The 285,933-nt window shown below is 35.7% G+C and overlaps 25 protein-coding genes, 1 long non-coding RNA gene and 2 other non-coding genes across 57 annotated transcripts in view; 14 read left to right on the top strand and 14 right to left on the bottom strand.

Annotated features, from left to right (window-relative positions):
- Positions 1-4,326, top strand: part of Eyg (eyegone) — a 21,860-nt gene extending 17,534 nt beyond the window's left edge. For 4 of the 5 annotated variants that reach the window (XM_008194246.3, XM_064358620.1, XM_064358619.1 and 1 more), the window contains 3 exons: positions 349-489; positions 2,712-3,193; positions 3,248-4,326. In XM_008194246.3, coding sequence (XP_008192468.1) covers positions 349-489; positions 2,712-3,193; positions 3,248-3,703 — 1,079 coding nt within the window. In that variant the 3' untranslated portion in view covers positions 3,704-4,326. The remainder of the gene's footprint in view (positions 1-348; positions 490-2,711; positions 3,194-3,247) is intronic. The other variant, XM_015978820.2, reaches the window with a different exon arrangement.
- Positions 4,327-28,214: 23,888 nt separating this feature from the next.
- LOC103312808 (uncharacterized) lies at positions 28,215-29,228 on the bottom strand. The gene is made up of 2 exons (XR_010335400.1): positions 29,134-29,228; positions 28,215-29,089 (listed from the first exon to the last, which is right to left on the bottom strand). It is a non-coding gene; the product is annotated as an uncharacterized LOC103312808 (transcript).
- A 109-nt stretch (positions 29,229-29,337) lies between these two features.
- On the top strand, positions 29,338-31,444 carry LOC107397850 (uncharacterized). Its single transcript, XR_001574877.2, has 2 exons — positions 29,338-29,460; positions 29,517-31,444. It is a non-coding gene; the product is annotated as an uncharacterized LOC107397850 (long non-coding RNA).
- Positions 31,445-47,843: 16,399 nt separating this feature from the next.
- CARPB (Carbonic anhydrase-related protein B) lies at positions 47,844-117,061 on the top strand. Its single transcript, XM_008194349.3, has 10 exons — positions 47,844-47,978; positions 48,232-48,400; positions 74,468-74,518; positions 100,361-100,497; positions 101,334-101,525; positions 105,602-105,697; positions 109,796-109,862; positions 110,128-110,282; positions 113,895-114,035; positions 116,572-117,061. The coding sequence occupies exons 2-10, from the start codon at positions 48,346-48,348 to the stop codon at positions 116,638-116,640; spliced, it is 963 nt and encodes a 320-aa protein (XP_008192571.1). The 5' UTR covers positions 47,844-47,978; positions 48,232-48,345; the 3' UTR covers positions 116,641-117,061.
- LOC135267118 (uncharacterized) lies at positions 58,555-64,109 on the bottom strand. The gene is made up of 2 exons (XM_064358903.1): positions 61,979-64,109; positions 58,555-58,754 (listed from the first exon to the last, which is right to left on the bottom strand). The coding sequence occupies exons 1-2, from the start codon at positions 63,620-63,622 to the stop codon at positions 58,701-58,703; spliced, it is 1,698 nt and encodes a 565-aa protein (XP_064214973.1). The 5' UTR covers positions 63,623-64,109; the 3' UTR covers positions 58,555-58,700.
- Positions 117,062-123,106: 6,045 nt separating the features above from the next.
- On the bottom strand, positions 123,107-132,232 carry LOC103312805 (uncharacterized). Of its 3 annotated transcripts, none has more exons than XR_010335318.1 (9): positions 131,964-132,232; positions 131,550-131,909; positions 131,356-131,500; positions 131,035-131,310; positions 129,907-130,993; positions 127,323-127,895; positions 124,815-126,636; positions 123,258-124,761; positions 123,107-123,211 (listed from the first exon to the last, which is right to left on the bottom strand). It is a non-coding gene; the product is annotated as an uncharacterized LOC103312805 (transcript). The 3 variants fall into 3 exon arrangements; XR_010335319.1 differs by having other exon boundaries at positions 129,907-130,984; XR_010335317.1 differs by having other exon boundaries at positions 129,907-131,310.
- Positions 132,233-133,363: 1,131 nt separating this feature from the next.
- Positions 133,364-137,597, bottom strand: tobi (target of brain insulin). The gene is made up of 13 exons (XM_967233.4): positions 137,483-137,597; positions 137,323-137,433; positions 136,820-137,274; positions 136,688-136,775; positions 136,488-136,639; positions 136,282-136,438; positions 135,824-136,238; positions 135,635-135,773; positions 135,428-135,590; positions 134,391-135,381; positions 133,983-134,343; positions 133,603-133,938; positions 133,364-133,556 (listed from the first exon to the last, which is right to left on the bottom strand). Exons 1-10 carry the CDS (start codon positions 137,505-137,507, stop codon positions 135,197-135,199), a joined length of 1,890 nt encoding a protein of 629 aa, XP_972326.2. The 5' UTR covers positions 137,508-137,597; the 3' UTR covers positions 133,364-133,556; positions 133,603-133,938; positions 133,983-134,343; positions 134,391-135,196.
- Positions 137,598-139,591: 1,994 nt separating this feature from the next.
- Positions 139,592-141,328, bottom strand: LOC660984 (phospholipase A2 inhibitor beta). The gene is made up of 2 exons (XM_967176.4): positions 140,767-141,328; positions 139,592-140,715 (listed from the first exon to the last, which is right to left on the bottom strand). The coding sequence occupies exon 2, from the start codon at positions 140,711-140,713 to the stop codon at positions 139,616-139,618; it is 1,098 nt and encodes a 365-aa protein (XP_972269.1). The 5' UTR covers positions 140,714-140,715; positions 140,767-141,328; the 3' UTR covers positions 139,592-139,615.
- A 1,524-nt stretch (positions 141,329-142,852) lies between these two features.
- Positions 142,853-143,856, top strand: Rpi (Ribose-5-phosphate isomerase). Its single transcript, XM_967122.4, has 2 exons — positions 142,853-142,985; positions 143,037-143,856. The coding sequence occupies exon 2, from the start codon at positions 143,053-143,055 to the stop codon at positions 143,752-143,754; it is 702 nt and encodes a 233-aa protein (XP_972215.1). The 5' UTR covers positions 142,853-142,985; positions 143,037-143,052; the 3' UTR covers positions 143,755-143,856.
- Positions 143,750-145,188, bottom strand: LOC660873 (centrin 2). Of its 3 annotated transcripts, none has more exons than XM_008194344.3 (2): positions 145,029-145,188; positions 143,750-144,980 (listed from the first exon to the last, which is right to left on the bottom strand). In XM_008194344.3, the coding sequence occupies exons 1-2, from the start codon at positions 145,029-145,031 to the stop codon at positions 144,459-144,461; spliced, it is 525 nt and encodes a 174-aa protein (XP_008192566.1). In that variant the 5' UTR covers positions 145,032-145,188; the 3' UTR covers positions 143,750-144,458. The 3 variants fall into 3 exon arrangements, with proteins under 3 accessions (XP_008192566.1, XP_972165.1, XP_015834624.1); XM_967072.5 differs by having other exon boundaries at positions 143,750-144,937; positions 145,029-145,177; XM_015979138.2 differs by having other exon boundaries at positions 143,750-144,937; positions 144,998-145,172.
- Positions 145,189-145,305: 117 nt separating this feature from the next.
- Iswi (Imitation SWI) lies at positions 145,306-149,304 on the top strand. The gene is made up of 4 exons (XM_967023.4): positions 145,306-145,520; positions 145,602-146,183; positions 146,538-147,788; positions 148,022-149,304. Exons 1-4 carry the CDS (start codon positions 145,470-145,472, stop codon positions 149,171-149,173), a joined length of 3,036 nt encoding a protein of 1,011 aa, XP_972116.1. The 5' UTR covers positions 145,306-145,469; the 3' UTR covers positions 149,174-149,304.
- On the bottom strand, positions 149,005-155,177 carry bbc (bb in a boxcar). 11 transcript variants are annotated; one of them, XR_010335447.1, is made up of 10 exons: positions 154,771-155,172; positions 152,148-152,388; positions 151,940-152,098; positions 151,715-151,846; positions 151,200-151,331; positions 150,523-150,681; positions 150,348-150,473; positions 150,164-150,302; positions 149,676-149,960; positions 149,353-149,557 (listed from the first exon to the last, which is right to left on the bottom strand). XR_010335447.1 is itself a non-coding variant. In XM_008194336.3 (9 exons), exons 1-9 carry the CDS (start codon positions 154,983-154,985, stop codon positions 149,481-149,483), a joined length of 1,380 nt encoding a protein of 459 aa, XP_008192558.1. In that variant the 5' UTR covers positions 154,986-155,172; the 3' UTR covers positions 149,353-149,480. The 11 variants fall into 11 exon arrangements, 9 of the variants coding, with proteins under 9 accessions (XP_064215020.1, XP_015834623.1, XP_008192558.1 ...); XR_010335446.1 differs by having other exon boundaries at positions 149,676-150,302; XM_008194336.3 differs by lacking the exon at positions 149,676-149,960.
- Positions 155,178-156,363: 1,186 nt separating this feature from the next.
- Positions 156,364-165,357, top strand: LOC659289 (uncharacterized protein). Of its 5 annotated transcripts, XM_015979134.2 has the most exons (14): positions 156,364-157,092; positions 157,140-157,328; positions 158,980-159,132; positions 159,178-159,565; positions 159,611-159,720; positions 159,773-159,920; positions 161,329-161,493; positions 161,543-161,710; positions 161,753-161,788; positions 161,906-162,760; positions 162,803-162,855; positions 162,905-163,054; positions 164,776-165,033; positions 165,077-165,357. In XM_015979134.2, exons 1-14 carry the CDS (start codon positions 156,364-156,366, stop codon positions 165,302-165,304), a joined length of 3,630 nt encoding a protein of 1,209 aa, XP_015834620.1. In that variant the 3' UTR covers positions 165,305-165,357. The 5 variants fall into 5 exon arrangements, with proteins under 5 accessions (XP_015834620.1, XP_976019.1, XP_015834619.1 ...); XM_970926.4 differs by lacking the exons at positions 159,773-159,920; positions 161,753-161,788 and adding an exon at positions 161,099-161,246; XM_015979133.2 differs by lacking the exon at positions 159,773-159,920 and adding an exon at positions 161,099-161,246 and having other exon boundaries at positions 161,543-161,788.
- On the bottom strand, positions 165,349-166,609 carry mRpL28 (mitochondrial ribosomal protein L28). Its single transcript, XM_008194343.3, has 6 exons — positions 166,453-166,609; positions 166,228-166,403; positions 165,922-166,180; positions 165,731-165,877; positions 165,497-165,675; positions 165,349-165,444 (listed from the first exon to the last, which is right to left on the bottom strand). Exons 1-6 carry the CDS (start codon positions 166,462-166,464, stop codon positions 165,393-165,395), a joined length of 825 nt encoding a protein of 274 aa, XP_008192565.1. The 5' UTR covers positions 166,465-166,609; the 3' UTR covers positions 165,349-165,392.
- Positions 166,610-167,075: 466 nt separating this feature from the next.
- On the bottom strand, positions 167,076-171,429 carry LOC660655 (G1/S-specific cyclin-D1). Its single transcript, XM_008194335.3, has 5 exons — positions 171,066-171,429; positions 170,621-170,836; positions 169,275-169,440; positions 168,531-168,679; positions 167,076-168,471 (listed from the first exon to the last, which is right to left on the bottom strand). The coding sequence occupies exons 1-5, from the start codon at positions 171,258-171,260 to the stop codon at positions 168,289-168,291; spliced, it is 909 nt and encodes a 302-aa protein (XP_008192557.1). The 5' UTR covers positions 171,261-171,429; the 3' UTR covers positions 167,076-168,288.
- A 38,009-nt stretch (positions 171,430-209,438) lies between these two features.
- Positions 209,439-211,437, top strand: LOC660475 (uncharacterized protein). The gene is made up of 4 exons (XM_966703.4): positions 209,439-209,594; positions 209,645-209,857; positions 210,727-211,082; positions 211,133-211,437. Exons 1-4 carry the CDS (start codon positions 209,571-209,573, stop codon positions 211,407-211,409), a joined length of 870 nt encoding a protein of 289 aa, XP_971796.1. The 5' UTR covers positions 209,439-209,570; the 3' UTR covers positions 211,410-211,437.
- Positions 211,428-214,975, bottom strand: LOC660410 (uncharacterized). Of its 2 annotated transcripts, XM_008194334.3 has the most exons (8): positions 214,808-214,974; positions 214,429-214,487; positions 213,407-214,348; positions 213,209-213,354; positions 213,041-213,163; positions 212,379-212,829; positions 212,110-212,331; positions 211,428-211,519 (listed from the first exon to the last, which is right to left on the bottom strand). In XM_008194334.3, the coding sequence occupies exons 1-8, from the start codon at positions 214,839-214,841 to the stop codon at positions 211,508-211,510; spliced, it is 1,989 nt and encodes a 662-aa protein (XP_008192556.1). In that variant the 5' UTR covers positions 214,842-214,974; the 3' UTR covers positions 211,428-211,507. The 2 variants fall into 2 exon arrangements, with proteins under 2 accessions (XP_008192556.1, XP_008192555.1); XM_008194333.3 differs by having other exon boundaries at positions 211,428-212,331; positions 214,808-214,975.
- Positions 214,976-216,534: 1,559 nt separating this feature from the next.
- LOC660351 (uncharacterized protein) lies at positions 216,535-229,257 on the top strand. Its single transcript, XM_015979434.2, is given in 11 exon segments — positions 216,535-216,690; positions 218,458-218,628; positions 222,726-222,904; positions 222,953-223,351; positions 223,405-223,659; positions 225,296-225,737; positions 225,808-226,197; positions 228,152-228,325; positions 228,401-228,496; positions 228,566-228,711; positions 228,761-229,257. Coding segments are annotated over 10 exon segments (2,547 nt in total). The 5' UTR covers positions 216,535-216,690; positions 218,458-218,459; the 3' UTR covers positions 229,058-229,257.
- A 283-nt stretch (positions 229,258-229,540) lies between these two features.
- LOC660291 (spondin-1) lies at positions 229,541-232,249 on the top strand. Of its 2 annotated transcripts, none has more exons than XM_008194331.3 (7): positions 229,541-229,675; positions 229,929-230,110; positions 230,157-230,560; positions 230,611-230,823; positions 230,878-231,132; positions 231,177-231,515; positions 231,563-232,249. In XM_008194331.3, the coding sequence occupies exons 2-7, from the start codon at positions 229,936-229,938 to the stop codon at positions 232,223-232,225; spliced, it is 2,049 nt and encodes a 682-aa protein (XP_008192553.1). In that variant the 5' UTR covers positions 229,541-229,675; positions 229,929-229,935; the 3' UTR covers positions 232,226-232,249. The 2 variants fall into 2 exon arrangements, with proteins under 2 accessions (XP_008192553.1, XP_064214784.1); XM_064358714.1 differs by having other exon boundaries at positions 229,582-229,675; positions 229,814-230,110.
- Positions 232,250-233,527: 1,278 nt separating this feature from the next.
- Positions 233,528-235,419, bottom strand: LOC660231 (trypsin-3). Its single transcript, XM_008194330.3, has 3 exons — positions 235,266-235,419; positions 233,831-235,215; positions 233,528-233,683 (listed from the first exon to the last, which is right to left on the bottom strand). Exons 1-2 carry the CDS (start codon positions 235,315-235,317, stop codon positions 234,482-234,484), a joined length of 786 nt encoding a protein of 261 aa, XP_008192552.1. The 5' UTR covers positions 235,318-235,419; the 3' UTR covers positions 233,528-233,683; positions 233,831-234,481.
- A 1,188-nt stretch (positions 235,420-236,607) lies between these two features.
- mIF3 (mitochondrial translation initiation factor 3) lies at positions 236,608-237,716 on the bottom strand. 2 transcript variants are annotated; one of them, XM_966424.5, is made up of 3 exons: positions 237,584-237,716; positions 236,948-237,531; positions 236,608-236,898 (listed from the first exon to the last, which is right to left on the bottom strand). In XM_966424.5, exons 2-3 carry the CDS (start codon positions 237,473-237,475, stop codon positions 236,761-236,763), a joined length of 666 nt encoding a protein of 221 aa, XP_971517.1. In that variant the 5' UTR covers positions 237,476-237,531; positions 237,584-237,716; the 3' UTR covers positions 236,608-236,760. The 2 variants fall into 2 exon arrangements, with proteins under 2 accessions (XP_971517.1, XP_064214850.1); XM_064358780.1 differs by having other exon boundaries at positions 236,948-237,540; positions 237,584-237,680.
- LOC660104 (translation factor GUF1 homolog, mitochondrial) lies at positions 237,634-240,272 on the top strand. Of its 3 annotated transcripts, none has more exons than XM_008194328.3 (7): positions 237,634-237,770; positions 237,820-238,135; positions 238,178-238,396; positions 238,449-238,717; positions 238,767-239,484; positions 239,835-240,047; positions 240,106-240,272. In XM_008194328.3, exons 1-7 carry the CDS (start codon positions 237,700-237,702, stop codon positions 240,229-240,231), a joined length of 1,932 nt encoding a protein of 643 aa, XP_008192550.1. In that variant the 5' UTR covers positions 237,634-237,699; the 3' UTR covers positions 240,232-240,272. The 3 variants fall into 3 exon arrangements, with proteins under 3 accessions (XP_008192550.1, XP_971457.1, XP_008192551.1); XM_966364.4 differs by having other exon boundaries at positions 237,639-237,773; XM_008194329.3 differs by lacking the exon at positions 237,634-237,770 and having other exon boundaries at positions 237,982-238,135; positions 238,186-238,396.
- A 135-nt stretch (positions 240,273-240,407) lies between these two features.
- Ostgamma (Oligosaccharide transferase gamma subunit) lies at positions 240,408-241,875 on the top strand. Its single transcript, XM_966302.5, has 6 exons — positions 240,408-240,568; positions 240,618-240,908; positions 240,954-241,094; positions 241,139-241,430; positions 241,500-241,665; positions 241,713-241,875. Exons 1-6 carry the CDS (start codon positions 240,491-240,493, stop codon positions 241,726-241,728), a joined length of 984 nt encoding a protein of 327 aa, XP_971395.1. The 5' UTR covers positions 240,408-240,490; the 3' UTR covers positions 241,729-241,875.
- Positions 241,876-243,264: 1,389 nt separating this feature from the next.
- Positions 243,265-266,542, bottom strand: Grd (Glycine receptor). Of its 3 annotated transcripts, none has more exons than XM_015978818.2 (10): positions 266,376-266,542; positions 255,073-255,257; positions 254,959-255,026; positions 254,617-254,840; positions 251,524-251,606; positions 247,834-248,013; positions 244,397-244,549; positions 244,213-244,346; positions 243,999-244,124; positions 243,265-243,922 (listed from the first exon to the last, which is right to left on the bottom strand). In XM_015978818.2, exons 2-10 carry the CDS (start codon positions 255,248-255,250, stop codon positions 243,521-243,523), a joined length of 1,548 nt encoding a protein of 515 aa, XP_015834304.1. In that variant the 5' UTR covers positions 255,251-255,257; positions 266,376-266,542; the 3' UTR covers positions 243,265-243,520. The 3 variants fall into 3 exon arrangements, with proteins under 3 accessions (XP_015834304.1, XP_015834305.1, NP_001107772.1); XM_015978819.2 differs by having other exon boundaries at positions 247,864-248,013; NM_001114300.1 differs by lacking the exon at positions 266,376-266,542 and having other exon boundaries at positions 243,521-243,922; positions 247,864-248,013; positions 255,073-255,250.
- LOC103312802 (serine/arginine repetitive matrix protein 4) lies at positions 257,415-258,345 on the top strand. The gene is made up of 2 exons (XM_008194327.3): positions 257,415-258,121; positions 258,173-258,345. The coding sequence occupies exons 1-2, from the start codon at positions 257,563-257,565 to the stop codon at positions 258,304-258,306; spliced, it is 693 nt and encodes a 230-aa protein (XP_008192549.1). The 5' UTR covers positions 257,415-257,562; the 3' UTR covers positions 258,307-258,345.
- A 2,446-nt stretch (positions 266,543-268,988) lies between the features above and the next one.
- LOC659850 (voltage-dependent calcium channel subunit alpha-2/delta-3) lies at positions 268,989-276,063 on the bottom strand. Its single transcript, XM_008194253.3, has 18 exons — positions 275,737-276,063; positions 275,327-275,408; positions 275,171-275,281; positions 274,725-275,127; positions 274,549-274,680; positions 273,635-274,503; positions 273,429-273,584; positions 273,310-273,384; positions 273,156-273,260; positions 273,034-273,105; positions 270,928-271,109; positions 270,801-270,877; positions 270,642-270,750; positions 270,213-270,594; positions 269,687-269,953; positions 269,400-269,641; positions 269,130-269,349; positions 268,989-269,081 (listed from the first exon to the last, which is right to left on the bottom strand). The coding sequence occupies exons 1-18, from the start codon at positions 275,826-275,828 to the stop codon at positions 269,028-269,030; spliced, it is 3,630 nt and encodes a 1,209-aa protein (XP_008192475.2). The 5' UTR covers positions 275,829-276,063; the 3' UTR covers positions 268,989-269,027.
- A 354-nt stretch (positions 276,064-276,417) lies between these two features.
- aay (astray) lies at positions 276,418-277,581 on the top strand. Its single transcript, XM_001812609.4, has 5 exons — positions 276,418-276,775; positions 276,824-276,958; positions 277,011-277,156; positions 277,201-277,362; positions 277,411-277,581. Exons 1-5 carry the CDS (start codon positions 276,642-276,644, stop codon positions 277,503-277,505), a joined length of 672 nt encoding a protein of 223 aa, XP_001812661.1. The 5' UTR covers positions 276,418-276,641; the 3' UTR covers positions 277,506-277,581.
- A 47-nt stretch (positions 277,582-277,628) lies between these two features.
- Positions 277,629-278,667, top strand: Pcmt (Protein-L-isoaspartate (D-aspartate) O-methyltransferase). Its single transcript, XM_965993.4, has 3 exons — positions 277,629-277,765; positions 277,813-278,068; positions 278,116-278,667. The coding sequence occupies exons 1-3, from the start codon at positions 277,663-277,665 to the stop codon at positions 278,486-278,488; spliced, it is 732 nt and encodes a 243-aa protein (XP_971086.2). The 5' UTR covers positions 277,629-277,662; the 3' UTR covers positions 278,489-278,667.
- Positions 278,668-285,933: the final 7,266 nt, after the last annotated feature.

The raw sequence follows: 285,933 nt of genomic DNA, 5'->3' as shown, positions 1-285,933 counted from the left end.
AATAGAATAGTATTTGTTCCAACGTATCTCCGAGGTATTTTCTTGGTAATAATCATTCAAAATTATACCATTCGTGCTTTTTGTTCTGAATTTGGTCTTTTTCGTTTGGAATTACTTCGAATTATGGAAGAACTCATGCCCGTTATGACTATTTTTTTGTTTAACTTTGAGAATAAATTGTTACGCTTATTATCCTTCCGAGAAATTGGTGGTAGTGCACTCTTTTCGAATCAGCATAACTTTTAGCCTCTTCCGCTCTTTGAAAGTTTTTTTACCAAACCGTAACGAGAAAATTTCCGTGTACAAGGTGAAACCAATTGTGGTTACCAAAATTGTCATTTTTTGCAGGCACGCTTCGACCGCCTGGACTAATCGGTGGCAGCAAGCCCAAAGTGGCAACTCCAGCCGTAGTCTCGAAGATAGAACAGTACAAAAGAGAGAATCCGACGATTTTCGCATGGGAAATCCGAGAGAGATTGATATCAGAAGGTGAGTAAAAACGCGCCCATTACTCGCAAACGAAAAATTAGCAATTAGCCGGCGATTATAATTATTACGGAAATGATTTTCACAGAACTAGAAACGCCACCTAATTATTATCATACACGATTTTTGTGCGTGTCAATTTAAACCCAACATAATTAAATAAAATTAAAAGAGATATACGTTCCGTGACGGAACCGTGACTTTTCGAAAAGAAAAAAATTACTGCGTGTGAATGAAAACACTTATTTCGATCAACAAAACCGCAGGTAAAATAACCAAAAGAAATGACAATGTTTAAGGGGCCTTATATTGTTTAGGTTGGCCAAACTGCCAGTGCCGAGCCGGTTATTGTTACGGAAAACCACACCTAATTATACGTATTGTGAATGTAGGGAGGATAACGTAAATTATACTGTTTTTTTTTTTCGGATAAAAGACGCTTGCAACCATAATGCAGTCAAGAATTTATGTTTTCGACAACTTCAATTAAATGAGACTTTCTGGCAAGCAGGAACGGGTAATTAGCCTTACGGCTAGCGCCTTCCATTTAAATCAATGGCGGTTTGTGCAAGCAGTGTTTCAATTTTGAGATTTTTTCAAAATAAATCGCGTCTAAAGCCTCGGGCAATCGTCTTACTTCTTCATTTTGTCTCCGCCACTGAGCAGTCTCGGATCTCAATTGTATCGGCCCCCGGGACAAATCGGAACCCACCTCATGTAATTATACTGTGACTGATGAATGATTAATAATTGTATATTTATCATACGGATGCATTGATCATGATCACACTTGGATGCAAGGATGAGATACCATCGCTTCGATTTGATTTATCTGCACGTTAATTCCTTATTCAGACCCTCTGGCTCCAGCGTGTCTATCAATAAATTCAATCCCAAGCGGTGTTTCCTTCATTTAGTTACTTTATTTCTTCTCTTTCGGCGTTACCACCGGTACCAATTGAATTTTTTAAGTCTAATTATGTAACTGGGAAGATGATACTTCATGGTGGGCCCAATTGCAAATATTCATTTAAAATAATAAGAGCGAGTCTGCCTCAATTCAATGGTCAAGTTGGATATGGTCATTCAATTGGACACGCGACTCAAAGGAAGGATTGTCTGTTGGATTCTTTGTGCGGCGCTCACGCCTTATAATGGCACATGTAGTTCCGTCTCTATTACATTCCAGCACTATTGTAGAGAAGGATTTGTAATTGAATAATATTTTTCTCGCATCAGGGCGTATTCAGCCACAAGCGCGATAATTCGGAGCACCTATTGATGTGCCGCTGAGCTGGACTTAGATTTATCGTTTGGTCTGGAAAGGTTGCAATAACGTGTCAACCATCTGCGCGGTTTCTGGCTGTGATTGAGATAATGGCGTGGCTTCCGGAAGGCTGGAATTTCGAGCCGGCCGTGACAATGGCAGTGTTTGAATGTCTTTGGATTTGGTTATTGGAACGAATTCGAGTGTTGGTTGAGAGCGTCGCTGAAGGTTGCTTTGAGCCGTTGTCAGTGTCGTTGTGAGTGTGACATTTTATTTAAGCGAGGCGAGTTTAATTAAGAAGCTTCCTACTTAAGGATTAGTCGAACCTTGAAAACATTTAGGATATGGTTGTAGCGGATGTATCCCAAGTAATTGCTCGACTGTGTGAGTAGGGATTGTGTTGAACGGTCCGGTGCGCAATCTAGTTAACGTGAAATCTCGATTTCATTTGTCACACAGAGGTGTGGTGCCGGCGAAGAAATGAGACCAATCACGCCCCCTGGTGCGCAGAAAAGATCGCAAGGCGAGGGTAGCACATCTGCAGACCACCAGACCGAGAATTGTCCGGAATTCCGGAAGATATAACTCGCAACTGCCAACTCATCGTGCAATCAAAATTTCCTCCGTATCGATAATAATTACGACGTCTTCGTATTGTTTCCCAAGATCACTTCTTAAACTCGAGGGTACTCGAGGAACTATTCATTCTTTTGTGGTCAAGTCGAGGATCTTCACTTCGATTAAACAAACAGTCTGCCCAGTCATTACGTTCGAGGGTTTTTAAGAAATAAAAACGTCGACTTGCCAATCCAATCTTTCTCGGAAACACAACCGACGAGTTCGACTTTCGGAGAATCTTCTCCATTTCATATTGCACACGGGACTAATGATGGGCGATTATCTTGTCAGCCAGCAGATCACAAAAGATTTAACACTTTACGGTAATTATTCATTGCAGGTGTGTGCACTAATGCGACGGCTCCATCCGTGAGTAGCATCAACAGGATACTCAGAAATCGCGCGGCGGAAAGAGCTGCCGCGGAATTCGCCCGAGCTGCTGGCTATGGCCTCTACCACCCCCATCCTTACGCAGCAGCTGCTGCTGCCTTCCCTTGGCATTCACCTCTGTGGCCTAACAGTCCTCTGGGACTCCAACCTCCAGGCGCCGGTTCGTCCATGATGGCCGGCTCCCCCAGCTCCTCTGGATCCCCACATCCCGACCACGGCCTTCTCAACTCACCTCCTGGCACCCACCCCGACAGCAAAGACGATTCGAGTCTGGACAGCTCCGAGCAACCCAAATTTAGAAGAAACCGGACAACTTTCAGCCCCGATCAGTTGGAAGAGCTGGAAAAGGAGTTCGAGAAGAGCCACTATCCGTGCGTTTCGACGCGGGAGCGTCTCGCGTCGAAGACTTCGCTGTCGGAGGCCCGGGTTCAGGTACGTCTTCAATCTAACATTCATACATCGGACTAATGGTGGTATTGAAACCAGGTTTGGTTTTCTAACAGACGAGCGAAATGGAGACGCCACCAGCGCATGAACCTGCTAAAGCAGTCCTCTCCGGGCCCGCAAGGCAGCCAGTCTTCGATGTTCGGCGGCCGCTTGACGCCCTCACCGCACTACACAGCCGCTTCCACCCCTGGCTCGCCGCTTACTACTCGCACCGGGGGACCGACGGCTTCCTCCCTTTTGTTGCAGATGGGCGGAGAAAATAGTGCCTTCAAAGCTTTGGTACCGAACCAATTGCTGGCGCATGATAACATGAGACGTCTCAGTGATTACGCGACGGATTCCGAGGAGGAGATCAACGTCAACGACGAGTCGGATAACGACGAGCCACGGAGGCGGAGGTCGCGCTCTTCGAGTCCCGTCGAAGTAGTCGACTCACCGGCCAAAGAGACGCCCACATGTCAGCCTTTGCAGCTCACTATGCACGATCGCGATTAATTTACGATTACGTACATGGTGAAACAACATTACCAAAGCAATTCAACTCTTATAACACTTATTTATCTCTGTAAATACTATTTAAATGACGCGACGGATACACCAAAAGGTTCCTCCACTCGGCCCGATAATTAACACAGATGGCAGTTTTGTTCCAAAATCAAAAAAGACTTAAGCTCACTATTCAGTATTAGCGAATTAAGAAGTCAAAATTTTTGGTAGCAAGTCAGGTCAGGTCAAATTATTTCAAACCCCTACTAGTCATTTCTTGTTTTGATTTTGGAACCGTTGTCGCCGGTGACCCGAGTCCCTCACCTAGTGTTGGTTTCGTAGGAGTAATCTGATGCGAGGATCATAGAAATAACTGGACGCACTTGTAAATAATAGAAGAATGAGTCGTACTGTCTGAACGTACTTGTAGAATAGGAGGAAATTGTTGATATTTAAATTATGTGTATATGGAAGACGAGGAAATCGTCTTGGCTTAATAAATTGCCTGGTTGTCGTGTTGTTAGAGAGCGTAGGCTTTTCTAATGAATGGACAGCCGCGGCAACTCGTCCATTGTATAGTAGCCGTAAGAAACTGTAATAATTGTTAACGAAATACAATTTGCATAAACGTTTGTCTGAGTTATCATTGATCCGTTCCAGTTAAAAATCCGTTGCTCGGAGAGCAATACTCCGCCGGTTAGTTTCCTTAAAGGTAGGAAAAGACTTCCTTATTACATTTGATTTGATTGATGAATTAAACATTAACGATTTATTCGCTTGTTGTGAGACCGAATCGCATTGGAAACAGAAATGTAAATGCTGTTTTGAAATAAACGTGGAATTCCGATATTCAGCGTCGTGTTAACACAATAAGGAGTGTCGACGAAAGTGGATGGTAGCCGTGTGGATTTATGAGTTGAACTAATACTTGTAGGTCGATAACAAGACGGCATCGCGTCGTAAACCAGCCGGGAATGTGTGTGATTTTTCGAAAATTCGGGCCGCGACATTGAAGAAGACATCACGGGGTCGTAAAATTAAAAGTGCTCGTAAAATTTAACGACAGATTATGGATTCATTTCGAGCTGATTAATTTGTTGGGTTTACGAGAGCGATAGCGGACAAATTTGTAATAAATTCCATGGTCGAGCTGAATTTGTTTGGAAAACTATTCGGAGGTGTTGAGAAATCAGGTTCTGCTCCGGATATTTTTCTTAATTAAGAGTCGCCTCGCGTGTTTTCGGATTTTCGGTTAATTTATGTGGAGCTAATCGGAGGTGATAAAACTTTGGGGCATTTTATTTAATTAAAAGATTAGATGGACGGATGACCGAAAATCAAACACGTTGAAATATGGAAGCGATTAAGCCCGTTTTATGGTTAATAAGCACTCCCGACCGGATTATTTTATATCGGTCGTAACTCAGCCACAAATTTTCTCCGTTTATCTGGCGGGACATTTGAACATATTAATTCTTGGCGGTGTGGGCGTTTACGTGCCAATTATTTTACAATGGTGTTTGCTTCGTTAAGATTTTATGGCGACTAAAGTGTCTCAAAAGTGCGAATAAGCGCACAGAATCTCACATCGAATTTATGTCTTTCCATTTTACAAACCTGAAATGGTCGTTCGAGTGTTTTTCATTGATACTCATTTATATACAGAAATAATTAGACTCTATTAAGATTTGCATACATAATTCGGGTTCTGTTTCAGGACCACGCGATATTCCTCGACTGACTAATTCGGGCTCCGGTGGCTCGGATTGAGACACTATTGTAATATATTGCTGCGATTGGAGACGTAATCCTGTTCAACACCGGACAAGCTCTGTTCAACAGTGCTCGAAATTTGCATAACCGGATAGTTCACTTTAACAGCGATCTTTATAACTTTATTTGTTTAAACGCAATTTCGATTATAGCCCCACAGTTTCGAGGACTATTCCCGTAATAGTTATTATGACACATTTAAAACAAGCTTATAAATCGAGCGTAATTACCTATACTAATGCGAGATAAGTTTAATGATGTTTCGTGTACAAATTAATTGCGTTCACTGACTATTTTATTACCTCACACTTCAACATTGTATACAAAAGAGTACTTTTTCGATGTGGGCTGAAATTGGCATTCCTTTAATGTTAATCGGAATTTAGCACTGCACAAATTAACCGGAAACTAATTAAATTCTCGGCTCTCATCGCGTACTTTGCATATCGTAAAATATTAACGTGAATTTTATTAAACAGCAGTCAAACCTGTCAGAAATCATTAACTCAAACAATACGCTCGAAACATTAATTTTATTCATAAATAACAGATTGTTCTCATGTTTCGATCAATTTACATTTTGATTAACCTGCCGGAATTTTAGACGAATCGCCGAACTTTAGGTGAATGGTAGCAAAAAATCAATTAATGACTGGTTAATTTCACTACACAGCTGAGATGATGCCAAATTTAGCAAACACCTGGAGAGAAAATAGATAGTAACTTGCAACTTATTCCGTCACCTAATAAATTCAATTTGAAGCTTTACAAAAACTGCAAGGAATATTTATTACGTCTAACAGGTGTCGTTTGTTTAACAAGTAACGAATACTCTATTTAATAGCAGGTTTTGGGAGGTTTCACTCATTGTAAAGAGCTTAGTACTGTTACAGGCCTCATTGATGGTAATCTTTTACAAAAATGGTATATCTGATCGTAACATCAATCACTTCAATAGATTGATCCTTGTGAAATTCTAAATTGATTCTTATTAAGATCCTGTTGACTTGTTTCTGACACAGCATCAAAATGTTTCCTATTAAATTTTATTTGCCTAATTAACTGATATAATTGGAGAAGACTATAAACCTACTTGGCACGAAAATTCGTTACTATTTTTTATATTTTCGTAAAAAAACTAAAAGTGAAATTTCCTACTAAAACAAAAACCAAATATCGCTTGCAGAATATTAAAATTAGCGATTGTTGACAGCAGGTGATGCCAATAAATTCCATCTGCGGCATTTTGCAATGTTGTAATAACAATTATCTTAAATATTTTTTAACTAAAAGTTGGAAAAATGTGGGAAAACCACCTGCAACCATAATTAAGAATTAACAGACAGTTTTCCAACAAATTAGGAAAGTTTATTAGAGATTGTGCAAGATGTTTGATCGGATTATCAGCAGATGTGGGTTTTGGTATAATTTTATAGCGCTAATCTGTTATAAAAATGCAGCGTTGTCAGGAGCAAACTTTGAACAAAGTGGTTTTATAACACTATAAAAATCAATGCATTAGTTGCCTTAATATTGTTAATAAATCATGGCCGTAAAGTAAGACATAAAATTCTAACTGGCAACAGATTGACTCCGCTGCATTAGCGCTTAAATCATTTTAAAAGAAAATTTTATTTATGCTCGTCCAATAATTTTCTCTTGAAGGAACATATTTTTCGGCTGACGTTTAATGGATTAGTGGCAATTTGTCTAAAATTTAAGCCACAAACTAGTTTTTGGAACTAGTGGCCAAAATGCGTTACCTAATCACTACTGGAAACGGCGGCTCTAAATCAATCCGCCTTATCGATGACTCGGACGCCTTTTATTGTTACCTTTTCTTTAATTACTTACAGCGGATTTGTGTTGCGGCCCAAAGAGGCACTCCGAGGACGCGCCAGGGCCGGATTTCGACCGCTAAACTGGCCGACAAGCCGGGCAATAAAGTCGGATTGAACATTTATAGAAAGCTTGGCACCTATGTTATTGATTAACCAGTTGAGTTCTGATTCGGGTTTTAATTGAACGTTTTATGCCTTTGCCGAGCTTGTTAAATCGACTTGATGATGCTTCTCGTTACTGTTTACGACATTATTATGCGAGTTGTAAATTTTCGTGAACTATCCATCGATTAATTGGACTTCCCTTCGACACAAAAAAATTTCGAAGATCAATTTCGTATTCTGTGGGAACGTTTTTTATAATGGCAATAAAGGTGTTCAAGACTGAGCTTTATCTAGCCGTAAAGTTTCCTTAATGCGACTTTTGATGCCCACACTTACAACGCGGGGAGACAATGCGGCGGCCTCTAGCCCACTGCCTCGTTTATGACAAAATTTGTAAAAACGAAGACAAGTCAATTACCACTAATTATTTTTGGCTCGAAAGTATCCACGAAATTGCGCCATAAATCTCCTAAAGTTAATTATTTTGAATAAGTTTACGCCGTGATTGAATATAAATGGGCTAATATAGGTCCGGACTAAACAACTTAATTCTGTCAGGTTTAGTGTTAATTAATGTAAATTTTTGTTAGATATGCGAGCCGAATGACCTGCACATTCGATTTAAAGTCTAATTGCCGACATCTCGAAGTTTTATTAATTGGCGGCGTCGTTCGACCCTTTGGGTGATTTATTTTTTGGGTCGGATGCTCAATCGGCCACTGTTTGTGGTAATTATGGGCAGTCAAGAAATTATCCAAATATGAAGTTTCGTGACCGGTTCGAATCGCGTGCGTCTACTGATAATTCTTCAATAATTTTTAGTGGGTCATCGAAGACAAAAAATTCTTATACAAAGTGTTTTTAATCCCAGACCGATTCTGTTATTATCTAAATTATATATTTTGATATTTCCAAGTCCCAAAATTATTCGAATTAATATACAGAGATTTCAGGAAATGTTTAAAAGTCAGACGGCTGGCTGGGCCCCGCGTTGCCAATTATTCGGCTTCAGGTGCGGCTCGTTTATTAAGACACAGTAAACGGATCTGATTACGTAAATCTGCTCGGAGCTTAATGCAAATATGAATCGGATGGCTTCCTCATTTGACACGTCGGGATAAAACCAGACCGCAGATGTATAATTCTGATAAGGTTTCGGGGCATTTAAGCCTTTTACAAATTCAGGTAGTCTGCCATACCGTCACCTCGGGACTTTTCATTAAACTGCAATTTCCTTCAAAATGCCCCACTGATTACTTAACTACCACGTTACACCAAACCAGAGCGGCAAAACAAATTATTTTCCTGAAAAATTATAGATATACGCGGTTTCAAATAAACCGGCGCCCTTGAATTTTTACCATTTCCGTTATTGCTAGCCGGAAGGTTTGCGCACTGGAAGCTGACCAGCAACTAGTTTCAGTCAGCAGTAGAGCCATTAAGTCTTAAATTATCTGAAAGATGTGCGGAATTGCATATTTTTATCAATAATGTGCGTGCTTAAATCCCCATTCTTTATACCCGACGTACACAAATCCAATAAAGCATTATAGCCACGTAGCTGAAATATAATGGCGTTTCTTTGATATATATTTATAAATACAGACGAGATTCCGAACATGCATTGTCTGATCTCTGACAGTAATAATTATTGATCAATTATTAGTATAGAAAAATCAGAAACATCCTACCCATTTCAAACGCCACAACTCTATCCGCTGACATTCCTAATTTTTTCTTCTCAAACTTCATTATAATTACAAATTGGAAAAAACGATTCTTTAATGTTGCACTTAATTATCATCAGGCTGACTTATTAATTAACTCAACAATTTGTAGCTTTTTGTCGCGAAACGAACCAACTACTTTTGATTCAGCCATCGAGCTTAGCACCTGAAGTCTAGTAATTAACAGAAAATGAATACTGGAGGATTTCTTAATTATAATTACGGTCACTTCACTCCGCTTTAAATAATCTCCACGAAATTAAGCTTTCAGGAGTCATTAGAGTCGCCACGGTGGCCACGTTTCTAATTAAAAATGGTAGTTTTTGAGGAAAATGTCTGCTGTAGACGACGCATTGTTCTGACAAGAGTTGCACTGTCACGTGTTAAAAAACGTAGCTGTAGTTGATACGTGTTGTTTGTAAAAAACGAAACTGTGTTGAGCGATATTTACTCGCAGCTTCATAGCAATTATCTGTATTTATCAATCTGGACAAAGGAAGGCAGCGCTATAATCACGTATCCGTATCGAATGTTATAAACAACATGCATGTAAGTTAATCATTGATCTTAATGAGTTGAAATGCCAATACCTAAATCAATCTACGGTTTCTATGAACGACAACAGTAGCCGATATGATTAAATAAGATTTGAGGGCGAGATTTGAGGCACCCGGACTCCGATAGAAGGTTCGTTTCGATTAAAAATATAACACTATACGATGACGCAGCTAAGAGAATATAATTTCACTTCCTTTTATAGTTGCGTTTTGTCATTAATTTATCACGACGTAGTTTGTTGTGGAAACGTATTGTTCACTTGACAGATAGAAAACAATTAGTCTTTCCTCTTCAGCCTAGGTACACCCATCGGCGGCCAACGGGGGCCCTCGCACCATCAGCTAAACAAAACTAATTAATACTTCGCAAACAGTAAAAATTTTCGTACAGTTTCACCTGGACGATTATTGAAGTCTCAAAGTTCAAATACCTCGTAATTTTCTGTTTATTCATTTACCTGCCTTGGTCCTAAAGTCAGTAATCCTTGTTATACCTAATACCAAATCGTTTTTTATACAGAAATAATATTTTTGTGACCTGACTGACATAAAGAAAATTCTCCTATAAAGTATAAAAAATAAGATTTAACCAAAGCTAATAGTCCTTTTCAATAAATCATATTTTCACTTTAAAATTTATTTAGATTATTTCGAGTAATAACACTAGTTTACAACGTATTTTTCCAATAGATGACCAATGTCTGTCGGTAGAATAATTAATCCCAAGTCTGATACTGAAGTCAAAAAAAATTGAACGTCAAGTTTTTTTAATATTCATGCTAAAAAAAGGATGAGTAGTAATAGAGCGATCAGTAATAAATCCGATTCTGATCAGTATAAAATAATAAATGATTAGTATTTGATTAATTTTTGAATAGTAAAAATCTAGAAGTGGTCAGTATAATATAATATTTTACACAGTAAAAAAATTAAGTAACAAGTAAAGCACGCACAGTATTTTATTAAAATTTGTTCAGAATAAAGTGCCCAGTAAAAAATCGTATTTCCCACATTTCGTAGAACTCGTAGAATTTAGACTTTCCAGTTTTAAAATGGTACTATTTACTACCATTTATTATTGTTACTGTGCATCTATTATTTTTTCCGTGAATTTATTATTTTACTGAGCATTTATTATTTTTACTGTGCATTTATTAATGTTACTGGGCATTTATTATTTTACTGTGCATTTATTTTTTTTCAAACGTACCATATTGAACATTTTACTTTCACAATATTTATGCCGAAAAGTACCATTTTACCGGACTAGTCCGCAGAATAATTTTTTTCGGACTAGTCCAGTAAGAACGAGACAATAAAGTTGAAAGTTTAGGGATTAATTTTTTATAAATATTAAATGCAGAAATGCTACATAAAAAATAAAATATTGCAACTGCAGTCGTGTTTTAACATTTTTAATGAGGTTAGATGCTCCTTCCAGATGAATAAATCTTCATTACAGTTTCAAAAAAAATGTTGTACGCATCACGTTCGTAAAGTAATCTTTTACTGCTACTCGTAAGCTACCAGTGCTTACTCGTCCAGTAAAAGCTCACTTTCCGGACTTGATACGTAAAATACTGTTACTGTGCATTAATTATTTTATTGTGCATTTATTATTTTCATTGTGCATTTATCAGTTTTACTGAACAAAAATACTTGTCATTTAAATAAAATACTGTGCATTTATTTTTAATTTTATCGTCCACATTTGACGATTTTTGCACTTTGCAACTTCAAAAATGTCACGGATTATTTGTTCTTTTGTACTATCAGGGTCGGTTTATATTAATGTAGACTAGTAGGTAGTAAATGACTAACATATTTTTATCACAAAAACATCAATACCTCTCTTCATAAGGCTCTAAATCTTGATGGAAACATTTACAATGTTCATCGCTTCAGCTTTCCAGGTTTTGTTAGAATAATTTGAACACGAACACAGAAAAAGTTGTTTGGGCTTAATTTACATTCACCTGATGATGTTTAAAACCAAATGAAATATATATTTAACAATTTGTTTATCAGTGAAATATCAAATACCAAATTCGACGACAGACACCAAATTTTCAAAAATTTTGGTAAATATATTAAAAAAACTACATAGACAAATGTGATATATATTTTAGTGATCACTGATCAGTGACTAAACATAAAACAAAATCAGTATTTATTTATTTTTTTTGCTAAAAAAATAAAAATTATAAACTTGAGTAATAGACGTATATAATTATTAACAATCGTAAGTAGTGGATTATCATTGCTTTGGCCCAATCAGAAAACTAGATGTTCATATTTCAGTGTCCTTTAATAAAAATTGAAATATATTTTTTACATTATGTCATATATTCATATTATCATAGTAAATAACACAAATACAAGGTGCCTTAACTAAAATTTGCATCCCTGAAAATCTTCAATTCATTCCAAGTTTTATCAATTTTAGTGAGACTAAAAAAATTTTGTAATTTTCAAAGAGAAATCGTTCCAAATTGTAACAAATATTGTTCTACCGATAATTAAAGCAGCTTAAAATGATATGTTACTCTTGATATGGGTGGCTCTGGGTGCTAGAGGGATGCATAAAGATAAAAAAAAAGTCTTCATTTAAGTTAAATTGATCTGGTCCAAATGCTCGTTGTGACACCCTGTAGATTTGTAGTCAAGATAATTTACTTCTGCTAGATGGAAAATAAAATTATGTTACACTTGACTTAATTTTGCTTCTCTGGCATTTTTCACACGCACGCTGATGATATGTTACACTCGCTGTTAAAAAAGGTTGGTTTAAATTGAATTCCATTCTGGTTATTGGTTATTTGTGCGCTGAAAAAAGGCATAACCGAACGCGCGTTAAATTATTTTAATGACAGTTTTAGATTTCAGCCCTTCGAGATAGACATAAATCATAAAATCCGTGGGATTTGAAATAAATTTCAGTTGTCGCTTCAGAGGCAGCAGTTTATTAAATAGTTGACGCTGCTTCTCAAAGCAACCGCGACTTTAATCTTCAAATTACACATTAACACAGGTATGATTGCTGCATTAATTAGTTCGACTCCTGTGTGGGCTAAGTCTCGACGTGCTACGCCCCTACCTGCGCATTTCTCATAATGAAGATTTATTAACCAAAGAAATTACACTCCAAGACAAAAAAATCACTCAATTTTAATGGCTTCCACTCGGGAGATATCAATACGAGGTCACGACACAACAGTTTATTTGTACATTTCTTGCATTATTTGGGTTCATTATTTTGTGTGATGCCTCAGACAGGCATTTAATATAAACATGCAACAAAAGTGTAACAGCAGGTTATAAGAAGTGAAAAGCAGAGGAATAAAGAGCTTTTATTTAGCAGAATACACAAGTCTAGTAACTTACAAAACGAATTACAATTACTAAATTATCGCTCTGGGAACAACTTTATTCTCGAGCATTTAAAGCAGGTCCAGATGGTCTTGAGCCGCAAATGTTGTGTGGAATTATTTACATAATGGTTTAAGTCCGCAAAGGGTGAGTACCGCCTCGAAAGTCTCGAGTCGTAATTAAAGATCTTAACGTCGGTTGTAATAAAAAATGTCGATAAAATTGAAGTATCGATGATCGGGATAAAAATTGTGCCAATTACTCGATTTACAAGAGAAGGTGGAGTATCGTCAAGTGGAATCGTTCGGAGAAATAAGCGAGGCATGAGCGTTGTTCGAATTTATTGCAAGTCAGAGCAGTTCTATTATTCCTCTAGTTGATTACGAACCCAGCGGGGGTACAGGCTGTCGCTCCTGAACCAAATTATACTTAATTATAACCATAATGTAGTTTCGATTTGCCCATGTAAACATTCACGCGACCCTTGGAAAGCCATCCACCGAAAATTCCATCAAATTTTTTTGATCGTTTTGCTCGAACTGGTTTACCAGTAGTTGCTTGCACGACAATTAATCATGTAACAATTGATTGAAAATTAATCAAAACTATAACGAGGCAGGTGATTGCTTGTGAGCGTTCACACCATAGGCGTCAAATTAGATGGTTAGGAGCCAACTCTTTTGTAATTATGCCATTGTCAGTTCCTTGGCCTTCTCGCGCCGTTTTTCGGACCAATGCGATAAATCGAGCAACTTCTTCACCTATTCAACAAGTTAATAAATCTGAGGTTCCCACAAACAAAGCGGTGTCGATCATGATCAATGTTCCGAACATAATGAATGATGACGTCAGGGCTCCTGCTGCTAGACTTGGGGAGCGCTGAGCCACAATGCTTGCCATAAAAAGGTTATTGGGTGCTCTTTGTTAACACTGATGAGGGCGGACTAGGATATTAACAAAAAGTTCATGTTATATTACAAGTTATTATTAACGAGGCTGACTGATAGCTGAACAAGCTCTAAACAATACAGAGGAATTTCGATCGACTTGCATCCTTGTCTCAACTCCGGTAGCACTTCTCACTTAGTTTCCAAATTCCGCCAGCTGGAAAAATGCGCCAATAAATCTCCCAAATTAATGACTCAATACAAAAGTTTGCTTGCGAGAGTTGAATTAATTCTTGCAAACTGCCCGAAATAATGAGGCTACTGTTGCATATGGTGCACATAAACTCAAATATCTCTGACATAATGTTACATTGCTTTAATTAAAGAATTGAACGTAAACGAACAAATACATTATAGAAAGCAGGTACTTCCTTTGGAGGGATTTTAATTAATGCACTACCTCAGCAATGTTTATGTTTTATTTATAAGATTTAACATATGTACGAAAGGTGTAGTTACTAATTGCCCATGACAAGACGGTGAACATTTTTTTTAACTTTTGCCTTATTCGATTTGCTGTTGATATCTATATTTGCCAAGTGGGGTAAAAAATTCTAAACTGAATCGATTAATGCCGTAATTCATTTTTTCAAGCAATACAAAACTTTCATCTTAGACATGTGAAAAATAGGCTAATAGGCTTATAAATGTTAGAAGCGAATATTCAAAACCATGATTAAAAGTAATTAAATTTAAAATAATTGTTTTTTTAATCAAAATGACTAATAAATTATCCTAAATGAACCAAATTACGAATAGTTTATTAATTACCGAGACAGATGTGATGTAAATTGAAATGTAATTTCTTTTTGTAAAATCTCGGTAAAGAGTATTTCAAAGAGGAGTTTTTTATTACTCAGTTTTAATTAAAAAAATAATTAAGTAAAGATTATTTCCTGCAGAAGGTAGCAGGAACCTATAATTTATGTGAAACCATATTACCCAATAAAATATTTTCTTTTAAAAGCCATTATTGTTTTATTAATCACAAGTGCTACCAATGATTTTTCCTGTTCAGATTTTTAAAAATTAATTTTGGAAAATTTTATCTCACTGACCTAAAAATCTTTTGCAGTTATGATAATTCGGCACGTTGTTTCTTTTTCAGTGTCATAACATTTTAATCGAGCAGATGTCATCGGTTTTGGTTTAAGTATACGGACAGGTGGAAATTATCATGTACATAATAAACAAATTATTTGTATCAGAGCAGCGTATCGTAAAACATAAAAGTGAAAGTTAAAAAGATTTGCAAGACGTTACCACAAGGAGTTATTGTGAGATTATGCGTGTAAACGGCGTTCTGCATCACAGACTCATTATGCGTCATTATAATTGAATTAAGATTGCATAATATTAAAGCGACCACTTCCTTGCAGCAGGTCCCTCAATTTTTTAGCCCAAGTCTTGTAAAGCACGACTTACGAATCGAGGAAAAAAGTCTATCGTTATTGAGCTTCGGCGATTTGTTGTTTCACACGGAAAAAACGTAATTGGTGCTCGATTTAATCGAAGGATTATAACTTGTAACCTGTGCTAACTAACAAGCTTCGAGACAAAATATCGAAAAACGCTCTTGTCTATCAAAGCAGAAAATTACATTGTCTCGTTTATCTCATCTCGCGGCAAAAACCCGGTCTTTTGTTTAGACGGTGATCAGTTTCGTACAAATAGCAGCTTTGTAGGCGCGTTCTATGGACGGGACCCCCAACACACAATAAAGAAGCTGCGAGCTTCATAAACTATTAAGAAATGTTTTGTGCTTCATCACCCAAGAATGTTAACATTTGATTTCTAGTAACCAGATACGTTAACAAGGGACGAAAAATATCATTTGACTTTATTCAGTTTGTTAATTTGGACGGAACAGATTTTTTCTGGACCGAGTATTGACTTACTGGGACATTGTGCAGATGGTCGTTCCGGAAATTAGTCAATAAAGTACAAAGATAAAGATTTTTCGATTCTTACGCAATGCCATTCACAAATCTTACTTCGCATAATTTTGCCTTTTATAGCAAAAGCAGCGTCTGGGTGTATTAAGTGCTGCTTTAATTAAACAGATGTGCAAATTATTAATAACAAAAAATACGAATATTTTGCGGCTTCCTTAATTAAATGTTTAAAATGTCATAGCGAACACATTTCGACCCAAATGTATCTGATTACATGTGTGCAAGGTGCTACTCATTCCCTTTCATTATCTGTCTGGAAAATGTCATAAATTACGGCGAAATTAAGATTAATCACCTCTGGACATGGATAAAGAAATCGCGGCTTCATTAATTATTTACGCAGAGATTTCGCAGTTTCTCAATTTCCAAAATATTTTCACTCGCTCTTACAAGCTGAAATGGAACTCATTTTTCATTTTATCTTTGAAGAAGTTTGCTAAACAAAATTTTGAAAACTATAACTGGCAGTATTGGCCTACATTTAAAAAATATAGTTTTTAATTTTTGAAAATTGGTTAATATACAGTTGTAAGTCTTGATGTAGAAGGTGGTACAGAAAGCAAATATTTGCTTGAAAAGGTAGGTACTAGATACTTAACGAATGTGTTCAAATACAGAACCACCAAGTTCACAACAACCTAGGTCACATTTATTTCATACACATACCACAAAATGTTTTACCCAACTTCAGAAGACAACGCAATTTTTTAATTTTTTTTAAATATGACCGTATTGGATTAAGTACAATCTGTCTATAAATGAATGTATGATCGTAGTAGGTATTAAAAGTTTGCTGCTTCTTTCCAGAAGAAACGAACAATGTTGGTACATGAAAATAGTAGATTATTTAACAACCAAAGAAAAGTGATGGTTTTCTAGTGATTGAAAACAGATTTATTCACGATCGTAGCGAGTGAATCATGTTTTCAGGAGCTAGAAAACTCACTTTTCTTACGCGCTGAACACGAACTTTTTTCGTGTACTTCACTTCACGAAAATTATGATTTTAAAAATAGAAAATGTCTTGTTCTTATTAGCAAAGTTATTCATGTCAAGCATTTGTTTCCTTAGTGATAAAACATCACAACCAAGTAAACAAATAATTTTCTTATTGCTAACAAGAAAAGTCCCACTTTTCTTAATTATTTTGGTTTAAATAATGTTAGCAGTTTCTATTAAGTACACGAAAAATTTGATTTTATTAGTTGTTAGTGTAGATAAAAATTAGTACTTTTCAGAAATTTGTTTTATTTTATTTAATTTATTTTCTTTTTTATTCTTTCTTTATTCACTTGATGTATTTTTCTTCTCATGTAAGGTTTGAGTGTAAGAGCAGAGAACAGCAACTTGTTGTTTATTTGAACTCCGCCTGTTTGTTTTTACAAATAAAGTGTTTTTATTATTTATTATTATTATTATTATTAGAAATAAAATAATTAAATCCGACAAATTCAAATTCCAGAAGCACCTGAGATGCTACAGTCTTTTATAAACAGTCCGTATTGTTGTTAATTGCATGCTACAAGCGCAGACCACAGAAACAAAAAAAAGTTTCATTTACAAAAAATTTAACAGACTAAAAAATTAATTCTAGCGCTTTCTCCTAATGCAATTTTTATTGAAATTTCAAATTGTTGTTAAGTTTTAATGTTTCGCTTTTGAGCATGAAGTCTCGTGAGGTTGTTTTGAACTGTGTTATCGCTGCGTTCTTGTAAAAATATGTCTCCAGAAGGTCTTATTATGGTCGTAAATCATTTGATCGTCCGTATGCGATTTCTTAAAAGTTCATATTCGAAAATCGGCATCCCTTGGTAGCAATTATTTATATTATTAAAGCAAGTTTGGATAGATATATCGCTGTAAGGTTTAAGTGTTTGTGTGTTTGAAATTTATTGTCGTCCGGTCTGTCCGAATAAAAAAATTAGGCTTCTCGTATGTATGTCAATAATAATAAAGGCGCACCGCGAGGGCTTCTTCTTATTATGTCTCATATATTATCAGCACCTACTCGTCCCAGTTATAAAAAACCGGTATAAAAGTTAAACATAGTTTATTGTGTTGGAGCGATTTAACATGAACTTCCACATAAAGATTTTGCGCCTTTAATAACTCACTCGGGTTGACGTTAATCCTTTAAAGCCATACGTTATCCCACTGGAGCTTAAAATTTCAACGGTATTCAAGTGGCGCCATTTATCAAAAATAATTCGCACACTAACTAGATGACTATATTAAAAGACAGATCGGCGATAATTTACCGCTTTGTTTATCCCCTAGTGGGAATTTCGCCGTGAAAAAACGCCAAGACGAGACACTAAATCTCAAGAGGGGTATCATTACGGCCGTTGAGACAACTATATCTAGTGCAGCAAAGGATATACACTGTCAAAGTGTCTACCCGTCTTGTATTTTACAATGCTCATTGTGCTCCTTATTTATGACTACTCATCGAAGTCGCTGTGCAATCATATCCCTCTAACCTGCAATTAAGGAAGCTGTAAAGAGCTCCTCTTATTATAACCGTGAGCTTTGCCTCGACCAACACTTGTAATCACATAACCGATCGTTCTGCCTTTGATGGCCGGACGCGCACCCATTTACCGTCCCAGAATCTCAGATTAACGCTATTAATTTTAATGCCTTGCTAAAACGCTAATGTTAGCCATTGTCTAATATCAATAAACCGCGGACACGTTACAAATCGCTTCCACATTGTGCTCAAACCCAATTATCCGCCATAAAGTTAACAAGTTATTCTTTGCCGTGGTGTAAGCACCACGAAACAAAACAGTCCATCCCAGCAATTTCAACTTAATGATCTTCATATAGACATTTTACGCTGTGAATGGTCGCTAACTAAGTTGAAGCAGTTAAAACGATCGTTAAAGTTCAGAACGAAGATTATGACTTCACTAGCCACCGGCAATTAGACAAAAGTTAATGCACCCATTTCATAAGTGATTGATTCGAAACGTTAAAACAGACGCGGACGCCGAGGGTTTTGTTTGTTTTTACAAATTGCCAAGATTTATCTCGTGATATTAACAAGAAAATAAACGCCAAGGCGGCATGCTTCATTTTATGGCTGCGGGGATGTGGCTTTGTTAAAGCCATTTTTCTCTCCGAATTTACAAAAAGCGAGAAAAAAACAACACACTTTATTATTCTTCATTTTTATTATGCTTTGGCTTTTTCATAGAACTTTAACGAGTTTTTGTGACCTGACCTAATCTGACCTAACTGGAGACTGAAATGAGTTAGCGCCCTTTACCTCCATCTCGGAGATGAAAATTACGAAAAACGTTTGATATTATTAATTTATTATTGTCTAGGTATTTTAAGGTAATGAATTTGTCAAAAACAAAATGTTGAGGGTTTCGTTAGTCGTATTTAATTAACGAACAAAAAAAAACAAATGTAAATTAACAGGTGCTGAGTAAAAACATTTTATAACTTGTAATTATTATTAAGGCATTGGAATAAATTATCATAACACTTTAGGGTAAAAGACGATGACTAACCCACTGTTTTTTAATAAAAAAATACAAACGTACTTCCAAGATTTAAACCGAAAAGGTTGACTTCATTTGGCTTACTCAACACCTAACTTAAAACGCACTAAAACGTGAGTAATGTTTTAATAAAATCGTCGTATTTTACCTGAATCTTTGAGAGAACAATTTTATAGTTACGAATACTTAAATAAGAATTACGGGCTAATTAAATCAAATTTATGGTTGAATTATGTAGAAAACGGCACTGTTAACTGAATATTCGTAATTAAATTACTTTATGATGTTCATAAAGCTTCATTTTTCGATTTTTGTGTAGTAGGAAGCTTGGTATTGTATATTTTTTTGAAAAAACGTGTCTTTGCGTCGACTCCTCGGTCGTAAAAGCCATCAACAAATGTGTGACTGAATTTACACATTGAACAAACTAAATAAAGCCTCCATTCTGAAGCCAGTTTGCTTTATTTGACTTAAAACCATAGTTCTCGCCACGTGACGATGCCATGAAAGTATTCGCTTAAGTACCACTAAGGAAAGTTACAAATGTTTAGCTTTTTGTTATCGCGAGTACAAAGTCCTTCGGGTGCTATACAGCTAATTCTTAAAATATTTGAAATCCTGCAATGTGCCTTCAAATGAATCTTAAAAATCAATTCGTTAGCACAACGTTTGTGCCCTTTATTGCGTGATTATTGAAAATATAAAACAGATCACTATAAATCATCCGCATTGTTTAACTAGAGGCAAGTAAAGGTAGTTAAGGCTCGTAAAGTGCAATAAAAATTTTGTATCTCTATTAGCAAGGTAGATTTATAGCATGGCAATATATACGTTATGTAAATAGCCCGAGTGGTAATTAACAAGAAAAAGCGCTCGCAAGAAGTGGCATTTTTAATTAAATAATTGCACAAAAGCTCGGCTACTTAGTTAATTTTTTTCGGGATTTTTTCGTGGTTTAATTAGGCGGTTTGATTGGCACAGCGGGTCTTCCTGAGACCCTTCCCGTCGAATCAGTAGCCATCTAATAGAATGCTGAAGTATTTAATAGTTCGCTTCGTCACTTACACCGAGTTAAAGTATGATTATCGTTAGTCAATCATCGGTGGGCAGCTTCATATTCGCCGAGTCAGAGGGTGGGACCAGAAACGCGTTTATTTTACAGCTGCTTAACGCTCTAACGTGAAGACGAATGCGATTTTACAAAAAACGAACTCGCCTTAATCGAATACCATTCTGCCAGTTTATCGATTTAGACGCTGGTGGTAATAAGGGTGTTTCCAGCGATTCTTCATTCGGGGGCTTTTACCTGAACAACGTCTCACGTTGTTTAATTAAATAATTAACTAAATCAAACAACGAGATTAGGTTTTACACCTAAAACATTCGTCGCATTTGGGTTCTAAATAAGTAATCCTGTTATTGATTACTGGACGGTACACGTAATACAAGCGCCAGGACACGTCAGGAATTGTCAAATTTATTTTCGTGTCTTGGACGGGGTTTGGGAGTTGATTTCACAAAATTTATAAACTCGACAATAAAGAATAAAAGATGAGTTCGGAAACACGCACCCTAATCGAGACGTCTTGTGAAATTAGCAATTACTCGGCAGTATCAAGCACAAAGGAGTATGGTAATTTGCTAAAAAACACCAACCAAACCTTGTTATTGATAGTTCCTTTTTATCCTTGAGAGTGTGGTTTTTTGCAAAGCCTAACAAGGTGGGAAAATATAATTGGTGAATTTATTTGATTTTTTACTGTTAATGGATTCTTGGCTCGATTTGGAATTGAGATGCGCGTTTCGCGGTAGATCCAAGAACGGCTAATTTATCCTTCTAATAAAGTTCTTGATGAAATCGATGAAATGTTTGCTTCACTAATAGCACAATTCTCGATATCCGAGATTCTTCTTGAAGTGTATCTGCGCGTTTATAATACTCTCCTCGCCGCATGTTTACACGTTGGTATAATCAAGTTCGAGGAAAACCTGTCGGGTGACAATCAATCCCATTTATCCGTCAGAATTTTTTCCCAATCTCTTCATAAATCAATTAATAGAAAAGTTGACAGGCGTCGTGTAAATGAGTAATAACAAGTTGTAAATGGTCATAATCAAACACTGTAGAAATATGAATAATGAAGAAGGTTGAGGGATCCGTCGAACTTATCAGGAATGTTGTCAGATTACCAGCCGTAGGTGGCAGATGCCAAAGCATGCAAGTCTGTAATGTTCCTTATTTGTCATCCGTCGGTCTCCGAATCCCTCACATGGAAATCTCATAATGATTAGGGGATAAATCAAAACCGAATCTCATAATAGAGTGATAGACTTGAATATTAAGCGCGCATACATCTTCGCTTTGATTTATCGACGGCCATCTGTTTTCGCTCGATCGACCCCGAAATAGGGGATGATGTTCACCGAGGGCTACCTGTTAAACATTGGGGTAGCGGTCACTTAACACGCCGAAAGAACGCCCACTTTGATTCGAGAGCTATTGTGTCAGTGGCCCAAATAACCCGATTTTTGCCAAGTAATGCCCCCTTATTTTCCGCCTAGAGTTAATCAGTTATGATGGATCGGAACATTCGGAACTGACTACAATCTTTACTTTAATAAATGGACCCGTTATATTTCACTCTTTATTAAATATTCAAATTGGTAGTACGGGTTTTTTATTTCTCGTCTGGAATCTAGCCAGCAGATGAGGGTTGGTTAAGTAGGGTAATTATAAAAACTATCCACTTATTATCTTGATATTACTGCACCTTTACACCGCTTTACTTTGAAATAATGAAATAAAAAAATACGTATCACTCCTCAAACTAAGAAATTTAGAATGCATTAAACCGACAGCTGCTCCACGAGATCACTTGTATCATCATTTTTTTGGTGGTGCAGCTAACGCGCTTCAAATTATTAAAGGACGGCTGTCCATTAAAGGCCAATTAATTGTATTAGTTTGTTTTAAAGCTGCCCATAATCTACGATAAATTGGTATTGTAGTCAAGCTTCTGGAATACGACCGGACTCGGCCTTCGTAAGTTATTTCTGCAAGCGTACGTCTAACGCGTATTTATGGACCGACTCCAATAAATTTCGACTCCTGAATAACTTAATAATCCGCACATAACTTAACCAAATCACGAAAGACCATAATCTAGGAATTTGCGATGCATTGGACGACTGTGCTAACTCATATCCACCGTGCCCAACTGTCTGCTAACCGACACTTTACGACCACTACTGTTCCAACCGGAATCACACCGGAAAATTATTCAGAATCGCACAGAGCTTTTATCTATGAAATGTAATGTAATATCGGCAAAAGACGGTCAGTACTTGGGGCCTTGGTGGCCTAGTGGTATAAGCGCCACTTTCGGCCGGGGAGATCGGGTGTTCGAACTCGGATCAGGGTGACAATTTTTCTATGAAAAAAAGTGTAGAAAAGGTAAGTGAAACAACACGCAAACAAAAATAAGAGATTGAAAGAACACACAGACGTATAAATATAAAGCGGAGCATAAAAGTGACAAAAATAAAAAAATAATGCGGCAAAAGAAAAAACTACGTAAAGGAGCTAAATTGTAAACGTTAGAGCACACTAATAAAGGAAAAATACGTTTTGTTTTGAGACAAAAAGAGATGAACGTCAAGGTGAAACATAACTTCAAACTTTAGCGTCGAATCCTTATATGACTTACTTCTAAAATTAGACAAAAATGTTTAATTTATCTCTAAAAATTTTTAGTTAACGAGTTTGTTTAGTAAAGTCCCGAAAAACATTGTTAATAAAAATCATGACCTCTGCAAATCCAGTAAATTAGGTAAATTATTGTAGTTATATAGTTTATAATGTTGATTTATTTAAAAAGTTTGGCCTAGTGGTATAAGCGCCACTTTCGACGGGGGAGGTCGGGGGATCGAACCCGGATCAGGTGTAACAATTTTTCTATGAAAAAAAGTATAGAGAAGGTAAGGAAACAACACGTAAACAAAAATAAGAGATTGAGAGAACACATAGACGTATAAAAGTAAAGCGGAGCATAAAACTGAGAGAAATAAGAAAATAATGCGGCAAATATGTAAAAATACGTAAACGCGACAAATTGTAAACGTACTTTTTGTTTTGAGAGAAAAAGAGGTGAAACATAACTTCAAACTTTAGTTGACTTATACCCCCGGTATTTTTTGATAGAATCTGGTGAAAAATTAGAGAATTAAATTGAAAAAAAGTGGAAGAAAATATTTTCTCGTGCTAATTCGCTGACTTTTGAACTGAAAGTATTTCCGTTTTAGGTGAATTATTACAATTACATAGTTTGTAATGTTGATTTATTTAAAAAGTTTGTGTTAAAATATCTGCAAAAGACGGTAAGTACCTGGGGCCTGGTGGCCTAGTGGTATAAGCGCCACTTTCGACGGGAGAAGTCGGGGGTTCGAACCCGGATCAGGGATAACAATTTTTCTATGAAAAAAAGTATAGAAAAGGTAAGGAAACAAAACTTAAACAAAAATAAAAGACTGAAAGAACACATAAGAAAATAATGCAGCACAAGGAAAAAGTACGTAAAGGCGCCAAATTGTAAACGTAAGAGCACATCCTAAAAAAGGAAAAATACCTTTTGTTTTGAAAAAAAAAGGAGATAAACGTAAATTTGAAACATAACTTCAAACTTTATCGGTGAATCTTTAGATGATTTACTTCTTAAATTATAAAAAAAATTAAACAAAAACATTTAATTTATCTCTAAAAATTTTTAGTTAACTGAGTTTGTTTAGAAAAGTCTAGAAAAACATTTTTAATAAAAATCATAGACACTGCGAATCCCGTAGGATTTACGCACTATTTTTGACTAGAAAATACACAAATTTGGTGATTTTTGGAGAAATTATTCTATTTTCGGTCAAAAACGTGCCGAAAGTCACAAAAAAGGTAAAAACAATTTTAAAATTGTAGAATCAACTTATACGCCCGGTATCTTTTGATGAAATCTGGTGAAAAATTAGAGAATTAAATTGAAACAAAATAAAAAAAATGATTTCTCGAGCTAATTTGCCGACTTTAGAAGTGAATGTTTTTAAGTTTTAGGTAAATTAGTGCAATTATATAGTTTGTAATGTTGATTTATTTAAAAAGTTTATGTTAAAATATATGCAAAAGACGGTGAGCACCTGGGGCCCGGTGGCCCAGTGGCATAAGCGCCACTTTCGGCGGGGGAGGTCGGGGGTTCGAACCCGGATCAGGAGTAACAATTTTTCTATGAAAAAAAGTGTAGAAAAGGTAAGAGAAACAACGAAAATAAGATATTGAGAAAACACATAGACGTAAAAACGTAAAGCGAAGCATAAAACTGACAGAAGTAAGAAATAATGCGGCAAAAGGTAAAAGTACGTAAAGGCGCCAAATTGTAAACGTAAGAGCACATCCTATAAAAAAATACCTTTTGAGAAAAAGAGATGAACGTAAAGGTAAATCATAACTTCAAACTTTAGCGTTGAATCTTTAGATGACTTATTTCTTAAACTATAAAAAAATTAAACGAAAATATTTAATTTATGTCTAAATTTTTTTAGTTAACTGCATAGGCAAAAATTGTTTAATCGTTTTCAAATTCCTGAATAAAAAAAGCCACTACCTATCCCCTTTGCAACATTGTTTGGTTCCACATATTTTTTTAAAGTTGTAATTAAAATTAAAAACCCAAATAAAACTAAGTTATTTATACTATTATTGAATAGAAGCATTATTCATTGTTTTACAACTGTCCAAAAATTTTTTTTTGTTTAAATTTGATTGTATCTCTTTTATTTGTTGTTATTAACACTTTTTGGTTCTGGCTTCGGAATTATAGAACTGCCAAGTGATTATTTGCCTGCTTCCACCCTCCTTGTTGGTAGTAAATTTCTAAAGTGCGTGTATATTTATGCAGCATCTAATTACTTAGCGCCTGAACGTCCATAAATATTGTGTTGTTGTGATCCCGGCTTCGGAAGCTGGCTCATGATTTGCATTGTGTAATAGCTGTCGTTATCGAGTAGTGTATTGCCGTAAGTAAGCAATAAATCGGAAGATATCGCCCGATCCTTAGCTTCATATCTTGCTTCTTAAAAATCAAACTATTCTCCACCTGCTGCACACAAAAATCTGATGCCCCTTAAATCAACATCGACAAAAAAACCTCCACCACCGGTAATTCTAATTTAAAAATTTAAATGAGCCACGTGTCCTAAGTAAGTGTAAGTATTAGAGGCACATGTTATCTAATTGTTTTTCTTTTCTTTTAACTAAACGCAACGACTCAACCCTTGATTAATTATTTACTCGAGAGAATTAGGACCACACACCGTTTTTATTTAATTAACCTTCTTGAATTTAATTAATGTGAAATTGTGTTTTTTTAGAAAAATGAGATAATTTCGAGGGGTTGTTTCAGGTAAAAATAACTCTGATTGAGATGATAGCGAAGGGGTTGATATTTCGTTATTAAAGCGACAAATTGTACAAATTTAGTCATCGGTAGAAAAAACTGAATAAAATGCGTGGGGTATAATGTCAGGGTTCTAATAAGCAGGTGATGCGTTATATACATATGCGTTCACTAAAAAAAGTTCACCTGTGCTCTGGTGCGTTACAAAGAAGAATCGTAAATGACATACTTTATTAAACCAATTATTTTATCCCAATGATCGGTTTTATGGCTTTTAACCCTGCTTAAAAATTCCAATCATAAAATGGCAAAACGTCTATATTAAACTCGGTCCGTTAATTTACATAAACGGTAGCCCCTAACACCTGACCGTATATTTTTCTTGTTAAGGGATGAAAGGGTTTGTTTTGATTCTAAATGTCGGCTTTGTTCCGGATTATCATTTAATTAAATTTCGGGGTGTCACGGCGCGATAAAACTGGCTGCAAGACAATCTATTAAACTGTTTCCTGTTGTCTTAGACCAAATTTGAATGTTTTATCTATTTTGGATCGTTGTAGCATCTGCCCGCATCATTCATATTTGGACTATATATTATCAAAAGCGTTTATCTTGATCAGAGGTGTGTAGGAAGTAGTTTTTTAAATATCTCATATTTCGAAGGTGTGTAATTTATGACTGCAGATTGCAAAAAGAAGTAAAGAGACCCGCATGGCAGTAACAATCTTGCAAATGAAAATACAGAGTTCCGCAAAGCAATTAAAATAATTTAAGGCAAGTAGCAACTGTACAAATTACACTTCTCACACAGACAAACAAATAAATTATTGAAAAATTAGATAAATGTATTTGCGTGTCATTGTGGTGTAATTATTGAAATCTCTTAACAATCATTGCGAGCCCTGCAGCAAATCGTTTGACCATTCGTTGGGAATATTTTGTATGGAATTGAAAATTATCTATATCTGTTTCGCAGGAAACGGCGGATTTATCGCTTCTGTACACCGTGTAATCTCTAGCTTTGAATTACTGTTGCAGGAGGTTTTTTAATTGATTAGCTATCCTTGACGGTCTCCATTTAAATAAGTGTAAATACACGCGATGATTTGTCAGATTGAAAGTGAAAGATGGTGGAAGATTGGAAAAAGTAAATAGCTCTTATTAATTAATTAGCCAAGAGAAATCATTTTATCTCAAAGAATCTAATACGTTTCCAGCGACTTGGGTTGCAAATTGGCAGATGTTGCAGAATTTTTTAACAACTGTTTCTGGACATTTTTTAAGTAGGAAATGTTTATGTAATGCAATTAATTTTACACAAAAGAAATAGTTTTTGAGAAAACGCCAATTTGAATATTTTTTTCGATATTTTTATCATAAGGATAGTTTAATTTAAATTTTGTTAAAAGAGTTTATGAAGCTCATAGTATTTACGTCAGCAAAATTTTCAAGTAGGTACTTTTACGTCTTCCAGAGATTCACAAATTTTGTTGTAAAATTTGATACATTTGAGACTAAATTTAATTAAATTGTAGACAAAAAAGTTAGCACATACAACAACTTTTCTATGTCACATTTTTCAAAATTGTTATTTATTGTTTTCACTGTTTTCCTCCTTGCTTTTGTGCAAGCGAGCCGGTCAATGTTTAACAAGTATAGTTTGTATCATAGCAACAATTTTTATTATCGTTTAAAATTCCTGTGTCAATCGATAATTTTTAAATTACTTGATGTTGAAGTAAGGTCTTATTTTTCTATTTTATTTTTCATTTGTGATAAATTTACAAGTCCTTAGTAAAGATTTAAAACTTGGACTGTGAGCGGCACCTAGTAGCTGGTAGTGAATCAGGTATAGCTAGGTTGAAAACCATAAGCAGTTTCTTCTTTTCAGGTTGTTTCAGACAACCCTATGTTCATGTAACCTTCTAATGTTACAGAAATTTATTAAAAACTTAATTATCATTTTTTTCAAATTATTTAATAAAGACTTTGTACAATGAATCGGTTAAAATGTTTCTGGCAAAACTGATTCTTAAAATATCTATACCAAATTTAAGTAGATTAAGTTGAAGCAGTCGCGGAATTCGCTGAGTGGAATATTAGGGATTTGCTCCCAATATGCCTCATAATCCTTTAAATTCGCCGTGCCATTGAATGAGCGAATATTTTTTTCCGTTAAGAGGGCTGATTAATTTTGTAAGCTTGAGTGGTTTTATGCGGATTTAAGACTTGCAATTTCATTTCCAAATCGCTCGATTAATTGTCGGAATTATCGAAAATTCGGAAAGTAAAATAAAATCAATGATGCAAAAATTTATTGCAGTTTACAAGCAATTCCATTTATAGTGACGTCCGCTTTGGAAACTCCTCGTGTCACTTTGATATTTCTTGCCTCGAATTCGTCGATAATGGCCTTCAATGTCTTACAGACAAAATCATTGATACTAAGTTTTATTGTTTTCAGCGACTTCAAGTTATTTATAAGATTGGCAGCATTTAAATTCGACAGATAGTTGTCTTTGAGATTAATTTCCTGGAGCTTGTTCAAACCCTTAAACGCATCGTCTTGAACGTACCGAATTTTATTACTTTCCAAACTTAAAACTTCCAAAGAATTCAACTTAGTGAAAACGTTCGACTCGACAGACTTGATTTTATTATTAGACAAATCTATTTTTTTAACTTTGACTAAAACTGCGACGCTTTCAGGAACACTTTCTAACTGATTGAACGACAGCACGATTTCTTCCAAGTTTATGAGTTCGCTAAAAGCGCTCCTTTCGATGGTTTTAATTTTATTCGCTCCTAAATCAAGCATTCGCAGATTGGTGCAGTCGCGGAACACTCCATTAACAATGATTTCTAAACTGTTGTGATTCAGGACCAGTTGACTCAGTTTTGGTAAACCGTCGAACGAGCCTGGCTCTAACTTTTTAATTGTGTTAAAACTGAGGTAAAGACTGCTGACTTCGGGTAACAACCGAAATGTCCCCGACGGAATCTCTTCAATATTACTTCCCTTGAACTGCACAAAGTTCCGATAAGAATCTAACTTCACGGGATGTCCACGGGAGAAACTTGCAGCATCGCATTCGGTTGTTGCCACTGTTGAAATGCATCTTTGATACGAGGAGCCAAACAGGCACACGAGCGGCGCAAACAGCAAGAAAATATTCTAAAACAAAATTGTTAACAAGCGAATTAGACCCGCAATATTACCATTTTAAAATACGATTCGGAATTAAATAACTATGCACAGAGAGATTATCTCATTTCTCTTGTTATCAGTGTTGACCCATGTCCGAATTACACAAATAAACATTAAATATTTATTAATGCAATTACAAAATAAATTTGAACAATACAAACGTGTTGAATTTATTTCCTTGATGTTTACCTTTCTACCAATTTCTATTTTTTTAATTATTGGGGTTTTAAGAATTTAAAATTTTTATGGCAAGGCTAGTTATATTTTATAATGGGTTTCAGGCTCAACAAAATTCTAACGTCGGATGCTTTATTCCAATGTCGCGATGCTGCAACGTTGTACGATGATAGCATCTTAATAGAGTATAATAAACTTTATCTCTTTACATTTTGAGGGTTTTATGGACCTTTCTTTGAAACAACAAAAATGCTAATGTGCATTTCTACTCTGCTGTATTACTATTGGTACAAAATAGAGGTAATTAAAAATAATAAGCTTGTATTCGAACATAAAGCCACACCAAACAATTCTTCTTTGAAAAGATGAGCTCTCGGTTGATGCGTCTCCCCTTAGATAAGACCTGACATGGGACAAATTTCGTGATTTTTAGTTTAGTGCATCTTTTGTCAAAAGCGTTTCAGGGTTTACTCTGAAAGGTTTGGTTTATAAATTGTTCCAGGTGGGGTGGCGATAAAGAACATTGATTTTTATTGCAAAAAGTTGAAAATATTGTGACAGGTGAAATGGATTGATAAACTGGAGCAACACTAAATATCCATTTCTATTCCGTCCAAAAGTAAAGTAAAAAGCGTTGAACGTTTCAACTGTTGTGCGATATGAACTAAATACGAGTAGAAGTTTAAATTGGAATAAATAAATGAGGAGAGCTGGAAACCGGTAAACAATATTCCCACATAACTGATTAAAATGAATTAGATTTTAATAACTTTCCTCGAAACAAGATGGAAAATTAGTTGAGCGTAATCCTGGATAAGATTTCACGGAAACGCTCAAATTTGCATATTTCCCTCTTCAAGTTTGTCAACAACACTTGTCTTTCCGTGATTAACTCGTATTCTAGTCGCTTCATTTTTTGCTAATTGTAGGGCCTGATTACTGCAGGATTAGATAAGTGGCGGCGATTTGTCGTAGGTAAAGCTGGAAATCCCCGATTCCAACCCTATCTCTTTACGTCTTTAATGGAATACGTAAGGACAAATTAAAATGTAGGAAGGTGAAGATACCGTCTAGATGTCTCCAGTATTTGCAGTCGGGCATTCTGCATCCTATTATCTATGCAATGCTGAATAAAACATCTACCGAGAGGACGGTTTTCTGTTTTTATTTCAATAAATTGTGTGGTCTGGAATATAAACTATCCTTCTCCAATTATGAGCCGGTATCGGGTCTCCTAGGTCAGGCTTTGTGCCCCGGCTTAATATTTTTTCCGCCAATATGTTCTTTGTCTTTGCGTCTCGTAAATTTTCGCTTCGGTTTATTCGGTACGAGGGCCGCAAAAAGTTCTTATTAATATTTCACGTTCGAAAAGAAGTTTGAAAAATTGGCGAAATGTTGGTATATAGCGGATCGAGCCGATCGTAACAAATATTCTTGCAGACATGATGGACTGTGGGAGAAGCGATAGCGAGGCCACCTGACGCTCAACGTGGAGGAAGCCTTTACAAGAAAACTTACGCTCCGATTCGTCTCTCCAATCCGATTGCCAACTAACGATCTCGATAGCTGCCTGATTCCAAACCCGCTAAACTAGCTACCTACATCTTCCTCGAAAATCTAATGGTATCGAGCCAGTTTAGAAATAAACCAAACGCAGTGGGTTTGTTCAAAAAGGCGAATTTTTATGGCGTATGGATATTGCGGTTGGATTGGGATAAAGTGGCGGTATCGCTTAAGTGTCGTGGGTGTTACGGAGCGTCAATAAGTGCGTTAAAGAAAGAAACGTAAACGGCAAAGAAGATGAGGAACAGATTAAACGATTCTACGTGAGAATTTTGGAGATCGCTGAATATTGAGAAGGTATATGAGCGGAATCCAAGATTAGGTTAAAAAAGAAGTGATCTTATTTTGGAAACAGATTATTATAATATGTAAAGAAGGTGGATGAATGCCGCGCACGAACTGTCTCTGTATATGTACTCGTCGTTTTTTATCGTCTCTTCTTTATCCCATTATTTGGTGGAACGGCAACATGTCCATTCGCATGTAAAATCCTTGTATTAAATCCAACAAGATCGTCATGTAAATTTTAATTTCGCCGCTGTGTAAAATCCTGAAAATAAATTAACGCAGTAATTAAAGCAGGATGTTGCCGGATTCGTTTTCCCTAAACAGATTCCTTGCAGTCTGTGGAATTATAGGGGGCAGAAGTCGGGCGATAAGCCCTCAAGTTTTAACGGCCGTGATATCCGCTGGCCAACCATTCAAGTAGCTGAGCGCAATATTAGCTGCTGATGGAGCAATACCCTACGTGTTATTGCAAGCGCCAGCTTGCGAGCTTTTAACAACGGCTTCATTATAAACAAACCCATTATTTTCGGACACATTCCTAACACACAAACGAAATCAAGCCCAACTACAGATCTCTAAAGGATTTATCGCCTTTTTCATTGGCTGGTAGAAAAAATAATAATGTTTAGTGTGTAGTTTGAAACGAAAACACAGCGAAGATTTTATTTTACTGAACATTGGCATTTCTGTGGAATTGTTTGTAATGCACTGACATGAATTTTTTAAAACTGTTATGTGTTATGTGTATTATGTAAGAGATTTAAGAACTCTAGTAAAGCATTTATATACTATTTTTTGAAATTGAACATAGGATTAATAGTGTTAGGTGTACAGTAAAATAAAAACCTCAGTGTATAATTGGCTTAATAAAAATACTTACACATGATCATATCGATTACAGAGTTTATTTATTTAGCTACAACGTTGACACATGTATAATTATTATGATTGTAAATAAATGCACTATTTATTAAATTTCAATTATGCAATATTTACATTAATATTAACTGGAAAAATTTTAACCACATTTTCGCTTTAAATAATAATTATTTATAATACTTTTGGTGAAAATAACAAACTATATTAAAACACAGGTATGAAATCAATCACAATCCCTAAAGAACTATTTTTGCATGAAATATAACATTTACATCATACCAGTGTACAGCAGTTTAACATAAAATTGAGTAAGTTAAATTCATTTCGCTTCTTACTCCCTCACAAGTGAATTTGTTTTTTCCTAAATAGACTTGTTTGACTTTAGGTAAAGTTTCTTTAAGAAATCCAGTTTCAGTTTTTGTGAGGTGATTGCTTTCTAAATGAAGTTCCTCAAGATTCACAAGTCCATTAAAAGTGCCACTTTCAATAGTCTCAATCAAATTTTTAGCTAGATTCAAAATGCGTAAATTTTTTAAAACATGAAAACTCGAGCTATTCAAATGTTCAAAATAATTCATTGATAAATCTAATAGTTTCAATTGCTCCAAGTGTTGGAAGTCGCTGGGTGAAATGGTACTGATAAAATTGTGCCGCAGAATTAAATTGCTTAAGTTGTCTAAACCTTTCCAGTTAACATTACTTACAAATTCAATATCATTGCCTGTTAAATCAAGAGTCTCCAGACTGCTACAGTTGGAAAAAGCCCCTTCTTCGATGCTTGTAATTTTATTGCCCGTCAGTCCCAACACTTTTAATTTGTGCAAACTGGCGAGGGCTCCTTTCTCAATTTTCCATACGTTAGTCGTGTTGAAGTAGAGACGTTCCAAATGTGTCAGTCTATTGAAAAAAGTCGCTTGCAAAACAGACATGTTCCCATGAAGAACAGCAAAGGAGGTTTCGTTAACCTCAAGATGGGGCCCAGATTTGGGAGTCAAGCCTACGCAGATAGTTATGCCCGGAAAATTGCGACAACTTTGGACCGTAAGCTGCGACGCAACTGCCAAAAAAGTTATCAAGCTCAGATTTCGCATGGTGGTAAAACTGAAATTAATAAAGTTAGGAGGGAAAAACAGAACGTTGTACTTACAGCAGCGAGTTGTGATACGGTTTAATTTAAGGGTCAATGGTCGAGTGATAAGGATAACTGCGCTCGGGACCTTGTTAAAGATTTATTTATTCCGATTCGGTGTAAAAACAAGACTTTGGAGCTTAAAAGGTGGGGGCGAGATTAAAATTTTATCGGTGAAAAAATTAATTATAACGTTTTGGTTTATCCAGGGGCGGATCGCAATAAATTAAAGTGGAATCTATTGTAGTGCGTCTTTGATCTTGTAATTTTTATTTGTTGAAAGCTTCTTCGGGGATCGATTTATAGCGCTTTCCCTTGTATTGGAATCGATGCATTAATGCAAGCTGTGGCGTCTGCGGCGTCATAGAATCGTGCAACAGTTTAGTCGCGTAATTGCGTTATCTCGTGCCTCTTCTGCACCGAGTCCGGTAAAATGTGCACAACAAGGATGGCCCTCGCGGATCTGCATTAACCTACTACATCTGCTATTAACACACACACATTCGATTACGTCGCTTTGAATATTTAATCACATCCATTTCAGTTAAATGTAAATGCTAAAATGATTTGCGTTGTCTTTGAGCTGCCAAATGGCAGGAAAATTAATTTTGTACTTGTGGTGTGATTGACAGTTGTGTTAAACCTTCCGAATAAATAAACAAAAGTGAAGGGAAACAACCGAATCATCTTCTCGTTCGTCGAGCTGAAAAAGCACAGCTTTGTGTTGCGCAGACTTCCGCTTAAGCCACGTATAATAAACTCGCGTCTTCTTTGTTGTCAGTAAAACAATTACAATGCGGCATTGAATCCCAGCTCGGGGCAGAATGCATCGTAAGTAGCTTATCATGTGTGAAAACGCATAAGCGCGTTCTTTTCTCATGGTAATGCCTCATCCGGCGGAAAGACTACAACTCGAAGAATACGCTGAGGAGGAATTGATCTCAATCCATCAATAAGGCTCACGAGCATCTGACAATCCTTAGCCGCGGATTTTTACTGGATTGCCGAAAAATCGACGCACGATCAAACCGCTATGTCTTTCAAACGTTCCTACTTCATTCTCTTTTCAAAAGAGTTGTAACGCTCACCATGATGGAGGTTTGACGTTTATGATATTCGGTTCACGCTCCGAATTTCGTTATTTATGCTGATTTACATTTCAATCGTCCCAACGAAACATCTTTCTATTCACTCCCTTCATTGTTGTTTAGTTTTTCCAATATCTCATAGTCGAGCGTTTCCTTCTTCAGCGCTAGATCCGTCAGCAGAAATAACCCATTCACAGCGGACCCATTTCTCAACAGTGACACAATCCACGAATGCGTTTAATTATCAAACACGTCCATACAAGGTATCACAAGCTAAGGATTCAAAGCCTCAAAAACTCACCAAATTATTTTTTTTGAAAGCACTAAAATCTAAACCCAAATTGAAACAATAATTTTTACGGCAGTTTCGCTTAAAGTATTGTAAATGTGTTTTTGTTTTTTAGTTGTAAAAAATTAATTACGGAATCAACACGTATTAGTACGGCATGTCAAAGTATCATTGCCAGTATTTTCACAATGAAAATATCTCTCAATAAATACATATTGCTGATAAATTTGACGACTTTATGTAAATCACAGAACTTTCTGGTCTTGTTCCAGCAACTGAGTTACTAGTGAAATTTTCTTTCCATTGGATAAAAACTAAGCTGAAATTTTAGTCGTTTTAGAGAATATTACTGTCAACATTATGTTTACTAAATTTTAGAGAATTATTATTATTATTATTATTATTATTATTATTATTATTATTATTATTATTATTATTATTATTATTATTATTATTATTATTATTATTATTATTATTATTATTATTATTATTATTATTATTATTATTATTATTATTATTATTATTATTATTATTATTATTATTATTATTATTATTATTATTATTATTATTATTATTATTATTATTATTATTATTATTATTATTATTATTATTATTATTATTATTATTATTATTATTATTATTATTATTATTATTATTATTATTATTATTATTATTATTATTATTATTATTATTATTATTATTACTACACAAGTACGTATATACAAAAAAATTATTAAAGATAACTTATACCAGTGCTTATACTGATTGTGTTTTCTGCTTACTCACAGATAACTAAAATATGTCACATTTAATATATTCACTAAAAGTTTTGAAATTTTGTTTCTGGAGTCAAGTTAGGCATTCGTTGTTTCTGCAATTAACTAATTGTTAAATACATTATTTTCTTCAAAATATCGTCAATGGATTGTAGATTAAGCTCAAACAACTTTTGTTTTGTTTGTAGTAAAATGATTTTAATAAAACATGGGAAGCGATTAAATGGTAAATTTTTTTATAAAAATTTAAAGTTTCATGAAAAGGGGTATACCAAGAGTTTTGGGATAAAAATATGTTAACCTAATACTGCTGGTTATAATAAAAGAAACACCAATCAGTGCAAAAAAGAAACAATCCGTCATTTTTAATTTTTCAAAAGTTTTGTATCAATTTTTTTTCTGGTGTTTTTGCCATTCGGTATTGACGTGATTAACAAATTGTTAAATATTTTATTTGCTTTAAAATATCATCAGGTAAATGTTAATTAAGCCCAAACAACTTTTTCTATGTTTGTGTTTAAATTATCCAAACAAAACCTGTGAAGCTAAAAGATGAACATGGTGAATGTTTTCATCAATATTTAAAGAAAGTTATTAAGGTTATTTGTTCACTACTAGTCTAAATTAAGATAAACTGATTCTGATAGTACAAAAGAAGAAGTAGTCTATGACATTTCTGATATTGTAAAAATTGACAATTTTGATAATTTAAAATAAATATTTAAAAAATTTTAAATCCTAATTTTTTCGACTTCAGTATCAGACTTAAGTACACATTGGTTTTATCTGTTGGTAAAAAGTTATTATTATTATCATTATATTATTATTATTATTATTATTATTATTATTATTATTACTAAAAATATTGAAACATTTCAAAAAAATGACAAAAGCATTAAGAAAAATAAAATCGACCTTATTGTAAAAAAAATATCGACTCAGTATTTTATCTTATGTCAACTATGAGACAGGGTTGCTTTTAAATCACTCAAAATTTGCTATATTGTATTATAGTTATTTGCTATGGTATCACTTGCTGATCAGTACGGTAATTATCGAAAAGAACTTTATGTTCACAAAAAAATTGTAGTGAGGACTATTTTGTTTAAAAAATCTAGAGATTACTGTAGGACTTTGCTTAAATAGTTAAGTGTTTTAACTGTAGGATCATTTTATAATTGTCTTGTTTTAGAATGTGTTTCAGCTTATACATGCCATAGCACTATAATTATGCCAAATAAAGTCTTTTTAAAGTTGCTTTTGCATATCAAGAATATTTCGAATTTAAAATTTAAAATTAGTGTTGCAGATTTACTTTTAAAGAATAGCATACGTTCACTTCAAGAATATTTTGACATGGATTAGAAAGCTTTTATCTTGTCCTTTATGTATTAACTATTATGTACTTATTTTTGACTTCTCTGTATATTTTTTATATTACTTATAGAACGAATAAACCATTAAACTTTGTACTTGAAAAAAGAGCATGCGAAATTGATTGTATGGAAAAAAATAAACGGGTATGTGAAATTTTGGAGTTTGAAATTTATGCAAGCAATAAAGGCGATATTTATTTGCACTCTGAGACAATTTCGGGTGTCGGATGATAGCGCAGGGATCTATTTTGGTGCTCGTGCTTCACCTGGCCCGTTAGTTCCCCCGAATTATCGGCCACGTTAGCGTGAATTGATAGGCGTCAACGTGGCCAATTAATTGCCATCACCCCGAACAAATTACGGGCTAATGAACGAACGCAACACCGGAACAGTCAATTAAAACGGAATGATTTTAATAATTTCCACTCATTGCTCAAACATCGTATGGATTCCGTGTAAACAGTTGGGTTTACTTTGCGTTTAGTCGGAGAGTCAGAAATGAAAATCTGCATTCGTTAGTTCGCGATGGAAGAAGACAACGGGATGGGAACGAGCAGATGAACGAAGTTGCAGTTCGGCAGGACGTCTGACAGGCGCGCAACTTGTTTCACGGTCCGCCAGAGCAAGGAGAAAGCTCGGAAAAGCTCGAGATAAAGCTCAATCTAGCGCCGTCGAAAACTCGGACTTGCATCAACACCGGGGTAATACAGATAGCGCACCATTCATCCCAATCACTATTAAACCAAATCACCATTAATCCTTTTTAAGACTAATATTAACGATGATGCGGCAAGACAGCCGATTACTCCACTATCAACACTGCCTCCAACTAATTTTCGTGTTTCATTTCGGGCGAATTCATTACTCAGGATTTTTCTGATGTAATTAGGTTAACGAACTTATGACTTTCGGGTCGCTCACTTTGAAATTTAAATCGGGCCCGGCTAAAAGTTTTAGAGCTTAATAAAAAAGCGCAAGAGTCGCACTAGTTGTAGTTTATTCTGCATGGCCATTCTTCTTGGGGAGGAAGAGTGCACCGTAATTCTCGAGAGCAAATAACTCGCTCGGTGAACACCTATCCCATTATTTGTAACGGCGAAGCTTAGCCCGCTCAGCTGCCCTCTCCTGCTTATTACAACAGGAACCGCTGATAGATGGACGTTTCCGCAGGAAACGTGTTTATTCGACCTATTGAAAAATTGCCCCCGATCTTTAACTAATAACTTCGCAAATGGAAGAACATTTTTCAAAATCGGGAATGAAAAAGGAAAACACAAAGTTTAGGCTCGCAACCCCAGCACCGTTGTTTAGCATATCCGGTACAAGACAAAAGGAAATTCGCGAATTCTTAGCCATATTATGAAATATAAAAGCTAAGAGACTGAAGTATAACCGACTTGGGAACTTGCCGGCAATTCAGGGGCTGTTTTACTACGAGTAAGAACAACAGGTAACCTAAGATATGTTTTCGCGATGTTACAACAGTTTACATTATTCAATACCCATTGAAAACAATAACGATCCTCGGGCTATGTAGGGCAACTTACCTTCCAACAAACAAAAGCCTCGGGTATAATCAACGCATTAATTTAATATCGTCAAAACACAAACTCCACAACCTCGTAGTAAGAAAGATGATCTATTTAGAGAAGCTGTGTTAAATAAATCACAGCCATGCAAAATTCAGCCAAAGATTACACAAACATAATAAACCACTACGCTGGATGGAACGGGCTTGGACAGCTGCAATTAGAGAGTGATTGAAATTGTAACTTTTCAGTTTTCAATCGCTACACACAAAATGTGCCAATCATGTTAATTGTCCGACATAAATAATTAAATCTGCTTTAAGCAAGCATTGCCTCGAGAAGTGATGTATATTTTATTACTTAATGAAATTCGCAGTCAAATTACCGTAATGTGTATTTTCGGTATGACGGTACGTATTCTATGATAAATGACCGTAATTTATGTAAATTTCTCGCCCATTTGAATTTACTACTACACAACACTTAACTATCAAACGCGATAGCGAAATTGGCAGGCGATGTTTGATCTATGACCTGCACTACTCGAATTATTCTTCGCTCAAGCAATACCGATTGTACGAGCAATGGAATAATGGACATTATTTTACACTTGAATACGTCCACACAAACGACGAAACAAATGGAACATTTTAAAAAATTATAATAAGTTGTATTTTTAAACTGTGCGAGTTTTTTAAAAAAGCTTGCATGTCAAAAAAAATTCCGCTGATTGCTCAGATATTTTTCTCAAGACGGAAGCGAGTACTGGAGGTTATTTTCCATCATATATGTTTATCGTGGGTCATAAAATAAAATAAAATAGGGTGTTTACAGATTTCCTTGCCCGATAGAGAGCCTAATGAACAATAGTTAAAAATACCTGTTTTTTACTGTCCATTAAAATGTCGTTACAATTTTCACTCGTAAACTTTCTGGTTGTCGTGGCCTTTAATTTTGTTGTGACTTTTTCGACCTAAATGTAAAGAGTCCATGTGGGAGTATGTATTGCGAAACGCTAACAAACCGTTATTTGGCCGTGCCTTATGGAACAAATTGGGAACGGTTGAAAACCAATTACTCCGTCGTTATCCCCGGCAATCACGAAAATAATTACCTTTTTATCTTATCTTGTATCAGAAACTTTGTAATTTGCATTCAGTCCAATTAACCCGCGAGTTTGTCTAGTCTGAAAAACTCGCAATTTCCAGCGGAGAAAAAGTTTGGCTTTTTTTGAAAAACCGTAAGATAAATGCAAGTGTGGGCTGTTTTAAACACGCATGGTGCCTCTTCTTCCCACAAATCTACCCTCATCAAGACCCGCTATTAAGAAGGGCAACACCCACATCGGTTTCGTGCAGTCTCGACTTAATTTATTCGTATTAAATTTCACGTCTAAATCTGCAATTAGTATTAGCAATGTATATTTCAGAATTGTATAGTATGAAAATTTAATATTATGGGGCGCTGTTTCCGACTTTACGGCCCCTAATCCGCGATTGTTCTAATTTTTAGCGCCCAAGCCCCGTTAAACCGGCATAAAAGTCCGAAATTATAATTGACTGGTTGTAAAAAGTTTTATGTTACGTTTTACAAGTTAGCGACATAAATAGATTGATCGGGGAGCGTCGAACGAAGGCGACTCTATTCATCATGTTATTCCCCCACAATCCGCAATTATGGTCACAAATTTCCATAAATAAATTTAAAATTGTGGTTAGTCTATTTTATTTATGACAGTAAGACGTAATTTCGTTCGTTCCCGCTATAAAAACTTAGCATAGAAGTTTTCATAATGGTGTAAGTTGTAGAGACACCTTAGTCATTTCCTTTGGATTCTAAACGACCGCTTTGCATGCTTCCAGTCTGTGAAGGCAACTAATTTTATGCTCTACACCCCAGAAAAGAAGAAGAAATAAAAACATTAAGGCAACCGTGTCGAACTGAAAGGCACATATATCGCGTTCAACCGTCCATTCTATTATGGCTTTATTTTATTATTTGCCTTTTGACTTTCTGCCATCATCAAATTCCTAATTTCATTGTCAGGCGCTTCTTCCTTATTTGATTTTTTGGCAAGAGTTTCTGTTTTTTGTTTAACCTTTCCTTAGGAGCGACTGAAAGTTTGGATAATCAATAAACTACAAGAGATACAGCTATCCTGTAATCCTAGAATTAGAGAAATAATTTACTTAGCCTGGAGCAGTCTAACGAGATTAAATAAAGTCTTGTGTTCAAACTTTTCTTTAAATATTTAAGCGCAGCTATGAATTATTTTGAGCAGCTGAAGCGTAAAAATATGTTAGTGTTTGTAAGTTTTTTCTGTTGCATGTTAGTTACGGAATTAGTGGAAATATGTTTGGCTCGTTAATTTGTTTGGAATCAGCGATGATTGCTTCCATTAAGAATCGATTGGCGAAGTCTAGGTATTGTTTAAATGCGACTGTTAAGCTATAGATTTCGTGCAGTGAGCATTTGGGCCATCAATAAAACGCTATAAGCTCTTTGTAATAACATAGTAAGAAAACCGCAATAAGATTTATGGATATGTGCCCCAAACGGGCAGAAATTGCGTACTCAAAAAAACATCAAAAATTCATCAGACACTAAAACAAGCGGTAACATGCTGGTTTGTGTTAAAAAAGCCTCCAATATTCCGTCATATTTTAAACGAGCTACTTTAAAAATTGCGCTTGTAGAGGGTCGAAGTAAGCTCATTAGGCTAATGACGTGTGCTTTCAACTTGCCTTTGATACATTTTATGCAAGTTGATGTCCGCCGAGCAAATGATTTGATTCCGCAAGGCAGATACCTGCTTTATCGACTTGAACAATCTATTCGCGGATGGAAGTGCCTCAATATTATCAGATCTTTAAACTCCGTTGACTTGACACGCTACATTTGGGTTTTATCTAATTTTAAGCCGTTTCTGTTTTTAGTCAAAGAGATTAAATATCTTTCAATTTGCGCTGGAGTATTTTCGGACTGGATACTGCGGAAAAGCTCCGTAATGCGCCAGTTTGCAAATCTAGCAAGTTGTCAGCTTGTGGGCCATGTTAAGTTCAATATTTTAGTCGCGTGGCAGCGCCATTGTCGCGGTTCTAAATGGAAAGCCGGTGGCTGAAGTCCCCATGTTTAATTCCCCAAGAGAGCGTACGTTCTGATAGAGCAGCTGTCAAACATGCACGCATTTTCGAGCTTATCCTGAAAGCGGAGACTTTTACAAGGTTTCTGTTAACCTATTGCTACATCAGTCGGAAATTTATTGAATTTAAAATATCCAATTTAAATTCGCTCCTCCACAATACCTCGGCCACGTATGACTCCAAGATCACTTACCACAAACTTAAAAGCCCAGAACACATGACTTGAACAAATTTGTTTTTACTGTGTACTTTACTAAGTGCACAATACCGACTAAAATATTTACTCAATATACAAATGGAAAACATTTCAATTTTTCAAAAACTACCGCGTTTATTGAAAATAAGGGGATATGAGTGACTGTTTTTATCGGAATATGCACGCTTTACTTTTCCTGAAATGTACTATGCAAATTTCAAGTTGCAATTCCATTTTCACGAAAAAGCAAAAAGTTTATTGGAGCAGCATGGACGAGAGACTTGCGATTCTTTTAGAACCGAAGCATCGTTTAATAATAAAAAAGTGTCTCTGTCTAAAATAATAAAGATCTCCTAATACTCACCTCAAAACGACCAGTCCTTGTATCACGTGTTTATAGTTATTATGCTTAAATTTGGTGGAGGCGCCGGGATAATTTTAGTTCTTATTTTTATATCAATCCAAACTTTTTTAAAAATCAAGTTTTTCTTATTTAATAGTAATTTTAATAATAATGATGTGTGAATGTCCAAATTTATTTAAATATTTTTTTAATTTCTTATTTTTTAATAATAAATGAGTCATGCCAGCTGTTGTGTTTTTGCGAATTTCTATTCGTCAGACGAAACTACTTCCAAACTAATTTTTAAAGTTGGTCCAAAAATGCCATTTCTTTATTCCCGGGTGTCGAGTGTTTTACATTAATTAATTGCTTCTTGTGTTGAAGTGGTCTGTTTAAGCTTAAAGTTTGTAGGCGTGCTTGGCATAACTTTTAAATTGGTGCAGTAATTAATAATAAAAAGTTACATTTGCATAAGTGGAGCAGCCAGGCGAACAATCGCAACTTTCCGGAATATATTAGAAACTTGTAAATCAAAAGATGCAAAGTGTGCTCCTTGTGTTGCAATTCCACACAGGTAGAAAAATATTATCGCCATAAAAGCAGAGTTTTTAACATTGTCTCCTCGGTATTTATTTTATATTTTGTGATACACCGAGGAGATATTCAGGACTCATATGTATCCCACAACGTCATTTTTATTTGCAAAGAGCGTTATAAAGCTGTCTAGCAGCGTTAGATAGAGTGTCATGTGTTTGTGGTTTATGATTGGGCCTTAGGTCACTTGCAATGTTGCGTAAATAATGCATGGTTCCCTTAACCCTGAGGCAGCGACTGATAACAAATAAAAAATATTGTTGTGTTTTGGGCGATAGTTCGGTAAGAGTCTGCTATAGGATACTTGACGCTGCGAAAAAAGTGAACTTGTTGAGAAGTTGTTGAAATAATTTAATCTCGTCGAGGGTTTTTGTTTATTAGGTGAAGTGGAAGAGTCAAAACTAGAACGGGAGAAACATGATCTCGACGAAAGTTTAGACAAGTTTTTCGAGCTAATATTTCCTAATAATGAAATTTTCGCCAGTTGGGATCGATTTATTTTTTGGGGAATTCCTGCGAAGGCTTGTTTTCGTAAACCGGACAATGATTTATAGTTAACTCTTAATGGTAAATAAAAATAAGTGCAGAGTGGTGTTTTAAGGGTTTTTTCCTCTTCTGGGATAATTAATCTTTCCTATTCGTTGCTTTGTTTTTCTCGGGCTCTGAGCTATGATTGGGCACAGTCTTAAAGCTTAATTAAGCCGCGATCGGATTGCCATTTCCGAGATCTCTTCAGCGGAATAATTTTAATTATCGCGCAATTTATTACTGAATAAATTCAACTATATGGATGCAGGTAATTGTCGGTAACGTTTTACGGCGATAATAAAATTTACCGGAAAAAATTTGCATACAAATTTTACGGCCAGTGAAATCTCAAAGCTCATTTTTAGTGTTCTTGACTTTGCACGTTCCGCATTATTTTGTTATGATTTTGTCAAAATGCTCCAGCTGAAACTCCATTGAATAAGAAATCTTCAGCTGCGTGCACTGACTTTTAAATGATTTTAAAATAAACACGAGATGAAATTGGGAAAGCTCTCCGACGTAGGAACGCCTTAATTGCATCGCGTAAAATTTTCAAAACGATATTTTTTATGGACGAAAAATACATTAAGTTGCACCCCTAGGTTATGTGTCTATCTCTAAAAACGTATAAACGTGAAATCTTTATTCAAATAAAACGTCTCATCGAGCTGATTCTTGAGGCTATTTTCATTTCATTTTGCGGGTAATATTGGGTAAATCAACGACTCTTTATTAATAGCTTGCTTCTTGAAAGATCTCCAATTTCTTTCATTAAATCCTAAACTCATCCGTTTTATTTCATTTCACAAAGCACGTTTATTTTCAATTTGCAATACCTTGATTTAATTGAAGAGTGATCACGAACTACGTGTACTAAATACCAGATAATAACCCTGCAACTGATCGCTTCCGTTCGGTTTTTGTCCTTGCAGCTGTAAATGATATTTTATTGAAATAGGAATGCATTTGCAGAAATTGTTCCCCAGTCTGCTCACCAGGCAAGTTTTTATGCTTCAATAATTAATTTTACTAATGACTTTGATAATTGCCAGTCTTGTACTAAAACGCTCCCTTTACAAGCTGCGTTACAATGTACATAATAATTGTACTGTTGGGATTTATTCAATGTTATCGAACTTTATCTTAACAAAACAAATTTTTTTGTGTGAGAACTACATTTTTTTTTCAAAACAGTTATAAACAAGTTTAAAAAATAATTTTCCGAGCGATTAGTAACAATTTAAAAACTTTTAAAAACTTGTATTATTAGAAATGTTTACGTAATATGCAAAGGTGCGTTCAGTTTGGTTCAATTTTTCAAGTTTTTCCAATCAACCAATTTATTATTTTTAATTAATTACATTTAGCATTGACAAAGAACGTAAATAAACTATAGTTTTTTCTAAAAAAATGCGGTTTTAATTGAAACCATTTTAAATATAGAATATTAACCCGGCGCCTCCACCAAATTTTAATAACCAAAATTAATTCCGATCAGATTTTTTTATCAAAATGTGTGACATTTAAAAACTTTAAATTATTAATTAGCTTCTTTATTTATGTTGGTGGAAATTTAAAGCGAACCAAACTTTTGCTTGACGAAATTAAAAAGTGCATAAGCTATGTTACGGCGTCCAGAATAAAATAAATTTCATCAAGCAAGCAAAAAGTGCAGCTGGAATATTTCGGTCTCAAAGTAGTCTAGTTTCGTTAAAATTTTTGCAGATTTCCGTTTGCTTTATTTAAGTGTATGTCGGGTGCTAATCTCTGCAGCGGCTACTGCAGAGGGGTAATTTAATACTGAGGGTGGAGTGGCCATCTCGAGACAAGAGTCTGTATGGCAAATGACACATTTATCCGACTTTACGAGGCAGTCTGATATGCAGATATGAATTTAAACTGAACGCTTGGGAAAGGGTGATCTTGGACACCTGCGTCTGATGTCAGATGTTGGGAGGCGGCCGTGAAATATGAGACGTCCTCTCGATTTGCAAAGTAAAATGAAACCGATAGATACAGACAATACCGTTAGTTTTATCTCGGACAATTATACAGAACGCACATCTGGTTTTAGATTACGTTTCGCTAGACTGGATCGCGATACAATATAAAACACTTCTCGATATAATGAAAGTCTGCTTTTGTTTCGGTATATCGAGCTTTATCGACCAATCAGCAAACTCGATTCAAAGGGTTCTTTAAAGCTCGCTGTGTCAGCTATCACAGTTTACCATTGTCCTATCGCGTATCGTTAAAATTATAAATTTGGCTGAGTACGGATCTTGATATTACAATGTGTTTTATATTCATGACATGGCTATTTTTGGTCCAGCCGCCGTAAAAAGCCGCCCTCCTTGCTTCTTTCACATCACATCACAAAATTACTACAGATCGCTACATTTTACTATCATCAAAAGCAGCACTAACAAAAGCTTATCACTGCTCTTTGCTAATTGCAGGGACGCAACACTGGGTTTTTATTTCACGCATTTATTGTTCTATTTGAAAACATTCCGTGATCCTTGGTGGTCAGTTTCCGGTCTCGTCAGATGCTTGCACGTTTTAAATTCATTATCTCACACTGAGCACGTAACCCTGCCCGTGTAAACATTCAATTCCGTTACAATACATATGTAACAGGGTCGACGATTCGGCCCCAATCTTTTACAATTCAATGCGCCTACATGAATATCTCATGCACTTTACTCCTTTAAGGCGTCAAGATCATTCCGTTTGATTGCATTCTTATTTTTATTCCTTCACCACAGCGTAATGGAGATGAATCTATACAGAAACGGCACGCGAAGAGCAAGGGTCAAGTTGGTGGCCGTACGACCGTCAACGTGATGGATAGCGAAGCAATCCGCAGAGCAATATCTGAGAGCATTTTATAGCCACCCCGAAAATTTAAATTGATATTGTAATAAGCGAACGCTTTATCTATTGGACACTAAATACCAATCATCAAACTTAACAAAGTTTTGTTATAACATTACAGAAAAATATTATATTTTGCCCGTTTCGTACAAAATTTTACAACAATTAGAAATGAATATACAGGGTGAGTCAATAGTGAGTTATTTGGAATTTGTATAAATATGCAACTAAAAATACTAAAATAATACAGAATCCAGCAGACCAGATCGGTAATTGTTAAAAAACTTAAATTTAATCCACGAATTGTTCCAAGTATTGTCAAGTTTGTCTTGACAGTTTTGCTAAAATTTTATTAAAAATTATTATTATTTAAAAAAATAAAAAAACAGTCTTTATTCAATTATGTTTTTAAAAATCAAACAAAGTACCCAAGTGGTATGTGCAATTAGAATTTTTGGTTGCATCTTAGGACATGTCAGAAGAAACCCACTATTGACTCACCCTGTATGCTTTTTCTCATATTAATGTGCATCAAGTAGGCTGTGTAAGTCTAAATGCACCTTTGATTTGGTTATTAAAGTCACTAGATTCTAACGCCCGATTCAAGAAAAGTAAAAAATACGTCAAAAACTGTGGTCAAAAATTTATTAAAAGCTTTTTTAACTTGCTTTGTTGTCTGTCTGTTTCATACTTTGGAATTTGAGAGAGTTCCTGTTTTCTGTTATCCGAAAAAGCTCCGTAAAAATATTTAGTTTAAGTAATAATGTGTAAATAATAATCAATATCTCGGTTTATAATTCAAATACGATGATAAAACTAATGCCATTTGAGAAAGAAGAAAAGAAGTTCATTTGAATCAGTGGTGTCAACTATCACTAGGACAGTTTTCTTACACTCGGACTCCCAACTAACATTTGATTGAAAACCAGATGTTAAAAGTTCATTTAAATTGTTTAACTCTTGTTCCTGCCAATTTGTAGATTCTTCTAAATCGTCCTAATCACAGTTAGTATTGATTTCAGAAACCTGTATAATGTAGAATTGTTATCAAAATCAGACGGTTACATGTTCCTTTTTCTTAAATGATTTTTCTAAAATGAATAAAAAATTGACAATTCTTCTCTTCTCTTTTTTTTAATGTTTGTCTTGATTTTCCCGACCAAGTCTAAACAACAATTAAAAATCATTTCCTTATAATTATTATTATTATTATTATTATTATTATACGTTTGAATAGTTATTGTGCATTAAGATTAGGTGAGACGATATCTTCACGCAGAATTGTTATAGGTCGAAGTTGGGTTACTATTGTTTGAGTAGTAGTCTTACTAATTGCGTTACAGATTAAATATATTCAAATGGAGTAAGCAGTCTGGTAATTACGTTGCAGATGCCAACTGAAATCTCTTTGTTGCTAAAAATAATTGTAAAAAATCTGGAAGCATGTTTTAAATTTGTTTCTGAAAGAAAGCTCGTCTGATAGATTTCAAGTTGATTGCACAATAGCACGAAACAAATGAATGTGATAATTAATCTTCAGATGCGATTAAATCTGAGCTGAAAGCTCGTTCTTAACGCGTATTAAAACATTTCATTAATTTGAATCTTGTTAAAGATAATACAATGAATAGAAGTATGGTTTTTCTTTGGTAAACGAAATGGTGTGGTCGTTGTCCGGTTATGAGGTAAGTTGCCGTGTGTGCGCGCCTCTGTGCAATTAACCAAATTTGAGTTGGCAAGAGCTCGGATATTATGCATTCAAGAGCTCTCCAGCATAAAATTACATATTCAAACATTCGGGAAGGGGCGACAAAAAAGGCCAAGAAAACTCAACGAACTTGTAACAATCACAAACTCGATCGTAATTTCCCACAGGTAGCAAGAATCAAATGTCGAACGAAACGCATCAACGTCAACCGCAGGCGTTCTATCCCCACCAAAGGCCTTCCTCTTGTGGTATACACTCGACGCTCGGCGTCGAGACGCCACATGGTGTTCGGATGCGGCAGAGTGCGGTGCGGTGCTTCGGTAAAAACGCGCTCATTCTTCACGTACCAGAGATAAATTGCGGCCAAAAACAGGTTGGTCATTGTCCATAACTCTCAGCTCTGCGATCCGGCTCATCGTCATTGCTAATAATTAACCCAGACTCGGCGAATTTCCATTAAAAATTTGTATGCAGAGCATTATCATAACATGCAAATGAAATTGGACCTCAAACCTACATAGTGATATGCAAATAGCGCCAACAATGAATTTGATTATAATCGCAATTTCTGCTGAAAAAGTGCGCGCAAAAATGCACACCTCTAATAAATAATTCTTGCTTTTCAGACATGCTCGAGTGCCGGAGAAGTTGCAAAATACAAATCGTGTGATGAGTCAAAATAAGAATAAGAGAAACTTATACACAAGAATGAAACTAGCGTGACACTCAAATTATTCAACATGTTGCTCTACATTGTTGCAGCAGCAATCCTGCAAATCCTGCTACAAACCACAGGTAAGACCTATCATTCTACTGCGGAAAAATTACTCAAATTCGAGAGCGCTTTTCCGCAGTTATTATGCTAAAATCCTCGACGTGTTTGTGCAACTGCACTTTTTTTCTTCGTTTCCAATACAATCAGTGCCCTGATTGACGCTTTACACTTCAAATTTTGACGCAGCCAATTTCTAAAAGCATTCCAACTGGAACAAAACAAAGATCGCTCTTGCATGCATTTTTTTCAACAATGCGTTGCATTTTTATCACAATCATTGTCTCGATATTGAATTAAACTACTTCCAAAAGTTTAACGAAAATTGATCAATATATTTCGGTATTTAAATAATGTTCTCACTAAAATGACACTCGTATTAATACACAAAATTTTTTATGAAGTGTTTCGATGCATTTATTGTTTTTTATTTACTCACTTGCCTAACTTATTTTTTTAAAGTTAAAAGAAACATTTTTAGAAAGAAGTTATTTAATAGAAATTTTAATTTTGCAAATTATAAATTTTTGTTTTATTAAATTGGATACATAAAAGCACACAATCAAGGCAATGCAATTTTGGTGTTGCGGTTTGATTATTCGTAAAAGCAATTTTGTGTATGTTTCTTATTAGTGGTAAAATATTCACACATTTTAGTTCGGTTATTATGTGAAAAGTGATTTTCTATTAAAAGACATTCAGTTTTTTCACCAATTTCTCTCAATGTGAACAACACGGTTATAATAATAATTGTAATAATTATTAATCAAATTAAAATTAATAACTGCCGAATAACATACACATCAGTTACTTTCTTGTTAATTACGTTGTATAAATTGCAGCCCAAAATATTAGTTTATTTATTTGGACACCTTTTGATAAAAAACGTTTCATTGTTTGTAATGAATAGTTTTAAATTCATAAATGATATCCTGTACATTAATAATGCTGATCATCCATTTGTCTAAAAATCGTTGTTGAATATTTGATTTTGTTCATTGATTTTCTATTTTAAAAGACAAAATGTAAAATATTGGCTTGTTGTTAATTTATTTCTGTTTAATAAAGTTTTTATTTCTGCAAAAGTCTTTTTCAGTTGTCTACACATTTACTAACTTTCGCTCTAGAACTTTGTGCTACTTTAATCTTTAATTAGACACTTGCAATTTTTATGACAAATTTAATTATAATTAAAATTTTAGATTAAATTTAAATAAAAGATCCGTTTGTGAATTCTTTGGCAGTATTTCAGTCAAGTCTCAAATCACAGTAAAACGTGTTCCTAATCTCAATTTCATGAAACTTTGACTTTGTTATAATTTCTGTGAGATTAACAGAACAACTGTGTAAATAATTTATTGTTTGAGCAATTCGACAAAAGTTGCGCGCGAAGTAGCACAAAAATTGCGAAACTTATCAATTCGTATATTGGCATAATAAGAAAGTTTGTAAGAATTTCGAAATAAAATTTTCTTTGTTTTAGTAAAAACTTGCCGTAAAGTTTCCAGACAACGGCGACTTTTGCCGGATCAAACTGTTGCCAATACACAAATACAAAATTTCCTCGCACGTAATTGCTTTCTCCGATGAAAAATTCGAAAATTATTTGAAGCGTAAACGAATTCTTTCTTCATATTCTTTTGTGGCCGAGATTAGGGAATGAATGTGCACATTAAATAGGGTAGAGCATACGCCTTGAAGTATGCACACATGACTTATGATATGCCAGGAACGTTTTGCATTGCGGTGATTTATGTTGTTTGGAATTGGTTTTCGCGAATTCATTTCCTTGATTTGTTTTCCAAGTAGAAATAAGAGTTTGGTGGTGGTATTGATTGATTCAGTTTATGCATTCAGGTTCTGATTACGGACTGTTTACTTTAATCAGCACCGGCTCGATTTTTGCTAACATGAAAATAAACAAAAATTCTTTTTTACAAGATAAACTTCCAATTAACTTCAGCAATTACGCGCCGCTGCACCAAAACAGTTCGAACCCAAAATCATTCGAGTCACATTTACCCGATTTATGTCTTGCAGTTTAGCACAGCGAACGTAATTTACATGCGTTGGACGGTTTTAATTAAAATCGCACTTCTAAGATTCAATCGGGAAAACAAATCAATTGAAAAAATGGTGGATGCGCCGGGATATTTTTTAATATTTCAATTCATTTACCCCAAATTTGCATTTTAAAGGTTGTTTTTGCCTCTTATTTAATCAGAAGGACCTACATGCATTAACCTGAAAAGCGCCGGAAGTTCGGCTCCGGGCCCGGAGCGGATAGACTACTCAATTGTTGGCCATCGAAGGAGTCGATATCTTCGTGCAATTTGTTGCTAGCGGAAGATGAACGCAGATAAATGACTACTATTTGTAATGTAATGACGGCGCGTGGTCCTAACCGGTGATTTACACCCATCAATTTTATATCCTGGCCAGTTACACCAAGTTTTTTGCCCAGGTAGTGTGTTAACTTTATTACCGGAGTAAATAACGAACCGATTCTTACCAACTCTTTTACACACTCTGCCCGTAAAAAGGAGGTTAAGGAAACAAACGACTTTGCTGCGGACGAAGTTCGTGAAAGTTTGATTGGGATTAAAGAAGGGTTCAGTTAAAAAAAGCATTTCTTTAAGTTAATTTCAGAATTTATTTATAATTTTTTCCAAATTTCCATTCTCTTCTATCATTCCGAACGGATATTACTTGTGCCCTAATATCCGGTCTGTAAAGATCGGAAGAATGTAATTTTTGCAATGTTCATGATAATAATGAATAGGAGTTGAGTGTATTTAATAAAAGGAAAAGCTGGGTAAAGTGGTCGAGTTAAAATAATTGATTTTTTGTATTGATACCGGAGCTGGGAAGAAATATTTAACAAAAGACAAAGAGGCCATAATTATGGGATTAGTTGGAGTCGTATCGAAAGCCGAGGTCGGGCAAGACTCGGGCTTGAATTAATCTTGGCAACAAAGTTCTCTAATACATCAAGCATTTCTTGCGGTAATCTGTCGGAAAGTAAGCGAAAATTGAGCAAAAACTAAAAAGTGTTAATGAATTTTGCGATGATATCTGAAGTTCTGAATGATTTAAATTCGTATTATTGATTCGAGAGGACACAAAAGCGGGATCTTTCTTTCAATATCTGAATAAAAATAATGGTTTGGTATAACAAAAGATGCAATTTGTATAGATCTCGCTTGGTAATTTGAGTTTAGTCGTTCGAATTAATGACGGGCGAGGTAGTTGTTGGCGGCCGAAAGCCGATGGTTCCCTTAGGTGTTATCGCAGAAGAAAAGAACGAAAGAAAATATAAAGGGTCCTGAATAGAGGTCAGCTTGAAGAGGCACAAAAAGAGGAATGCGAGACTGGCCATAAAAACTCGGTGTTCTTTCCAAGCAAAACTCGATACATCGACGAAATTTCTTAGTTTTTTAATTTCGGGACAAAGCGATATTTAAGCACGCATAAAAAATCCAATTTGCTGCAAATACGCCGACTCGAACGTTCCTCCAGTGTTTGAATTGTCAGCGAGCATAAATAAGTTACAAACGCCAGGCTATGTTGTGATGTATGTGGAGCTTAATTGCAGAAATGTTTCAATACATATTCCAATTAATCTGTGTGGTGACAGCCTTTCAAATATTTTCATTCAATCAGAATTCATAACTGCTATCAAACATTCCGCTGGAATATAACTGATAGTATATGGTTTCCAATTACAATTTTTAAAACTGCTATCGAGATCCAAACTGTTTTTGCACCACCGACACTTCATTCTACTCGAACGAAACAGTGGACGTCAAATTGAGTTTGTCATTTGCAAGAAAACAAAAACTGAAATGAGTCGCGCGCAAAAAATAATTGTGCAAAGTTATTTGAAGTTTCGTATAAAGCATTTTCTAATAAAATAAGCCTTTTAGTTCGGGTTATTAGTGGCAGAATTTATTAAATTCAGCGTCTCTTTGAGTGCTTAACTTTCATTGCCTCTAATGTGAAAATCTTTTTAGGCGTAAGATAACTTTAAATTTATAGTCGTTACAACTTTGTACAGCCTTTTCTCATTCATTAATAATTCCCCGACTTGAGATTCGACTCTAACCGAACTTTTACATGTTTATATTAAATTTTCAGTGCGAAAAGTGGCGTCATTGTTTCATTGGATTTGGTAGACGTACGACAAATCGCGCTGAAAATTTAATACAATAAAAACAGGGTGATTCCTGTTGGATATTAATACGGCTTAGAATGACAAGACGACGTAAGTCAACACTTTTAATAAAAGTTCGAGTTTATTTTATGGATAATCCGGTTGGATCTAGTGAGTTTTATTTCCGGACTTCTTTTGATATCCCGAACAGTTTAGTTTGACAGTGCGATGCTTTTCCCTAAGCGGTGCACGTCACTCTAACCATAGCTCTGTACGTTTTCACCGTCAAACAACCGTCGAATTTATTTTGCTCAAGACGTTTCCTATAAGCCAAATATTACAGAAAATTGCAACGTAAAAGAGTATCGGATCCGCACGACTTGCGAGACCGTTTGATGCGCAAGGGCTTCCACTTACTGAACAAATGCTCAAAGGACAATGCAATATAACTCTACAATTTTTTTGGAAAAAATTGCTTACGCAAAATGTGTAATACTTAGTTGTTTAAGTCACCGCGACGACGATTTAAGAGGCGGTTGAAAATGTAAATGTTTCCCTGGTTGTCTCTATTCTTGACTAATTAACATGAGCATGAAAATAAAATTAATATTCTGTAGAGATCTTGGCGGAAAGCGTGGTGATACAAAGAGAAATAAAATTACATGTTATGAATAGTAGGTCGGTAGTTATAAAGTGCATTAGAGTAAGAACTTCAGGTAATACTATACGCATAAGAGGATCAAGAATTTCAGGTGCTGAAGATTATTTACTTCGCAGCGTGAAATTATAAGATCTTAGTTAATTTTAAATTTAGCTTTAAAGGATGTTGAGCAGCTCTTCCTCCATAGTTCGTTTTATTAATTATGAAGCGAAGAATATGTGTGTATAAATTACGTTAAAAGATTACCTAGCTCGTTGTATGGAGTGCTTTGATAATTTATGAATCATCGTTGAAATGAGGAAGAACAAAGCCGATAAATCCCCGAAAATCGTTCGAAAATGAGTTAATGACGGGGTTCGGGACGAATTTTCCTTTTTAAAAGTTGGAAACAATGTAAAAAGCAAAGTCGGCACACCTGATCCATAATGCACAGGTTTTAAGGAGTTTATAGTGGTACGCGTATATTGTTTAGCATTTATGAGTGCCCTGTTTAGTACCTTCCTGGGGGAAATGGGGCTAAACGATAAAACGCCCGAAGCCACCCGCGCCAAACTCAATTTGCATCGACGACTCCTGCAACAAGAAACCGGTACAGGAATGCCACATTTACATTACTTTTAAACATCTTTGTTTCATGGAAATGTCGGATTCAAATTAAAATTCCATATTGTACTGTTTGCAAAAATTCTTCGCATTGCTTCAGAACGTCTCCAAAGTGCTGACCTGAAAACACTAAACTTCCCCGGCCCGGTTCTACACAAACGCTGGCATTATTTTAGACGTAAACTGATTCTAGATTTGTATTCTACGATTTGTGCTGTTTGCAGGGGATTGTACACAAACAAGGCAGATCCGGTAATTGCTACTGCAACAAATTTAATCATTTCAGTTGAATCTTGCCGGAGGACGGCAAAAACTTGATCGCTGTTATTTATAGGGTTTTATTGCCTTCGGAATGGCTTCAACTTTTGAACTCTAATTGGTGGCTTGACGTTCGCCATAATTATGTAATTTTAAATGCGTCAGTTTCACCTATGTAGCAACAACTGTTAAAAAATACAGCTTACTTCAAATTTAATTACAAAAAAAAATACATGGCTTGATATATCGTTTTTCAATTGAATGTTATTTTAGGACATGCTAGAGCAACATGCAATGTCAATATTACAGCGTTGTTAAGACTTGAAACACATATGACATGTCCCATTATTTTACCATTTAAAGCAATTCAAAGTGAGTACTTTTTTAGCACCATCATTGTAAATTTATTGTGGTATCAACGATTTATACAAATTCATTAGAGTAAATAGAGTCGATAAAAATTTAACGTAATTATTGGACCAAAAAATGAAACGTAGATACTTTATTTAAAAATAGATGGGAAAATCAAAACAATTTCATGCTGGTGTGGAGTTTTTTGAATTCCGCTTTAGGTCGTACATTACAAATGCCAATCGAGTAATAGTTGGGTATAATAACCCTTCAAAAGCAACGACAGTCGTTATCATTTATAGCTTTGGAACTATCAGATTAAGAGTGGCAGTAAAGCCACCCCTCTATGAAAATCGATGTAAAGTGCATGAAAATTGTAATTGACAAGATAACAAGTATAAGGTGTCAAAATTATCCAACCTTCGTTATCAAATCAAAGGAAAATTACAAAGAACTTAATAAACCATTTAATGAAAATTGACTCGGCGGCGGATGCTGGCCATAAAAACGAAAGCTTTTACCTCAAGATATAAATACGCCCCGACTTTTTACACCAAAACAAAGATATGTGTTACCGGAATGCCGGCAAAGAAAGCAAAAATAGAAAACCAATTCTGCCGAGTAAGCTGGGTGTGTCTTTGTGGCACTTTAGCAGAGCGTTGCCGCTACATACGAAGCACAGAATACGGCCTGTCATAGATGAGGTAGCGTTTAAAATTGCCAAATATTTTGATTTGTGCGGAGTTAATCACTGGCGATTTGAAGCAGCCGGTGTGAGTGAGTTTGTTTAAAACGTCCGGGGTCCTGGATAGATTGGCTGCACAAAGGGACGCTCTCAATGAGTAAAATTACCCTCAGCGGAGGTCGAATACGAGCAGTGTTCTTACACAAGCTTGAAAAACACCGCTCGGACCACTACAAAGGATTAATTGTATTTACTTTTCTTTAGGGATGCAACCGGAGCCTCGGACAGGTTTTTCAAGTGTCTTTCCTTAGAAAATCGCATAACTCATTAAATCCGTAATGAATTTTTCAAGTTTTAATTAAGTTTATTGTTTCGTTTTCAATAGTTGCCTGGCACGGCACCATTGTGTTACCGACCTAAATTACACAAAACTTTCAACAATTACCCTAAGTAGTTCCACGCTCGACTGAAATCAAAACAAACCTCCCATAAATAAACTCACAATTACAACTTAAAACATGATAACTTATATCAACCTTCACGACTGAAGCTCAATAAACTGCTAATTTTCGAAGCACGGGCCATGCGAGTTAAGTAACTTTAATTAAGTTTGCAAAGTATAGGGTTGCCTTCGCAGTTCTTGACAACACATGTTTCTCCAATGCATACAGTAAAATACCACGTGATCGGCTTACTAATTACCTCAATCATCATGTGCAATGTAAAACCGAATTAATTGCTTTTTCGAATTAATTTTATTCCGGAGCGGGTTTGTGAGGACACAAAGCGCTCTATGCGTTTTAAATCCCCAGTTATCATATTTTTTACTCACGTTTATAATACAACACCTGAATGGCAAGAGAGGTGTCGTTAGTATCTTGCGATAGCGATGTGAAACAAATTCTTAGAAATAATTAGTAGTGTTATTTGTGTTACCTGTTAATTTAATGTTTTAACAATGCAAGGAATGTCTAAAGTTTTGATTAAGTTCAGCATGAAGTTTCTTCCTCTAGTTTAGGATTGCACTTGCTGTTACAACTTCCTGCGAACAATAACTGACAGTGTAATAATAAGTCAATAATCAATAACTTCACCTCGTTTAATGTTTCCTAACGTATTACCGCGTTTCCACATACGAGAGTGGAACTTTTCACTTACGCACATTCAATACAAACAAAGTAATTACAATAAACTCTAAAAACTGTTTCTAACTGGAAATGTTTATACTGTTAATAATTCAAACTGCAGTGAAACTACTAAACTGTAGAATTTTACTCGACTCACAACTTTAGGTTTAAATCAATATTTCGTCAAAATTATTTTTCGTTTCGTCTGTTTTCAGTCGTCTTCGTGTAAATTGTACGCTTGCCAATTTCAACAGTTACGATCTGTGACTTCAGATTGTTAAAACATAATAATTAATTAAATCTATTTGCTCGCTTGATATAATTAAATATGTCTGATGTAAGGAGTCAATTACTGAACTGTCTAACACAGAAGAGCTTCCTTAGTTGAAAGCGCACAAGCTCTCAACTTTCAAAGCTTTGTTTACTTACTGACTATTGCTATTGTTTTGTTGTACTTCATTAATAAAATATGATTAAGTTCGGTGCATGCAGGCTGAATGTTCGTCTATTCGTTAATTACTCAGAAGCTGAAAAATCACTGAGGATTACTTGGAATAGCTCGAGAGTGGGATTATAATAATAATATGACGTAGGTTTCATCAACGATTTTAGCGTTCATTCATTGAAATGGCTTTCAATTAGACAGCTTTCTGGCAGGAATAAGCGGCTTATTATGTCAAATTTCTACTTTATTCCAAAGTCGATGCTTTATGTGCAAAGCAGGTGGTAAAAGATATTCGTTAAATACTGAATTTTACTGTGCAAAAAAAACCGACTTGGCACTTAATTATTTTTTGGCATTTATTAGTCGGAGGAAAAAATCATCCCTCCGTGCAAAAAGCATGTTTCGTGCAGTTTCATTTTAGCAAAAATTTGTTAACATATGTTGATGATTGGCTCGCGTGCTGAACTTTAATTAACGGCGCCGTTACTTAACGCGCTTGGTGCTACTAATTTCACATAAAAGGATTAAGGAATTTGTGTTTCGAGACTACATCGTCTAATCCAAAGATACTTAGCGTTTAATTAAAACGAGATCCGTGAATAAATAAAACTTAAATAAAAACAAGACGCTGAAATGCTTAACCGCTGAATAAATTCACTCGGCAAGTACCTAGAGACTTAATTAATTCAAAGTTATTTATAAAAAACGTGTGAGGTGAGTTGATATACGGATCTAAATATGCCCGAGATAAGAGGTGAATGGGAACATGGAAATGTTACTACACTTGCACACAACTTCTGTTTATACCATGCTAGGTAAATAAATTTTGTAAACACATTTGCACGGAGGAAAGAAATAAAAACTGGTGGACTAGAAACACAAAAACCGAGCTTTAAATTGACAAAATTGGCAAGTATATTACTGACTAAAATAAAAGCTCGTCCTAAAGAATAAGCTGCACTCGTTCTATTAAAAAATCAATTATTTGTATCGTTAATAAAATCTTTCTTCTAGTATTATTTCTACGTAAAAAACTACTCAAAGAAGAAAAACACACTACAGCGAATTTAATTCCAGTCTTTTAATGGCAAAATTTCAGAATTAAGGAAAGTTATAAGTTTGCATTAATTTCAAACAAGTGTTTTAAAATAGTGTTTATAATCTAAGATTCCAATACTAAAAAGAAGGCTTAAAATGATAACAACAAAAAATAAAAATTAATTAATTCATATCTCATGAAAGTTAATTATTTTTTTTCGAGGAAGGAAAATATTTTTCTCACTCATTTTCCTCCTTCTGGAGGAAATAACGTATTTTGATGAAATATTTCTAAGGTGGAAAAGTACATTTAATGGCAAACATCACTCATTTCAGTATGATTATTAGTTTCTGAGATACAGTGAAAATTTTATAAAAATCACCCTGTATGTCTTTTTCTGTAGATATTTGTTCTGTTAAATAAATAACTGTCTCTCTAACTATAAGTTTAAAAATTTTGTGTGTAACGTGCATTCTTAAAGACACGTAATTCCATGTGTTATGTTCCGAGAAAATTTCGAGATTTTTATCTATTTATTTACATTAACTTCGATAACTACAAATATAATTGTTTGCCAAGAATGAAAATGGTTAAGCGCCCTACAGTTTTAGATTTGTAGATTTCGTAGAAAAATATTTATGCCCAATTTGACGTAAAAAAATTCAAAACTTAATGAAAACAAGTTTTTTTTAATAATATTGAGACATAATTTTCGTTCAAGCGTTATAGTAGAAATTATAAACCCAAATAAGTACGTAAGTTATATTTAGCTTCTTACTTACATTAAACAGAAAAATCTTAAAACTATAAACATAATAAAACCCACAATGAAATTCCTGTAAATGAAACTCGGAATTCACCCAAAAACTAATTTATTAGTAAATTAGATCCAACAACGACATTGACACTTCCACCGTGTCCTTCCAACTAACTAGGCGTTGCCCGTACGCGCCTCACGCGTCATCATTTCCCGCCAATTTCACCAGCAGCGCCCCCTTCACTTAACAGTCGGCCACGCTTCCGTGTTCCACGTCCTCGGGGAACCACCGGTGTTTCTAAAACAAGTAATTAACCAATACCATGTATCCGAGCCGTAGTATACATCTACAGCCCGAGTCCCACTTAAGAACTATTTATAAACAACCTGAAAATAATCATAATCGTGTTTCTCACGTTGAGAATGAATCTGAAAATAATCATAATCGTGTTTCTCACGTTGAGAATGAATCTGAAAATAACCATAATCGTGTTTCTCACGTTGAGAATTAATTAAGAACAACAATAATAAGAACACCAACAACAACAATAAGAACACCAACACCAACAAGATCAGTAACCTCAACAATAAGTAGAAGAACAATAACAAGAACAAGAACAAGAACAACAATAACAAATCATTAACTCATGAGTTTCAACGTAAAGCGCTTAAAAACAACATTTGGGCCCAAAATCGTGAGTTCACGTTGAACTTCACTCAGCTTCACAGCGAACTCAGTCATTCGTCACTGACATCGCCTATTGTTTCGTCTCCACTCGTCGTGGCGACAACGTAATGTCTCAATTTGTCCACTGAGTGAACACCCTCATATCGTTTTTGGGAACGCGTCGCCCCCGGCATGTCCGTCACGACATACCTATCGTAGTCGAGCACTTTCTGAATTCGGTACGGTCCCGAATATTTAGGTAACAGCTTCCGACTTTTGCCCTCGTTTGAAGCTCGCGTGGTGCGTACCAACACGAGATCACCTACATTAAATCTCTTTGGGGCACAGCGTCGCTTGTCATAACGCTCTTTTTGCTTCTGCTGTTCCTTTTCGACACGCTGAGCAACGTCTGCTCGTGTCCGTGGCAAATCACCATCATGAACACCCTCTGTCACCACGTTGGTGAGGATTGAGTCATTAGCATGTCGAGGTGTATACCCCAACAACAATTCGTATGGACTTTTGCCCGTAGTCGAATTCGGCGTAGAATTAATACCCCAACTAATTCTACTTACAAAGTCATCCCATTTCTCTTCTTCTCTCGAGCTAGCAGCAAGCTGAGATAAAATCGTACGATTTAATCGCTCCACCTGGCCATTAGCCCGTGGTGTGGCAGTCGCGGTTAGTACTAATTTAACGTTTAAATCGGTACAATGTGTCTTAAACTTTTTGCTAGAAAAACAAGCCCCACGATCGGCTATTATACGTTTAGGTACACCAAACATTCCTGTAAGAGAAGCTAAAAATGATAAAACAGGGCCCACCTTAGTATTAGGCACGGCCCTGAGAAAGACAAATTTAGTAAATGCATCGATAATAGCTAAAAGATAAGAATTATGTGATTTGCTCTTTACAAATGGTCCCAAATGATCCATGTGCAATGTGTCAAATGGTTGCGAATTCTTAGGTATGGGATTCAAAAATCCTGGCTGCTTTCCTCCGGCTTCCTTATTGTAGAGACACTCCAAGCAGCTAGAAATATACTTGTGAACATACCTCCGCATTGAAGGAAACCAATAAGATTTCGACACAGATGCCAAAGTTTTCTCATTCGATAAATGGCCAATTCCATCGTGGTGTGCTAATAAAATCTGGCGTCTTACCGCTTTTGGTACGACCCATTTTAATCCTGACTCAGTCTGTTTGAATACTCGACCATCCTTTAGTTTGTACTCTTTGTGAATGGCACGCTCTTCAGCGTTCGTCGGTGATTTTTCCAATATTTCCTTCAACAATGCGCATCTCGCATCTTTCATTTGAACAGCTAAAATCCAATCATCATCGTTAACATTAATATGCAAGACTTCCACTGAAGGCTCCGAAGGATCTAATACCGGATTTCTACTTAAAGCGTCAACGTGACTCATTTTACTGCCAGGTCTGTATTCTACAGTAAAGTCGAACTCAGAAGTCAACAACCACCATCTCCCAATTCGTGGAATCAAATCTCTCTTGGTGAGGGTTGTTCGTAAAGCATTACAGTCTGTGATCACCTTGAATTGAAGCCCCAACAAGTATACTCGATAATGTTTGAGAGAACAGACCACCGCTAGCGTTTCTAGCTCGTACGAGTGGTACCTTTGTTCCTCTTTGGTCGTCTGTCGGCTGAAAAACATAACTGGACGCAAAGATCCATCACCTTGTCGTTGCAACAGAATGCCACCAATTCCAACTTTAGAAGCGTCAGTGTGTAACTCCGTTTCAGCTTCCGCGTCGTAAATTGCAAGAACTGGTCTGCTCGTCAAGATGTCTTTTAAAGTCTGAAAAGCCCGCTCTTGTGCTTCTTCCCAAACAAAGGCACTGCCTTTCTTTAGGAGACTCGTCAAACTACTTGCTATTGTTGCGTAATCTTTCACGTACTTTCGAAAGTACCCACACAAACCTAAGAATTGCCTAAGTTTGTGTACGTCTGTTGGTTTGGGAAAAGCTGTCACCGCTTTGATTTTTGTCTCGCCTGGCTTAATGCCTTCCGCACTGATCTCATGCCCTAAATACTCTATTTGACTTCCAAAGAAGCAACATTTACTCAGCTTTAGAGTCAATCCGAACTGTCGAAGCAATTGAAACACCGTTCGTAAATTGTTAAGACCTGTTTCAAAGTCTTTGGAAGGTATCAGAAGATCATCTATGTAACAAAAAGCGGTCTGAAACCGTAATGGACCCAACACCTTATTCATAGCTCGCTGAAACACTGCCGGAGCGTTGGCTAGACCAAAAGGCATGCGGACAAACTCGTAATGCCCATCAGGCGTAACAAATGCTGTCTTTGGAATCGATTCGGTGGCCATTGGGATCTGATAATACCCACTCGCGAGATCTAGTGTGGTGAAAAACTTTGCACCGTTTAGTTTATCCAAATGTTCGTCTACTCGTGGTAACGGAAAGCGATCTTTGATTGTTTTCGAATTTAATTGCCGATAGTCAACACACATACGGTGTTGCCCATCTTTCTTCCGCACCAACAGTATGGGACTCGAATATGGCGAGTCTGATTCTCGTATGACTCCGCTACCTAACAAGTCATTTACTATATCTCGAACAATTCTTCTTTCGTGATGCGATAACCGATAAGGACGATAAATTACAGGTTTATCATCAGTCAAAGTTAGCTTCATTTCTGCCGCAGTTGTGGCACCTATTTCCGCTACATTTCGTGCAAAACAATCTCGAAATTCGTTAACGAGTTGTAACAATTGCTCGAACTGAGCCGGGTCTAGATTCTTATTGACTTGTGTAAGAAGTTCCCACCGTTGAAAACTCTTTACCTCAACCTTCCCCATAGAAAACACACTCACCGTCGTAGCTGTCCTTTCCTGCTCGCAAGGCTCAGCTCTCGCAACGATTTGCGCCTTTCGATAGACCAGATCTTGGTGCGATAGATTGCGAACGGTCACTAGGCCTCCATCACATGTGACACACCGATGAACAACGTGTTCGAACCCTGGTCTCGGACGTTGACACCCTTCAACGTAATAAGCTCCTTTCCACCCATCGTCTTTTGCCTTGATTCGTATGCAACCAATGGATTGAGGAGGGATCACTGTTTCCTCTTCCGCCCAAAGTGCAACTTTTCGTGTCGGAAGTTGGCCTAGAAATGCTTGGATCGATTCGTTGTTTCCGTCAACTACTCTCACAGCTTCCTCATTTGCTATAATCGTATTAGCACCCGCATTCAGGAAGGTCTGTCCCACTATGACAGGCACACGTTGTGCACTGTCTTCGACAATCAAAGCTATTACGTTTGCCTTGACAAGATCCACTTCTAGCTCTACTTCGACTTCCCCATGCACTTTGGTGATTCCCTGGCCATAACCACGAATCAAATGTAAACTTGGCTGCCACATCAGTCCCAATTCTCTAGCAACACTTTGCTTGACAAGGACCGGTTCAGCTCCTGAGTCAATGTAAGCTCGCGTCGGCTTACCATTGACCTTAATGTCTATGTAATAATTCTTATTATTACTTGCGTCAGCTACACTTGTCGTTAGTGCCTGCTTAGACATGTTTTCTTTTACTACGTTACCACGTCGGCACTCAGCATCCACATGTCCAATGCGACCACATTTCTTGCACTCAATTCTTGGTTTCGGGCACTTTGTCGCAACATGTCCTCGATTACGACAATTGTAACACCGAACTGACGAGTACAGTTTTTGTGCTTCGACTCGACTTGGAAGGAACCTCCTCCTTTCCCGAGGCGCCTGCTTTGCGAGCGTATCCCGCTTGTCACCTTCGGATCTCAGAGTCGACAAATACTCAGCGTACAAGCTTTCGGGTGTAACGTAACGCCCTGCTCTAGCCCCATTTCTGAGAGTCACATCAGTGATTCCATCAATAAGACAGGAGACTGCATTCGTTCCTGTTATGTCACAAGCCTGCAACAGATTTAATTTCCCAAAATAATATTGTGCCCAGGTTTCACCGTCTTCCTTCACCCTATTCACTAGCTTACGAAGTGTGGAAGCATAATCGTGGTGATCGGGGAAGGTGGCTTGTAACAAACGTTTCCATTCATCCCAGCTCCGGTCGTATGCTGAGGGATCGAGATTGTCGTACCACTCCTTGGCCAACCCCTTGAGTCGACTTATCATGCCATAAATCGTTGTACGTTCGTCCCAACCGTTCACGAGAGCCAACTGGTCAATTTTATGCAACCACTTAGTGGTACTAAAATTGGGGTTTCCTGGAGCGAATTCAGGAATCAGGTCACTTTTAATGCCAACTTGTCCTGATGTGTGCTCAAAATTGCGGTTTAGCAAACGTCGATTCAAGTTTTCCACAAGTTGCTCAAGTCTCGCGATTCTAGCGGACTCGGCCGAAACTGGGGGTGAATTTACTGTAGTGGAGACCCCAGGCGTGGACCTTTTGGGCCGTGGCTCATCGTCACTTGAGTCCGAGTCGTCCGAGTCCACATTTCCTCGATACCTGTGACGCCCCATTGCGAAAATCTCATTAGAAAACTTTTCGCGCCTTTTGAGCCACACCCAAATGAAAATTGACAGCGTGTGGTTGCGTAACTCCTAGAACTCGTCAGAAATCAGAAAAACCAGATAAATTCGGCTAGCACCCGATTGATTTGTTCGATTTCAAGTCGTAAAACACAATTTTGTTACGAATGAAACGGTACAGATTCCCAAAACTTCAATTTTTGGCCCTTGCCTTGGCGACCCACAAATTCCTCACAAAATCACCACAATTCACCACTCTCTATCGGAAACGATTATTTGAGCAATATCCTACCGCTGCTCTGTAAATGAAACTCGGAATTCACCCAAAAACTAATTTATTAGTAAATTAGATCCAACAACGACATTGACACTTCCACCGTGTCCTTCCAACTAACTAGGCGTTGCCCGTACGCGCCTCACGCGTCATCATTTCCCGCCAATTTCACCAGCAGCGCCCCCTTCACTTAACATTCCTAGTCCTTAAAGTCCTAGTTCTATATTCAATCGTATTTATTCACTACTGAAAATTCGCTGTTTTTCCGACTGGAATTATTGATAGTAAACATCCGATTGCAATACTTTGTCAGCACCGTTGTTTAAAGTTTTTTAGAAAAAGCATTCTGGCATAATTTTTAGCTTTGTTAAGGTCTGGTTATTTTGCTGAGCAAAGACTACATAACTAATGCTGATTGTTTAAGCGCCCCCGATTTATCGACGTGACTGAACGCTCGCGGTTATTGCGAGTGTCAGTTTGTTTGGTTACATATTGAGTCCCAAACGCCCTCTTTGTCAAGAATCATGCTTGTCATTTTCTTATTTACCGCGTCATCTATTTTGCAACAAAATTCAACTAAACCTTATTTATCAAAAGTTTGACGGGTAAGACATTTGTCTTCGTTGTGGTCAAGACCCCTGAGATATTAAGTTAGACTCAAGCCTAAACTCTCGTATTAATTTTTTGACTATTCGTGAAAATAGAATTAAGGGACTGAATCCAATCCGAATGATTTAGTGCAGCCAAAGGCTCATTCCTAAAAAATACACAGCTAAGCCCATCCACGCGTTAAATCCTTAAATTACCATAAAATAACCATTAATTTTAATTTATATGCCTTTCTGATGTGCACGAGTGCCCGGCGTTCCGAAATCTTACTCTTACTTAAAACAAAACCAAATAACTTTACACTCGCAAATATTTAATTAAAGTGAAAACTGTCAACTTTGGCACAATGCACTCGCGCTAAACTCTTTAATTTAGCGATTTCGTGTGCTGTAAAAGTGTCTGGAGCTTCGAAAGCTCGCCTAATTCGGCCATAACATTCGATATTTAATGTTAAATATATTAAAGGGTGGCGAAGTGCCGAACCTGAAAACTGCAATTTAAGCAAAACCAGGTGTTACACGCTGAATTAACGCAAGTAATTGCTAATACTTTCACGAGATTTACTGCGCTCCCCTATTAAACATTAGTTCGACATGACGCCAGGCGCGATGCGCCAAGGCACACTTGATTTAACTTCCTTAATTTAAACATTTAATCAATTCGCTCGTAATTAATTTTTTTCGCCCTCGTCGGGTTCAATACGGTACATTTTTAATTAATCGCTTCACGGATGAAACGACACCAACTTTGAATTAAATCCAACACTGGGTGGGTGTCGGCGATTTTTTGGCAGAGTCAAAAAAATCGAAATATTTAAGTTTCTGCGATTTCTTCGATATTTTACACTCTGGTGGTTGAGCGAGAAGTTTCTTATCTGGCCCACTTAGACAAGAAACGTATGGAAAGATAAGTTTGGTTTTTCTAAATTTGAAATTTGGAACAAGAGCGGTTCAGCTTTTTGTACGAATTATTGACAAAGTTATGTTTTAATGAATCTTTGAGTAAAGTCGTCGAGTAGTGAAATAATTGATCTTGCTTCTGTGGACGTATTTTATTTGAGTTCCTTTGGCGTACATCCATCTAAAGGGGCAAGCCATGCATGCTTGGTTTTAACGATATCCGATTCTAGAGTGCACGATTTCCTACTCTACGAGTTCACTTCCCCTCAAGGAAAAACAAACATCTCACCTGAAAAAACCTTTCAGTATAAAAGTAATTTTAGTTTTAATAATGTTGGTTTATATCGGAGAAAATAATGAACTTTACATATTGTTCGTGTCTTGTTGTGGCATCTAATGACGGAGAAATCAATTAGCGTGTGCTATTTTTTCATTGAGTCTTGAGTGCCTTGAATGCTGCTACGTATTTTTTATTTCTTTAAAGGGACTAAACCATTCAGTGTCATAAATTTTTTAAACTGTCGGGATTTTTATCCGAGGTGATTCGCGAATTAAGATTTGGAGGGATATTAATGCCGAAAAGTGGAAGTAATTGAGAGATGGAAATTAAATATTGACCTAGCCCGAGTTAAATTATTATGATATTATTACAAAAGGGGATGACGCAGAGCCGGTGTCTGAACAGCCACTGAAAACGTGACAGGGGTTCAGTAGTATAGCGGGTTTAGCGGTTGCGACTTCTCCATTATTGAAAGCTCTATAAGGGTGCCGCAAGTGCGGCCAAGGCAACATTCTCAAGCAGCCGCACATTCACCCTCAAGCCATATCATCACACTTTCATTGCAATATGTACTCTGATTATAAATTATTTGATCCGGTCAAGACAAAAACCGGGATGGCCTGAGTTAACCTGAAACAGGCAAGAGAGGCATTAAGCTTGATTGAGGACTACATGGACTGAAAATTTTTTCAAAGGTCGAGAGTGTGTACAATTGAGCAAAGTAAAAAGGTAAAAACCTGAGAAATTTATTGCTCCAAAGTGGGATAAAAAGGCTATTATTGCTGCTGGCTGGGTAAAATATACACAGAATGAGCCAAGTTTAATGTTTCTTCCAGTTTTATTAATCATCTTGACGGTTTATAGAGCTTTTTACATGGAGACAGTGTGTCTAAAAAATTTTGCAGAAACGGGTAATTGGCATGCAGGAAAGGATCAATTTTGACAGATGCGGCAAATGCCTCGTACGTGTTTGTTACGAATTGATTACAAATGTTTCGGTAGACATGATATTAATTGGATTCACTGTCCTTCAGACTTTAATCCTTATTAATTTTCAGTATTTGGTTCCTGCGATAAAGTTTCCAATTTAGCGTTTCTTGAAATTAATAACAAATACCTTGTAATAAATATTCTATAAATATATTTCGGACGAAATAAAGCTGTTTGACGAAATCAGTTTCTTTATAAAGTGCTCTTATTGCGATTTCAGATCACAAAGCTTTGTTGGATTTTTCTTTTACTACGATTCTAATATATTGATTGAAGGCCAATAGATAATTCTAGTACGTAAATAAATAAGGGTACAAAGAAGAGAAAAAACAAACAATTTTTAGATTGGATATATTTTTCCGAGCACCCAACGATCGTTTCAGGGTCGACCTCAAGGATTAACTCAGTTCACTTCATGCACTAGATCGAAATCTTTCAGGATTATCAGATCGGAGCCTTACCAAAACAAAAAATCAAAATTAAATCTGTAGAAGGAAAGTTGGGGCTGATATTGACCTACAACGCGCGTGAAATTTTAAACCCTAGGAAAAACTTTCAATTTTCTACGAAGAAAACGAACAGAAAACCAAAAGTTCGTGTTCTTTACATGGGTGTAATTTATCGAAGTGTCGTTGATGAGAGTGAAATGATTAATTTCAGCGGCAATATTTTGGAAGTGACCCGAAGTAGACGTTGAGGGTCTCAAGGGCGACATCAGGGCAAGTCTCTTGTGCATTCTTGATCTCCGTTATCCGTCCCATCTCTCATTTCGGTATCACACATCGAGAGTCCGATATGTCCCGAGAGTTAGCAGATTTTATTAACGGAATTGTTTCAGACACTTTTAATTGCCACTTAAAAATCTGCAGTGCGCAACAGTGGACGTTTTTCGGGCCGGATAACGTCCCTTTGGTCTGATTTATTAGAGATTTTTGTCGTTTTATTCCAGCTCTTGGAATATCGTAGCTAAATAACGCCGTACATGGAGGGAGAAAGCGCAATAAAAAAATGCGAAACATTTGTGTAGTTGTTATCTGAGAGTTATAGCAATGGTCGACTAATTAAGATTTTAATTATGAAATCGGCAATAAATTTCGCGAAAATCTGAATTCTGAATAGCCGATAAGAGTTTCCGGGCCTCAGATATCTCCAATTATATCAAATCAGGACTCAGGAGTTGAGTTAAGCGAACTGAAAGTTTGTTGGAAAAGTCGGACTGAAGTTGGCCTTAGCTAATTGCATTGCCTCCTGATATTCTACCTACAATGAAAGTGACCGGCAAACGAGCTGAGTCTTTTACCTGACTCGCATAAGCTTCGACTTTAATTTTATTAACTTCAACCTCAAATAAAAAGCAATCAAGGCTATTTACATTTAACTCAAATTCAATGTTAAAACCCCCCAAATTAATGTTCTTTTTATAGCCGCTGGTTTCCGGGGGCTCCGTGACTATCGCGTCAAATTAATGGAATTATTGGGACACGTGAGGTCGAAACGGCTCCTTGGTTTGATAATAGTCCACACCTCAAAGTGAATTATATTTTTTTCGAGACGCTGAACCTCATCAGGTCACGTAACTGAGCCTCCTGCTGACGTTAAGTCGACTAATTTATGACTATCTGGCAGTGCGTGCGTCCATGATTAGATACCATCATGGGAAACAGTCACAGTTTTCCTCAGAGATGTGCAAATTAGCCGAGCTGCCGTATAAATACGGACACAATACGCGGCTGGCACGAAATATAATTTACTGGAGTACACTGCACCGATCTTCATTACCGATATCAAATATTGGAACAATCCACAGGTCAACGTTTCGAGATAGAACCGAACGACCACACCAAACTTTTAATCCCTAAAACCGAAAAATCCATATTTTTGTCCCACAAGTTGTGCAAAATAAATCTGTACCCGTGCTAGTTATTAGTTTAGGTCAAACTTAACAACAATAACATATCCTGTTAAAACATTAGCTTATTTACATCATTATGAAACAAATTTGTATTTGTTATGTTAATGTACAACGCGATGGATATATTCGGCCTACATAAAATAGACACTGACATATAAAATTACGGCTAATGCTTCAAAAACAACGATTTTAGTTACTAAACCACTATTGGGAAAATATTCCATTACTGTATTGGGAAGCAATGTTTTCGGGTCATCTATGTTTTAAATTATTAAAGTCGAGCTTATGACCTACACGTCAAAATTCTTGTTGAATTTTTCCGGTGGGGTTTATCATTATTTTATTCCACCATTCCAGGTAGCGAAGAATGTTAATTAAACATTTCTTGTGTGACGTGTGGCAATAAAAATGACGGAAACAGTGCCAATTATTTCAAACTGCGGTATGATGGATGGAAAATCGCAGAGTTTTACCTACTGACTGTATTTTTGCCCCGAAAGTTATTAACTACCAGAAGATGAAGATTTTAATCAATTAATTTGTACAGTGCTAAATGCGTGTGTTTGGCAAATAGTGGAGCTGCTGGGTGTTGACCTTTTAATTTGTTTTGTTTAGGAGTAATGAATTGTAGCCAATAATTAGGTCCACATGATGTCTGTGTTATTGTTCGCGTTTGTGGGTGTTTTGTGATTGCGGTTTGGGATGGTGTTTGTTTAATTTTTGCTAGTTGTTGCGGAACAAAAGGTAATTCATTAGGCGTGTCTTTGGCAAAGAAAACAAGACGAATACCTTTAATTCAATTCGGAAACAAGAGAAATATTAAATTAAGATCGGGCGTAATTATCATTAGGCGAGCTTAGGGAGGTAAATTGGATTGGTGTCAAGGCAGTGGCGCACCGTCATTCCTTATTACAGCAGCAATCGTTAAGAAAGGAGGTAAATAACTAATAGTGAGCCTCGGGGCCCCGAAGAGACCGCGATAAGATTGCAAACTGCTCAAGTTACAAATTAGGGGGCTCAGTGCCGCTAAATCCACGGATTTGCGAAGCTCTAGAAAAATTAACCCATTTATTATTAACAGACGAAAGAAACAAGTTTCTACGTTCGGGAATTGTTTTACTACTTCTGTCTGGCCGTACCGAAATGATATTTTATACGCTTGCAAAAACACAAGATTTCTGCCATGAATAATCACGTTATGCATTATCATAAACAAGAACCGTTGCTGATTTGCATATCAAAATAGCACCGTGGCTGGCGGAATCGCGTTTTAAATTTTAAGGTTTACTTTTAAAGGAAACTTGATTTTATCAAAGTTGGACGAACTGATTGCATAAGTAAATAGAAATATGTTAACGATTGAAGAAACTTGCTCGAACACGAGCGTTCGGCGGTTCGCACTCGGCTACTTCCTAATTTTTCCCTAAATTTCCGGCTGGAGATTAGCGTAAGTGAAACATAAGGGCCGACTCCGTATCGGGAGAAACCGAATAAAAATCAACAAAAACGGAACTTCTCTCTCGACGGGATGGAAGGTTTCGACTTTTACAAGAAGTTATGTAACATTTTGTTCGCCCCATGGGAAGGATATAATAAAGACGTGACGGGAAAATGCTCGGGCACCCCGTTTATAGGAAAGAATGAGTTCAGAAGCCGCAGGTTTGCGGTGGAGACCGTCCCCAAAGAGGCGCCTAAATGCGTCGCGTACTCTTTCCCGACGCCGCACTATATCATCATCAACTCTTCGCAGAAATAGAAAGTAACGTCTTCAAACACCAGATTTACGACGGACGTGGACTTTTTCGATTTAATCCTAGTCGGGTTAATGAAAAGCTGGATAAGCCCACATTCCTCCACGATTCAGAAAGGCATCAGATTGTGAATAATCAGCGATTCCGGACCCATTAAATACCGGTCTCGCATTTCCCGCCGATTGACTTTACGCAAACTTTGTATACACAAAAAGCGATTGAAGTTGAAACTCGCGTAATAGAAATGAGATCGAATCAAAGGAAGCAGAAAACAGTTCATTTGATTTTTTTCCTCTTTTAAAACTCTCCAATTTCGGCGAAAAAGCTGCTCGACCGCTCTCAGCGACATAGATTAAAACTGCAAACTTCACCTTATGCAATTCACTTACGGAACTCCACTACCGGCCAATTAAAAACACCAAAAAAATCCGAAGCGATTTTGCTCCCTTTTCCACTGAACTTTTCTAATAAGTCCAGTTCTTCCACCAAATTGTCACTCTCGAAAAACTCCACGCTTTATTTATCTTTAGAAAAATTGTAAAAAAAACTAGTTTTAAACCTATTGAATCAGATAGACTTTTACATGCCGATTACTCTGGTGCCGGACTTTTATTAGTAGCTCTTCGTGTTTGACCGTAATCGGCGTATGAAAATTGTTTTTATACGATACAGTACAAGTAGCATTACGAGTATTTTATGGTCACTTCAGTAAGTCCGAATTTTTTAAGCTAGCTTCAATAGTTTCGCCGTAATCGGCTTTTAAAGGCAGTGCAAAAATGTGAAAATTGCAAAATTGTTTGGTATTTTTTTAGACTTAAGGCAAAAATAAAAAATTCATCAAAAACTGCTTAAAATTATCTATCAAATGGTTAGAACTCAAAGTTGCTACATAACAGCTCAGCGTACGGAGCAATTTCTAATTTCTAAGTCCAGTTTTTTTACAAAATCATCACTGTCGAAAAACTCTACGCTTCATTTATCTTTAGAAAAAAATCGTAAACATGTAAACTAGATTTAAACCTATTGCATTCAATAGGCTTTTATATGCTGATTACTTTGATGCCGGACTTCTTTTAGTAGCTCTTCGTGTTTTGCCGTAATCGGCATATGAAAATTGTTTTTTTACAAGACAGTGCGAGTAGCATTACGGGCATTTTATGGTTACTTTAGTGAGTCCAAATTTTTTAAGCTGCTGCAATGGTTTCGCCGTAATCGGCTTTTAAAAGCAGTGCAAAAATGTAAAAATTGCAATTTTTTTTGTATTTTTTTAGAATTAAGGCCAAAATAATAAAATACATTAAAAACTGCTTAAAATTATATATCGAATGGTTAGAACTCAAAGTTGCTTTAGATAACAGCTCAGTTTACAGTGCAATTTCTAATTTCTAAGACTAGTTCTTTCACCAAATTATCACTGTCAAAAAACTCTACTCTCCATTTATGTTTAGAAAAAAAACGTAAACATGAAAACTAGATTTAAACCTATTGCATTCAATAGGCTTTTATATGCTGATTACTTTGATGCCGGACTATTTTTAGTAGCTCTTCGTGTTTCGCCGTAATCGGCGTATGAAAATTGTTTTTATACGATACAGTACAAGTAGCATTACGAGTATTTTATGGTCACTTCAGTAAGTCCGAATTTTTTAAGCTAGCTTCAATAGTTTCGCCGTAATCGGCTTTTAAAGGCAGTGCAAAAATGTGAAAATTGCAAAATTGTTTGGTATTTTTTTAGACTTAAGGCAAAAATAAAAAATTCATCAAAAACTGCTTAAAATTATCTATCAAATGGTTAGAACTCAAAGTTGCTACATAACAGCTCAGCGTACGGAGCAATTTCTAATTTCTAAGTCCAGTTTTTTTACAAAATCATCACTGTCGAAAAACTCTACGCTTCATTTATCTTTAGAAAAAAATCGTAAACATGAAAACTAGATTTAAACCTATTGCATTCAATAGGCTTTTATATGCTGATTACTTTGATGCCGGACTTCTTTTAGTAGCTCTTCGTGTTTTGCCGTAATCGGCATATGAAAATTGTTTTTTTACAAGACAGTGCGAGTAGCATTACGGGCATTTTATGGTTACTTTAGTGAGTCCAAATTTTTTAAGCTGCTGCAATGGTTTCGCCGTAATCGGCTTTTAAAAGCAGTGCAAAAATGTAAAAATTGCAATTTTTTTGTATTTTTTTAGAATTAAGGCCAAAATAATAAAATACATTAAAAACTGCTTAAAATTATATATCGAATGGTTAGAACTCAAAGTTGCTTTAGATAACAGCTCAGTTTACAGTGCAATTTCTAATTTCTAAGACTAGTTCTTTCACCAAATTATCACTGTCAAAAAACTCTACTCTCCATTTATGTTTAGAAAAAAAACGTAAACATGAAAACTAGATTTAAACCTATTGCATTCAATAGGCTTTTATATGCTGATTACTTTGATGCCGGACTTTTTTTAGTAGCTCTTCGTGTTTCGCCGTAATCGGCGTATGAAAATTGTTTTTTTACGAGGCAGTGCGAGTAGCATTACGAGTATTTTATGGTCACTTCAGTGAGTCCAAATTTTTTAAGCTAACTTTAATGGTTTCGCCGTAATCGGCTTTCAAAAGCAGTGTAAAAATGTGAAAATTGCAACATTTTTTGGTATTTTTTAGACTTAGCCAAAAATAAAAAAATTATCAAAACTGCTTAAAATTATCTATCGAATGGTTAGAACTCAAAGTTACTTCAAATAACAGCTCAGGTTAAAAAGCAATTTCTAGTTTCTAAGTCAGTTTTTTCACCGTCGAAAAACTCTATGTTTCATTTACCTTTAGAAAAAAATTGTAAACACGAAAACTAGATTTAAACTTTTTGCATCCGATAGACTTTTACATGCCGATTACTTTGATGCCGGACTTTTTTTAATAGCTCTTCGTGTTTCGCCGTAATCGGCGTATAAAAATTTTCTTTTCTACGAGACAGTACGGGTAGCATTACTGGTATTTTATACAACCTTATGGTCACTGAGTGCAAATTTTTCCAATAGTTTCGCCGTAATTGGCGTTTAAAAGCAAAAAAAATGTTAAAATAGCAAAATGCTTTTTGGTATTTTTTTAGGCTTAATACAAAAATAAAAAAATTAATCAAAAACTGATTTAAATTATCTCACAAAAGGTTAGTACCCAAACTTGCTTCAGGTAGCAGCTCAGGTTATAGAGCAATTTTTAATTTCTGACTAAAACAAAGAACTAGAAAACTAAAAGTCCTAAAATCGGTTTACAGGCAGCAAAATAAAATTTAATCCAGAAATAAACTAATTCGATTTAAGTTGCCATTTATTTTGCATTGACAAACGTGCAGTCAATCGGGGATTAAAATTTAACTGCGAATAAAGCGTTCTGTAAGCGGCTCCTAGAGTTAAACAATTTAAAACGATTTGATTAAACAAATTCTTCGGTTAATTAACCATCTTTTTTCCAGTTTTTTTTAAATTTCGATTGTTTTATTAATTTATTAGTTTGAGTACTTGTTAAAAAATAATTTATACAAACCCTGGACATTACTCGTTGTTGTTTGTTTCATCTCGTTAGCAATTCTTGCGTCTAGTGGTCATTAGGGACGTCTCGACGACACTACAATTAATCCAATAAATACGTAACGCTCGCCCTTTGTTCGCACAATGAAGAATTCTAGTAGCTAATTATTGCTTAACAAAGGGCAGGGTTTGTCTCGGCTTATCTGTGAGAATGTTTGCTCTCCGCCTCCAAGCTCTTGAATTTTTTCCTGCATCACATTTTTCGGCGTAATTCTCCCAATCCTGTCACGTTTATCAATAAGACGTCGGAATTTGTCTGCTTTACATGTCGCAATTAGTGCCAAACATGTATTTGTCAGAGGGAATTGCAGCTTTCGCGAGGTACTTGACAAATACGAGCAATGTTTGAAAAAACAGACGAGTTGAGAGATAATCCGGATTAAAAATGAGATACGTGCCTAGCTGTGCGAACGACGCGTGGCGGCGGTCGGAAGTAATCCTAACAAAGCCGACAAAATATGGGCTTACACAAGACTAACTCTGCCATGCATCAATTATTGTCACTAATCAATCCTCAACTGGTGCATTTTTTGCTGTTTCAGTGACGTCTGCTGTGAGCTGGGAGGAATGGTGGACTTATGATGGAATTTCGGGTAAGTAAGGCGTTTTTACAATTGTTCGATTACTTGTCATTTGTATACAAAGCTAAGCTTTATTTATTCAAAGCTTTAAATTCGACAGTTCGCTTGTTTGGAAAAAGTTTCACCAGAAACATACTGCTATTTAAAACATAAATTAATTCTAAATTATTGAAATGCTTGTTTGCTTCGTCACTAAAAAACTAAAACCGAGTCAATGTTGTTTTAAATGTTTAATTGCTTTCACAAATTAATTCATTTGTAAAAAATTTAGCAAATTGTTGGACGTCCATTTGACAACATGTTGAATTTAAAATAAACTTACTTAATCCTTTTTAAAGCAATCAATTTTTGCTGCAATACATTCTTCTATATTTTGTTTTCAATTTCCATGAATCGTGTTTGATTTTGTAATTAGAGCGTGCAGTCACACAACAATAGGAATATATTTTATATCAGCAAAACATTCAGTCCAATACTTCCGTGGAAATTAATAATAATTAATGTCAAACCGATACTTATCAAAAAGCAAAAACGTACAATTTTATTTACTAAAGTATTGATCGACTGTGAATGAATGAGAAATGTCCCTTTGTCATTTTTCCAGTTAATTGAAATTAATAGTTGCAGGTGTTTGTTTTTCGTGTCAGGTTGGCACAAGTCTATAAATGCGAATAGGTTTCAGTAATGAAAATAGGGAAAGCCGGAGATAATTTCTTAGCTTAGCATAAAAAGATGTTTACTTCCTCCATTTACTTCTAAGTGAAACAAACACAATTTGCATTTCGCATTTAGGAAATTTTTTAAATTAACTTTGCCGTATACATCAAGTTAGTTTGCATACATTTCCGGTCCATTTTCATTGTGCTGCACAAAATGCGAAATAAAATATAAGCAAGTTCTAAAAACTCCTCTGCAAAAGTAAATATATTTACCCGAAAGAAGTGCAGTTGAGATGGCTGCAACTTTTTAATAGTTCGTAAGTAATTTCATTAAATGGAAGAGGACGGATGGTGGTTCTTTTAAAATTCGAGATATACTGTGAAAGTTTGAATATAAATCCAAAGTCGGTAGCTAAGAGGTGACGATAACGATTTGTTGCCTCTGGTGCCATTCTTTTCTTCTAATATGACAAGGAAACTCCATATAACTTGTCCAACTGTCCACGTTTCGCTGTATTTTATTTGACCAATAACTTTGTTGCTGTGATAAAAAGTTTCAGCCAACTGCTTTAATATTTAACGACGTTAGTGACGGATCAAATCGCAATCCCTTTGCGATTATGGTTCCTCTTTCCGACACATGTGGCCCAAAAAGGTAATTAAGTCGCTTCGGGACGGAAATCCACGACAGTTGTACTGCATTTAATGAAAAGATTTCGTACTAGATGTAGCGTCTCGCGGACAATGGCGTTTCAGGTAAAAAGCTGACATAATCGTCCCAATATAAGCGTACATTGCAACGAAGCCGTGCATTTCCAGCCTATTTTGCATAATGTTACCCCTGGGTAGATATCCGCGTTACACAATGAGATTCTTTTTGTATTCTTCTGCTCTTCCGTTTACCTAGTCCGTTCCTTCTCCACATCCTGTCGCTTTTTGTATTTATTCTCTATGGTTCCGGAGTGTATCCGTTATTTTGTCAGAGTCGTAATATACATCGCCTCCACCGCGACACAAACTTCCATATAAAACTTCTTAATCGGTCGAGTTGCGTAATTTACAACACCCGTTATACAAATTACATCTCTACAGGTGATCCGTAATTATGTCGGGGCAAGGATTCCAAAGCGGATGCAAATTAAAAAATTGAGACGACACATCATCGTCAAGATTTCGTACACACAATAGGGTGATTTATGATGCTATAAGCGCTACCAACTTCAAAATATAAATATTATCGTAAATTTTTAAAGGCGTCTGACACAAGAATTAATATGTTTTCTACATTAAAAATTTTCAAGTGAAGTGTGTTAAATGCGCTACATATTTTATAATCTGACAGGTAACTACCCACCTACGAATTTAGCAAGAATGGAGCGTTTTAATATTCCATTCTTTCCGGAAGGAGCGCCACGATGTTAAAAAGTCTTTTACAAAGTGGATGTCTTATTTTAAATGATTGTCAAGCACATTTATGCCCGGAGAATTTGTTACAACTTGTATTTTTACCAAATAATTGCATGGAAAAATGGTGGATGCGCCGGGAGAGTTTTTACAATTTTTAGCAATTCTGTACTCTTTACTATTTTTTCGATATAAAATTTTATTATAACTTCGTTTTTCACGCCTTACACTTAAACTATTGTGTCATAAAAACACAACTTCGATTTCCGGAACTAACTTTTTGTAATAAGCATTTTAATTTCATGGTCGATTACCTCTACTTAAAAGCAATTACGCGCCTAATTATAAGTTTGGCCATGTAAGAAAAACCTTAACTTTAGCACGTGTCCCACGCTGGTAAAGTATTCAGTGGCGTGGATAAAATCTTGCAATAAAAGCAAGCATCAAATGAAAAATAAGTGTTATACCAACACATTCTGAGTTATTTTCGTTTCGGCAACTACAAAGCAAAGTCTTTTGCCCTTAAGCAACGTCTGAATCTTCAATTCTCGGTGTATAAAGCCTCCATCAAACGTCACATTTTCTGACCGTTCTGGGATTATTGGATGTCGAGTGTGTTTTGCTCAAGTTATTTGGTTACAATTCTCGAATGAATTTTGCAGCGTAAATAGTTTAATTAGCTTTAGTACTTTCCATGTGCATGCAAGCCTTTGTTTGTGACAAAGATAACGGCGATAAAATTTTTAATATGGATAATTGCATCGACGGGAAATGCAAGGAATTTCGGTGTGGCAATGGGCGCGATTATCAATCATCGGCCGTTAATTTCGCCGTTATGTTAAGATAGCAACGTTATGCGAGTTGTAATAAAGGCTTGGGCCAGAGGGCTTAGGGATAGAACGCGAGATTGTCTCTACATGCAAGGAAATGGCTTTTATATTGCATTATTTGAAGAAACATTTGCCTTTATAGTTACATATGCATGTAACGGCAATTTGCCGGAACTATGTGTTTTCCTGGAACAGTAAAAATATTCCTGTTCTCTCCTCCTGTTCAAATAAAAATGGAATTAATTTATTTTCTCCATAAACTAGATTTAAATAAAACAGAGGCTTTGCAAAACCGGCACAGAAATAAATGATATCGCATGCTCCTGACACTTACAATAAAATAAAAGAAAAAACCGTTCCGATATGGCGGACTAAAATAGACGGCGAACTTTCAGTGATGCCCACTATTCGACATTACAATCACCGACCGCTATAAATAAAAGATTTCGGTCCTGATAACGAAAACCAAAATGAAAAAGCAGATGAAGGTTCAATTAAACGATTATTAAACTTAACATTGGATAGGTCAAGATGAGTTGTTCCAGGCCGTCAGTACATGATGGATTGGCAAGTAGGTCAGGGAATTTTAAAATAAAAAACAGCAAAAATCAATTAGAGCTTTGTTTAATGATTACACAATTTATTTGCTGATTCGATCAATCACTGAAATGTGGAATATTTACAAAAATGTGGTCCAACAAAAGAAAAATAAATTCACAACAACGGCATCCACTCTCCGCATGTCACGATTTCCTGCAACAGAAATAAACTGCCGAGAGCAAATTGGTAAAAAACTGACCTGTGTAAACTCAGCCTTACAAGTAGCTTATCCTGTAGTTCCACCCACTGCTGAAAGCGTTACATTTTATCGCCCTCCACAAGTCACAATTCAGCTAATAAACACTAAAGTAAAAAATTATCTGTGTAACGTGGCATATTTTTGTGATGATAAATAATGAAATGAAAGTAAGCACGCCATCGTCAGGACATCTTGGAGCCGTCAAATATCGGTTATATTAGAAGGGTGTGTCAGACTGTCAACATAACTAGCAAGAAGGGTCGAACCGATCACGAGCAAACTTGAATCGAGGCTGTCACCAGATAATGATCCTGATCTCATCCCGTCTTATTAGCATACATGCAGGTTATGAAAAATCCGTCTTTGGTGCGTTTCATTTAAAGTTAAATAAATCATGTTTCGTGCCAGAACCGACGAATTATATCGATTCAAGCGAAATAAGTGCTGGGAGACGTAAAACATTTCAAGGTGTAGTTGAGTGAGTTTGTCCTTGTCGTAGCCTTTTATTTGGAGACACATGTACCGCAACCTGCTAATTAATTACTGTCAAAACTTAACTAACGATCCTATTCGAAATCAAGTATTTCGAGAGTTCCGTCCTGCTTCTTAACAAGTCGGAGATATCAGTTTGGTATTTGGTTGGATGGCTTCCGATAGTCAGTGCGTGTTAGTCAATCAACAACGACGGAACAAAAGACGTACATGAAACTCGTATATAAAATCGGGAGCAGGTTAGGTTTGTTCATTTCCTATCTTTCAAGGGGTGATTGATGTGTGGGGAGTTAATACCACGGGCGCACAAACTTTCCAACCTGAATATGGCCGCCTTGATTTGTGACTTGTGTATGCTACCAACTAACTAACAGTTAACGTCTGGAAAACTTATTGTGAAGCGCCCGAAACAGACCCAGCCGGACGAAATACGTCCACGCGATCGATCTGACCACAGTACGTTTTTTGGTCACAGATTCGCAATTGTGGACAAGGGAAAAATTATGGGCAGGAACTTCAACCTCTTAAGCCAACACAAAAAATAAGTGAAAAATAAAGAAAAAGTGTTCAATAAAAATAATTCCAAACGGTGCGATTCGATTAGATTGTGCAGTGCACTCGCAATTATTATGAAAACGAGCAGAAAGTGAATGAATCTCTCCCTCGGGAGCCCGTGTAGTAAAGCGGCAGCCAAACAAGTGAGAGGTTAGAATAGCACCCTTAACAAGCAATAAACGGGAACGCCACGGTAAAATGATCCTTCTCTCACTCGTCTGGAATTAGCCTAACATGAATCTCTCAACCTCTAACTGCGGCCGCGTAAACATCCCGAGAGTGAAACGCCACCACTTTCCCAGCTTTCCAGACGCAATACAATAACACCCGACTGAGATAAAGGAAGCCACGACATTCATTTCCGAGATCTCTCTGTTGTAATTAATGCCGCTGCAGGACAGCCGCCCGAGGTGTGGTTTTGTGTTGCGTTCCTGCCACCAACTCGGCGGCGGTTTGTTTTATCCGCTGCAATTGTTCCTGCTAACTTCCTGCCTACTTCTATTAAAATAAAAATCAACACGGGAAAGCACAAAGGGACCACAGAGGAGAACGGTCAACGCACCCCCAGGAACCAGAGCCAATCGCAAAAATTGCTTTATTGTCAACAAGTTAATCGCACAGGAGGGACCCGAAAAGTAAATCGGAGAGCAGAAATCAAAAATAATTGATATTCTCTGGATTGTACATCAAAGCGAACAACACGCCATCAAATTATGGAGCGGTTCCGTTTATATGTTCCTCACATTTTATTTAAATTTTATAGCCACTTTATCGCCCACTCTTATGGCCACAAAATAAATGGCAAGCTTCAAATTCAAAAGACAACTTTTGTTGAAGTACGATTAATTTTGAATCACCTGTGTTACAAAAAATGCGAATGTGGCGAATTTGTTTAATGCATTACATTTGAATTTTTAGCAACTCCATTATTTTGTGCAAAATTATAATATCGCTGATGTTATTTATACTTGCTAATGGACAGTGCAAACGTGCATTATAATAATTATTATACCAAAACACACTACATTTAGTTTGACCCAAAAAAATTCAATACAATCAGCGTGTAAATGAAATACTAAAAACTTATTTTTAAATAGTGCTTTGTTCTACTTAAGAAAACAAAAAGCTTTTTAACCTCAAGAGTATTGCTCGTACAGTAATCCTTTTTCAATTTTAAAGTAGTACAGAAAATAAGTATTACAAGTAAAAGCACGGTTTAATTTGAGTTCCAAAATTAATTGTTCAAAGTAATTTAATTTTCCTATGGAATGCTTGGCTAATTTATAGACGTAGATTTTTTTAACTTAGTTTTGTGAAAACATAAATGTGATAATTGTTGTCTGAGCCTGACTGATTCGGCAAATATCTGGAAGATATTTTCGTAATTCACACACAAGACAAGCGTGCGTAAGTGCGCGGTTAGAAAACCTTTCTCGGAGGCTTTTATTCGAACGAAACTAAGGAATCTTTTACGAGGCTTGCGACAAATCCCGAGGAATAATTCCGGAGAAAAGGCAAGGCCTGAGATTGACCGGAAAACTATCACAGAACAAAGTGTCGAATAAACCATTGCCAGAAATTGGTAGGCCTGTTCTTGTTTATGTTATTTGAAACAAGATATGGAAACTAAAGCAATTGTCAACATACGTATAAATCGTAAGCCGATAAATCCAAACCCTGAAACGATACAGGCACCAAATCTCATCTTTGCCGGGAAATATAAAATAAAAAACTTTATATTTCTGATATTGCAAGTCCGGGATTTCTTAAAGCAATTTGTGCCGCATGTTTCTATCGTTTTGCATAGTAATGCAAACAAAATATCAAAAAATCGCTAACTTCGGAAACAATAAATTTTGACGAAAAATAATACTTCTTGTTGTGCTGCGAAACCAAACTCTCCGACCGTTGGGCCAAATCAATTTTAATTTAATTACTAACGTAAGTGATAGGATAATCAATACCTCTCCACGATTAACAGAAATAGCTATTCAACAAAGATTATTATTAGAACGTTCTAATTGTCACAATAACCGGATTTAATGATTTCCATCCGAGCAAATCAATGCTCAGTAACGTCCCATTTCAGCGCAACTTCTTGATTTATTACCGTCGAAAGTTACATTGTCTTTTTTACACGAGAGAGATTATTTGTGACAGATGCTAAAAGATATTTCTAATAGCATAACGGAATTGGAATCGGAATTAGGTTCTGTTGATTTATTTTTACCGGACACGCAGTTTAATTGGGTAGAAATGGCGACTTCCAAAATATTTCGATAAAAGGATTAAAGCATTCCTCCATTAAAACCTTATCGGGGGAACGATTATTTTAATTTGCAAAATTTTTAGCTTTTGACGAATTTCGTGCGATAGCGCAAACTCACATCTAAATATACCGCTCACATTGCACAGTGTATGCAAATTTAAATGTCACTAATAACGTTACTGTGTTGTAATAACAGTTATTTAGGAGAGTAAAGCGTTGAAAACAACAGCGACCTGTTTTTACACGCTTCAAATCTGATTTGTGTTACGTTTTGATTGTTTGAAAGTATTTAATAATTTAGATTGAATTTATATCGAATGCAGTTTAAATAATTCGCCGCTTATTGCAAGTGGACTTCACTAACACTTTGTTTGAGGGTTTCTTCGAAAGAACGCTAATTTTGCAAGCGTTCCCTCGGCCCCATTTAATTGCAAAAGATGGCTCCCGGAGCGTATTTAATCTGAAACAAAACTGGAAGTAGGGACCGCAACAATACTGGGCGGTTTACATAAATATCTTAACTCAGTGGAGACTTGTAATTCTACCTTTATGGTTTAAAAGTAAACCGCATTAAATCTCCGAGGTCCGGTGGAGCCGTTTTATTCCAGGTTAACGGCTAGTTTATTCCGAGTGTAATAATTGTGAGATAAGCGCTATTATCTTAACACGCGTTTAATGACGGATCGACATGGGCTTGATCGAGTTACCCGGTCAATTTGAGGATTTGTTAATTACTCCCCGAATTGCTAACATTTTTATTCCTCCAATTAGCTTCGCTCGATTTCGTTACACAAATTAACGGCTGTAATCGGATCTTTTTGCTCGGGCACGCTTTCACTGAATTAAATCCGGCCAATTTTTGGCGAATATTTCCGGAACGATTAAAGTGTTTATCCGTGTACCTTTGTGCCGAATCGATAAAACGCTTAAATCCGCACGAAATAATTAAAGAAATAGTTGGACGGTCGTAAACGTGAAGACCTCTTCCTGCTCGTTGCGTTCAGAAATATTGCTTAATCCGGTGGTAAACATATACAAGATTTATGAAAGGATGAATCGATTTAGGTGCAGTGTCAAGGCGATTAAAACCGCCATAAATCTTAAGTTTCTTGTACAAATGGTGCCGCTATGGCTGAAAATTGTTAAATATGTGAAGTGACTCGAGTATGAATATTATGACTTATGTCTGCTCTAGAATGATTTATAATCGCGTGTCATTCAAAAATAACCATTTTTCTTCTTTTTGCACCAAGCCTAGATTTATCATATGTCTAATTCCGACAGAACTGCAAAAAGAAAAAATTATTTTTTACGACAAATTTAGCTAATTAGCGTTTGACACCGCTTTGAAAGATTAATTTGTATCTCTACAGTGTAGGTATATAGTAAACAAACGCTGAATTGACAGCACTGACAGCGCTCTCCGGTTAATACATTCTGCAAATTGTAATTTTCAAACAGACAAATAATTATTATTAGACAATGCCCATTTTTGAAACAAATTTGCTGTAGGAAATAAATCACTGCAGATATAAAACGAAACAAACAAGATAAAAATTCAAGGTTGTATCAAATTGGACGAGACAAATTGCCACAATACTTTCCGGTAAAACTGAATAAAATTTATGGGTGCGTGAGAATTATTATCGACTGACTGGCCTAACGACCACTCCCTGGAGAAGCTTCAAATTGTCTTATGGCCTAACAAATTAGTGAACTCGATACTAAAGACAACTCGTCAAATGATATAAAATTCAATCAATAAATCCCACGACCGAACCCAAGTGGCTTGTCTATAACACCCACTCGATGCGACGCCTCTTCTAATTTATTCACAAACATTTATTTTTACAATTAATCGTCGCCCATTCCCGTCACTTTTAATTGTGGTTGAAAATTAAACAAGCGCTGGAATGCCGCGCTCAAATTCCTTGTCGCCACTATTTCTTAGAGTTTACGTGAGGCAAATTTTTCACCGACAGTAAAATCCGCAAGGAGATAAAATTTTATTTGCCAATCAGTGAACTTTGCGGCGAAAAGTTTAATAAAAATAAGTGGGGTTATTAGGAGGCGAATCAAAACGGAAAAGTGGTTTTGTTTATTTTGTTTCGACGATTTTTAACAAAAACAGCGAAGTTTTACAGCCGCGATAAATCGAACCAAAACACAACAAATGGAAATGTTGTAACGAATATTTTAAGGGGCGTCGTAAAGTTATGGACCCTCCATTATGAAAATGCAAATGCCGAAAATTTATTATGTAGTTAAATTTGGGCTAATAATAGGTAAAATACGAGAGATTGTTTTGATTTTTCTTAAATTTGTTTCTGATTTATTTATCTAGAGTCGATGTCAGATAATAACCGCTTAACGTCCATCACCCCATTCTGTGCTTATTACCTGGTCCGTCCTTTAATGTATTATTTATTGAGTTTGCTGGCAAACGCCGTCCCGATATCTTGGGCATTAAGTTGTATTTGTGCGCATAATTCCGGCTTTGTCGAGTGCCATCCGGATTTTTCCGGAGGTGATTCCACATGGACCTCTGACTAAGCACGTACACTCAATCTTCCAGAGACAATGGCCTGTGCTTGGTCGAGCCGTCCATGACGTGTTTTGTTTTATGAATAACTCCCTGGGTGCCCCGTATGCCGCTTGCGACAGCTCATCTGTTACTGGGCCCTTGGCTGCATTGCAGGCCACTGCGAAAAGAGAGCCTCAATTATTAAACGCAAGAAAAAATTGACTTATTAAGATTAATTGGAAGTAATAAAAGGCGCTCCAGGTGTGGAAAGAGAGGCACATGCAAAGCACCGCTGAAAACGAGTGTCTGAAATGTAATGCGCTTATCCTTGCGCAGATTCGTTCTATTTCACGTCATGATAATGTAAAAATGAGTTCCATCTTTCGGCCTGCGTCTGATACGGCTTCATCCTGGCCTAATCTGCTTGCGGAATGAAATCGATTCCGGAATTAACCCTAGAAACTGCACAAACGGAATTTCCTTTTCCAGGTTTATGTTTCTACAGATGATCTGGATTTAAAACTTTCCCTTGAATAATATTATTAAGGTAGCCCTGCTGGAATTTTCATAATTAAAATGTACCGCACAAAGCTACAAAGAAAAAGTCGGCGAGCTTTTACTAGTCTGGACGCACTATAAAAATTAAACAAATATTTGTTACATTTTACAATTTGTATATACGAGTATTTTGTTTTATTGGTTACAAAATTGAAAACGTCATGACTAAATCACAATTACAGTAATGTATGTGAAAATAAATTATTACGCCGAGCTTATGACAAAATAAATAGACAGTAGATAATAAATAAAATTAAATAGGAATCACAGTTTATGTGAACTTTATACAAGTTGAACGTATTTATTTGTCACAAAAGACAATTATATTCTAAAATAACACGGTCGGTTTAAAATCATTAAAAACCATTTAGCATTATAATTCTACTAAATCAACATACAGACTGTTCAAAAATGGCTGTTCATCAAGTCGGCTATGGAATTCGAAAGCACTGTGCCGCTGTGACTATCCTAGTTTCTAAGTAATGACACTTCTATAAAATCTTCTGTTATATTTTCATACTTCTTGGTGTTGAGTCATTTTTGGGTTTAAAGCCGTTTCGCATCACTTGTGGCAACATTTACAAAGTAAACTAAGCTAAAACGTTACAATTATATTTTAGTGATAAATTAATACACAACCATTTTTGAATAGTTTGCATAAGCAAAAATTCTTTGTAAAAGTTTAGACTAATTTTGGTGGATGCGCCGGGTCAATTATTGTATTCTCTGTAGGACCTGTTTTAATTTTATTTTGTGTTATTCAAAACCAGTTTTTAAACTAGTGTACAAAACATTTAATTGCAATTAACTTTTATTTCACAAATTTAATTCGCTTTCTGTAAATCGGCTCTTAATACCGTGACAATATGATGTTACCATGATATGTAAATTGTCATTTATTTATCTGGCATTAAATAAAAAAATGTTTCATAAACTATTGTGCTGTCTTATTAGCTTTATTAATCATTACTGAAATACCGGGTGACTATGAAATATTCTGTCAAAAAATATATTGACAACACTAAGTTACTGACATTACTGCAAGTTTGTTATATGGGGCCATCTGATATGACGTCCAACAGCGATTACCAGTCAGAAGTAAGTTAAAATTTAGTTTAAAGTTTTGATATTAAAGGACTGGGTTAAATTTCAGGGTCATTTTTTTTGTTAATAATAATTCAACATCCACAGCATTCATATTTTGTACAAAATAATTACAAATCGACCAAACCTAAATTACATGTTGTAGAAAATTAAGTTAAAAAACACGGACACGGTTGAGTTACTCTGAAAAAAAGTGATAATTTTTCGGCCAAGTTTCAACGGCGGTTAAATCGTAACCAGGAAATAAATCAGTAACCAGAATGATTTTGGCTTGTGACTTATCTGACGACAGGAATCACAGTTTTTAAGTCATCCGGCATTAATAAATTAAAAAATGCCACTACAACCAAAAACCTCAATAGAAATCTATTCAAATTTAAAACACTGTTTAACAAATCAGTGGCGTAATAACCGAGACACCAGTAACTGAAATTAGATACATTTGGGAAAAGTTTGAAATTATTTAATAAATGTCTCGAGTCGAGGGCTGTTGGATATGCAAACTTTGATTTATATTGGCCTCCCTTGTTGTAAATTAAAAGTTTCTCATTCTGTTAATCGTAGAAAAAAATTAATAAAATCCAGGTAATTAATCACAATCCGAAAGCTTATTGTGATAAATAGTCCGAATCGGGGTGAAAAAGAAATAACAAATGATATATCGGTCTCTGGGCTTGTGAAGACCACACTAAGGAGTCTCTGATAGTACAATTCTCAGAGGGTCAAACTGCAGACCTTTGGGATATCCCAGGTGCCGTCGATTAGTCGGTCGAATCGCCGCCATCTGCAGTGACGCTAAATAAAACTTTCACTCAGTCGGTCGGGCCCAGAATTAATATACAAGATAAAACGATTTTGTTTGTTAGAGAGATGAGACCTCTCAAGATGTTCATTAGTCAAGTTTTTAACTTGGGAGTTGAAAATGACAAATCAAACTCGTTCCGAGTTAAATTTGTTTGAAACAAGTGTCTTGATGAAATTGGGAGGGAGGGTTGGGGCTACCAGGTAGGCTGTAAACAGGGGTGTAATGTATGTCGTTAGTGTTGTACATGCTGCTTAGTGGTTAATGTAGTGAAATGCATGGTGCATAGCAGGCCGCAGGCCCATCTATCTATCCAGTGGCCCCAACTTACCCCACCCTCCCTCGTGTCGGCCAGATAACGAAGCTATTACGGATCTAGATACCTGAGCCACAGAAGACCTGTCAGCGCCACCTGCTATCTCTATGGATTCGCCCGTATTCCTCTTATGATCCAATTAACGAACAAAGTAATTGTTAATTAAGTTAAATCAATTATAATATCGACAGTCGCCGTCACTACCACGTAAATAACTTATAATTGGGCTGTCTAGGTACAAGTAGCGGCTATATTTCACCAGAGTGACATATGTCCAATGAAAATCGACTCAGTGGATCCGTGATTTATCGTTTCATTGTTCCGTTTTATCAAAATAATTCGGATGTCATCTGGTCATGAATACTTTCTGTTTGATGCGGTTGTAATTCAATTCCGACATTCAAATCGCCATCATGTTATCGCTTACGGTTGCGGTGGACATGGGGAGACGCTATAGACGGCTCACGCTGTTTACAGAACTAAATTGCTGCGACTACATGCAAATCAATCAGAATTTCAGTTAAAAATTATTGCAAACGGACCGCTTCCAACCAAAACAAACTCCATCCTCGACTCCAATTTTCAACCATTTTCAAACAAAAATGCTTCAGACGCACATTTAAACCAACACAAGAGTCATTCCAGCTCAAATCGTCGCCCAATACGAAAGTTGCCCGAAAAATTTGCGCATATAACACACATGTCATTTTTAAGTAGCACTTTCTTTATTCCAAATATCATTCAGTTAAAATCAGTTAAAATTGATCATTGAAAATGATTATATTTTCATTATATTATTTTTTTGTTTGTAACATTTTAAGCCTTCCTTTCAATATCTGAATCCTATATTATAAACACTATTTTAAAACACGCTTCTCATAGCAACGTGTTTTAAATTAAAACTTTCCCTTGAATAATATTATTAAGGTAGCCCTGCTGGACTTTTCATAATTAAAATGTACCGCACAAAGCTACAAAGAAAAAGTCGGCGAGCTTTTACTAGTCTGGACGCACTATAAAAATTAAACAAATATTTGTTACATTTTACAATCTATATATATTTTGTTTTATTGGTTACAAAATTGAAAACGTCATGACTAAATCACAATTACAGTAATGTTTGTGAAAATAAATCATTACGCCGAGCTTATGACAAAATAAATAGACGGTAGATAATAAATAAAATTAAATAGGAAGCACAGTTTATACCAGTTAAACGTATTTATCTGTTACAAAAGACAATTATATTCGAAAATAACACAGTTGGTTTAAAATCATTAAAAACCATTTAGCAAAATAAATCTACTAAATCAACGTACAGACTGTTCAAAAATTGTAGTTCATCAAGTCGACTATGAAATTCTAAAGCACTGTGTCGCTGTGACTATCCTAGTTTCTGAGGAATGACACTTCTATAAAATTTTCTGTTATATTTGTGTACCTCCTGGTGTTGTCGTTATATTGTTATATTGTCGTTTTTAGGTTTAAAGCCGTTTTGCATTATTTTTAAATCACTTAGGGCAGAATTTACAAAGTAAATTAAGTGGCAACGTTACAATTATATATTATTGATAAATTAATAATTAACCATTTTTGAACAGCTTGCATAAACAAAAATTCAATGTAAAAATTTAGACTAATTTTGGTGGATGCGCCGGGTCAATTATTGTATTCTTTGTAGAAAATGTGGTAATTTCATTTTGTGTTATTCAAAACCAGTTTTTAGACTAGTGTACAAAACATTTGATTGCAATTAACTTTTATTTCACAAATTTAATTCGCATTCTGAAAATTGGCTCTTTATACCGTGATAATATGATGCTACCATGATATGTAAATTGTCATTTATTTACGTCATTTTTAAGTAGCACTTTCTTTATTCCAAATATCATTTAGTTAAAATCAGTTAAAATTGATCGTTGAAAATGTTTGGTAAAGGCGAACATTAACCAATTACATGTAAATAATAATAAGATTAATAAGATTAATTATAATAACAAATTGATTAAGTAATAATTAAGTCATAATATTATTTTTTTGTTTGTAACATTTTAAGCCTTACTTTTAATATCTGAATCCTATATTATAAACACTATTTTAAAACACGCTTCTCATAGCAACGTGTTTTAAATTAAAATGTTCTAACAAAAAAAGAACAATATTCATACAAAAACGCCTAAAATTTTTGGGTGTCTAGGTATGCAACTCGCATATGCTCGTTGCATAACTCTCAAACTTTAAGCTTGTATTTTCGCACTCGTATTAATAATAATAATAATTATAATAATTAATAATAATAATTTATTGTATACCATATTTTCGGACAGAGGTAGTAATTTTAAATATGAAAATGCCAAAAAGTCGATATAGTAGGATGTCAACAGCTGACCCTCTTATCGTTTATGTTAAAAAAAAAATAGATCTTATTGCCTTACAATCTATAAGAAAATATAATTTTTGGCAATCGAATATAAGTCGTATAAACTAGTGATGCTAAGAGAATATCAATTTTCAAGAATTCCACATTTCGTTAATTTATTTAATCAAACAAAAAGACCAACAAAAAAAGTAACGGTTTAGATCTCACTGTTTCGAAAATATTTGACAGTCTATATCTAGTTTGAATCCACTTTATTTGCATCTCCCAATTTTCAATTACTCCTTACTCCTCAAACTCAAACCCTTTCTTGGAAAAAGATTGGAAACAAATAGTAGACCCATTTCAGAGATACTCAGTTATATTGCAAACACCACAGAAAGAAATCAACAAAATTCTTGTAGTTTTGAACGTAAATAATTGTTAACAAATTATTGTTAATTGCGCTTTCCTTAGGTATCAAAAGGTAAATTTGGCAAAGTTGTCTCGATGTGTTTCACGCGCAGCGGCCACCGTTTGGTAGAAAATCGGGTTGATTTCAATTATGAAGAGAAAACGAAGCTCGCGTTTGAACATCAAAAGGCCCGTGGTGTAGTGTTTGTTTGAGAACAAGATGAGCTAAAGTGGCGGGTGCACGAAATCGGGTTAAAAGGCAGCCTCCGCTATTTCACTCTGTGACTGACACCCATCACATGTATCCCCGAGTTTACAAAAGAGCTAAAGAAGTCTTCATCTTTGACGGCCTTTGTGAAACAACTCGTTTATCGGGATATCAACCGCCTACCAACCGGATCACTCTCGGAATTGAAACCAGAAGTGTAAAGCAATTTTCTTTTTATATCCGATACGATAATGGGAAAAGTTGTAATTAAATCCGCTCTTTTTTTCCATTACGCCTGCTCTGCTCAGGTGTGAAAATGTATTTTCTAACCCTACAAATATATCGATCGAGTAATTAATTATTAGGGCACCGAACAATTACAAATTGCGACATGAGAGTGTCGTTCGAATTTAATTCAGACAAGATAATTTGAAAAATACGCAGTTTTAGCGCCCCTAACGTTATAAATTGGACTAATTAGTTGCACTTAATTAAAACGTCAAATTTGTCCTCCACACTCCGGTGCTATTTTTTAGCTTGTCATTTCATGTTCCATGAATTATGCAGCGTAAACATACAAATGGTCCACTGATTTTATTAATTACACATCTTTAACAATTTTTCTACCACGCTCTTCACCCTTTGTCTGGAAATCATATTGATTCTTTTTGACGTAGTATACTTGAAAAAGTATCCTCTAACGAGTTGCTCTCTGTAGACTCGTACACAATTTAATGTCACGTTAATTTATATTCAAACACCAGTGCCACAACTGCCACAAACGAAACAAAAAACTGAATTATCCAAATCGATCAATAGCCGGACCAAAATGTTACATTTTAATAGGTACAAAATGCAAATGAACGAGAAAGGAACGTCTATTGCAATATTTTTGCATATATTTGATTTGTCAACAATTTGAATTACAGCAGCGCTGTTTTCCGTTTGAATCGATAGTTAAAATCGTAATCGAAACACATTTTTGCTATCAGTATTGACACACGACGCGTTCTGATCGTGTTTCTGTATTTGTGATGTCATTAACGTTAATTTTAATTTAACCCCGGCACCAAAAATACTATTTTTCGTAAAATGCAAAAGCGAGTCAATTACGATTCAATTTTGCCGTTTTTGGTGTAAGAAAATATTCTGTCTGCGCGAAATGAAAGAATAATAAAAGCCAAAGTTTGATTTCTTTGGCGATGTAATTTTTCGCGTGTTTCCATTATGTGGATGATTTGGAAGAGGTCGTAGAGTGTCATTTGTCACATGCATTTTGTCAATTTCAGCATACATCTTGGTAGAACAAATATTTGTTAGGAAAATACGTGACAAGGAAGTGGAAAAATCATTTAGAGTTGTCATAACCAAGCAAACAAATATTATCGAGCAGAAGCGAAGACAAGCTCGGGAAACAAATAATAGAAAACATGAAGGAGAAAATTCACATATATTGGATTATCCTCCAAGTTTGAGATTTGTTCTTGCAATAGCGATGTCACAGCAGCTGGATAAGTTGATCTTCTGAAGAATTTTGAGTCGATTCGGTGACTCAACTGTTATCGTTTTATAAAATGTTGGCTCGTAAAGTTGTCGATATTCCGCCGGTATTTATAGCCGTGATTCGTTTTTATACCGCCACTTATGATTTAAGAATAATTGTTATTGCTGTATCGATTTTGCGTCTCCATAAATTAGCCGGAAATAATTACTGGAACGACTTGAACAGGGAGGCAATGATAATTTCATTAATCAAAGCCGGTGAACAATTATAATTATTATCAGAATCTTAGCTCGGGCTAATTTAAAATGACAAATGTAATCATTTTCCGGCAAATTAAATAAAACGCGCCTTCCGGAATACCGATTTTTTCCCTACCTTATGAGAGTCAACTAGCCCACCCTTGGAGTAAATAAAATAGCCGCAAACCCCAAATTCAGCAATTTGCCTGAAATGATAAATCACTTGGCCGCATGTTGTTCTGAACTGTGTGTGCTGTTGCGCTGCTGCTGCTGCTTCGGCCACCATTTATATTTTTAACCCCGCAAAGTCACAAAATGATATATTTCAGACACTTATAAATTGGTTAAAGAATGCCCTTTCAACCCCGCAATTGAAACTTCTGCATCAACGCGCGGAAACAGACCTAGACATTTTTTCGGTCATCGGTGTGATAAAAAATTTAAATGGATTAGAATATTTATATAAAAAGAAGCAATAAATAATGCACCAAGATAAAGTAGGTCTACACCTTATAAATCATTCAAGAACACTTGTTATCAATAATTATTAAGAAAGATTGCTAATGCATTGTTTTCTGGTTGAAAAACTGCTTCTGGATACATGTAATCTCTCCTTCGTCAATTTAAAATTAATACAGTGGAACCTGATGCTTTCATGCTAGTCATTACAGTAGTCCAGAGTAGTAATATTGGCTCCCGGTAGTTGTAAAATATAAATAGCTTCCTTTCAACCCCTTACAATCAATTTTTTGCGTGGAAAGCTTTGTTTGAGCCTTATCTGTAATTAGACATTTATGAACATATTCGGGAACAAGGGAGCTAGTTAAACTTCCCCACGGCATCTCCGAGATGTTTTGCTTTCTGTTCTGTAGCAAACCTGCGAGAGCCACTTTAGTAAGGAGCCTTAATTTGACAAATTAAACTCGAGAAATTTTGTAATCTGATTTGTAAACTTCATCACAATTAAACTATCTAAGATCAAACGTTAGTGAAATTGTTCTCTTCGGAAACTTTAACGATAATTATCGTCAAGTTTGCTCAGATGAGTAAGGATCAAGCGATGATTGCGTTGCTGTTAAGTCGATCGTAGTTTAATTTTGCACACGTACAACTTTTTGGTTCTCCACCTTCAATCGCACCCACTAATTGATTCCGACATCTAATTAAAGCCGACGCGAATTCGCACAAAGACTACCATAATTACACCAACAATACTAAATTCCCAACTACCGATTAATGGACGTTTCTATAAAATTTCATTGACGCGATTTGGGTTTTCTTCGCGTGCTTTGCACCAGTTAGAAAGCTTTTCTGTCTGCAACTTGAGCTGACTCAACTTGATGACGCTTGAATAATGGCTTTTGTTCCTCTTCGACAAAGAACGGACCATGACAGTTAACTTCATAACTTAAGCAAAATATGTTAAACTGAGCGAGCGATTTTCTACGTAATTAATTACATAATACGCCTAATTTCTTATCTCACACTCTTCAAACTTCCCTGTACTGAATAAAAGAGTTACGAGTAAGTTATTGAGTAATAAAACAAGAATTATTCTTGATTCAATGACAGTTTAATCTTTGGTGCGTTCAGGAAATCAGTTCATAACGTATAAATTCGGTATCTGTCATTTTGGATTAATGCCATAAATCTTACTAAAGGTTAGATAAATGGTTACCCTGAGTATAAGGCAATAACAAAAGGACGAATAAAGAAAGAATAACAACCGCCGAAATGGATACTTTGAAAAGTAACACAAAATATATGAAGAATAAATTCCTCGTCCCATAAATTTTTAAATAACTCGAACCATCTGTGGGCCTTTCGCAGCAAAATCTCTCGTATACTATGCAAAATTGTGTAATTAACAATCACAATGTTACAAAGAACCTATCGTGCTTTAAACATCAAGTAAAGAAAAATTGTTTGATAACCAACTCAATTTATTTTATTTCTCTTTACACAAAGCCGGCGCGAACATTTTTGTAGCAAATTTAATGACCGTATTCCTGTATAAACATGAGCGTTTCCTGCCTTCTTCTGGTAAAATTTTGAAACTTAATTGATGGATTTCACTACTTGTTGTCGAGGAAAACTTGGCGTTTTTTGTTACGCAAAAGGTGATCGATGGTAAATCGAAACGCTCAACATTAACAGAATCGCTGTTCGATAACATGAATAATACATTATCTGCACGTACATCACAACATTATAGGAAATGTACTTCGGTTTTTCAAGTGCCGTAATTGATATAATAAATCATAACGCAAATGGCTTCGAAAACAAACTTAATTTAGTGCGGGGCATAACACTTAGCCATAGTTTTTCATTATTTCATGTGTTGGACGAAATTATGATTATGATGTATTGTTTTGTTAATGTGATTTATTTGTATGCGAGTTTTTGCGGAAGGAACTGCTGCTTTGATGCAAAGTTATCAACACATTTATATCTTTGAATGTTTGCACAATATATAGTTACTGATCTCAAGTTTAGTCGGACTATCCCGGCGCATCCACCATTTTTTCAATAAATGCATTAATTAAATTTAGCAAAATCTAATTATTTTAAAGCTTAGCACACACTTATTTTAAAGACAGTTATGAATTAAAAAAGTAAAATTTTTAAAGTTAAGACGTCAATTAAATATTTTGCGAAAAATTTTATAAACGTGGTTCGTTAGTTCCTAATAATAAATACAAACCTAATTCTCTGCTTCTCTTTTATGAGGCAAGTTTCTTTCAAACAGTTTAAGTTTGTTACGTCGTGATAAAAAATAATTTAATCTTTTTAGCACTTGCCTTTCACTTTTCTAGCGAACATTCGATGTCGCGATTTTCCTTCGGGCGATTTTAAAATTCTTGGTCCCACTTTGATGAGGTGTAATGACAGACGAGACAGGTTGGTGAAACAGTGATTGCAAATTATCGACGCGTGGGTGGAAGCCTTGCGTCTCCGTGGAAACCGAACAATAAGTTAAGAAGAGGTGGCGGAAACTGTTCAAGAGTTAACCTTTAGCTCCTTATCCTGAACACAATTAACACCTTGGCGATAATTTGGGAATCAAAAGAGCCTCCAATCAATAAGGCGAAAGCGCCGTTTTCGGGCATTGAAGTCGCGAATGCGGGGCTATTTGCGCACGTGTATCAAACGTCAGGGCTTGAAAAAAGCCCATTTAGTCAATGAGTTGATCCGAAAAGCTCTACTTTCCCTCCCGAATCTGGAATCGGGCAATCTAGCCCCGAGAATAATATCACTTTACTACCTGTATTGTTAAACTGAAACTTAGCACCGGTGTAAAAGTCTGCCATTCGTTATCGATGGCGGCACGTACGACTTCCAATCAAATCAAACCGAAGTGAATGAGTGGGCAATAGAGATTCGAACAGCTCAATGTGTATCAGCAAACCGCAAGAAAGATGATGCAATTTATAAGAAAAATATAGTCGTGTTTTCTCAATCGTTTATTTTCGCGCTCTCTTCTTTTTCCTTCATCCAGGCAAGATTTGTTACGTGTCGGACGATGTTCGCTCAGAAAAAGCCCTGATTTTGAATATCAAACAACACGTCAAATCGGATACTTTACGGCCTCATTTTAGACTAAAACTTTCCAATACCAACAGACCACAAAACTCAGCTTTTACGGCATTAGTAAGCTGCTTGACGAGCCTTGCATTAAGATATTCTTGTAAAAGTTGGAAACTTGCACTTGGAAATTCTTTAGGTATTCAGGGAGGCGTCCAGTCTTTATTCCCGACGAATCCACGCTCACACCACACCTCTTTGTTTATTAAAAACTGCGCGCAGTCACAACTCAAACTAGTTATTTATTTAAACTTGGAGTTTTTATTTTTACTGTTTAAATTTGAAAAAACCTGTTTCCTTTTGAAAAACGAAATCTGTGATATTTCATTACCCTCCTCCGATGCCGGAAATGAACGTTTCCGGTAATGAATTCGCTTTTGGCAAATGGTGTTTATTGACTTTAGCTCCAGTGTACGAAATAAGAAGTAATCGCGCTGCAAGTTGGAGATTTATGAACAGTTTTAATGTGAGAAGTTGGTTCGTTTAGTGAAATGCGTGTTCAGTGAAATTATAATGACAGGTAATCCTGACGTTAAGTCTTGGTGGATGTAAACTGCGGCATCTTTTCCAAGTTTTAGTTCTAAATTCTGAGTGAGCGAAATTAACCAATGCGGAACTGGAAGAGGTTCGGTAATTGCGAAAGTCTTTTCCAGTTTGTTACATTTACAAATTGACACGTTCGGCCCGAACACGACTGGAACATTTGGCTCGCGATGCCAGAAGTTGCTAACTACCTTTCCTCCCATTACCAACAACAAACTGATAAAAGAAACACCATTACAAGACCGACTCGAGTTTCGCTTCTAACTCTGTCGGCTTTTTCCAGAAAGCAATACTCCCGACGGACACCTGAATGACATTGTAAACGGCAGATGGAGCCGTCTCACGGTTCTCACCACTCACCCACTCCCAAAACTCACTAAACGCTGACCTAATGCCTCGACTCGGTTATAATAACACTCAACAACTCACAAATATTAACACCCAAACACTTAAAACAGATAAATTTTCCCACCATTTCCCAACTTTCTAGTCAAATAATAAGTAAGTAGTTCTTTAAATAACTTTCCAATTTGGAATCAAGTTGGGCGCCTAAAAGTGATCGACAGACTTGTGGGTAAACAACGTGTTTAAAGTTTAACTTGAATTACGGCTGAACGCATTGTTCATGACTTTTCCAATGCCATTTAAATAAATAAGCGGGCAAATAACACGGAGTGCATTTTTGCGATGTAAAATACGAGTTAATTTCGTAATTGTTGAACTATGAAAAAGTTCCGCGTATGCATATTAATTTTGAGTGTTGCCATTAGGAGCTTAGCGCCTCGGTCGTAAATATCTGTTGTACTTGGAGCAATCGCTATCCCATTTTCGGCTGTTCAGGAACCCATTAGGGTTTTTTCGGTGAGGAGTGAGCAGGTGAAGTTAAGGCATGCCGGGATAGACTGCGCTCGAGGCCACTTTTTACCCATATCATCTGGTCTAGTTCTCATACTGGCTGCATCACTACAAAGCTTTGAAAGTGTACAGTATACATCACGGTCACTAAAAGGTTTTGCATTATTGATTGGACACTTAGAGGCGTTACCCTCACCGCGAAATTACTTGGAGGTGCTTTTAATGGTTTTCGGTCGGGAAAATGGATCTAATAAAAGTCTCCCAATAAACAAAATATAAGAAAAGTTTTAGGTAAATATCAAGGGAGTCGTAAGGTCCAAACATGTCCAAGTTAAAGCAAGCTCGAGGCCTTAATCAAAGTTCAATTCGTCGTGACACGAACTGACAATAATGCCACATGCTAGACTTTATTGGCTATTGCCTTTTCGCCCCGAATCACGGTCACTTTACGTTTTCATTCGATGGCATTGCACGAATTCGAACGAGAATTAACCGAGCTGGAATCTTCCCATTGTTTATTATTAGAACATTCAGTTTTAAACAAAGTAAAGGTGGAACATTTTAACTGACATCTCACTTTTTTAAATGCGGTGTTACTTTGCGCACACAATATAATTCAGTTGGCGGTACAACACAAAGCGCTCTGTTGAAGCTGATTTTGTAATAAAAGAGCTTTATGCTTTTCATTAAAAATTCAGATGACAAATATATCAAGAATGACACAAATTAATTTATACCCCATCTCTTGAGTTAAAAGGTTATCATGCTCATAAAAGAATCAGCGCTTATAAAAATTGATGATACTTGTGAGAATGAATGATTCATGAAACGTAATCGAGTCAAAATTGACCTAAATAAAATTAATTAAATTTATTGATGGTGTTTCAGAAAGCGTATCTTTCATCCATCTCGACGTTTGTTATCAATGTAACTTCCTACTTATCCTGACAGGTCAGAACATAACTCGTGGTGAGGGTGCCGTTAATGACTTGTAAACAGGCAACTAATTAACTAATTTGACTGCAGAAACGTTTCCTCAAAAACTGGGAACGAGCGCTTCTCACGTTATTACAACGCTGTACGAAAATTTTTAATCAATTAATTAAGTTCGATGATGAAATGCGGGTGCCACTAATCGCCACAAGAAATGCCACGGTCATAAACTATATTGGCCATAACTAAGGTTTAGTGTTAGGTGTGGCTAGACGCATTATGAGGAGATCGCGTGTCGGCGGCAAAGGACGGCCCTCGATGGCCGCCGTGTGAAATACATGAAAGTGTTTAAATCGCGTTTTGCGTTGAACCAGATCTCCAATTAGTGTCGTTAGATCCGCTTCATTGCTCACCGGAAGATAAATTTCTTGTAATGATGTTTGGTTAGTCGATATTGATTCGGCACCGAATTGAGTTAGACGGGTTTTATTTCTGCGGCTTAGACAGAAAACAGCCATCTGCGTACAACTGATAGACTTCCTGGCAGATTAATTTGTTTAAATGGTAAAGGAAACATTTCATCCGGCTTAGAACACATCCTCAAGGACAACTTAAGGAAACGCCAAGTGCCTGCGAGCCCCATTGTTGACACAGAAAGTTGGAATTGTATGTCTCTGACATAAATATTATTCAACAAAAGCGCGCCTCATAATGGAATATAAAGCTCTTACTTGGCTTCAATCAGACAAACCGTTTCCCCCAAGTCAAGTGTTATCACAATACCGCGGATATCTTTTTGTTGTCATTACGTCCAAAGAATCGACTTAATTGTCTATTGTCGAGCTGTATCGAGGAATTCACCCTTTTTCCAACCTGCTTCGATTTGAATTTATCGAGAGACGTGTGTAAGCGCGAACAGCTTTTAACGGATCAACTCAAAAGCTCTCTCAAGCATGTTTTTCAAAACACATTTCCGTGTTACACGTGCGTCTTTTTAATCATTTCACGACTAATTCTATACGAAAAAATACACGACAAAAAATACACAACTCGATTGCTGACAAAATTCGAACCCTCTCCGTCATAAGACACCAATAAACCCATTTATTCCCAGCTCTTTGCTTTTCATCGACAAACTTGGGTAAATATTCCAACAGGGTTCGCTTAAGACATTCACTAAACCCATCAGGCTGAGGTCTCAAAGGTGTCGTCTGCATGAATCCCTCAAGATTTATTAATTCACGGAATGCCTTCGATTCCAAATAGTGACCTCCATCCAAATTTTAATCGCATGTTGAAGGGTTTTTAACCACTTTTTCCATTTGTACACGACGTCTAAGTCAAGATTTTCGACTTCAAATACATATTATTTTAAACGCTATAAAAGGCTACTCATTTCTGAATGAGCAATATCTTCCACCTTTATTACTCTCAGAAGAGTAATCTGTTAATTTACGTCACGGCTGATTAGTGCTTAATCAATTTTCACTTTTATTTTTTAGCAAAATGTGTAATTACAATGAAATAGCTCATAAACTTTAATAAATTTGAAAGGTTAACATTTTATTTCATTACCCTAGACAAGCTTTAACTTAAACATAATTTATCCTATTTTGGAATACTATAAATAACTATTTCAGAAACTATTACAGTTTTTTTTATTTTAATAGTTGTTGTTGAATTACAAATCACCAAATTAGGTTTAGAAAAGGTGGCACTTCCCGCTTATCCTTTTAGATAAATGGTCCCGTGCAATTTGGGCCCTTCCCGCTCGTGTTAAATTGCAGCAAAAGACAATAACATCGTTCCAGCATGACGTTCTCGGTCGCCTTTCCGCCTCAGCCTTTTATATTTAATACTTTCCCGTTCATTTTTCTCCAATCCCATAATTTTCGTTGTCGGCTGGAGGAAGATGTTGAATGGTTGTTTTATTTTTCCAGCAGCGGCCAGTTCACGTTCAATTGCGTAAGTGCTGACTGAGCTCTAATCAGATTTTTTCCCGGACGATTCCGGAGTCTAATTAAAGTCAATATTTGTGTGGCCAATTACACACTATCAAGCATTCTGCGGGTGTCGTATCAAGTCAGCAGCTTCACTCGACTAAAATCAATTACAATCGGTTGTGTAAAAGTTTTAATTAATAGATTTTAATAATAGACAGCAACGAAACATGCTGTTTCAGCGCAAATTCGTTGACTGCAATAATTGAGGCTTTTAATTTAAAACAATTTCATCAATGTTTGGTGATGAAGCAATGTTTGCATCCCATTATTTTATGACATTTCATTATAACGGATAGCGGAGAGATAAATTGGCGGTGGTTCGGGTACATCCCGTTTGAATAAAATGGACAACCATTTGCAGTGCTGGCGGATTATATAGTCAATTTATTTTAATCAGGTGCCTGACAATAACGAGCTTTTAATCAGATGTAAATCAACAGATCTTAACAAGTGCGCTGGTCGGGGTCGGACTGCCGTATTATTTTCAGGTCAGGTGCTTTGGGAGTTGGTAAACACTGGATAGCCATCGGACGAAGGGAAAGGGAACCCTATTCGGGTAATCTGATAAACTTAATTAAAAGAAATGACTATATTTATCAACTCTTCTGAGACTACTACCACGCTTCAACTATTTTTTCCATTTTGGAAACCCAAACGTACAAATATGGAATATTAATTTAACAATCTCGTTTGTTTAAATAAACTAATTAAAAGTATGTGTGCTGCGCAGCGTGGAAATTGATTAGTACGTGTAGACTATCCATTAATGTGTATCGCTACCGGATTAGGTACACAGTCAATCTATTATAATCATATCAACTTAAACAAGCTTTTACTGAGGTGTGAAACAAGCGTCGGTTAATAGGCAGCATTCCGTGCTGTAACAGTGGTGTTATTTGCAGGTCCGGCGTTTTGGGGCCTGATAAATCCAGAATGGTCACTGTGCAACAAGGGACGGAGGCAGTCTCCGGTTAATCTAGAGCCGAATAAGCTGCTCTTCGACCCAAACCTTCGACCCCTTCACATCGATAAACACAGGGTAAGAAGCTTACTGCTTATACGTGTCCCTCTTGCGCTCGCAGACATGTGTTTACTTCCAACAACTGACGATTACGCGGACTTTGTCACGAGGATTACAATAATGAAATGCTTTTAACAAGAATTTACACTAAATCAACGGAAATTGGGTCCGAAAATCGTATGCACGTTTTGATCGCAACTCGAGATGGGAGAAGAAGTTTGGGCTATTAATTAGCAAGTTCAGTATGTTTACATGGAACGATTTTACCTCAGACAACTGCTGTTAATTAACAGCGTAGTTTTTTAGCTTTTGGAAAGTTGGCAGAAATACAGCCAATTTATTATAACTGCTCAAATTCGAGTAAAAAGGAAGAAACTAATTGCAATAAATACGGTTCGTTGTTTACCTCAAAAAGAATAGACGGAAGCTTTAGAAATTCTAGGTTGCTACAATTTTATCTGCTCAGCAATCTATCGCGTGTACACCCAACGTTACTTTATAATCTAATTAATTATCCTTAGCAATATTTAATATTTACGATTTGAGAAAATTATCACTAACCACAACTATGCTAATCTACTCCATAAAAATGCAAACCACATAATAATAATGACACATTTGCTGCAAGTTCAGTCAAAAAAGCGGCATTTGTGAGCTGCCATTAGTAAGGAATAACCTGTACATTTTGCTGCAAATGGAGCTTTCAGACTATACATAGATAATTCAAAACTTAGAAACGTACATAGTTTCATTCATAGTTCCGACAGGTTTTATTTAGTAATGCGGCTATCTTTGGCCAGCTAGGCGCCAAAATACCGCCACTGTGCGATCCCTAAATTGTAATTTTCTTATAGGTGAGCGGTTCCATCATGAATACGGGCCATAGTGTAATATTTACAGTAGATAACGACACTCGGCATCACATAAATGTGACTGGGGGTCCACTATCCTATAAATATCAGTTTCAAGAAATCCATATTCACTACGGACTCCACGATCAGTTTGGGTCCGAACATTCAATAAATGGATACAACTTCCCTGCAGAGGTAAGTTTTTTGATAATTCGAATTGCACTTTATTGCTTTACCGAACGTTCAACATTTAATAAATCTTTTATTAAAAGACTATTTTTGATAGCTCTGCTCCTGGCTCGACTTTATAGAAGGGCTGGTTAACTTAAGTGTCCCTTCATTTGATCAAACTTTAACCAATTTTCTGATATACCGCCTTTCAAGCATAAAACATAATAACTTTGCCACTTGAGTATTGGTTATAAAATGCTAAAATACGTACTCAGGGACAATATGCTTAAGTAAGGAACCAATTTCAATGCACGATAAATACTTATTTAGTTTTTTACTTCAAGTGCATTCAATCAAAACTGACATGTTCAGTTTTTGGTTTTGATGTGATTTTTATAATTGAATAATTTTGAATAAATGTTGCCTTTAAAACAACTTTTGAATGAGATCTGACACAAGAGTGGCTCGAGAGGTGCTTACGTACTTGTAGATAGGAGTCTGGAGAGCAATTTTTAGTTTGAGTCAATTTTTATTAAGTAAGGCACAAACGCGTATTGAATTTCAAGCCGGTAAAGTTAGTGTAAACAGCCAATGGTTAAAAGTTTCGCATGTAGTAATTAGCGGCGTTGTTTTTGTAGTGAAACTTTCCGACATCAAAGTTGTACCCGACGTGTCATTCGTAAAATAGAATCTCAAAGCTCGCGTAAAAACGCAAATCCTTTTACACGATCAACAATCGCGGCACAAAAAGCTGCCTTGTAAACTTTGAAATTCAGTTCGGCAGCTACTTGATAAAGTATTGCATTTTTTGGTTTAATTTGGATGTTCGGGTCAGCCGGACAACAAAGTATTTAATGATCGCGGGCTTGCTTGTGAACTTTAAAGGAGAACGAGATGAGAATAACTCAAGCTGCATGAGTCCCTGTGGTGCGACTTCCTACCTCTGCCCCCATCAGTCCCAACTGAAACCAAGCTTGAGGGTTAAAAATTACTATCGACGCTAATTCGAGCACCCCAAGTGGAATTACGTCTTCATTAAAATTTTAGTTCGTAATCCGGGATCCATTTGTTAGACGATTTTATTAGTTGGAACCTCAATTGAGTGTTTGTCTAATTTATGTGGAAAAATTCTGGAGAACAATATGTGCGATTGAATGCGAATTATCGTTTGCCTAAATGAAACGGTAACGTAAAACCGATAAATTTCGACGTCTCGCTAACGTACGTGGTGCGAATTTAACGTATTCCTCTATCAATAATTGAAATTGATAAGAAAACTTTATCACATTTATTGGTTTATACCCAACCACCGCATCACTTATTTAATAAAACGGGCTCGATCGACTAAATGCAATAAAAAGTTCAAGGTCTGCTTTTTGGGTTAAAGGGTCAATTATCAAGGAAATCACCCCAAACTGCGCATCCTTAATTTAATCTTTAAAGAAAAAATAAATAAGTTAAACAATAGTGTGATGGTAATGTATCGATTAGAAATTGGAGCCTTTCGTGTTGTTTGTTTGTAGAATAGCTTATTTTGGTTTCTCTTGAATGAATTCGATTAATTCTGGCTCTTCTCCTCGTAATGGCGTAATTGAAGTTATCAGGGAGAAGTTCCTGTATTTAATAGTTTAGAGGAAGATAAACCAAAAAGGCCATTGTCTGAGGTAACGAACGTTCGGTTGACCTGTCATAAACAGTGCATTCGTTAGCGCTCGAACCGCATCTGTTTAGATGTAAATAGATACAAATGCATTAAGTTAGTACAACAGTTGGTGTTGTTGGAAGCCGCCGAGGACCATTAGCGCTGTATGTTGCTAACTATCCCTCTGAGCAGATTACAGTTAATCGCGATATTTAACGTTAGGTGCGACCACAAATACTTAGGCATGGCATTGTGCCCTTTATACAGTTCGATAGCTGTACCCTTAATCCTCTAGTGATAAACACAACTTGCCAATAGTTGCTCGACCGCACATATTTAATTCTGATTAATCCCGGTGCAAATTAACCCTTGTCAGTGGAGTGGCCACGAAAATTCTGGGCATAAAAATAAGGCATTGTGTGTCATTTCTTGACGCCTAAATTGGATCGAACCTTTTTTCAGCAAATCCAATAAACTTATAAGCTGAAGTGAGTTAGGAAATAAGATGAAAGCTTTTAGCTTTATATCAACATATGTCAACTAGAAAAACGTTTTATTAAATCTCGAACCAGAACCCTTCACATTGTGCATTATCTTGTAACACGCAAACATCAAAAATCCATTTAAATATCCAGAGTTTAACATTAAAATAGATGATCGTAAAAAGCATTTGAACTCTAAAGTTTCTTTTATCTCGATAAAAAAACAAAAACGGTTGAAATATTTAAGAAGTAATGGCACAAGTTTAGACAACTTTCACACCCCTTTTCTCAAAAGAAAAACTTGCAAGAAACACGAGAATTCGTTCTAAACAAACCAAGTGCTGATTCAATAAACTTTATGTAAAGTTTAAGATAAGGCGAATCAGGATCGACTCCAGAGACTAATATTAAAGCGAGATTAATATCCGACAGCTGAACTTCCTAATAACCGAATTAAAAGGAAGAGCCATCAGAAATTATAATTGTCGCAAGCTCGAGATTTCATAAATTCATAAAGATATCAATGGGTCTAATTACTTACCCGCAGGAATGATTTATGATTTTAATATTCCCGTAATAACCCGACCTTTAATAACATTTCATTGTGAATTTTTCGCCGAAATAAAGACTAATCCGGCATTGAAATAAACAATCCTATCAGCTGTAACAAAGGACTTGCACGTCACTGCACACAGAAAGAGATCCGGAATGAATCCCAATACCAGCATGCATATAGAGTGCACACTCGACATACATTAATTAAATGCGGTTATCTGCAAGATTCCAATTGCGGCCATAAGGCCACAAATATCAATTAAGGATGCACAAAACCCACCATAATTCAAATTACTGTTTCACTCGTGCCAAGATCCTCCCGTTGTTTACGACCATCTAACTCATTGGACACGAATAAATAATATTGATCCCCCTTTACGATCAGGAAGAACACATTTTCAATTAAGCGGAAAGAACCAAGCGTCGATTTTCAAAAATAAGAAAACTTTTCAAACGCATTTCCAGGTTAAGATTGAATTGAAACATCAAGAAAATCGTTCCGGGAGGATTACCGATTTAGTAATAAAAACAATGAAAATTTTATTTCGTGTGGACGTTGTTTTCTTCAGCTTATAAAATTTTCACATAAACTTGAATGGCTTCTTATAGATCAAATGTGTCAGGTGCTCGCAGCGAGAGCTGAATACTTGAAACAAGTTAAGGTTTATATTCGCTGTTTAGTTTGGAATTGCATTTTATTTAAGAAACGTACAGTTTTTCAGAATTTTATTGCACAAACTAATTTTCTTTAATGGACTTATGCCACCGAATACTAACTTTGTTTGGATTTAAAATAACAACTGTACTCTTTAAAGCGCGACTACAGATTTGTTCCTTTTCTATCGTAAATTAATAAAAGCACAAAACTGCACCAAAAAAAAATTCGCAATAATTTAAATCTTAATAGAAGATAAATAGTGAGCATTTTTAATTAAAATTGAAAATGTGGCTTCAAATATGATTTTGGTTGTCGCCGTTCCGCACGTGTCAATTTTTCCTTTTACGGTTCGGCTCCGAGTCTAGATTGGCCCTGTCGTAAATAATCACGGCAATCTCTCAAATAAAAGATCAAAGGAACAAATCCCCTTCTATCCAATCAGACATACTATCGAAGAGTTGTTCTGGAAGAGGCGCAGCCATTTGATTTTGACCTGAACCAGAGCCGGCAAGCAGGAAAGTCGTCAAATATGAAATCGAATATTGAGTCAGGCTAAAGTAATCATAATATTTGCTCGACGTGTGAACTGTCGGGGCGAAAAATCTCCGGGAGCATCAGAGTAGGCTGCGATAAAATAAAATCACGGGGCGACGACGAAACAGACAGAGGGTGGAAAATTCGATGAGCGGCAAAGCAATAAAGTGATGATTGGACCAGCCGGTGAGAATGAAAGGACGCATTCTACACATTCCGTTTGTTTCAGATACAGATTTTCGGGTTCAACTCGCAACTCTACACCAACTTCTCGGAAGCGCTCCACAAAGCTCAAGGCATCGTGGTTATTTCTCTTCTCTTACAGGTAGGTTGCCTTCAACACCTTGCATTTTAAACGCCGCCAAACGGAAAATAAAAAACTCATCAGCGCGCTCATAATTAATGTTTATTCTGTCTAATGATCAAAGGCGCACTTTTTAATTGGCTCCAAGAAATGCCGATTCACACGTTCTTTTACACCCTCTTGTTACATGACTGGGGAAAAGACCAATTTGATGCTCAAAACGCACTAATTATCAAAAAGCGCAAAAACAACTTCAAAGCAACATCTAATAATTAATCGCTTAAACAATATTTCGACGTTTTATTAACTATTGCATTATTATAACAGTTTTTTTAAAGTATGTACACCTACATTAATATACAATAAATTATTTCACATCAATTTGGCCATTTTACCTCATATTGAATATTTCTAGCCGTAACATTTTCACTGAATTTACATAATTAGAAGGGTATTATTTGTACCTGAAACAGACAGTCATATACATTAAAACAATATTAACGCCATAATAGTTCGATGAAATATTTTTGTTGAATAAATAATGCACGAAAAAATCACATAATCCATACAAGAATATTAGAGAATAATACTAATAAATTGCAAATATCAAATGAAACCAAAATTCATTAACAACTAATGGTCTCTAATGCGTACTGTACCATTTTTGTGTTTTGAAGTTTTTTATGAAACTAAACTAAAAATATGTATTACAGCTCTAAAACTAATAATCATACAGGAATCAGCGGTTACTGATAAATAATTATAATTTTTTTCTGCATATTAAGTTTTGCAAATTTTTTACAATTCCTGATGATCAAAATTAATTAATTAATTATTCAGTCGCTGCTGAAAAAAATATTAATTTAATAGTATATTTCTATTGTCATTCTATGTTTAAAATGTTGCCTTACGTAATAATTTGGCGCAAGCCACAAAATAATTAATTAATTAATTGAAATAAACGTAATTTTAGAGCTAGCGACGTATATTATAAGAATTATAAGAACTTCACTTGCATAAAGAAAAATAGATACAAAGTGATATTTAATAGGAACACTTTATTAGTTTTTAAGATACAGTACAAAATACTTTTAACAGATCACCCTGTACGAGTATTTTACAAAAAAAATTACAAAATCTGAAAGCTCGGAATCGCCTGGACAATTGATACATTTGGTAGCTTCTACAGTTTGACAATCGCCGCCTTTACAGGCCTTCATGTGTATTAAACCGGTTATGCGCCATAAAGTCCAACCCCATTCAAGGGTTGACCAGCCATTAAAATAATTAAAGTCAGTCTAACAGCACCATAGGTAGCTGTTAATATTTTACGATGTTGCTTAAATACACTTTCAGCGCCATATTAAATTTGCGAGCTACTTATTTTAATTAGAATTTTAAAAATACCATTTGGTAAAACTGTAATGCCGCCGAGATCAGATTATTTGCGCCGTTAACACCAAACCGTATTTCCCTCGAATTCGTGGATTCTGTGATGACTTAGTCAATGCTTTTACTTTAAGGGCAAGAAAAGTAATTATATAAAGTTACACAAGCTCGATAAAACGGGATCAAAGAGCTGTTTCGAATCCAAATTCGAGTGTTTGAAGTTGATGTATGTATAAGCCTACGCGGGACATTTCGGCACCTACACGTTAGGATCAAAGTAAAATATTGGCAAAAAATGTGAGACAATTAATAACGGCAGAAATACGAAGCGTTTGGTTGAGAGCAGTGCAATAATCGTCTGGTGGGTTTTTGGTGCGGATATTGTGATCAATTCATTAATTTCAGTTTTTCAGCGAAAGTAAATATTGCCGACTGAAGTGGAACGCGTTCATTGGCTCTATCATCTCGATAAATCGTTAGGTTCCATCGCTTTCGTTTTATTGTTTCTGCTCTTCACCGTCTTTTTGCATCGGCCAATAAAATAACAATAAAAGTTGCTTTAAGGTGTGAGAGTTTCTTTGTTTGTGGGGCTGTCATCGGGGACCGGTCAGTGGTAAATTCCGGCGAGTACACTTCGGTATAACTGTGATATATTGCAAAACACCGTGACTAAAATCTGACTCCAGTCCTGTCCAAATATTTACCGCATGTTTTGTTAGCTTGTTTAACTGGAAAAGGCACCGCCTGGGGAAATCTTTGGGGACAACCCACTTTAAACAAATGCAATGCGGGAATAGTGGCAGATTTCAAATAAATTGATGTTTACAGTGGCACTTGGTGTAGATGGCTGTTTGTCCAACAAAAATATTGCAGCGGGGATTAAAAGTGATGGCTGTTGACAGCGATTTTTTGCTTGTAAATGTTAAATTTAAATTTTTATTTGTGCGAAAACTTCATTAATCAAGACAAACTCACCAAGAACTAATAAATCTGAAAAAGTCGTCCCAGAATTAATTACGCAATTTTAATTAGTTTCACCTCTGAGGTTCTGATGAATCAGTAACGACGACAGAGTTCATTATAAATACGCGACACTTGAACTTCCTCCTCTCCTATGGTTAGCTGCCACTGAAATACACCTAACTTATAATTAAATCCACTGATACCGACCATAATTTATGGCTGAACTTACATTGTCTGCATAAATCCAGCCCGAGCGACCTAATGATGCCGTCATTGTTTTAAATTCGGAAAAAGCGATTTTTGATCAGCTCTACGTAATTTATGTTTTAACGTCTCAATCGTACCGACGACCCTAATGAGTTAATATCCTCCAATTATGGCGACTTAATTAAATTACTTCCCCTCTTGGAGAGACAAGTGCTGTTATTTCGTACCACTCAAGCGGATTACACCGATATACACCAACTGCCAATATTATATCGATTAAACTTTAATATTCACCTGTCATAATTACCAATCCCCTGCTGAATGTACCCTATTCAAATTTTAATCAGACATTTTCTCTGCAACCCCAATTAAAATTTCACCAAAAATTCAAAATCACCTCAATTTATTTTTACCCATAATTAAGGAACTAATTATACACAATAACGTAAAGAAGCACCTACATATAACAAAATTTCGAAGTTTCATCTGCGGCTCAAGCAATTAAAACTTTAACCCAAGAAAAATAAAAATAGAAACTTCGTCGGCGCCTTTATTATAAAAACAATTAAGTCGAAATGATATTAAAATCAAGAAATGCCATACGAAAGGCACGTGACGTTGTATAACTCACCGGCAGCTGTAATGAAAAACGCAATTATAATAAAGGTACACGGAGCGAAATTTGCATGATTACTCGGTGGCTTAAAGAGTGTTTTAAAAGTTGGACTACAATACAATTTGCATAACAAGAAGGGCGTTCTACTTACAGCCACTTTCGTTTATGTCTCTCTAGCCACTTGAACCCCGAAGATATGGCAAATTGTACCGTAATTTAACGACGATTTTTGGCTAAAAGTAGATTACAAATTAGCCCATGCATATTTACTGTGCTTTTAGTCTTAGAGGGCCCCTTAAAAAAGAATGCATATTTATGAGATTCTGTCAGTTTTATTATTTTCACTTAAGGAGCTCATGTTACTTAATGGGACGACGGGAAATCATTTTTACCGACACCTACAAGCATAAAAAATAAATCACCCGAAATTAAAACACACCCCAGAGACAACAAAATATCGACTTCTCGGAAAAAACAATTATGTTTTTCGTGTTTGCCGTGTCACATCAAATTAAACATGGACATGCTCTATTAACATCAATTGTTACTATTTGAGTATATTTAAAAATTATTTGCTGGCCCGGCGCATCCACCAAATTTACAAATCTATTCTGGCGCAGCGCGAGAAATTAACTGCCGTCTTATGCACTATTGGCTTTACTCCAAACTTTGGGTTTTTCTGAATGTAGTAAAACCATTAGCCTTGAAAAATTTAATACTCTATTTATTAGAAAAGGCGTCAATGCCGTACAATAGGAGCAAAAAATCAGGGCATACAACAATATGACACGACTTTATGAAGCGGTAGAACTTGAGCAAGGAATTTCCGTTATATAAAGCCTTCTTTTATTTGATTTAAAGCATTGCGTCTCATGTCAGGAATTTTCTTCACTCACATTATTAAAAAAGTAACAATACTAACCCAAACATTTCATTCTTTACAGATGGGTGACCTTTCCAATCCCGAGCTGAGGATATTAACAGATCAGCTAGAAAAAATTAGATACGGCGGTAAGATCTAGTGATAACAGTTTGTAAAGCTTGTTTATTCGCATTTCGTTTCATTACAAGAACACCAACATAAATCCTTTATGAATAGCTGTATAGACGTCGAGATTCCTCCTTACGATGCTTTTCACTCGCCACAAACCGAAAAAATAAACTCTTTAAAAATGCAAAACGTTAATGTTTTGAATGGGAGAACACGCCTACACACTGTCTACGTCTTTCAACAGTTCTATTCTTAGTTTAAAGGAAGCACTGATTTTGTTCCCAGGGGACGAGGTCGAGGTGAAACGCCTTTCAGTGCGAGGTCTACTTCCTGAAACCGACTATTACATGACGTACGATGGATCCACGACGATGCCGGCCTGCCACGAGACCGTCACATGGTTGATCCTCAACAAGCCTATTTACATCACCAAGCAACAGGTACGTACTGGGGTGACATTTAACACCACAGACGCAAAGCCCTGCACTACTTTCGCCTGTCAAAAGCGGATATCATCACCGCACCACCAAAGTCCTGTCAACGAATGCTGCTCCCGGATTAATCCGAATTAAACACTCCGAACTGTTCGGAATCTGAATCAAACCGCCAAACATTTTATTTCGAAGAATCAAAAACATGCATCAGTTATTTATTTACTATTCGTTCCAAAAAATCAAAGCCACTCTGCATTTATCATTCGCGCCTTTGTAATTTTTTTCCGAGACGTTTGTTGTGGGAAACAATCCTGTACACTGTTCGACGTTTTAACAATACACAATATAATATATTCAACCGCTAAATATAGCTCATTCAAGCGTTTCACCTTTAAGCATCTATTTATGTCAGTAATTAATGAATAACAGCAGCAGATGAATAATGAATGAATAATAAGGAGAGCGTCAAGTGTGTAGTATGTTTTTATTTACTACAAAATATTGAAATGGTTGTGTTTGAACAATAGTATTTACACAAAACTTACCTGCGTAATCGATATTTTGACAAGCTTTCGACACAGAAATTTCTATGTAATTAGGTCCCTACACAATGTAATTAGTAAAGTGCAAGCAAAAAGCGTGAGATATACATCAAGCGAGAAATTATGAATATTAATGAGTGTTCTACCTGTAATTAACCAAAAAGTTTTTAATTTAAAAATTGTCTTTATGAGTTAATTCAAGCCATCAAGTGTAATAATTCCACCATCCCTAAATAAAACCCACGCATGAGATTAATCTGACCTTTATAATCACATTAGTTCAATTTTTTATTTTATGTTTTGTTTAATTAACATATTGGTTGTGATAGGAGAAGATCAAAAAACGTCAAATTGAGCCAAAACCTTCATCATTTCACTTTGTGTCGAATAGTAGCCGATTTAATTAATTGCTCGAAGCAACGGTTCTTCTCATCAGGCAATTCATTCCATGCGATGTTTAAAACATAGTCATTCGGATAATTATTCGGAAATTTCAACACGCGAAACGAGAACGAAAATTTCGCTGGCTTAATGGATATCATGAGCAATATCCGACTTGCACGGCCTGTCACAATTAAAGTTGCTACTAATTTGTAACAATTATTAATTTCGGTGACGTTCAGGCAAAGGCCTGGTCGAAAATTATTTTCAAAGCCAAATATTACAGAAACCAAAACCATAAACATGTCAAGAAAAATTATTCCAATGTCACCACATAATCATGTGTTTTTAGACACCTGTTTGTTAACTTCTACGACTATTTACAAATAAATGTTACGGCAATGTACTGTTTTTAAATAAAAAAATAAATTAATATTGTACACTTAAGCGAAACTAACTCTACTCAACAATCAAAATACTGCGAGCAACAAAAATGGTGGATGCGCCGGGAAAATAAATTAATTTAGTTTATTTCAATTCTTAAAACTACATTAACGTTGATTGCGTCAATTTTTTGATGTTTATTTTTTATATTTTGGTCGAGATTATAAGTATACAACGCGTTCATCGGCCAACAACTTATGAAATATTAACCGTATTAAATTTAATCTTTTGCAAAAAAAGATGACTGTTTTGCAACCAATAGTTTCTCGGAAATTAAGTACAAAAATAGATGTTATATTGAGATAAACTTTGAATAAATTATTTGAAGTATCTACAGGATGTTCCGTCTAAATCCCACATTAGAAGTATTGATAGTTTCAATAATAATGAATGAATAATGATAACCATTTCAGTTATACCGGAAGTTGCTAAAAACTTCCTTATTTTAAATGGAAATCTATATTTTTTAAAGCGTTTATGGAAAACTAGAGTTATTCTGAGGTAGTTTTCATAAGCTCTCCCTATATTAAAATATTTACAAAATATTTAGGGTTTTTATTTATAAACTATGCAAAAATAGCTGTGGTTAGTTAAGAAGTTTTCTACAATGTCAAAAAAATTAACATAACTTAAAAAATTTCACAGATAGATATAGAGTATGCTAAAACAAAACTATGCAAAAAATTCTCCCTCATGTAGTAAAATAAAAATTGGAACATCCCATTTGAAAAACTGAAGTTATAGGTGCTTGAAATTGTTCAACGTTATCCTTGAAATTTTTGGGTTTATTAACTTCTTTTCCAATTTTGAACACACTGAAGAACAATTATAGGCTTTCCCTTTAATTCTCTAAATATGATTTCGAAATCTCTAAAAATAAAAGAGTCATTGCTTTTTTAAGTGCCGGCTTCAAATCTAAAAATTTTCAAATAATCTTAAAAACTCGTATCTTGAAACTAGTTAAACTTACGCATAGGGAAAGATGATAATAACTCTCTTAAAATAACATAACTAATCAAAAAACGCAGCAAAAACTTAGCATGTAAAATAAGAAAATACTTTCATTAAGCAGAACTCAACAGATTATGGCTTAGTACCAACTTTCGAATAAATATCTTTTTTAGAATTTTCAATACTTGTGTGAGGTTTAGACGGACCAGGCTGTCTAGTGTATAATATAGTTGCAATTGTTTCAAGGACGTTTTTTTTTAAATTCATTTCCAGTATAGTTATCCAACGATTGTAAAAGCAAAATTTTGCACTTTTTATGTTTAATAAATATTATTCTTAGTTATTTTAATGCAACACATACCCAGTTTTATGAAAAATTAATAAAGAGATTTATTTAAGTTTGATATAATTCATTTCAGTCTTATAAGTGCTTCGTGCATTAGTGACTATTTCTTTGACTAGCCTCTGCCTTAAAGGGAGTTAAAAAGCGAATGTTTCTATCGGTCGTAGCGTTCGTGTTTTCAATAGCCCTCGTCGGTCTAAAAAATCAATTTGTCTGGCTTAAGAGTCATCACATTAGAAGGCAAAACAAACGTTACCGTGAGATAAAATCCGCTGACGCTCGTCCGCATTTGACTTTTGTCGTGGTTCGCAAAATTCCAAATCAATCGTTAAGTTAAATCAGTACAGTGTAACCATAGAGTTGAATAATTTGGCCGGCTATTGTTGTGCAAATGAAGCTTTTATTGGAGTTTCCTGTGAGCTGCGTGTCGGCTCGTCATGCCCTTAGATAATTTATTTCCCGTGGCCAATGAATCACGCGGCTTCAGATCGAAACAGTGACCGACTGATTAACATGTACGAATTATCAGAACTTCTTATCTATCCCCTAAATATGAACGATTGAGTTATGGCCATTATGCAAAACGTGCCGATTTTTCCCCGTCTCTCCCTAATAATTATCTCCGTCACGAAAACTGATAATTAAAGGGACGATCGTCTGGCTGTGAAGCTCCAATTTGACGAATTATCCCCGGATGATAATTCTCCCGGATGCGGAGACAATAAAGCAAACCAACCATTAAAAACGGGAATAAAGCTCGCGAGGTAGCACTCTCAGGAAAACACACCAAATAGTCTGCTTGAAAGCATATTAGCGGAGGGAATCTTGACGGGACGCCCCTGGAACATAAATCCTGCTGCGCTGCCGGAAACGGAAAGGCCGTCAGACGCGGAATTACATTTATAGCTTTAGATGGCTACTTTCGCGCCGAATATAATTTGACTTAATTTTTTACAGATGCATGCGTTACGCAGACTGATGCAAGGAGATGCCAAACACCCCAAAGCCCCGTTGGGAAACAACTTCCGACCACCACAGCCCCTGCACCATCGACCAGTTCGGACTAATATTGACTTCAGCGTTAAACACCGCACTGACGTAAGCCCAATTTTGTGTTTTCATAACTGAAAATTTCAGGCTTAGCCTTAAGCACAATATGTTAAACGCTTATTTATGGTTTATTGGAAAATTTGTATGGGAACAAATCCCCGATTGCGAATGGCCCACTTCTCACTTAATCCCCTTTTTTCCGAATTAAGCACTATTGTTAATGCGACTGTGAAAATAAAAATTGGCCGATTTTAATATTTTTTGAGACCTAAATAAACCAGATTTAGTGTTTTTAGCCCATATTCAATATTCCTCGAACGTGAAATTTTCATTAAGCCATCTATTTTCGGAAAGTTCTATCAGTGGTGTGATGAGTATAACCGACTGACAGACGAAATTTTCAATGCAACATTTAATTGAAAATCGATGTAGTCGCACTTGCAATATGCTAAAACTTTCACTAATTCGTTAAAATTACAGGCGTCTTAAAGAGAGATCAAAAATTTTATGTCTGCCTTCCTCAGCGTTTTCGATATCTTGTAGACACCAGAAATAAATAAAAAAATAATATCAACTTTTTACGACTTTTACCACAAGCCGTCATTATACCCACATGTTGCATAAAGAAAAATTGCAGCAAAAGAAAAAATTACAAGGCAATGAAAAACTCCGATCGTAAAATATTAATTAGAAAAAACACGTGTCTTAAAACAACAAGTGGATTTTTTTACGTATTTTTTAAGTAATCAGCCGTAAACTGGACTGAAAAATCAAATATTTTACTTGTTCCCATTTTACGAAACTCACAGCTATTTTTGCTGCTTCGTAATTACTGTACTTCCCACCTGACTCCTTATTGTTTTGTTAAGCAAAACAAAGATTGTAATAATAAGTTCGACACTCATAAAGCAATAATATCACATTTTAGAAGTTTTTATATGTCCAGCAATGAACTGATTCCTTTCGTGATTGTCAGTCGTCTCCCAACCCCGTTAGAATTTGTAATTTACGAGACTATAATATATTAAATTCGCTTTGGCGTTTTTCACGCTTATTAACCCACATTTCCATTTTCGATCATTCATAAATCGTCGTCTTTTTGTCGACAGAAATTTCGAAAATAGTTCAAATGCAAGTTTAACTTTCAGAATCACGCACTTGTGTTTTGATCACGTTGAATACACAGCCTCGCAATCGGATTTTTTCGGTTTAAATTTTTTAAACCGGATAATTAATGTGTATTGTTGATCGTAGAGAGTACGTGAGGTGTGCTCATACATGTTTCATAATAGAGTGTTTGTTTAGTTAATGTTTTGTTTAGGCAGGTCGTGGCGTAAGTGATTTATGATAATCTTGTTAGGTCTTAAGTGTGATTATGACGTATTTATCGTGCTTGGTTCTTTCGCGTTTCTTGATAATTAATCGCTGATTTCCGAGTGTGTTAACAAATGAGCCGTTTCGGTAATGTGGTGTTCATCCGTCGACCGATTTTGATTTGTTAACAAATGGTTGCAATAAAGGGCAAATTGGCGTGTTGTGGATAATTAATATTTCTGTCGCGCATAGATAATTCGGTTAATTTAAATTATAAAGGCAAACAATTCGACAGTGGATGTAGTTAATTGCAAATTACAAATCGCACAACGCTAGTGTAGCAGCGATGAGATAATACGAATAATCCATCACTAATGTGTCAGTAATTTCGAAGTGACATCGGTTTCGCTATAATCTATCAGTTTATGTCTGGTATTCGTATGTAAATCGGAGGACAATAAGATAAGTCAACATTGCCATCAAAATTGCAGTTTCCTGTATTTGAGTTTCAGCCGCTGTTACTGCTGTGTAGTATTAATAAACTTATTCACGACTTTAGCCACCAATCAATGATTGGATTTGATGCCAAAATTCTTACCTCCGACACGCGAAATTCCAATTACAACGAACAAAAAGTTGGATTATTTGTACTAATTAGCCCAAAAAAACTAACCAAAGAAACAACAAAGCACGTATAATACATTCGTTTTCATAATTAAAAACCAAACACACTTAACTTCATTAGTCTGAAAAATGTCAATGATTTAGAATATCACACAATTGGACACGCTAATGTTATTGGAAATTTTCTGTAATAACATAACTTACAGCAAAAAAATATAAGAACTTAATTTTAATCGCACTTGCAAAAATGGTGGATGCGCCGGGAAAATAATTTTAGGAAACAACAATTATTTATTTACTGGCATATACTTTATATTTAATTTTATTATTTACATATTTATTTACATTTTATTAAACATTGATGTTTTCATTTAACGAAACTAATAAAAACATTTAAGTTGTACCCCTGCTCATACATTTTAGAGAGACGGAAAAACTATCAAACATGATAATCGAACAATAGCCTTAATGACCGAGCATTGTTATATTCCTTTCATTGTTGGAACAATAAAACTTTATTTTACTAATTTAAACAAAAGTTTTACAAAAGCCATTGTTTTGTATGATAAATAAAACCAGTAGCGTTCTTTATTTTGTTATTAATATTTGATTAGTTGTCTTCTTAATTTGTGTTGTGTTTTTCCAGGCGGGAAAGCAATGTCCCAGCATGTACAAAGACGTCTACTATAAGGCAAACAGTTGGAAACAGCACTGAGTGTCGCCATATCTAGTGAACAATCCATATCACTCCAATATCATCAAGACTCTAGTGACGTGACCAGAACAATTCTAGTGCTAAATTAAACGTCGACAAAATAAAACATATCATACCTTGCAAAGAGATGTAATAAATGACTGAATTATGTGTTAAGCTAACGTGATAAATGCTTAAAAATAGCTTAGCTGATAGAAACTTAATAGACTGTTTTCGTTTTCGGTTTTTGTTTGTCGATAAAGTTATTGTCGGTTTCGTTGGCCTAAATGCACATTATTTAAAAGGGAAATAAAAATGGAAGTGTTATGTAAAAAATGGTATTTTTAGTAAAGTTAGCTTAGTAATGAAATTGTTTGTAATGACATTATTTATATATGTTGGGAACTTAATTATTTAAAAAATATACGCTACAAAAACCCCACCTGTGTCTCATTTAACGACAGTCCATAGGCAACCCATAAAACAAGCCAAATAATGGCGCGGTGCTCAATGTGATTTAACGGCGATTTAAAACGAAAATGTAAAGTTTAAGGCAAAATACGACAATGGTTTTGAACGCTCAACAGACTGTAAATGATTTAGAGTCGAAAACGCATTCACCCTGTGAGTTATGAGATATGATGTCACCACCTATATTCTATTCAATGTATTGAATTTTATTGAAACCGTCGATATGTGCACATGACTCTCGGTGAAATTTATTTGCTGAAAAAAACGTCAAGAAAGGCGAAACACGGCACTTTCATAAATTAATTTAGCAAATGAAGGATTTTCCGCTGGAGTGTATTTAAAAAGTAATCCCGCGGCATAAAGTCGTTATTTCCGTTGTAAATGTCGCAGATAAGTGTGAGCAAGAAACTAATTCATAAAGCTGAAGAAACCGTGACCGTAATAAAGTTTTTTATGTGGCGGAATAAATCAAAATGGTCATGAAAAAATATGGAGGGCATTTTCATTACGACGCCTGTCCACACCTACAAGGTAAGAAAAGGATTCTTCCTTTATTACCGAATAAAATTTCGTGATGTTTCGTTTACATCCTGCGAATTATGGGAAATCAGTTTTTGTGGCCGATAGTAAACGGAAATTTTTATGGCCCGAGACATTCATCAAACTTTCTGATCCGGGCTCTATTAGTAACAACACATTTACACGACACACGCACCGACACCTCATTTGGAAAGCAGTAAAACTAGGAAAAACATTTCGGTGATCAATCAACATCCAGATTCCAGATTCGGAGAACATTCTGCTGGTCCACGGACTGTAATTACGTGCCTGATAAGGAGAAACATTACTTGATGGTATCTCCTTTATGGAAAATATTTCAAGCTATGAACGAAGAAGTATTATTACCAGAACTGGATCTTTTTATTCATTAGAGTTCACATCAGAGATTGATTGAAACTGATAGCGAAATCGCTAATGACCGCGCTTCGTGTTTTGCCCAAATTGCAAAATGCAAGCGCTAACATAAATTTTCAAGCAATTAGAGACTTAATAATAAAGTCGTTTAAAGACATGGGAAATGTAAGTCGGAAACTTTAATCAAAATAATGTTCAAATCAATTGGGCATTTATTGGCAGTTTGATGTAGGTATTAAAATAAAATTTAAGTCATATATTTTGGGGCCGTTTTTTTTAGAGTTAGTTGATTAATTTGCTTTCAATAAATCGACACCTAACAACACCCTCTCACTTGTTCAAATCGATTTTATTTTTTCCAACAGAGAGCTAAAACAGCAATAGCGTGACTGTTTTTAGTCTCGTTTCCCGATAATTAATTTAGACACGATCGGAGAAAGCGGATCAAACATGTTAAAAATTAAAGTGGTGTGGTGCCTATTAAACCTCTAATTTAATTTAGCTACATTTAATTACCAAGTTTAGGGTTTGGTGAAGTTGTTGAAAAAGACGCAATTTTTCTTTTATCGCAACAATTTGTTAGTGTTCGTTTTTCCGACGTTTGGCGAAAGTTTCTGTGGAAGTTAGGGCGTTAATCTATTATCATGCCACGTCTCTAACTCTGGAGATAAGATTAATTATTATTTCAGGGTTTCTCCTAGTTGAGTTTCGTTTTTTCGCTGTTCGTTGTCAGGTGTTGAAGTTTAGGGCTGTTCATTGGAGAACATTTAATTTTAAGCTTTCAGCAAAAAGTTGCTCGTAAAAGTGGAGGTTACGAGGCGTTATCCTTTTAATTGTAATATCTTTAATATAGGAGGTTAACGCGTTTTATTTTCAAACACCCGATGGTGCGGATATTAAAGTTGTCGGAGAAAATGAGGAGAAATAAATTTCGAAATCTTTAAAAAACATTACACATCATATAAAATTCCATTCATGTTTCCTGTGAACGAGTTTTCACAAACGAGCTTTTGATTTCCAACTGGTAAGGGATTCAAAAAATAAACGGTTTATGCCCTGCAGGGAAATCCATCAACGTCTGGTAATTACGCTGCACTCCCTTATTACCGAAAGATTCCCTCTTTGGTAATAAAACAACAAACCTTGGCGAAACTTTCTTTACCTATCAACAGTTTTGTGTCAGAGTGTGTAGTGAATTTTTTCATCTACTGGTGAAAAGTTATGAGTCTCGGGGGTGTGGAGGCCCAGTTGATCGTAAAACAAAATAGGCTTGCTCAAGATAACACATTACCTTCTATTTCTTTTTATATCTCTGTTCAGATTGGCCAGGGAGAACGCCTGAATTAATTAAAACATAAATTATTGACCTCCTCTTCAGGTGCCCTATTCGAAGATAGGGAGAGTATCCTAGACTCTGCCAGCTCAGCACCACTGCGAACTTGGCTAAGTATGTAAGCAAATATAGTTAATGTTGTGTATTCAGGAATTTATACCAGTCCGCAATATTAGTTTGCCCAGCACTTAATGAAATCAACACCTTACAACTCTGCAAACAATAAATGAACAATTTAATCTGATCCACTGGAGCCCCAAAATTTCTCATCCGCCCCAGAAATCAGTTTTATCGCCTCAACTCGAAATGAAAAAGACAAACATGAAAATTTATAACTAGTTTTCCGGCTCCAAGTTTCGTTGAGTTGCTAGTTTTTAACAACAAACAAGCCATAAATTAAAATGACTAACTACTTAATCTGTTAAATGAGTTCGTTAGTAATAAAGTTTCCAAACTTGAAATCATCAAGGCACAGCTTTGAATTCTTCCAAATGAGAAAGCTTTATAAGCTCACTAAATGCGGTGTTTATTACCCGGGCTTTATTCGGAGGCTTTCTTTGATTCTGGCCCATTTAACTTCATAGCCATGTTCTTAATAACTCGATTATCTCTGAGACGATTCGGACCCACTAATTGAATACATTCTAACTAGCCACCGACCAAAGACTAAACCAATGAAATAGCCGAATTGACAATCCAATTAAAACGCAAAACTTTTACCCGCACCCGGATTCCAAATGATAAACCGCAGTTTATTACGCGAACTTAATGATAATCGTCTAAAATTTAACCAAATTTGGTTGAAAAATTCAACTGCACAAAAATAATTTTTGGGCAGTAAAATTTGGTATCAGACGACAGATTTAAAACACTCGAGAGGCCGGAAATGAAAGAAAGGTAGCTGGAGGACCATTTGTGCAATTTCCGGTCCAATTGGGCCTCGCCGTATTGGTATTTTTTGAGTTTGCAGGAGCAGCAAAAGTGCGACACGTATAAATGACACAATAAACAATGAGGCAAGCAAGCACAAATACGAGATATCTGAGGTGGCTGAGAACATTTCTACCGGAAACAAGGTGACATTAAGCATGAGTTATGACGTCACTGAACGTAAGACGCCAGCTTAGCGAGGATATTATAACAAGTGAGACGTCCCACCCAAGGACGTATAAACAATACCTAAACCGCACAGGATTACCCTGTCAACGTCTAATAGATAAACGGACAATAATGATTACAAACAGCCCGGAGCGCCCCCGGAATTGCCTGAGAAACGCCATCCGACTGCATTTTTGCGACATTATTAAATCCATAATTGTGATTTACACGCAAGAATAAAACAAACCGATAAATTCCGCAAATGGCATTGAATCGAAGCGTTATTTTACAAAATGAAAATAAATCATTAAAAAGAGAAGCATCCAACGGTGCATCTATATTTTAATTTCCTGTATTGTGATCCCATTAAAACCCCCAGTGACGTCACTGGTTCGATTGATTCCGTCCACCAGTCATTTCCGGTTGGCTTCGCGACATTGCATCGGCCGAAACCAATTCCAAACTTGTCTCATTTTCGCGTGAATGGTTGCTTGCCTATCTACCTTTCCTATTTATTCCTCGTCACTTCCGACAAAATTGCAATTACGACAGATGCGGAAGTGGCATGCACCGAATATCCATTACCTCGCCCAAACAAATCAAATTTTATTAGCGAACAAAGTTCGCCAAAACTTTAATTGAGTGACAATTCACTTTAAAAACGCAAACACAGTGAAATCTCCGACAGTAACACGCTTTTTGTCCGGTTAATGGAGGTGTCCTCTTAAGAGAAACAAACTAAAATAAATTTATTAAATAGGTAGTAGCATAATACTGTTTCGTGCAACAATACTTATAAACTACTTAGAATTTTTTTTTTACATTTTAGTACATCTGTTCATCAACACTCGCAGATTCACCAAAAATGTACTTAATTAAAATTAATAATGTGATAAATTCAAAAATTTTTTAGATATTCTATATGTGCTTCAAAAATTTGCTTTTCCAATATCTTCACCAACTCTTTTGATTTCATCTCGATCCAGAAAGCAAAAGATTTTTATTACGCGCTTTTATAATCCAGTTATAAGATAAATGATCAGTATTTTCAATTTGTTAATTTTCAAAAAAAAAACTTTGTTTCTCACTTCCATACCAATTAATTTAAACAAAGTTTTCTGCTTAAGTTTATCCTATTTCGTTCTCTACTAAAATTCCGTACACTCGGTTTGTTTTAAGTAAACCAACCCAAAATAATTTTTTTTTACTTTTATTTGCTATGATAACGCTGTATAAAGTATGGAGTGATGTACTAACGAATTCAACTAGTGCAATAAATAAACACATAACTTTAAAACCTCTTCAGGCCTAAATCTGAATCAGTTTAACAATGAAATAAAACATGTATTTTTCGCTTACATAAGCGGAAAACTCAGAGAATCACATAAATTCCCAAATTTTCTGACGGATTGTGACACTAATGACTGTTAATAACATAATATAACACAAGCGAGTATGACATGCTGTCCGGTTAAAAAGAGAGATTTTGTTTCCAAAGATCCGAATTTCATTGTCCGAGTCCGTTAATTGAAAAGTCTGCTTAAATTAGCTCAATGTAGAGCTAACAAAATTGTCCGTTTGTCAGAAGGTCCGCTTATAGGAGGTGTCCGTTAAGAGATGTTTCACTGTAGTATCAAAAACCAAAGAACGATCACCAGAAAATAAATGAAACTAGAATGAAATGAACTAAAATTCAAAAAAATGTTCAAAAACCTTAAAATCAATCGTAACTCGATTTGAAAATTTGTCAAATTCGAACGTTTTATGGAGTTTCTGTATTTTTCCGAAAATTCCAAAATTTTTATGTAATATTTTATTAAAGAATTTCATTGTAGAAAAAATCTTAAGATTTAGATATATATAGATTTAAAAAATTCCAGTCAGTTTCAAAAATCAAAAGTGTTCTATAAAATTAAGTTTTCAGAATTTGTATTCTTGAATCCCAGAGTTCAGATTTCTAGGTTTTACAGATGAGACATTCTTAAGATATTATTTTCAAATCAATAACCTTCTCGTCTAACACAGTAAATTTTAAAAAATACAGTAGCATGCACAGTTTTTCTTTAGGCTAACTTTTATAGTTAATAATTTTTCATTTCTAAGCGAAAGAATCGAACACAAAGTTGGAGATTTCTGCTCTAGACCATATTCGCCGACTTACGGCCATAAAAATCAGAACAACCCCCAATAAATATTGTAATCTCGGCCGTAATCAAGTATGTCAACAGGAAGTACTTTATTATTCAAATAGGGTTGTACGTCTCTATAAAAATGTCTGCGCGAAATTTGATAAGTGTAACGATGGAATATTTCGATTTACATATAAAAATCACAAACAATCGTGCAAACTCAAAATTTAAATTAGCAGCAGTGTCTCCGTTCCATAATTTATAAACTTGCGCCTAGTCCCAGAAGAAATGTGTTTTTTTATCCTTGGAAGGGATGAGATACTAACATTTGGCCGACATTAAAATTTTCCCGCTATAAATATTACAAGCCCGCTGTAATCCTGAATTATGATGGAAATGTACCTTACGTACGTCCTTTTTGTCGTTTGTTCTGTTATTTAGTACAGGGATAATAGTTTCTTTTCTTGTGTTCCCTCGGGATTTTACGCCTGCTCTTCACCGCAGGATTGCCACTCATTAAAATAACACAAAAAGACGTTCAGGCATTGCAAAGACACACTTTTATTTCAATTTAAGTACAGAATAGTAATTACAAAACTCTGGGCTAATCTAATTGCTTCAAAAGAAGTGGAGAAAAGAACCAGAGCTGCAACAAAAGCCATTACCAAATGGATGCATAGACAAAGACTTACCTTAATCTTCGTAATCATCGTAAAAATAATCCACCTCTCGGCACACTCCAGGATAAACCAGGACTTGTCCGGGAGGACAAGCAGAAAATCGAGGCACATAAGCCACAGGCAAAGCCATCACCACTGTGAGAAAAACCAGCAAAAGGACGAGTTTCATCATAGCGAACTCAATAATATTAACGACTTTTCAGGGACTAATTATTTAAAAACTTCTTATCTGGTTGAAACAGGAACATAAAATCAATGCGGTTCGTGTTCCTGAATTAATGTAATAATTGAATTAAGTACAAATTATAGAGCGTTAATCTCGTAAAACCGCTGTTTCCTACACGGAAATAATTATCACTTGCAAGAAGTTCATTTTTCGAAATTGTTAAAGACTAACGATTTGTAAACAATGCTAATGATGTTGTGTCAATGTATCGTTAAGAAGGTACGGCGGTAAACATCTCATTGGAAAATTTTGTAATTACGACTTTATCGCACTTCAGAACAAACTGCAGTGCGTAATTTGAAAAAATATGCACCGAGTGTTTGGAATTTTTACGGAAATTAAACCGCAAAGGTTAACTCATTTGGAGAACCTTGAATTCTTGATAAAGCTATGATAACTTCGTCATCTCCAATTTTGTTCTAAAGTATTACGTGCTGTGAATCACTCCAAAAGTTCAAAGCAATAAGAGCTACATTGTAACTTATCATCTTCAGATACTATTCTCCTAAATTTCCTCAAAGTAGCTTACAATTTTTTCAAAAATTATCTTTGGATAACAAACACAGCAAATAAGTCTTTCGTTAGCATTTCTACTTAGTTAATAAATACTGCACTAAAAAAATAAAAAATAAACTTCAGAATTTATGTACAAATTCGTTTCCAAATCTTTAATCAACTAAGAATTAAAATTTAATTGCAATTAAATATTTTGTGAGTTAATCTCCAACTCTATTATAAGCTGTAATAGTGTTTTGATTTTAATTAGCAACAGACTATAAAATGTGCGCTTTAAAATTTAATACAAAAATAACCACATCAGTTAATTTTTAATTTTTGCAGCTGGAAAGTTCTAGATATTTTATTCAAAAATTGTCACAGTGAATCAAAAACGATTAAGTTAAGAGGAAGCAATTTGCAGTTGCGGGTCTGACAGGACTTGTCCGGTGCATATTAACACATCAAGTGTTTAATAAAAGACTTGTACTTTTCCATCACTGACTAAAATCTAAGCGTCTGGAAGGCATAAATAGGCTGATTCATCACTTTAAGAATTTATTTAATATAAATTTTACTTTTACATTGACATACCAAAAGATATAACAAAAATAATACACTGCTTAGACTATCGTACCTACAACTTTAACACAAGCTGACAACACACACATTATGTAATTAAACTTACATAACACAAAATAGAATAAATAAATTAATAAATAAGACGGAATACATGTTCATTTAGGTATATACACAAGTGCTCCGAGCATTCCGCTAGCGTTGCTAAATATCAATCTAAAAATCGGTGTTTAGTGAAAATTTTTAGCAGAAACGTTCAAAAAACTCACCATTTTCGAAATATCTCTCTGCACGTGCCGTTGACGTACTCGAAGCCGTACAAGCACACAGTGTCATTTGACGATTGGTTAATAGCTGAAATCGTCTTGATTTGTGTTGAATTGCTTTGTTGTTCCACTGGCACAGCGAGTAACAAACAAATATTGAACAAAATAAATATTGATAAAACGATGAAAAATCTATCCATATTTACAGCTTCACTTTAGCGTTCAAACAAAAGGAATAAGTTGTAGTGGTACATTCTCAATTAAATTGATAGTGAATTATCTTAAGGTCACAAGTTCAAAGCTACATCAATCTATCCGAAGTCACTTCGTCTGATATTTGAAAACCGTTCAGCATAACTTATAAGACGACGAAAATGATTTGTCATTCCGTGCCAGATTCATTGATAAATTTTATTATTACTAAGAAAAGCAGACTTATTGGAGGCGATGCCGTCATTCTTATCGCCGATTTGTTGTTATTTATCACAAATTTCTACGCCTCTCTTTCAACAAACTCTTCCACAAAAATTTACACTCGTCAAACACCAAGCTGATTCCTGTAAATTCACCGGTTGGTATTTACGATAAATCTAGTCTAAGTTCAAAAAAAAATTCTCAAATTTGGCTTAAACTTCTTCCTATCTGTATTGTTCACGTATTGTTCGTAAATCGAATCTGCATCAAGTACATACGTCTGTACGTTATTTATCTGCGACCAATTGCGAAATATTGATAAAACTGTTGAAATTCTGTCTTATGCAAAATTGTTATGGGTCGGTGGATAAAAAAGAGGACAGTGACATCGGCGTCATCATTAAATTTATACGCACTGGCACAATAACAAAAACATTTATTAAAATTACAAAAAAAATAAAAATAAACAAAAAAATACTATTTTTGCAAAATTGGGTCTTAGATATTTTTGGGTATGTATTCCAATAGATTAAAATAAATAAGAACTAGATATAAAATCAAAGAAAACTTTATTTATAATAATTAAAACATGCACTGAAGATGTTAAACAAACATTATAAAAGATAATTAGTAAATACACTAAAACTAACGCTTACAACTATTTGTCATAAAAATATTACAATAATTAAAAACAAAAAGTTTAAATAATATACCACAATTCCTGTCACTTCGTATGTAGAAATAAAAACACTTGTTTAACATTTTTTTAATTTTTATTGAACAAATATTTTTAAGAGTGGATTTATTCCAAGTACAAAAATAAAGCAATAAATAATAAAAATTTAATAAAATTAGGGTACATTTGTAAAAAATAAATTTCTACCAGTAATGTTTTATTAAATACAACTTATTACAATCATAATTAACTTTTTTGGATTTGACAAAATTAATTTCGAGACAATTGTAAATAAGCTCCTAATTTAAAAAATGTATAGACTAAAACAAAAACTTTCAAAAACACAGATCTGGGAGAAAATGCATATGTGATATTATTCTAAACTTTAGTTCACTCCAAATTATGTATTTTTAAAACGGAAGTCCAAATTTCATGGTTATTGTAGATAACACCAAAAAGGAGACCCAAAATTCTTTGATCTCTTTGATACTATGAAGAACGTAAGTACAGTAAAAAGGCTATGTTTAATAAACATTCATATCAACTTATTAAAAAGATAAGGTGCAGCTTTAGAAATTATGGGTAAGTACTCCTAGAAACTCTGCAACCAAACTTACAACATAGTTTATTTACGATAAAAGAAAAAAAACATGGTACCAACGTATACAAAATTTACTTCGAGAGTGATAGTCTTCAGTTCCAACTCTTCCCTACACAAAAATGTTCCGGAAATTACTGTAAAAAATAAAAACTATTAAAAAAGTTATTAATTTAGAAATAAATTATGCAGTTATTATAACTGTAAAAAAAATAAAAATAAAATAAATTTGGGCAAATTCAATGTAGTTTTGAAAACAAAGCGAAATAAATAATTCATAAAATTGCACAATATTATCATATTTTTTTATAAAAAAGATAATTATTCAACAATACCTTGTATATAGGTCGGCAATCTCCCGGAATGATTTGAATAGATTTAGGACCACAATTTGGTCGGGTGCGTATTATATTCAAATTAACCATCATGTCATAAAAAGAAAAATATTCATCAAAACTTATCCACTTACTTGAAGTCTCACAACTCAACAATAAAACAAACATGAATAAGTAGCATAACCGAAAATACCGCATTTTATATCTCGAGAATATTTCTCCGTTAATGAGATGACTCTTCTGAACTGCTTTATCTTTATCTTTAAAATATAATCAAATTTTCATCTTTATATAATATCTTTGTCATACTTAAACCCTTTATCTAATAACGTAATTATGTTAAATAGTCGAATTCTCTAAACGCATTTATCAGTTTATCGCAAGATTTTCGCGAATTTCAAGAATGAAATCGCCACTCTACCGAAGTAGTGAAAATAGAAGAACACCATCTTTTATACCGTATATTTAAACAGCACATACAATATTACCTTATAAACAGTTCTGCAGTCCCCCGGAATTATTTGTATAGTTCCAGATTCACAATTTGCCCTCGGACGAATTACATTGGCATTCATAACTTTTTCGTAAAAACTGAAATATTCTTTGAAACTCAGCCATTCACCAAATGACTTACAAAAACACAATGTAATTAAAATAAATAAACCACGCAACCCCAAAAACCTCATCTTCTTTCTCCCAATAAAAAAAACGTATGATACTCAGCTAATGCCTAACTCTTCTATGATTCACTCATTAATAATTTTAATCCATTGTAGTCATTTTATCAGAAACTCTATCTACCCTAAATACCTACTGTCTAAATAAACTGATATGAAAAACATGGAATATGTGTTTGTGGAAAAAGACATAACAATCTGTAAGTTTTGTAGTTTTATTAAAAAAATTACAATAAAAGCTAATTATTTTGTACATGCCAAGCGCTTATTGGTGTTATTAGGTTATTACATCGACCTCAAGACTGAATTCCTCCACTTGGTTATCCCTTAATTTTCGGTAATGCTGGTGTTTTTTTCGCTTGGCCATTGCTAGAATCTCCGAAACTGAAAAAAAACACAAATGTCAGTTCATCCTATTCATGAAAGTGTTTTGCATATACACAAAGGTGTTCCTAATCTCACCTAAGTCAATATTTGTATACAACGCCCTTTAATTCGAATATAACCTTTTTGACACTTTACCGAAAATCGTTCAAACATATTTTCATTTTTTTGCAACGGTAATGCAAAAATAACACAAACGATTAGTAAGAAAATTACAAAAATAGCTTGGAGACGCATGATGACTACTACTCACTTAATGCTAGGTATTTCATATCAGTTTATTATCGTTAAAGGAAATGACGAAATTGTTGCCTTACCCCTCGAAAAACCTTACGACATACTCTCCCAACACGTGCATAACCCGCAGTACAGGGGGCTGTTATGATATTAGCAAGATCCGGAGAGTCGTCAGAACGATTAGTTTTGCCGAACAAATATTGGCTAAAACTTAGCCACACACCGTTTTCTTCCGAAACAACAAAAACGAAAAAACACAGAGAAGTAAGAACGAGTAGTTTACAGCGAGCCATTGCTGAGATAAATAAAGGGCGATAAAAACATCTACTTGCATACTGTGTACATATTCTTCTGATAAAAATCACACAAATGTTACCTTAATAAACTGGGCGACAGTCTCCAGCTATAATCTGAACAGTGTTAGGGCCACAGTTTGCTCTAGCCCGGATGATGTTGGCAGATTCGGTTTGGTCGTTTTTGAGAAAATCAGTAAACGCCAACCACTCACACAAAACGTTGCACGAACAAATCACAAACAATAACCAAAAAATTATAACCGTGAGAGAAATCATCGTCTCATGGCGGAGAAATATCTATTCACTCTGACAAGTTATCTGTAAACCTATTTTAGATATTCATATTAGCTTTAGATACTTGTTTCTCTGAAACGAAAGGTATTAACAATATCTACCAATCGTCTGTTTTATCAACGCGTTGCTTGTTTTCAAAAACTAACAGAATTTTGAAATCTTAATAATCTTAAAAACATTTTTTCAGAAATTTAAAAAATTTACCAATTAATAAAAGATCTGATTAGGTATTACTACATCATCGATACGTGTCATAAATTTATCAGTTCTATACTTAAACAATCGAACCATTTTCCCGACATCTTGCGCTCGTTGATGGAGTTGTGTAACGAGGCAAATCAATTTTCTATACCTATTTAGTAAACGGAAAATTATGGAATAATTTTATTAACACTGAGAATGCTTTAATAGAAGAGTGAAACAGGTCAGTTTTTTTAAAAGAACACCGTCCACAAGTTGGTTTATAAGAGCGCATTAGATAAATATATTTTTTTCCGAAATGATCGAACTTGTAACAATTGTATTTTGTCGATAAGTTTCTTATTGAAACCAATACTTACATCAATCTTCATTTTTAACAGTTTTGACACATTTACCCTTAACTAGAGCATAGCCAGATTTGCACCGAACTTTCAAGATTTTTTTTGGATGAAGATCTGGGCTGCTAGACTCGTAACCACGGCCAAAGACCTTGGTAAACCACATTTGATAATTCCCTTTCTTTCCACCCATACTTACATCATCTTCATTCTTTAAAAAATTGACACACTTATCGCGAATTCGGACATAGCCAGGTTTGCAACGGATGCGGATGATATTTTTGAAATACGGATTTATGTTAGAATTTTCGTGACCGAAGACCTGACGGTAATCCCCATCCACATCACTTAATACACATGTGATGGACATCACAATCAGTAACAATAGACAAACTTTCGACATGTTCACCTGTGCCGCCAGACTTTTGATACGTTGTAAGGCTTCTGACGACAAGTAGCTTTTATTATTGTTGGAAGATGTGATAACAGTGTTTGCACTGTTACAATCAAATTACCGTTTTATTGCAATTTATTAAAACAGAAATTTCCACGTGAAAATGCGCAAGCAAACGATTTATACAGTATTTACTTTCCTCTGTCTGGAAAAGTCAATAACAAGAACGATTTACAATTACAAATTCTTACGTTGCTTCTGTGGTAGACAATGCATTGACCACCGCATCTGGAATGGTCATCTTCAACATAAATGGCGTGATGCATTCCCCGTTATGGGCCAATAACTTCCCATTTGGACAAGAATTTGAAGTATCGAATACCGTCTTTACGTCTGGTTTACATTCTGAACAACACAACAAAAAAGTTGCTACGAAAAGCAATACAATTTTCATTTTTATTGCACGATGAATTCAACTAACTTGACTTGAACAAAATTGCACTTATGTATTTATATCGATTCAAGATATATAAAGGTCGTCAGAGATCACCAAAATAATAATTTGAGATTGTGGACATAAAAAACGTATTTATTAAACGATACAAAATTACAAACTATTTCTAAGAAAACCAGTTTTTGACAGGTGCCACATCCTCGGTTTCTTCGGTGGTAGTTGCAGGAATGGTTGTTGTTTCGACCACTTCCGTTACTTCTGTTTCTTCAGTGGTAGTTGCTTCGTTGTTTTGGTCAGCGTTGATGGGTTCTCCATTTAAGAAATCAAGCCGGATGGGTGTATTTTGTACGGAAGGGTCAAGACTTCTGTTTATTGTGGCCCTTATAGGTTTGGTCTCCACAACAGAATTGCTAGTCGCAGCACCTTGGCTCACTGTGTAGTTACTGTGAGATGAGGTTGTCGCTTTTGGTAGTTTGGGAATTTTTTGCATAAACTTTTCAAACTCGTCGTCGTCTATTATCTCCGTCGGGACATTTGCGTAAGGATCTTGTTGGCTAGGTTGTTGGTAATTGTACAAGTTCTGATAAAATCTTCCGTAAGGTTCTGGCGAATTTGAATTACGGTTGACTGTTTTGTAATTGTTATTACTGGTTTGGTAGTAAGGGTAGGGCAAGTTGTAGCTGTTGTAAGACCGTTGCTGATAACAGGGAAAGTATTGACAATTGTTAACCGGTTGCACGTTACCGCAGGATGATCTACACGGCGAAGGTTGATAAGAATAAGGTCCATTTCTTACATTGCTGTATCCGTAATTGCCATAGTAAGGGTACTGATATGAATAGTATCGATACTGGCAAGAGCCACAAACAATCAAACTGAGAAAACTTAGCAAAATTTTGACACTCATCTCTCGTCGTCTACTTACTTTTACTTTCATGTAGGAACTGAAACTTTCAAAAATTATTATCTGAGTGACCTCACTAGCCCCGTTACACAATATGTTCTATCAGAGAATAGCTACAAGATAAAAAATGTTAAATGGGTACAAGGAAAGACCAAAAGAACAATGAACAAGACGCGGAACAAAGTTCAAACTATTAAATAGTGCACACTAATCACCAAACATATCTACACTTCCTGTTAACCAACTTAAAGGGTGCTTGGCAAGGAACACGAACTAACGATTTCTCCACCAAAACAACTGCAAGAACATTTGTATTTTTCATCGCACAAGTGCGCCAGTTACCTTTGATGGTGGTCGTGTCAGCTTGCATTTTTCTAAATTCATCGGAATATAACATTGCATCTTCGTCACAACTGATAATATTACAAAATAACACAAAACAAACATAAATTGTTAAAATTCTTAGCAATGCAATCATGTTTTTTAACTAAAAAATAGTAAAATCGTGAACATTAATTTAAGATTTGTTGACTTACCGAAAATTAGGCGCACATTTGTTTAGAAAAAAAAGAAATGTTTATTTTTTCCTTATTATCATTTTCCCGTACATGAAGGTCGGAACATATGTTATAGTTTTAAAACCCATTAAAATATGACATTCAGACAGAGGAAAAAGTAATTTCAGACAAAACAACTGTATTGAACTTCTGGAAAAAGATTAGCGAGAGTAATGATAATAATTTAATTTTAGATTTTATTAACGTTACTATATTGTGGGTTGCTTTTACAATTTAATACATGATTATTTAATTAATTTTATTCTTTAAAAAGCAATACATTTTGGTTAAACAAAAATGTATGCAAAATTCATGGTGCTGTAGAGGATGGAGACTCATCTAGAAATATTTTTTTTTATTTAATAACTGTTATTTAGAAGAAAGGTAAATTACCACCGCAATCATCGTTGGTATTTTCGTCATTATAACACGAACTGTCCTGATTTGGTAACAAAATTCCAGTCACTTCATCTACAAGACATACAACACCGTTTGCTATATCGGCTACATCATCAATTACTCCACTTATAATGTCGGTATTGGAAGGCTTCAATTCCACTGCACTTGTTTGAAAAGTGCAGAGAAAAGCAACCAAAAATATCGAAGCAATTTTCATTGTTACTCTTCTGTATTCTACTAAATGTATTAAAAAAATGCACTTTTATATAGTGAAAGCATAAAGATTAGCAAGAAGAGTGAATTAAATGTTTTGCCTAGGGTTAGACAAATTACTGTTAATAAATATTTAAAAAAATAACTTCTGTTACGTATTTGTTTTTAAAAGTCTTAGCTCATTTAGTTTTAATTAAATAAAAAATATTTTCATACTAATTTAGTAGTTTAAATTCAAATATCAAGATAAATGGCTCATAAATTCTTAACAACGTTAATCAAATAATAATAACGAAGTAGGTTTGTCTTATACAAACAAAAACACATAATATGTACTTTTCATTTTATCTAAATGTATTTATTTTTTAACTTTAGGCTCTAGACAGGATCCAACAATCTACAATAATGATATGCATTTTCAGGTACGTAATTTTCAAAATGCATAAATCTATAATCATATCAATATTTATCAAAAATAACGCTTTGTATAACAAACAAGATCGGTGTTTCTGATTATAATTAATAAAATACACAAACATAAAAAAGCCCTTTTATTAATAAAATATCGAAAAGAATCCAAAATAATTAGTTTCAGCAAATATTTTCAATTTCGCTTATTATTTAAAATTCTACACAACTAAAACCTTCAACCTGCATTTTACATAAGAATAATATTATGATGTTGAATGTAAAGTACTAGTACTCCTCCCTGCAATTTCCTTTTCCATCTCCACGAAAACCTGGCGGACAATTGGCACCCACAGCTATAACCCTTCGCCCTTGAAAAGTGCTATTTTTTCCTGTAGGACTTGCTGTTACAGTGGGGGTCGTAGCATGACTATGCCGATCGCCAACATCAACTAAAAATTGTGTCAGTGTTTAAATTTCCACAATATTGACCTACCTTTCTTGTCGATTTTTTCAGTTGTGTCAATTTCATTATGTTTCATCTCACAATCGGCATCCTGATGGGAGAGTAAACCCCCAATTTTGTGTATTCCACACCTAACACCTTGTCGAGTGTCAGCCACACCGGTCTTAATCCTGTCCAGAATGAGTCCAGATTGCACAAAATTTGTTTGCAGAACACACAAAACCAGTATTAGAAATGCCCCAGAAAACTTCATTGTTGGAGTTGATGACCGTTGAGCTTGAGTGTTTTTAAGAAACGTGAACTGGTGCAAGTGTTATCAATTATTTATTTGTTTTTTATTCTGCTTGATAAAAGTACAGCAAAAATATATTTGGGTTATTAAAATAATTCGCGGCAACGGCCTGCTCTGTCCATACGTTCTCCCGGGTTGCAGTTAGATCTGACTCTAAAAAGGTTCCTTTGAGTAAAATCTAATTTTGAGACGTTAGCACTCGGAGCAACTAAAACGAAACACAATAAACAATACGTATTGCAACACAATGTTACCTGTTGTTTCATCCGGATAAAATATTTTGAAGTCTCGATCAGGCTCGGTACAGGATAAACACGATTCGTTCGTTGAATTCTTCGTGGGAAAACCCACACCAAGAGTAATTATTATTAAAAAAAGCAAAACGAATTTCATATTGGCTAATAAAATACGCATAATCAGCAGAGAATGGCGACCACAAATAACTTATCACTGTCTACATTACGAAACATCTCTTTATTTCTTAGAACAATACATAAAAAATCACCAAGCTAGGACACACCGCGACTCCACCAAAATTTTCGGCGGCTGGCAACGTATCACACTCATCAAATTTCTCGAAGCCAAGGTGACTAAAACTCGCTAGGTATAAAAAGTATTAAACTAGAGCACTTACCATTGCTCGCCTTAGTCGCTGGTGTTGTGCTCAGATCAGCCAAACATAGCGAAAATGCGAGCAGAATTAGCCCAAACGCGATGAAATTCATAATTCTTTTAAGTAAAACGTAAATGAAGACTCGGAGGTTTTACGATAACATTTGAAATAAAATAATCAGAGATCGAGACTCGACCTTTTAGCGCAGATTATTTGGTACACAGCACAGGGAAAATAAATGAAACAAATACTTAAACTTATTTTATTAAAAACAGGTTCCATAATCAATTATTATTTGTGTTATCATGCCAAAACGATCGACACCTCTTATTGAGTCTAATCTGTGAACATCTGGGTGTGAAAATGGCATATTGTCTTTGCACTAAAAACAAACCTTGCAATAAACACTTGTACAGTGTCATTACTTACTTTCCCTCGGAGTCGTGATTTCAGAGTTTTCGACTTGGTCGCTTTCAGGCTTGTCGGCAGGACTAGCCAATGCTCTTATAAAAAACATAAACAGCGCGATTTGAAAGAGGAAAGTTAGTTTAAGGAAATACCACATGTTGGCTCATCACAAATCACAAGTTTTTATATTAGGTAAGGAATATTTTCACAATAACACGTTCGAGATAATACAAAATTGACCCGCACAAAGCTCATTTGATATCATACTAACCAAACTACAAAATTTGCGTTTCGTCAAAGACAATTTATTTAATTAACATTGAAGGTGGATCCAGAAATGCAAGTTCCCAATGTTTTGACAAATGTTCCTCCACAATTCGGCTTTACGTCAAAGAGTCGTTTTCCGTCAATTTTCTTCGTCTTCTTTTCTTCGTCGATATGCCAGCCATTAATTTCGGTGGTGGTGTTGGCACTAACCGATTTTTGAGTTATTGGAGAACTTACCGAACTGAGTATCGACAAACTTAGTACAATTATTACGGAGTAAAAACGAGTGTTCATTTTGTTACAATTGTGAAATAGAATTTGTGTGGTAAAAAGTTGTTGCAGCTCATTGCCGAAGATGGGAATTCTACGGTGATAACCTTGTAGTAGCCCGACATTTTCCTTGTAAGTGCGGTTATCAAAAAATACGCACATTATGCGATAACTTTTAACCTTTTCGATTATGCCGAATCCACAGAACGAAAATAAAATGTTTTTCACCTTGATAAACCACGTGTTTATTGTCTTAATACAATACAGGATTTTTTATTTATTAACAATGCTTATTGTCTTATGAAATATGGGAGAGTGTCGATTGGAGCCGCATAACCTTTGAGAATTTGCGGACCTTTGTAAACTGTCTCCGAATTCCCGTCTTTCCAAGACCCGGTTGGGAGCACAATATCGCGACTAGTGGCACCTTCCTGGATGACAGGAGCCACAAGAATGTTTTCCCCCAGCAAATACTCTTCAAATGGATAACTCGAAACGACCCATCAAAATACTCAACTTACCATCATTCGCTTTCAGTGCATCTGGATTAGTTGGGTCAACCCACCAAATGGGTGGGTTAACTGGAGCGCCAGTTGCGATGCTATTATTCATTGCCTCGATAATAGCATCCGCGTAATCCGCATGCAAAGCAACGAATTTTTTTGTTATTTCAAGACTATCGAACTAGATTTAAATTAGAACAAAATTCGAAAAAGTTGCGTTATTACCTCATCGCTGGTTATTTCCCAAGGGAGGTAACTAAATTGCATCGCAGGCATGAAAGTGTTAGCTTGCGTCCACCGCACCATCAGCTCGGCCGTTGGTTTTTCGGTGTAACCATTCCCACCAATCATATCAGGCAAAACACTTATTCTATTGTTGCAACAAGTTAATTCATTAAAAAATAGTGTACTTACAATACGTAACCATTGATATTAAATAACAAAAGACTTGTTATTAAAGAATAAAGACCGTTGTTTAACGTCCACCTTGAGTCTTTGTCAAGCATTCTGAGAAAAATTGGCAAGTCTTGGGTCCTCCAACCAGTCCTAACTTCAGTCAAGCCGCCAAAAGCAGCATCAGTTCTGATATAATCGCCCGATAGAGAATTGGGGCTCAATTCTGGATCACCGCTAACAATAGGGTGCCAGGGAGCATAGTCACTTTCACCCGCATCGAATTTAAAACCGTCAATTCCGTGCTTCTCTTGCAGCAATTTTAAGCGATCAGTAAACCATTTTGCTGCTTCTTGTTTCGAAAAATCAAGATGATGGGCTTGGCCATTCCACCAGGAAGTCTCGTCGCTACCAGAATCATCAATCACGAAATAACCTTTAGGAGAAATTAAAAAAAGTAACCCCTTTGACGTTTTTACCATGTTCTTGGCCATAAGTTACAGTTTCTGCACAATCATCATTGACGAAAGGATGTGTCCATATGGTAACAGTAAAATTCAAATCTTTTAAAGTCTGAACTGTTTGATTTATGTCGGGAAATGTGTCTTCACTAAATGTTAAAGAACCGTAACAGTCCTGAAAAACAATGTCGTTTTTTTGTTTTGTTTTTTTTTGCATATTTGACCTCCCATTTGTCGTCAATTTCGATTTGGCCTACAAACCCATGATCGGCAATGTCTTGCGCGAATGACACCACGATACTGTCGTTTATTGCAGCTTTGTATTTAGCCCAAGTGGTCCAAATGGGATGCCGAACAATCCATTCATTAGGATGTTCTAAAATTTGCCGACTAATAGTAATAATAGAGCTTGATTAATAATAACCTGTCGGTTTGCCCAAAAAGTTGTTAACTGCATGTAATTGGGCTTCCTTAGGGTCCGGTTTAACCACAAGATTATACTCCAAAACGACCTCGAAACTTACTGTAAAATTTGGCTTCACCTTACTTGACTTACCTTAGTTCTGTTAATATAAGGGGGAGTCGCAGATGCTATAAAACAAACACTGTCTTCTCTAATCTTGTTTTGATCCAAATACAAGGGAACCCTGTCTGTGACAAAAGCATAACCACCTTTAGAATTCAACCAATACCGCTCGGCAACAGCCCCATTGTCGGTTTTAAGAGTGGTATAAAGTCTGTTATCAATAACTGTTTTTTCTATAGGCCAGTCAGCTTGCCATTTTTCGGGACCACCAAACCAATTTGTATTGCTTCCATTCAAGTCTAAACAATCCCGAAATTCTTTTTCCAAGTTACTGCTTTCCCAGTAAATACTAAAACCGCTGTCGATGAACCCAACGATAAAATCTTCATCGTCGCTTTTAAAAGAACAACCCGAACTGTTACAATTCCCTTCAGAAGTAACGCTTGTATTGAAACCGATTTCACCCGAAATTTTTACTTCTTCGCCTACGGAAATACGTTAAGAACGCACGACTTACTTAAGTACCAAACTACCCAAATTTACGGCTAAATCAATTGAATTTTCTTTAAAAGTCAAGTACAAAACGGCGGCGTCATTGACTAGGCGCAAGCTATGAGCTTGCACCAAAAAAAGAAAAAATAGTCCTGGAATACGTAGTTTTTGATAATATAGTGAGTACAGAAAATAACATACCAATTGTTCGACTGAAACTCATCATTGACACTAACAAAATTTTGGTTTGTTGCCTTTTTAAATGTTATTTATCAATTGATTGTTGATAAACTTAGCTTGAGAGGTAGATATTGATGTAAATAATTGTCAGAAGTGCATGTTCATTCGAGATTGTATCATAGCCCCACCCAAAAACTTTATTTCAAATTAACATTTAATAAAAAATGCCCACATTAAAAAAGTCTTTATTTGTTTCTGTTTCGAATTTCATGTTTCCAGAAGTAGGTAATTACAAAAACCTTCTTCCTTAATTAAATGCTATAAGATATTAAAGTAATTTCTACCACATTTTGTAAAAATAGATGCTGCATAGAGAACCAATCTGCACTGGGATTGGTAATAGGTAAGTAATAAATAAACGTGTAATATTCATATAAATTTATTACTATGTGCATGTTAACACGATCAGTTATTATTATTAAGTATGGTACAATACTTAACGTACAAAAAAATTATTTCTAAGTAAAATAAATTCTTCTGCATTTGCCGCTTATGTATCTTTGCCTAAACGGGCATCTGAGCGAGTATCTTCGTATGAAATTATTATATTGAAGCCCTCCTGGTACTCCCCAAAGAATAACATTATTTCGATTTGTTTGCGAACTTGTATCGTTCTCCATCACCAACATTAAAAGCAGTAAAAAAACACCAACACCAGCTATTTTCATTTTTCGCTATAAAATCTCTTTACAGAAATTTAAAAAATAACAAATGAGAACACCTACCTAAGTTAACACTTAACTTGGAAAAAGATAAAATGACTAAATACTTTGCTTGGTAAATTTTACACACCTAAATTTATGACTAATAAATAGTTACCAGTGAAACTAGTAAATTAGCACTTATCTGAGCAATAACGATAAAAACTGCAAACGATTAAGTTTCGTGTTTGTAAAGTAAGTCTGAATATAGACATAAAAGCGAATAAGAATACTTTTACCAACGGCAAATTCTTGTAAGGGTATCTAAACGGAAGTCTTACTTAGGAACGACCGTCGGAGTCTGTACGTGCCTGGGTATCCCCGTGAGACGGTTGAATGCCTCTTGACGGATAGAGCCTGTCATTAAGGCTCTATTTAAATGCATTCCTTAACTCCATAGCTCGGGGACTAGAGAAGAAAGTACCACCTTATTAAGCTCCTCGAGTCCCACAAATTAAGATAATCAAACGTCGGGTTAAAGCAAATTCGAAAATTTTTATTTGCATATCTAAATAAAATCGCATTTGTTACCGCAGCATCCGTCAAATTTCTATCTAACGCGGATCTCAAGAATTAGTATTCACGTAACGGCGCGAATTTATTCGGCTCCTTACATTCCAAATTTGTAATATCGCAAACGTTATACTAACTCGAGTTGTAATTTTTTATTGTTTTGTCTGTAATATAACTTTAGCCAGTCAAGTACATGCTGAGACAAAGAATATTGTCTTCTGCGGCTCGGTATAAGAGCACATTGAAGGATATTGCAATGGATTATTCAAGAAGTGCTTATGCTGCTCGAGAACAACGCTTCAAAATTACCAGCAGCATTTTACTACTCTATACTTTTCCAGAAACTCGAGTTTTCTACCACTTAACATCCATTAAAGACGCTTTAGAATTTAGATAGTTTCATTCCTGGGACATTACTGTTTTTTCGTGCCCCCGTTTAACACAAACAGCCTTGAATAAATTTAATTAAGCATCAGTTTGTCTCGGTATTAATTTTCATCTCGGCAAAAATCAATACGCCAACGTTTATCTTGGGACGCCAGATAAAAACTTAGGACGTGATTGTACTGTCTGATAGCGACTTTTCCTTAGCTTAATATTAGCTTGTCACATACATGACAACCGCAAAATGAAATAACGATTTTATTGAATAAATTTCGACCCGATCCTCTCCACCAATACTAATGGACATTTAAAACAATAACTCTGCCCGCTTCTAAGTGGATTTCCTAGGTCTCGTATTGCTTAATAAAAGAAATCCCGCCAGGAAACGAATAATAGAAAAAGTTACTGCAGGCTTAAACTTCCAATGAAAATAAACTCACATTCTCCCAAATTATTACGAAATAAACAACACTTTGTGCTAACCATTTTTTATTTTCTAACAGTACGAAATAGATTTCTTGGTGTCCTCCTCGGCCACTTTCAGGAACTGCTCAAAGTCCACCGAATGGTTGAGGATAATCTCCGTGCAGGCGATCCCGATGACGTTCTGGACGTGATACCGCCCAACCGTGTTAACAACCTCCACGTGCACCTTCTTGAAATATTGAATGACGTTGATCAAGTGAATGCACGACAGCAGATTATCGTCGATTCGTAAAACCCTTAATGTCGGCACGTTCACATGGACAGAGTTAGCATCGAAATAGTAAATTCCGTTTCGGCTCAAATCCAACTTAGATAAATGGTTGAACGGTATTAGAATATTGCCGTCGAAGGCAGAAATGCTGTTATTCGCCAAATTCAAGCTCGTTAAGTGTGTCAAGCCCGAAAAAGTCCCAACCGTAAACTTGGACAACTTATTATCAGCCAAGTTCAGCTGTCTCAGGGTCGAGAGGTGTTTAAAAACGCCACAAGTCAAATGACAAAGCTCATTGTTTTCCAAATTCAACACTTCCAAGCTCTCCAAACCCGCAAATGCGTCCGGTTCGATAGTCTTGATGCGGTTCTTCGACAAGTCAAGAATGAGGACTCCCAAAGAGCCTCCAAACACCCCACTTGGCAAGTGCTTGATCTTGTTGTTCTTCAAATCAACGGTGTTCGCTTCCAAATCGTCCAAAAACCCCGGCACGATTTTCCCCAGATTGTTATTTTCTAAATGGACTTCGTAGACTTGGCGGAGACCGGCGAAAGCCCCCGGCTCAATGTCTTCGATAATGTTGTTTTGTAAATAAAGGTATTGTATGTTTGATAAGGAGGAGAAGGCCCTAGAAGTGATTACTCTGATTGCACTTTCGGAAACGTTGAATGAGACTAGACTGTTGGAGAAAGGGAAGGTCTTGTTGGTAAAAATCCGGATGTTGCACTGCTCACATTGCAGGTGGTAGTTTCCGTAGAAAATGTTGGGAAACACGTCTCGGATGCGTTTGCAGAAATAGGTCCTAATGTCGTGTTCGTAGTCACACGCCGGTGGTTCGGCAGAGAACACAGTGCTTATCACCGCTCCAAGGACGCACAACAAGAGCGGATGCTTCATTGCTGAAACAGAATTATGTTAATGTGATAACTGGGCGAAATGTGGGCACAAACCTGTATTTGGAAAGAACACAACCCGACTAAGCTTGATGTTTTTGCATTATTCTCATTGATATTGTTTTCCAATGAGAGCGTTTATTTTATTTGTAAATTAGGTCATGATTTAAATTCCAGTAATCAGAATTACAATGAACTTTGAATTCAAATATGTGTGATGATTACTTCGTAGAAATTTTACTGCAACAAAGCCGAATAAAACTTTTAAATTGTAGCGTGATAGGCAACAATATGGGTATAACGACGTCCTTCCTTCACAAACCTAATTTTGTCATTTAGCCAGAACCGGCAATAATTAAATAACTCCGACGTTTAGACGCTACCAACTAAATATTTCAAAATGGTCTCGCACCTTCCATTAGTTTACCCGCACACAACTTTCAGAAGCTTGGCAAAATTACTTTCGCAAGATAAAGATAAATCTCCTGATGCATTTTTCTTAGATTAAAAGGCGAGCTGCAGGAAACACTACGTTCGAACAAACATGCATATTTTACACAAGTCTGGTCGAAAAATTTTGATGCAAAGCACGATTGTGTTACACGTCATTCAGTTTAAGTGTCGGTTCTAAAATTTTTAAAGCTGAAGTCTAATTGCTTGCTCCCAATAATCAGCTAGAGAAATAACTGTTCACCAGTTTGCATCCAAATATAGAGCTTTGCTGATACGGTGTTCATGTTAATATCCCCATCCAATTAGAAGAGCTGGAGATAAAAGGCGGAATTGCAGAAAAGCGTCTCAGATTTTCAGATTGGTAAATAGTTATTTGAACCAATGTTTGTTAAAAAGTTTCAAATATTAAAAAACGCCAGGTTTACACGCTTGAAATCATATTTAACCGATATATTTATTAAAGACATGCACAATCAAATAAAAAAGTAAAAAAAATGTGAAGTAATATAATAAATAATGAACTATTAGATTTTTCAATTTATGTTGTTAATTCATCTCACTACTTCCGTTTTTTTCAGGAAATAAGAGTTGTTAGAATACTTTCAACTACTTTAATAAAATACTTTTGTATTTATTTACTGATTTGGTTCGACTACAAGTAGGTATATTATCAATAAAAAAATCAGTAAGTGAGCCAACTGTAAGTGCAACTATCAAGTTTTAATTAAAATACCTGTAATCATCAAAAAGAGCGTGATATCCATACTAGTATCATTGTGATAAGTGGTGTTATTTAAACCAGTTAAGGTGCACCTTTATGGCACGTTCGAAAATTTTCCGGACACGTGAAAAAACATTAGCAAACAATAGTTTTTTGACGATGATGCATTTGAAATTAAATTAAATACCAGGTCAAGTATTATCCGCATCTCACCTCACAGTAAAAATTATGAAACCAATATTTTTTGCCGAGTTACAATATTTCATAATATTAGAGCACTGTTTACATTTTTAATTTAATTTAAACACGTTTTTAAGATGAAAAGGCAGTTCGTTCTTCTCGAAATTTGGCTAAACTAAGCTGAAAAACTAGTAAATTGAATCCAAAATGAAATTACTTTGCCGCTTATGCGTTTTTTTGGTCGGCACATTTTTTGTCTAGAAACACCAGTCTGCCAAAGAATAAACCGAAAAATCGCCGAAATGAATCGGAAAAATATGTAGTACGTAGTATTTTTTGCGTTTTTTAATATTATTTCAAATATTTTACAATTTTTTTTTAAATTACCAAAAAAAGCTGGCCTCAGAATACGTAAGTGTTATACTTACCTTTTTCAAATGCTTTAATCCCCTTCAAAAATTGATAACTCTATTGTACCCCCCATTTTTTTTTATTTGAAAACACCCCTAGGAAGACAACTCTAAAACTTAAGGTAGCAAGGTATTTAAAAGTGAAGAAGTTAAGGCTTTTTGAAAAAAAAATTATATATTTTATTTTCTTTTCATTTTGAAAATGATGCTATATTAATAACTCGTGTACTCCTACCTAACTAATGATACGAGTAGATTTAATGAAATTTAAATCATTCTCAATGAAATCAGAAATCACTAATCACTCTCATTCGTTAAAAAATGATGACCAACGGAGTAATAAATAATTACATGGGGAAAACGACACTGGTAATAGTTGTTTACGTTGAATAAGTAATTAAATTGTTACGTATTATTCCCACAAGCGTGCAATTTATCCGGTTTCCAGCTCGCAACTTTGAAAATAGAGCCACAAAAGGAAGCTGCAGAGGCGCATGAGCACGTTGCGAAACGTAAGTTGAATAATTTATCTTAAAATCCATGAATTTATTTCAACTTTTAAGGAGATCATTCGTCACGATGGCATCCCTCGAAAGTGCTAAAAAACTGGCGGCCTACAAAGCTGTGGACCTCCACGTGCAAAACAATTCCATTGTGGGTGTCGGCAGCGGCTCCACCGTTGTTTACGCCGTTGAGAGGTTAGCCGAACGTGTGAAAAACGAAAAATTAAATGTACAGTGTGTCCCAACGTCCTTTCAAGCCAGGCAATTGATCATCCAGCACAGGCTGCACCTAACCGACCTAGAGATACATCCAAGATTGGATGTTTGCATTGATGGTGCCGATGAAGTTGATTCCACCTTGACATTGATTAAAGGAGGTGGGGGATGCTTATTGCAGGAGAAGATTGTTGCTAGCTGCGCCAAGGAGTTAATTATTATAGCGGATTATACCAAAAATTCACAAAAGCTGGGGGAACAATACAAAAAGGGGATTCCGATTGAAGTTGTTCCGATGGCCTATCTCCCCATTAAAACGCAAATTGAAAACCAACTGGGAGGGACAGTTGAGCTCAGAATGGCTAAAGCCAAAGCTGGACCTGTGGTCACCGATAATGGGAATTTTATCCTGGATTGGAAAAACTTCCAGGATTATAAATGGGACACAATCAACACCAAATTGAATCTCATTCCGGGAGTTGTGGAGACGGGACTATTTGTTAACATGGCCAAGAAGGCCTATTTTGGGTTGGCCGATGGGTCAGTCAAAGAACAAATTTAATTCATCCATTGATTTATTTGAAGGAATGTTATTTAAAAATATATATTTTATATTTTTATATGTTGTATTTTCAAAATTAAATAAAGCATCTCGTGCAACACACATTTTACAATGGTGGTCTAACATGTGTAACCTTTTAACTCAGATTATTTGCCCACTCATCTTTGTCATGTTTCTACGCTTTATTTTTAACAAAAACCCGTATTTCTACTAAAACATCAAAAACAACTTGAATTTTATTTTTAACCCTTTTTTTCTCAGACAGGTTTTTCTAAAAACAATTTATTTTAGAAAAATGAGTCGATTTTAAAATTGATGTTTTTAGGAAAATCTGAGTTAGAAAAAAAGGGTTAAAAATCACAGTCAAATTCAACGTTGTTTTTGATGGTTTAGTAGAAATATATACGAGTTTTTCTTAAAAATAATGCATGAAAATTTGGAAAATGATTAAGACTGAGTTAAGAAGTTACAAATATTAGACTACTTACAATACTGACAATTTGTGCAACGGTGACTAGACGTTTCCAAACAATTAATTGGTACAGGGTGATTCACGCAAGACGACTAGACTAGCCTTACAATTTAATGCAAAACCAAATACATTTTAAACAAATTAAATTGCGAATAGGACAGGAAACTGTGCATTTAATTCTTGTAAGGCTGTCATTTTAGCATTTTACGAAATCACCTGGTATGTTTCCAACTTAGTACAAACTGGTTTTCTTCATAATTCGCAAGAATTCTTCCTGATTGATTTCACCATCTCCATCCCTGTCTGCTTCATCAATCATTTCTTGCAATTCTTCATCTGTGAGATTCTCTCCTAGTTCTTTAGCCACTCTTTTCAGGTTCTTAAAACTGATTTTTCCGGTCTCGTCATCGTCAAACAAGCGAAACGCCTTCATGATCTCCTCTTTCGAATCCTTTTCGGCCATTTTCATGGTCATCAATTGCAAGAAATCATCAAAAGACAGTTTTCCAGTTCCCTGTGTATCAATATCAGCAATCATTTTCTTGATTTCTTCCTTCTTTGGCTCAAATCCCAACGCTCTAATTGCCACCTTCAGGTCTTTGGCGTCGATCTTCCCAGAGCCTTCATTATCAAACAAATCGAACGCCTCTTTAATATCGTTCTTCTGCTCTTCAGTCAACTCAAATTTGGAGCCTGCCATCTTCTTACGAACTGAGGAGAGATTCTTTTTTAAAACAAAGGAAGGGGACGTCGTCTAAAATCAATACTAACGCCTAAGTACTTATTGAAAATAGTCAATTACCATTATCAGGAACGGTTTTATGTTTTTATTCCAAAACTGTTGATGTTGAGATAACACAACCAAACATCCGGCGTTTTAAACAATCTGACAGTCGGGACTACCAACATTTACAAGGCCACCGTCTAAAACGCTTTCACCGCCTTATGAAAAATTGTCTTTTAAAAATTTGTCCACATCATAAAATTCTCTCGTTGTTGTGGGGTGCAGCATGCAATTATTGTTGTATTTTCGCCCGAAAATGGGCTCAAAGTGTGTAGGGATTGTTGGTGTTTCACCAGTTTGACGCATTTGCCCCCAGATGCGGCCGTCCTGCGACTAGTTCGTAGTGTTTCCCGCTACGTATCGCTTCCGAATCATTAAATGAACGGCATTTTTCCAAATTATCGTCGTTAAAAACCAACATTCCGTAGTTTTAGCTAAGAATTTCGCGCACCCAGCACCATGTCCAAAGTGGAAGAAGGCGGTGAAACCGCTGACACTGGTGAGAATTCGGTAAGAGCCTTGTTGTTAAAACAACCACAATAGTAAAAGTAAAAACGGGTCATTGACTCTGCTTTATTTATGAAATTGAAGAATGCCTCGTCTTCGGACACCCTCTCGTCGCGTGGGAAGGGCGAAGACTTCGAGACCAAACTCGAAACGGACCGCAGCCGCCGTTTCGATTACCTGCTCAAACAAACCGAGATTTTCTCCCACTTTATGAACCAAAACAAAACGCCTTCGAAACCGAAATCGGGCCGTCCCAAGAAAATCAAGGAAGACCCAGTGGCGGACCACCGCCACCGCAAGACCGAGCAGGAAGAAGATGAAGAACTGCTGGCCGAAAGCAATGCCAAGGCCAAACCGACGATTCGGTTCGAAGCCTCGCCGCCTTTCATCAAGAACGGGGAAATGAGGGACTACCAAATCCGGGGGCTGAACTGGATGGTGTCTTTGTACGAAAACGGGATCAATGGGATCTTGGCCGACGAAATGGGGCTCGGGAAGACGCTCCAGACCATTTCCTTGCTAGGTTTCATGAAACATTATAAAAACACGCCGTCTCCTCACATTGTGATTGTCCCCAAGTCGACTCTAGCCAATTGGATGAACGAATTCAAGAAGTGGTGTCCCAGCATCCGCGCTGTGTGTCTCATTGGGGACCAAGAGGCCAGGGTAAGACCTGGTTTAGTTTAATTGTGTTTTGACTAAGGTTGGAAAACACAAAGTCCAACCTACGTAAAAATTTATAATATCCAAAAAGAGTGATAGGACAGAGCGCTTTCGCGATTACATTCTTCATCAGTGGCGTAAAAGGGGGCTGGTAACAGGGGGTTAAGGTTAAGGCCTCTTCCTTATCACTGTCAGTACAAAAATGATTAGAAGAGAGAATATGGTTGGAAAAAGTTGAAGCATCTTTATATTTTTCTATGAATTTAAGATGTTTTTCAACCTTAGTCATCATAACAACCCCGCTTTGATAGAATGGATCCTTTAATTCTAATTGTGTTTCGTTAATTATTTTTTTAGAATGCTTTCATTCGGGACGTGATGATGCCAGGCGATTGGGACGTCTGTGTGACTTCGTACGAAATGGTTATCAAAGAAAAATCAGTTTTTAAGAAATTCAACTGGCGCTACATGGTAATAGACGAAGCTCATCGTATTAAAAACGAGAAATCGAAATTATCGGAGATTCTCCGTGAGTTTAAAACAACAAATCGTCTCTTACTCACCGGTACCCCCTTACAAAATAATTTACACGAACTTTGGGCCCTCCTTAACTTTTTACTCCCTGATGTTTTTAACTCTGCTGATGATTTCGACGCTTGGTTTAACACAAACCAGTGTTTGGGTGATAACCAGTTAGTCGAACGCTTGCACGCTGTCTTGAAGCCGTTTCTATTGAGACGTCTCAAATCCGAGGTCGAGAAAAAATTAAAACCGAAAAAAGAACTCAAAGTTTACGTCGGTTTGAGCAAAATGCAGCGCGAGTGGTATACTAAAGTCCTGATGAAGGATATTGATGTGGTAAACGGGGCCGGTAAAGTAGAAAAAATGAGACTACAGAACATTCTCATGCAATTGCGTAAGTGTTCAAACCACCCTTATTTGTTCGATGGGGCTGAGCCTGGGCCCCCGTACACCACCGACGAACATTTAGTCTACAATTGCGGGAAAATGGTGCTTTTGGACAAGCTTCTGCCCAAATTAAAAGAGCAGGACTCGAGGGTTTTGATTTTTTCACAAATGACACGAATGTTGGACATTTTGGAGGATTACTGCCACTGGAGACAGTACAATTATTGTAGATTGGACGGACAGACGCCGCACGAGGACCGGCAACGCCAAATCAACGAATATAATGAGCCAAATAGCTCAAAATTTATTTTTATGTTGTCGACGAGAGCCGGAGGTTTGGGTATTAATTTAGCAACAGCAGACGTTGTCATCATCTACGATTCGGATTGGAACCCGCAAATGGACCTCCAAGCCATGGACAGAGCGCACAGGATCGGCCAAAAGAAACAAGTTCGTGTGTTCAGACTTATCACCGAAAATACAGTCGAGGAAAAAATCGTAGAACGGGCCGAAGTCAAGCTGAGGCTAGACAAGTTAGTGATACAACAAGGGCGTCTAATCGACAACAAATCGCAGTCTTTGAACAAAGACGAGATGTTGAACATGATCCGGCACGGGGCCAATCATGTCTTCGCATCGAAAGACTCGGAAATCACCGATGAAGACATCGACACTATCTTACAAAAAGGCGAAGCAAAGGTAAAATACTTAATTTCCCAGTACTAACAAAGTTCACCTCCTAACTACGTAGGAGACGAAACGAGATCTAATCTACTTTTTTTTATTTGCGTTGTATTCACAGTTATTTAAATACAACCATTTTTTTAATTTATTGAACTATCGAGGAGGTTTAAATTAGTATATCGTTTCGAATCCTCTAGTTATTTGTGCTCCTCCCTGACTATAACATTAATCTAATAAAAAAAAATTAGACAGCGGAACTGGCCCAAAAACTCGAAGCTCTCGGCGAGTCATCCTTGCGCAACTTCACTGTGGACACGCCAACAGAGTCCGTTTACAAGTTCGAAGGCGAGGATTATCGCGAAAAGCAGAAAAACATCGGTTTGAACACCTGGATCGAGCCTCCGAAGCGTGAAAGAAAGGCCAATTATGCCGTCGATGCCTACTTCAGGGAAGCTTTACGTGTTTCTGAGCCCAAAGCGCCGAAAGCACCACGTCCTCCTAAACAACCTATCGTACAAGATTTCCAGTTTTTCCCTCCCAGACTTTTCGAGCTTCTTGACCAAGAAATTTACTACTATCGCAAAACTTTGGGTTACAAAGTCCCCAAAAATTTGGAGTTGGGGCCGGAGGCCGCCAAGCAACAGCGAGAGGAACAGCGGAAGATTGACGAGTCTGAGATGTTGACTGAGGAGGAACAGCAGGAGAAAGAAGCCTTGCTCACCCAAGGTTTCACCAATTGGAGCAAGCGTGACTTTAACCAGTTTATCAAAGCGAACGAGAAATATGGAAGGGATGATATTGAAAACATCGCCAAGGAAGTTGAAGGGAAAACTCCCGAAGAAGTGATGGAGTATTCGGCAGTGTTTTGGGAGCGGTGTCACGAATTACAAGACATTGACCGCATCATGGCACAAATCGAGAGAGGAGAAACGAAAATACAACGCCGTGCTAGCATTAAAAAAGCCTTAGATGCGAAAATGGCCCGATACCGGGCACCGTTCCATCAACTCCGAATTGCCTACGGCACTAATAAAGGCAAAAATTATATGGAAGATGAGGATCGCTTCTTGGTTTGTATGTTACACAGACTGGGGTTCGATCGAGAGAACGTTTACGAAGAGTTGAGGGCTGCGGTCAGGGCTTCGCCCCAGTTTAGATTCGATTGGTTCTTGAAGTCTCGAACAGCAATGGAGTTGCAAAGACGTTGCAATACTCTCATCACGTTAATCGAGCGCGAAAACGCGGAATTGGAAGAAAAGGAACGGAATGAACGGAAGAAGAAAGTGTCCAAGTCCAATGCAATATCAGGGACACCGACTCAAGTGTCGTCAAAGAGTGGGCAAAAACGTAAGAATGACAGTACTGGCGGTGCGGTGGAGAAAAAGAAGAAGAAGAAATGAGAATTACTGTACTTTTAGGTTCTCTCTTCAGTTTAATTAATTTTTGTATTGCGTGAAAGCTTCGTGTGAATGTTTGGTATTTATTACTTGATGTATTTGCAACCTCAATAAATTTAGGTACACCACTCAAACATCGTGTTTCATGCAAAACTCACCTGATAGGTTAGTAAAAATGATAGTAAGCAAAAAAAATTTAATCGTGGAATCATACAATTGAAAATAAGTTAAAAATGGTAATACTAGTAAATGTTTACAAAATATGTTTTGTAAGCGATCAAGGCACAGATTGCGGCAGCAGTGGAAATGTTTACGAATTCTCTTCCGATTGTAACAAAGGCACAACGTCTTCTCCGTCAGAAAGGTGTATTTTCTTTTCAGATTTACCTAAAAAAAATCGCTACTAACAAAAAGAATCATCCGTTTCAAGGTGTTAGTATGGCATAAACAAGCACTCCCGTTCCAACCCCAATTACAAGTGCGCTCAAGCAATAGCAAGCCTCACCCTTCAAGTTAACCAACAAGTGTAGGAAACGTTACGAGTGGAGAGGATTGAAAATAATAGAGCAAAATAAATGTAATAATATTTTATGTCAAATTATACATTGTGTAACAACAAATCTCATGTGCGTGTTTCCTTCTACACATCCAAAGAGCAATCATGACATTACATTTTTAACGAACTGTTTTGATTTAGAGAAGGAAGAGATTCGATCTGAACTCACAAAAAGCTTTATAATTACGCAAATTAGTACTGCAGTGTTATATCATCAAAGTGTAAGAAATTTAACTAAAAGAGAACAAACATCAATTATTTACAACAAAATCACGTCGCCAACAAACAATAAAATTTTAACACAATCATCACAATTGGAGTAAATCTAAACACCACGTTTGGCACAAACTAACGTTTCGAAAAGAATAACTTAGAACAACGTTGTTAGATTTAATAATGTTTACTTTTACGTGATTTTACTGACTTTAGGTTCGTACCATTTTTCTCTGAAGGGAGCGTCACCACTCGCTGAGGTCCTCCAGGATAAGGTATTCTAAACAATTCGACGTGGAGGAAATCACAAATTTCCTGGCAAATTTGGTAACAGTAGCGCAGCAAATCCACGATCACCCAAATCTACGTCACAACATTACCACAAGTCATAGAAATTGTTGTCATTACCATGCATAACCATAGAATGTAATATTCTTTGATGAAAGTGTTAAAATATTGGTTCAAAAAGAGCATAGTGGGCCCTAGAAGCGACCAATCCATATAATCCATCTCACTTTTAGTCATATGAGCAACCTGGAACCGAGTGATTATTCCATTTCTTTTTTTGAAAATAAGAACTTACCACAAGACGATTGGTTACTTTCGCAGCGACTAATCCGAACGCCAAAATGTACAACGCTGGGTGTTCCTCATACACGTGTTGCGTTGACTTTTGGTAAATGATAAACGCTGGTACCAGCACCATCGAAAAGGGTATAACGGGTGATAAGACACTTGTTCCCTGTCATTTACAATAAAATAACCACGTGGAAGTCGAAAATGAATCGCAGAAATTTTCGTCATTTTCCGAAAATGTCTGCGATTACCAACACCAACATGTAAGCTGAGTTAGGAAGCGTATGTAGCGTAAGCATAAACTTGGCATGCATTAACATGAACGAAAGTTGATTCAAGTGTGGTTAGTTGGGTTCGAATCAATTTTCGTGCAGTCACTACTACAACAGGTTGACATTGGAGCAATCTTACAGCGACCGTTGATCCATTTTTGCCCACTCCTCCCGTGAAAATAATAGAAACGTTAGCTTGGGCGAGAAGAAGAGCGACTGCACACGCCACGCCAATGGGAATCAACTTCACCTCCATATCCAAGCCGGGTATCTTCGATCACGAATCATACACTTTAGTCAGACTGACAATAGCTTTATTTACAAATTAAATAAGAGTTTGAAGCACAGTTTTAACAACGACCACCTCAGCGCTACAATATGTACAATTTTGCAGCCCCAAATTGAGTCTTACAGCAACTGTCGATCCGTTCTTGCCACATCCTCCCTCTTTGATACGTTCGAAAAAAGTGTAAAACAACTGGAAAAATCCCAGGTAAAAAACGGTACACACCACGTGAGCCCAATGGAAAGTAAACCCGAAAACCTAGAAAATTCCGAAAAAATTACACACCGACCCGGCATTGCTCCAACCAACCTGAGTAAGAAATGACTTACTCATCAACGGTTCAATTCCTCCACCGGTTAGTCGACGACGCTTAACTTACAAAAGAAGCTCAAACAAAACAAGTGCCACGAAGGATAAATCTGAGTGCTGTTATTACATAAAATAAATATTAATCTAAGTAACAAAGCGGTCACCGTTCGTTGTTCACAACGAGACCGCAAAAACAAACCGTCCCCATGCACCTCGAATCGTCCTAAAATAAAACACAAGGGAACACAAATGTTAGTCAGAACCTCAACGCTCGTAGGCTTTGCAGGCATTTTAATCCATGCTACTGCCGAGTGAAAGATCTGAAAACTTACAGCAACTGTCGATCCGTTCTTGCCGACACCGCCGGTGAATATCACAATAATACTTTGGTAAAGCGACCACAGGCCGCATATTAAAGTGCTTAAGGGAATTAAGTACCATAAACAAACAGTACCGCTAAAAAACTACACAACAAATAAAATAAAATCACAAATTTCGAGCATTTCTCGCCGATTTCGGACCTGTTAAAACATCAACACGACACGAACGATTCTCACCTTCGTGGACCAAACGCTGGGCCCGAAAATCGTCGACAAGAGGAGGATCCCCATGATGGTGTATTGCGCCTCCGTCACGTCAATCCTCCCGAAACGTAACGTCCCGGAAACGTACGTCTGCCAATGCGCGCAATAGAAAAGTGTCATAGCACAAAAACACTAAAATCGCAATTTTAATAAAACAACTAGTTTTCGCGCGATTACCGACCTGAAAAAACATCCATCCGGGATAATACCCCAACTGGACGGCAATACATGCCGACAACGCCACGAAAACCGTAGATATTGAGTCGCAACCGTGGTCGAAGAGCTCACCTAAAGGGTTCGCAGTGCCGGTTCTTCGCGCCTGCTTGCCGTCGATGGCGTCCAGGCTTTGGTACACGAACAGGCCGAACCCGCACAAGCCGCACGCCCATCGGGGGGCCTCCTGCTTTGCGTCTGGTGAAAACCTGCCAAACACCAAGTTAATCAACCACAATATATACAATTACCATTTAATTTATTTAAATAAAAACGCCAGACAAAATCAAACAATGATTTATTTTGAGACTTTAGAACTGCACAATAGCTTCTTTCTTTTTCTCTAAACATATCTTTCTAATAAAGTAGCTGACTGTACGAATACGTTGGTTGTTGGAGGCTTTTTATATCCTCTTAGTATATTATTTAACTTGCTTTGTAGTCTGTTTCATATTTTGTGAGTCAAAGAGATGGTGCCTGTTATCCGAACGAACTGTAATTTTGCATACACACGTAATCTCAGTGACAATGTAATAATATTTACTTCAAATAATTTACAATTATCAATATCTCGGCTCCTAATTGAAATTAATTGTTGGATGAAACCAGCACCATTAAAAAGCATAGAAAAAAAAAAGTTGGAGTTTGTAAAGATAAAATCACCCCCTAGCTCCCACAGGAACGAGGATATTAACGTCTGAAAGTTTCTAGCTGAAATTTTGCATACCCGTGACATTGATAATTAAATAATATTTAATAAACACAACGAAGACCAAAAAGGAAAAAGTAAAAAAAATATGTTAAAAAAACTTTTATTTAAACATACTATTTTAATATTTTTGCAGTAGTTTTTGAGTTATATTCCAACTTGACAAATCAAAAGTTAGACTATGATTAATTCCCTTATTTTACTACTAATTGTTTAAATGAATCCTAAAAATTAGCAACACAATTTTTACTTCGTTCTGTCCTTGACTGACTATGATGATGCAAAAATCTCAAACGCAGCACTGTGGCAAATTAAATGATAACAATTCTTTTTGAATTGCTGAACCGAATGAGCTTCAATTGAAACTACAAGCAATTACACGGGTTCTAATTGACTATTATTTCATTACCAACGTGCAATAAATTTAAAAATAAAACTGTAATTACTTCTGTTTGTGTTTTTACACCTTGATAACTGTGTAGTCGTTTTACTCACAACCACATTTTCATTTAGCGAATCTTTATCTAAAAGAAACGGTAAATCTAATAGTACAATAAATGCATTCATTCATATCATCACCACTCATGACACGTTTGAATTGCGACGCAAAATATAACAACGAGAATTAAATCATCTTGAAGATTACGACGGAATATTCTACCTAATATCTATTGATTTTTTTAATTGGCTATTTTGCATAAACGCCGGACAAAATTACAGAAATCGGCTAATTGCTTAATTGAATTTCACTATTAAAAAAATATGGGTCCCATTTTTAAGAGAATTCTCCCAAGTTTGTTAATTATTACATTTTCAGTGGTGTGCTAATTATTTTGAAAAAGAAAATTATACGTTTGATATCAAGGGCGATTAGATAAAAGCTTTGAAATCGGATATTATGCATTACGTAAAAACTATCAGTGATCGCAAATGTAACAACAGAGATTTAAAAATGATACATCCGAACAAAAGCAATCAACTAAATGAATGCATTGAACGGATTTCATAACTTGGACGAGCAAATTACAGTAATTTATTTATTTACTCGTCGACTATTTATTGTTTTAAGACTCAGTTGTGTTTGACCTTTCAACAAGTATAAAATAATCGACCTTTGAATTAAAACAAAGGCCCTATTAACATTTATTAGGTTATTGGAAACTAGGCATTCGACTATAAAAAATGCAATTTTCTAGTTGACTCGTAATCGTAAATTGGCACCAAACTCCTAATTGGAAAATTTCCATGACTTATTTCCTCTTACTTGCAAAATCGATTCAATGGTTTAAAACCCACAAATCAAGGCTTACAAACAGTAACATCACAAATGGTAATAGTTTCCCTTCCTCCCACTCACATATTTTCATTATTTACATTTCGTTGGTAAATACCGTAACATCATCACACATGTATGTGCGAAAAGCAAACTCTGTCTTGAAACCGTTGATAATATCCAGACCGTTTAATTTTATTCGCATTCGTGACGAGAAAGCGACTTTATCAAAAAATAACAGGAGAAAGTTGCACTGGAGCTTAATTAATTAATTATCGACCCGTTATGAAAACGTTTGAATGAATCATGTAAAATACACAAACCAAACGTAGTAATTACATTTAGAAAAATTCTAATTATATAATTCAAAATAAAAAAGATAAAAATCATAGATTAGTTCAAATCGCAAAATACGACAATCACTGTTATTGTTGGAACTTCCATGTGGGCAATTAAAATGAAATTATGCATAATGTATCAAAATCAAAGATCAGTGATTTGAGAAAGTTGCCAGTCCAGGAAGTGATAAATATGAAACAAAAAAGCGCCGTCTGGAAAGCGGTGCCTCTTTATTTACTTTATTTATGAAATTGTGCAATGTGTACCTACCATATAAGAATTAAAGCCGTGACAATATTTACAATGAGCCCCAAAATTGTAATGAGGTTAGGTGCGAGCCAAATGGGCACTTTCGACGTCAGCCAATTCCAATAGGGCTGCAGTAACTTGTCCAAAATACTAACACTTTGACACGAATACTGGTGTTCACCTAAACGTTTTAACTGGGCATCGGAGAGGAGTCTCTCTTTGTACAACTTCATCATGCTGGAGAACTTAACCGCACATTAAAAAAATAACACAAAACTGACTCGGCTAGTCTATCACTCGAAACGGTTCCTAATGTTGTGATGTTAAATTATTCGAATTGTGTGATTTCAACGAGCATTAATCACAATTATAAACAATGAACGATGTACCAACTTGTCTTGTCAATTGAATCACGCCATATTGTGGTGGTCAAGGTAACGCGAGTGGAACGTGGAAGCGGTAGAGGGGAGTTGAGGTGTCTAAAGTCACGACAAATCAAAGAAAAATTATTTAATCTGAACTGGATATTTTTCTTTCCTAGCATAAGTATCAGAAATGGATTTGAGCAAATTCCGAGTTACGAGGTCCTGACCGTTTGCCATGACGCTTTGTTCCCGAGTGGCGCCTTTGAAAACTTCCCCAAATCTCCTGATCACTGTGGCAAGTTGATTCGCCAAATCATCGTTTCTCTTGCTTAACTCCATCCGGACACACAGCTCGTTAAGCTGTTTAAGCCTCGAAAAAAGCTCATCGAAGTCTTCTTGGTCTTTGATTTCTTTCACGTTTTTTACATTCACCTCCTTGGACTTGGATTCAAGCACTTGCACCAGTTGGTTCAGTATTCCCTCCACTTGATGATTGTCTCGCAATCGGAAGAGAGCATCAAAATTGTTTTGCACGCAGTTTAAAAACTCGCTCATTTGGTTCGAGATTTTCATTGTATTCAACTCCTCCTGGGCCTGTTTTAACTTCGTTTTCATTCCAAAGAGATAGTCTTTCTGGATAGATAATTGATCCTTCATGTCTCGCTTGTGTGCCCCAACCACTTTGCTAACACGTTGTTCCTCCATAAGAGCTTGCAGATAATCGGCATACGCGAAATCACAGAGAAGCTCATAATCGACAAAATCCTGAGCAGCGACAGACGTAGTATTCAGCATAGGCGAACTTCCACGTAGTCCCTTGGTTGATGGCTTGGTCAACGTGCTTGGGGTGCGCTTAAACAGGGGCGTATTCGCTCTTCGACTCATTTTTTACAACTTCGAAATTCAAATCACTGTCACTGAAACTGACAAACGGACGGACGGTTCTTGACTAAAAAACTGATTGTGTTAATGCTCTAATTTATTCCTCTTCATTAAAAAAAGGTGTATACATATTTCTAACACTGCAGTATTGTTTGCTTCCCTTTAATTAGACGAACTCGTCAGTTAGCGTAAATTGGGGGCACTTTTGGATCGTTAAAAAAACGCTCAACTGCACTTTCGAGCCATGATGGCGATTGACCTAACCTTGTTTTTTCTATTTATAAACAATGACTTTTGTTGACATTGGGATGTCTTTGTGGTGTGTCTTTAATTAAGTGGTAGTTATTGTGAGTTGAGTTCGTTCAAAATGCGTACTAGGAGCAATTCCGGTGTCCGCCTGGACTATTACCACCGACTCGTCCACAAAATAATCATGTCGAACCAAAACCCGGTCACGGGGCTGTTTCCAGCAAGTTTGGAGAACAGCCACGCCTGGATCCGCGACAACGTCTATTGCATCTTCGCGGTGTGGGGCCTTTCAATGTCTTACAAAAAAATGGCTGATCAGGACGAAGACCGGGCCAAGACTTACGAGCTGGAACAGTCCTGTGTCAAACTAATGCGGGGCCTTTTAATGGCAATGATGCAACAGAAGGAAAAGGTCGAGCGTTTCAAGCAAACCCAAAACCCGCTTGATTCCCTCCACGCCAAATACTCGTCCCAAACGGGCCAGATCGTGGTCGGTGACAACGAATGGGGGCACTTGCAGATCGATGCCATTTCGCTGTATTTGTTGATTCTGGCGCAAATGACGGCATCGGGCCTCCAGATCGTGTTTAATCTAGACGAGGTCGCGTTTATTCAAAATTTGGTGTTTTATATTGAGTGTGCCTATTGCACCCCCGATTACGGTATTTGGGAACGTGGGGATAAAACGAACCACGGTTTACCGGAGCTCAATGCGAGTTCCATCGGCATGGCGAAGGCTGCGCTTGAGGCCATGAACGAGTTGGATTTATTTGGGGCCCGAGGGGGGCCTTACAGCATAATACACGTTTTGGCCGATGAGGCCCAAAAGTGCCAAGCGGTTTTACAAGTAATTTGCCCCCCTTTGTTGTGTTTTATTCTAGAGTGTATTTTTAGTCAATGCTCCCACGGGAGTCAAGTTCAAAGGAAATAGACAGCGGGTTGTTGTCGGTTGTTAGCTTTCCTGCTTTTGCAGTGGATGATCCTGATTTACTCCAATACACTAAGGATCAAATTATTGAAAAGTTGCAAGGTCGATACGGGTGTAAGCGGTTTTTGCGGGATGGCTACAAGACACCGAAAGAGGTAATTTTATCAATCACTCACAAGATTCTAGTAAAACTCGCCGTAAAATCTTAATTGAATTTCGCTCAAAAACGCGCAAAATCACTCGTAATACAAGCTTTAATTTAATTAAATATTTTTTGTCGAAATTTCGCTTACAATAGGAAAGGTACAAATTAAATACACGGACGGTATTGCACTTAAACATCAAATATTTTTATTTAGTTTACGTAAAAACAATGCATGTTTAGTAAAAATAATATAATAGATCAAATAACGTAAGTAGGACTTATAAGAAGATAGTTTGATACAATATTTTTTATGTCCATCATAGATATATGAATAATAATAATGAACTGATTATCACTTCACTCTAAAAAAATGGGACATCGTGGTCCTATTTTTTAGTAATTTCGATAAATCTTAATTGTCTATTAATAGAAATATCAGAATGTTAAAAGATACATATGTATACAAAGTTTTCGAATAAAATTCATTCAGTAAATGAAAAACATAAATTAATAGCAACAAAACAAACCATTCTAATGTATTACCAAATTCTTTATTTAAGTATTGCCATCTACTAGCCTCTTGACAATGCACATACTTACCTGCGAGCACATTTTTCTTTACGTTCCGGATTAGTGTTTTACAAATCGTTTAAATTTTGGGGTCTTTTAAAAAAACGTACGAATTTTTCTCTTTTAAACTGAACAGATATCGAATTGTTTGGTCACAAAAATTGTTATTAAAAACTTTTAAGGTATTGGCATGATTTCTAAATAATATAAGACTCCTTTAATTTTGTAATGGAAATTGTTATATTGAATAATGCAAAAGTTGGCAGATTTTGAGTAATTAATGTTTTAATATTGAAAATTCTGTATTATGTTTAAAGAAAATTGACTTGTCTGAGCATTCCATAATTTTGCTGCTCAGTGTATTTTAACGTTTTGAAGATCTGCTTTTCAGAACATGACAAAAAATACTGTGCATTTAAATTTTACACAGTGGAACTCGGTTATAACGAACAAAATTGAAACAACAAATTGGTTCGGTTTTAACGAACAAACGAACCTTGCTTATAACGAACGCTCGGCATTCAGAGTCCAGTATTTAAACAAAAAAGCTACGTTTTAGGGAACAATAAACAGTTCCAATATTGCAGAAAGCTTGCAAAAGTGATACATACCTTGTAAACATCTAAAATGTTAAGTACAAACAAAAAAAGTAAATAAATAGAATATTTGACTTATTATCATATGTATTCCTATGTAATTATGTATTTTTCTTAATAAAATAGATTAATATTTTTTATATCTATTACTTATTTAACTTGAAAATTACGACAATATGTTATAATGAACCCTTATGTGTTCGTTATAACCCAGTTCCTCTGTACTGAACTGTACTGTACTGAACACAGTGCACAGTGAACGCTGTGCATCCTTTATTACTTATTTAATTTTTTTGTATAATATATTATACCACTAACTTCTAGTATTTTACCGCGCAAAAATTAACTTTATTATATAAAAACCAGATAATTTTAGGTCAAAAATTACTGTAGAAGTAAACGATGTTTATTTGCATCCATTCTTTCAATTAAATTTTTGATTAGTGGCATACTATTAACTATAATAAACTAGTTACACCATAAACGCCTTTCCAGGACCCCCGAAGGCTGTACTACGAGCCTTGGGAGCTCCGCATGTTCGAAAACATCGAATGCGAATGGCCGTTATTTTTTTGTTACCTAATCATCGAAAATTGCTTCAGGGGTAACAAGCAAGGAGCGGCTGAATACACCCAACAACTCGAAAATGTAACTTAACCATCCTCTTTTTTGTTGTTTTACGCCAGTTTTTAGATCATGATACGCACTGAGGACGGCTTGAGATACGTCCCGGAATTATATGCAGTTCCGCAAGAACTGGTAGAAGCGGAGTATAAGGAGCCAGGGACCCAGAAAAGGGTGGCTTTGGGACACTGTCCCTTTCTGTGGGCCCAATCTCTTTACATCGTTGGTAAGCTGTTGCAAGAGGGATTTCTAGCTCCTGGCGAACTGGATCCCCTAAACCGTCGTCTCTGTTCGGAGAAAAAACCGGACGTGGTGGTCCAAGTCGTGATTTTGGCCGAAGACAACGAAATTAGGGATAAACTCGCAGAGCACGACATTATGGTGCAAACAATCAGCGAAGTGGCCCCCATTGAAGTGCAACCAGCTCGGGTTTTGTCACATTTGTACACTTATCTCGGTAGTTGATTCGCTTGTTTGAATTGTTTTAATCTGGCTTTGTTAGGGAGAAACAAAAAGTTGGGCTTGTCGGGGCGTAAATCCCGCGACGTTGGGATTCTCAGCACTAGCAAACTGTATTCATTGGGGGACAAAATCTTCGCGTTCACGCCACAGGTGATTTGGTTAAATTTTAGATTCGCTTTAGTTGTTTTATTTTATCGGTCAGTTTACGGACATGTCTCACAATTACATAGCGAGCGACTATGAACTGATGATAGATATTTGCAAGAGCGAAATAAATTTCTTGAAGTCAAGTTGGCAGAATATGTTGGGCCGGCCACTTGTAACAATTGCGTGTCGGAAACTACATTTAGGTATTTACGGGTTTCTACAGTTGGCTAACTAACGTCATTTTCTCTCATAAAACCTGGTTTTTAATTAAACGGAAATGCACGTGGGCACCACTAGCAATTCTTTCGTTCACAGGGAAAAAAGAAATTGGCAATCTCGGCTTTTTATTTATTTTGGAAAAAAAAGTTTTTAAATTAATTATCGAGAACATTAAGGTGTTTTTGATTGGATAATTATGGGGCAAAGCACTTCGAACTAGGTATAAAACAGACCAGTCACAAGGCAATTAATAAATCAGCAGTGTTTTTCGCTTACACCACCTAGAATTTTGCTTGTTTTCCTTTACAATTTACAATCTTAATGCTCAAGTAGGTGATTTTCCGGTTTATTTTTGACAAAAAAATAGGTCAAAAACAAGTCAAATCAATTGAAATTTGGTTTATTTTATATTTTTATACATGTTTTGAAAAGATTTTGCAAAATGAATTTCTTCTTCAAAAACGAATTAAATTGAGCGAAACTAGCAATTCTGGTCTATTTGTAATGCTTTTTGTCATTTTTATAGAAATTTTTATAAAAAATAATTTTAAACTAAAAAACGTGATGAAAATGCTTGAAAATTTGGAAATCTTACAAAAAACCTACATATAATTTAATTCGAAAAACACGCTCAAAGGTTTTAAACTGAGAAAAATGTCTGTAGGAGCACTGAAAGTACAAATAAAGAACCGATCTTAGAATTTCCGATGTTTGTCGATATTATTTGGTCAACTACCTGAAATCTCAAGAAACTCTTTTTTTAACTCGATCTAAGAAAGTTTCAGAAGTGCAAATAATATATTTTTTTTTACCAGTTTTTACTAGATTCAAACCCACTTAACTACCATATTTTTGGTAATAGGGTGACGTTATTTGTTTTATTAATATCAGTGAATTCTCTTCATAGACACAAGGTAGAGATGGTGTTCAATAATACGCTTTGAAAGAACATCCAAAAGACGTAATTTTTTAACTAAATTTCCGGGAGCTTAACAATCAAAACTTTGCTAAGCTGCTACTAATTTGCTCACCAAAATTAAGACTAGTAATTTCCGTTTAGTTAAAAAAGTAAAAAGACTTTTATTTATTTTAATCGTGTGTGGTTTGTTCGCTAAGTTTTGGTATGTGGTGGTGTGTTGCATGTTGCGTCCTGGGTTATTAGAATGTTGATATGGACGAATATTACACAAGTTACGACATGGCACTCTTGGCTGATAAATTAGTGACTCATTTCGCCTTCTTAACTATGAATTGGCGAAACATGCTTGGCAGACCCACGATTACGCTTGTCGCAGCGAAAAGCTACTTAGGTAATGTTCTAGTCTCTTTCCATTCATTCATTATTAACAAACCCCCGATTCAATCAACGAATCCTTCACACGACTATTCCAGACGATGGAAAAATCCCCCTAGCTATGATCACCACAATGAAGAAACTCAAATCGGGTTACATCAACGGCACGAGAGTCACTCTAGGCCACCTCAACGATTTTCTCAGCACGAGCTGCATCACTAATTTGAGCTTCCTGGGGTGTCATGAGGACGGCTTACCCGACAGTAATTCACAACCCAAACAAAAAACCAAAACTTTGATTAACAATCGTAGAATTGAACCCCCAAGTCCACCAATACCTCGAGGAGCACTTGGTGAAGTCACTCTCAAGCAAATCGTCGCTTCTTAAACAAACCCACGGCAGAACCACCAGAAAACACATGCGACGGCGAATGTCAGTGCGTGGCGCAATCAAGAAAACAAGGTCAATCAACGTCGATTGTAAGTTGTGGGTTTCAAACGCTTTCAATAAATTATGTTCAGCTGATATTTTCATGCGGCCAATTTTGCTCAAACACGGTATGTAACATTCAATTTTCTCTTAGCTGGAAGTTTTAGAACGCATTGTGATCGTCCAAGTCTTGGCTTTACTTGTTGCTAATTTTTCTTGCCCCCAACTGACCGATTTTTTTCAAGCCGAGACACTGGGCATGGAAGGAAACACAACCATTGAACGTCGCGGTTCAATGTTCCTCACCAACTGGCAAGACACCGTCGACAGTGCATCGCCACTCGAACACGTGCGATCCCCATCCCCCGAAAACGCCCCCCAGGTCCCCAAAGACTTGCAACGCAAAAACATCCCCAACATAAACGTGACGCGCCACAAAACCAACTCCGAAACGCAATACGCCGACACCGAGGTCGAGGAGTTGTTCGCAATGTTGCGCGAGTCTGAGTCTCTGGATGAACAAGGCGACATCCTCCAGTACCTTGTCGACTCCAAAGGGCTGGATTTCCACACTGGGATGCTCGATTTCGGGAAACCGATCACAGTGCGCGATTTGCTCAAAGGCTTGTATGAGAAGGCGTGCCAGCAGAAGATGTGGGGCTTGGTCAGACACACGGCCGGGATGTTGGGGAAACGAGTCGAAGATTTGGCCAAATCGGTGACTGATTTACTAGTGCGTCAGAAGCAAATTACAGTGGGGATGCCCCCACACAACGAGCATACGATCACGGCCCCCTTGCCGGAAAGCGAGTTGAGACTGTTGATTCATGACGCTTATGGCGAGGACGACAGTACGGCAATGCTGACGCAAGAGTTGTTAGTCTACCTTGCCATGTTCATAAGAACTGAGCCACAATTGTTTTTGGAAATGTTGAGATTACGAGTCGGGTTGATAATTCAAGTCATGGCAACGGAATTATCCCGAACGCTGATTTGCGACGGGGACGAAGCGTCCGAGCATTTGCTTAATCTGAGTCCTTTTGAAATGAAAAATTTGCTACATCACATAATCAGTGGGAAGGAATTTGCAATCAGTAGCGGTAAGTGTTATCGTAATTGTTTCAATTAATGATTTTGTGTAGTTGGTAGAGGGAATTTCTCGATTGTTAGCAACAAATCAAGCCGAATTAGTAAAGTGAGTAAAGGATTGTGTAGCAAACAGCTTGGAAATAATCGGCTTTCAGAAAAGTCATATCAGTTTAGGTCAAGACAGCAATGATGAGATGATAGAGGGGGACAGGCAAGGGCAGTGGTTAAGACGGCGCCGGCTGGATGGGGCCTTAAATAGGGTCCCCCGTGATTTCTACCCCCGGGTTTGGAGTGTCTTAGAACGGGTAACTAAACATCTCATCAAACTTTACCAGCCTGATTTATTGAAGAAAGTAAAAATTTTAAATAAAAAACTTTTTAGAAGTGAATAATACACCATAATAAATTCTGAACAATGAAAGAATTTTTAACTTAACTTTGATAAAATTTAGCAAAATTATGGCGCTTTTAGTAGAAAAAATATAGTAGTTTTTACAGTCTATCTTCCAGAAAATTTTGAGAAATAATTGCTTTCTGGCAGGAAAACGTGTAAAATACTCGAAAAACACCTAACATAATTATTATTTTCAACCTAATTTGGTGGTTTTTCTCGCGAAAAATTGAGATGTTAAAAATGTTCGAAAGAAAAAATAAAAAACAGGCGCCCTTAAAGGTCTGCAGTATTCAATATCTCACTCAGTATAGTTATGTATACAAAATGTTCTAATTTATTTTGTTCATTTTTATACAGGTGAGTTAATTAATTAATAAGCACAATCAAATAATTAAAATAGAAAAAGTAAGAATTTAAACAAAAATTGTTTTGGGGATTACTTTGGTATTATTTTTTATTTACAGAATATTTCTGTTTTCTGGTCGGTATATTTTTTCTAGGTCCCAATAAAATTCTTGAATTCTGAATTGCTCTTGTGATTTTCCAAATGGTTTTTAATTTTGTGTTTTGTTCATTGCAGAATATTGATCCATTTTTATGAGACATGCATCCCCAAATCATCACACTTTTAGGAAAGTTCATAGTCCTTTTGGCATTTTTTTTAAACGAATGATTCTTTCTATAGTCTGCCACAGTCGAATTTTGATTTTTTTGATCCGTAATTGAAAATAACTTTGTTTATTATTTTTTTCTGAAAGTAATAGCTTTTATTGACCTAAATAAAAATAATGACTTCTGTGCTCAAAGCTTTGGTCAGATTTATGGACCCATTTTTCCACAATACGTCGCAACAGTTAAATCTTCGTTCCATTGTGCAATGATGTAAATTAAAATAGAGCGTAAAGCGTTTCTTCGATTTATTTAAAACAATTTTAAAGAGTTCTTTGAACAGTTTTCGATTTCTCACTTTCAGCATAATTTTTCGTAATATCACCTACTGAGACTTGGAAAAGACCAATCATTTGCAGTATTTCGAACAGTTTTTTTTTGTAGTATTGTTTCATAATTTCATATACTATTTTAACGTTTGTTGCAAATAATGCACGATTCATTTTCGTCGAAAACTCACATTTTTTACTTGAATTAGGATAATTAAAAAAATATTCTTAATGTGTAACGATTTTTTCTATCTGTGAAAATAAGCAACTTTTTTTTCTTTTGTTTTTCGAATATAAACAGTTTGTTTTAAAATACGTTTATACAAGTAAAATTGCCTTTTTCTAGCAAATATCTGATTTGTGATAATTACTTTATCTTTAGTATGTTTGTCCGTGCATTTAGTTAGAGTTATATTAACGGTCATTTTACACGAAAAGTATTAAATAAACAATAATGAAAAGTCAAAAACAGATTTAGCGAGGTCCTGAGTACGTACACGTAACTACAAGGATACGACTCGACGTACAAATAAAACGTCCCAAATAATTAAAAAAAAAATTTTTCTCATATGTGTCGTGAAAATTTAGTTTTTCTAAGCTCAGTAAGACTTTGACGCTTCACCTGTCCTTTTCCAAGCGGATAGTAAACCAAAAAAGAGTAGAAACTCACTAAATGTTGAATAATTTGTTGCAGTGTCAGGGTATAGACATCGCGGGCAAAGTCTTGCCGCAAAGCCTGACGCAAGAGATGACCTCTGGTGAGTTAAAATTCGCTTTAGCGGTCGAAACGGTCTTGAACACAATCCCACAACCCGAATACCGCCAATTAATAGTTGAAGCTTTGATGGTTCTAACTTTGGTGGCGGAATACAACATAGCGCCGTCTCTAGGCGGGATTATCCAAGTTGAACATTTAGTCCACATCGCTAATGAATTATTTCTCGACGATCAGGTTGGTACTTATATTTGATTAATTAATTCTGACTGTGATTTAGATGAAATGTGACGGTGATGCCACATTATGTTGTGCCAAACCCAAAGAAATGAGGGAAACGTCCAAAACTGGAGGCTTGTTATGTGGCGGCGCTGCATACATTTGCCAACATTTTTACGACAGCGCTCCGAGCGGCTGTTATGGGACTATGACCTACATGACGAGAGCAGTGGCTGTGACTTTGGACTGTCTTCCAAAACAAGGAGAACTCGATTGCACAATTAGTTAATTATGTTTTATTGTTGGAGGGGTTTATTGTTTAATAAAAAATAGTTCTATGAACACGTAATTTATTTCAACATGAGGACTACTAAAATTTAGGTTTCTTTGGCAAATGGATTGATTTTGTTTAGCCAAGTGGTAGCACTCCTGAATCGTTGGCAAAAGTTAAAAGAAATCAAATCAAGAGTTGTTTACTCACCCCACTGCTACTTCTTCAGTCGTTTCTTTGATTCCTGCTTCTTTTAGTTTCTCTATTAACTGGGTCCTGTAGACATGTTTGAGCGGGACTGGCTTATTTTGTGCTTCTATTGAAGCCTCTATTTTTTTACAAGCCGCAGGGAAGGAATATCCGTACCATTCTATTTCTTCAGAAGTGTACTGTAAAAGTGAATCGTTAATTTGACATTTTGATAAAAAAATTATTTGCAATTACAGCCGACAGATATTGCTTGTATTTGTTATAGACCTCCTTTTGTTTGTCGGGCTCGTTTTGATAAGTGGGGCACCCTTTCTCCAATTCTTGCAAAATTTTCCGTTTCAAAGTCAGTGGCAGTAATGCCTTCAGGTCACAAGCGGGTGTCTATAAAATGTAATTAAATTGTTGCAAATTTCATCGCTAAATACCTTTAGAAGATAATGATCGAAGCCATAATTCGAGTTAATCAAGCTAATTGTACGTTCGGTGACAACAACTGAAATATATTTATTTAAAACTTCACTATAAACCACTGAACGCTTGAGATGGGGCATCCAGAAGTGGGGGACACGTCTTCTGCGCCAGTCTCTGATTTGAAATCCCTGCACAATGCCTTCGCCACCCCACATCTGCTCATGCGCTTCCTTAGGGTAGATAACAGGAATGGGGTGGTTTTGAATGGGGCGCCTAAGAGTGGGTCATCAGAAAACACCTATTATGGAAATAGTACTTACACCTCCCCTGTCACTTCATCTCTTCTAAATTTGCCCTCTTCCGGGATGTAGTGAACGGCCGTGGGTTCGGTCAGTTTCCATTCCTTGTAAAACTTTTTGTAAGCTTCAGGTAGCAGGGCTCCTGTACCCTTATCAAAAATTCCAGGTTTGATGAATTTCCCCAAAGTTTTAATGGCCTGAATCATTAAATTAGTGAACTATCCGATTTTAAACAATTTTACATACCATAGACGACATTATTGTTAATTTTTAAAGGATTTTTTATTCAAAAAATGACATAACCTACAAAGTATTATAAGAAAACGTCACTTGTTCGTTACAGGTTTCTGTAATATCGAACGCACGCCAATGTGCACCTTTTTATGTTACAATTTTCAAAATATTTAATTTGTTTTTTTACACATTGGAGTATTTTGAGAAACAGTTTAATTGCGTTTATTATTCAAAATTTCTGGGTGGCGTTCCGCCACTGGTCGTTTTCGTCAACCACGGCCTCCCGGCTCGCGTGCGCACCCAACTTCATTGTTTTGGTCATTTGAACTACTGGGAGCACGTGGAGTGAGTGGCGCCTTTTCAAAATAAATCCCGGTTTTTTCGTTGGTGAGCCCGCCAAGGAACAGGGATTTTAATCCATTTACCCGCTAAATTTTAGTTTTAGCGGTAAAACGCGAGTTTTTTTATTTGATCGTGGCCCCCCCACTACGACAATATAAGGGCAACGTTTCGTGGAGTATGCAGTCAAGTTTTTCCTTAAATGGTTTCAGCTCGTTAATTTAATGGCATGTTCAGGATCCGTATAAAATAATTAAAAGTATTTTGTTGGGCGAGAAGATTTAAAAGTCCAAATGTTCGTTTTATCGAGGTTTTTATTTGTATTTATAAAATTTAACTTATAATGAATGTAAACAATTAGAATTCTGTGTGGTATATATCTATTTACAATATAAGTATTTAACGCACGATCAGAGGAATTCTGGGGCGTATAGTGACTTAAATTCGCGTTTTGAGAAAAACGGAAGTTTGAGGAAGCACAAAATGTCTTTGATCGTGCGCTAATCGGCGCTATATACTATGTACAATATAATAGTTTTTTCTGGGAGGGTTTGTTACACCAAGATTCCCCTGCTTTAGGAAGGTTTTGGAAGTATCAAGCGTGGAAATGTCGGTGGAACAAACCAATACCAGTTACAATATATAGATTCACAGGGCTTTTGTTGTTGTAATGAGAGCTAAAATGAGGTATATGGAATATTGGACTATTGTGAGCAAAATTTATAAATAGTTATTGGCAGTGTAATTGGTGGAAACGGTCATTTATGTACAATGTCAAAGTGCTTAATTGGCTACCTCCTAAATATTTACAGTGTTGCCTTAATAAGCTATATAGTCGTATGCACAAGCATATTATGCTGGTTTTATCGAAACCCCAAGCCAGGCAAAGGTCACATTCCGTGAATTTGCATGGCGTGGAGTTTGGGTAAAGCCAACCTTAGGTACGTTCAAGGCCCTTATAATAAGATATTTGTCAAATAAATTTTAAAATCACTATTCTTAGTTGATCACATATAAAATTGAAAATACCTACAGTTAGAATCACACTTTCTTAATAAACTAACTATAAAAATTTAATAGTTTGACAAAAATACTTTTCTCATCATGATTGCATTGATTGACTTGGTCAAATTTGGAAGACGATTAACGATAATTAAGTAAGTCATTGCTCCGGATTAGAGCTAGCAGTCTTTGAAGGTTATTCATACTACGCAAGCTTCTAAACAAATTGTTAAACTTGCTTAATTTAATTTGCGTTTCGAATCACGTTTTAGGAACAGAAACTTAGGATCGTAACTGACTAACATAGTATATCTCAAACATTTTCAACGTTCACCCGCTGTAAAAGTCTTGTATTTCTAAAAAGACGTACAGAAATTGAACAGTTCTTTTTTCTTTTATTCAAGCGTAATTTATTGCCTTCCCCTAAAGCCATCACGTCTTTGCACACTTTCCTTCGAACTAGCGACATCGCAGGATTCACTTCTATTCACAATTAAACTATAGTTTTCAAAAACAAACATCATGCACATCGGTCGGCGTAGTCGCCGTCTTGTAGTCGCGAATTTTTCCAGGAGGAGGAGTACATTGTTCTGACCTCGTCACTTCGTCACACACTTTATTGTCTTTAACGTTCTCGAAATTCTGTTTGATCATTTGGTCGATGTTCTGCACCAACTCTTGCATGAAATCCTGCAACAAAAAAGCCCACTCTAGACTCCACCCTTTCGTAAGCCCAAGGAAGCACTTACCGTTTCTTGCACGTCGATAATATCCGCTAGTGTCTTGAGGAGGGCTTCTTGCGATTGGTGGTACTTGTTGACCCATCCTAGGCCGCACAGCGCCGACACCACGCTAGCACAAGCCAGCAGACTCGGATAACAATTCGTAAATCGGCATTCTGCAAGGCAACAAAAACTTCATTATCGATCTGTTGTAATGCCAGTCTCGGCGTGAATGCTTTAAAATTATCAGCGCCGCCGCAAATAAGAGAAAAAAACGGGCCCGAAAAGATGATGAAAGCGCTCGGTCGCCGGCCGAGGCCCTCGAGGAATGGAAACTCTTGTTTATCCAATGAGTGCGGCGGCCTTGACTGCTTGCAGTCTTCCTAAATTTGGATCGTGAGAAATGCAGCAGCGCCAGGATGCATTCCTGGCCTGGCCACGCGAGTTTTTTCGCGCCGCAGGATTTAAATCAAAACGAATCGTCATATCTCGATAATTGCAACTTCGGATCATTAGAATCCCGTGTGTGCTCGCTGAGACGCGGCTATCGGCTGACGTCAGGGGTCAACAAACTGAAGGGGTCCGCGAAAATTGTCCCAAATTGCATGTACGAGCCGTGGGTGTCTGCCATCGCGGGTGGCCAACTCCCAGACAAAGCCGAAATCGAGAGTGATTCGGGGGCCACGTTAGGTGCGCGATCAACGGTCCCGAGGACCTTGAATCGGCTTTGTTTCGGGACCGCGACCGTTAAATCGCCGAAGGCCGACTCACCTTTTGCGCAGAGGGTTATGAGGATCTTTGCGTGCTTCTTGACCATCTCGGCTTTGATGCCCAGCCGCTCGAAGTCCAGGCGCACCAGCAGGTGCGGCAGGAAGTCCACCGGCACGATGGCGATGATGTCCCATTTCAGCTTGCTGAGCACCAGCAGCTCCCAGGACTGCAACAAAAATTTCGAACGTCAAACCCGGTCCTGAGGAATTTCGCTTTTTTCCCCGTTGAGAGGAGAGACGAGGTTACCTGCCACGGCAGCAGGGATGAAGGTCGCGGCCACTGGCTCGCACGGAATGTCCATTAGTCGAAGACCCGTCCGGCCTGTTCGCAGGATTCATTAAGAAGCCGATTGTACAAATCAAATTAGCGAAGAAAATGGCCGACGGGACCTAACACGTTCTAGGTACCAGAAATCATTACGATTAACGATGCGCATTCTTGGACGCCTTTTATGGTAAAAAAGTGACCAAAGCCCCAACCTGACGGCGCCACCGCATAATACCCCATTGTTGACGCTTATTTATGTCAAAGATGTTGCGGTGAAACTCAAAGAACCTTCCCAGAGGAATTCTCACAATGAAATCGAGAGATTTCCTTATTCTAGGAACACAGGTAGACCCCCCCATGAAGTAGGTAGAACCTACCTGTCGCTCCTAACAGGTACTTTGGGAAAAATCACTCGGAATCAAACGTGAAAGGATATCACGTCCTTGGGAATTTTAATTCCGCTTTTCGAATACAATCGAGACGATGACAATACCGTTTTCACGTCGCCTCCCGACTAAATTCGCCGGAAAAGCGTCCAGAACCTAGCGAATTTTTCGGTACTCTACTCTAGCAACTCGATAATCGAACGATGTCCCAAAAACTATTCGCGCGAAGGTGTGCGCGAATATTCGCATCGCAAGTCGTTAAATACGTAATCGGCATTTCCTCGAAAAGTGCGAGGTCAATGCCCGATTACTGGACTAATTAACACAAACAATAAAGATAAAGCAAGCTAAACAACGAGCTTTAAAAACAGCTGACAGGTGAAGTGGAGGTATTTAAACCCGTGTGGTGCAACGTTGCAACACCCGTTAAAAAATCGTAGCCTCTAAAAAATCAACAATGGGAGGCCAAAAATGACCTTATAATACGCGAGATAAGTAGTTGCGGGGTCATGAAATCAGCTGTCTTTGACATTCGCGTTATCTCCTGACAAGAGATTCATTCATAATTCGCTCGCCGGCCTATTTCGTTGACCACCTCGCCAAATTAAGACAATGTTATCGCGGCAGAAAAATCCGTTGGATCGATCAATCTCACACTGATAAGGGCAATCTGAGCAAACTTCCGGCACTTACCGTGAGCATGTTGGTAGTAATGCTGTGGTCGGTATAGAAAACCAACATCTCGGCTGATAAAGGTTTGGGCTCCCTTAACTTGGAGGCGATGAGCATGCACGCCGCCCCCAGCAGCTGCAGCTGGTTCTTCTTGATGTTGGTGGTGGTGAGGAACCTGTACAGGTAGTTCATGGAGAGGAGGAAGACGTCGTCTTGACACGTCTGTTCTTCGCATACCTGCAACGAGTTTTTTAAAATCTAAAAACCGAAGCCTTGTTGCCAGGCCAATTTTGGGGGCCTCTGAGGTTTTTGACCTCGGGCATTTAAACCGGCGAGGGACGAAATGTCGCTCTTTAATTTTTACTAATCAATGTAAATTGCACGCTAAACGAATTGGAAATGGGGGAATTACCGGGTAGTTGCGACAGGTATTTAAAATTTAAATGGAAGGGCCGGAAGGACTCACCTCCATCATCCAACCCCCGACGATCTCGATCATAGACTCGGTGATCTCCCGTTGATTAATAAACACGTTGGAGGGCACACACCGGTATTCAGACTGTAACATGTTTTTTAAGACCCGGTCTTGCAACAAAGTGCCGTCAACGAAGGCCGTAATTTCATTTTCGGTTGTTTCGCAACAACGCAGTATATCCATCATTTTTCTTTAAAGCACAGTTTTTTTAAAACACTACACACAAGAATTTTTTTCACATACAAGGACTTAGGGTTGCATGGGGCTTTACTTGGAGAAAAGTTTTGGTTTGGTTTCAGTTACCGTCTTTCTGTTACTGGTGTTAAGTAACCAATGATTTTAACTTACCAGACGAAAACCTTGCATATGCCTCCGACCCCCTCCACTAGACCGAGTTCCACTGTGAAGCGAAAAGCGACTCGAAGCGCAGGATCAAAACCATTCATGAATTCCAGTCCTGAAGCTGGAGAATCAAAAATTCATAAACCGGTTTTTCGAAATTTGCGATCCCAATTTCCGAAATTTGCAAAATTCAATCGGGCGTTGAAATCACCCAGAGAGCTCGACGCCTTAATCAGGTGTTTCGGGCATTTTGGCGGCCTCGGGGCCACGTAACCTCCGCCTGCCTAATATCCGTTTTAATTGAAAGCATAATTAGTGCGTCTGCGGCACAGGAACTGCGTAGGTCAGGGGTTGATGATGTATTGGTCTGTCGGTAGTCTATTTAAAATTTAAAGGCCCGATTAGTGCTAGGGTGGTATTGGGGCATTTATTTTGTCGAGACGCATTCCACATGTGCGACTCAACGACATTTGACTGCCGACTCAGCTGAGTTCTTCGATTTCGCGGCGTCTGGAATGATTCGTGAGAACGGAAACACGGCTTTTTCATCAAATCCCTCAAAAAATCGGGAACGCACGAGGAAAACGTCCGCGAAAAAATGCGCTGAGCTGGCGCACGATGGCGAAACCGGCATTGTTCGACGCCATTTTTAAATACCTGAGTCTGGGTTATCTTACAATTTGCTGAATTTGAAAGAGAACTGAATACACGTTACATTGCTAATAACCTTTGATCCACGAGTTTAAAACTCCGGGCCCTAATTACCGCCACCCCGGAGCCGGCCAGGCGTCCCGGACTATTTGGCGGGTCATTCAACCGAATCGCTGAAGATAGTACATAGATAGTAAGAGTGACAGGAATCGTTAAGAATGGTCGTTTGGCGCATTCGCGATTAGGTCACATAAAACAGCCAGTCTTTATGCGACTTTTCCCAGAAGAGGGTCAACGTATTTCCACCAAAGACACCCTGAGAATGTAAGCGAGCTCCGGACTGATTCTGCAACGTCTTACACCGAAAAAGGATCTCGATGCGTTTCTTCAAACTCGCATTATCACTTTTTATCTATTTTTAGTTCGTTGCATGACTTGTTACATGATGCACATCGAAGGAATTCTATTTCTTCCGTTTCGTTAATTTGTTTAAATATTCGAACGGCATGCGACCTTACATATCATCCACAAACATTATGAAATTAAAAAATGGTGACTCAAGGTTCAAGGAGAACGTTAAATTGTTTGTACTTTTCCGATTTTTCCCACAGAACCAGACCACACACACCCATGAAAATTTTACCGCATTCGAACAAAACCAACTGATTCCTTGAACCCATCCACAGGGAAATCCGAAATTTGCAGTGAAAGGTCCAAGGCGATCACTTATTAAAACTCCAATTGCAACAAAATAGAACAAGAATCTAAACGTGATTCGAAAAAAACTAATTTTATTATGTGATGAATAACAAGTGGAATAAATCTGATGCGATGCCAAAGTCACTCCTATGAAAGGATCGGACCATGACTTACATAATGATTGTTAATAGATTTACCCAGAAAATTATTTTTATGATTTTCAAGATTTTATTTAATTTCTACTCGTAATACAATAATAAAAGTTGCTTTTGAAGAGCTGTTAAGCTTTATAGTGTTGGTGTTCTTTTCGTGAATTCGTCCCAAACGCGTACTCGCGGCCTCGATTCGCTCGTCTTTAATCTCATTGATTAAATTTTTTGTAATGAACTTTATTTTGGTTGTGGGTTATCGTTGCGAAGTAGCGATTCTTCCTGTATTTGTTATACACAAGCAAAGTCGCGAATAAACATCTCTGGGCCCTTCCAGCCTCCGTGCCCACTCCTTCGAAATCATGTTTAATATTTATTACCGCTTCCGGTTAGACAGGAAACTGCGACAAGTCAAGTCATCCATTGTCTTCTCGCGAAAGCCATTGTTTATCTTGTGAATATCGGGCGGATTTTTCAAACAGATGCGTTGTATTTTTATTGCGGGTGTCTGTAGAAAAACTTTTTACTGGTTTTTAACTGCAAATCTGTCTCGGTTCGAGCGGAAATGTCGGAAGTCTTTAATAAGTTTCTTTGTGTTTGCGCTACTGGTGCTCTCATCTGTTCGGAACTAATAAATCTGATTCTTCTAAGAAGCACTTGATGCAGAATTCACATGAAAGTCGACACCCGAATTTTGGCCAGACTCGAATTTCCTGGCGACAATGTTATCGAATGTCGAAGACAACCAGGGTGGTAATACACCAGCACGAAATCGGCGCTAATCAACCAGATACTCGCACTAAACGACGAGTTAATTAAGCGGAGCTTTCGAATTTTCGGCAAAGAAAGCCCGGATTTAGCCGCACTTTCCAGAACTGCTGATAAAGCTAAAAGACTTTCATTGTTGTTTTGACAACGGGCAAGTGCCAGGCAGCTTGTTTTCACAACTTGTACCAGTGTGACTTCACACTGTCCGAGTCTATTTAACAATTAAATTTTTCTCCCCGGAATCGAGCTGCCGCCTCCGGAATAGTTTTTTTGTGGTGTAAATAACACCGGATTAATGTGAAACATTTAAGCGCCGTTACGGCTTTTTGCAGGTAGAAGCGGCTATTTAGGTGCAAACCTTGACCTGGAGGCGTTAGGAATTCCATCGGTCGGCCATTAATAAGTCGGTTTGGAATAAGCGCGGTGTCTCAAACGGCCGAACATCCTCTATAAAGCAGCCATTAACTGCCGATTTGATGCCTCGTTCGCTAAATAAACAAAGTGACATGAATCAAAACAGTCACTGCGGCCCCACCGAATTGTTTATATTAAAGGGCGCCTAATTCGGGCCCACTTTCTCTGGCATTAATAATCGCCCCCTTAAACTCAGATAAAATATATCGATCCCCAATGGCGAAAGATAAGTATGGGAAAGATCCTCTGGAATGCAGTTCATTCTGGTTTACAGGGCTGTCTTCAGGTACTTGCTCTCGACCTCTCCTTTCTCTGTCGCCGGCGGTCGGACTTTGTCGTAATTTTCACAATTCTGACAAATTTTGGACATCTGGGACTCAAAAATCCGCTCGCGAGCGCCTTCAACGAAGCGCTTCCTTATCCCACAAATTCTTTAATTGGAGGATAGGGGGCGGCGAGTTACTGCCCGACGACCACACATCGACGCTTTCTGATAACACACCCATTTCTACCATCGTTCTTTGCGCAATTATCGAACATGTGAAAGATTTTTCTGAGAGGTATCTCGACCATCTGGTAAGGATTATTCCTTATTTAGGGTGTCTGTCCTGTCTACACTTCTGTTGCACTTTGATGTTTCCATTAATTATCACACAGTGAAAAAATTGATCTACGGGTTCACTTGCTTCATTTATCTTTGACGATTGCTGGAAGCTTTGATGGGCCCACGGGGGGCACGTCAAAAAAATCACAGCGAACATGCTCTCCTCGACGTGTTCTTTTTAATTAAAATATCCATTCCTATAAACAAACATTTTTATGCGTTTCAGTTCCTGCTAGTTTCTCCCTACAGTTTGTTAGAAATTCGGATTCTGGGTAAAATCAGAAGAAACGAATTTGTTAGATAAAACCCTGTCATAAAGACAGCAGAGGACATTGCTCGAGTTCGACGAATTTATTGCATTTATCCTTTATTTGTCCAGATTTAAGTACTTGCCTTTCCCATTTTTAATCTTAGTACATATTTACATACAACCGAAAGTTTGCGTAATATTGTGATTTCTGTTCCCAAAAGTATTTAAATACATATGTACCGCTGTCGAGTTTAATTCATTTCCTGAAACTTTTGTACTTAGCCTAATGACCTTATAGCTATTTGTAATAAGATCGTAACATTCGAAAAATGTCGACAGTAGTACTTTACAGCTGACGAGACATCATAATTTGATGCAAGTTATCTCTGGAGTCATTGTTTTTAATTTTTAAATACCAAAACAGCTGATGATTTATTTACTTCGATAAAGAGCGTAATAATGGCCTTTATGGAAAATTGGGAGCAATGATGGATGGATGAATTAAGAAATAAAACAACTGATCAGTCGTGACATTTTTGGGTGTAGATCACAGGCTTGTGAATCCTCGGCGTGTTTTACCTGAAATTCCTGAAATTGCGGTAAAATAGAAGAGGTCTAGCTCGCTGGATTACGATATTTTTTTAGACAACTGGCACCTAAGCAGATAACTTATGACCCAACTGTATTTGACTAAAAATAAATGTGTTATCGGGAAGTTCATTTGTGTGTATCGATTTTTATGGAATTCAACGGCTATTTAAATTTTAAAAGCACTCCTTTAGGGGTATCTTATCGGGCCATAAACACACGTTGTCACTACTTATTAAACTATCGATTTGTTTATGAGTGGCGTTCGTTTGCTCAAGCATCAGTGGATAAATACGTCCGTCCACTCCTTTATTTGCCATTTTAAAGGGAGCTTTTTTCGCCGGCGACATTTAACCCTGGTAACGGCGCGCTGCTGCTTTAATAATATGTTAAACACAAGGACGATGACGTCAAACATCCGGTGTTAAGTTTTTGTCCAATCTCAAGTAGACCCCCCCGATTTGAGCGCTGGTGATTAGCCCTGGCTTAATTAAGCCCCGAACGTGGAAAATTCAGCGCTTTCAGCGCGCGCTATTTAGTCTCCGGAGTGCCGTATCGAATTTTCGCGGCATTATCGCGCTTGTTTTGGCTTCAGCTACCACCATAAAAGTGCCACATAATAAGAGTAATTAGTCCCGCAGCAAGCTGGACAAATACCGGCCCGATGCTGGCGTATTTTGCAGTTTTCGGGGGAAAATTCGCCCCTCGGGATCGGCGCCCTCCCACGCTGCCCGCATTTTGGTTTATTTTGCGGTCTCGACGATTGTAGTCTGATACTTGGCCGAAATCTCGAGTTACCTCTCGTAAAATTTACAACGGACGCGTATCTGATCGAGCGAGAAAGGCCTTCGCGCATTGTTTTTAAGGGGTGGAATTAGAGAATCCGATACTGAGCCGACTTTTAAGCCTACAAATGATTATAGGCCAGCAGGGGGCTAACAACCACTCTTCTCAGAATTTTACGATTTACCTGCAGGCTTTCGGGAAAAATTTATTAGCATTTCCCCTAATTTTATCGGCGTTTGGGGTTTATTTGAGGGGCTTTAATCTGCCCGTGCCGATTCTTGGCCAGCTGGGGACGTCCTGAAGGAACTGTCACTACTTCAATTTAATGCGGTTATTATCCTTGCAGTTTGGACTCCACGGAGGAGATTTGGATAAATTCCGATTCGCCGATTGAAATTTTGAGCAGTTTTTTCTAGTGGAATCTTTCCAGTTTGACAAGAAATAACCTAGTTTGGTGGATTTTAAATTCAATTATCGACGATAACTTATTTTTCTTTCGTAATCGTTGAAACTTGATTTCTTCCTCGTAAAGATAAAATTTTGTGCGAAAGTGGTAATCCCTCTACTGGTGCCGTAGCCAAACAACACGAAATGAGCACAGGTAGTGTGTGTACTCTCCTTATCTCTAGTCTAGGTCCAACTTTGTACAGCTAAATGTAAACTGAACTCTCCTTGCGCTATTTCGCGTCTATGACTTCTAACAAATGAGCAAAAATATGCTTGTAGTGGATGCAGTGAACATTATTTCTGTGTGGCTTCTTTCGCCCATCTCGTGTTGTGCCAACACGGTTTGAGTAATAGCGACAGTAGCGCATGATTGAGTCCGTGATTTACTATGTATGTGGTACACAGAGATCACCGCAAATTCAAATTTGTTGGAACAACGGTAATAAATCAGGATCGATTGCAAATCTAGTCAATAATTTCCGACCTAGACCCATATATCTAACTTCTTGCAGCACTGTTGCAAGCGGGACTCAAAATGTAATTGTGAAATGAGTAATTTATTTAATTCGGAGGAACAGTCATCAATCAAAAGCTTTAATGGTCGGCAAATGCCCCTTATATAAGAACATGGTCGGAGGACAGGTTTTCAAATCGGTTTCTCGGTGGGATTCGTCTTTAATTTGTTCCAAGTAACGGTGCTAAGGGATGGTGGAAACTAGTCGGGGTGGGTCCGGTTTGAGACAGGTCAGTACTTGGGTGGCGAGTCTCACACTTACCCTCTTACGCAACCCTTTGATACAAATTTTAACAAACCAACGACCAAAAAATATTCCTCAAAACAACTCTCGAAAATTGGAAAAATAGCTGTTCGTTATTATTCAGTTTCCCACAGGAAACAAAACTGTTGAAGGTCCCAAACGGGTAAAAAGCTAATTTTTGTAAAAACTTCGCCAATTTGCATTTGTTGGTATTCAGTAAAACAAAAAAGATTAAATTCCTTTGAGCGAAACAAGTCCTCATTCTACTGCTTATTTTTGCCTAAATTAAGCAATTTTGTGTTAAGTGCTGCCATCCTTTTTATAAAATAAGGTAATAAGTCGAGGTACTATTGCCGAAAAATACAAAGAACTGTATTGACAAGCAAATATAAATTTTCTTAGATATGAGAACAAATTAAACTAAGGCAAGTCAGGGAAAAAATGTTAGATTGAAAAGTTGATAAGCTAAATTAAATAAAATCAGCCAAAAAATGTGAATTTTAAAACCTACTGCGGTGATGTTCTTTATGAATTTATAAAAATTTTCTTGAAATAAACGATTTTTCTTTACAAAGATAATACTGGTTAACAAAATTTTATTTTTTATCTGTTGCCGCTTCAACAGTTGGTTCAATTTTATTTTTGAAGTGTAGATTACAAATCTATCGTCTAAATGGGACGAGTCGAATTGGTTCCCAAATTTTGTAATCCTCTCTAATTATAGTCGAATTGGTTCCCGGGGATGGTCGAATTGGTTCCCGTCGGTCAGGTAGGTCAGATAAACAGATTAAAGTATTATGATAACAGAAATGGCGTTTGTAAGTGTATGAACAAATTTACAAGTTCCAAAACGTTCAAAAACAAATCGTATTTTAACAATTTAAAGGCAATGGATAAATATTTCTTCGAGTATTCAAGTACTTCCAAAACGATGAAGAAGGCGCATAGAACTTAATGGGTACTATGTCGAAAAATGTTAAAATTATATTTGTAATTTGTCTCCATTTTGATGCTTTAATAGTATTAATAGACATATTAACGAACGCAACGTCATCATCTGAGATGTCTTAATAGTCATTACTTGACGAAACATTTTACGAAATTTACAGGAGAGCATTGGCCTTAAAAAATTACATTCTCTTTTTTTTAAATAGCCAGTTAGCCCTGAATAAATGAAATTTGTTGTTGGATTTTGTGCAAAGAAAATAATTATTTGAACATTTCTACAAGCTTTAAATCTAAAATATTAACATATTTTTGGCTTAATCCTTTTTACCTACCTGCTCATGCGGGAGCCAATGCGACCATCACCCGGGAACCAATTCGACCATTACCTTTTACAGAATTATACTTATAGAGATTATTGGGAACCAATTCGACCACGACCGTCTAAATTTGGGCATCATTTCGAAAAGTGCCAATACATGAGTTACTTATATCTCAAAAATTAGAGTTGATAGAAAAAATCGGTTGGCTGTTTTGTTATCAGCATCTTCCCACAACACCAAAAAAATCTGAGACAACAGAACAGAAGTAAATACAGTGAAACCTCCCTTATTGGACACCGTCGAATAATGGACATCTCTCCAGAACGGAAAATTTGAGATTCCCCGTGTCCGTTTTTGAGAAGTTTTACTGTAACTGTCATTTCTTAAAGAAATGATGACTTGAACAAGCTACGAGTATATCTGAAAAACTATAACTGATAGAAAAAATCTTGTTTGTTTTGAAATTAGCGTCTAACAATTACTTACAATAAGCAAAAAAATCTGAGACCACAGACATAGGTAGGTACTGTAAATTAGTGTAATTATGTGTATGTGATGATTTATGCTCATAAATTATTAATTTTAAACAACACCTACAGTAATTAGGGTTGCCACCTAATAAAATTCCGGGAGTCTAATAATCATAATCATAATAATAATAATAATAATAATAATAATAATAATAATAATAATAATAATAATAATAATAATAATAATAATAATAATAAAAAAAATAATAATAGTAACAATAGTACTAATAATAATAATAATGATAATGAAAAGAAGAAGAAGAAAACACTGGCTTTAAGCAAAATTTTGAAGAAATTTCTTCAAGAATATTTAAAGTCTGACACTTAAACTTCTGATTTGGTGTGAATTTTAGCTAAGCCATGGGCTAAGCCGACTTCTGATCTTTAGTTCTTTGACCATGTTTCTAAGAATGTTTTATCAAGACAAGAAATCTAGACTTATTGATTATTGTATTGTCTTGAAATTAAAGACAAGAAAAAAAATTGTTCGTCGATTATTCAATTCTTGTCTTGATGACAAAAATCTTGATATTTCTTGATCTTTATGAAATCGGAGAAGTACTGTTAATTCCTGGTACTCCTTTCTCTATCACGTTTGGTCTGGAAAACAAAACAACTTTCTTTCTGCATTCACTCGTAGCATTTGACAGATTCGTCGTCGTCAAAAAATGAGTGAAGGGCATTGTGGGTCAAAGGCAATTTGTAGAAATTGTAGACATTTATAAACTAATGTAGAAATCGAGGCAGAAATAGAAGATTCACTTCGAAGACGACTAAGAAGATGAAGATAATTTAAATACAAATGCTTTAAAAAAAATAGAGCTGATAATGAAAACATGTGGAGAAAAAAAAATTGAATACTATAGATACTGGCAGTAAATATGCCGACGAAAATGAAGTTCAAAATAATAAAATATCAAAAACCAAATGTTATTCGCAACCACTATTCACAAATTTTAGAAAGAATCCAGATTCCCAGATTTTTTACAAGTCAATCATTGTTTCTTGTCTTGAGATTATTAACTTAACTATTGTCTTGATCTTATCTAGATTGTTGAGAATACCAAGACAGGAACAGTTTGTAATTTTCGAAGAGTACTAAATTTCAGAAATTAGACTAAATATGCGTTCACAAGCACAAACAATACAATTTTTTTAGCTCGTTGCACCATTTTGCGGGCTTTTCTAAGAATACGGAGAAATTACCGCTATTCTTAGTTTAAAATTCTCAAAAATGAAATGAAGAAAACGGTTTTTTGGCGTTCTTTTATTACTTAATTTCACCACCAGTTTTCAAGTGATGAATAATCAAAAAAAATTGTCAACATGTAGTTACGTATTTTTCTTTGCATCGAAAACTGAAAAAGTCGGCGCCCATGGCACACAGTAATCCTTGGAAAACCGTGTCAGCCAAAAGCTTTTGGTTTGTCGGGAAACAAGAAACATTGTTGTAGTAATACTTTATTTTTGCGTTTTGTTGTCTTTCTTTAACATTCCTTGTTCAGTACCTAATCTTCAGCAAAACATAGAAAAGGATTTAATCTGTCTTAAGCTAAATACTATTGTGGACAGTGGCTTCGGCGTTTTATCGAGCTTTTAGTCCAAGTGAATAGTTTTAGCAAAGTTTCCGCGCATTTTCCAGCGATAAGGCTGAAATTTCCATTGGCGATACCGGCGTCCTAGTTGTGGAAACCGCGGAAAAAGCTGGGGCCGCCGTTTCCTTTTGATATGCAAATGTGTGAGGGGATGACACACGGCCCGAGGCGGCGATCCCCATGGCCCTTCGCCCCCCACACGTCGGCGGACTGCACACGGCGAATAGCCGGCGCTGCATTCTTGCGATGCTATCGCCCTCTTTAATATATGGTCTGGCCGGACGCTAACTTGCAGGAACAAAGGATCCGGACTCGCAACACCTATTTAGTTGCTGAAATTGAAAGTAGATTAGTTTTTGTAGCTCAAAGGCCGACGCAGTTTCGGCTCGAAATGCAGACGAATCCGCATAATCATCGTCGGGTTTTATGCCAATAGGCGCAGGAATTCACGAGGGCCGTAATGAAATTTTAACGACCGACATCGCGGAATATTCGCTGATTAATAAAATGTCGGGATGGGGCTTTGCGGCGCTCGCCGCGGCCAAGGGATTTCGGGGAATGCTGTGGAGATGCAAAGCTTGACCTCGGCTATTGTTCAACAGTCGCAGACGGAAACAACCCCAAAAACGAACAGCACGACCACGAGAAACAAACGAGGTCGCTAGCCATCGACAAGCAAAATGCCCAAAATGGGGCCATAATTTTGCATCCATTCGCCAAATAATGAAGCTGCCAGAAAATAAAAACCAACGTGGACAGAGCAGTCGCTTCATTTAAAAATGTTGACACGTGTTTCGCCAACCACGTTGACATCATCGGAAATATAATTTAAAACATCGTCCTGATAATGTCATCTGTGTTGACGAAACACGTGTCGTTCAATTTTTTGGTACTTCCAACAGTACCAGGTACGAAACTTTAAATTTTAAAACCATCGAAATAGGTTAAACAACTGTCGATACCAAGATCTGTGCAATTCTTTATTTGTATTGATATGGTGATAGAAATCAGATTAAACAAAACAAGCGCCAAGGAGCTTTGCGTTGCTCCCACAGACAAGACTGCCAAATATCGTTGCAAAAATTCCAACGCGATGCGATAATTTTGCAGGTCATTGTCTGATGAGAGCTTCGCACATGATACTCAAACAAATGTACTGTAAAAACACACACAAAGGGTTGAATAAACCAGATAATAAACGCAGATTTTTATATTGTGGTTAGAAAATTAAGAGTCAGTTTAAACCTCCGCCAATGGAAATTCTACCACTGTCTCCATAAACCGGCCGTAAAACGTGCAATATAACAATTTTGAGCTGACCAGAGAATTTGTGCGTAAAGGGTGCAAACCAGTTGAGGTCAACATTTTGCAACAATACCCACGTGTGGCGTTTTACGGGAAAGTTGCAGTCATTCCCGTGAAAACGCTAGCGTGTCCGAGTAGCTAATTAACAGCTCCAAACTTATATTAATTTATATCCACGTTTCAAGGAAAAAAGGAGGGAACCCGGTTTTGGTAGACATCTAATATATTACGTCTAGTTTTAATTTATGGGGCCCTCGCATGGAAGAGCATCATTCTGCACGTTACAGCGATGATTTTTTCGGTTTCGATTGGCATGCGTTTTAGCGATTGTGATTTTCAAAATAAATTATTTAAATAACATTCAAATAGCATGACTGGGTCTTCCGGCGATTAACGTGAATAATATTTCACTAAAAGTGCCTTCGATCCAGTCCTGGGTCAGGCCGCAAACGTGGAGGAAACAAACTTAGCAGTTCAAGCGCAGATGTGAAGGATATTGGATAAACTAATAAAAGTTAATTTTTTTTCGTGACGTAACAGCTAAAACATCGCACATTTTTATCCTTGATCGTGAATTGTAAGAGGCACCTTGTAATCATCATACAATCGCGTTCTCGGTCATGAAGAATTCCACAAACGTATCGGCGGCGTGCATCTTGGCGCAAAAATTTTCGCAAATTTTAGTCTAAAACAGGTATTCAGTTCAAGGTGAGAGAACGTTGACTTTTGAGACAGTAATGGATTAGTCACTAGAACAAACATCGGCGATTTTTCGACGGAAATTTTCGTGCGCACTCGACCATCTTCAACCACGATTATTCAACAACTCCAAATTCCTTGCAAGGACTATCGAAAACGTATCATTAACAAAGTTCAACTAACCGCAATTATTTCAAAATAGTGAAACTGGAAGCGATTTGTTACACTTTTTATCCACGATCGATTTTCAGGAAAAATCCTGATGCTTGAATAAACCCACAAGAATAAATTTGTAGCTAGTTATGTTAATTTTAATAAAAGAAAAAGGTCAAGTAGCAAGCAGCTTTAATGCTGCATATCTTGCTGAAGTTATTGACACCTTAATAACACAATATCATTAGTAACCAATTATCCTCGTTTCAATTTACAAAGACAGAACTTCATATTTTCGCACCGTTTATGCCACAGCAAGGACATGAAAATCGCGGATCGTCTTCATTTTCTCAATACCCGTAACTAATTGAGCACATCTGGAAAGCACAGGATTCGTTCAGCTTCTTTATTTTTGAAGAAATTAAAATATCTGACTTTACTGTCGTTTGAAATGTCGTACACAAAACTCCGAGATTTTAATAAAAGAAGAGTTGAAATGGCAGGGTGCGAGGTTTCGTTATTTTAGCCCATTCCCCGGCCACAGGCAATTGGTGTTATTATTTTAATTATCTCGCCGGTATTTCGTGGAGTTGTACAACCCGCACTTATGACAATTGTCTGTTAATTATCGCCCCATGAATTAATGGCTATAAATGAATAATCTGCGTGAGCGTAAATTTAGGGAGTGCAACAACACGGATCCTTGAACACCCACTCCTGTTACATAACCCGAACGGGCATAATTTTTAAAATTCAACGCCCACCGAAAGTAAAAATTCGCAACTGGTTCGCTAACCGTCTGAAGCGCTCGGTCACCTGTTGAGCGTCGGCAAAGCTTTCGTCTAGTCTAACGGTTGCAGACTGCAATGTAGACATTTGGCACGTGTATCGGAATCCCCTTGCAATATGCACCCCTCGAGCAGGGATTAGGTGCGTTAGTGGGAAAAAACCGAATTTTTGAACGGCGCCATTCGTGGAATTTGAAAATTACGCCTGTTTGTGATAATGCGGAATGCAGTATGGAAGTGACTTGTTGTAAAGTACGTGATTATAATTTTAACGGCCGCGCCGAGAGAGAATATGGATGCACTATTTCCTCTCCGGACGGTTTTGTTATTGTAATATCCTTCCTTGAACTCGCAGGATGTTTGTAGTTCCGGTTTGCACTGCATGGGCCGAGACGTTGTGCATTTGCTCTAACGATTTTTTGCATACATTAACAAATCCTGTTTCTTCGAACTGACCGGCGGCCGCTGGAACTAATCCGAAATGGCCCCATTTAACTACCGAGAAATCACAGGTTGTTTCAAGTGAGAAAACGAGAAAATACAAAACCAATCATTTGTCTTTTAAGGATGGCAGGGAAGCTCAATTGATTTTCTATGGACACCAAAACTAATTCTTTCAAGTGACTGGGCTTCCTGCCTATTCAAAAGCTCCTGAAGAGGGGTTGACAATTTTAAAATAAATGCACACTTGAGTTAAGTGTCTTCCAAAACAAAATAAACCACCGTTTTATTAAGTGCGTAAGGAGCACACAATTTTGTACTACATATTTATGGCTTGTTATGTTAAGTAGCTTAAAACCTAACAGTAAAAAATTGGGTTTTGTTTTCTACTTTTACTTAATTTGAGTCAAAAATATTAACACTATGAATTTTCAACCTGGCTTTCACCCAAATAAAAGTTTAAAATTATTCTTTCTATTTGAAAAAAAATGAATTGTCAACCTGTGAATATTATCAAGAACTAAAATATCATCTCTTAAGATTAGTTTTTTCATAATAATAAAATAATAAGACATAAAGATACTCAAATGAAATAAAAAAAAACAGGTAAAGATTTTTTCCAACAATACCTTAATTGACAATTACGAAAAAATTGAGAATAAAGTCGAATAGTAAGAAATTATTCTCAATTTTTTGATAGAAGTCAATCAAGGGGTTGTTAAAAATACCCCCATTCTTTTTTTGGTTTTAAGAATACTCTGAGTCAAAAATCAATGTGTTTAATTAATGAAGCGTGAAGCTCAAAATTTTCTAAAAATTTGTGTTGATTTTATTTGAATATATTTATTAGTTATTGAGAAAAAAATAACTAAGTTAATAAGAGTTGGAACAAAAAAAAATCATTACAATCGTTCACAGCCTATACGATCAGATCTTTTAGTTTGGAATCTGAAATTGTATTTCTTTTTTGAAGCATAGGTATTTTAACTTTGAGAATAAATATGCAGATTAAAGTATATTCATTTGAGTTACAATAGTGTATAACTGTGAATTTTTAACCTAGGAGACCTTTGGATTCGATAAAATCGAAAAAAAAAGATCTTTGGCGTTTTATGGGACACGAAATTAAACAAATCAAAGAAAGAAAAAATCTTAAATTCAAATCTATTATCGATGCAGGTTTTGGGTTCTCTTTTTTATTGTCAGCAAAAGAAAGATAACATCATATTATAGCTAAATTAATTAAAAGAAATAATAAATATGTGTAAATGCATTTCTGTAATTTTGTAGTTGTAATTTTTGTAATGTGAAATTTTTATAACATCTTCTTTTTCTAGTTGAATAGTACCGAAATTTAAATAGTTCAAAATCCAAAACTGTTTTTGGTTGGTATATTTTTTCGCAGCAGACAGTTTAATTTTGAGAATAAATAGGTTACTGTATATGTTTACATTAATTCTTTTCTGCAATAGCAGTGCTAGAAGTTTTCAACCTAGATTTCACGGAACCTTTTTATAACCCTTTCCTGTCAGTAAAACAGAAAGAACATCAACTGACTTCTTATCTTATACATTTTTTGCAGAATGTACATTTAGCTTCAAATTATGAAAAAATATGCAGAGATTAATAGATTAGGTACTAAGCGAACGGGACGAGTCGAATTGGTTCCCAAATTCTGTAATCCTCTCTAATTATAGTCGAATTGGTTCCCGGGGATGGTCGAATTGGTTCCCATCGGTCAGGTAAACAGATTAAAGTATTATGATAACAGAAATGGCGTTTGTAAGTGTATGAACAAATTTACAAGTTCCAAAACGTTCAAAAACAAATCGTATTTTAACAATTTAAAGGCAATGGATAAATATTTCTTCGAGTATTCAAGTACTTCCAAAACGATGAAGAAGGCGCATAGCACTTAATGGGTACTATGTCGAAAAATGTTAAAATAATTTTTGTAATTTGTCTCTATTTTGATGCTTTAATAGTATTAATAGACATATTAACGAACGCAACGTCATCATGTGAGATGTCTTAATAGTCATTACTAGACGAAACATTTTACGAAATTTAAAGGAGAGCATTGGGCTTAAAAAATTACATTCTCCTTTTTTTAAATAACCGTTAGCCATCAATAAATGAAATTTGTTGTTGGATTTTGTGCCAAGAAAATAATTATTTGAACATTTCTAACAGCTTTAAATCTAAAATATTAACATATATTTGGCTTAACCCTTTTTACCTACCTGCTCATGCGGGAGCCAATTCGACCATCACCCGGGAACCAATTTGACCATCACCTTTTACAGAATTATACTTATAGAGATTATTGGGAACCAATTCGACCACGACCAAGCGAACCCTCAAATGTTTTTTTTTAATTCTTTTATAAGTTGTTTTTTTACCTATTTTGTTCTTGTGTTTGTGTGTGAACATTAATTTTGTATTTCCCTGTTTTCTTGAAAATAAATCTTAGTTTTGTACTTTTTTTTTATTTTCTGAAGTAATATTCTTAAAACGAAAGGTAGCTTTTAATCTTAGGTACAGATTCGTAATATGTTAGGAAGAACACCTAACGTATAACCAAAATTTGAAAAAAAAACTGTTTGAAATTGTTATCCAAAGAAACTTTGCTTTGTGGATATATATACTAAAATTGACATAATATTAGAGAAAAAGCATAAAAATCTGCTTTCATTTGCATTTCAACTGCTGATAAAATTATTATCAATGGAAATATTTTACGATAAGTGAAATTCAAGCACAAGTTTTATGACTCTGAATCATTTCATGTGTAATAACATAACTAATAACTGTATGACATAGGAAATAACACAAAACCACAGGAAAATCTGCACTTGCGTTATTCACTTGAAAAGTGTACAAAAATAGCTTTTTCCTCTTAATTAGTTATTATAATAATTCAGTCGGACGTCTGGTTATAAATCAGACGTTTTAATTCGGCTGCATTAAAATTTTCTGTCAATTTCAGGCATCTTGGCCATTTAAAGCCACAATCCGTCAAGCTCGACGTCCCTAATTACCTTCCGTATAATCCCATGACCGTGGGATTAATTAGGCCCGAAATTTGGTAAAATATCTGGGAAAAATGCCCGGAATCCTAACTTAGCGCCATCCGAATGCGTTTGCCCTCGCGTCCGTCATTCATCTTATTGGAAGTCGGGACGTAACGGCAAACTCTTCGGCCCTTCATTCGAGACATATTTATGTCAGCAAGGCCAACCCCCGATTCTTGGAAGTTACCCCGATGGTGGCTGGGAACGAGTCGTTTGGCTGCTTTCGGGCCGCCATCGAGCTCACTCAGATCGGCAGTAAACAGACGGATAAGAAGCCGAAAGAGGAGATATAGGATAAATAAATAAGCACACCAATTTGGAATTCCTGTTTCGGGACTTGCCACATTACTGGCAGTAGCCGATCTATCGCCACTTTGCATCCTTTTAATTTTTAAAAAGCATTGTTTACTTGCGGTTGGAAGACGACAAAGCGTTTTACGTGGGAATCGAAATAATTAATGTTCAGTCAATGGCCACGAAATTAAAGCCGGATTTAAATGACGAGGCGCACATGGGAATGGCATTGTATAATGCGCGCCAACGTTACGTAATTTCGATACTTATTTATAGTCGGGTGATAACGCGAACAAATACAGAATGGGCGCTCGAAACATCAGGGTTCAGTGATAATGAATAATGATGCATCAGCAACTTTCCATCACGTAAACACATTTCGACATTTTCAGCCTTTTCCCGCCTTTAAACCCGTCTAACAATAAGATGATTGGAAAATTTGCCAAAAAATGCATTGAGTGCCGAATTAGCTTATCAACTGTGTTTGTATTTATTTTCTATTGATAATATTTACATGCGTAATGTAGAAAATAGAGGATTTCCCCTGTTTCTCCAAACTTGTCAAAACATAATGCCGAGAATGAAAATTTGTAACTTTTAAATACAAAATAATTACTTATGTGGGGCCTTAAAGAACAGAATAGGGACCGGTCAGTTTATATCTACAGAGGGTTCAAAGAATAGCAACAATGCTCCACGGTACTCATGCTGAGAGGGTCTTCAACTTGACTTCGTCCAACATAATTATAAACTAGTTTAGGAGAAATTTGGACAAGTCTGTTGTGGCGGTTTGCAAGGGCAAAAATCCAAAAACGTCCAACAAATAGTCAGTTTTAACGTAGCAGATTGATTGTCCTATTTATATGCAAAAACACGACTAGCATTATTTAAAAGCTTGGAGGAGAAGATTTTACAGCAAAAGTGGCTTGAAATTAAATGTTTAAAATTTGCATTCATTAATAAGTTCGAAAAAACAGCCGTTAGTAACAAGTTTTCTAAACTTTGAAAAAAACTTTTAAAGTATGGGTCAATCAGGTCTGTTCTGCTGTGTTATATTTCTAAAATACAAGCTATTAACCTTCTGCCATTAAATCGCCGATTTACCAGTTTACTTTGTACAATGTTTTTTGTAAAGAATTTTTTTTCAATTATTATGATCAATATCACAATAAAGTATAAAATATTATCAAATCTATTATAGATACTTATGGAGAGTGTGGTGTATAACCCGCGAAATCGTGTACAAATGGCTTAATGATTTTTTAAAAAAAATTTAATCGAATGACGATAATTGCTTTTTTTTCTCTTCTGCAGAATCAAATAGTGGTTCGAGTAAACATAAGATCGAGCATTTCACATACTGATGATGATCTCCGTATTTTATTTAATTATATTTTTACGAACAGATATGTCCAAAAATAAACAAATAAGTGAGCAAACATTGTTCTTTATTCGACAGTTTCCAAGTCACATAAAAGAAGCTGTGCTTCATACCGCTCTTACCAGATTTGTCATCCTATACCTTTTAGCTTGTCTATAAATTCAGAACGATCAGGATGATGGGAAAACGATAGGACATGGTAGAAGTGTTCAAAGTGTCCATAAACTTAATGAATTCATTGAAATTCTTGAAATTTTAAGAGCCAACAAAGTTTTAGGAAATCGAGTCCTTCATGCATTCAACACCAAGAAGATAGTTAATTTATAATGTTCTAAAGTACTTTAGGAGAGATTAAATCATTTTTTAATAAGTTTAGTGCAATTTTTTAAAACAATCATAGCTGAAGAGTAGAAAACCGTTACATATTAATGAATATACTTGGATAAAATCTTATGATCATTGTAATTTTTTAGAGACATCACCAGAGGAGACCAGTGTGTGTCGCAACAGTTCTTATATTTTTTTATTTCAATAGGTATACCATTTTATCGGTGGTAACTAGCAACAAATTATACTCAAACAACTCTTTGCAATTATTGCAAACATGAAATATTTACTTTGAATGCCCACCGTGTGCACTGTAATCAAAAGTAAAAACAAGTTCTCAATTTTAACATTGGCTAAACACCTTTAACAGAATTACACAAAATGGAATAGAAAGAAAAAAAAAAGAAAATAAAATGAAACAAGTCCTAACAAACAAAATATGTAACTCAAAGTAAAAACTATCATTTCAAATAAAAATTAAGTTTTTATAGTCACAAACATTCAAAGTTGTGACGAAGATACATTTCTTCAAAGTTCTAGGATACTGTCACTTTTTACACAACGTATTAAGGATTGGTTTAACAAAAATTTAAAGGTAGACAGACGAATCGATTAAGTAATTTTTTTATTTCGAAAATGTATAGTTTTCCCAAAAATCGTTCTAGACTTAAGGTTCCAAATTTTGAGAACAGCTGAACTGAAATGATAAAAATTAGCGTGTACTTAAAAATTATTAACAAAACGGAATAGGTAAATTAACTTCTTGGTCCACTCTGTATATTTTTTATTTCAACTTGTGTTTTGTTGTTAAATTTTACAAAAAAATACAAAAAAGTATGCCAGAACATGCTAGCCACAATAATTTTGAAAAATCCTCAAAACGTCCATACGCCACTATGTCCATTTTGTTTGAGGAAGAAAATAACTGCAAATAAATTACCATAAACCACACAGAGTTTAACAACAGGTAGGTTAATATATTTTTTTTTTAATCTTTGCACTTTTTGAAAAATTGATTAAGGGTTTTTAACTCGCATGTTCGTGATAGATTCACAGACTTACAAAATATTGCTGTATAATTATTTATCTCCTTTAACTGGTGGGTTTGCTTGACACCAATTTTAATACTAAGGTACTACATACAATAGATAAATTTCCACCCAAAAAAGTCTAAAATTGTGACCCATTTGAATTGTTAAATTGGTACTCTTTCAATTTATTTGCTGAATAGGAAATATATGGGCAAATATACTTTTGAATTTGAATGCGAATTTTTAGTATTAGTCTTAGTTATACAACCGAGAATAGCCTGTATTTATGAACATTTTGCATATACTTACAATTTATATTCAAGATGCAAAATCATGTATAAAGAATATTTCCATGTATGCATCCGAAGCAAATGATTTATTCAAGAATTCGCTTAGACAAATAACTATTTGAAAATTTTGAACTCAAGTTATTTGGATGCAAGCGCTCGTGAAAAATACTTCGTAGATTTTGATAAAAATTGTGTCCAAAAGCGTCTCACTATTATACAAACAGTTGAAAATACCTCCCATCAGAGGCGGTATTCCCACAAGGCGCATAACTTTTGTCCACCTAGTGATTATCCTGTGCGCGCAAAGCGCTCGTTAATTTATGCTTTAGCAAACGTGGTAGAGAAATTTGTCATTGTGATGGAGAATGATGACCCTAAAAGCCTTCTCACGTCAAATGTGAATTTACGATTGTCTCCCAATGAAATCTTACATGCGGGCGCGTTTTGTTGTGTGTGAGGGCGAAAATATCGCGTTGCTAATTCGCTAAATGGCTTAATAGAACGCGTCAGACTTTGGCAATTAGGAATTTCCTTTCGTCGTGTGCGATGGGAAAATCGGAAAGCTCCGCACCTGCGGTTAGCTTTGAATGAGTTCTGCTTAGCGCATGAATGGCGCTTTTTACTACATGGTCTAGTCCATTCTTGTTGTAGTACTTGTACTTTGGGCATGGTGCAAATTCAATGAATAGCGTGGGATCGCGATTTGATCTCCTGGTCTTTGAGGGCAAGGGCACGGAACCTTTGTGCCCACAAATGAACGACCGGAACGAATTTTCACTTTTCAGGAGCTGATTGACTCATTTTTGCAAGTGTTGAGGAGGAGATAACGCCGGGACACCTGATTTATAAATTAACAAGTTGCTTGCTATCAGACTGGTTCTCACAAATGGACCAATTAAGACAATATCAGGAATTCTGGATTAATAATTCATCACAATGCTCAAATGAATGAAATTCATTTGATTCGCAACTATCAGAAAAAATGATACAGCCTACATAAAACCGCAAGTAATTGATAAAAATATTATATTCATTCAAAAATAAAACCGGATGATTAAGAAACCGCAGCTTGTGCATGTGTTGTTGGCAAAAACTGGTTCTTATTAATGTTATAATTTTTCGAATGTTTAGTTTTAAACGGTGTATATTTTGCGGTTGCTTGGCATGAGAAACGCCAAGGAATTTACTCAAGTTACCGAAGACGGTCAAATCACCGCCCTTCGGTCCTTCCAAGAAACACATAACGAGCAGTCCTTTCTTCGTTGGGGTTCTCTCACAGAGAGGAAATTCTCCACTCAATCGCCGATTTAAAAAAGCTCCCGATGAGTTGCAAAATTCAAAAAACCAATATTAAAAATTGGCGCACTTTTTATCTGATACTGGGGTGATATACTTGAAGGAGAAACCGAGGAGGAAACCACAGAGTAAAACCACTAATTATACTTTACAACAATGATAAAACAATAAAAATTTCGAAGATTGTTAAGTTTATGGTGGAGCAGCTGTTGAGAGCAAGTTTGATATTTTTTCTATCAAGTTTAGTGGAAAAAGCAGCTCAGAATCTTGTACACAAAACGACACCCAGGAACGAGGAATTTCATTCATAAATTGAAGTTATTAAAGGCACGATTGCAGCCAATTAGTCTCCAATAAAATTCCGAAATGTTTATTTTTTCGCTGGCTGTTATAGGAATACGAGGAAGGGCATTATCTTAATTTATTTATACAATTAAGCCTCCATCATATCTGGGCCGTAAACCCAAAATAAATAGCACGATTAACCCTTTACGGGTCGGATGCGTGTAGGCTGTATTTACTTAGAGTCTATATTGTGGAGGCAAATATAAAAAATTCCTCATGTGGTATGGCGTTAGGTGTCGGCTGACTTTTCAGGGGTTGGTTGACACTTCTATGCTAACAGTAATGAATGTGCTCCTACTTCAAATAAAAAACATTCCAGAGATGGTTGTAGTCTTGTGTTTACCGAAATTATTTAATGAAAAGGATTGCGGTTTACCCAGCTCCTCTTCTTGGGAAGGAAATTGTAAATTCGTAATTAGGAAAGTCGTCACAGCCAAGTCAACAGATAAATAATTTTAATTTAAAGCCGAGGCGGGGCGAAGCCTCATTGTGTGGTAATCGCGCAAATACACCCCACTTCCTGGGGTCTTCGAAATCAATATTGACCACCCAGCCGGGCAAATATTGGCCTAGAAATTGGCCAAGTGTTTGAATAATGCGCCAAACGAATTGACGTGGCTCAGTCAAAACTGGCCGCTCATGTATTATGAATGAACGTGTCTAGTGGTGGGGGCGAGCGTGGTGGGGGTTAATGAATGAAGAATATCACGTATGCATATTGTGTAGAGACAAGAGGAAGAAATCGCAATTGTCCCCGGACGTATTTTCCAATTTCCTCACCCACACCACAAACCGAGTCATTCCACCCCTGATACATTCTTTGTTACACCCCGGGGATGACTTTCAGATTGGAGCAACAGGTAGAATGGGATTTTATTGAACGTTCGATCAAAGACCAAGGCCGCCGAAAAAGTTTAGTAATAATAGTGGCGATGGTAAAAAAGACAAGTGCGGTAGGTCGATGATAGATATTTTCGCATAGTATTTCTCACCCATTAAAAACAATTACATTCCGCTCTAATGGGCGCAATATGCGAAGTTAAGTGGGGTCGAGCCGTTTGCTGGGACACTCTTGTTAGTGAATGTAATCAAATTAATTGATGCAATGTCGTAATACTCAATTATAGAACAATCGGGCCCGCGTCCTAGAGGATATGCCACAAATTATTCATTGCTACTGCGTCTTTAATTTTTAAAGAGACAGGAAAGCATTCAAAGTAAATACAGTGTTAACGAACTTTTGATTATCGCTCCAGTGGCAAAACTAACAATCCGTTACGTAGAGATATCCTCAATTAAAAGAAAATTTTGTCCAATGATTCTAAGGTTGTTGAAATAAATATTTATACTCTTGTGGCGATAAATTATTTTAGGAGCAGATTATGGCATTTTCTAGCACAGTTTCTTAAAATAGGCATTTTTTCGTATTAAAAAAAATAAAATTGAAGAACGACTCATTTTTAATAAGTAACAAAAATATGCGTCACGATTTTTAGATTTTTTTGAAAATAATTTTCGCCTAATTGGAGCTGTTAAAACCTGTAAGTCTATTTTGAATCTTCAGTCACACCAGTAGGATGTAGCAAGTTATCAAAAGTATATCGTGGGTGTTGAATACATCAATAAGCTATTGTGGAAGTTAAAATGACCTGAAAAGGTCTGAATTTAAATATTTTAAATATTATCTATCCATATAAATAATATCGATGAAAACCTATTACATATTTGTTATGCAGGTTTTATTGGTATTCGAGTTTATAATGGTTAAATTATGTCAATATTTATTTGTTTTATAATAATTTGGAAAAGTTGGCAAATAGTAATTATTTAGTTTTGAAAAGAACACATCACAACAAACAACAAAAATAATGCGCAAACTTAAAAATAACATTTTTTAGTTTTAAATGGTTTTCACCAAATGTTGTTGTTCTAGGCAAGTTTAGTTCGATTCCGAGTTTGATTTTTTTGGCAATAGAAAAACTTGTCTTCATATTTGTATTTGACTGAACAAGTCCAAAGTTTTCTAGAATCCATTTTCCAAGAGTAATATTTCAAATTATAATAAAAAAATTTAAAAAATGTTATTTTAGAAAAAAACTAAACTAAAAAGTAACAAATAATGTTTTTCTGTTAGAGGAGAATATTTTTGCTTACAAATTAGGATTTTAAAATTTATAAAAGCTTTGGGAACAGTGCTCAATTTAAGAAAGTAATTCTGTAATGCCGTATTATTATAACTTACATGACTGTTTCCAAAACTTTTTAAATTTTAAAATCTTAATTTGTAAGCAAAAATATTATCCTCTGATAGAAAAACATTATTTTTTACTTTTAACTTCATCTTTTAAATAAAAGTTTTTCTAAAAAAAATTTTTTTATTATTTTTTTATATATATACATATTCTAAACGTCTTTTTCTCTGAGATCTAGTTTACCATTATTTTGCGGATTTGTGCAAACTTGTTTAGTGGTATGTGATAGAAAACAGCTGTTAGCAATAAAAATACACCCTAATCTCTGTTCAGTGTCTATATAAATGTATATAATAAATGTATATAAATGTAAATGTATATAAATGTGTCTAAGATAAATAAATTTAAAAAAATTGCGACATTTGTTTGTAACGAAACGTAAAACTCCAAAACCTCATTAGTTAACCCCTTTAGGGGGTATCTAACCACATAGGATTCCATTGTCACGTATATTAAGTAAGTATGCAAAATTTCAATTCATTGGGACAACGGGAACCCTTTCAAATTTGGCTCCAAAAATATGAAACAAACAGATAACAAAACAAGTTAAATAAAAGCTTTTAATAAATACTGCAGATCCGTAAATTTGCTCAGTTTCAAACCGCTTATTTATTGTGTATAAAAACTAAAATTATTTGTTTAAATGTTCGTCAGCCGTCCAAGTTGTTAAAAACCCACGAATTTGTTTTCTGCAATTTAGTAGACTTTCAAAATATTAGATTTTAAAATACGTATTTCTCGAACCAGTTGGAAATAAAAGACGGACAATTTATTGAATTTAGATGTGTTTACACCTCAACTGTAATATGCGTGAAATGAAGGAATTCCTCTACCATAGTAATACTCTTAGAAGATCATTTTAGAGGATTCCTAAACGTTCAGTTTAAGTTTTTTTCTAAATTTTTCGAATAAATATTATTAAATTAAAATGCAATGTGATACCGTTGAAGATTCTTTAAAATTAAGGAACACTTTTAAATGCTGTTTGTTTAGTGCTAAGCAGAGCGTTCAGCGTTTGAATATGACATGGCATATTAAAAAACTTCTAAGGTGAATTCTTGTAGACCTTATCTGACTGAATTATCTTTTATTATAAATTAAATAAAATCCGAATTTTTCCCAGTAATTGGGCCTTCTTTAGCCCGAGGAAGGCACAAGGCCAAATTCAATTTGCTTATCTCAAATAGATCTCCAAATGCCCGCTCCTAATCTCGCACCGGGTCTAATTACCGTCTGAAGCAAATAATCACCATTGTTATTAATTAACTGACCGGTCTGTTCCAAGTCTTCTCCCAACACCCACGTCGTTGTAAACGCACCTTTAGCATTGCTTTTGGAAGAATCCAAAGACTGCTGATTGGCATGTAATTGGACTTCTAGGAACAATATGAGCTTGGTATGTGGTTGCATGTAGGTGTGCATATTGCGCAGATAGGAGTTAACGTACCTTACGCAGGTACTTGGAGGACCACCACACAGCGAAGTGGACCATCAACATTGTTTATTTTGTTGTGGCTATACCGCATACTGTCACGTTTTGTCGGTAACTATACATCCGAGCTGCGAGTCTATAAGGCAAAAACTCACCGGCCATATAAGCCTCTCGAGCTTATAAATCGCACCAATATGGTTTATAATTGTTACACGAGTGGACAAGATAATTGATCCAATTTTTTACCGACAAAGGACGACCTTAATGGAAAATCCCTTCGACGCCCCCCATTTACATACCAATTAACTCGGGAGAAATGGACGCGCTTTCCCGCCACATGACTAACGATGGAATGTTGAAACATTCGCAACTTCGACTAATTTATTACATAATTTTTCAAAGAACGTTAAAGACCATTGCTGGCTTATTGCTCCGAGAACCGGATAAATCATCGAAATTGTGCATTCTTTGTTTATTATAAAATAATAATTCTGACCTCTGTAAATCCCCCATGTAAAATGTTAATATGAATGAACCTATTGGAAAACGATGTCACGTAATCTTATCATTCCTTCTGATTGCACAGGAAGTTGTATCAAGTTTATCTTCCAGTGGTATTCCTTCGTTATTTCCACACTTTATTACAATTCTAATTTTGTGGGACGAGTTAACTCAAAGTCACTTGAGAAACGTAAAAAACCTCCTCATATGAAATATTAATCATAGTTTTAAAACTAATTGCTGGAATCACTATTGCGTGAAGTTTTTTAAATTTTAAATGACTTTTAAAAACAGAACCTTATTCATTATTTATTTACAACAACAGTTACGACCATTAAGCAACGAAATGATAAACACATCCGCTACCTTACATGAACTTGACCGAGTTCTACGACAATTTTTATCAATCCCCCAACATATTTTTCTATGAGTAACGAAATTAGTGCGTGATAAAACAAATTAACAATGCCTCCCTCTATCCAAAATGTATGATTATGTTATCAGCTGACTTTCAACTTTTCTAGGAATAGGCGCCGACCTCACTGCATGTTTTTAAAGCGATTTGATTCGGGCGGGTTTATCTTTTGCGTAATATTTAGGTTACCTCCAAACAAACCTAACTGGAGCCTTCGCAGATTTTTTTAGTCTACATACAGTTGCACTACAGAGACTAGATATGCTATTTGCAAACAACTGACGTAAGAAGGAAGTAATCAGAAGATTTAGATTAATTCACAAAATAAATATGTTAATTAACCAACAAATCTGCTTCACTTTCCTCGTTACTACTAAGCAGAAATTAAAACTGTTTTTGGAATTTTGTATGCTTTTTTAATATTAGTCCTATTTTCCTGAACTCTTCTTCAGAAGATCCAAATTAACTCCTCAGGCGTATAGAAAAGTAGGAATCTTATCAATAAACATCACTTCTCCGCCTTCAATCCTCTTGGTGTTAGTATCCAAAAAAAAATTTACAAATTGCAAGCCGCAGAAACAATGGTTTATGTTATCTGGCCGACAAGTTTCTGAATAGCAACAAATCAAAAATTTCAAAATTATTCAAAAAAAAAACTTAGGGTTAATGGGCACAACATTGAAATCAAACTATAATAACAAAACTACGAGAAGAGGAAGACCGTCTTGGTCTTGGTCTGACCCCAAATACATCTAGAAAAATCCAGTCAGTATTACTTCAAGATATCTTACTACAGGGCCCAAAAATTTACAAAATCAGGCAAAAATTTGGGTTTTTGAACAAATATAGGCCACTCTAATTCCTGAAAATGTAGAAAAACTTTTAGCCCTTTAAGTACATCATGAAATCTAAAGTACATTTTTTTTTTTAGTTAATCGAATACCAATGACAAAATATTTTGAAAAAACAGTAACTTTTGTTAGGGCTCTAAGATTGATTGTAAGTTTACTATTTTTTACAGTAGAAGACCCTTTATAATTTATGTAAACTTTGATCTCAACAAAAATTAGCAAAATTTATAAATAATTCGCCTAAAAACGAGCCAATAAGGCCAAAACATTTTGAGAAAACGAAAAAATCTATAAAGGCTCTAAGAAGTGATTATCAGTTAATTATTTCTTACAAGTACTGTCGAAAATCCTTTTAGTTTGCAGTAAATCAAAAAAAAAATATATTTTATTTGGTTGAGACAACGAGTCAATGTTTCTATATTTCTACGAATAGAAAGTCTCTTGATACGCTTTGTTTTCTACAAAAACAGAAAAATTCTAAGGTCTAGCCGTAGGTAAAAAAACAGAAACTATTACCTAATTAAGGTCCTAAGAATTGATTGGCAGTTCACTATTTTTTACAGTCAAAGACACTTTGGACAAGCTTTATTTTGCACAAAAATCAGCAATAGTTTACGAGTGACACGACAAAATAATCTTTTTTTAGTTATTCTTTTTTACAGTCGAAAGTCTTTTTAATAAACTTTGGTTTCTCAAAAGACAAGAAAATTTTCGTCTAAAAAATATTAAAAATAGCAACAAGACATAACTGAAGTATGAGCTTCGAAAAATATTAAAAAAAAACAAAAATTGAATTCTTGCTACAAACATTTTTTTTTCAAAGACATTGTGTTCCTGGTGGTGGCACTGAAGTTTTTTATCATTCAGTTATTTCTAGAACGAGTACGTTTTTGACAATAGCTATTATTGAAACTATTTAGTAGTTTTTTTTTTGAAATATACAAAAAAACTGAAAATTTTAATCAAATTGTGAGAATAATACATTTACACTGTTCACTTCCCGATTTGATGATTTGGTTCAGTAGCAAAATTTACGTCTGATTGTAAGCTCCGTAAATTGTCTCTTTTACCTTGAAATATGAGTAAAATTCACTACGCTCCACAATAGAGGTGGAGATAATCTACAAAAGAGCATCTAATAAGTAAATTAATTTCGCTAACATTTTTCCATCCGCTGGCCAGCTTTTAAAAAATCTCAACTCGTCGTTTTGTCCGCTAACATAATACCTACCTGCTTGTAGCGCGAACGGTTGATTTTTCTTTTTGGCGAAACGGCCTCCCAAACGCCAGGCAAGCTTTCATTACTCGCTTCAATTGAGCAATTTGCTTGGTGATCTCTAAATTCGTAGGGCAGCCAAGCAATTAACAAGCCTCTGAGCAATTAGCATTTTTACCGGACGCGCTCGTTCTCTCATAATCCTGCTGACCCTGATAGTACAATAGACCCGAAATTTAATTGCGAGGCCGCGTTCACGACGACGTGCTCGAAATCCACAGCGATCTCCACCTTGATTTGGATGCCGCTCAAGTTGAGCCCGCGAGGACGCCTTTGTGGGTTAGTGGCGTGTGCGAGCCCATTTTGCTACGCTATCTCAAAAATCAAAATCCCTTGAATGGAAACTGTGGGGGAAATCTCTTTCGATTAAATTGTAGCCGAACGGAATTCCCTTCGGTTATCACTCCCCGATAAAATTCTCCGGCCGCTGGATATCGCGCTGGCTGAAACGACTGCCAATGGAGTATTTTGATCGTAAAAGCAAGTATGCAATTCATAAATAAGTTTATGGCGTTTTGTTGAGTTGAACGGATCGTGGCGCAACTTCTATTGTTTCTGCTGTTACGGCCCCACAAGATGGCCACACGCGTTTTTGACGCTCTCACACATGTAATAATAAGAAGAAAACATTTCGACGGTTCCCTCGAGGGATTGCAATTATTGGTGGGTGGACGGATATGTAACACTGCCAGACTTTAAGAACGATTCGATAAAAGGAACGATCGAGACAAGTCTGTTTAGCCTTCGCACGATCTAATCTCAGACGGCTCCATGGGAATTCAAATAGAGATCTTGGGTTTTAATTGCGCACACAGCGGAAACGTTTAGCGGATTACTAAGCCGCGAAACACTAAAAGAAAGTGAAACTAACTTGAAGGAATCGGATGGAAATTTTTCAGTTTATTTTTAAACTTAAACATTTTTAACCAAAATAAAAATTACATTGCAAAATTGCCTTCATGTTAGGAAGCCTCCTCATCAAAAAAAATAAGAAATTATTACGTGACCACGGGGACCAGGAGGCGTTAAATTGGAAAAAAATTATACAGAGTGTTCCACACAACTTTACGAGGCCTGAGCTTAATGTACTAATGTACAACACTCAATTACACAAAAAATATACATTTAGTTATTTAATTTTTGGAATTGCTGTTTTTGGAAACAATTACATAGCATGTGTTCTGCCAAAAGATGAAATGAATATGATTTTAATCTATCTATCTTAATCACTAACTAATAAACGTTGCAATTTTTTGGGGAGGTGAAAAAAAGAGAAGACTATCCAATTTTTTTAAATTTCGAGTTTGCATTTTACAGGAACAGACCTGGTAAAATTGTCCTGTACAACTATAGATCCAATTCTGAAAAAAAATACGCCAATTCCTCTGACAACAATTAAAGAAAATTTCACCAAGTTTCCATAATCAAATTCCAAAAATCCATGTAATAATCCAAATTTATTCAAATAATTCAAAATCAATGTCTGTAATTCCAAAATAATTTCTGCAAAACCAAATTAACTGCCTAACAAAATACCATATAAATTCTAGTAATTCACAAATAATTAAATTCCAAAAAAAAATTAATAGTAATTCCAAGCAACTCTAACAAAATTCCAAAAATTTTTACAACTACAGTGGAACTTGGTTATAACGAGTCCTGCTTTTAGTAAACACTTGGTTTTATCTTCCAGTATTTATACAGTATTTGTTACGTTCTAGAAAGCAATAAACATTTTCGATATTGTAGAAAGATTCCAAAAGTGACAACAGCTGAAGTGTTAAGCACAAACAAACATAAGTTAATAAATAGAATATTTGCCATATTATTATAATAATACCTTGGTAATTATGTATCTTCTTAATAAAATAGATTAGTACTCCATTTCCTGTATCTAAATCAAACTTTAAAACTCATTTAACTAGAACTTAACTCTATAAGGACGACGTTCGGTTATAACAAACAAAGTCCCTTGGATATCGTTATAACCGTATTCCCCTGTAATTCCAAAGTTAATGTTCCCAAGGCAGGTAGGATAAATTTTTGGCCTTTTTTTTCAAAAATACATTTTGTAGAAAAGGTAATTTACCACAAAAACATGTATGTTTAAGCACGTGTTTAAAAATAATGTAGAGAATAAAACCTGTAAGAAAAACTAACGTAATAATGGTATAGGTGATGAAGTTTTAAACATAAAATAAAATATCTGCAAACGTAAATACTATTCAATTATCAGCCCCAATTTGCTTAATTATTGACGAAATTAGGAAAATTATTGATTTTTTAGATCAAACTGATCACTAATTTCATTTCCAATCAACATTTAGATGCTGCTTCAGTAAATCTTTTGACATGTTTCTACTTAATATATTAATATTCTCAAAAAAATATAAAAAAATAAACAATTACTACTTGTTTTTAAGTACACCTAAATAAATTATTAATAAAGATATTAAAGTAACAATTAAAAAAAATTCATCAATAAAAAGATTTTTCTCCAGATGACTACAAATTTAAAGGTGAAACACCTATCAATTTTTATAGAATTCTTTTTGCTTTTTAATAATTACATATAGCTCCACATATTTTCTTAATTTCTGATGAAATTAAAAAGACCAATAAAAGACCAATATAATTCTTCAGATTTATAATAAAAACTAGTAATCGCACAGAAATAAACATTTGCTATAAATACTTGGAATTCAAGAAAAATTCTGAAAAAATTCATACGCTTAGAGAAAAAAAGTACATGAGGTATATACATTTTTGAACAGACTCACCTTGTCCTCAATTCGTAGAAAAGGTGTACTATTTTTTAGAAAAACGAAAATAATATGAGGAATAGGTACATAATCAAAAACCTCAAAAAAAAACAAAAAAATATTCAAACAAAACCAAAAACTTTTTATTAAAATATTATTTTTTTACATAGTTCTTAATTGAAAACAGCCAATACAATGACAGCTACCACAAATGTACTTATTATACCGTATGATCAGTGATCACGTTCAATCTCAAAAACACGAAATATGATCCAACTATGCTTTTTGTCAAGAAAAATTGTATTTTGTTTGTTTGTATGGTTGGGATTCAAACTAATCACACGGTGTATATTAAAAAAATCCATTACTTTAACACTTAAACGTTAGTCACAGGTACAGTTTTCAGTAGTTTCTTAAAAGACTTTTCTTCCGACTTATCTAAAATCTATAACCATTTATGAAAAGCTCGCTGGCCAGGCCAAAGCATTTTGAGTTTCGAAGAAATGCCGAACCCGTTATCTTGATGTGAAAGAAGAGTGCGATAATGGCAACTTCCGGTGGAAAGTGTTGAGTCCCGTGTGCCGTCATTCTTCTTCTAATTGTAGATAAGTCACGCGAGAATTTCATCTCCAGACGTGTAAACACCGGATTATTTAATTATACAACTTTTTCCCGAGTTTGTATACACTATTTACCCGGCATGGAGGGTGGGAACGAAATAAAATTTATATAATGATGCTATTTTACGACGCCCCTTAAAACATGGGAAAATTTCGACGAAAAGTCCCGAAGGGCGTTGTTCGGCGGCGTTTTGACCGCACTGTACTCGTATTCTTGGAAGTCGTTCATTCATAAGAAGCCGACGAAGGCGCGACGAGGACGGGGCTCCTTTCAGCCTCCGGAGCGAGAGCGAAACGGAAGATGCTGAAAACATCTCGTGAAGTTAACAGCAATCCAGACAGTTTGTGCTCATCTTTGCGATGGCGCCCAAAAGCCGTATTGTTTGTCGAATCGAGCGCCTCAGGCCGCGGAATAATCATATTTCATTTTTCGGAGATTAGGGGGCCTCCGGAACCTTGAACCAGTTCGACCAAACACACTCACGATGAGGATACTCGCGCGGAAAAAATTCGCAGAAGGTTAGACAGGCCTATGGGTTTAGCAAGGTCGACGCTTTGTTTTTAATCCAATTCCGCTGAGGTTTTGTGGATTAGCTCCAGATTATCGGAAAGGAATGCGGTAATAAAATTATCGCGAGATAGGCGATGGTATTTCGCGCTGCTTTAATTTCAGGTTTCAGGTCATCTGAAACAATGATTCGATACCATTTTATGCGCTTTAAACTATATGCTGGTTTTGCTCGCAGGAATTCGTTATCCTTCATCTAACGTGACTTATCAAAACGCCATTGCGTTCTCAAGGAAAAATTGATTTCACTGCAAATGGCGATAATAATACCTACTTCTATTACTTTGATTATATTTTTTAAATCGCCTGTCGTTTAAATTCCACTCTCGGAACACAATCTTCGAAGGCAATCATTACATTCAGAACCTTTCAAGCGTATTGAATCAAAAAATACACACTGAAATAAAATAACGCACAAAATTCGCATTTACTAAAATAAGATCGACTGTTCCAGAATTTATTTAAATAAACCTATAAAAAATCGCTAAATAAGAAAAAATAAGCTGAAAAACAATTTATAACATATTTTTGTATTTTCTGTACAAATTCAAAAGAGAAAAACTGAAGACTTCTGGTACCAGAAAGCGATATGTAACAAATAACAAATTGGCTGAAAGCAATATTCCTTCTCCATTTTCATAAATTCTTTCATTAATTCTTTTTTTATATTTTCACGTTATGTGTTTCTTTAATTTCTCATTTGGAAAATATTGGTTTTTAAAATTAAAAATTTGTTCGAGGGAAAGAAAAAAAACCTATTTCGCGATTTCTTTACCTCATTAAACAAACTATTAACAATTCATCCAACAAGCTAAAATTTTTTTTTTTTTTTAAAGAACTGTTCGTTTCAAGTGGAGCAATATACCGAGAAATACAAACTTTTGAACTCGCTTTATGTCTGCATAGATGAAAACTTCCTAAATAAATAAAGTTAAAACAAATATTTTGTAAATCAAACCCAAATGAAGAATACAAGATTACAAGAATACAAGACAAAATTTTTGGTTCAACTTTTTTAGCACCACCAAGGATTTTTTATTAAACAGCATGAAGTTAAACCTAATTTTTGATATCTTTTTCAAAAAGTAAAGAAAAAAGATCATCTTCAGACTTCAGATTTTTTTAAATATATACAGTAAAACCTCTCAACAACGGACACCGATGGAAAACCTTTAATTGTCCGCTGTGGACAGGTGTCCGCGGAAATTTTAATTTGGGTTTTGTTACGTTCCTACAAACATGTCCGTTGTGAGGAGGTGTCCGTTATTCGGAGGTGTCCGTTAAGGGAGATTTCACTGTAGTAGGAGCAATCAATTTCTTATTCGTTTTTATTCTTGAATGTACAAATAAAGTTATTAGTTAAAATTCTTGAAAAATTTTTAGTACTTTCGCTATAGTCTTTAAATAAGAGCGAATTTTGTTGAAAAATTAGCTGAATAAAACAAAATGAGCAGAAAAATTAAATTTCTATTAAAAAAATCAGTGGATCTTTTTATTTAAAATGAGCTACATGCTTCGGCCACACTCTGAAATGTCAATTTTTAGTTAAAAGTTCAACTTGTTTAAGCTAATTGAACCTTTAACTTGTGCCTGAAGATTTCAGGATGTGGCCGAAACACGTAGCACATTCATAGTAAAAAACTAAACGAAAAACCGAAATAAAATTACCTCTCGCAAGAATAGATCAATCAGTAATTCAGTAGAAAAATATAGGTTTTAATGAACGATTTATGAAATTTTTGGGAATACGACAAACGAAGCGATGAGTGCTTCAATTGGAACTCATCCTATAATGCCTGTTAGGAAATAGGTTGTGGCCAACCTGAGATATATTAACAAGCTAACAAGCCAGCAATAAAGAACCTGTTATGTATATGAGCGCAGAAACAGAACAGTGTTATTTTAATGGGTCCCCTGTATATCGTGCGTTGTTAGAGTTAAGTTCATTGATAGTTCACTTAATAACAGTGCGTGTAAAAAGATAAATATGTAAATACTAACTATTATTACATGTTTAAATATGAATATCTTTTGAAAATTATGTCCATTTACCGTTATGTCAATATACGACTTAATTAAGCAATGCCTTGTCAACTCGTAAATGAAATGATTAAAAAGTAGTTAAGTTTTTTCGACTGAGCAACGATACGCATCAATTTGGAGTGAAAAATTCCTATTGTTGTAAGAACTAGGTGTTTGTGTCTGCCTTTTTTCCTCTTGGAGGTTGAAGGTCGCCCCAATCTGGAGGAACGTCTGTTAAATTTTCATTGGTCTGCTTAATTGGAGTAGTTCTTCACAGGTTGCACCTGATTGGCTCCGTGCCTGAAACCTGGCTCATTGCCGGTTGCTGTAGTTTTCAGGTGGTGGGGCCATTTCACGCTAAAAATAAGGCCAATCGTCGAGAGGCGTTAAAAAAGCAACATTCATCATAGCAGCGCTGCCTAATGACTGTAATAATTCATGAAGCCATCTATATTGTAAATTTGTCGCCTGCGGAAGGCCCCACGCAGAGGTCTTGCCGCTTTGTTTTTACTCGCGCACTGAAAGGAAATACCACTGCGAAAACTCGGCGAGCGGCCGCTTCCGGCCGAACTGGGTCAAAACCGCAACAGGTGTCGGTCGGAAAAGCGGCCTTGACGATTAATTAAGTGCTGAAGTGTCTTCGACGGATTAGAGGATGCTCGCCGGCGCGGCGGATCCATGAACGAGGAGGAGAATGATTAGTGAAATCTGGTAACAGCTGATTGTGTTATCGTCTGCAGAATGCGCGTAGTGGGAGCGCCGTTTCCCACGCCACGAGTCGTGACAAGGACGAAGACTTGTAGAATGTATTCAGCAGGGCGGAGGGTAACAGGTCGGGACGACGGCCAACATGGACTTGGAAGCCCTCCAGCGAGACGCACCGACCGACTATCGGACTTCCTTCTACGAACCAACACTTGCAAAACCAAAGCAATGCGACAATTTTCAAGCAGACATTCGAAATTGTACCGAAAATCACTAAATTGGATTGTAAACTACAGCAAATACAGAAAAAACCCTCCAAGTCAAATACGCTCAATGGAAGATCACTTCGAGTTTATATGGAAACTCCGCGTTTCATTATTTTATTATACTTTATATTTAGGTATTTTGTTCTTTTACGTATAAAACACATCAATTGCTTGTCTTGGGAGTCCTTTCCTCCATTAATGTTGTAAAAATAATTTGGTATAATATAATTTTTTATGGTTATTCCACTTTATCATTTTTTTTTAATCTTGATGATCGTTTTCAAGAATTGCATTTTCGACAGTTAAACAAACATGGGTATCGTCCAAAATATCACTATTTTTATTTATATTATATTTAATTTTTAATTTGTTTGCAATTCACATTTTTATTGGATAATTCTCGGTATCCCCGCATCCGGCTATTTTCTTTTGTTTTTTATTATTGTTTATAGCATACGAGGTTGAAGCCCATATTTTGTGGCAGATTTTCCTTGCACCATTTTATTTAAAATTTTATTTTTTGTCTGTCTTTTGTAACGTCTTTAATTTGGTCGCTCATTTAGAGAAGCACTAACTATAATGAATTTGTCTTGAACAAGATATTCCTCAGAATTCCATTTGAAGACGTTTCTTTTACTAAAACATGAAGAAAAGTAGGTACAGAAAAAATCCACTTTGAGGAAAACAACAACATGTAATTAAATTCTTGAAACAAATTCAAGAAGAAAAAATAATTCCAGTTAAAGGGAACTCGAAGGGAAGAGCTCAGCTGTGTTATAGTACATTGCCGACATTTTCCACACTATTTCTCTTCAATTTAAAAATAGCATTGGTATTTTAGTCCGTAATATCAAAAACAGTAAACCGCAATTTTATTTAATGTATAAACATGGAAAAAATTGCGCATCCATATTTTTGTTCACAGTAAAAGTGCCAAAAATTTTTGATGCTCTTTTCAATGTATCAATATGACGATAATGCTTACTTTGGGCTAATAAAGTACTGAATAATTTACATGCATCCATTTGAAGTTATACCTAAAAGTTTGATGTATAAAAATTTGCCTGTGATCCACATTACCAAATTTTGCGTGCCTTTCAGTAATCTTTCCAATGAAAAACAAGAAAATCGAGTAATTTCTCTATTTTTTGTGAGCTTTTTTTCACGCAATTTGCAATAATGAAATTTACTAAACTACACATTTTTCATCCAGAAATGAGAGAGTTCGGTAAAAATAAGACGAAAAATCGCTGAATTAAGTTGTAAATGACCTTGCTTTTGCATTTTTCGATCAGTTACACATGCTTTTGATCTAATAACTCAAATATTTCATAAAATTTTTAACAAAATTAGTCAAAAAATTGCCGAATTGGTTCAAAAATTATATTTATACAATCTGATAAGTGTTTCTTACAATTGTTATAAATTAAAGGTAAGTATAAGTACCAACTTTTAAAATGAATTGCTTTATTTTATTTGTCGTCTCGTTACTAGATAATAATTATTGTTAAAATTTTCTTTTTTTCTTATTTTTTTTCATGACTCAAATGTGTCTATTATTTGCCTTTTCAGTACTGAAAATAGAAAACTAAAATATTCTGACAAGTCCATTTTTACGATACTTATTTCAACCACGAGTCTTGTGGAGTTTTTTTTGGAACAAATTGAAAACAAGGAATAGTTTTTTTTTGATTTTTTCTTGGATTTCTTCTTTTCTTATACCTAATTTGATTGTTCTTCTAATGAAACATACATTTACTGTTAGTTATTGTTGAAAAATATTTTTGAAAATAGGTAGGTATTACATACAGGGTTGGTCAAAGTATGAAACCAAGCGTTTTGTACATAAATTACGTACCTTTTGAAAAAATCAATGAGCTCGGGACCCAAATTTAATAATTTATTTTAGGATAATAACTGGTTTAAAAACCAAATTATTGAATTAGAATTTGAAGAGCACAATCTTTTTCCAAAAAAATCGCCGATGTAGGGTGCCATTTAAAAAAATGTTTAATCATTCGAAAACTAAAAGGAATTTTGAAAAATTTTATTCTTAAAAAATAATCGCATTTTTAAAGTACTTGATGATGTACTAGTTTAGGCACAAAACGCTTGGCTCCATACTTTTGACTAACGCTGTACAAATATTTTATTTTAGTTTATTATAACTTTGACTCCCTTTTCAACTTATCATAATCACCTGAAACATATCAAACCGTAATCGGTAATAAGCGAACAAGAAGTAACAATTTTAATTTTTTTAAACTGTCGTTGAGGATGGAACATACGATAATTAGTTTTTTGATTACCATTAACTTAATTAGTTGGTAGGAATTTCTATTGTAAAATGTTTTTTAAAGGGCCTGGAAATGATCTTGGCCCTTCCAAAAATAGTCAAAATCCGTCTCTGTCATTTTGAAAATACGAGCGCCAACCCGAAGGTTCGGGGTTCGATCCCTGCCCATGCCACTTTTTTTCCCGAAATTGTGCCCATGATTTTTTTGTTAAATTGTTGCAATGAATAATTCATCGGAATTTAGACATTATCCGAAAGTGATAAATATGTATAAGAAAGTTTCTAAAGGCGCTCGAAGCGTGTAGATTGCAGAGTCATCCATCGCGGATGGCCGTGGCTTGAAAGGCCATTTTGGTCCCATCTGCGAGGAGGCAAAAGGAAGAAGAAAACGCTCGGCTATCAGCAGATTAAGGGAATCGATTACGACCCTCGACTATTTGTAGTAATAAAATGAAGCAAAAGGTGATAATAAATTATTAGAATACCTCGCGAGCCAATAAAATCTCTTGTAATTCTGTAGTTTAACTAAATAAGGATGCGAGCAGCGCTGTCTGAGATGATACGGCGTGCATGCAGAACGCTCTTTCGCTTTACAATACGATTCCGATCCTGTTTTTGTAGCCTAATGGTCTAATCCCTTGGCATTTAATTTTATGATGCTCCAATGAAAATGTGCCAGTTCTTGTGAGACATTCCAGGGGGGCTGACTTAATTCAAGGACTCGGCAATTAAACACCGCCCCTACTAATTTCGAACATAATTAATTTTAACCATTAACGGGAAACCGGAGAGATTATGCGGGCAATTTTACCCATACGTCTTATTAAACAGTGTCAAGTGACTACGAAAATTTTCGGCCTTGAAAATTCGGAATGACGTAATTTCTTCCGAATGTGTGGGTTCAAACATTACGAGCTTGCCGCGAAATGTTTATCTTTTCGTCTAACTTTTCAGGATCATGAACCGGTATGAAATAGATACTCATCGTCCCACTTTACATTTATTATACGTAATTCCTTTATCTCCTTGTGCAAAGATAGAGTTTAAACATACTTTAAGTACAAGCACAAAAACACAATTTATTATTAGCAGACGATATTTTCCATACTTTCTGCGGACCTTGATCTTCAGTAGCTCACTTGCGCCGTAGTTCCAAAGCACAGACAAATAAACTAGCGGGGCCTTGGTTTATTTCACGTTTGACAGTTATCAGCTGATTTTGTTCTTTTAGCGTTTTTCTTGTAAATAATCTAAAAAATGTCCGAGCGTAAAGTTTTAAACGTAAGTTATTTAACAAAAAATGTTGTTTTTGTTATTGTTGTACTTTTTAGAAATACTATCCACCGGATTTTGATCCGTCTAAGATACCTCGCATGAAATTGCCCAAAAATCGGCAGTACACTGTGCGATTGATGGCCCCCTTTAACATGAGATGTAAAACTTGTGGGGAATATATTTACAAAGGCAAGAAGTTTAATGCGCGGAAGGAGGATGTCGAGAATGACGATTATCTAGGAATTCGAATATATCGGTTTTATATTAAAGTGAGTTCTGAAAAAGCGATATTCTAAAGAGTATTTCCTCTTGAAAACAACTGTTAAAGTGTTGTCATATCCGTCTGAGCCTTCATCACTCACTATTAGCTGTTTTAAAACTAAAAACACCAACGTCACATTTTCTCTCAAAATTTGCTGCTATAATTTTTGTTTAAATTTTTTTAAATGCAAAATTCATTTTTTATCAAATAGTTATTGGTTTGTTGGTAACATTTTTAGCCTTCTTTTTAATATGTGAATCCTAGATTATAAACACTTTTAAAACACGGTTCCCATAGCAACGTGTTTTAAATTAATGTTTTAACTATTTTAAAACATGCTTCTTACAGCAACGTGTTTGAAAATAAACTTAATTAATAACTATAATACGAGTGCGAAAACACAAGCTTAAATTTCGAGGGCTGTCGTTATGCAACAAGCGTATGCGAGTACCTAGTACCTAGACACTCGAGAACTTTAAGCATTTTTGCATAAGTGTTATTCAAATTTTTTTGTTGGAAAATTTTAATTTAAAATTCTTTTTAACAGACTACCTTGTATACTATAGCTACATTTGAAACAGTAATAAGTGAGTTATAAAAAAGTGCTTGAAAACTTCGAAAACAACATAATTTTCTAGCTTCGTTGGTAGTTTAGCGAGTAGTTTCTCACTTAAATAATTACAACTGTTTCAGCGTATTAGAAGGAAATTTCACGAAATAAGCGAGCTTTTACGAGCTTAAACTACGGTATAGTTTTTGATGTATTAGGTGATTTGGCTTTTAAAGTCATTTGTGAGGTGCTAGCTGTAATATTTATTTCAATTTTAAAGTGCTTTTGAGTAGAAATATAAGTTAAAACTATGGTATTTCGAACAGTGCACGAGATGTTTGCAAGAAATTTCGTTCAAAACTGACCCAAAAAACACCGATTACGAGATAGAAGCCGGTGCCACTCGTAATTTCATGGCCTTGAAATTGGCCGAGGAGCAAGCAATAAGAGAAGAAGAAGAAGCGAAAGAGGAAGAAGCCAGTAATCCAATGAAACTGCTTGAAAACCGCACAAAACAGTCTAAAAACGAAATCGAACTTCTGGAATCGCTTGAAGAATTGAAAGACTTAAACAGAAGACAAGAAGCCGTCGATTATGATTCCATGTTACTGGCCTACGATCCCACAATTTCTCAGCGCGAAAGAGAAGAAAAATTGCAACAGTTGGACGATGAATACGTCAAGTAATTTTGTCTCCGTTTTTTAATCGATTTTTTAACTTTAATTATTTCAGAACGATTAAATTCCAAAATTCCCAAAAACGTAAAGTTGTGGTGGAAGAAGAAATAATTGAAGACGATGAACCCGAAGCTAAAGTGTCTAAACCAGAGACACCAAAAACTGAAACCGCGTCCAGTGAGCCAAAAGTTCAGAAAAAAATTGTTAGTGCGAGAAAAATGTTGTCGGGACTCGTGAAACTGAAAAAGGACGAGCCAAAAAAGGAAGAGAAACCTCAAACTAGCGGATTGTCACTGTTGGGTGCTTACAGTGACAGTGAAAATAGTGAATAAGTTGTAAAAAATAAAAAGTTTTATACAATCAGTTTGCTTTATTGTTCCCTTTTATGATACATTTGGCGTGTCAGATGGATGAGAAAGGCCTGATGAATTTAATTTTCGCTCTGAAATACAAAAAAAACACTTGCACTAAACGTCACCAAAATTAGACAGAATTAAATCCTTCAAACCTTTCTTAAATAAACTAATAGATCATATCGTCCGTGTCGGAGTACGCAGGACTATCGAATTTACCGTAGCATTCGCTAAGTGGAGCGGCTTCGAGCAACTGCGAGATGCCACTGAAGGACTCGCTCATTTTAATATCGGAAAAGTGTCGCGGGACGTTTTGGAGCGTTTCCTCGATGTCTCTAATGTTTGAAGGTTTTAATTCGTCGGTTTCTTTCCCCGCATTCGACACCGTCAACTTCAGCAAATGAATAAAGTCCTCGCAAGATTGATCGGCATGCTTTTGCAAAATTTGATACAATTTCCCCCTCAACTCGATTTGTTTTTGCAGTCGATTGCTAATCGGTTTCGCGTCTCTCGCCGTAAACGAATATTTCACGTTCAGGTGCTTTTTCCCCGCGTTACTCGGAAGTTTCATTTTCTTCAGATTGTCGAGCCGTGCGCGGAGATGATCAACTTTTTTCACAGACATGCCAATCAACGATTCAGACACGTATTGCGGGAATCTAGCGCTACGTTTACCCACTTCGCTCTCGACATATGATGAATTCTCCTTTTCCCCACTCAGAGATGTCATGCAGATCTGGCACCTGTTCCTGTTGCTCCACTTGTCGCCCGCGTATTGCTCCGAAAACGCCTCCAATTCTTTCAATTGCTCCTTCAGCTTGTCGTAATCCCGATCCTTCAACACCAACTTCTCGTGGATTTTGTAAATGGTCTTGTTCTTGAACTCGATCTCGTCGTGCGCCTGCAACCAAAAATCACAATCGGTGTTCTAAATTAATAAAAACAAACCTCCTGCAGCACTTCTCTTAATTTGTTCGAGTATTTGATCGCATTGTCCTTCTCCAGTTTGAGCGCAGCCGCCAATTTCGCGTGAGCTTTGAGCGAGCTTTGCATCTTATTAATTTGGTCGGTTTGTTGCTGAATGGTGTTTTGCACTTCTGCGATTTTATGTTTGTATTCCATCAGCTCCATGAGTTGACTTTCACTGTTGTATCCGATTGAAGGAATCGTCTCCGTTTTCACACTCAACTGTTCAATTTCTTGCTCTTTGCGCTCAAGCTGTTTTTTCAACTCCTCCAATTCCTCCTCTAAGGCCTGGCTTTTTTCAGCCAAAGCATCCTTTTCTTTTTCTAGAAGTCCGAATTCCTGGTCCTTGATTTCGAGCTGAGTTTCAAAATTCCGAAAGTAGTTTTGTTGTTGTTGCTCCGTCTCCTTTTGCAATTTCTCCATGTCTTTCAACCTAAAGAAAACCAATTTGTAACATCAGTCGATGGTCCAAACATCAACCGGGCTTCAATCACCTGATTCGATGATCTTCTTTGATGTTTGGACAAGGGATTTAAAAGAAACAGATTGATATAATGCGATATATTTTACTACACTATTTCAAGTCATACACCGACGGCATAATGAGCTCGTTGAGGGCTTTCAACGTAATATTAACTAAACACCTTGTATCGAATTGGGACTGTCTCTCACAAAATTTCTGTTGGAGGTGTGTTTCGTTTTTCTTAAACTCGTCCTTCTCCTTCATCCACTGTACCTCCTTCCGCCTCATTTGTTCCTGCAATTGCCTGAAACAACCTTACACTCGAGTTAATCATGGTCATGAAACTTACTTGAGTTTGTTGGACACTTCGTTGTTCCTCTCTTCGGCTTCTTTGGTCCGGCTTTCAAGCTCGGCCACTTTGCTACGCATAGTTCTGCTCTTCATTAAATTGTCGTTCGCATTTTTCTTCTCCTTCTTCAAATCTTCCTCAAGTTTCTAAACATTGCGATTGCAATTAATAAAATAAGCAAGGATGGAAGCAACTCACGTTATTTTTCTCCTGCATTTCCGCGATGGTCTTCTCGTAAGTGGCCTTCTTGTCCTCAAACTTCCGATTCAAGGAGTGAAGATTATCTTCAGCGTCTTGGATCGCCTTCTGCTGCTGTTTGATCGTATCCTCCAACTCGGTAATTTTGTTGCTTAACTGTTCGTTCATGCTTCCCATTTTGACGGCTTTCTGCCAGTTGTTGATCAACTCATCGATTTTCTTCTCGTTTTCTTTGATCGCACTTTCGATGGTTTCCTCCATGTCGTCTCGCTCCTTCTTGAGCTCTTCCACTTCTGCCTCGAGTTCTGACGGTTCAATTGCGGATTTGGACGCACTTTCCAACATTTTGACAACTTGATCACGTTTCACGAAACATTTTTTGCAAACTTTCACACATGTGTCCAAAGCGTTTTCGATTGAGCTCTTCAGATTCATCGCAGTTTCAGCTGCGGGATTTTCACCAGCACCATCCAGCTGGTTCTTCAGGTTTACGTCGTCCGTTTTCAGAGTCATTATTTTAAGATCCTCAAGCACCACCTTCTTGCCCAACTCTTCGAGCTGCTTTTTGGTCCTCAAGAGCGACTTGTGCATGTCCAGGAGCGGTCTTTGCTTTTCCACGAGTTCCGCGTGGAGTTGCAAAAGTCGCTTCTTGTTGTTCATGAACTGGACCTCCAGGGTGTTTTTGTTGATGACGGGACCCATCGGCTGGGAATGGCGGTAAGTTCCGGTTTTCGCCAGCGGTTTGGTCACCGTGTTGGACCCGGATTTAAGTCGGAGGGGGATCCCGGAGTTTGAGGTTTTTTTGGTCGCGCTTTCTTTTTTCGTGAGAGGGGGTTTGGCGGGCTTGGTGGGTTTGTACGTGTGGGTGGTCTTCGGGGCGGGTTCGACTGGGGGAGGGGAAAGCTCTTTCACAGGGGACTCGCGACGGAACAGTTCTTTTGTCTGAGGAAATGGAAATGTAGTGTGTGGTTTAATGAAGGTTTAATGGGGTAAGAGACTGATAGGGATGCTCTAATACTTACCGTTTCGTTGGAGCTCTCCTGGCTGCTCCCGTCGACTTCCTGCGCCTCATGTTCAGGCTCTGAAAGGATTAATTACGAGTCGTTTTAGCGGTCTGTTATGATTAAAGCATACAAGTTGGGTTATTAATGAGAGTAATCCGTCTGTAATTGACACAGGAGTGATTAGAGGGAGTTTGCGAATTCGCGCGCTTCAAAAATCTTTGATTGATTAGAGGGGGTAATTTTTCAAGTCTTGGAAATCGGGTTAAAACCGGGATGGAACACGTTAAAATCTTGTCAGCTCGAATTAACTCGTAATTATTGCAAACAACGTTAAATTACGGTTAATGGAAATGTGTTGTCCTGAAGTGCAAAAATATAACGAGGATGGATTGCTTACTTGGAACGACGATTTCCTGATGCAAAGTAGTCATGACTGGTGCAATTTATTCAAAAAGGCCTTTCTCATAATTCGATGTATATTAATTTCCCACAGAGGAATTTTCCCACAACAAAAATTGTTAATGTCACAAAATTTTATAAACAAATGATTTTATAAATAAATAAGTTTGTCAAAAAAGACGACGTGATTTTCATCAATTTCAAACTTTACGATGTCTCGAAACTCAATACAAACTTTATCGACAGACGTTGCTTCGAAAAAACTCGGAGGTTTTAGGCAATGCCCAATTTTATTAGTATCGGTTCGAAAGCTTGTTTTACTATAAAGGTGAGAATTTTTCCCAAATCAAAGTCAACGAAATTCCGGTTATGCGCCATAAAAACAATTTATTAGTTACGATTATTGATTCACCACAACGATTTTTACCCCACTTGGCTTCCGTAATTAAAAACCCGAACGAGAAGTTCATAATTTAATGTGAAATAAGACTTACCTTTATTATACTTCTCTTTATGGTTAATCCATGCAAGAACGTGCACTTTGCATGAATTTTAAAGTAAGACTAGACTTAGTCTGTGCATATAAATCCTTTGAGCTAAGGCTCCTTTAACCACTGACATTTATTAATTCTTGTGCAAGGATCAAACAGTTTGGCAGCTCTCAAGGGGAATTTTATTAAATCGCTCGTGTTTCAAGGTATTAGAAAATTTGAGAAAATGATTATATTGCGCTAAGTTTATTACATGATGGAAAAATTCAACTGAAATCGGAATCAATAATGCTCGTTAGAGGCGCCTTTTAAAATTCACATGTAAGAATACGTGCAGAATTTATTTTTAATTTTTATCCAAAAAAAAAATTAACTGCCGGTTTTAGAAGCGAGCAGGAACTGAATCGGTATTCTTTTATATGTACACATGCAATAATACGTGGTTTAATGTTGGTTTAAGAAGAAGTTAAATACTACCCACAGATTTGTAAAAAAAATATTGTCCACAAAATTGTTACCCATTTAATTAATTTAATGTATGGTAAAAAATTACTACAAATAAATACACTTTATTTTAAATAATGTGTTTTCTTCTTTCACTGGACTTTCTCAAATATTTTATTCACAGTCAGTCTCAGAAACGATGATAAAACTGACTTCAATGCCTAAAATGGTTTCTTCGTTGTACTCGTACGTTTGTAATTCTTTACATTGTTTAAAGCTCAAATTAGAAATGTTTATTGCTTTCGTGTTGCGAGATTGCAATCCCTTCCTTTGGCCCAACTTTCGTTGGAGCAAAGCATTTTTCGCGGCCAAACTTGTAGCATGCGTAAAGAATTTGTTAATTAGCCTTTTATTGAAACCCTTCTTTGTGAAACTAACCTTTGCATTAATACGCCAATCCATGTGAAGTACTTGTGAGGCGTCATCGATCGCATAAACCAGGCTTATACTCATTATAATGCCGCTTGTTCTGCGAATATTCATTCGAATGTTAGACAATGCGAGCACCTACCTACTTAAAATCACTTCAAAGAAAACGCTCGCAACTGAATCGAATTAATTATAATCTCGTTTCGTGTAATAAACGGTCGCATTTTGGAGCAGGAAGCGTCTGAAGATGAATCCACACCGATTTTAAATGGATGAGCATCACAATAACTTCCTGTGGAGTCGAGTGGCCCCAAATGCACAGGAAATTCAATCTAATTTAGTCGCAGTGTGATGAGTCGTTTACTTAGTCTTCGTACGTGCAGGCGCACATTGGAAACCCCACGCATAATAGTGGTGTCGGCGTCGCGACGCTTCAGTTTCACGCTGTTTTACCACGGGGAAAGTCGACGCCTGCACGCGGAAACGCGCCAAACGGACGAGTGTCGCACATTTTTCAGTAAGTAGGAATTTTGCGCTTTAATTGGGCTATAATTTAAATCGTAATGTGCCCATTTTTCAACCACTGACAGATGAATTCGAGGCATCAATCATTGAGGTGTGAATGCGATGACAATTTTTCAACTTTCTATAGAATTTCAGGATTTGGGATTTTTAATGTTAACATTTCTCATTTTGTTGTTACGCTTGCGAATGTAATTCTTGAGTTATCCTTTGTTCTTTTAAAGTAGGCGAAATTATTCAGCCGAGAGGATAATACGGGTCCTAAAGGGTTAAAATTGCTCCTACACTTTTCACGCCAGTTTTTATCCGATTACTACCACTTTTGAGAAGTGAAATGTGGTAAAACTTAACGAAGGATTGGACGATTTTCCCAATTATTATAAATTTTGTAATTTAATAATGTTATTCGCTTCATTTTTTACTTCTATTGTGTATTGTGTACCGGTAATGTAATACCAAGTTTAAAGAGTGAAAAAATAGGAGTAGGAAAAGGCAAAGTTTGTGTTGAAATTGGATTCTAGCATTTCTACGATATCTCGTACTAAAATAAGTCCAAATCGTTTAAATAAATATTTAGTTACTTTATACTTTCAAAATTGCGATAACACCAAGAGAGCAACTTGTGGTTTATTTTGGGGAAAACTTTGATTGCGTTTTGACAAATTGATAAACTGGTCCAAATATTGTTTTAATCGAACTGCCTATCGTTTGCCCTTTTACAAATTGGAGCATCGTTCCGCGTCCTGAATGTGTGTATTTATGTAAAACAGGCATTGTATAGGCCAGAGTATCCAAATTTAATTTAAACGTGAGGGATAATTAACAGGAACTGTGTACAGATCCTCACACAAAGTGAATTTTGCAACGCTTTCAAAACTTTAATCGGCGTGTGTGCGCTTCCACATGTTTGCTTTTGTCCAATTTGAAGCCACTACTTTTAGTTTTCATGAAAATAATAATTGTTACGTTCCACGTAAGTTTAAAGCGAGCACGTCCCGAAAATCGAGCAAAATGCGCAATTTCAACGGGATATTATTTGCATTCAACACAAACATCATTCGATGCAACTCCCAACAAATACGAAATAGAAATCCGAATTCGATAACACCTCATGCTTGGCGTGATTGCGCAAATTCTATTAAAAATGAACAAGACTGCTTGTTATTCCGTTCTGGGAGTTACGTAGCGCTGTTTGAGTAATTAAAGAATGAGTTGCAACTTTAAAATATAATTTTATTCACACCAATATCAGAATAAAATCAATAATTAGAAAATACTAACAATGCAGGAAAGCAATTACTTCACCAGGGATAATTGCACTTTTGTCTCGTTTCTTTCTCTCGCTCGGTTCCAATTTCCTTAGATACTTCCAATAAAAATTGGATATTGTGCGAAAAGGCGAGTTAATAACAGTTTTTAGAAGCTGCGATAATTTTCTAAGACGGAATGAGTTTCGAGACAAATTATTTTGATGCTTTTTACGACTGGGAAATGCAAATTACTCCGAGTATCCAAGGTGACAAAGTGCATTTTAAAATTGCTACAGGTCAAGTGGTGGCAATTTCTTAGCTCGGCCATTGAGCACGATATGCATTAAGCAAATGACGCGAATTTAGTTCAAGTGGGAAGAAATTGTTGAACAATATCCATTTCCCCTGAATCAATTCCTGATCTCTGGTTGGCACCCGAAATAATAAATCAGGCTTATTCCGGTGACGTTGAATAACGTCAGGCCTCTCATTATAAATACACAATGTTTCAGAGATGCTAACACTGGTCTGGCCCTGCTTGGTATTCAGCGCTGTGGTCGCCGGCAGTCGTCTGCAGTGCAACAGGACCTTGGAAGGCGTCTCGCCGAAGCCAAATCCTGGTCACTTTCAAATTGAAATCTCCGGAAACCCCGCCACTTACGTTCCGGGAGAACAATACACCGGTAAGACTTCTTTCAGCCGCTTTTCAGTGCAAGATTTATGATGGCATTAACATTCCGACTTTTGTGTCGTACGTCAGGTTTAATTTTCTTTCTGATGGTTAAATCGATGGCCGGTCTAATTACAGAGCCTCCACAAATCGCGCGAAAGATTCCTGGCTCGCTCTTAACCGAATCGTCCAATTAGTCGCGTATAATTTGCGACAATTTTTTCGGCTTCACGCTTCGATCTTTTCTCATTAATTCGAAATAAACGGATTTAGTAGCCGGTGACGAGACCGAAAAACTAATTTCCTTTTTCTGTTAAAAGTGTCTATTTACATTTCTAAAGCTACTTACTGACGCCAAGTGAATTTAATGTTTTTAAAGTAGTCGGCAGACGCTTTTTCTGATGCCCCGGGTATAAATAACGACGCTGGAAGTGTAAACTTTATAAATATATACGCAACGTTTGGCTTAAAAATAATTGAGATTTAATCAGCGGCGGCGCTAATCCGCCTAATTGTATTCTTTTAATTAAAACACAAAACACCAAATGAACGCTTCTATCGAGTCGGCTCGTTTAATTTGGCTGAAATGGAGCACCGAATTTTGCTCTTAATAATCTAAAGACAAAATCAATTTCAATTTGCAGTATTTACTTTGAAACTCACTCTTTCTCGCCTCACAAAGGAGTGAAATATAGCTAGACTTATTGTAATTTTTAGAAAGATTTAAAAGCAGTTAAACATCAGCTGGGCTCACAGTCTTCTAAATGAATTCCGTGTTTACATTTTTCATTTTCCTCAGATTTAGCTCGTGATACTCTTATTTGAACTTGTCATTTAATGAACTTTTGGCTAAATTTAAAACAAACATATCGAAATTCTTATAATTATATTTCGCGAAAACTGAGCTTAAATAAATGTTACTATTTCATTGCTTCATTAACATGAAAATCGTACTTCGTGACCATTAATAACATACATTGTTAGCCGGAACTGTGGTTAATTAATTAAACAGTTAATTTAACACAAAATGTTTTAATTGTTTATTGTACTCTGAAACAACGTAACACTTTTATTTGGTGGATGCGCCACGATTTGCTGTTTCCAAATATTTAAGCGGAAATGAGGAATATGTGCCGTTTTAAAATTAATCTTATTTAAAACGAATTTACTTTTGTAGCCCAATATTTAATTAATTTAAGGTTTTATAATTACGGTAGTAAACAATGAAAAATTAAATAACTTAACACTTGCAATTTTGGTGGAGGCGCCGGGATAATTTAATTCTCTACGACACAATCGTAGTTAAGCAAAATATTTATAATGTTATTGAATCATAATACTGTTTAAAAATTAAAATTTATTTTGTTTAAAAAATGTTTACACCAAAGAGCTACATAAATACAAAAAAAAATTTGAAAGCTATTTGTATACATATAAGCCAGAAAAACTATTAAAATATGAGTTAATTAGTGTACAAACTGTCTTACTTTTAAGTGCTTTAAATTTATTTAAAATATTTTCGAATAGCTGGGTAATTATTAATTTACCAGTTGGTATGAGATAAAATGTTTTCATTGTTTATTGTAGTCTAGTCAAGGTAACATTTTTTTTTCGCAATTTTAGTAGATGCGGTATAATTTGCGTTCTTTATTGTTTCCCGTTTCTAAATATTTAAGCGGAAATGAGGAACATGTGCTGTTTTTAAATTAATCTTGTTTAATATTAAATTACCTTTTTGGTTAAATATTTTATTTTTAATGGAATAAAGTACGTATATTAGAGATATTTAAATTTAGCTTTAGGGTTTTACAAAAATAGAACGAATTTGAAATTATTCAACATTTGCAATTTTGGTGGATGCGCCGGGCTAATCTGCAATTTATGTTACATTTTTACGACACAACTAAACCGTATTAAAAATGAAACATTTATTAATGGTAATGCATTTCGAATTTCACAATGATTTATCATTCATTACATCCAAAAAAACAAGACTGAAGCTTGCCTCCCCGGGATCTACAAACTCGTTTTAACCATGGCGCTGTTTTTGATTTAATAAAAATTAATAAGAGAGCCTTTTTTCCGAACGGCTGGCTAAAAATTCTTCGTGAAAATCTCGAGTTTGGTATGATAGATGATGACAAGACAATGGATCGCAATCGCTCGTTCCACATACATTTCACTTTCGGCTTGAATGTCTTAACGATTCGCCTAAGTAAATCTCCGTGTATGGTGGCAGTAGGGGGTGACCCAGCACACGGTCAAGAATGATTACCCGCTGCTACTGACACTTGACATAAACGCAAACGGCTCGCGGTGACGCAGCCAACAGATAAATCCCCGGATGATGCAAAACCAAGACAAATTTGATGCCAGGGCACGGCCGACTCGTAAAAAGTGCAAACCAGGACAGCTGCAAAATTATGTACATAATTATTATGCCGCCCCTAACAACGGAATTAAATGACAAATTTCACTGTAACTAATTGGCCCATTCTTTAGCAAAAAATTTTACGAGTTGTGTGCCCAATCTTATACAAAGTTGCTGAAAAATATGGATGCAGTTCAACCTTTTCGGAACGGTTTAACAAAGAATTTTAAAATTTGGAAAACAGTTAAAAGGGTTTCAGTTCTATCATCTCAAAAATTTTTCAAATTTCTATCGTCATTTATTTAGAAAATACAAGACTAACTTGATTTTTTTAAATGGCATGATGATAGATCAAATTTAATAATTTTTAAAAGAGCATTTTTTTTAATTCTATGATTTAACATAACACCCACCTTTATTTTATTAAGAGGTAAAAAAAAATAAAAATTCAAAAATTTTATTCTGAATTTCTGGATAAGTAGAACTAAGTTAGCTACAGTTATTAGCGATCTGTGACTTGTATATTAGTCTAAAAATAAATTTGGCTGTAATAAATGATTTAACAATGGTACAATTAAATTAAACTGAACGAAAAAAATTGTCATGTTGGTTGGTCATGGCGACAGAAAGCCAAGAAGTTAGTGGAAATCATTTTGAGCACCTTTTATAGCATAAAAATCATGTATTTTGTGTTTATATTTTTGTTAAAACGTGTTTTTTTTTAGTTTAAAGTGTTATTTTAACAATTATTTTTAACTTTTACTTATTTTTTAGTCAATATTTAAGCAGCAAAGAGCTAACCATAGATAGACACCATTTCCAAGGCTAACAAAATTTTACATTTTTGAAAATTTTATTAGTTCGAAATTTTTTTGTTTTAAGTTTCGATTAAATTAAGGTATGCATGTGTTACACCATAGTTGCCATTTAAAAAAATCAAGTTAGCCTTGTATCCTAAGAACAAATAGAGATAGAAATTTGGCAAACATCTGAAGCGATATATACTCTTAAGCATATACAAAATTTTAATAAGTTTTGATGAATAGTTTTTATAATATTTAACTGTATCCATACTTAAATTGTGAATTGTATTAAACAATTGTGTTAGTCGCTCAGTCGATAAATCAATAAACGAGCTAATTAATAAAAAAACATTAGAGTTTTTAGTTTATACATTCCCGCTCACAAAAAATGCGGGAGAAGCTAATTTTACCGAGCGAAGTTTTTGTAAAAATTTCTCGTTGATCTCAAAATGTTAATTAAAAAGAGCGAACTTTAACAGGTGTGGTAAAATACTAAGATTAAAAACTAATAACCAGCGCTTTTATTAGTACACTACTCTGGTTTCGAAGGGTTTTTACGTTAATTATTATGATTAATTAGTTTACAAATTACTTGCTTTTACAGACGGCAAATTTATTCTTTCAAGAGTATGTTAAAATGTATCCTTGAAATGATTAATTTTGATGTTATTAAGGTCAGTCCCGGCGTTCAATCCTCAAGCTCAGCCCATTCATCTTTAAAAATAATCCCCAATCTTCCGAATATTCAATTTTGTTCAATATACTCCGATCCGATTGTGAAATTCATGGTCTTGTCATCATCTATCACTCCCACTCCGTCTTAAAATTTCCTCGGTGTGAAAATTCCTCGAATACAAAAAACCCTGTTTTCTTAATTAGCACGTCACAGGACCCAGTCCTTTAATCTCCTTTATTAATTATGTAAGCATCTTTCAGTATTTTTGCGTGCGACAACTGACGAGAAATTCGCCGAATTCATGTTAAGCGTCGAAAATGAAAAACGCAAATCTCCACCTCCCTCGATCCAATTATACGGCGATTCCTTGACGAAATTCAGCGAGGAATGCTCCAGTACCGTCATATCAACCGATTCGCAACCCAAAAGCGAAATCCAGGTTAATACGTAATGTTTACAACCCGGACGCTCTCGATCACAATTTCAGGTCCTGTGGTTAGCCCCAGCCTCCGGCACCGGCTGCGTTACGTTCAAGGGGGCTGTGGTGATCTCCGATGGGGTGTGGTGCGGGGAGGCCGGGTCTCTGACCAAAACGCTGTGCGAAAACTCGCAAGACAACGACGATATCCAGCCCGTTATCCTCAAGCACTGTTGTGCGTGCGATGAGGCGAAGTACGAAGTGACTTTCGAGGGCCTCTGGTCGCGGAACACCCACCCGAAGGACTTTCCCTCCAACGGATGACTAACCCGGTTCAGCGACATCATCGGGGCCTCGCACACGGTGAATTACACCTTCTGGAGGTACGGGGACATTGCCAGCGAGGGTCTCCGCCAACTGGCGGAGAACGGCAACACAAGGATGCTCGAAAGCGAATTAAAAGCAAAAGCAAGTAATTAAAGTCGGAACTGAACTGATGAATTAGCTTCATTTTTCCTCAGAGCGATCACATTAGGACCATCATCAAAGCGCGAGGTATAAGTTATCCGAATATTACAGGGAAAACGTTCGCTGTGTTCAGGGTTGACAATCGACACCATCTTATGTCTATTGTCTCAATGATTGATCCCTCGCCCGACTGGATTGTCGGAGTTTCCAGTTTGGAGTTGTGTCTAAGGAATTGTTCTTGGGTGGAATCAAAGATATTGAATTTGTACCCGTGGGATGCGGGCACGGATGATGGGATAACCTACATTGTGAGTACATATCTGGAGTTATTTCTCTGTTCGTTAATTAAAAAAAACACACATTTTTTTGAAAGCGGAAAAATGCACAAGATTTTGCGCGCATTCCTGAATTATGATTTGCAATGCAAATGGAAAAAAGTTTAATCCCTGGTATGCAAACCATGCGTAAAAGCGTACACAGGCTCGGAATAGTTGGATTAAAATAATTTTTATGAAGAACGTTGGAATGAAAATTTTCAGCAATGATAAAGTTAAAATTTTCCAAAGTAACAAAAAGACTTCAAACTTTAATTCTGTAAAGAAATAAACGCTGGACCATAAAATTTTATTAGATCTTTGGAACCATACTTAAGCGCTTTAAGCGATTTCGTATGTGTTAAGCAAATTTTTTTTTGTTGGAACGTTCTAATTTAAAACACGTTGCTATGGGAAGCGTGTTTTAAAATAATGAAAACACATTGCTATTGGAAACGTGTTTTAAAATATAGTGTTTATAATCTAATACCAACAAAAAAATATTATTTTTATTGTAGCAAGATTTAATTAATTTTGAAAAATCTCGCTTTTAGATTTTAAAATCAATAATTTCTTTAAAATAGAAAAATCGCTTACAATTTATTCTGCAATATGAAACACTGTTCAAACAAGCTTCTCTTCTTTTCACAGAAGAACAAAATGGTTTTTGCTTTTTTATGTTATATTTGAGTTTATTTCTGCTTCAGTGGTAATTTATAGTTTGTTTTGTCTATAGCCTTTTAATTTTTGTTAATTTTTGTTTTTAAATGATTTTCACGATCATCATTCGAATTTTACACTGACTTTATTAAAAAGGTGAAGAGTTTTGGAACCAAAAAATGTTATCCAACTTTAGAAATATTTATTTGTTATATAGTTATACTGCTGCCAATAATTATTAAAAAATATTTTTTGTAATCTCCATATATTTTTCCCGTACTTTCACAAAACTTATTATTATTTATTATTGGCGATACAAATGTTATTAGTATTACAGACTTTATTTTTGGATGTTCTTCTATAGGGTGTCTCAAAACTGGTGGATTCCGAGTTCAGAGCGTTGTAGAGAAGTCCACATACGGAAACAAAATAAAGATTCAAAGTGCACTTCAGGTGCACTAGTGTTTATTGTTATTTATGGTGTACATAATTAAAAAATAAAGCCAATTTTTTGAGAAATTGTTTTACATTATTATTCGCCATAATCTACACTGAAACTTTTTGCTTTAAACTAAAGAAAAACACAATTTAAAGAGTGATCTTTAACCCTCGTTGTATAATAAAAAACTTTGGAATAAAAAAAAGATTAGTCGTCGTTGCACCTAATTGAAGTTGATTTTTGCCATTTCTAGTCGGTCCATCCGTCGAGTGCCTTCCCAGACTTCCTTACCTTGAACTCAATTCCTCTCGAGCGAATTTTCCGTCCACACTTGAAACCTACATTCGGACCAAACGAAACTTCCCCTTCGCATATCCTAAAGTCCCTCCAAACCACCGTAAAAGAGTTCCAATGAAAAAGCGTCCCATTCACAAAGCCAACTATCCTTTAAACCCAATGAAACAGTCTCTCGTCGGCTTATTTTAAAAGCAAGCTTCAAATTACTCATTTGAATCCCCATTGATGTTGCAGTCCCCTAATCAGCCGTCCTCTCCTCGCCAGCCCATAAAACGCATCACAGCGACCAGTCCGAGCGACCCTCGCTCCCCATTTTACGACAAAAGCGGTGCCGAGATGAAACCTCTGGCCCGACTCTATTTGTCCCGCCAACGCCTCTACGAAAAGTTATGCGATCCTTCGATCGTCGAAGATTACGACGACAGTGACGGTTGCGAGACCGAAGAATGGTCCGACTGGTCTCCCTGCTCTGCCACTTGCGGCAGAGGCGTCAAGTACAAACAGCGACGCTACAAAAACGAGGAAAGCAAATACGTCTGCCACAAGAAACTCACGGAGCGGGCAGGGTGCGAAGCCGTGCAGAAATACTGCCCGCACCAGCCCGTCCGCGAGGTGGAGGACCCCAAGTGCGTCTTGAGCGAATGGAGCGAGTGGTCCAGCTGCAGTGTCACGTGTGGTAATAATATCTTAATAATCCTAACTGAGAATTATTAATAGTTAGTTGTTTCAATTTTCTTCGATTAAAGGTAAGGGCACCAAGACCCGAGATAGGAAATACAAGAATCGCCTTGCGGCGAAGAGTTGCGCTGCGGCGAAGGTCAACCCGCCAAAGCTGCAGGAGAACTTGGAGTGCTACGGGGAGGGAAAGTGCGATGATTTGGAGGAGGAAGTGGTGGACTGCCCGCAGAGGCCCTGGAGCGAGTGGTCGCCCTGTTCGGTGACTTGTGGGAAAGGGTTTAAAGTGAGGTACAGGCTATCTTTGCAATCGCAAAACTGGCCGTTTGTTCCCAACTCGGACAGTTACGACGAAACCGAGGAATTTGACGAGGATGACCCGTGTAGCCACCAGAAAGTTAAGGAGACGGTGGAGTGCTTTCAGAAGTCGTGCGAACAGGAGGAGGAGCTGCCTGAGAAAGGTACTGTAATTGTTTACTAATTTTGTTTTTTTTTTTGTTTTATTTTCAATAGACTAACTATTGATTAGCCGGTTAAAGCAGAATGCGGAATAATCAACCGTGAAATTTCAAAAGGCTTCAGTTTTGTGCAAATTTTTAGATTACCTCGGAGCAAATAACAAAATGAACTTTTAGGTCGTTACTAATTAAAAAACTTTATTCGTGCAAAAATTCTATACAAACTGTTTGTCTTTCTACAGGATAGATCGGCTAAACTTAGGTTTTTTAATTTTTTTAAACTTATTTAAAAGAAGCATTTATTTTTCGGTATATCGCTGTAAAAATATAATATAAATTTAGATTTAAATATAGATTGGTATGTAAATAATAGTTATTTTCTTCATTATAATTCATTATAATTAATAATAATAAAAATAATGATAATAATAATAATAATAATAATAATAATAATAATAATAATAATAATAATAATAATAATAATAATAAGAGGCCTTTATTGAACAAAATTAAACAATAATGAACAAATGGGAAGGCGAAGTCTAGGTTGAAGCTATTCAACTTAATTAGATTGAATTAAAAAATTAATAGAAAATATAAAATAATAAAAAAATTTGAATAAAATTGCAAATAATATAGAAATAAATTTAGAAATTTTTAAAAAACAAAAAGCAAAAAGAAAAACCATTGTCAGTATCTCAAGAAAACAAGAAATAAAAAAGAATTCTTTAAGCTGAAAAGTAAAAAAAAATTAACCAAACAAAATTTTTAGCACTGAATTTTCGCAATTAAAAATTTCCATATATTTGTTTTAATGTAGATATTTTTAATTACGTTATATGTGACTGATTTTTGATGCAATGCAGTAGGAAGATTGGTTTTGACAGATATTTCTTTTTCTGAAATGAAATTTACTCCTAACGTAAAGATGTTAAGATCAAGTGATAAATAAATACAGACAAATGACATAAAAAAGCTTATAAATTTTTAACCATCTCATACGTCTGACTATTGCTGGTCTCATGCATTTTTTAAATTTACACTTTGGCGTAAAGTACTTTAAAAGTGAATAATTTTTTTAATTGATTTAATTAGCTTAACATTTTCATGCCTATCATCACGCTAAAATGAGAGTCGAAAATAAATTGCTTATGCAACAGATATTGTTTAAACTACTGTAATTTTTACATTTTTATATAATTCCGCGAATAATTTTGAAAACCCACTTACCTTTGCAATCTCAATAAATTCGTTTTTTTTTAAACTCGATCTAGGAGAGTTTTATGCATTTCTCTATATTGCTTAAACCTTGAACCATAATGTTTGATTTTTGCAATTTTGTCGAGATTTTAGTCAATTTTCTATACCTGGAGCGGTTATTTGTTAATAACTCAGGGGTTAAGTTTACTATCATCGGAAAGATCTTCTTATTTTCTGTCTTTTGCAAAACAGCTCATTGTTCTGCGACTGACAATTTCCGAGAAAACTGCTACTACTCGTAAATGCAAAAATGTTTTTTTTTTATTATCTTTATTTTCTGGTATAATTTTAAGAATCCTGTTGAATTTATTTATTTTAAAGTTTTGACACAGTATACAATTGGCAAAGTAATTACCAAAATTCAATAATTTGATTACGTGTTTTAGAAAAATGACGGCAAACGAAATTTTTCCAACAAATTGTTCTACTTTTAACTACATACAATCGAATTTTTATTAAATAAAAATCATCCATCTGTGTTTATTTACTGAGGCTCATCAAACACTGTTTTTCTATAATAGAATGATAAAAATGTATATCTACAAAACAACAACATGTATGAAATGCAAGCGCATTATAAAGTAACAACAGTAATTATTGCAGTTGATTTTGATTAGATTGGAATAATTACAGTAGCTGACTAAAGCTTAAATATTAAAAAGGAGTCCCAAAAGCCGAGAAATGGTTTGTTTTTCAGGCTACGTTTGCAGTTTGCCGAAAGACGTCGGGGCGTGCAAAAGCAACACTGATAGATGGTACTTCGACAACATTAAGGGAAATTGCGAGATATTTAGTTACAGCGGTTGTGATGGAAATTCAAACAATTTCAAAACCCTCGAGCAGTGTCAGAAAGTTTGTGCGGACTACCAAAGTAAGTTATTCTCGTAATGTTCTGTAATTCTTTACGGCCCTATAAAAACAAACCGAATGATTTTTTTTATTCTAGAAGAATTAATCGCGAACCTTACGGCTCATAAACGCCAACTCGACGTAACGATTTCGGGGGTCCTTTCTTACAACATCCAGAACGACGCAATCAATGGTAATAACTGTGGTAATTATTTTTGAGCGTCGGACTTAATTTTTAAGTGAAAATAATCCGCTCGGGCAGTTTCAGCGCCCTCGTATCGACCCTACAGCCAGATACAATTAATTAATTCGACAGACTGCGTTCTCACCAAGTGGTCCAGCTGGAGCCACTGCAATGTCACGGGGCATTGTGGTAGCGGATATAGAACGAAATATAGACAAATCAAAGTAATTTATCACAATTTTATCGGAGGAGAGGACGATTTATCGCTTTCAGGTTCACCCGACTGATGGCGGGAAGCCGTGCTCGAAGAGATTAACGAAGAAGAAAAAATGTCACGTTCCATGCACCAACGACTTGGGCAAGACCAAATACAATTTCAATACTTTCGATAACGTCAGGGTCGATTGTGTCATGTCGCCGTGGACGAATTGGACCAAGTGCGACCCAAGATGCTTCAGGGAACAGTTCCAGGAAAGATACAGACGCGTGGTGGTTCATCCCACTCCCAATGGCACGCCCTGCGCCTCCAAAGTCGAAAAGCGGCGCTGCTTCTGCAAAGGACTCAACTAATTTTCATTGCATATCACAAGCAACGAACAGCTGAAATTTAGTTTATTATTAAAATTGTGACAATAACTTTCAAATCACTTTTATGTGAAAAGTACCAAATTGTTTGTGTATTTTATTTCTTGTGGTAGATGTGGAATTATTTTTTATTAAATGTGATCTAAATTCTGAATTTATTCGTTTAATAAAAACATTTAACTTTTTATGTGGACTTATTTTCACCCACCTATAATCACTCCTAAGCGCTTATAAAGAATTTTCATTAATTTATTTTGATGAAGTTTCAGGCGACTGAAAGCCTGACAAAATTAATTTTACACATTGAAAATTGGCTTAATAACTCATCGGCTTTGCCCTGTGGTATTTTGTTTTCACCAAATTTCTGAAAAACGCATTTTGCTTACTTGCTGTTTAATCTGAAGTTTATTAAATTTAATGAAGCGGAAAACACGTGTCACGAAGTTCTCGAAATTTATCGTCGTAAATGTTTATAACAAAGAGATAATTAAAGATATTTGCAACTGCGCATGATACAAAATAGAAAATTCAGTGAAGAAGCGTCTTTATCTTAATTAGTTGGTCGTCGAGGCTCTCTTCAGATGCTGCACAATAGTTTTTAAGGTAAGTTTAGTTTAAATACTTTAAATAATCAAAATTTTGGTACTTAATATAATTGTAAACGTAGTTAATTCAAAGTTTAACACACCTCAAAGAATTGACCAAATCCAAACTAATTTGATATTAATTGGTTCCAATTAGTGTGTTACTAGAGCAAGGTTAAACTCTTTCAATTTTTCTGGCAAATACTAACACTTGTGACGCATTATCTTCACCACCTTATCGCCCAATTAACCGAATCGGATTCGTGTTCCAGAACAACAATGAAACATCTCGGTTTCATTATTGGCTTAGTTTTCCTCCAGATGACCTTTTCCCACAGCTACAACTGTGACAGAACCCCGCAAAAAGCCGAAGACCCTAAAGACAACATCGATAAATATGTTCTGGAAATTTCCGGAAATCCTGAAACCTACTCACCTGAAACAACCTACACAAGTATAAAAAAATCTCTCCAGCGGCTTTGATAAGAGACTTATTTCAGTTGCCTTGAAATCGAGTCCCTCAAACCCCATTACGAACCATTTCACTGAGTTTATGATAGTGGTTGAACCGGAAAATCCCTCGAAAATTCCCGAAAACGTCGGTACGGGTGATTTGACCCCAGTTGATCCCACAGTGTCGAAGTTTACACCGAGGTGCCCCAATGCCGTCATACAGAAAAATAATTTGGCGAAATCACACGTTGAAATTTTGTGGAAGGCGCCACCGGCTACCACCGAGGGGAATAACTGTATTTCCATCAAGGCAATGGTGTTTGAATCGAGCGATAGCTGGTTTATTGACACGGGAGGGTTGGTAAAAACGTTGTGCCAAGAAGAGGAAAATGAGGATGTGCAACCACCCTTTTCGGAGGAGTGTTGTGCCTGCCATGAGGCTAAATATGAAGTAACTTATTTGGCAAAATAAAAAAATGTGCGTGATTTGTGGTTGTTTAGATCGCGTTCCAAGGGATGTGGACTCGAAATACGCACCCTAAGGATTACCCGTCCAATATGTGGACGACCAAACTGGGCGATGTTATTGGAGCGTCTCACAAGTTTGGCAAAGCGTTTTGGAATTACTCGGAAGTTGCCAGCGATGGGTTAAAACTTCTGGCTGAGGAAGGCGATACCTCGCTTTTGGAAAATGAACTTAAAGAAATGGTCAAGGTTTGAGGAACACAATACTTTTGAGTGAGTTGTAATTAAATTATAACACTTCAGACTGACGATATTCGAACAATTATCAAAGCCCGAGAGTTGCCTTACCCTAACATTACCGGAACTTCGTATACAGTGTTTAGGGTCGATAAAGATAATCATTTAATTTCTTTAGTATCTAAAATAACGCCTTCGCCGGATTGGATCGTCGGGGTGGCCAACTTGGAGCTATGTCTCCAAAACTGCAGTTGGGTACAAAGCCGGAACTTGAACTTGTACCCTTGGGACGTTGGTACCGACGATGGTACCACGTATCAAGTAATTAAAAACAAATTGGAAAGTCTGGTCCTAACTTTGCGCAGTCTCCAGATTCGCCTTCTGCTTCCCGGCAAATCGTCCGCCAGATTATTGCAAGTGATGAAAACTACCCCTTTTATCGCGACGACGGAGAGCCCATAAAACCAATCGCAAAACTCCACATCACTCGCCAAAAACTATACGACAAGGTTTGTGAAGAAGAAGACGACAAATGTAAATTGAGCGAATGGAGCGACTGGACAAAATGTGACTGTGACACTGACAAATACAAAACACGGACCAAACAATTCGAAAATCCCGAAAACGAAGAATACTGCTCCCAGAACGGTAAACACCCATTGGAGGAAACCATCGAATGCACGCCCGAAGAATGCGAACTTGCGGTAAGTAATGTAACTGACAATGATTTAGTTAATTCTGAAAATTGTAGCGAAAATGTGCCCAAGCCACTTGGTCAGACTGGGGCCCCTGTTCGGTGACTTGCGGCACAGGGACCCACAAACGCAACGGCACCCTTCCGGAAGAAGACGAAAACAAAGAGACAACAAACGAAGAATCTGAAGAAATTCCATGCGTTGAGGAAGAACCCTGCTACATGCCTCTGTGCGACGATGAAGAAACCACCCTCACTTCTGAGAGTCTGGTTTCCGACGCTCCAGTCGACTGCAAAGTGAGCAAGTGGTCTGAGTGGAGTTCCTGCGACGCTAGGGAACCCTGCACTGGCGGAAACCAATTCCGGGAGCGCCGGATCCTCGTTCATCCCCAAAATGGGGGAAAGCCGTGTCCCAAAAGATTGAAAAAGGTCAAGTATTGTGAGGCTCCCTGTGCCGGTAATGTGGACTCGAAAGAGACGCTACCATCGTGGGGTCCGGCTCGAAGGGGGAGGAGAGTTGATTGTGTGATGGGGCCATGGTCGGTGTGGTCGCCGTGTAGCAGCAATTGTGGTGATTCGGCGGTGCAGCAGAGGACTAGGGCCATTTTAGTATATCCGAGCAGAGATGGGAAGAAGTGTGAGCCGAGGCTTGAGGTCAGGAAGTGCTCCTTGCCGTATGCTTGCCGGAGCAGGGAATATTTACAATTAAGTAAACATTAATAATAAAGCTCAAAAACAAACAAGTTTGAACTGTGTACTTAAACCACATTTCTAAGCACGGAATTGTTTTCTTCAACATTCTAAATCTTATTATTTTATGTTAAATTGTCCAATTGGATCACTCGAAAGAATTCAACACCTACGTTTGTTTCTCTGCTTTTTCGAAGGTTTCTTTTTTTATAAATTGCCACAATAAAGAAGCATAACAGCATTACAGTTCCAAAAAACCTCATTTTATTATGTTGTGTCCGTTATTTTAAAAATCTCGTTGTATTACCTGTGAATCACACTACTGTTCCACCTACAGGTTATCACAAGTAAGTAACAATAAAAATTTATAACCAGGACAAAAATTAATCACAATAATAGATTTTTAAACGGCATGAAATTTAGGTAACTCAGTTTATTACGTCTAGTTTTCTTACTCATTTTCCTATTTTCTATGCATTTTTTTCAACAAAAAACCGGTACTTCTACCAAAATATCAAAAATCAACGTTGAATTTGACATTTTACATCTATTTTTAACCCTTAACTTGTAACTCAGATTTTCCAAAAAACATTTTTTTTAAAATGACCGATTTTCAAGTTTTAGTCGATGAAGTTTGTTGATTTTGCAAAAACAGCCCATTGAAGTCTTTTCAAAAACACAAAAAAATAGATACAATGTTCTATTTTAAGCTCATTTTATCTATAACTTCATGTTTTCTTTATAGAAAATACCCTATTTTTTATCCCCTTTATAAAAATGTGAGCCGAGCCACATTTTATGCCAAAAATAAAGAAAACTACCTACTCTCATATTATGATTTCTTAAAAAATCTGTGCTGTAAAGTATCCACAGAATAGATAATACCTAATTTATGACCCTAATAAAGTCACTATTAGATTTTTTTAAATTTAAATAGTGTGCACTAAATATTTGGTAATAATTAGATCTAACCGAAAACCTAAATAATTTCGTAGTTGTTTAAGTACCTACCTAACAATAAAACGTTGTTACCCTAAAAAATAGTAATTCACTATTAGATTTTTATTAATGTTTTTTTGTAATCTATTTTTTTCTGATATAAACAGCTCTTATTGCTTGAAATGCAAATCTTAAATAGAGTTCAATCCATTTCGTCCAAATTACGTGATCTCACTCATTTCAATAAGTTTTGTGAAGTCCTTTATGTTCGGCAGTGATGCCCATAGTGAGGGAGAAAAGTTGAGTTGATTGTGTAATGGAAGACTAGAACTACACCAAATCTGGAAATGGAAACGTGATGGCCGTATGCTTGCCATAATTAAAAAACAAAAATTAATAACATTTGTTTAACCTTTTTGAAGTGCTTTATTTTTTGAAAAGAAGTAATTTAGGCACATATTACTATTTAAACCTCATGTCTTAGTAGTGAACCTTAGTCCCCTTTTCGTATTGGAGTCGGCGGCTCCGACGGCTTGACATCCTCTGCTTCTAAAAGCAAAAATAACCGCAATTATTGATGTTTATACAAAGTGTGCACCAATATTACATTGAGTATAACTGAATAATTTTTTAACAACAATTAATCTCAAGATTAATTTATTATAATAAATTTTTAAAAAATCAGCACATAGGTACCTTTCTTTGTTTCTCCATAACTTGCCACGACAAGGAGGCACAAAAGCATTATGATTCCAAAAAACCTCATTCTGTTGTGTATATCACTTTATAAATCGTTCAATCGTATGAAAATTAACGTTTATATAGGTTGGGAAAGTATTGTTCCACCTACATATCATTACAAATGACAATACAATTTTATGACCTTAGGAGAAATTAGTCACAAAAACAAATTTTTAAATAGCTTGAAATTTTAAATCAAAATAGTGCGCAGTAAGTAATCGATAACAAGATCGAATAGAAAATTATTAATAGCTGTTGCCCAACATTTGATTACACAAATATCAATAAAATGAATAAAAAAATTAGCAAATAAGTATACAGACAATTCTAAATTTACACGTGTCAAATCATAATACAAACTAAATTACATTTAAAAGAGAAAATAAATATTTATTGATTAAAATTCTTATTTCCACAGCGATTTGTGTTCACTAACGACGTATTTGATTACCTTCATAGTGTACAGAACAAAATTAAAAGACACCTATAAATTTCTTTTTACTTCTCATAAGTATTGTATCACCTAAAAATAAAAAACTTCCTCAAAAATGTGGGTATTTCAATTTTTTGAACACAATAATAACAAATTTAGACAGCAAAATGTATTTAAATCCTGATTGCAATATCTACAAAAGGCCTTAGAAGTGGCAAATAACTGTAAACCGCTGGAACCCCCCATATTCCACACTTGGTCTCTGCCCCCCACGACACGATCCCTGCCAGCACCCCATTGATAACCATGGGTCCCCCAGAATCCCCCTTACACGAATTTTTTCCTTCTTCCAAAAGTCCTCCACATAACATTCTTGGAGTAAGAACAGAAGGAACCAACGCCTCTTTACAAATCTTCGGATTTTTTATCTCAATCATCGTTGCTTGTAATTGTCTTTCATCCTCTGTTTGGCCCACTTTTGTGTACCCCCAACCGCTCACAAGTGCTGCAGTGCCCAGGTTCCATGACTGGGACCGATCTGCTAAAGGTATGGGAGCTACAAACTCGCTGTAAATGAGGCCTTGTTGGAGCTTTAAGACGGACACATCGTAGTCTAACGTGTTTGGATCAAAAGATGGGTGGTTTATTATGAAAGTAACGGGAACAATCACACCCCCGGATTCGCGTAAAGAGGATCCAGCACGGATATATAGTTCGGAGGCTTGGCGAGTGTAGGTGCAGTGAGCGGCGGTGATAACGTGATAAGGAGTTATAATTGAACCGGTGCACACGTAGCCGTTGTGGGAAAGAAGGGCGACAACGTAGGGAAGTTGAGTGGAGTTGACTGCTTGACCACCGCTGATTCGTGGATCGAATTTCTTTTTGGCCGCGCAACTTATATTGAGAACTAAGTGAAACTTACGAAAGTGAAATATTAAGGGCTACAGGTTGTCCTACCTTGACTAAGTATTACCAAGGAAGAGACCCAAAAACACAATTTAAAATTCATTGCACTAGTTTTCGGAAAGTAATTTTATTTGGTTACTAATGAAAGAAAAATGAGAGAGTAATTGTTTTTTCTCGGCCCATTATAATGCCTCACACGTTCTTATCGATGATGTATTATAAAATAAAACTGTTGTTTCCATTGTAATAATAAGGTAATAAACTGACTAATGATCCAATTTTTATTTCCATTTTTGATTGTTTAAAATTATCCAAAATACGTCGTTTTTTTAAACTACTTTCGTCACAGAATTAACTATATTGAGATTATGGTTTAGTGGTACCTACGTAAGATGTATCGTTTTTACAACCTTTTTGAAAGTGGCACGGGTGGACATGGGCCTAATCAAAATACTCTTTGCCGAAACGACTGCCCACCCTCATTATATTTACAAAAAAAATTCTTTTTAAAATACGATTGCTTCTTTTTTATGTTCTTATGTTTATGTTCCCTTCGCCCATCTTTATTTTTTTTGCCAGGTTGCACCCAACCAAAAAAATATGCTGGTGCCGCCACTGCTTTTTAAGTTTAATTTTTTATTAAGTTTAGATTTCGTAGTTTAGAGCCACTCTAACATAAAATGTTTCAATGCTCTTGGGGCCCATCTTGAGGGAATCCTATTAGGTTTGTTTTTTGTTACAGAGTCTAGAATTGATCGTTTGCGGTTGGATATTTATAAAATAAAAAATGCAAAGCTTTGAAAAACTAATAATAATCACATAAAATTCAGCGTTTGCCATATATTTTAAATATTTTATATTTCTTTCTATACATGCGAATTTTTTCAGACTTTCCCCAATTTCTTATAATTAAAATTAGTTAATTAATCAACGTTAACTTATTGCAAAAAATAACGACTGTTGTAATTTTATAGTGTTTCAGATTTTCTGTTATTTATTCTACCAATACGTGTTAGTTACTTTATATTTTTCTACAATATTTATTTCACGTTTACATAAGCATAAAACTTTCTTAAGGTTTATAAAAACGTCATTAATTTAATCCGCAATTAAATGCCCAACTAGCTGAACACGTGAACAAATTGAACCATTCATATGCTCATATCCACCAACTTGTTAAATTTTAACTGAGCTTTCTTTGAAAAAGGGTTAAATTTTTTTAATGGTATCACCAAATGTTATACTTTCTCAATGATATTTTCTTCAATTTCTTTTCTTTTTTATTTGATTGTTAAATAAACCTTTCTTTTTTTCAATTTTTATGTTTTTACTTGCTTATTTCTTTAACTTAATTAGCTGATTGATACAGGGGGAAAGTGGCAAATAAAAAAAATACTGTATAATTAAATTTATTCGTAAACGAATGTTACATTACAAAGATACATAACAGAACAATAAATCAACTCTTCTTGAAGTACTTCTTGTAAATAAATACCCAAACAAGGTATTTGATAAAGACCACAGTTGCTACAGTCGTTAGGACTAGTCATAAATCCTTCCTCTCCTTATAAGCTGGAGGTGTAATTTGGAATTTGATATCAGATCCTTTGGTTCTCTTTTGTACCAGCCTTGCATCAACTTCTTCCACTTTGAAGAATTGGTCAATTGATGAATAAATCTTTTCCTGTAAATAAAATTTTTCCAAACTTGTCCGTGAAGCTGGAGAAACTTACAGCAACTTCTACATTTCCATGCGCCCCGCTTATAACCACTCTAACTTCATACATTTTGTGCAACCACTTGAGCGCTTTTTTGAGTTGGATGGTGAGATCATGCTGGGTGATTCTACAATTGAGGAGAAGGACTTTTTCTCCTTTGATGTTTTTCTGCCTTTCTTCTTTGCGTTTCTCTCGTTGTTTCAAATCTTCAGCGTGATATTCCTCCCCTGTCATCAACTGGTAGACAGGTCTTTGAGTCTTTGCATCAACGTCCACAATCTTCACCAGTTTTAAATCCCGACGTTTTGACAGTTTCTCGGCCTCTTGGAGAGTTGTAATCGAGACATTATCACCCGAAACTAGGGTGATCTTAGGCACTATGTTTGTTTTCTTAATTTGTAACTTCCCAGTGTCTGGGTCTAGTTTTTTCAAAACGCCTTGCGGGGGGGCCTTTGACGATAACGATTTGGCGACTGACACACATTTTAAAGAATGTCGAGTACTCAGGACACGGAAATTTTGCAAAACTGAAGTTAAGGACATTTCTAGAATTTCAATCACATGCTCTCACTTAAGTTCAGTGGTTTTTGGAAATTACACTACAGATTCTGTATTAATCAAATGATTCAATTCAATTCAACTCAATCTCACCGTAATTTTGAAGCAGTTGTTTAAATTTCAAAGGTCCTTGTCAAAAAACGCACATACTAACCTCACAAAAAATTATGACATAACCTCAATTCCATCGAGCGAATTTTCAAAAAAGTATGTTTAATTTAATTAAGAACATAGTTTACATACACGCGAAGTCACCAAAATCGAAAATATGTCGTGTTAAGTGGTGAGTTCTATATGTTCCCGATTAATTAACCAAAAAAAATTTGTAGGCGTGCTGTTATTACAAGAACGTATTGTGAAGCCCCCATCGATTATACTCAAATTCCAATCGAACGAATAAGAAATTTTAGTATAATAGCCCACGTTGACCATGGTAAGAGTACTCTGGCCGACCGTCTGCTTGAATTCACAGGTGCCATAACGAAAAACAGTGGTCAAAACCAAGTTTTGGATAAATTACAAGTGGAGCGCGAACGAGGAATCACAGTCAAAGCCCAAAGTGTGTCTTTATTATATAATTACAAAGGGAACGAATATTTATTGAATTTAATTGATACTCCGGGTCATGTCGATTTTTCCAGCGAGGTATAAAACCAAATCTGTAATTTTTTCTCCACCAAAATTTAGGTCTCTAGATCACTTTCAGCCTGCCAAGGGGTTATCCTAGTGGTGGACGCCAATGACGGGGTCCAGGCCCAAACTGTGGCAAATTTTTACCTAGCTTTTGGCAAAGACCTCACCATTGTGCCTGTTTTAAATAAAATTGATTTGAAAAATGCTGACCCCGATAGGGTTACCAAACAGTTACAGTCACTTTTTGATATAGAGCCTCAGGAAGTGCTAAGGGTGCGAATTTAAATAATTTACAATTAAAGTATAGTTGGACGCAAAATTACAGATTTCTGCAAAATTAGGCACCGGTATTCAATCGGTTATTGAGGCTTTAATCGAGCGAATTTCGCCCCCGAAAGTGGACAGAACGGCTCCGTTTCGAGCCCTACTTTTCGACAGTTGGTTCGATAAATACAGGGGGGCCTTGTCGTTGATTTATATTCAAGATGGTGAAATAAATGTGGGGGACGAAGTACAGTCTTGCCACTCGCAAAAAACATACAGCATCAAGAGTTTATCTCTGTTACGGCCACAAGAGGTCGTTACGAAAAAACTGTACGTTTTTTAATTTTTTAAGTGTTGCCAACCGAAAGATTAATTGTAGAGTCGCGGGTCAGATTGGCTTAATCGGTTGTAACATGAGGACGAGTAAAGAGGCGTTTATTGGTGACACCATTCACTTGTCTTCCTGCCCTGTTGAGCCTCTTCAAGGTTTCGAGCCGCCGCAGCCAATGGTGTTCGCCGGTGTTTACCCAATGGACCAATCACAGCACGTCAATTTGAGGAGCGCTATAGATAAATTGACTTTGAATGATTCGGCGGTTTCGGTTGATATTGATTCGAGTCCGGCCCTGGGTCAAGGCTGGAGGCTGGGTTTTTTGGGGCTCTTGCATTTGGAGGTTTTTTCGCAGCGTTTGCAACAGGAATACGGCGCTGAACCGATTCTCACAGCACCCTCTGTCACTTATAAAATTACGTTAAAAGAAACCAAACAAAATATTAAGACGGGGCGCGAGATATTTGTTAATAATCCAGCTTTGTGGCCCGATACTGTCCACATTGAGGAGACTTTTGAGCCGATGGTGATCGGAACTATTATCACGCCTGATAAGTATCTGGGGCCGATTATGTCTCTTTGCATGGAAAGACGAGGTGTTCAAAGAAATGCCACTAACATAGACAACGATCGTGTTATGTTACAATACGATTTGCCGCTTTGCGAAATAATTATAGACTTTCATGACAGTCTAAAAACTATTTCTTCCGGTTATGCCAGTTTTGATTATGAAGACAACGGATACCAAAGCTCTAATCTTGTTAAAGTAATTAAACGTTGGGGGTCTAAATAAAAATGTGGTCGATGTGTTTCACTCATTATTTGCGTATTTCAACTAACAGTCGACTATTTGTTAAAACTACAAAGTATTCTAAGTTTTTTTGTTGCACATTTGAAGTAATTTTTCAAGAGTTGTTCGCCACTTTGTATGCAACACCCTGCGTATAATAAATATATTTGTAGTTTGTGGACTTAAAAGCAAAAAGAAAGATAGCAAAGAACTTATAATTATTACACACTGTTGGGTCACTCTGTATATGTTTATAAAATTTTCACGGAACTTTTGACCACATTTTTATTTAGAATTGGGCCACTTTTTTCAATATTAAATTTTAGTTGCGGATTTTGTTGAATGGGACAGCAGTTGAAGAGTTAAGCAATATTGTTCATATCTCTAAAGCTCAATCTATTGGTCGGAAAATGGTTCTGAAACTGAAAGAAATGATCCCTAGGCAAATGATACAAATTGCTGTCCAGGCTGTTTGCAATGGCAAAATTTTAGCTAGGGAGACTATCAAAGCGTACCGTAAAGACGTAACAGCTAAACTTGTAAGCAAAAAATATATTACTACCAAAAGTGATATCTATTTTTATTAATTTATTGCAGTATGGAGGTGATGTAACAAGGAGAATGAAACTACTAGCGCAACAAGCCGCCGGGAAAAAGAAAATGCGGATGGTTGCAAACATTTCCTTGCCCAGAGAGACATTTATAGACGTTTTGAAGAAATAATTGTGATTTTTTATTTATAAAAATTATAATTTAGAATAATACTTTTAGTGTAATTTTTAATCCACGACTTATTATGTTATTTTAAGTTAATAATATAATTCAGAACACCACCAAACTGAAAGGTGATAAGGATAATCCTTATCATTTTTTGTCAATTTAAATTTGTCGGTAAAGCAGGTCGCGGCACTGCGGTCACGTGACCAAAATATACACGTTGACAGATTTGACAGGGCCGGCTTTGCCATTTCAAACCAAAAACATGAAAGCGTTAATTTTGGGCCTGTTTGTAATATTTTGCATATTTTTCTACCATGTTGACGGCCAGGCACGCAAGCAGGTGAGTCCCCGTCGACTCGTTTCCCATTTTCGCTAAAACTTGCTTGAAGAGTCTCTCCCTGGCTGAAAGGGTCCAGCAGCTGACTGAAATGTCCAATAAAAAGGCCGTTTTGCGGCTCAACGGCAACAAATTTAGGGAGTATGTGAAAGCAGCCCCTCGGAGCTATTCGGTGATTGTGATGTTCACTGCCATGGCGCCCCAGAGGCAGTGTATGGTGTGCCGACATGCCAGTGACGAGTTCACAATCGTTGCAAACTCGTTCAGATATTCACAGGGTTATTCTAATAAATTGTTCTTTGCTGTGGTTGATTTCGATGAGGGGTCTGACGTGTTCCAAATGGTAAGGGAGGAGGGTGCGCTTTTGAGGTTGTAATTTGTGTCTTAGTTGCGTCTCAACACCGCCCCCGTTTTCATGCATTTCCCGCCGAAAGGCAAGCCTAAGAGTGCCGATACGATGGATATTTCCAGGATTGGGTTTTCGGCGGAGGCTATTGCCAAATGGATTGCTGAGAGAACAGACATACAAGTAGGTTTTTTAGTTAGGGTTTTTTTTTAACGATTTGTTTGAAGATTCGTGTTTTCCGTCCTCCAAATTACTCAGGAACTCTCGCCTTGATTGTCTTGTTTGCGTTAGTCGCTGGATTTTTGTATTTGCGACGCAACAATTTAGATTTCTTGTACAATAAAACAATGTGGGGGATGGGTTCTTTGTTCTTCTGTTTTGCCATGGTTTCTGGGCAAATGTGGAACCACATTAGGGGGCCCCCATTCGTACACAAGGGCCAAAATGGTCAAATTATGTACGTTCATGGGTCATCGCAAGGGCAGTTTGTTGTAGAGACTTACATTGTGATGGTACTGAGTATCCTTTTTTAAACATTTTTACTTCTTTTTAGGAATCTTATATATTTTCTTTAACAAATTTCTAAAGATGCTGCTGTTGTCTTAGGTATGATTCTGCTTACTGAAGCAGCAAGGGGGAAAGGAGACCCCAAAAAGAGGAAAATATTGGCAGTTGTGGGTCTAGTTTTGTTGTCTGTATTTTTCTCACTGCTGTTGAGTATTTTCAGGACCAAAACTCAGGGATATCCTTATAGGTAGGAAACATATTTGAAGGAACTTGTAATTAATCTTTTTTTTCTAGTTTCTTATTTAAATAAATTTATATTTGTACTGTGACATACTGTACATTGTGCAATTAATAAATGAAATCTATTGTATAAATTGTAATATGAATGGGTACCAAGAAGTTTTAAACTTCTCGAAGTGTGTAAATTTGTGATTTTGCAATAAAAATACCGTTCATATGTTTGTGTTTTCTTCAAATTTCCAAATTACCTAAACAAATAGATCAAATTGCCACTTTTCTTTCTGAAATCGTCTATAAAGTAGAACTTTTCAGGAGTTAATTATTAAAATCGTCTGTAAAGTGTGCATGACGAGGTTTTCAAATTTTTAATTAGGATTTGACATTTTATTTTTTGACTTTTCAGCCTGATTAATTATTGATAATCACAGATATGGTTTACTTAATTTTTAGGACAGCAAACAAGGTGCAGTTTATTTTCTTTTTTTATTACTTCCAACGTTTCGCCACCTTTTTGGGGCTTCTTCAGGGCAATAAACACGCAAGCAATGTCCTTGTTTCGGATAAAACGGAGTTTCAATTACTTCTATTTGCTTCAGATAATCCCGAGTTCGGATAATCAGGAGTGTATTGAAATTATTTTCATTAAAAAAGTGAATAATAAAAAATTTTATGCCAAAAAATTAATTCTCACTATTATAATGCACTAGCAGGTCTTTGTAGTTTATTTCGTGCATCTAAATAATACATAACAAAAAAAATGGGCATTTGGGTGTGCATTTGAATTTGTAAATTTGTGATTTTGCAATAAAAATGCCGTTCATATGTTTGTGTTTTTTTTAATTTCCAAATTACCTAAATAAATAGATCAAATGTTATAAATTGAAACTTTTCTCTTTGAAATCGTTCATAAAGTAGTACTTATGGGAGTTAATTATTAAAATAGTCCGTAAAGTGTGCATGATGAGATTCTCAAATTTTTAATTAAGAAAATGAAATTATCTGTAATATGAATTGAGAACCATTTTTCTAGTAGAATTCCCATGCAGTCATTTTAATTTATAATTAGAGTAGTTTTCGTTGTGTTTGGTAAATTAGTGCAAACTGAGGGAATTTTTTTTATTAATATTAGGATTTGAAATTTTATTTTTTGACTCTTCAGCCTGATTAATTATTTTGATTCTTCGTATGTTTTTAGTTTATTTGAGTATGATCACAGCTATGGTTTACTTAATTTTTGGGTCAGCAAACAAGGTGCAGTTTATTTTCTTTTTTTTATTACTTCCAACGTTTCGTCACCTTTTTGGGGCTTCCTCAGGGCAATAAATACGCAAGCAAAGACCTTGTTTCGGATAAAGCAGAGTTTCAATTACTTCTACTTACTTTAGATAATCCCGAGTTCGGATAAAGCGGTTTCGGATAATCAGGAGTTTACTTAAATTATTTTCATTGAAAAAATGAATAATAAAATATTTGGTGCCAAAAAATTAATTTTCACTATTATAATGCACTAGCAGGTCTTTGTAGTTTATTTCGTGCGTCTAAATAATACATAACTGAAAAAAATGGGCATTTGGGTGTGCATTTGAATTGAAATAAAACCAGTGTATAAAAATTTGTTGGTGATTTATTTTTCTAAAAACTAGTTGATTCTCCATAAATTAACACGTTATAAATATAATTTTCGCCTAGTAAACAAAGGTGTTATTTTGTATCACTCTACTCTAATTGGTTCTGAACGCCTTCCAACAAACACTCAACTGGCAGTTTACGTAGCTATAGCCTCTACCACTTTCCAAACCGAAAAAAATAGAAGCAAGAGGAACTAACACCAATGAAGCAACATCACAGCTATGACAGTTTCCTTACGAAACATTCAGATTTACAATTCTCTTGGTCCTCGACAGGTACGAATACCAATAAAACAAATTAATCGTTACAAAAAGGACGGGAAACACTACTCTAGAAGCTCGATCAATTTTCGAAACTGAGTTAAACCTCGGCGTCCTTTTCTTTTTCTTCTTTCTGTGTTTTTGGCTTTGACAGGGCGATTTTTGGCTTCCAGTTGATTTGTTCGGACTCGCGTGATAATTTTTATCGTCTTGCGATCGGTTGATACAGGAGAGATTGCTCCAAGGCTGTGACGTGCGCCTCATTGACGCCACTGGAATCGAACACGCTGACAGCGGAATCACTTCAATGAAATGCGGATCGCCCCCGTTCGAGCTGCCGTAATTTGAGCTTTTGCACACTGGAGAATGCGACACCTACGTTGTGGCGAATTAAGTTTTAATTAAGTTCGAACGTTTTATTTATTTTGGATTGAGTCGATTGGGCACTTACCTCTTTGGGCGCATTTTCCCTGCTTTCAATCCAATCCTCTTCGTCGCTGCTGGAATCGGAACTGAAATCCGAGCTGAAGTAGCACTCGCCGGAACCGTACTTCGTGAAGTAGTGGACCACAGCGAACTGAAATAATTAGCATTGTTCTGGATAAACGTGTTCGTCGGTTTAATTGCTGGCGTGCTTTCAAGCTCGGTCAGTTAATGTGTGTTACCTGAATAATAGTTGCAAAGATGAAGGAAAATGACAGGAAGACGAAGAAATCGAGGGCTGTGGGGTAGGGAACTTTGGGCAAGTCGGTTCTCGCTTCCAGACCGAGAAATGTCATCGTTAATACGGTGGTTATGCCTTAAACAAATCCAAGCCAGTGAGGGTTGCGATCAATCGAAGGGATTTACCGAGGGAGACGCGGTCAGCTGTGGCTTCGCGGTTCAGCCAGAAGGAGACCCAAGAGAGGACGACGAGAAGGACACAAGGGCCGTACACCTGGATGAGAAAGTTGCCCATGTGGCGTTGCAAGTGGAAACTGACAAGAAGCATTGAATATTCAGCTGAAATGCCACCATCAACACGAAGATTATGAATTATGCAATCAGGGGCGGACGAACTAAAAACCACTCAATTATCATTTATTGCTTCGACAGTTCATTGCACCAATATATTTTTTAGTCGGATTTGAGGACAAATGTTCTTTTATTTGGTGATTTCTATTATTGCGTTGTATTATTTTTATTATCGTATTTGCCTTGTTATTGGAATTTTGTATTTCTGTTAGACAATAAAGCATTTGTTTATTTATTTATCCGTTTTTAACCCTTATCGTATTGTGACCTAAAACTCACTAGTAATAAGGGCAAAATGTTTACCGCAAGATCTGCTGCTCAAACAATTTTTCAATGAAAGTAGAAAAAAGTTTATGGAAAACTTATTCTACATATGTCAAGTTTTCTTCTGAATTCGAATCCCGAAGGTCATTTTTTTATTTTGTGTTGTCTTTAGTATGGAAAAAAAAGGTTTTTGTAAAACAAAATGCAAATTTTGTTGCAAATTTTGTGTATACCAGGTCCGGCGATTAAGAAAGAAAATTGCGATTTTTAATTAAATAAAAAATTTTTTGCATTTCACACGCTTGACTGCACATTAGAAAGGTATCTTTCCTATTTTTTTTAGTAATTTTTAAATTACGCATTTTAACTTCAGATAATTGTTTACGAAATTAGCGAAAGAAATATACCAATCAGATTTTGAATTAAAAGCACTTTTATATTTTAACTTTTATGAACCTGCTACTTGTGGTCTCGTAAATTTAAATTTAAATGTGAACAGTAATTGAGGTATGATTTTACTGGGATCTTTGAATACAGGCATCAGTTTTTGTTAAATTTTGTTGCTTGACAAAGGTTGGCTTCTAGTAAGTAATCCTCCGATATATCACCCATCTGATTTACGTTTAAATAAAAAAGACAGATTATTTGTCCAAGCAAGTAAAAATTTATAATTATGATACCAGGGTTGGATCCGCTAGCAGGTACACGGAGAAAACTGTCTATTAAAATTTGTCTAGTACCTACGCTTTTTCTAATAAAGTTTATAATTTATTTTTGTTAGCATTAATATTTATGACGTTACTAACTAATCAATATTTTTTAACAAGTTTTATAAATTTTTTGATACAAATTAAATACTTCTGTACATAATTTCTATTGTTTAAAAAGATTATACGTTACGCATTAATACCAGATGCCAGGTTTTGTTACTGGTTAACTTAAGGTATAATAAAATGTAACAGCATATTTTTAACAGATTATCTTATTACCATTTAATAACCTTTGCCACTATCCTTATTTTTAATGAAAATTCTAATAATTTGTATTATATTTTTTATAAAGTGTAATGGATTTTTTTTCTCTGTGTAGGGATTCACTTAGTGTAAAAACTTTAGATTAATAGTTTCAATACTAGAAAAACGCAAAGGTCGCATTTTCACTCAAAATTAGCTGTTATAGCTGTTATATGCACTTAAAAAAATAATACTTAATGTAATTTATATTTCCAATGAGAGATCTAATCGTTAATAACAATTTTACAATTTTATCAATTTTATTTTAAAAAATAATTCGGTAATTATTTGGTGTTTTTATAGTTTTGAAACAGCTAATAGTTAAATTAACGAAAACTCATAAACTGATACGACTTTATTTATTAACAAAAAAAATTGTTGTCAAGTGTATTAAATTTCAAGAATTTTATTTTCTTAGAAGATGCAATTTTTTTTGATGTAAGATTGCCGGACTTCGTATATCCCTCATATATCCCTTCTGGATAAAGCTAGATTTATATTTTGTAAATAAATTTTATAATAAATTCCTCATTGAATGTAGATTCTAATAACGTAAGAAATACATAATAGAAAATACAAAATATTTCAAATTATTTAATGTTACTGACATAATTATTTTTGTGGTAAGATTGGTAAAACTCCTTTTTTGTCGTAAAGTTTTTGTCAGTCGAAAAGCATTTTTTCTGTCAGCAAATCACTTATTTAAAAAAAATGGACCAAAATTACAAAAAGTGGCAAATTAGGACTAAATTACGCAATTTTCTCGATTTTTTCTGTAGTATTAGTATATACAGACTGTATACACATTGGCGCATAAACTTTTCAGTATGCTATAGCACACGTTTCAACAAAGTCTAGAAAATAATAAAAACAGTTTCTCTCAATTATTCTTGAGATTTTTTCTCTACATTTCTTAAAATATTTTTAATCGGTGATAGATCCAAGAAAGAGATCAAGTTTTTCTAGTTTTTCACGTTAGCGAAACTGAAAATTATTTATAATAATCATCAACATAAATTTTTCAAAATTGTGATTTTTGGATCAAGAAAAAAAATTGATCTGGAATCATGTAGTAAAAAATTATAGTTACAATTACAATTACAGTTACATAATTGGTTTAATAAACAGAGGTACGGCTAAAACATTCAAGTACGTACAATGGTGCCAATTCTACCAAACTATTTTGTGTTGATAAATTCGTTAAAAATGACGATAGATTTCTTATTATTTTTTTTAAGGTTTTCTGAAAAGTTACAAAAAACTTACGTACTATTTTGTATACACGCTGTAAATTTACTTTACACTTTTATCTAGAAACAAGAATATGGGGTGCCTTGTTCCGACACCTCTAGAAAAAGCGAAAAAATTACAAATGAGGGTCAAAATGTGTCCTATTTTGCAACACTTTCTCGCCATTAGATTGATTTTCTACACGTTGAAAGTGAGAAGTCGATCAAAAACTGACTGTTGATTGCAAACGTGATTTGCAAATTGTATTTCCGACCGAAAAATTATATTTACGTCCCTTGGTACATAAATCTACGTGAGGCGTCAAGGAGAAGCTTTAATAAAAACTTATTGTCGAAAATTTATCTGGTGGAAATAATTTTCTTAGGTGCAGAAATTGACGAGCTTTTTGCGAGATATGAAAAAACTCCACGTCATTATAATAAAGTCAATCAACTGCATTTATTCAGAGTTGTATTGTGTTACCACGCATTGAAACGTCAGTATTTAAATTAAATAGAAGTATTCGTGTTAGTGGAACGGTAGATCGATTGATTTTGTGCGAATAAAACTGTAAATTGTGCATTACTTAGCTGGTTGGTCGAGGCTGAATATTTTAAAAAAGTGTGTAATTTGGGTCTTGGCGTTTCATCACCACCCGATCAAATTAGCTTAGGCCGAGCGTAAACTATAATTAAGAAGCTCTGATCCTATTAGACAAACAAGCTCGGGCTTTCAGACTTAAGACCGCACCGCAGCTTCTCTTACTAAAATCAAAGTTGCCATCAATGCGAACACCTGATTTGGTATCGCTGTTGACGATGGTGTCGGTGTGATTGGCAGCGGGGGTGGCGATGAGGTCGAACTGCGACAGCTTCATGTCTTCTGCAATCGCCACTTGTCTCGCGGCGTTCCACCTGTAGAGGACATCCTGAGCCGTGTATCCGACTGCAAAACAATTTCGATTTAATTCGACGAAAAGTGCGTTTCACGCACGACTGGAGGCCGTTTTGCCGCCTCGCGGGACTACCCCTTCGGTTCGATACAAAATGACTTTAACAAGCCGTAGCGATCTGCTGTACCATCCTTTAAAAACCACTTTGCGACAGACAAAAACACTTTGTGTGCCGAAAGCTTTTTTGGTTTAGCCGGTTTCCGAACGTAAATAAATTAAATCGGGATGGGAGGAGTTGCGGACGAAATTATTTCGTGTTCGCTGCGATTACATACACGTATGCAATGATATGTGGACGTTTTAGGCCCAATTGAAATGCGAACTGTAATTGGATACTTTAGGACCGACATGAAAAGTCCATATTTGTTTTGCAATTTTGGCAGCAGCGTTTGTTACATTAAATAAGTGGTTTCTTCGGAAAAATTGTAATTTTCAGTTACATCAAGAACTAATCTACTTTTGTGTGGGACGAATATGTCACAGAAGCAGTTTTGTAATTACCGGGAGCTTCTTTGACAGAAGAAATAGTAAACAAATGTGCAATTATTCATTGAAACACGTTTCAGTCGTCAGATTTATAGAAGTTTTGTTTTGATTTTCAAGCCTTGGAACTTGTTTTTCCTATTTTAACCGTAGAATCTTTCATAATTCATAAACCACATTAAGCTGAAAGAAATGGAAATTTTTATATTAGGTCTTCTCTTATTCGTAAGGATACGAACGTCACCCATCACTCCTCTAAAGCTAAATTGGAGCGTTTTTTGGGTCAACAAATTATATTAAATCAATTAAAAAATTAACACAATACCGACAGCGTGGTTTATTGTGTAGAGAAGAGTATTGTAACTTGGGATATTTTTTTATAAAAAAAGTTTTCTTGTTATTGTCTGAAAGAAATTAATCTAATTATTATGATCAGCATGAATAGTATTACTGCGACAATTCAGAATAAAATTCGCACAAATTATTATTGTATTTATTTACTTATTAATAACTGAAAAAAATTGCAAATTGTCCAGCCAGGGACAACAAGGAGGTCTTTCTGGGACATCACTAAACGCACATTGGGACAAGAAATAAATAAATAAGAAATTCTAAAATATACTTACACTTTGCCATAAAATTAAGGCATAATTTAATATAATAATAATAAGTTTTGTCGTGGCGTAAAAGATGTGTATAAACTTATTTACTTTTAGAGAAAATAAATTTATTTTTACTATAACATATTGTTTCTATTTGATTTTTATGTACCTACTAATACTAAAAATTCGAAAAAAATTAAATTAAACTAAAATCATACTGGTGTTAATTTAATTTTTTTAATTTTTTACACAAAAAACACGAAGTCGTTGCAAAAAAGCATTTCATTAATGATGTTTTTCCTAAAGCTTTAAAAACATCAAAAAATGTCCCAGTTCATAAAAATAAAGGTTACAAAATCTAATGCTATAGACCAGCTGCAGTCCAAAATTAATTTCATAAAATCTTTAAGAGAATATTCTCTGATCGCTTGATAAAGTTTTTGGAATGTACAAATTTGATCTTCTAGTCAGCATGGTTTTACCAAAGGTGAAATTACAACTGGTATAAAAGAAACTGTTTCTGTGATATATGATTCATTAAATAATAAGCAACAAACAGTTGGACTTTTTCATCATTTGACAAAAGTTTTTGACCCTGTGAATCACGGTATTTTGTTAGAAAAACTGCACCTTTATAGTGTTTGTGGAATTTCAAATAATTGGATTAAAATTTATTTACATGAAAGAAAGCAAGTTGTTGCTTTGAATGGTCATAAGTCTGAACCTGCGCTTATTAAATTGGGTGTGCTACAGGGATCGGTTTTTGGTCCCATTCTTTTTTACTTATAATATATTATTATTATTATTATTATTATTATTATTATTATTATTATTATTATTATTATTATTATTATTATTATTATTATTATTATTATTATTATTATTATTATTATTATTATTATTATTATTATTATTATTATTATTATTATTATTATTATTATTATTATTATTGTTATTATTATCATTATTATCATTATTATACTCGTAATGACTTTTATTGAAGAAGGATTGTGTCAAAAGAACAACAGCATCTGTAGAAGAACAAAGCAAGGTAGAAAACACAAAACTGAAGATCGCTTTAAAAAAATGAAACGTTTTTATTTTGCAGAAAAACGAGAAATATAAAAAAATAATTTTAAATAGGTACTATTACATAATTTGGCGGCGAAGTGTAAAAACGTGTTTATTGAAACCTACATATTAAAAGACATAAAACAAATGTTGGTTTTGGTAATTTTGTCAAATTTCTTTATTCTTCAGAAATCCGTTCTACAAATTTATTTTCTGTGTCATTTTCTGGACGATCTGTTACAAAGACACTTAAAAATTTATCTTCACTAAATATTTCGCTTTTTATCGACAAATGCACGTTAAGAAAATGTCCAAATGCCAAACTGCTAGCTATCTCGAGGTGTATTCTACGAATGTTTAGTAATTTTTTTATTAGATAATTTAGTTTTTTGATATTTGTAACAAAATGACAAAGAATTAATAATGATGTTTCAATTTTCACAAATCTCCTGTTCTAATCCTCAACACATGCAGTCGGAGATCAATAAAAATAAAATCGTAGCAATAAAAATATAAAATATTTATCTTTCTATCTTTGAAATTATATTGGACAATATTTGTCCTACGACCATAAATGCAACATTTTACCCATTAGGTAGGTCCCAAGGTACATCATTCTCCCCCTTGTTTAGATAATTTAATTTTTTCTCAAACTACTTGCCTCTAGTTTATAATTTTTCTAATACTAATTTGGTTTTATTGCCGGGAAGAGAAAAAATTATGTAATAGCTATAGCTGAATTATGTACAATCGTCATTTTTTGAGATATACATTTGCAGATTTATCTTGTATAGAAACAGTCTGAAATCGAGAGTTGATGGTTTTTATGTAACTAGCCGTTAAACAAATTGTGAGGAACTTAGCACAAAAAGGCGTTTTTGGCCACCTGTTGAATGCTGAAACATTTCCTCCCCGGGATTAACGTTGAGATGTATGTGTCTTTAGAACCATGGGCATTATTGCGGTTAAAGGGTTTAAACAAAAACGCTCATAAATTTTTGGCGGATTTGGTGACCCTCAGACTGGACACAATTATCAGATGTTGGAATTAGACACAACGTAATGAATGGAACTTATTAAATTTATTAAACAATACGCTTGTCACGGGCATCAAAGGCCCTTAAAAGTCAAACGGGCGATAGGGGCGGTCTAATTGAAAATTTTCCGCTGTAATAGCGGGGTGAAGTAACAAGCAGCAAGGCGATGACAGGTGTGGGCATTAATCAAGCCACAATGACCCATCCCGAGTGGGCGCTGATCCCCTTGGGCATAAATCGTGGTGTCTATCTTAGAGGTTTTGCCACATGCTACCCTAGCTTTCCAAGAGCCATTTATTGCGGTACTTACACGAGCCGAATTTCAGCGGACACCTCTGGATGTCCATCGGAAAGTCCTCCAGATTCATTGGACATCCGGCTTTAATCGTCAATCTGAAAGACAAAATCAATTATGGACAGCCTGTTTGCTAATTCACGGCTCGGAATATGTAATTTGCAATTATCGAGCTAGTACGGGTGGACGGCAAAAAATTATTCAATTATGCAATGAAAAATCGGGCCGGAATTAATTTTGCAAATTGTGTTATTGTGTGTAAATCTTATTACAAGTTAGGATTTCAGACAAACGGCTTGATCACCGACAAACTCTTGCTCCTAATTTTCTTAATTGACATAATCACTTGCACAACTCTATTACCATTTCTTTCATTATGCAAACGTTCCGCTGCTGCGGCGGATCACGAAACTTGCCTCGATTTAATTACAATTACAGAAATCATTCCATGTGCCGACGAATTTAGTTTAGTACACTTTTTAGCATAATATGCTTAATTGTGAAAATAAATTATTGCTCGATTTTAAAGCAGTATCTCGTTCTAGTCGAGTGGTGAAAAATCTCGTAAGAAAAGAAACCAGCGAGCTATGTGGGCAAAGTTCCAAACAATATAGTTACAACAAGGAGGAAAGTCAAAACAAATTGTAACTATTTCATTTAATCCTATGTCCAATTGAGCACCTCTTATTACTTTTATTGCCGGGAAAGATTCCATGGTTTCATTTTTACAGAGAATATGTATACATCGAAGGTGACATAAAGTTGTAATAGAAATTATTTTCCACTGCAATGGAGCATCTCGAACTTGAAAACATGATCGAGTTTTAATAAATATAACTTCCGCGCTCCTGACATTGTGTTCCTATATCCAGATCAGGGTGATTAAAATTTCAGGACAAAAGCACACCGAGTGCAAAGTTAGGTGAATTCATCCATAACATATAGAGTACAAGTGATGAGTTGAGTTCGTTTGGAAAACAAATATCTCCACTCAGCGTTAGATGTTGACAGTTCTGGACAAATACACGAAAATATATAGGAACGAAGATAACTTTAATGAAATTTAGGATCGTCTGCAGCGGTTGCGGTTTTATCTAAATTGCTGTCGGATTCTGTTATGATGTTTGAATTATTTGCTTCTAACCTTTGTTACAACTAATAAAATTGAACACGTAAATATGAAGGATTTTCGACAATTGAAATTTATTGCGTTCTCGACCTATACACACGCCGAGATGTGAGAATCTAACGGTGAGCACCATCTCAGGATTTATGGAACGTGAGATGAATTCGATAAAGTACCATTTGGGCCGCTGTAATGTATAGCAGACAATTTTTCAATTTTTCGCTTAGCCTGAACTGAGCCAAATTTCCTTACAAGTGTTTAAGCGCGATATATTCCTTGTCTATGGTTCATTGGCTCACTTAAATTTTACTTATTTACTTTTAAATTAAGTTTATTAAACTGAGGTTAAAGTAAATCGAAATAATTACATAAAAATTTGCCCGGCGCATCCACCATTTTCACACAAACAATTTTAGTAACAATTTGTTGATTGGGTATCGACGTAAACATTCTGTAGTTAAATTTTGATGTTTTTTATATGTTTATTTGATGAAAAATAAATTCGATAAAGTACCGTTTGGGCCACTGTAATGTATAGCCGATAATTTTTTATTTTTTCGATTAGCGTGAACTGAGCCAAATTTCCTTACAAGTGTTTAAGAGATAAATATTTCTTGTCTATGGTTTATTGGCTCAGTTTATTAAACCGAGGTTAAAATAACGTTAAAATAATTGCATAAACTTTTGCTCGGCGCATCCACCATTTTTGCATAATAGTAACAGTTAGTTTTACTGATTGAGTGTCAAGGTAAATCTTTTTGTAGTTAAGTTTTGAGGTTTTTTATATCATTATTTGATAAAAAATAAATTTGATAAAGTACCATTTGGGCAGCTGCAATGTATACCAGACAATTTTTCATTTTTTCAATTAGCGTAAACTGATCCAAATTTCCTTGCAAGTGTTTAAGCGCTAAAGATTTCTTGTCTTTAGTCTATTGGCTCAACTTATTAAGCCGAGGTTAAAATAAAGTTGAAATAATTGCATAAACTTTTGCCTGGCGCATCCACCATTTTTGCATAATAGTAACAGTTAGTTTTATTAATTGAGTGTCGAGGTAAATCTTTTTGTAAATAAGTTTTGAGGTTTTTTATATTCTTATTAATAAAACAAACAGTAAAAAACAATAAAACAATTTTGCTATAATAATACTATATTAACAACAAGTTTTAACCAGCATTGAAGCACGAATTTAAGTTTCGAAAACAAGCGGCGTTAGCCAAAAGTTTTTTAAAAAAATGAGTGCTTCAAGGTTTTATGCAACGAGTTTTATGAAACAAAAATTGGTATTTTAATCGATTTAGGGATTTTTGTGATGATTGGTAATGTCTCAGTTTTGAAAAATTGATGTAAAATTTTTGTTTTATGCAAATTCTGTCAAAAAGAACGAGCATGGATTATAATGAAGGTAATCTTGCATGTACGCTTCCTGAAATTTGTGAAATTCTTAAAAATACGGTCGCGAATTTGCTTTCTGTCAACATAAAAATGTTTCGTTAAATAATGACTATTATGACATTGCATTTGATGGCGTTGCGTGGTTTAATATGCCTATTTAAGCATCAAAATGGCGTCAAATTATACAAAAAAGTTTTTAGCCCGGCGCATCCACCATTTTTACCAAAGTTTTAGGGTAACGTTTATGACTTTATTTCTTACAATTTGAATTCTTTTGCTTAAGCAATGTTTACAAATGACACAATATTTGTCAGACAAATAGTTTCAAGCGACGCGTTCACAGTTTTCGGCGCTCATGATTTGTTTAAAGACGTATGCAAGAGAGAAGCGAGTTTGCCGATCGAACCGGAACGGCGGTTAATCGCAGCCAATTAATATTAGTAAATTAACTCAATGGCACGTAATCTCCGATCCTTCAGTAAACTATGCAAATGTGAAAAGCTTTGCCGTACCACGGACGAGCTTAATTAAACTTTGTCTCAGAATGCACCGATTGACTGGGTGTGTCTTTCGCATAAAAACTCACCTCGACGAATAAAGCACCCTCCCGTCTTGATACAGTCTGACGAACTTGTTGGGAGTTGTGATGGTGTGCAAATACGACTGCTTGCCATTGTAGAAATAAGTATCCGGCTTCCAGATCCTTGCCAGCATCGAGATACTAAGGGCCAGAGTATCGTTGGTATCCCCTGGGAAGGCTAATCGTCGGTCGACCCACGACTGCCGGAAGTAGCAATCCATTGAATACGTCTAAAATCAACAAGTCTTGCGATTAAAATCGCAGATTAACATTGCAGTGCGGCTGTTGGCCGAGATCCAACACACAAGGCGTGAACGCGAAGCTTTCACAAATTAAAAACAGCCCTACCATGTCCACCTCCGAGATGGGGCCCATGCTCCGCACCATGATATCGACCTCCACGACCGCAGGAGGGCCTAAAACGAATTAATAATTCACCCAAACTGTTTTATGTGGTCATACCGCCGAAATCAGGACGGACGCTGTTGTCGTAACCTCTGAGGAGATTATCCAAAAGCGACGAGATGTTCTGGTGATTGTTCATTTGTGGCGCCCGTGAAGATTGTTTGAGGGACACACCTGAGCCGGTTTCAAACTTGGTTAGCAGCGAAACGGTCAGCCAAAGTTGAAACCGCTTCATCCTCAAACTGAAACAAAGAATTATTTTCGGATGGAATTTTGCTGAGGGAGAGCATCCGAAAGTTTCAGAGTCAATTTAATTCTGCAGACGGGCGACAATACAAATACCTTGTCATAAATCACGCCAAATGTAATTCTAGCGATTGAAAAATTTATTATTGGCCGTCGCAACAACACGTTTGATGAATTTGTATGGAAATACCTTAAACAAATAAATATCCAGTCGATGACTGCAAATTAAAAACGAAAAACCCGATTATTGTCACAGATTTTTCACAAATTTAACATCAAATCTCTCTTTTCATAGTCAATAGTAAGGATGACTCGAACTGCCAACTTGCTTTCTAACGTAAATTATTTCGATGTGTTCTATTTAGACACTTAAGGTTCATAAATGTGTGATTCTTAATTTTAGGTCATTCACTGTTAAATAATTTTAGGATTAATTTTTAGTTAGTTTTTTAATTTTATTTATTTTGTAAAAAAGGAGTTTTTCGTAAATATACTATTAGTATTACTATTATTATTGTTATTATTATTATTATTATTATTGTGGCATAAGCATAGTAACAATAAATTTATTGTTGCTTTTATAGGGTTTGAGCTACTTCTATTTTATTTAAATTGAAGAACTAAGTGTTGTTTTTTAATTACCGTAATTACTTTTAATTATCCCAATGCATCTGATGTGAGATAAGAAATCAATTACTTTCGTTCTTAAGAATTAAATACGATTTTGAAAGAATCGCAATTATTAATAAATACGTTCAGATTTTCCTATAAGAAATATGAAAATTTAGTTTTTTTATGAATAGAAATGAACAACGTCAATGAATTGATTTTCAAATTCAATTCTAACAGGTGTCTGTTGCAGCTTTCTCCTATTTTAAAAACAGAGTGAAGTAAACAAACACTTGTGTTTCAGCGTAATAAGCTTCATTATTTCTTGAATTTTAACGAATGGATTTGCATAACAGTCGTAAAATGATTCAGTTAACATGGGTAGGCGTTTACGCATAACTGAAAATTCTGTAAGGAATACAATTTTTGTTAGTTTAAAAATTCACAACGTTTACCCGTAATTTACAAGAGAACTGAAATGGTGCTTAAAGGATGAATTTTAGTTTTATGTTCTCGACAATTTACGATATCAAGAGCGAATTGAAAGCAGCTGAAGCTAGTGATTTTATTCACACTTCAATTTATATTACTTCAAGGATAAAAGTACTTAATAAAATATTTGACCTGATTAAAATTAAACGTATATCTGCGTAATTATGTTTGCGTATTGAATGTTTACTGACTGTTAACTATGAAATTGGTTTCACAATTTTTTTTTGTTTTAATTTATTAAAATTATTTTTGGAATTTATAGAATTACTGGATTTTCTTGTGAATTGTCTGGAATTACTAGAACTTTTTTTGGAATTATGCGAGATTACTTGAAAATGACTACAGCATTAATAAGACAGTTAGGTATATTGAAAATACGAAAATTAAGTCGGAATTACAGAAATTACGAATTTTGTGAATAATTGCTATAAATTATTGAATTGCTGGCATTCCGGTGTTTTTTTTTGCTTTTAGTAAGACAACTTGAGGGATTTTTTTTGTATTTGATTTCCATTAAATGGAAAATAGATTTTGCGCAGTTTGGATAAATAGAGATAAAATTGTGCTTTAAGACGAAGAAGCAAGTAATTTGTGTTGGCCTACCTCGAGCGCATTCAAGACATGTTTAGCGTTTTTAAAAGCTTCGTCAGAGAGCGGTTTAAGATTTAATCCGTTCGCAACAAACGGGATTTGCTTTGGGAGCGGATGTAAGAGGTGTGACGTAAATAAGCTCAGAAAGTGATTCACGTTTCCACAAAATTCGGCGATTTTTCCTCGCTAACCAAACAGCGTGCCCCAAAGCGCCTCTTAACGAGTTAAGATTGTCAAAGGTGCTGATTAAAATTGCGATTTGCGCGTAATCGGAAATGTCAATTTCGATCCGTGCAACATTACACAGTTCAGTCGGAAAAAGAGATAAATGTGAAGAGAAATTAGGGAAATCTACTTATCCACTTTCAACACGGACTCCGTGCTTGATCCAATTACGAGCAGCCGATGACGAACAACATCCTATTATGTCCTTTGTCGCGAAATCGACAAGGCGTAGCATCGATACTCTCCTAACAACACGTTTGTTTACTAATAAATAGTCTAAATTTCGGTAAGTCACAAATTTTTTTGGCCCAAATTAATGCTTTGGATGAAGCAACTCAAAATTGTGATCTTGTGTCTGTGTGATTAAAAACTCTCAAACAAAGTATGAAGAGACCAGTCCGACCGCCGCGATTTCTTCCGGAAGTGTTGCAAGCCATTTACGAGCTCAAAGAAAACGGAGGTTCCAACTCCACCAAAATCGTTAGTCATGTTAAATCGTCCTTACGCAGCGTGAGATCGTACAATACAGTCAGGAATTTATCCACGCAAGTTAAGCGAGCCCTTAACCACGCCGCGAGTAATGGCATCGTCAAACAACGTGCCGGCAAATTTAGAATCAACACGGAGATTTTAAACCCCAATAAAGACTGCATGGAATGCCGCCGAAGAAAACGGCTCCAAGCCCAGAGGAGGAGGCGCCGCCGACGAAGGCTCCAGAAACACTCAATCACTCCCAGCGCTCAGCGGCTCTTCGAGGAGTCCGTGAGACGGAGGCACAGGTACCGCGGCTTCAGCAACGACTCGGACTCCTCTCTCCCGGTGCGTGAAACAAGGAGGAGGCGAAAGAAAGCCGCCAAAAAGCGCAGAAGGAGGCGAAGGAAGTCGCAGTCTGAAGCCCGTTTCGGAAACGAGCCCAGAAGAATCGACGAGGAGTTGAGGAAAGGTCTGACACCAATGCCAAATTTTTCAATAAATGTTTATTTTGTTGTTGCAGATATCGTGTACCCCGATGACCACCAGGAGGGCCACGAGATGCACCACGAGAGCCGCCAGTGCGACAACCCCGACTGCCTGTGCAACGTGAAGGAAGACATCGAAGAAATTCCAAATTATGATAGCCCCATGTAGAAGTCTTTGTGGTCTTACCAATAAAGTGGTCTTAACAAACACTCGTTTTGCGGATATTACGGGCTTGTGACCCAACTTTATTAAATAATTTACCGTATTGGAGACGAACGATACAGGCTCTCGGGCCTAAAGCCGGCGCAAATTGCGTCCCGGAATCATCCCTAATCATTTCTCGTTTCAAGTTGTCGAGACGTGTCTTTTTAATAAATAAAACTTTTAATTAACCTTTTGTAATTAAAAGCGCCCTAATCAGATTTATAGTTTGGAGTTTTTGATTGTTGGGTTTTATGTTTTTTAACCCGTCCTTCCATTAGTTTAATTAAGGGTGCACTTGAAGGAGGGTGATTTCAATTTTAATTCGGCTTTTGTAAATATAGAAGCTAATCGTTTTAGCAGGATCGTAAAAGACTTGTAAGATGCTATCGCGACGATCCGCTCGCTTATCCAGATTTGAGCCACTCTCTAATGAATAAATAACGGGAGCGCCACTTAAAAATCACTTCTCGACGTGTTATCGTATGTCAAAGCGACAGAATCGGGATAAAAATTATAAATAAGTTGGGTCAAAAGATTAACACCTTGAGAAAGCGGACAACAAAACTATTTATAATAATAAAAGAATTTTATTTAAAGAGCCAATTCTAACATAAAATTATTCTACTTAACTCGTATTAAAATACATACAAATCAATAATCTAGAAGAAAAAAACAATAGTGATTAATTAAAACTACACGATATCACAGATTTTTCTGTTATGGTTAGATTATTATTAAAAATAAAAAGATTACCCAGTAAGCACACAGAGGTAGATCTAACGTTTTTTTAACGTTACAACGGTTAATATAACGCTATACATTGTTTACAAGGTTGTTATTTGGTTGTTTGATTATGTTTTCTTTTAACGTTTATCTTGTTTAGTTTTTTTACCAATTTGTAACTTTTAAAATACGTCTTAATAACTGAAAGTTGTAGTTACGTAAAAAAACATAAAAGAAGTTTAACGTTTTTAAGAATCGTATTTACAGATAACATATGTTTTAAACGTATATTTAACGTTTAAAAATAACTGAATTTGGTTTTTATGGCACTGTCTTACGTTAATGTAACTTTTTACGTTATATTAATGTTATAATCATGTCGTAAAACGGAGCATAAAAACGTAACTATTTAATTGTATGAAAACGCAGAGTACTCTTATACTTATAAAATAACTATTAACTGTTTCAAAACTATAAAAATGCTAACCGCGCATTTTTCCTAATTATTTTTTAAATAAGGTTGATAAAATAATCTATAAAATAAAATAAAAATTACGTTAGCTATTATATTTTTGAAGTGCAGGAATAATTTATAACACCTAATTTTGAGAAAAAATGCGACGTTTTTTTTAGTTTTGATACAAGTAATAGCAATAACTACTCTCGCATTTGTTTTTTACTTTGTAAAATATATAACTGATATGAAAAAACTAAAAAAGAAATCAGAAAAAGCAGTTTCAAAAAAGTAATTGCCACTTTTAGGAAAATAGGAAATAGTGCAATACTGCTATCATACAATACTACCTTTAAAGTTTAATTTAAATATATCGTGTTTTTAAAGTTTAATAATTGTCAGAAAAGCAAATTTTTTAAAATATGTAGTATTTTGGATGTCGAGTATAGGATTATTAATCGTCTGAGGGTGTGATATTTTTTATACTGCATTTTTTATAAAAGAATAAAATTATTTAAATAAAAACAGCTTTTTGTAAATATTTTTTTGTCAACGTTGATTACTGATTTTATATTTTTTATAATTTTACGTTATATTCTTGTGTTTAAACAGTTATTAAAAAAAACAGTAATACTTTACATTACGAGTAATGTTACTGTCATAAACATTTTTGCGTTGATTTAACGATAAAAGTAACATTTTTGCTACTCAATTAACGTTTTTTCCTTTGCGTTAGTTTAACGTTAGTGTGCTTACCGTGCAAGAATGCCATTGTAAACGTTAACATAATTAAGAGTAAATATGATCCTAGGTAAAGATGATTGTTTAGCGGTATGAAGACTAACAGAAGCAGTATGGAAATTTTGTCGTTTATAAAATTTATTTTGAAGATATTGAGTCTAGATAATAAAAAAACACAATAAAAACATTGCTAGCTGGAATGTACTGGTAGAACTGTTCTATTCTTAACTATTTTAATTCTGAAACATAATTAAAGACATGATTTTTTTTTTCACCACAGATAAATACGAAACAATTAATTTGAATCTTCTACAACATATTTATCAACAGCTTCTAAATAGAAATAATAGATTATAAAGCTGTAATAGATAAAAGAAATTACTTAAATTTTTAAAGTTTTTTTCCAATTGTAAAAGTTTGTGGAAAATAGAATGCTTTTTACCCAAGGGGTTTTGTTTCTTCTTTTGTAGTTATTAGGTGTGTAAAAGATAAAACAGAACACTTATTTAAATTCGGTTTTATTTTACGTTAGTACTGATTGTTGCACTGTTTAGCTATTGCCTTTAAATTATTGTTTATTTGATTGCATACAGTATCTGTCTATATGTTTGTGACTGAAATCGTACTACGTAAACGTCGTCTGCAAAAGCTACACAATCTAATATTTAAAACATATAAAAGGATTGGATCTACAATTGATCTCTGGGGCACATCTGCATTTCTATTTTCTAAATAATATTTTTGCTTGTGTGTTAAAACTTATTAGAAGAGTTTAATAATACACTTATTTTTATCAAACCCATCCAAAAAATTGTGATCTCGCGTGGTAAAAGATTTTGCAAAGTCTAGTAGAACTATATTGTTGCTAGTCTTTCGTCAGCATATTTGATAATATTATGTACTAAATTGTCTAACAATGTTGTTGTACTATAATCTTTGCGAAAACCTGAGAAAATGTTTTCTGAAGTTGCAAATTTAACATGTTTATGAAAAAAAAATTTTTTTAACTTTTGATAGAGTTGGGAGTATGTTAAACGGATCTCATATCTTAACAGATTTTTAGGCAGAGGTTGAACAAATGCGATTTTCTAGTCGTCCAATAATTTATTATACGAACTGAAAACTTACAAATAGTTTGCAGATATTGTTATGTTTGAGACATGAAGACTTTCTAAAATCGAGCCTTTTCCGTGTGGATTTGCTGCGCGGATAGCGTTGGGAGCCAATCGTGAGCTGAGGCGAGGGTGCAAGAAAAAGGAATAAATATCCTGTGGTGGTAGTCCCGCTTATACATTCTAGAGGGGATTTATCCTTCTAATAGTGTTGCGAGTAAATAACGGACTCTCGGAAAGAATTTTAATGAAAGTGTTGAGAGGGAAATCGAAATCAGTTTATACCTTGTCCTTATTAATCTCCGTGCAATCCGTATGCGCATATAGATTGGCGGGAATTGGGTCGACGTAGGACACGATCATCGAAACTTGTCCAGACTCTCTTAAAATTACATCAACTTCAATTTCCGGCTTGCGTGTTGAATGTGTTTAACCGCGATCCTTTGAATTGCTAATTTTGGAATTTATGAAGCCTCCCATCAGACATATCTAATGGGAGCGAAGCCTTCAATCCCGCCGAATCCTTGTACCAACCCAATTAACTCAAGTATGTCCAATAACAGACTTTTACCAGCCAGAAACAGTAATGCGGAGTTTTTACAAGACGGCAATGAGATTGGAATGGGGAAAGTTGCCAGATAAAACCCTTTAGAAAGGGCAAAGGTGTGCTTTTACGGCCGATCACATTGATTGGGATTTTTTTAATCAAAAATTAAACGTGCTTTATTTAATAAGAACGCGGAATGTTGGGATACCACATTTTCGTATTAAACTTCACAACGTCAAGCAATTAATCCCGGAAGTTTCTTCCAAGTCAAACTCAAAGCAATTTAGGTGCACACGAAAAAACCATGAATTGGGGCCTAGTTATTAGAAGCCTTGGCGCAGCAACAAAAGAGATAACCTCCCTCAGTACACACAATGCACTCGCTTGGGAAATAGCATTGTCGGAATTGTGAGCCAACATTCAATACTTATTAATTTTGACCAAAGGAAGCTCCATAAATGTAACAGTCGCCAGAGAACGGGAACCAAACAATTCTAACGTAATCAAGCGACATTATTGCGACGAGGGTCTCTTTTCTCCAGTTTGTTTGTTAACTTTGGGGGTGTCAACGTCACATATCGAAAGTGATTGATTGTAGACAAAGGCCGACCACTCAAACCAGATCAAAGGACTTGGACCAACTTTGCCCTTTTTATCGCATGCCAATATTAACAAACACAAACCCCTAAACCAATTTACAAGTGGCAGCTTCCGTGATTTGTCTCGAGCGTTTTCGCCAAATAACCTTGACCACGAGACAATTAACGTTTACGTGCGTGCGTAAAAGACGAGTTTAACACTACTTTGACTACATTTCGGATGAAATTGGATCAGCTTATCGATTAGGCGCAAGCATGGATTCAAACTTTAAAATTCATCTTTTTGTTAACAATACAATCGAGAAACTTTATTTCCCAAGGTATAAAAGGATAGATCTTAGGTGCGGTTTAAAAGATACAAGCTGCAGCAGTCACCGGTTTTTTCCTCAAATCTTCGGTCTAATAATAATTGGAATAAATGTTTATTGAGAAGATCTGGCGAAGTTTAGCTACAGCAGTTGCGCTCACATTTAAACACAGTGGAAGTAATTGTTTTGTGAAATTAGATGTTGACTACATTTTCCGATGATGCACTCCGGAGTGAAGCTCCACAGTATACGCGCATAAATAGGCAATTATTTTTCTTTAATTGGAGCTTTCAACCTATTTAATCAACGACGAAATTGAATTACCTCTTACAATCATGTCCTTAAAATGAATATGATTTATGCTTTCCTGTTGCATTTTAAAATAAATGCATTTTATACCAGCAATAAATCTAATACAATCCAGCAGTTGGCGTTATAAATAATTACACCATTTTGAGCCACTTGGCATTATTTTAGGAGTAACTAACTCAAAACGTGCAAAATTGAGACGGAGTTCTCCAACTTTTAACACCATTTTAGTTTTTTCTAATGGTTTGGGAACATATTTCACCTTATACAGATTCGAAGTACTTTCCCGTGTGCGTTCGGAATTTATAATGAAGCATGTTTTGTGTAAATAGTGAGAAAGCCGCAAGAAAAATTCCAGATACGAATAGCAAAATATTTTCTCGGGCTTTTAAGTGAGTTGGGGTTATTGAATTTAAAATTGGCTGTATACAAAATATTGCTTTCCAATTAACGCATTCAACAAACAATCACCTTAACAGCGCTCTTAAAATTTGACTCAAAGAAACTAAAACGTTATCATGCCATAACACGGTTTTATTTTTACACTGGTCGCGACAATCCGAATATATTGATACCGAGTGGGAGCCAAAACGGTGGAAGCATCATCTCGCATAAATCAAAACAATTGTACAGATCGAGCCTCAATCGACGATTCTATTCCGGAATTCATTTGCCGCTAAATGAGTCCATAACCGTGCAGAAAAACCGATGTTTTACTATTAGATTTGGGAATTTATGAGGCTGCTTATACAAAAAAATTGATTGATGTCACGAGTTCTTCTAAATAAATCACGTCCAATGGCAAAGTGATTTGACATGGCTTGAGGTATCGAAACTCCTGCCGTATCGTTTTATTCTAGTCCATCAAACGAGAAGTGGTATAAAAGCAGCTAATGCAGTTGCTCAGTAACACCTTTTGGCGATTTATTGGAAAACGTGGCTCCGGCATTATTCATCAGATACCAAAGGACGTGAAATGTCTCCATTATCACGCTGTAAATGAAACAATAAACTTGAAAATGGAACAGGTGCTTTATTGGGAATTATGGCTGATAAATTGTAATTTGGATTTTCAACTTTCACAGTTTTTACTGGGGATTTTTATCGCTTTGTTCTTTCAACTGGCCGCTTAGATAAGGTCGGATTTATAACGTTTGGACATTATGCTGAATGCGGTTTTGCACAAACGTTTTAATTTATTAATTTCCAACCAGTCTCAAATTTATTTTTAATTTGGTCGCAAAGGTTGAAAGGCTTCATGGTGGCTTTCCATCGATTTGCGGGCTTTAATTTACTTGCCAAAACTAATTCGAGATAAAAACCAAAATAATTAAAGTTTATTCCGGTTTCAGGTACATTTAGATTGATGTTTTCTGTTTTGATTCCAATTTTAAGCTTTTTGACAGTGTTATGCAATAACTTTGAGGATCTCTTATTGCAGTTTCACATCACACGTTGTTACTGAGCGTGAATATCAAAAAGAAACAATACTTTTGTTATTTTAAACAAAATTTTATTTTGGTATTACATTTCATGTCGTAAAAATATTTTTTCCGTGTAAGTACAACAGTCGTCAAAACTTTTACATTACTCTTAAATATACAAAGTTCCGCACGTTTGTGTTAATTTTCTAACTTGTTTTGCTACGTTTGTGGTTAATTCACACCTTAAACTGGTAAAAAGCCAATTTCTCTTTTGCTTGAAAAGTGCTTATTTTAAGACCGCAAAAGAGACTGTTACGAATTTAATATTTTTACAAAGAATAAAAATTTTTATTTGGTAAATTAATGTATTAATTAAAGTAAATAATGATTTTTGATTGAAAAATTGATACTTTTGTTTTTCAAAAGAATTAAACACTTTTTGCTAAAATAACACTAGTTTACAAATTATAATTTTTTTATGTACTTTTTATCAAATTTTAATTTTTATGTTTACTTACCCTCTGGAAACCCAAAAAGGCAGGTAATTTTTTTATCACATTCAAGTTTTTTTGTGAAAGATTATTTCTTACCTGTACGAATTGTTTTAAAGCATACAGTATTAGAAGAAGTGCTACATGATATAACATGTCTATTTTGCTATATTTGGACAATTTATATTTGCAAATGGAGAAAAACCTCTCTCAGAAGCACTAAAAACAGAATACCTACTGTATTTTGGTTGATCCGTAACTAATCAGACTGAGTTTTTGCGTAATTATTATCAGAAAAGCGTAAATATGTCTCAAAAAAATTTTTTTTTATTTATATTTAACTTTCTTTTCGAAACTTGAGCAACTTGAGTTATGAACAGATCTAAAGATTTTCGAAAATCGGCACAAAAAATTCTGGGATGAAAACATGTTAAGAGATTAATATTATACTTTTATAAAATAAAACTGACCCAAAAAAGTACAAAAAACAAAGTAAAAGCATTTATTTTTTATTTTTGTTTGCCTATTTAAGAATTACTCTTGCTTCTTAATTAATTATATATTTCTTAAAAGTGACGTGATGGATTTTTTTATACATTTTTAAACTTAGTATTTCATAATCTATAAGAAATCTTTCAACTGAGGTACATAAATCGTGTGAACTTGTGTAATTTTTAAACGAAAATAAAAGGAGATACCAGCTTTATATGTTTTGCAGTTTTATCACCAATACGTGTATTGTAAGTGTTTAAAAAATTTTTAAAAATTGTTTTGTTGCATTTAACAATAGTATTTAAGGTACATTTTTTGGTGCAGACACAATGCGGTAAGGGTATCCCGGCGCATCCACCATTTTTGCACTTGCAATATATTTAAAAATAAAGTTTTTTTATTACATTTTGTTGATATTAATTTTTATGTTGATAACAATTTGAGTATCTTTTACTATTATTTATAGAATAACACCTAGGAGTTTACTTGTAAGTTAAATCATATTTTTTGAGATGGTTAATTCTGACGTATCATGAATTTGAAACCCATATATTATAAATCAACCTAATTGGGCAATTCGGCGTATGTCAGTTATGTGCAATATTAACTTTATCTCCAATTAACGATTGGCTTATTACAGTTTCATATCAACAATTTACATAATTGAATTTAAAATAGATTGGATTCCTTTGTTTGTGGTTTAATAATTTTATTTGCACAGTTGATAAAGTTTGGTAGCATTAGCAATTTGGGTTGCATTCTCGATTCTTAATCGCTCAGTATCAAATTACCCTTTCATCCGTTTAAAGCAAACAAAGTCTCATCCGACTCACCTGAAACTTTGCGAAACTTAAACCGGAGGAATGAGAATCGGCGCGTCTTTGTCAAAGTACGCCGGCAAGTTTCGCCGGAAAACACACATCTAACAAAGTGCCATTTTCGGACTTTTGTTGGGTCTCTTTACCACGCGACACTGACGATTCCTGCCTCCATAGACACAGATTTATCGCAGACGGTGCGCATACAAGTCGCGCAAATGTAGCGCGTGTTACGTCCATCCTCAACTTTACAAGACTTTAATTCCCAAAGGCTTGATGCACTGTTTTGAGGACGCAACGATCATGTAAGCCCCTTATAACTTGTCATGCAAGGCAAAATGGGGCGCGAGCTGTGTCAAAACGACAACTTTCGAATCCTTGCGCCACGTGCCCAAGTACTAAGCGAAAATAGTAAAGGGAAGTACTTTAACTAAGTTGGAAGTTGGATAATTCTCACAAGGCACTAACTCGTCTTACTTAAACGAAGCGATTCAAATTTAAATATTTTTTATTATTTGAATCAATTGTTCAAAAAATACACACGAATGAGGAGTAAAATGCTTTTTACTGTGACAGGTGTGCTGGATTTTTAAGGTGCGCTTATGACACCCTGTTAAAATTTTACGATTCAGATTTTGTGATGTGAGATGTGTTGTTTTTAGCCTTGATTTGGAGAAAAGAAGTCATCGCTTAGACTAACAAAAGTAGCACGACACGAAAACAAAGAATTAATTTTCTTGCGAAAAAATCGGGATAACAGAGTGGCATAAATCATTGTGTCCATAGATGAATCTGCTTCCGGAAGCAGCTTTTGGGGCATTATTTATTTATTCGGAAGATTTGTCACTTTTGTGAAAGAAGTAGATTCCTAAAGGTTTTATCTGCAATTTTAATGAAATTCATTGTTCTAATAATAAAATGTAATTTCGTGAAGTTATCTTGTAATATCCGAGCGAGTAAAATGATGAGATTATTTCCGAATCTGAATGGTAATAAAACGAGAGATAAACTTGAAACCGACAAAGACTGCATCAAACGCTCCAACTTTTCTTTTTATGTGTTTCTTAGTTATATTTTATATTTTATCGTCCGAGATAGGAACTGTGAGAAAGATTTAAAGCTTAGTTTTACTCCCGTGAACAGTTTAACGTTCAATCATTCAATTAACTTGTAAACTGTTTATGATTCGCGAAAATAAGTGACTGAATAAATTCAATCAATAACGTTTTAGGGCGGCCATAAATTGTCCGCTTAGCTTGGCTAACACGCAACTTTGCTAAACAAATATTTGGCACCACTATCACACCAAATTTGTATTTTTTTAATTTCTTGAATAAGAAATGAGATTCCGATGATCGATGCGAAAATCCTCGTCTTTCGGCTTGACACCCAAAGTCACAAATTAATAATTAATTCGATTTGCGAAGGGTTTTTCACCCGTATTAATAAGTAACCGAATTGCAAATCGGAAAAATGAGGATTTGAATAATGCTGATGAGCGTAAGCTGAAGGACACTCGATATCTGAAGTTGTCTTCCCGTTTCCTTTTAAACTCTCATTCTTTTTAACCTAGACCTGAATGCATCGTCGATAATTTCACTTGACACACAAACCAAATCGTTCGTTATTGCAACAACTATTAAAATTTGGTTCGATATTAATAATGACCGCAGCTGGAAATCAATGCGGTTTGGCGTTACAAGAATAAACCTACAATTTAATAGAAATAGCGGCGACAACCGGATTGAGCGCAATTGAGAGCTCTAATCAATCAAACACTAGTCATGTTCTGTTACATCACGCCATTATTTCAAATGACACTGACGGCTGGTAGAGAGGGTTTAATCGGAAGGTATGCGAATATATGCGCAAAATAATTACGACAATTGCGCGCTCAGACATCTTTTCGCCAAAGAATAATGAAATGAACAGTGCCGTTGCCGTTCTGTATTAAAATTTCATATGAATAAATATCGTTAATTCTCCCGGAAGACAGCTTTATTTCGTTTTTTGAATTAAGCGGTCAAAAGCCGCGTTTGAAAAAACTCAATTATGGAGAAAGCCTTTTGCAATATTTTCTATTTATTGCTTGGGAGGGCTGTCTCGAGTGCAAGTTCTTGCATCACCTGCAACCGATTCCGTTGTCAAGACGTACCCCAAATTATTTAGGAATTAGCTGTCACGTCAAACCGCTTTGTCGTTTTTATTGTCATACGTTCGAACTGTTTTATTCAACGATTCCAACACGCGGTATTTGTGAATGATTTTGATGCGATTAAAATGATTTTAGTTGTATACATGAATAATAATTAGATCTTTGATCGAAATTATTCAGAACAGCGGCTGCGTTTCAAATTAACATCTTTCCACTTTTAGCCAATAATGCATCGGGAATTAAAACGAAGAATTACCCTCGAGCACAGTCAATTAACCGCCCAAATCATCGTTATCAATGACGTCGCATTTTAGCACAATCTAGTCCGCTCTACGAAGCGTAAAAAATATGATCGGAGTTTTTCGCTGTTGACTTTAATCCGATCCGATAATCATTCCTAATTCTTGGCAAATTGCCACCTTTCTGGAGGAAATTAACCGCAGGGCGGGAGCAGGGTGTCATTAAAACCTCGATTTCCAATGCAAATTTATTTCAAGCAATACAGACACAAATTATGGCTTCCAAGTGTGGCCACAATACGTCCTGTTCCCGGCGAGCTTATCCTCCTGGAAAATCAATTTTTAATCGGGATTTTACCAAAAGTGGAGGATTACATCGGAGCTGTAATTGTAACATTTCGTATAAAACCTCCGAGTGAAATTGTTGTATTTGGCGATGTAGCAAGCAAGAGTCTCGTTGTCATTGTAGTCAATTTCAACAGGTGTAGGCGTTTTAGAATGGGACTGGAAATGGCTCACTGTATCCAGTTCGCAAACTGGATTTGCGGCCATAAACAACAGATTACTGTGGGGGATGCGTTCGATGACATAATACCTGGAGCATTGGAAAAAACACTCAGCTATACTAGAAAAAAAAACGATTACCAATCACATCCGGCTTTTGACGACTTGTTCGAATAATCAACGGAACTAAAACTATCACCCAACGTAAACAACCACATCTGTTTGTCGCAAGGTGTTGGCACGGTTTTGTTAATTTCGAGTCTTTCGTACAGAAGTGTCTCATTCTTTGTACTTTCATAATCCGGGCCTCCGGCCACCGAAGCAATCAACATTAAAATCGTAGCTAGAGCCCAATCGGTCACACTTAATAAATTTTCAAGCAACTACGACAAAATGATACAAAGTGTTAAGCAAAATCGTTGGCATACTCTTCTGAATAAAGTAATAGTCATGGTGGCAGAATTTTTGCTTTTGGCCTCTGGTGGTTTCTGACATATTGCCTGGTAGTCAAACATTCTGATTCTTTTGTAGACGCCGTTTTGTATCAAACGGTGGGTTATAATGGGGCTAACATCCCCAACAAATCGCCCTGTATATTCCTTCTCGTTACTTAGCACGACATAAGCGTTATTGTCCAGGATATAGCAAGACAAATCTTTGCAGGCGCATTGGAACGGCTTTTGGGCACTGTCACACTATAAAACAATTTTCAAAAATTTGACTCATATTTATAGTTAATAATAAATTGCATATCTAGACACCCGATTTTTTTTGTTGACACATTTTAATTTAAAACACGTTGCTACGAAAAGCGTGTTTTAAAATAGTAAAAACTTTAATTTAAAACACGTTGCTATGAGAAGCGTGGTTTAAAATAGCGAAAATACGTTGCTGTCGGAAAATAGATATTAAAAGATATTAAAAAGAAGGCTTAACAACAAAAATAATTTTTACTTTTGCGGTGGTTTGGTTGAAAACGTCAAGCATTCGGCGGTGGTTAAACTGGACCCCGACGGCCGCCACCGGTGACTTTTTCCCTTCAGCTGTTACAAAGATCGCATTAATGCTTGTAATCATCGTGTTGTATTCGTATCCTGAGATTTCAAACGGGACGGAATAAATGAAATTGTCTTCGTTTCTGTTGACATTCTCTTGAACGGCCCTTTTGTACCAGTCTTCATCGATTGATTTGTTCCCCCAAAAAACCTCTTTCTTGCCTTTACCTTCGTCATCATCGACCACCTCTTCGAAAGTTTGTGGCTGGAGCGACTTCCAACGAGTCAGGCCCGAGTGGGTGGCCATGAAAACATTATCAACTAAATATTGTTTCGTAAAACTGCGAAACAAATCTAAGATAGGGGCGTACAAGTGATTATTTCTTACTGGGCTTCGTTTGGAATCAGTTCGTCAAACCATTTAGTGACCTCCGCATCAAATAAGAGCGACTTAAAAAGTGGTTCGTCACAGTTTACATTTTTGTTTTTCAAGTCCCCTGAAAATTGAAAATATTGACAGCCATAAAGCAAGGCAAATCAATCGTACGCTTTTGAATGCAAAGTAGTAAACAATTTTTCACGACTTCTTCCGGTTCTTTTCCGCTGTTGTCGCCGCAGTAAACCCTAGAAATGTAGCGTTTTTGTTACACAGCAAGTAGACTGGTTGTAAATACCAGTCTGGATGTACGGCCCAATTTTTTGTCTGGAGTAGGCCGCCTTTATAATTCGCGATATTTTTAATCGTAATGTTGGCCACCATGAGACCGTATTTGTCGGGTAAGGCGATGCCAACGCTGAAAGCGGAGTCCATCAAAGACATGAAAACGTACCTTCGCTTGCTCAACACGATGCGTTTCTGAAGAAAAAAGCCACTGAAATTAGGCTGAAAAAAACACGCTAACCAGACGTATTTTCAAAAAAATCGTAACAGTTTTTAACTAAAAAATTTCAATCTATGAAATAAAACTTTAGAAGCGGTTAAAATAAAAAGTGTGCGAAGATTTCTTCTTAATTTGACTTTTTATGTTTTCTATTCTTGTTTTATTGTCCAAAATATTCTGGTGTTTCTTAATTCCTGACTTACAAGAATCCTGCAAATGCAATTTCTGGTACTCTTTTCCCAAACAATATCAGTTCGGTGGGCAAAGTAATTTTTTGTTTTGTGTTTTTAAATAATATGTAAAGAACGGCATCTTCAAAAGATAAAAAACGACGAAAAATGTGTGTCACAAGTGGAAGGATTAAGTTCAAAGCTCAATGGTGACAGAAAGATCACTTGTTCGATCAAAAATACTAATCATTATTTTGCCGTTTTTAAATATTTTAACTCGTTCTTCGTGTAGGAAAAAAACACAATCCAGAGAGCAATCTCTTATTTCACAATTTTTTTTTAAATAATTAAAACAATCTTTAAATTATGCTAAAATTTTGGTCTTCTACAAGCGTCTAATTTTCAACGTATTAAGTAACAAATGCATTTTATTTTGTAAGAATTATTTAAAAAAATCACAAAAATCTGTCTTTTTGCATTTAAATACGGTGTTTAACTAAAAACTGTTGTAAAATTTTGCTAGCCGAATTGTAATATATTACAGTTTTAGACTTCGTGAGCGCTTTAGCAAATTTTTCTTTCATGCAATAACGCATCAAAAAATTTAGATAAAGAACTAATAAATTGCCAGAAAAATTAACTTTTTTGGAAGTTGAAAGTTAATCATGATAAATTATCAAATTCACGTTTGTTACATATTTTTTTATTAACAAACATGATCTAGAACTTACAAATTTTAGAGAGAGTCAAGATTTCAAAAAATTTTTTGGAAAAAAATTTCGTTTTTTAATTGTTGTTTCTTCTCTTAATTTGAAACTGTTACCTTACCATTTGTCACTTGTTTTTCTTGTTGTCTCGTACAACACTAGTCAAAATTCTTGCTGTATTTCGTCAAAAATCATTAAAAAAAGCACCGAATAGAATCAAAGTGGTGTTATTTTTGCATTTTCCGAGCGTTTATTTGTTGGTTAGTCGGTTATTTAACCAAATAAACTTAACTATTTTGCAGAATTTGCAAAAATGTTGTTGTAAATCTTTCACTAAAAGTGCCACTAAATAACTAAAAGTAATAAAAAATAAAAATAAGTTGAAGTTTGTTTTAATTTATTTGTTCTTTTTTTATTATTTAATTTATTTCATTAATTTGTCGCTCTTGTCCATTCTTGGTATTAGATACTAGTTATTTGAGCTTCAATAAGTTTACGTGAAAGTCGGTTAACAGGAATCTAAATTAAAACTTAATTGAAAATTAAACTAACTCCAATTAAATTGCCCTTTATTTTGCATTGACAAACATCACGTTAATCGCGAAATAAAATTTTACTACGATCTAAACGTTCTGTAAACCGGTTCTTATAATTTGAAGTTTAATTTAGGAACAAAAATAATGAGCGAGAGAGCCCTAGTTTTGGGTAAGTGTAAAATAAGTTTTAGACACTCATTATTATTAAAAACATTTTAATTTAACAAATAAAATCAAATCAAAAGAATTATTTGCCTTGACCCGCATCTTTTTTGTAAACCTTTGTCTAATTTAATTCTCACATTGCGGCAAAAAATGATAGGTACCGTCGGTAATTATGAATAATTACGGACATAATTCCCAAAATAGCAAAGTGAGGGATTGTGAACTGACCCTTGATGTCAAGCATTTATCACTTTCGCTGCACGTAACATATTTATAATATTTCAACAGTTTGATGAAATTTCCATTGAATTATTTACTAACCATATTGTCCAATGCATATTTGACTTTCAATACATCGGAACCGGTGACTTGTTGCACTATTTTGTCCCTCAGCTAAAAAGAGAAATGGCATAGATAAGACACAATGGAATACGTAATCACACCTTCACAATTGATTTATCGAAAATTCGCGGTTCGTTTGTGTCGTCTAAAATTTCCACTTCGAGTAAATCCACTCTGTTGAACGTCGGTTTGGGGATATTTTCAAACTAAAAGTAGGATTAAAACTACGATTTGTTACCTTAAATTTTCCCTCACCTCGCGCCTGTGTCCTGGATGCATGAGAACATAGCCGTTATTTGTGACAATAAATGCGTACCCATTCACTCCAATCTGAAAGAAACTCCTGTAAGCTCGCCAACTGGGAGTTTTCATACCGTGTGGTGGGGAATTAACGAGTTTAAAAGCTTGATAGGGATGTCAACTCCAGCGACTCCAATAAGATCGACATCTTCAGCTTTCCGACTGTAAACGGGGAGGGAAAGTGTCGTCATGTAATCATACTCATTCGGTTTCTCGTACTTTTCATAATCCTGAAACACCTTATTGAATTTGTTGCCACTCTTCGCAAATTTCCAATCACATGATTGTCTTGGAGCAGAAAATGCGACTCGCTTGTTAGAACTTTCTGCAATCTTGTAAACTCCCGCTTCGCATGGTCCAGAAAAATCGCTCGTTGCCTGTTACCCTCCAGCTTCCTCCACAGCCAATTTGTGTATCTGCGATCCGCGAGATCGATGTATAAATAACTCCATATCAGTTCACCTCTCGGAGGGTTGTCTTTGTGACAGTAATTAATAGGTCGTGACATTACATTCAAATACGGCAATGCTTTCTCCCGAACTTCTTGCATTAGGGAAATATTCACGAAATATCCCTTATTCGAACACGCAATCCACTCCAAAAGCCGCGCGTCGGATTCGCTCCGTTCGAGCTGATACGTGAAAACACGGACCGGAGTGCCGTACTGCCAGTTTGAACGGTTGAAAAAGTTCTTCTCGTCTTCGCGGAAAAATGCCTCTTCTGTTATCAGCATTATTGCCTGGTTACACAGCGAACCGATCCCTTTCTCCCGAAATTCGGCCAAAAGAGTGAAGGCTTTCTCCAGTCCAACTGCCACGTTTGCCTGGAAGTCGGGCTTGTAATTGTCCAAAGTCTCCCGCAACAAGCGGAGATTCTCCTCGTTTGCTTGCACTAGAGTGTCCTTGAAACACGGTACTAGCGGCCTAGTACTATTTGCAAAGAGATAAATGTTCACAAAGTCGTTATCGTTGAGAGTATCCAAAATATTGTTAACTATATGAGCCGCAATTTTTCTTTTGAGTTTACAGACAGATCCCGAACTGTCCAAAAGAATGAACACATCTTTTGGCGAAGTCATTGCTTCGGTGTACCAGGAGCGGGTTCGAGGGTCGTACGTCTGGTCGTACCGCTCATCAGACCACTTCACAGCTTGCAAAAAATTTTACTAACAAGTTTCATTATCTCGGCACTTACCAGGAAAATGTCGCATATAACCATGCGGACTGGCAAAGTACTGGTATTTGAGCGTCGGATCTTTATCCAAATTCTCTTTAAAAATCATATCTAAAGGTTCGCTCCAACGCACCCCTTGTAGTACTTCTTGTTCTACAAAAAAATTAAAATGTTGACTTTACTGTAAAAATGAGTACCTCGCTCGTAAATATTTGTGGCAATTTTAACAACGCTTAAGTTTAAATTAACCGGAGTGTCTCCATAATTCGGGTGTTTCTTCAGTGGTAGCAAATTAAAATTTTCCTGCGGTCGGGTCCTGTCAATGGGTCTAGAACAGTCACAAGCAGGGGCAAACAATTCTTCAATCCGCCTCTTTGTGAAATAATTGTGCTTCAAGGGTTTAGTCACCGGTAGATCTTTCTGTTCGCACCACCAAACACACTTAGCTTCTTGTATCTCCTTCTCCAACTCTTTTTCCTTACCACAGTCACACGTGGTGTTTGTTATGTTATTAGCATTGTAGAAATAAAATGTTCCATTGGGTTCAATGTAATCATTTTTTCGGTGGTAAGCTAAAAATTCAGCGTATTGTGCAATACGCTAGAACAATTTTAGGAAAATTCGACTGACGGGTGGGACATACCTCAACTGCTTGTTTTTTCTTTTCCATAGTTTTCATCATATTCTCAGTGATGTGACGCAGGAGACGCATATCTGACTCATAATGGATTTTGTCCGCGATTTGACTAAAACTCTGCGAAACATTTTTAGAGGCGCTTGATTTTTTTATTTTTGTTACCTTTTCAATTTCTTTTTTCCGTGTCATGGTCGTACTGAGATTGTAAAGCTCATTGCCTAATTTTTTTGACCATTCCTTAACACTGCAATAAATTAAGATTCGAATTCGTGCTGGCGCCGTTGGATTCAAAATCAATAACTACTAGACAGAAAGGCGCCACACAGATTCATTCTGGACCAATCGTATTTCAAAATTTTTGTAACAATGCTAATTTTGCACAAAAGAAATTTATTAAACTAGCTTTATTTATTGAAAAAAAAAACAACTACAAGTGTGTTAACTGTATTAATTTAAAAATTAATTAAGAATTAATTAGACTTGTCAAACTTTTTTCATTGCCAGGCGTGCAAAAGCAAATTACTCAGTTAATTAATTTTCAAAATCAATTAAACAACTTGTTTAATTCTTACCATTTGGCTACTTGTTCCCACATACTTTGCTCGCTTTTATTAACATTCCACAAGATAAAAAAGCACACAAATACGGCATTAACTTTAAACATTTTTATTATTTTGGTGTTTAACTGGAAGAAAGCGCACAATTGTAAAAAATATATCTATGCCAATATTAGAAGAAACTCAGCGCATGTCTTTGCGCCAATTAGCAACAAGTTGTTTTAAGAGTTGCAACTTGCTTTCGAAACGGAGTTTGCGACGAATTTATTTGATTTGAAACACAATTGCCGTAATTACATTTACTAGGCACACAACTAATGCATTAGATATGCGGTGATGTTGTACCTATTTATCTAAAAGCTTCAACCCTTTTAATGAAAGTTATACAATGATAAAAACAAGATAAGTATTATTAACACATCAAGGTTTATAATAAACAATAATGATAAAGGTTATGAATAGCGGGGTAAATAAAATTTGAATTTTTTTCGAAGGCTGTATGCAACTTTCTTTACACTGTGAATGCGCCATCTATTCGCCAAGCCCTATTCCAAGTCATGGATTAAGGCAAGAGTAGGTCTATTTTTGTTCCATTCCTCACTATTTTCATTAATTTGTAAAAATATTTCTAACACATTCATTACAAACCTTATCAGATTTTTATCGCCCGGAACAGTTATCTTTAATTTGAGCGTAGTCATTATTGTTCAACCGGTGCGCAACATACAAAAAATATATTTTGCAATCTAAGAATCAAAATTTTTATCGTGTAGTTGTGTTTACAAGTATTGTTAACTCGCTCCAACGATTAAGAAAGACATAACTTATCACTTTGACCTTCGAGTGTTGTGCATAGTATTTCGTTTAGACCAAAGTCGTGACTCCCCAGTAACAGGTCGAAATTAGTCTCAAAGAACAAAATGAGTGGAGAAGTCCAAAAAATATTAAAAAATGCGGATTGCGTCTGTTTCGATGTCGACTCGACCGTAATCCAGGAAGAAGGGATCGACGAACTCGCCAAGTTTTGCAACAAGGGCGCTGAAGTTGCAAATTTGTAAGTCTGTGCCTCATTTTATGATTTTCCCAATGGTATTTTTTAAAGAACGGCCAAAGCAATGACAGGAACGATGACCTTTCAAGAATCGCTTAAGCTGCGCCTGGATATTATACAACCAACATTGACGCAAATCCGGGATTTTTTGAAAACCAAACCACCCACTTTGACTCCGGGGGTCAAGTAGGTGAATAAACATTTTAATAAATGAAACTGCTGATGGTTGTAATTGTAGGAATTTGATAAACTTGTTGCACAGTCGTAAAATTCCAGTTTATTTAATTTCTGGTGGTTTTAAATGTATTATTGCACCAATTGCGGCACAGTTGAACATTCCCTACGACCACATTTATGCCAATCGGCTGAAATTTTACTACTCAGGTACGTTGCAGGAATGTGGGAATTCGGGTTAGTTGTTTTTCCAGGGGAACATGCCGGGTTTGATGAAAATGCTCCAACTTCAAGAAGTGGTGGCAAAGCCGTTGTTATCGACTTTTTGAAAAAACAACACAATTATAAAAATGTTATACTGATAGGTGATGGGGCTACCGATTTAGAAGCGTCTCCCCCAGCTGATGGTTTTATCGGTATTTTGAATTTTCTTTTGAAACTACGATATTCACTATGATTTGCAGGGTACGGTGGAAATGTCATAAGACCGACGGTTCAAGCGAAAGCAAAATGGTTCGTAACCGATTTTAACGAAGTTATAGACGTTTTAAATCAATGATTGTAAAAAATGTTTAAGTTTAGCGCTGCGGGTCACTGCCACCTGTTACATTACGCAATAAAAATTCCCTAACATGTGTCAGAAATTTTTAATAATAAACGTCACTTTGACACGATTTTAAAATGGAAAATTTTCGTTCTCGTCCGTAAATAAATTAATGCGATATATATTGCTACTGAGTACTTTATTGATCTCTTGTTCGGTGATGGCGTGGAGGTCCCACGGTAAAACCAACGCCGAACTAATTCGAAATCTGAGAGGTAAGTTGTGCAACAGCAAATGTGAGGTTATAACAGTTGTTTTCAAGCGAACGGAATTATAAGGAGCGATGCCGTCGAAAGTGCGATGCTGTCAGTGGACAGGGGCAACTATTCCAGAAACAACCCCTACATGGACGCTCCGCAAGGCATAGGTTACGGGGTCACCATCAGTGCCCCCCATATGCACGCCCATGCTTTGGAGCTCCTCAAAGACAAACTTTTAAATGGTAATAGGGCTCTGGATGTGGGTTCTGGGAGTGGCTACCTTACCGCATGCATGGCCATCATGTTGGGGGAGAAAGGGTAATAAATAATTAATAACAAAAAAATTATTTATTTAAAACTTGTAGAATTGCCGTCGGAATTGACCACATGCCAGAACTGGTCGAAATGTCCATCAAAAATATTGAAAGAGACCAACCAGAATTATTACAGTCTGGCCAACTGAGGCTTCTGTTAGGTGATGGGCGGCAAGGGTACCCCGATTTGGGGCCCTATGACGCTATACACGTGGGGGCAGCTGCCCCAACTTTGCCCCAACCCCTTGTTGATCAACTGAAGGTTGGGGGCAGGCTAATAATCCCCGTGGGCCCCGCTGGGGGCGATCAACAGTTAGAGCAAATTGATAAATTACCAGATGGTTCCATTCAACGTAAATCTCTTATGGGTGTTGTCTATGTACCTCTTACTGATAAATCCAACCAGTGGCCTCGTTCGTATTGACAATTATTTGTAGGAGCTGTTTTTCTTTTTTCGTTGACTTTGATTTGTTATAAGTATTTTAAATCCTAAATGCTCTGCTAGTCCATTTTTTGAGGCGAGATTAGTTAATTTATTTATTTCCCTGCTACATACACTGCTACAAATGTAGGTTTACCCCCGAATAAATTATTTTCATTTAATTTGCATTTTATTGTCCTTCAGTGTCCCTTGTCGAGTCCTAATAAAAAAATCTAACTTCAAGGACGTTGAATTAGAGCTCGGAAACTCCGTAAACGACCACGATAGGCGGAGCCAATGCGTACTTCATCGAGTGGGGAGATTGAGCAGTGGCGTAGCAAAAAACTATTCCATAATCAAGAAGGGTTTGAGATTTATAATTTGTAGTAGTTACTATTTCCTCTATTCAATAATAGCACGATGAAATAGTAAAAATCATATCTAATGCTAATACACGTTGATCTCCTAGAAATACAAAGCAGAGACGTCGAATAAATAAAAATACTCAATGAGTAACGAGTAAAAACGCGTTTATTGCAAAAAATGTTTCTACTGCTATTTTTATTATAACTGGTAATATTGAAATGTTAAATTTTAAGACGAATTCCCTACAGATGTAGGGCCACGCCACGCCACTGTTTTCTACCAACACCCCTAATTTAAAGATTGGACTCGTCCGTGACGAGTTTTCGTCTCTGCGCACTCCTGCCACCGTGGACGATTTGTCATTTTGCGGACTCTAAATCATCTTTTGACCATTGTAATGTGTTTCTATTAAAAATTAAAACTTGACTGCATTTAATTTCTGAATTTTTTATTCTTATATTGAAGCACTGCAAACCGATTTTTTTCACACCCTTTAAATCCTGCAATTTTCTTTATTTTTGCAGGAGATTAAGCCCTTCGATAGGGCCTTCGACTGTGAAAAAATCATGTTTGAACAAACACCCTTTGGGACCTTATGAATTTTTTAAGATTCTTTAAGATTTTTTTATTTTGCAAGCGTTATTTTTTTCACCCCTTTTATATCCCGCAATTTTCTTTATTTTTGCAAGAGATTAAGCCCTCCGATTGCGCCTTGGACTGTAAAAAATTCATGTTCGGACAAACACCCCTTGAGACCTTAATGAATTTTTAAAGATTCTATAAAATTTCCCTATTTCGAAAACTTTATTTTCTTTTCATCCCTTTTATATCCTGCAATTTTCTTAATTTTTGTAGGAAATCAAGCCCTCTAATAGGGCCTTTGACTGTACAAAAATCATGTTCGGACAAACGACCCTTAGGATCTTAACGAATTTAAAAAAAATTCGTATTTAAGGATTGCTCTAATTAGTCAAATTAATAACTAACTTGTCCAGCAAGAACCACGTGGAGGTTTAGAGCATTCTTGCCAGGAAAAAAGGATATAAGGATGAGGTAAACAATGATTATTAGAAAATGAGGGAAATAAAAGAATTATTGGTAATTATTGGAAATAAAAAAAAATACGTGACAAAAATAAAATGCACCTACATTTATGGCTTCTGCGTTGGCTACTATTTGTAGCAAAACAATAAAAAGAAATTAAAAACAACACCATTAAAAAAATCTTTATTTGCATAAAAGTTACATGTTATCAATATTATACAAAATAAAAAACACACAATACAACATAATATGTGGCACTCAAACTATAAGAAATTCAATACCACAGATAAATTGAAGGGAAAAAATGCACCTACCTTTATGGCTTCCACGTTGGCTACTGTTTGTAGCGAAACAATAAAAAGAAATTAAAAACAACACCATTAAAAAATTTTTATTTGCATGAAAATTACAAAAAGCGACATAACTTAAAGGGTGTAAAAAACAATCAAGAATACATATTATATTGAAGGATTGCTCTAAAGGGTCAAATTAGCTAATAACTAATTTGTCCAGCAAGAACCACGTGGAGGTTTAGAGCATTCTTGCCAGGAAAAAAGGATATAAGGATGAGGTAAACAATGATTATTTCAAATGAAGGGAATAAAGGAATTATTGGTTTGTGAAATGAAAAAATAGTACACAAAAATGAAAGCTTTTTCACTTGGCGTTAAATAAATGCTCTTACCTTTTGTACTGCATCTGCTACCATTTGTAGCAAAACCTAAAAAATAAATTAAAAACACAACCAACAAAAAAATTAATTTGTAGGAAAGTTACAACAAGCGACTTTAATAAATATTATACAGAATAAAGGATACACAATACGGTATAATATATGGCACACAAGCTATTAAATCAACACATCACAAGATAAAACGCAAAAAAATGCACCTACCTTCATATGGCTTCTGCGTTGGCTACTGTTTGTAGCAAGACATTTAAAAAATTAAAACAACACCAATAAAAATCTTTATTTGCATGAAAGTTACAACAAGCAACGTTTGTCAATATTAAACAAAATAAAAAATACACAATACGTTTGAAATTATTGGTTTGTGAAATAAATAAATACGACACAGCAATAAAATACACCTACCTTCATATCGCTTCCACGTTGGCTACCGTTTGTAGCATTAAAAAAAATAATAATAAAAATGAAACCAAAAAAATATTTATTTGCATTAAATTTTGAGCAAGCCACTTTCATTCATTGAAATTAAAGACAAAATTATTACGTGGCAATTAATTATTTGAGTGTTTTATTTTATTTATAGTTACTGTATTTAAAATGTGTCACTCAAAATATCACTTTTCAACACCGCATTTAAAGATTTTAATTGCATTTAAGTTTTATGAAATTATTGGTTTGAGAAATAAATAAATACGACACAGCAATAAAATACACCTACCTTCATATCGCTTCCACGTTGGCTACCGTTTGTAGCCTTAAAAAAAATAATAATAAAAATGAAACCAAAAAAATGTTTATTTGCATTAAATTTTGAGCAGCCACTTTCATTCATTGAAATTAAAGACAAAATTACGTGGCAGTAAATTATTTGAGTGTTTTATTTTATTTATAGTTTCTGTATCTAAAATGTGTCACTCAAAATATCACTTTTCAACACCGCATTTAAAGATTTTAATTGCAATTAAGTTTTATGAAATTATTGGTTTGAGAAATAAATAAATACGACACAGCAATAAAATACACCTACCTTCATATCGCTTCCACGTTGGCTACCGTTTGTAGCATTAAAAAAAAATAATAATAAAAATGAAATCAAAAAAATGTTTATTTGCATTAAATTTTGAGCAAGCCACTTTCATTCATTGAAATTAAAGACAAAATTACGTGGCAATAAATTATTTGAGTGTTTTATTTTATTTATAGTTACTGTATTTAAAATGTGTCACTCAAAATATCACTTTTCAACACCGCATTTAAAGATTTTAATTGCATTTAAGTTTTATGAAATTATTGGTTTGTGAAATAAATAAACACGACACAGCAATAAAATACACCTACCTTCATATCGCTTCCACGTTGGCTACCGTTTGTAGCATTAAAAAAAATAATAATAAAAATGAAATCAAAAAAATGTTTATTTGCATTAAATTTTGAGCAAGCCACTTTCATTCATTGAAATTAAAGACAAAATTACGTGGCAATAAATTATTTGAGTGTTTTATTTTATTTATAGTTACTGTATTTAAAATGTGTCACTCAAAATATCACTTTTCAACACCGCATTTAAAGATTTTTTTTGCATTTAAGTTTTATGAAATTATTGGTTTGAGAAATAAATAAATACGACACAGCAATAAAATACACCTACCTTTATATCGCTTCCACGTTGGCTACCGTTTGTAGCATTAAAAAAAATAATAATAAAAATGAAACCAAAAAAATGTTTATTTGCATTAAATTTTGAGCAGCCACTTTCATTCATTGAAATTAAAGACAAAATTACGTGGCAATAAATTATTTGAGTGTTTTATTTTATTTATAGTTACTGTATTTAAAATGTGTCACTCAAAATATCACTTTTCAACACCGCATTTAAAGATTTTTTTGCATTTAAGTTTTATGAAATTATTGGTTTGAGAAATAAATAAATACGACACAGCAATAAAATACACCTACTTTTATATCGCTTCCACGTTGGCTACCGTTTGTAGCATTAAAAAAATAATAATAAAAATGAAACCAAAAAAATGTTTATTTGCATTAAATTTTGAGCAGCCACTTTCATTCATTGAAATTAAAGACAAAATTACGTGGCAGTAAATTATTTGAGTGTTTTATTTTATTTATAGTTTCTGTATCTAAAATGCGTCACTCAAAATATCACTTTTCAACACCGCATTTAAAGATTTTAATTGCAATTAAGTTTTATGAAATTATTGGTTTGTGAAATAAATAAACACGACACAGCAATAAAATACACCTACCTTTATATCGCTTCCACGTTGGCTACCGTTTGTAGCATTAAAAAAAATAATAATAAAAATGAAACCAAAAAAATGTTTATTTGCATTAAATTTTGAGCAGCCACTTTCATTCATTGAAATTAAAGACAAAATTACGTGGCAATAAATTATTTGAGTGTTTTATTTTATTTATAGTTACTGTATTTAAAATGTGTCACTCAAAATATCACTTTTCAACACCGCATTTAAAGATTTTAATTGCATTTAAGTTTTATGAAATTATTGGTTTGTGAAATAAATAAACACGACACAGCAATAAAATACACCTACCTTCATATCGCTTCCACGTTGGCTACCGTTTGTAGCATTAAAAAAAATAATAATAAAAATGAAACCAAAAAAATGTTTATTTGCATTAAATTTTGAGCAGCCACTTTCATTCATTGAAATTAAAGACAAAATTACGTGGCAATAAATTATTTGAGTGTTTTATTTTATTTATAGTTACTGTATTTAAAATGTGTCACTCAAAATATCACTTTTCAACACCGCATTTAAAGATTTTAATTGCATTTAAGTTTTATGAAATTATTGGTTTGAGAAATAAATAAATACGACACAGCAATAAAATACACCTACCTTTATATCGCTTCCACGTTGGCTACCGTTTGTAGCATTAAAAAAAATAATAATAAAAATGAAACCAAAAAAATGTTTATTTGCATTAAATTTTGAGCAGCCACTTTCATTCATTGAAATTAAAGACAAAATTACGTGGCAATAAATTATTTGAGTGTTTTATTTTATTTATAGTTACTGTATTTAAAATGTGTCACTCAAAATATCACTTTTCAACACCGCATTTAAAGATTTTTTTTGCATTTAAGTTTTATGAAATTATTGGTTTGAGAAATAAATAAATACGACACAGCAATAAAATACACCTACCTTTATATCGCTTCCACGTTGGCTACCGTTTGTAGCATTAAAAAAAATAATAATAAAAATGAAACCAAAAAAATGTTTATTTGCATTAAATTTTGAGCAGCCACTTTCATTCATTGAAATTAAAGACAAAATTACGTGGCAATAAATTATTTGAGTGTTTTATTTTATTTATAGTTACTGTATTTAAAATGTGTCACTCAAAATATCACTTTTCAACACCGCATTTAAAGATTTTAATTGCATTTAAGTTTTATGAAATTATTGGTTTGAGAAATAAATAAATACGACACAGCAATAAAATACACCTACCTTTATATCGCTTCCACGTTGGCTACCGTTTGTAGCATTAAAAAAAATAATAATAAAAATGAAACCAAAAAAATGTTTATTTGCATTAAATTTTGAGCAGCCACTTTCATTCATTGAAATTAAAGACAAAATTACGTGGCAATAAATTATTTGAGTGTTTTATTTTATTTATAGTTACTGTATTTAAAATGTGTCACTCAAAATATCACTTTTCAACACCGCATTTAAAGATTTTAATTGCATTTAAGTTTTATGAAATTATTGGTTTGAGAAATAAATAAATACGACACAGCAATAAAATACACCTACCTTTATATCGCTTCCACGTTGGCTACCGTTTGTAGCATTAAAAAAAATAATAATAAAAATGAAACCAAAAAAATGTTTATTTGCATTAAATTTTGAGCAGCCACTTTCATTCATTGAAATTAAAGACAAAATTACGTGGCAATAAATTATTTGAGTGTTTTATTTTATTTATAGTTACTGTATTTAAAATGTGTCACTCAAAATATCACTTTTCAACACCGCATTTAAAGATTTTAATTGCATTTAAGTTTTATGAAATTATTGGTTTGTGAAATAAATAAACACGACACAGCAATAAAATACACCTACCTTCATATCGCTTCCACGTTGGCTACCGTTTGTAGCATTAAAAAAAATAATAATAAAAATGAAACCAAAAAAATGTTTATTTGCATTAAATTTTGAGCAGCCACTTTCATTCATTGAAATTAAAGACAAAATTACGTGGCAATAAATTATTTGAGTGTTTTATTTTATTTATAGTTACTGTATTTAAAATGTGTCACTCAAAATATCACTTTTCAACACCGCATTTAAAGATTTTTTTTGCATTTATGTTTTATGAAATTATTGGTTTGAGAAATAAGTAAATACGACACAGCAATAAAATACACCTACCTTCATATCGCTTCCACGTTGGCTACCGTTTGTAGCATTAAAAAAAATAATAATAAAAATGAAACCAAAAAAATGTTTATTTGCATTAAATTTTGAGCAGCCACTTTCATTCATTGAAATTAAAGACAAAATTACGTGGCAGTAAATTATTTGAGTGTTTTATTTTATTTATAGTTTCTGTATCTAAAATGTGTCACTCAAAATATCACTTTTCAACACCGCATTTAAAGATTTTAATTGCAATTAAGTTTTATGAAATTATTGGTTTGAGAAATAAATAAATACGACACAGCAATAAAATACACCTACCTTCATATCGCTTCCACGTTGGCTACCGTTTGTAGCATTAAAAAAAATAATAATAAAAATGAAACCAAAAAAATGTTTATTTGCATTAAATTTTGAGCAGCCACTTTCATTCATTGAAATTAAAGACAAAATTACGTGGCAATAAATTATTTGAGTGTTTTATTTTATTTATAGTTACTGTATTTAAAATGTGTCACTCAAAATATCACTTTTCAACACCGCATTTAAAGATTTTAATTGCATTTAAGTTTTATGAAATTATTAGTTTGAGAAATAAATAAATACGACACAGCAATAAAATACACCTACCTTTATATCGCTTCCACGTTGGCTACCGTTTGTAGCATTAAAAAAAATAATAATAAAAATGAAACCAAAAAAATGTTTATTTGCATTAAATTTTGAGCAGCCACTTTCATTCATTGAAATTAAAGACAAAATTACGTGGCAGTAAATTATTTGAGTGTTTTATTTTATTTATAGTTACTGTATTTAAAATGTGTCACTCAAAATATCACTTTTCAACACCGCATTTAAAGATTTTTTTTGCATTTAAGTTTTATGAAATTATTGGTTTGAGAAATAAATAAATACGACACAGCAATAAAATA

The sequence above is a fragment of the Tribolium castaneum genome, chromosome 9, assembly GCF_031307605.1.
Source record: "Tribolium castaneum strain GA2 chromosome 9, icTriCast1.1, whole genome shotgun sequence".
NCBI classification, from domain to species: domain Eukaryota; kingdom Metazoa; phylum Arthropoda; class Insecta; order Coleoptera; family Tenebrionidae; genus Tribolium; species Tribolium castaneum.
The sequence above is the reverse complement of the archived record's forward strand: the minus strand, read 5'-3'. Positions and strand labels throughout refer to the sequence as shown.

Excerpts from the sequence above, each read along its gene's own strand:
- LOC659289 (XM_015979133.2), top strand. The coding sequence starts at position 156,364 with ATGCGTACTAGGAGCAATTCCGGTGTCCGCCTGGACTATTACCACCGA. Across the intron at positions 161,247-161,328 it reads CGCAGCGAAAAGCTACTTAG|ACGATGGAAAAATCCCCCTA; the intron begins GTAATGTTCTAG and ends CGACTATTCCAG. Across the intron at positions 161,494-161,542 it reads TGAGGACGGCTTACCCGACA|AATTGAACCCCCAAGTCCAC; the intron begins GTAATTCACAAC and ends TAACAATCGTAG.
- Ostgamma (XM_966302.5), top strand. The coding sequence starts at position 240,491 with ATGAAAGCGTTAATTTTGGGCCTGTTTGTAATATTTTGCATATTTTTC. Across the intron at positions 241,095-241,138 it reads CTGAGAGAACAGACATACAA|ATTCGTGTTTTCCGTCCTCC; the intron begins GTAGGTTTTTTA and ends ATTTGTTTGAAG. Across the intron at positions 241,431-241,499 it reads TTACATTGTGATGGTACTGA|ATGCTGCTGTTGTCTTAGGT; the intron begins GTATCCTTTTTT and ends AAATTTCTAAAG.
- bbc (XM_008194336.3), bottom strand. The coding sequence starts at position 154,985 with ATGATGAAGTTGTACAAAGAGAGACTCCTCTCCGATGCCCAGTTAAAA. Across the intron at positions 152,389-154,770 it reads ACGGCTTTAATTCTTATATG|GTTTTCACCAGACGCAAAGC; the intron begins GTAGGTACACAT and ends GGTGTTTGGCAG. Across the intron at positions 151,332-151,714 it reads AGAACGGATCGACAGTTGCT|GTTTTCGGGTTTACTTTCCA; the intron begins GTAAGTTTTCAG and ends GGAATTTTCTAG.
- LOC660104 (XM_966364.4), top strand. The coding sequence starts at position 237,700 with ATGTTTAATTTAATTAAGAACATAGTTTACATACACGCGAAGTCACCA. Across the intron at positions 238,136-238,177 it reads ATGTCGATTTTTCCAGCGAG|GTCTCTAGATCACTTTCAGC; the intron begins GTATAAAACCAA and ends ACCAAAATTTAG. Across the intron at positions 239,485-239,834 it reads AAAGCTCTAATCTTGTTAAA|TTGCGGATTTTGTTGAATGG; the intron begins GTAATTAAACGT and ends ATTAAATTTTAG.
- mRpL28 (XM_008194343.3), bottom strand. Across the intron at positions 165,878-165,921 it reads TCGATCATTATCTTCTAAAG|ACACCCGCTTGTGACCTGAA; the intron begins GTATTTAGCGAT and ends TACATTTTATAG. Across the intron at positions 165,445-165,496 it reads ACTGAAGAAGTAGCAGTGGG|GAGTGCTACCACTTGGCTAA; the intron begins GTGAGTAAACAA and ends CCAACGATTCAG.
- LOC660231 (XM_008194330.3), bottom strand. The coding sequence starts at position 235,317 with ATGAATTTTAAATTGTGTTTTTGGGTCTCTTCCTTGGTAATACTTAGT. Across the intron at positions 235,216-235,265 it reads CTTGGTAATACTTAGTCAAG|TTCTCAATATAAGTTGCGCG; the intron begins GTAGGACAACCT and ends AGTTTCACTTAG.
- LOC660291 (XM_008194331.3), top strand. The coding sequence starts at position 229,936 with ATGAAACATCTCGGTTTCATTATTGGCTTAGTTTTCCTCCAGATGACC. Across the intron at positions 230,111-230,156 it reads ACCTGAAACAACCTACACAA|TTGCCTTGAAATCGAGTCCC; the intron begins GTATAAAAAAAT and ends GACTTATTTCAG. Across the intron at positions 231,133-231,176 it reads ACGATGGTACCACGTATCAA|TCTCCAGATTCGCCTTCTGC; the intron begins GTAATTAAAAAC and ends AACTTTGCGCAG.
- Grd (XM_015978818.2), bottom strand. The coding sequence starts at position 255,250 with ATGAAGCGGTTTCAACTTTGGCTGACCGTTTCGCTGCTAACCAAGTTT. Across the intron at positions 248,014-251,523 it reads TCCGCTGAAATTCGGCTCGT|TCGGATACACGGCTCAGGAT; the intron begins GTAAGTACCGCA and ends ATTGTTTTGCAG. Across the intron at positions 244,125-244,212 it reads TCTTTGCAACTATTATTCAG|TTCGCTGTGGTCCACTACTT; the intron begins GTAACACACATT and ends TAATTATTTCAG.
- aay (XM_001812609.4), top strand. The coding sequence starts at position 276,642 with ATGAGTGGAGAAGTCCAAAAAATATTAAAAAATGCGGATTGCGTCTGT. Across the intron at positions 276,959-277,010 it reads ACTTTGACTCCGGGGGTCAA|GAATTTGATAAACTTGTTGC; the intron begins GTAGGTGAATAA and ends TTGTAATTGTAG. Across the intron at positions 277,157-277,200 it reads GCTGAAATTTTACTACTCAG|GGGAACATGCCGGGTTTGAT; the intron begins GTACGTTGCAGG and ends TTGTTTTTCCAG.
- LOC660655 (XM_008194335.3), bottom strand. The coding sequence starts at position 171,260 with ATGATGGATATACTGCGTTGTTGCGAAACAACCGAAAATGAAATTACG. Across the intron at positions 169,441-170,620 it reads TTACTACCAACATGCTCACG|TCCTGGGAGCTGCTGGTGCT; the intron begins GTAAGTGCCGGA and ends TTTTTGTTGCAG. Across the intron at positions 168,472-168,530 it reads TTATCGACGTGCAAGAAACG|GATTTCATGCAAGAGTTGGT; the intron begins GTAAGTGCTTCC and ends TTTTTGTTGCAG.
- Iswi (XM_967023.4), top strand. The coding sequence starts at position 145,470 with ATGTCCAAAGTGGAAGAAGGCGGTGAAACCGCTGACACTGGTGAGAAT. Across the intron at positions 145,521-145,601 it reads CTGACACTGGTGAGAATTCG|AATGCCTCGTCTTCGGACAC; the intron begins GTAAGAGCCTTG and ends ATGAAATTGAAG. Across the intron at positions 146,184-146,537 it reads TTGGGGACCAAGAGGCCAGG|AATGCTTTCATTCGGGACGT; the intron begins GTAAGACCTGGT and ends TTATTTTTTTAG.
- Pcmt (XM_965993.4), top strand. The coding sequence starts at position 277,663 with ATGCGATATATATTGCTACTGAGTACTTTATTGATCTCTTGTTCGGTG. Across the intron at positions 277,766-277,812 it reads ACTAATTCGAAATCTGAGAG|CGAACGGAATTATAAGGAGC; the intron begins GTAAGTTGTGCA and ends GTTGTTTTCAAG. Across the intron at positions 278,069-278,115 it reads ATCATGTTGGGGGAGAAAGG|AATTGCCGTCGGAATTGACC; the intron begins GTAATAAATAAT and ends TAAAACTTGTAG.
- tobi (XM_967233.4), bottom strand. The coding sequence starts at position 137,507 with ATGATGAGTTTCAGTCGAACAATTG. Across the intron at positions 135,591-135,634 it reads GGGAAATAACCAGCGATGAG|TTCGATAGTCTTGAAATAAC; the intron begins GTAATAACGCAA and ends ATTTAAATCTAG. Across the intron at positions 135,382-135,427 it reads TGCACTGAAAGCGAATGATG|AGTATTTGCTGGGGGAAAAC; the intron begins GTAAGTTGAGTA and ends ATCCATTTGAAG.
- LOC103312802 (XM_008194327.3), top strand. The coding sequence starts at position 257,563 with ATGAAGAGACCAGTCCGACCGCCGCGATTTCTTCCGGAAGTGTTGCAA. Across the intron at positions 258,122-258,172 it reads CGACGAGGAGTTGAGGAAAG|ATATCGTGTACCCCGATGAC; the intron begins GTCTGACACCAA and ends TTGTTGTTGCAG.
- LOC660410 (XM_008194333.3), bottom strand. The coding sequence starts at position 214,841 with ATGACTACTTTGCATCAGGAAATCGTCGTTCCAA. Across the intron at positions 213,355-213,406 it reads AAATGCAGGAGAAAAATAAC|AAACTTGAGGAAGATTTGAA; the intron begins GTGAGTTGCTTC and ends CGCAATGTTTAG. Across the intron at positions 213,164-213,208 it reads GAAGTGTCCAACAAACTCAA|GCAATTGCAGGAACAAATGA; the intron begins GTAAGTTTCATG and ends AGGTTGTTTCAG.
- LOC660984 (XM_967176.4), bottom strand. The coding sequence starts at position 140,713 with ATGAAGCATCCGCTCTTGTTGTGCGTCCTTGGAGCGGTGATAAGCACT.
- LOC135267118 (XM_064358903.1), bottom strand. The coding sequence starts at position 63,622 with ATGGGGCGTCACAGGTATCGAGGAAATGTGGACTCGGACGACTCGGAC. Across the intron at positions 58,755-61,978 it reads AGGAAAGGACAGCTACGACG|AAACACCGGTGGTTCCCCGA; the intron begins GTGAGTGTGTTT and ends TACTTGTTTTAG.
- mIF3 (XM_966424.5), bottom strand. The coding sequence starts at position 237,475 with ATGTCCTTAACTTCAGTTTTGCAAAATTTCCGTGTCCTGAGTACTCGA. Across the intron at positions 236,899-236,947 it reads ATGGAAATGTAGAAGTTGCT|GAAAAGATTTATTCATCAAT; the intron begins GTAAGTTTCTCC and ends TTTTATTTACAG.
- LOC659850 (XM_008194253.3), bottom strand. The coding sequence starts at position 275,828 with ATGTTTAAAGTTAATGCCGTATTTGTGTGCTTTTTTATCTTGTGGAAT. Across the intron at positions 271,110-273,033 it reads AATATGCATTGGACAATATG|AAACGCATCGTGTTGAGCAA; the intron begins GTTAGTAAATAA and ends TTTTTTCTTCAG. Across the intron at positions 269,954-270,212 it reads TCAACCAAACCACCGCAAAA|TGTGACAGTGCCCAAAAGCC; the intron begins GTAAAAATTATT and ends ATTGTTTTATAG.
- CARPB (XM_008194349.3), top strand. The coding sequence starts at position 48,346 with ATGTTGCTCTACATTGTTGCAGCAGCAATCCTGCAAATCCTGCTACAA. Across the intron at positions 48,401-74,467 it reads AATCCTGCTACAAACCACAG|TGACGTCTGCTGTGAGCTGG; the intron begins GTAAGACCTATC and ends TTGCTGTTTCAG. Across the intron at positions 74,519-100,360 it reads GACTTATGATGGAATTTCGG|GTCCGGCGTTTTGGGGCCTG; the intron begins GTAAGTAAGGCG and ends TGTTATTTGCAG.
- LOC660475 (XM_966703.4), top strand. The coding sequence starts at position 209,571 with ATGTCCGAGCGTAAAGTTTTAAAC. Across the intron at positions 209,595-209,644 it reads CCGAGCGTAAAGTTTTAAAC|AAATACTATCCACCGGATTT; the intron begins GTAAGTTATTTA and ends TGTACTTTTTAG. Across the intron at positions 209,858-210,726 it reads TATATCGGTTTTATATTAAA|TGCACGAGATGTTTGCAAGA; the intron begins GTGAGTTCTGAA and ends TATTTCGAACAG.
- Rpi (XM_967122.4), top strand. The coding sequence starts at position 143,053 with ATGGCATCCCTCGAAAGTGCTAAAAAACTGGCGGCCTACAAAGCTGTG.